The 288,358-nt window shown below is 43.6% G+C and overlaps 2 protein-coding genes across 12 annotated transcripts; one reads left to right on the forward strand and one right to left on the reverse strand.

Moving 5' to 3' along the window:
• Positions 1-3,536: 3,536 nt before the first annotated feature.
• Positions 3,537-25,234, forward strand: CD47 (CD47 molecule). Of its 5 annotated transcripts, XM_084300718.1 has the most exons (12): positions 3,537-3,693; positions 5,352-5,702; positions 7,247-7,294; positions 9,345-9,434; positions 12,320-12,421; positions 13,872-13,964; positions 14,476-14,571; positions 16,130-16,222; positions 17,497-17,528; positions 19,764-19,788; positions 20,373-20,400; positions 22,883-25,234. In XM_084300718.1, exons 1-11 carry the CDS (start codon positions 3,621-3,623, stop codon positions 20,396-20,398), a joined length of 1,029 nt encoding a protein of 342 aa, XP_084156844.1. In that variant the 5' UTR covers positions 3,537-3,620; the 3' UTR covers positions 20,399-20,400; positions 22,883-25,234. The 5 variants fall into 5 exon arrangements, 4 of the variants coding, with proteins under 4 accessions (XP_084156844.1, XP_084156843.1, XP_084156846.1 ...); XR_014619095.1 differs by lacking the exons at positions 19,764-19,788; positions 20,373-20,400 and adding an exon at positions 22,070-22,215; XM_084300717.1 differs by lacking the exon at positions 20,373-20,400.
• Positions 25,235-57,619: 32,385 nt separating this feature from the next.
• BBX (BBX high mobility group box domain containing) lies at positions 57,620-190,173 on the reverse strand. 7 transcript variants are annotated; one of them, XM_084304595.1, is made up of 17 exons: positions 190,103-190,173; positions 187,359-187,434; positions 174,586-174,674; positions 114,409-114,579; positions 112,632-112,874; positions 106,626-106,824; positions 100,825-100,892; positions 97,016-97,096; positions 94,704-94,784; positions 90,023-90,103; positions 87,301-87,378; positions 84,155-85,076; positions 83,034-83,172; positions 80,210-80,358; positions 65,142-65,339; positions 64,269-64,461; positions 57,620-61,659 (listed from the first exon to the last, which is right to left on the reverse strand). In XM_084304595.1, exons 4-17 carry the CDS (start codon positions 114,568-114,570, stop codon positions 61,572-61,574), a joined length of 2,682 nt encoding a protein of 893 aa, XP_084160721.1. In that variant the 5' UTR covers positions 114,571-114,579; positions 174,586-174,674; positions 187,359-187,434; positions 190,103-190,173; the 3' UTR covers positions 57,620-61,571. The 7 variants fall into 7 exon arrangements, with proteins under 7 accessions (XP_084160721.1, XP_084160723.1, XP_084160722.1 ...); XM_084304597.1 differs by lacking the exon at positions 190,103-190,173 and adding an exon at positions 189,272-189,316; XM_084304596.1 differs by lacking the exon at positions 190,103-190,173 and adding an exon at positions 188,854-188,934.
• Positions 190,174-288,358: the final 98,185 nt, after the last annotated feature.

Below are 288,358 nucleotides of genomic sequence, written 5' to 3' on the forward strand. Positions count from 1 at the left end.
ATGCCGATAAGTTTTTAACTGCCACAGCCAATTATAATTATTTCCAAAGAAAAACATCGCCAGAGGCAGACATCTCCATGATAATTATATTTCTTTGGGTTTTGTGAAAGAAGGCAGCAGACTGGGTCGGGGATGGGGATGGGGAGGAGGAGGGAGAGGACAGAGCACAAGACCACAGTGTCCTGCAAAGGGAATCTGGGAGATCTCAGCTGTCCCCTCAGCCTGCAGAGCCTGTGGGCACTGCAGTGTTGGGCGACACGAGCGTCCCTCTGAACGTCCCACAGAGGAGCAGGCAGCGGCACTATTTGTGCCCTCGAGTTGTACTTGCAGGTGGCAGAACTTGTATGGCAGATGGGGTGGGCTGGCCGCTGCCCCCCGGGGGGGACTGGTGTACTCGGTATGGGTGGAATATGCTCTGTGCTGCAACTAGCTGAACATGCTTAGCGACGGCATTGCTGATAAAATGTGGTGGGCAACGCATGTTCTGTGCTCAGAGACCTGCTCATACACTCATGACAGCTGCTAAGGCCAGGTTTGAATATTTAGGTGATGGAGCCGTGGTATTTAAAGATCCTCAGAGCCTAATCCTCTCTGAAATCAGAAGGGACTACGACTTACACTGCATCAGAAGTCAGGTCTTTAAACACCTTTAAAGCTGTCAGCCTTCCTTCTCTAATACCTTAGAACAACTGACCCTCTCTCTGAGCAAATCCTGACTGAAATGAAAGGTTTCTGGAACTACCTTTGAGGACAGAGTAGAAAATTACAGTTTTGGCACAACGTAACCATTCCCTGGAATCCAACACGTTGTTTCCCCATTACATAATTTTCTTGGATGTGTCACAACGCCTAGGGTGGAAGACCGTGTTCACCACCGAGATACCGTAACATATAATTTCTATCAGCTCGCTCATAATCTGACCCACATCTCCGAGAGCCTTGTTTCAGCAGAGGGCAGCTGCAGATAGCACCGCAGACAGTTGCTCTGTTGCCATCAGTCTGCCACAGGTGAAGCCGCTGCTCTGCAGAGGGAACCGCACGCGCCTTGGGCACGCAGTAAGAAGTATGGGTAAGAGCCAGGGAAGAGGGGTGTGAAAGAAGCACCGTTTCCCTAAAATTGTTTTGAAATGGATGAAAAATGACTGCATATCAAACAACTGTGAAAGGTTTATGCTTATTCACAGCATTCCTTTATTTTTGACTAGGTGTGCAGCAACTGTTCCTGAAAGTTAATTCAGGCTTTGGTCTCTTGTAATGCTTAGAAGCCCATTAATATTTATAAACGTTGCTCTAATTCATTTTTTGCCCTCTTGCCCAGGCAGGATCTCATAAGAAAATTTTGCTTTTTTTTTTTGCTTTTTTTTTTTTGTCGACAAACTATGGTAAGTTCAGGGCTAAGCTTGTTCTAAAAATGTCATGTTCTGTAGAGCTGTGATGTATAGCCTTTGGTAGCCTGCCTCTGCCCCCAAGATGGTTCTGAGTTAGATCTTAGGCCTGGAGGAAATGATACGGAGCCTATTCTCAGCCCTGCCACTGGCTGATTATGTGACTTTAGTCAGTTCATTTAACCTCAGCATGCTTTGGTTTCCAGATCAAAAAAAAAAAGGGGGTAACATCTTCCTTTGTGACTGCTTTGCGGTGCTGGGAGAACAAAGTATTACCTATAGTGTTACTATAGTGCTGTGATTTCCAGATGCAGATGGTTTCTGTGAGCATTGTGACACAGGGCAGCACGTACATCGAGCGAGCCCATGAACACAGAGGTCAGGCCACTGCTGAGGGAGACAGCTCTCACAGCCAGTTTGACAAATCTATCCACAGATACCCTTTGCCTTAGGCACACAGGCTTTTATGTCACTCTTCAGAATTCCCCTGCCAGCTAGGCCCGTCGCTGCCTCCTGTGCTCTGGTTTGTGTGTGTGCTGCATGCCTGTAGCAGCTTCACTTGCTGCACACAGATAACAGATGATCAATGGCACTCCGAAGAGCTGTAAACCAGTATAAAATGGCAGATCGGTGCCTAGTAATGGCACTGAAATAGCTGCCTAATTTAAAGAGAAAAACTGTGCCTCCCAAGTCGTAAATGAGGGACTCATGCACAGTTTTGAAAATGCATGAACCATTGCTGTAGGAGCACTTGGGCCCACTCTGCAAGTCAGATGTGGGGCTGGCTTTTCATAGCTTTCGAGATGTTCCTGTGGCAAGCTGTTAGAGTGTGCGGGGTTTGCTTTGCACACCTAGCTTGGAAAGGAGAGCAGAACTGCCTAACATTTCTCTCAGTGGGAATCCAGAGCCTCCGAACCGCCTCATGCTGCCTAATCCAGTTTCCTGAAATTCACATCACAGGGAGGCATCGCTGACCTTTCTCAGCAGCAGCAGGCAGAGCACAGCTCCCTCCAGAAAACCAGGGAAACTGCATGCATGGAGAGTTATTTTGGGGGGATTTGTGAAACCCCGCTCAGAAGTACAGGAGGCAGCACCTGCCTCAAAGCAGCACCCTCTCGCGCAAGACTCCTGGCTGCATGAGCTTTCCAGTGAGCGCTGTTCAGCTCGGAGGCGAGCGTGGGTGCCTTACGCGCTACCTTAGCAACAGAGGCGTGCTGCAGCTGCAGCCTCCTGCTCTCTGCAGCAGGAGCAGAGCCTCCCCACAGCTTTCTGACAGGCGACATGCTGTGTGGCTCACCACAGAGCCCTCGCTGGCCCCAGCACCTGCCCGCAGCCCGCAGCATGCTGGCACTTGGTCCGGGCACAGATGCAGGAGCTCTAACAGCCGTGCCTGGCTCCCACTCGAGCCAGCTTCTTCTGGCTCCAGAGAACATCACCCGAGTCCCTCCGGCAGGAGCGGGATCAGCTGCTTCTCGCCATCCTGCAGTCTGATGGCTCCAGGGGCTCTGGGCTTTTTACTCAAGCCGAGTGCCGGAGGCTGTCTGAGCGCTCCGTGGGATCTGGGGAGAAAACACACAGCGGGCAGGGCACGGGTCATCACTTCACGGGGATGGGGGGACACGTCGAGGATCAGCAAGGGGAAGGGGGCATCTTCTCTCAGCAGGGGCAGGGAGGAACCTCCCAGCTCAGCGCTGCTGTTGGGGATAAGGAGACGTTGTAAGGGCGCGTGAGGCGTTAACGGACCGCCCGCGCCTCAGAGGATTTCGCTTCTGCCCTGGCTCCCACCACCCCAGCCCCTGCTGTGCTGTGGGACTCTGACACCATACAGCGGTGTACGCGTGTACATCTGTGCGTGTGGAGCCGCCCCCCCCGCTTCGTGCACTGCGCGGGGGGGCTGGCAGAGGAGCCCCGGCCGCTGAGGGAGAGCAGCGCGGGGGCGGCCGCCCGCACCCCCGCCCACGGGGCTCTGCCCGTCCCCACAGCGGGGCGGGGAACCGGCCGTTGGCGACCGTTAGGGGCGCGCGGCGGCGGCGCAACGCCCGCCCCCGCGCTCCGGAGGCCAATCAGCGGCGGCGGAGCGCCCCCCCCCCCCCGCGGCGGGGCGGCCAATCAGCGGCGGCAGAGGCTGCCCCCGCCGCGCGGCTCGGCCCCGCCCCCCCCCGGGCGGCTGCGGCGGCCAGCGGCGGAGGAAGGCGCGGCCCCGCTCGGCTCCGCTCCGCTCCGCTCCCCGCCGCCATGAGCCTGCCGGCCGCCTGCCCGCCGCTCCTCCTCCTGCTGCTGCTGCTGCTGCTCGGCGCCCTGCGCCACGGTGAGTCCCGAGGGGCTGGGGAAGCGCCGCAGGTTTGAGTTGTGCGCCTGTGAGAGCCCTGCGGGGCTCCCGTGCTCTGGGGTGAGGGTGCTGCCGGGGCTGGGCGGGGGGGGGGGGCGGGCAAATAAACTGAAAATGAACCTTCCCCCTGCCGCAGAGTGCCCTCCTGCGGGGCGCCTGGTCAGTGAGTTAATTATACGCCTCGGTGTTCGAAAATAAAACAGCCCCGCTTCACGGGAGGAGGGTACTGAAACTCGGTCCAAGGCCGCTGCTCCCGCACGCCGGGGCTGTCCCGGTGACGCAGCTCTCCTCTCGGCTTGCTTTCCCTTCCCCGTCCTGCCTTAATCGCCAGAGCCGTGCCCCGCTGCCGGCCCGCTGCAGGCGCGGCTGTCAGCAGTTGCTCGGAAGTCCCCGGGGCTGCCCGGCGGCTGTGGCGTGGGCTCGGCACGCAGCGCCGGCCTTTGCTCGCCTGCCGGCTGTATCTCGCACAAATAAGTCCCCGCTGAGGCTGTGGGGAACCACCGCTGCTAGGATTGCTGGCCAGCGCTTTGTACAAACGATGAAAAACAGAGGAAATAAAAGCCTTTTTGTACTTTGCAGTCGAGCTAGTTGAATTGACTTCTTTCTTCCGGTTCTGGGTGTGATTTTAGTACCGATGTTACTGAGCGTCGGTGTGCTCAGGAACTGGAGAATGGGTTTTTGTTTCGGATAAAATCTTTATGTCTTCCTTAAGCAGTGGTCAGTAGTACACTGTAGGAGCGGTGCTGCGGTGTTGGAAAAGAGGTTAAAAGCAGCAGCAGTAACATAACATACGATGATTTTTCATTACTCGCATTGAACACCATCCATGCGTTAAGCACCGTGCTTTACAGTACAGGAAGTGAGTTCATTGTTACAAATTCTCCGTTTTCAATCCCGTTGTTTTACATACTCAAACGCTTTGTAGAAAAGATTGTTTGAATATGTTAATTTTGTGTGCACTTCCTTCATTGGGGAGGAAGACGAAAATGAAAGTGTTCTAAATCTACAGGCATTTGGCTCCACCTTCAGAGATGAGAAGGAATAAGTAATAAGCTTGTTTTTTATTTTATTTTTATTTATTTATTTATTTATTTTACTAAGCTGCTCTGCCTCTGTTCTCTCGGTAGAGGTAGAAATTTTTCCCTCTGACCTTAACGAGCTGTGATGGATGCTGGTGTGGAGCTGGTGGCACTGTGCTTCTACTCCTAGACAACTGGGTGATCTGCAGGAAAAACTTGATCAGTGGCACTGCTTCTGGTCAATGTTATGCACGTGCTTTGCAGAAGCCAAGCCTTAAGGCAGTTTTTCTGTGTGTGGCCTGTCAGGGGAAGTGTCCAAATGGCAACCCAAAGCCTTATTACTATTTTTTTTTATTTATGACTGTTTGTGGTATGTGTTATGTTACATGCATGTGGGAGTGGCTAAGCCTGAATACTAGGGCTATGATGGAATTACAATAAGGACGTTTTTCTTCTTTTGCTCCTCCCTTGGGAGCAGGATGCTTTCTTATGATTTTGAGGGAGAGTTTTTGTTTTCTTAAGTTGTGTGTTATAATTATTTTTTTCTTCTGTTTTTTTTTTTTTTTTTGTATTAAGAAATAATTCTGAATTTATCAATTTTCATTTTTTTCTTTCTAGGTTCTGCCCAGCTGGTGTTTAGTCCAGTAGATTTTGTTGAAAGAGATGCCTGTAATACTACTGTCGTTTTACCTTGCCACGTGGTTAATCTAAAGGAGCACAATGACAGTAACATGTTTGTTGCATGGAAAAAACAAGGAAAAGTACTTTTTTCTTTTGATGGAGCACAACAGCGTATTTACAGGCATGAGACGGTTCCATCAGCTAACTTGCTGTCTCAGCAGGATTTATCTAAGGGCACTGCCTCTCTAAAACTCAAAAGTTCGGAAGCAGAAGATGGAAATTACAGCTGTGAAGTAACAGAATTAAACAGAGAAGGAGAAACAAAAGTTGATCTTAGAACCGTCACAGGTGAGTTGTCTGCTTGTCTTAGAACCTGTTGGGAGAGGGAAGCGAGATCTTACAGGAAAGAATAAAATGATGAATATGACAGTATTGCTACAGGAAATGGAACGTGCCAAGCATCGTGTAGCATCCAGGCCTTCTAACTTGAATGTTGCTCTGTGTTACTTTGTGTTGAAGGGCGTGTTTCTGTGGGAAGGATCTGAACACATTTTTTTATTCTGTACCAATTGCCGAAGGGCGTTTGTCTGATAAGATAAAGTCTGGTTTTTTTTACATCTTTTAGGTTATGTAGTTGGTGTTATTTTCAGCACCTTTATGTTATTGTGTTACATACTGATGCATATTCTTAATGTGTTTGTACTACTGAGACATATACAGGCATCACAGGGCAGCAGAGATGTTTTGTTTGACAAATTGTGTCTTCCAATCTTTAGCTGCACTGAAAAAATTACAGATGGAACTAATAGAAATGTTGTATAAGAGCTCTAAAACTTGATCTAAAATGCTGTTTTTCTGTGAGGTTAAGAATGCTACTACTAGGTGATAACTTCTTCCGGTTGTGCAGCATTAAATGGCATCTTTGGACAGACGATGTTAGACTGAAGTAATGGGGACTAAGTGATGAATTTCATGTCTAGCAAAACATTTTACCTTATCTTGTCAGACACAGCTCACGTGCTGTAGTGCCTTAGCTGTTGAATAATGGTATGTGCTATGCATGGGCAGTCTGCCTAGTGTGCTGCAGAAGCTGCAGTTTCACTGAATGTGTGTGTATTTGTTGTTTATCTGTTTGGCACAGGAGACTTGATTCTTGCTTCTGGAAGGTTTCTCAGAGCTGAACACGTTGCATATACATTGCGCGTGGAGTCTCATGGGTCTGCTGGAGAATTGTCCTAAGACGTATTTTGCTATCGGTTTTTGCATTTGTCATTAAGCTGTTTCTGGATACCAAGCAGATGTTACTTTGTGTCCTGATGCAAACATCTTGGTAATTCGCAGTCTAATTATAGAGTTAATTGTATCCACTGCAAAACAAATGCACTCCTGAAATAGGCTGAGAGAGGGGGGGTACAGCCACTGAAAGAGTGAGGATGCTACAAAATCATTCAGTTCTTAAAACACTGCAAAAACAGAGGATGAAGAATAGGCAACTTTTTATTTATTTATTTATTTATTTTTTCATTCTCTGTTATTGCCTTCCCCTCTCTTAGCCTTTTTGGGCTGCTTTTGTTATTCAGTGTTGAGCAGTAGAAGAGAAAGTAAAGCTTTAGGACCTGAGAACACCAAGTCCCATTTGTACATAAGCTGGGCCAGCATTAAGGTTTATTGAAGACTGGGTCTTCTGTTTAGAAGACTTTAAAAACGAAGGTTTTTGTCCTTTTAGGAAAGGTCAGTAATCTTGTATTAAAACACTGCCTGTGATGCAACTTTGTTTATTTTTATTTTCTTTTTGCCTTTTTTAATCATTTCTATTTGCTTAGAACTCTGAAAGAGTTGTAAAGACCTACAAAGCAGGAAACTAATGTAAATTTTCTAATTCTGTTTTCTAGTTGTCAATTGTGGTGAGGAAAAAGCTCCAACACCAGACAATAAAAGTGGTTGGTAAAGAAATTGCTGTTACAAGCTTGCTCTTCCGTTTCAGAGCATATGCTGAAAAATGCAAAATCTAGTCTTGTGCTTGAGGTTTTATCTGAAGGTAAAACAGTTGCTTGCTCTCGTTTTAAGAGCTTTGGCTTAATCCTCTGGTGTTTGTTCTTCAACATTTTAGATACTCTTGAGAAGGAAGTGTAGCAAAGGAGTTTTGAAAAAGGTTGGTTAATAACGGAAATCTTGTTGAAGTCTTCACTCTCATTTCTGAGCGGTGAACTTATGCTGCCACTCCTAGTATGTTGCAATTGTTTCTAGTGGCTGTATTATAAAAGCCAAATGTTCTCCATTTTCCCTTGGCCAATGCATGCTTTCTCTTTAGAAAGCAGGTAGTATAGTGAAGAAGATTTTCATGCCTGTGCTCTTGTCTTTGGCCACACCTTTTCCCGGTATCTTCACAGGCAAGCAACCATAACAGTGTGGTTTTTTTTGATGTGTAGATTTTATTTTTTCCCCTATGGAAAGTATCTGGAAGTGTCTGTTATTAATTTGGAGCTTGCTTCCCTATATTTGCTTTCAAACTGATGTTTCTAGCCAGGAGTTTACTTTATTTCTATGAAGCACTGCATTAAGGGAAATGTATTAGCAAGAAAATGTGTTCAGCTGCTTCTTGTACTTGTGCATACCAACAATATTGCAAGCCTCTCCACGCACAAAGTGCTTTTAGACTCTGAGACTCAACCATAGTTGCTTGCTGAAATCCTAGCAGATGCGAAGCTTTGTGGCTGCTTCTTCATGTGCAGAATATGTGGTAATACCACCTGGAAGTGCTGTGGAGAAAGTTATGCTACTTGTCAGTCTCTGTTTGCAGCTGCTTTCGAGTCATTGCTAATTTCTTTACATCAAGCACTGGCACTGGGATTTGCCTGCAGGAGCTGGTTTATCCAAAGAGTGGCAACTGTGCACTGTGAGAAGAGCTGAAAGCAAGGATTTGATGTGGAGAAGTGTTTTCTTACCATAAAATAATGCTTTTCTTCCTCTTAGGTATTCGTTTCGCTTTAAAAACATGAATCTTCATTGACAGTCTTTAATAATAGAACAATTGAGCCAAAACAATCAACTACAGTGGAAGTCTTTAATTTCCACTTTTCTTAAACGTGCTCTCTGTGGAATTCACGAATTTCAGACTGTCCTCAAGGTATTACTTGGCACTGGAAATTGTGAGGCATTGCTACTTAATTCCACGTTTCTGGAGCCACAGGTAGAGTTTTGAAATATGGCAAGTGCAAGGAGTATGCATCTAAATGAAGATCAGAAATTTCTTTGGAAGCAAGTATAACGTAAGAAAATGTGACTGTGGATTCCGCTGTGTGAGCCTAAATGATGTTATGAGCAGAGATGCTAGAAACAACTCCATTTTCCAGTTCAGTGGAGAGGTTTTCAGAATCGTACATTGGAAGGTGGCTTGTATGATCTTACAGCACAAGTGACTGAACAGCCTAAGGCATCCAAACTGCAAGGGAAAAAAGATAAATGGATGATGGTGGGAAGACAAAGGAAAACGTGTGATTTCTAAAATTAACAAAGTGGTGCTTCTGTCAAACTTGGGCTAGATCCTCAATTTCTTATCACGTATCTGTATTTCTTTGGGAATTAAAGCCGTTGGGAATAGAGTAGGACAGCTGGGGAAGCATCAGATCTTGCCTTACTTTCTTGATTAGCCTAAATTCACCATTTTTCTGATCTAATGTGCTGTTTGGAATTCCACAACTTGTGCTGCTAGACAGCAGCATAAACACAACATCTGCTGTACTGGAGATCAAGACCTGCGGTTTGAAAATGTTACAGTAAGTAGAAATACCTGAAAAAAAAAACAGGTTGTCACACAAGATTGGAGTGAAAATTACATAGGTAGGAGTCATGGCTTTCCTAGAATTCAGATGTATAACAGGCTAGCTATTAAATGCTAAATGACCAATCTAGGGGATAGCCTAAAAGGAGCAATAAATGCCAGTAATCTCACGTTTTTCTTCCTATGATTTTTCTTTGTTTATTCTGTAGGGCGACAGTTTGACTTTGTGGAAAGTGTTGTCGTCTCAGTGTTGCTGTTCTTAATTGTTGTTTTTTATTGGGCTCAGTTAGGTGTTATTGGTAAGTATTGACTCTAATTCTTTGCTACTATTGACTTGTGCTAAAATTGCTTACGTAAAAGTATCTGTGCAGGATGAAAGGCAGTATTTATGTATGAAAGGATGTGTGGTAGAACTGATTCAGATAACATACAGCAGGGCAGCATATCTGGTTTATCTAGCAACTTAGAATTTGGGTTTCTCTAGAACTCTGTCCTGATCATCCACGATGTATTATTTATGTTCATTTCTGGGATTGCTTTTGAAATGAACTAACACCATTAGAGATTTAACTTGGTTGCAGTTCTCAGAAAAGTTCCTAAGCTCTCTTACTTGCAGGCATTGTCAGTAAAAGCACACCAAGTTAAACTTTTGCCCTGCGTAATTTTCAATTTTGCTTTTCAGCGGGTCTTATGTTCTTTCAAGGGCATGTAACGCACATTTTTGGCATTGAGCACAAGACCTGATCAGTAAGATCTGTGTTTTGGGGCTTCAGCATGCCACTTGTTGGCAAAACATGTAATGTGGATAGAGGCACTTCGTTGTGGGGTTCTAGCCCTAAGCACTGGGATCTGGGCCAGTCTGCTCTACTTTGCGTGGAGGCCAGGGGTTGCTTTCTGAGGTTAACATACTTAGCTATAAGATCACAGAAGGTATGATGTGTTGCCTAAAAGGCCTGTGTTCAGAGCTAGTCTGCTGTATGGTAATGGTTCTGCTCCCAGTTTTGTTGCAAATGATGAGCTTTTTTTGCATGTGTGGAAGTTTTGCAGGGTATAATTGATAACGTCTACTATCCTTGATTAAAATCAAGAAGCGTTTGTTCACTGTTGGTTCACCATGGCATTAGTGGGTGATGAAAAGTAAAAACGTTTTTCATTTTGGCCACAAAATCAACATTAGAGAAAGATCATGCTCTTTTTCATGTAAAATTCTACATTAGTTTCTTGAGTCTGGCTGAATTGTAATTTAACACTGGCATCAATGATTTTGTTAAATGTTTTCAGAGACAATACATTCACCAGTGTCAGACATCCTCTTCAGGCATTCTTCATACAATGGTGTCCAACATGTATCCAGCATAGAGAGTGCTTTGTGTCCTAGTCTTTCCCATAGTTCTCTGTGGTGCAATTTGTTATATCAATCTTTGAGATTTTTCAGCATTTTTTAATTTTTGGACTTTGAAATAAATTCTGCTTAGAGTCAAGTCCATAAAAAATGGAAGGAAATCACACTCAGGGTGATTTATAGTAATCACATATGTATTCAGTTATCTATGGTTATAACTTGCTTTCTTAACCTTTTTATGAATCAGGAAAGGTTCACCTGTGGTCAGAGGCTGAAAACTAATACATATATTGTTTTATGGTTTTATTTCCGTAGTGTTAGATTCCTGATTTTTTCATTGTTATTTATAGTGGTTGAAGGCTCTCTAATTTGTTCTGAAACGTTCTGGAACTGGCATTGCCTTGCATTTGTACCAGAACTTGCATATTTTTAGTATTTTGATAGCGAAGTAATAATTGTCTTGGGATATCCATGAATACATCCATGGAGAAGCACTATCATTTTACAGGAGTAAGTTGAGCCTACTTGGATTTTATTGCATCTCTGTACATTATTATGAGCTCTATGACTTCTCTGGGGAAAAGTAATCCTGCTACTTCTAAGTCATTGAACGTGGGTGTACTTACTTTTTTGTCCTTTAGTTTACACTATTTTAATAAACCTGTGAATCCAGTGATGATAGGGTATACCTGTAGAGTCATTTGTAACACATATGTATTTTTTAAATGGCTTGATTTTTCTGTGTGACACTTGGGAATATATGGGGGGGGGGAGGGGGGTTGGTTGGTTTGGTTTTTCACCAGGATTAACTTTTAGGAATTGAATATAGCGTAGATCTTGTGCTGTTAAGCCACGTGAACGTAATTAAAGGTAGAGTTTTAATTACAAGAGAGAGCATTCTGTAACCTTTCCATAGATAAAATACTATGAAAGATTTAGTCATGTGTGCCCTCTAAAGTATTTATTGTATCCTAGTAACGTTGGGGCATTTTGTGCTAATGCAATGCCTGTAAGCAGGATGTTATTTCTGTACGTGCTCCTTGTTATTCCTTTTGAAGTTATTTACTGTATTTGTTCTCTGCTAGTGATTACCAACTTTGACATATACCAAGGTTGTTGGTATATGGATTTTCAAGCTTGGAGCTAGCATTGCCTTTTTTGTGTCTTCATTTTAGCAGTGCATAAAGCAGAAACAAAACAAACATGGATGTTTATTGTGATGATATATTTGCACTGTTCCATCTTTTACAAGATCCTTCAAGTGCTGCTCGTTTGAAACCCTCCAGTGGAATTAACTGTTGCTGAGACAGCAGCTATTTTAACAGTGCAGTTTTCTGAAAATTAGTCTTGTCTTATGGCGTCTAAGCATATGCAGATCATTCCTATCTACTTAACCTCAAAGCATTCCAGTGAGACAGGAGAATCACCCTGTTGTACATCTAACAGCGTCATTAGGAAGAGGGTTTTTAAATCCATGTCTGACATTCAAATTAGTAACAAAATTGCTGTGGTATAATTTAAATATCAGTAATGAATCTCCTTGAATTAACCTGTACCATGTCCCCAAGTTATTTTGACAGCATTGAACCTGAATAGTATCGAAGGTGGAATTAAGAGTTTAACTAGAAGACCAATGGCAGGTTTCACTTAAATGAGTAAGCCATATTGACCATATCAAATAATGAAAGCAAATGAACTCTTGGTACTTAGAAACAAACTCCTAAGATTTACAATTTTTTGTTTAGGACAGTAGTCCTAGTTATAATATCTGTTGATTTTTTTGTGAGAGAATCTGTGTGTCTGATCGGTTTCCTCTCTGTTTCTCTTGGTTTCATTTTTAAGCATTAAAATGTGAAACTGTACATAAGAATAAGACGTACGTTGCTGTAGGATGTGCCATCTTCACAGTGCTTGCTGTTATAGCTGTTGTTCTTTTTGTCCAAGGTAAGTGAAATAAAATTGCCTTCCTAGTTTAAGGGAATGAGAGCACAGGTTAATCTCTTTGATATTGTCATATGAAGTTAGTGCCACCTATTAATTGCCACCTACTAATTTCAAAATGAATAAAACTATAGAGTAAAACAGATGTGGCACTGTGAATGTCACAGAATCACGGAGTGGTTGAGGTTGGAAGGGACCCCTGGAGATCATCTAGTCTGACCCCCTGCTCAAGCAAGGTCACCTATAGCACACTGCAAAGCATCATGTCAACGTGGGTTTTGAATTCCTCTGTAGAAGGAGACTCCAAAGCCTCTCTGGGCATCCTGTTCCAGTGCTCTGTCAACCTCACAGTAAAGAAGTTTTTCTTCATATTCAGATGGAACTTCTGCTTGTTCTGTCAGTGGGCACCACTAAAAAGAGTCTGGCCCCATCATCTTGATGCCATCTCTTAGGATATTGATATACCTTGATAAGATCTTATGTTGGTTTTACCCTGCTAGGCAGCTGAACTCTACCACAGCCGCTCTCTCGCTCCCCTTCCTCAAAGGGAAATGGGGAGAAAATATGTGAAAAGGGCTCAAGGATTGAGATAAGGACAGGGAGATGTCTCAACAGTTATTGTCATGGGCAAAACAGACTCAGCATAGGGAGATTAATGAAATTTATTACCTATTACTAACAAGCTAAAGCAGGGAGAAACAAAAAATATGTTCCCCCTTCTACCCTCTTATACCTCCTCTCCTTGAGAAACACAGGGGAATGGGGGTATGGCCGATGTGGTCAGTCCCTGTTGTTTTGTCTCTGCTGCTTCTTCACGGTCCCTCCCTGCCCCTGCTCTACATGGGGTCCCTCCCATGTGATGCTGTCTTTCCCGAACCGAGCCTACGGCGGCTGTCTGCAGGCAGCAGCTCTTCAAGCACTGCTCCCACACAGCTCTGTACCACAGGGTTCATCCATTCCCCAGGAGCAAACTGCTCCAGGACGGGTCTCCCACGGGCGGCAGCTCGCCCGAGACCCCTGCTCCTGCGTGGGCTCCTCTCCATGGGCTGCAGCTCTGTGCAGCTGGCTCTGATCTGATGTGGAGAAGCTTTTGAACTCTTCTCATAGAGGCCACCTCTGCGGCCCCCCTGCTACCAAAGCCTTGCCACGTAAACCCAGTATAGATCCCATCTCAGCCTTCTTTTCTTCTGGCTAAACAGGCCCAGCTCTCTCAGCCATAAGAGAGGTGTTTCAGTGCCCTAGTGATCTTCGTAGCTCTCAGATGGTCATAGAGAGATACAGACTGCTGCCTTGCATGATTGCTAAAGGCTAGGGAAGGAATTCTGGTGCTTAACTTCAGTGGGTTTTGGGGGACCCTGAAAATTTGATTATGCGTATGTTTTACTTTTATTGCTTTGTGCTTTCTTCGAACCAAAGATTTCTGTTTTACTAATTTTCATACAACTGTTTGCAGGTGGCAATATTACTATCAATAAAGTTGGTCTTGGTTTTGTTGTACTGCCTGCTGTGATATTGATGGTGCTTCAATACTATATATTTAAAATCGGTGAGTATTTCTTTATTCACCAGCTCAAGAATATAGTGTTAGAAAAACTTAGGACCTCCTCTCCCATCTCACGTAATCTACATATTATTTTACTTTTTTTTTTTAATATATAAATACATTTTACAATAGCATGCTGGCTTCCTGACCTTCCTAGTTTCTCAAAGCAAATTAACCTTTGTTTGTCTGAGTTGCTTCAGGGAAGATGTATAAATTGAGAAGAGATTTAGGTTAAGACATCTGAACGATTCCTGTTCTTCCTTCCTTGGCCTTGAGACTAGGATGAATGTCTAACTCTCAGAATGTATGTTTTATTTCTTCTGCTTAAGGTTTATTTATAATTTTTCACTATGCATGCACAAAATAGTTCCATGAGTGACTTTCATAATTTTTATTATGCTGGCTGAGTTTGGAATTTAGGAGAACCTGAACGTTCCTTGTGTGAATGATCTACCTTTCATATCTCTGCAGTTGATACTTTAAAATGACAATTTTCTTTTTTTCTCTTTTCCAGTTCTCGTTGATGTAACACCTAAAGGATATGTTCTGATAGGTCTTCAATCTTTTGGTTTTGTAATTGCTCTTGTTGGTTTTGCACTGTGCATCTCAGGTAAGCAATATACCTTCTGTAAAAGTGTCTTCTTACCTTTTAACACAAAGATGCTGTGAAAATAGCTGTACATTAAGTGTTAATGATTAACTCGTGTAAATAGGAGTACTGTGTTAATGCTCTTTTATCTGGCGAAAGAAGAATAGCCCAAAGGCAGTTTAATAAGTATGATTGTATCCATCATGGCTGCATTCTATGAGCTGTTGCTTTAAAAATTAACTTCTAAAAATGTTTTCATTTTTGCAACAGTTGGTTGTACCCTGTAGAGTCACCTCAAACGCTGACCTTTGTTACTGGTATTCTTAGTAAGGCCTAAAGTACATAGAAACAAAATAAATCCCAAATAGAGACGTAATTGTTTTCTAGTATTCAATGAATAAATCAGAAATTCCTTGTTAATCTCTGTCTGTATGAAAACGATAACTGAATTGCTGGGAGTTGGATGTCACTGAAACAGCTTAAGAAGGCATATCTGGAAGTAGTAACAGAGAAAAGGGTGAACTTAGGAGTAGCCATCCTTGGCAGCGTATTTAGTTGTAGCATACATACTGCGGTTCATCTAAGCATTTGGACGTCCAATTTATTGCTTCTTAAAGATATTTTCATTTTATTAATTTATTTGATTTGGGATTTAAGGAAGTGTTTCTCCTTGCAATGGTTTCTGAAGGTTTCTCTGCTTTGAGTGAAATTATGGACCTTTCAGTAGAGCCCTGATTTAAGTATTTGTAAGGGGCACATAAGTGTTGTCAAGTAGTATGTAATAGTGAAATACACAAGATTTCTGGTAAAGTGTTACCTTCTAACATGATCCAAAATGGAGAATGTGTTTATTGTGTTCTCAAATAGAAAATCACCCTCTCTTTTCATTGAGACTTGTTTTTACAGCTCATAGAAGGTAGATGTTAGCTCTATCTCTGGAATGTTAGCTCTGGGACCCTTAAGTGTCAGTAGGTCATCCTAGGGTCAGCTCACAGGGAGCTGCAATGACTTCAAGACCCTGGAAAAATGGGTGGTTTACAAGGATCAGAGAACAAGGGAGTTTCTGGAATGGACTCCAGGTAGCTTTTAATAGCCAATTTCTGCTCTGTAAACTTGAGAGCATTCCTGTTATTTGTAGTGGACTTGAATCAGAGCTATCCTTATGTTCTTCTTCCTTGTAAAGGGGAAAAAATGGAGGGGGGCATGTGTGGAAATGTAGACCCCTTTTTTTTCTACCATGTTCTATTAATAACACTATTGTATTTTGTAATCTAATGCTATTGTTGGGAAAAAAAATGGGATCAAAGATAAAAGTTAAATATAAAATGTAAATAATGTCATTAATCACAGTGAATGTCAGTAGAATACTACAGCTGAACTGTTACCAGGATAAATTAATAAATGCCTTAGTATCATTAATGACCATAGACAAAAAAAAAGTTGCAAAAGTAGCTTTGGGAGGGGCTCAAAAGAAATTAGTCACTTCTGGTTTTATCAGGCTTACTTATTTTAGTATTTATATCTGAAAAGTTTGTGTTTTTACTTGTGTCATATGATACACTATCTTGTTTCTTAACAGCCTGTCCTTCAGAACTTCTCTCTATTGTAATTGCCGGCTTAGCTGTTATGGCTGTTGAGGATCTGCTTGCTCTGCTTTATATGTATACTAGTTGTAAGTAGCATCTAATATTCTGCATTGATTTTATTTATTTTAGATTTCACAATTACATAGTTAAAAGTAATTACTGAGAAATTGTATATAATGGCATTTGTTTCATAGACTGTGGAGAATCTGTAGTGTAAAAAAAAAAAAAAAAGTTTTAGCTTATAATAAACAGACCTGGGTTTCCCAAGTAAGAGTGTTTCGTCTGTAAGATAAATATTGTTGTTTTAAGATCTGAGTTTACGCAGTTGTCAAGCTGAAGGTTAGGACTAAAAGAGCAAACAGATTTCGAAGACTCTGTGGAGTAAGTTACAGGATGGTGCATACAGTAAATATGCTCAGAATACGAATTCGAAGAAGCAAAATCTGCCTAATGATTTCCATGGGTTAGATGAAGGCTAAAATAAGGGCAATTTGAATGAGGACCTCTTGTTTTAATCAGTCCTGTTTTTTCTTATACTTAATTTTAAAAGCCAGGAGCAAAGGATAGCAATGCTTTGTTTCAGAAACTGGTCTGTTCACCAGATCTCAAAATGACTTGAAGGTGTAAAGTCTGGTCAGGCCTGCTAGGTCGGCAAAAAGCACATCAACGCTGTGGGATGGAATGTGGTACAGACATCTCTAAGCTGCCACACCACGGCGTAACACTATGTGGACTTTATAACTTGTGTGTAAGAGAGCAGGGTAGCTTTATTTGCTTCAAGCTGTGCATGAAGGCTCTTCAAACAGCTTGTTAATTTGGATGTGGAACCATAGAATTGAAGATATATTGCTTCCAGACTTGAGCTGACTTGAGTCAGCTCAGTCCATAGTCTGCACTGAACTATGCAGTTTCAGTATGTGCACACCATGTGTGGGGATGGTCAGAAATAATAGACCCCGAGACAGGGAGGAATTCCATTAAAGAAGAAAATAAGGTAGAAGGCCCAGTATCTGAGATTACAGTAAGTCAAAATGTGACAGAGGTGAAGTGAGCCTTTTAACAATAACAACATATTTTTTGTTGATGTCAGGCTACTTATGAAGCTTGTACAAGCACAAAGAATAGTGTGTAATGTAACGTACTAGAGCTGAATGCCTTGAGTGGGATATTTTGGATCACACATTTAGTTCCTAAACAGGAGTGCTTAGAGGCGTTTAGAATTTGGAGATCATGTTAAGTAAGTTTGGATAGAGGAAGCTGCAATTTTGTGTGTTGCTACTGTTTTCCAAGTTTTGTCAGTAGGTGTTTTTATTTTGCTGATCATTTGTTCATTCTTGCTTTTTTTGGTAATTGTTTTTAGGTTCCAGAATGAAAGATCATCAAACTCCAAGGGTAAGCTTAAAATTAATAAATTTGGGGTGACTAGATGGCTCAGGGGATTGTAGTGAGATACTGAGCCTTTCTTCACTAGTTCGAATTCAGACCAGGTTGGTAGCAAGCAAAAGTTATGGCTGTGTAACAGATGTCTAATGTTGAGTGACTTGGTGGTCTTCATTGTCCCTATTGAGTGCGTCTATAGTACTGTAATTGCCACCCTTACCAAGTGTTGTGCTCAAATAGAGCTTTTAAAGGGCTGTCACAAAAAGGTGGTGGATGTGAACGGAAGTTTTGGTGTCTTTAAATGCACTCTTAGCCTTTAATTTTTAAAGACAATTGGTTAATGTTTTTTTCATTAAGGTGAGTGCAGAATACTGTTTTTTTGTTTTGTTTTGTTTTTAATATAGGTGGCTTATAACAAAGACTTAGCATTGGGTTGATTTTTTGTGGCCTTCTGAACCAGAACGCTTTAACGTTTTCTGGAATTCCTAACTATGCAAATTCTGTAGCCTTGACATTTTCCTCTTACCTTCCTGTAATGTCCTTTAATTTGTCGAGACCATCTGAAAGCAGAGTGTCTGTCTCTGAGGCACGCAGAAGAAATGGAAAAGCACTTTATTTCTTTAAGAAGCTTTTTCATGCATTTTTTCTTAGACTTAAGCAGTTCTTTCTGGTGTCCCATGAATGTGAGCTGCCTGATTTCTGGAATTTTGCAGAAGCAAGTAAAAAGGCACAAATGTAAAATAACAGTAGAAGTTTGTTGTAGCAGGGGAGCACAGCAAATACAAAGTCATCCCATTTTCATGAATGCCAGTCATCATTTGAGACACATTCCTAGGTCTCCTTTTCAGCCGATAGCCTGAGACCTAGCTGTTGAAAAAGGCCAGTTTCTAACAGAGGGGCAGGAGAGCTTGACAACACATTTTTTTTTCTTGTTTGCTTTTTCTCCATTCCCATTGTAAGGAATAGTATTTCAGAGGATTGATTCCTTACTTAGGGTGGGAACATAAGTACATGGAGCTTGAAAAAAATAAAGAGAAAAAGGGGCAGTTCACAAAGCTCACTATTAATAATGAGTTGAGAAGTGTTTTACAGATACACGTTGTTCAAAATGCAATCCTGCCTGTATGCTTATGTTTTCTTGTAGAAAGGAAGCAAAAAGGGCAGCAGGAGGTGGTTCTTTTTTATTTTTATTTTTTTCTGTAAATGTGCTTAGATATACAAACCAACATGTTAAGTAACATCCTTTGTGGAACTCCTTTCACTTTATAAGCAATTCTCTTCATGAGGTGGCTTTCACATTGCAACAAAGATTTGACAGATAAAGAAATGGCCGTAAATTATTATGTAGTAGAGAACTTCATGTTACTCTGAATTGGAGACAGAAATAAAACCTAAATAATGGTATAGAATTTAGGTCGTTAGAAAGCTCAGCCACTAAAAACATGTTTCTTGCAGTTAGTGGAGTATCCGAGGGACTTGGATGACAAAACATCTGTGCACATGAATTTACGGAAGTCACAGATAGGCCTTGGTGGAAAATTGAGTGTGTTCATATGTTGCTTGTTTCCATCAAGGGCTGTTCAGCATATATTGCTGTACTTCGAGGCATTAAACAGACGTGAAGTCATTTTGAAAACACAGTTTTATTCTGTGTAAACTTAAGACTAAGGAATACTTCCTGTCGATGGAGGGGCTTCATTTTGACAGTGGGGCATACTTACAAAATGATGCTTGATGCTTTCTTGTGGCTGAGGGGGAAAAGGTGCGTATTTTGAAATCTACCACTCTTAATCAATTACTAATTTGTGTGTGTTGCTTCTGCTGGCTGTCTACCAGACTAATGTACAGCTGTAGTGTATTTCCTTCTGAGAAGATTACACCTGACTGCGCTTGACTAATTTTTTTTATTTAGTCATGCTGTTTTATTCCTAAGCATTGATCAATTTAGAGAAATTATCCCCCAGGTTCTAGAAGTTAAAAGTAGTATCTGCATACCTTTTGCTGCCACCTAGAGGTATTTCATCTGAGGAAAAAAATTACAGAGGGGAAGAATAGCTTGGAGAGTGCAGTTATTGGTTTTAATTTGGGGGGGAAGTTCTAGTCATTAATTTTATTAATGCTCAGCTTTCTTGGTTTTTGTAGAATCACTACTTACTGTATATGTCAATTAGAGTAATTTAACTGTGGCGAGCCAGAAGTAAACACGAAGGCATTTTATACATATATATATTTTTAAATGTTTTGCAGAAAGCTGTAGAAGAACCACTAAATGGTAGGTGATATTCAAGACTTATCTTCTAATTAAGAGATTAATTATGGAAATAATTAAGAAATAATCGTAGCTTTCAGTGCACAGCACTGAGGTGGCAGAGATGTATGTCAATTCATGTGGCTCTATGAGTCTGTAAGAGTTTGATCACACTGAAATGTCTGCAGCTCCAGACCCCCCTGTTCTCAACTACTGTGCGTGCTAGCCAGTGGCATCGTTTGCCTGTTTGGGGACAAATAAAATACCTCAGGATATTATATCCATCATTTTTGCTTTGCTTCCTCTTAAAAGGTGGTGTTGATTCTGCTTCATAAGCATTTATTTTAGTGGAAAACTTGTGATTATTAGCAAAATCTATCCCTGTCGCTCTATTCTTTTACAATTTCCTTGGGTTGGGAAACTGATAGCATTTATGACTGGGCAAACTTACAGTGAGAAATGGTAACTGAAATACTCTTCTTTCTATTCTGCTCACTGACTGGCATGCTGAGTGAACTTCTAAAGTGATTTTTAGAATTAATTTGAATGTTAATTAAGAAGCATTCCTTATTTGACTTGTTACTAATCCATTTGCTTGGCTTTTAAAGATGCAAAAGGAGTGATGTTAGAATGATGGTGAGTCAAAATACGTCTCCGGCTATTTAATTTAACATTTAATTGGGGATTTTGATGTTTAGAGTTAGCCAGTGTTACTATGATGAAGCCTGGAGGACTGGTTTCAGTGAAGTTGCTGGTTTTAGTCAAATTATATTTTATTGATAAAAAATGATACAGAAAATATTTATTCTACCTAAGAGAAAAAATGTATATTTGTAAACCGTGAAAAGGACAGGTTAATGAGAAACAACTATTAAATTGTATGCTTTTGATCAAATGTGGAAAGTCAAATAGTTTATATGCCTCCTTTGTGCTTATGTAGCATGTAATATGCATGGACTGTTTTGTGGGTGGTAGGTTTTATGGTTTTTTTAGTTAGTTTGTTTGTTTTATTAGCTCTTCATCTTGAATTGATCTCCTATGGAAGTTCACAGGAGGCTGGCTTAAAAGAAGTAGTCTTGCATGTTGTACCTCCCCCCTCCCTTTCCACAGCTTTAGATGTTCTTTAAATTCTCTAGGTTTGGTTAGGTTGGTTATATTTCAGTCATATTTCACTTAATTTATATTTGTGTCAGATAGTAATGGTTTAAAAACAAACATAACTGGAACACATTTTCAGTAAAATTTAAAACCTGCTAAAATAACCTCAACATATTTTGGACAAAACAGAATTCAAAACTTCCAAGATCAAAAGGTGCAGTATGGTTTCTACTCATTGGTTATGCTTGATATTTAATGATCTAATAGGTATCAAAGATAAGTTAGGCCTGAACACAACAACATAAGATTTCTTCCAACTTGAGATGTCCTCAATGCTGGGACTAGTCCTTTTTGATTTTATAACAGCTTGTAAGATTGCAACACAACTCCAAATTGATGGTAAGACATGTAACAAACAGGGCTGTATTAGCTTGGCCCGAAATTCTCAAGCTGGTACCTAAAGTAGTTTCACCTAGTTTGTGAAAATGCTCTGTTCCTGCATCTTATATCCATCAGAAAAACAAGAAGAGTTTGTCTGGCATTGTTAAACATCAGATTGGTCTTATTTAGGAATTTATAGATTATAGATTATATGCTTGGGTTTGAAAATGAAAACAGTTGTTTATTCATGCTTTTCTGTGCCTCATTTTCACGGGAGTTGGATAGATAAAGAGCACTTGCTGAAGCTGTTGGAAACTCAGTTTCTTGCTGGAAACTGAGCGAGCTTGTCATGAGGTATCATTAAGCCTTTAACTGAGTACTCCTGCATTGAAATACAACAATTTGCTAGTCAGGATAAAGAGCAAGGCCACGTTAAGCCTTGTAATTTATTTGAAATATAAATATATCGTGTCTAGAAGGCATGAAGTGACAATATGACAGTAAAGGAGGCACTAAATAGAGTCCTACCTGCAAAAAAAAAAAAGTATGGATTTTTATAAACAGGCTTCTCTACAAATACCATGTACTGCTAGGTGTTACTTTTGGCTGCTTATGACAAGTATATGATTCATCCAAATATGCCGTAGGATTAGTTTCTAAATCAACAGAAAAATACAAGTATTTTTGCAGTACAGAGGATGACTGTGTTGGTGTCTCCTAAATATGTTGACGAAAATGTGTACCAGTTAGTATAAACTGGAGTAGGCAGGAGGAGTGGAAGGTAGGTCATGCTGCAGAAGTGACAATTACGTGTTCTCCTCAGCAGTGGTTTGATGTCAGGAAGCAGATGTTTGCCAGTCCATTGCATTCTTTTTTCAAACCTTTCAAGAAGTGAGGTGAGGATGGAGTCAATAGAGTTACCATTCACTGCTGAAGACAAAAGTAGAATTTTTCTTGGAAAACCAATCTTTAGTAAGTCAACTGTTTTTTCTTGGGTCTCCTTAAGGCTTACAAAAGCCTGGCTTCACATTTATTGTTGAGGTAGAGCTTCCAAAGACACCAAAATTGGTAACTATCAATTTCATTTTGATTTATTTTTTTTTTTAGGATAGGGTTAGATGCCTGACCACTTTGTCTGCTTTGAAAGGTGGATGGCTCCTAAAAATAACAGGTTTCACAAATCAAAGTCAGGGGCTCTTAACTTGCAAGCTGAAGGCAAGAACCTTTTAAGCTTTACTTGCTTTCTACCTTATCTGTCCCTTGCAAGTTCACTCATACATGCAGGGGTAAGTCAAGCACGCTAGCATACAACATGTCATGTGAAAGTAAACCAGCATTAGGAGTAAATCAGGACAGGTCAGACAGATTCAGTTGGGAGCCACTACAGCTTGTTGCTATGCATAAGCTGGAGCTCCAAGACACAGTGTCCACTTATGTGTTGCAGAGGCTGAGCCAGCAGTTGCCTATTAGTTATCACTGAAAACAAGCTTAGTACTCAAATAATGGAAAAGTTTGAAAGAAGAAAAAAGCATTTTTAAGCTGTTACTTAGGTAGGCAGCGCAAAATGTTGCTGTATAAATAATCGTGTTTCTGAATAATCACATATACATATATATCTTTTGTTTCTTTTAATTTCCAGAATTAAAGACAGAGACTGAATCTACTGCAGAGATGAATGATGGGTGAAAAGTACATTGTTTATACGCCGTGGCCTTGAAGATGCACTACTCAAAGAGAAGAAATTCAGGAAACTAGTTGTTTTGCATGTGTGGCAAAAGTGCTTTTGATATAAATGATGTAATTTTATAGTCACAGCAGCTGTAGCGAGGAACATGTGTGTTTGCCCATGTGTGATCTTCATTTCTTTTATTATGGTATATATGGTGTGGTTGAGGGTGAGACTATAAAAAGCACTGTTTGCCCACTAAAGCATCTCCCTGCAGTATACTTAGTGGTATTACTTTTAAAAATTATCACCAGTCACTGCTTTGATAATGGGCCTGCTCAGCCCGAAGATTGCAATACCATTTAGACTATTGTTTTCTTTACTCGTGTGCATGGTCAAGGTATGGTCATAATGTCCGTGATACGAACAGGAAGCAGGGATCATACAAATACTTCATGTCCAACATTCAGGAAAACTTTTATTTAAAAAAAAAAAAAAAAGAGCTTATACATAAAGTTACATAAATATAACCTTTACTCCCAGTTCCCCTGAAGTGATTAACTGAGTTACCCTAATTCCACAGAACGATAATATTCCTATATATGCACAGCAGTCACATGCTGTGGCAACCACTATTTTAGTCCAGTGAAAGCTCTCTGTGCCTCAAAGGTATTCTTTGACAAGATACTGCTCAGCTCTTGGAGCCAAATTCAGCACTGGAATTATGGAACATAGCACCTAGTTGTTTTCATGCTGAAAGTGTTTTTTGTGTTTGTTCATGTTGTGCAGCATGTGGTACTGGAACCAATATCAGGTTCTCTTAACTGACCGCATTTGTAAAGCTCTGATGCTTCAGAAAAATAGGACTTGTCCTATTAGCATATTGTTAACAGTTTTAAAATCAGTTTTCTTGAATGGAAATTGCAGTTATTTCATTTCTGACCCAAGTTTGTGACGCTGCCATTACATCACAAATGCACAGAACAGAATATATGTAGGAGGAGCTGATGTGAAGTGAGGAGGCTTCATTGCTTTGTATATGGAAGTGGTACAGGTAAAAAAAAATAAAATAAAAAAAATAAAAACAACAACAAACATCAATGTACAGTTAATTTGACAGGACTTGCACATTCCATGAGACTTTACAGTGTTTTACAGCTGCATTTGTTCCAATATAGCTGGATTCCTTTGAATTTCATTTACGCTTTGTGGAAATCTTTACACTGGCTCCAATTTGTAATAATCAAATTATAATAAAATCCACTTTTTTTAAAGATTCTGAGTAATGCGATAAGTCCCAGATTTGGAAGTTATAAACTAGGGTTCATATCTGTGTTGTGGGTGCGTGTTGCAGAGATCCGTATGAGATCCTCCAAGTCTCAGTGCGGACACCTAGTATCAAGAATTCAACAAAATAAAGTTGAAGTATCTGATTTTACAATATTCTTTACTGCAAGGGCTGCAGGACTCAGCCACTAGAGCAACCCTTGGTCCAGCCCTTGCTAAAATCAGTGAAATTGGCCACAGTGGAGGGGGTTATTCACGTGATCCAGCGTTTAAGAAGCAAATACGGTCTATATTTACTTATGTAACTTAAAGTTTGTCAGTGGGAGTATTCATGTAAGATTTGAGTTTCCAAATATGAATCTTTTTGATGCAGGCTTTTCCATAATCATGGCAATCCACCTAGAGGTGGGAGACATTTCTCTGTTACCAATTCTGTGTAAGAATTTACCTGATCAGGTACCACACAGACCTCGTTTGTACGTAGTGATTCCCTGTGGCAAGTGGAAAGTTGAGCAGTTGCAGAAGAAAAAAACAAGCACTGGAATTCTTTTTGAGGTATCCTGCCTTATTAAAACCATAATGTATAATAGCTTTATGTTAACTACTGCAAAGCAGATTGCAGTGGAACCTGTTGTGTGTCTCTGTGGTGATGAGGCCAGCCTGTTACTAGGGCACTGCTGAAAAATGTGGAACTTGGTGACTGTGCAGCCTGCAGAATCAGTCGCTCCAGAAATGGGAGAAACCTAGCGTGCTGTTGCTAAGGGCTCTGCTCCGGGTTTCTTGTAGGTACAAATTTAAACATGAGAGTTTAAAAAGTCATTGATACGCCCAGCCCTTTCCCACCAGTAATTTAAAACCAAAGTTCGTAACTGTTTGATGCCATTCATGTGTGTATGTATGCGTGTGTATATATATATATATAAATGCATAGACATTTTAAATATAGTCTTTACTTAAGAAAATGTTTTTATTTATGAAACATGAAAGAATTTTGTAAATATTGTGTTAATGTACTTTAATTAAAGTCATTTTAAGTTGTTTTTGTGAGAGACTTTCTTGTCGTTGTCACAATGAACTTCTGTAACTGCTTCTGAAAATTCAGTCATAGCTTTTCTTTTCCATCCCTTTACACCTTGTCTCCCAGATGACTTTTTGGATATACAGGAATGTTCTCGATGTTATTTAAATTACTGCAGGTGGTTTTGGCTGAGAGATCTTTTGTTTCTCCTTCAAAACCTCATCTGTTTGGGGAAGGAAGTTTGTAGCTTGCCCTCTTGACTTCCATTTGAGCTGACCAACATCAATCATCAGCTGTCAGCAGAATATGGTGCAGGAGCAAATACAGTCTGATGAATTTCAGAAGCTCCCTGTACAACTTAAAGAACACAGCAGAGCTGTGCATGCTTCTAGTCTTCATAACACTGAACTAACTTTTCTGGGATAAAACTTTCTTGTGTTACTACTAAATTAGTGCCCCATAAATCCTACATCTTTTGAAGTTATTTGTGATGCTCTTCTGAGAGGAGCAACAGGAGAAGAGGCTAAGTCCTCTCGAGAAGCATTTACGCTTATGTCCTCTTCAGTGAAGCTCAGCTGATGCGAACAGTTCCAATTATTAGCCATTCTCTGCTTGTTCAAGGCAGATTCAAACCGTGGCTGTTCAAGACCTCTTCTGAAATGTTTTGTGATTCCCTGCCACCCTCACCTTCCTCTCAAAACAAGCCTGGAGCTGTAGTTCTGAGATAGGAGACTTAAAAATTGTAGAACTTTGCTGTATATGGACCTGCTGAGAGTGACCCTGGTCCTAAATCTCAGAAAATCTGCATGCTAGAGCCTGCAGGGAGGGGGGAAGAAAAATACTTGTATGTTTGTCCTTGCAGCTGGGCTATGGTATAATGGGAAAGAGCTGTCATAAAGTATGAGAGAGGTGGAGAACCAAACTATTTCAGTGGATTGATGAATTAGCAAGGAACTTACTAATAATACACAAATGTAAATAATTAGCACAAAGACCAAGATCATCTGTTTTGGGGGAGGAGAACTGCAGCATGGAAACAATTTTTAGTGTCCTTCTGTTCTTCTGCTTGCTTGCTTGTTTTTAAAGGCTGTAGAAAGGAGGCTTTTGAAATGATTGGGCTGGAGAGTGGGTGCAACTGAAGAGAGACTCGGTCATGAATACGCATTTGATGAGAGAAGTATTTTAAAGAGCTTAGGAACTGCAGATTTCCTGGCAGAGTGAGCAACTTCTCCAACCCAGCTCTAATAGCAGTGCTTTTGCACCTGTTGGGAACTGCAAGGCTCCATAGTGCTAGCTTCTGTGTCTAACAGCCCGATCAGGTAGATGTATTTAGGAACAACTTGCTGTCATGTGAAGTCGGCACGCTGCCTCAGACACCTCAGTGATATCGCTCGGGCACAGCAACACGCAGAGTAAGGTCTGCAAAGCCTTTGGCTTGAACTAGAAACGTCCTCTTTAAGGAAGTCCCAAAGCTTATCTGGCATTCACGCTTCATGTGCTTGCAGATAATGCAAGGTTTTGAAACTGGTTGCTCTAGCTAGTTAGTAAATGTTGTTTCCTTTAATATTGCACAAAAAGTAGGTGCAGGTTAAACTTGGAGTGACAACCAGAGATGAAAAATGAAGGAGACAATATTTGCCAGAACCTCCATCAGGGTCAGTTTTATGGTAGTTTTATCTGGTCAGAATTTTGAGGTTAAATTGCTATCTGCTATGTTAATTTAATTTCCCTTTATTTCTTCCATAAATGCAGCAGGAACTGCTTTCAGAGCCAGAGCATTTGGTTGTATTTTGGGTGTTTTTGTTGTTTTTTATTTTCTTATTATTTTTTTTTTCTGTTTAAGGAAGCCATGCTTTCTAATAAATTAAGCATACAGGGTAGGGGAGTGGGCAGAAATTCACTCTGCAATTCCCCAGAATGTTCACCCAAGCATTGTGTTATTAGCAAACAGTGAAGAGTTCAAAGATGACAGTAACAAGAACAAGGATCTGTAAGATCCATCCATTACATTTAATTTTATTTAACCTTGAGTGTAACCAGTCAGGATGGTTTCACTTGAAGCAAAAGATGATTTACGTTTCTCTGACAAGTGCTACAGCTTGAGCTCCATGGAAAAGAGAAAGCAATGCAGTAAACATGAAGTGAAAATAAATGTCCTGTAAGGTGTACAGGCCTTTATGGTGGGAACGTATCTAGGAACTGGGCGATGCAGAACTTGATAAAGGAGTGAGAAAGCCAAACAGTGCCAGAATATTGCTATTTATCATAACAATGGTAAGTAATCTGGATTAAAAAAAAAAAAAAAAAAGTTTAAAGGAGAAAGAAGGAAGAAAATCTCTGTAGGCCATGAAGGGATTTGCTATAGTATGCCTGACCTGCCCGTTCCTCTGATACTGCCTCAAAGAGATGGGGAAGGGAGCCCCAGCCTGGCTTTGAGGAAGAACATGAGGATGAGCGTGGAGGGATGTGTGGTACAGCCCGTTATTTGGAGCAGGATGGAAGGTGCACCCTGTACATGTAGCACCCCACTGCAGTTACAACTGTGTCTAAGGATGCTGGTGTCTTCATTCTACTATAGCCCCGTTACATCACCCTTTATGCTGCCTTGTTTTCTGTGTATCAAACAGCAGTTGATGATCGGGAAATAAAAAAAAAATAAATCACCAAGTAATTCTGGACTACGAGGCTGCCGTTGGCATTTGCAATGAGAGTACACTAGAGCATAAACAGCCTTAAATGTCATGCTGAGCATGACACGAAGCTGGTTACAACATCAGTGAGGAAGTACAACTAAAGCAATAGTGCATGTCATGACTGCACCAGTCACAATAAAGGCTATGGGGGAGAAGGTGGTTCCCATCCCCCAGGGCTGGCTAAATTAACAACAAGTACTTGTGTGACTACTTCATCGGAGATCCTGTGAGCTCCTGACAGGCTCAGCAAGTGAATTAATAGCATGATGCATGCAGGAGCGCCAGGAGGAAAAAGATGCACAAACAAAACAAGCTGCACAAGAAAAAAGCCCCGCACCAAAAGATACAAGACACTACTCTTTAATCTACCAACTTCCTCTTTTATTTGCCAACACACACGCTTACCCACAGTCACTTGAATCAGTGTGTGTGAATGTGGGGGAGGGCTTCTACTGTAGGGTACGTCTTCCCCATGTAGAGCTGGGGGGTTCTGGGGTGGGGGTTCACATGAGCATGGAGCAGCTGCAACTGGTGGTAGCTTACCGAAGCACGGGCCAGGCCTCTCCTCGCCTTCAGTGTGGTTCTGTGCAGCTGTGACAGCTGCAACTGCAGCAGACATGCCTCAGCAGCACAGTCGGACCCTTTGGCAGGTGGGAGAAACCCCCGTCTGACTTGATGCTTACCCCGCTTGTTTGCGATCACCTGTTGAGCCCAGGTCGGTTTCAGCCCTCATGGACACTAGGAATAAGACCATTTGCTTTGTTAGAAAGCTCTGAGGTCACATCGTGGTATAAATTCCAGGGAGTGAAACTGCAAGTGAAATGCAGGCCATTGCAAGACTCATGCTTCACCTGAATTCCAAGAAATGTTAAGCCTCCGTGAAGAAAAGGAGAACGTCCACGCTGCAAGATCTGAAGGCTTCGTGTCATATGTCAGAAGTCTTCACACTGATGTGAAGACTTGGGAATCTTTTGCTGAAGTATTTCCTGATGGCAAGAGGCCTGGTTCCTACATGGAGCTGGTATGCACTGGGCTTTGATGGGAGCTTAGTGATGCACAAAACAAACAGAAAGGGATATTTTCTGGATTTTTTAGGTAACTTCACTGGACCAGTCACTCTGTGACCGTTTCATTTTTTAATAAAGCAAATTTATGTGTGTGTAGTTGTAGGCATGGCATTAACTTTCCATTCCTGAACATGGCCATCTCACACACCTGTAAAGGAACCCAGTAAAAGAGTAGCTTTGCCCAAGGAAAGAGGAGGGGACAATCACTTTACTTGGTGATACATACACAGACTTTATTTTAAAAGCTGTACATATGTAATGGGTTGACCTCACTTAGCTGGGCACACAGTGCCCACCACGTCGCTCTCTCACTCCCCCTCCTCAGCAAGACGGTGAGAAAATGTGATGAAACAGCTCGTGGGTTGAGATAACGCCGGGGAGATTGCTCATCAATTACCATAACAGGGAAAACAGACTCAGCTAGGGGAAGATTAATTCAATTTATTGCCGATTAATAACAGAGTAGGATAGTGAGAACTAAAAACAAAGATAAAAACAACTTGCCCCCTTCCCAAGCCCTCACGTCTCCCTCACTCTTTCCAGGCTCAACTTTACTCCTGGTCCTTTGACCTCCTCCCCCTGAGCAGCACAGGCCATGGACAATGTGGACAATCCATAAAACTTTATCTCTGGCGCTCCTTCATCCTCATGTTTTCCTGCCATGAAGGAGTGCTTCCTGCAGGGGATGCTGTCCTTCCTGAACTGAGCCGGCAGGGGCTGCCCACAGGCAGCAGCTCTTCAAGCACTGCTCCCACACGGCTCCGTCCCACGGGGTCCATCCATCCCCCAGGAGCAAACTGCTCCAGCACGGGTCCCCCACGGGTGGGCAGCAGCTCCCCCCAGACCCCCTGCTCCTGCGTGGGCTCCTCTCCACGGGCTGCAGCTCCGGCCCGGGGCCTGCTCCTGCGGGGGCTCCTTTCCATGGGCTGCAGCGTGGAGATCTGCTCCATGTGGGACCCATGGGCTGCAGGGGGACAGCCTGCTCCACCAGGGGCGTCTCCCTGCACAGGCTGCACGGGAACTGCTGCTGCCTGCCTGGAGCACCTCCTGCCCTCCTGCTGCACTCACCTGGGGGCTGCAGGGCTGGTTCCCTCACACATTCTCACCCCTCTCTCACAGCATTTTTTCCTTTCCTTAACTCTGCTCTCCCAGAGGCCCGCCCAGTGTTGCTCCCTGGCTGGGCTCTGGCCAGCAGCAGGTCCCTTTGGAGCTGGCTGGAGCTGGCTCTGCCCTGACATGGGGCAGCTGCTGGGCTCTGCTCAGAGAAGCCACCTCTGCTGCCCACCTGGTAACCAAAATCTCGCCACATAAATCCAACACCTAGGCAAAATCTGTATCTTATTGGAATCAGAACTTTGGTGCTTAAGTTGCCTCAGTGTCAAGTAGCAGATGACATTTGAAAGCTCTGGAGGTTACGTACCTTTCAGTAGCTGGAAGTGAGGAGACATCATCTCTGAGACGACCTCTTAACCGGTCAGATTCCTGAAGGTGTTCTGGTGACTCCAAAGGAAGCAAGAAACCATTTTGCCAGTGAATGACGGTGAGAGCTGGCCGAGTGCTTTCACCACCGTGGCACAAGGTGGGTGGAGCACGGCAGTCAACAGAGCTTCGCTTCCATCACCACTTTCATGGAGGCTGCTCAATCCTCTCATTCCCCACACAGCAGTGATCTTAGAGAAGTACAATGGTGGCCTACATAAAGTGGTTTGTCTGTTTGTTTACTACAGCATTAATAGTCCACCTATTTTATGGGCCTATGCTTCCCACAGTCTGATTATGCCCAAGCAACCTTCTTGCATCTGTAGCATATACTCAGGGCACCCAAAATACACAAACAAAAACAGTGGGGGAAAAGGAGATGCTGCCATACCATGCGGACAGTAAGAGACCAGTGCTTGTTCTCGGGTAAACTCAGTCCAGAAACCCAGGCTGACTGAGTGCTTTAAGAGCTGTGCCATGTAAAAGGAACGTGTAAAAATTACTCAAGCTGGTATGGTTTTATTATTTCCTTTGGAAGCTCATGCATAAGGCCACAAGCCTTTGAATGGTGGCTGGCAGATCTGGTTCCTTTTTTAGATTTCATCCCATTATTTTTAACCCCCTCCCAGCACAGCTCCTGCTGGAGCCCTCAGGTCCACGCAGGCTGTTCACATGGCACAAGCTGCCAGCACAGATCCTCTTCTCATTACTCAGCCAAGCTGACCAGATTCTGTGAAGTATATTCTTCCAAAATACTGATTAAAGCAACTCAGGGCCTTACAACACTGCACAAGTACCAGATTTCATTTGCTTTTGATTTAATAGCATGTCTTTCTCCTTTAGTAACACTTCAGGCAATGCATGAATAAACTGAAGCAGTCTATTAAAAATTGCCTATGCAAACAAAAGTGAAAGATTACTTTCATTTTCATGTAAAGGCAAATAAATCAAAAAACATAAATGCTTTTAGGATTGAGCATGGCAGATGTTTGATGGCTACGGTAAGAAATAGTCAATGTAAGCTTTCAGCCTGGGGACCCATAGTCCTTTCCAGTGCTCTAGGCACAAACCTATTCCCATTTGCAAAACATAGAGGACTCAAAGCGATGGCAAAAGTGAGGCGATGATACATCTTTACTTCTTATTTCCTCTGCAGCCCTTTGCGAGGTTAATGAAGCAGCACCTCCAGGAAGTAAAATTTTAAGGATTTGTTCAACTTTAAAATATTAACCTGTCTGATTTGGGACGTGGGTGTTTTCTGAAGAGTCAGTGAGGAGACAGGCAGATATCCGTGCTGTTTATTGTCCCGTCAGATACACCAAGGACGTGCTGACTCCGTGGTTGCATGGAAATTGTGGTTGTGCTCCTTCCAGAGCAGCACTAACAGCCACAGTCTGCAGCCACAGCTACCAGGACTGGGAAAATTGAACGCTGCAAAATCTGCAAAATAAAATAACCTGTACTTTTTTTTTTTTTTGGCCTGCTTTTTTATTTTTAATTATTTTTTTTTTAATTCCAATCTGAGATGTTTTTGAAAACTCGAGGTTTGTGGTATTGAGGATTACACGTGCTTTGTATTTCCTCTAGCTTACTTCTGTTTCTTCTTTGGAAAACAAATACTGGTTTCCAAGACTGAGTGTAGTGCAAGTGTTTAACCTCTTCCTAAGTTGCAGCCATGCTTAGTGTCTAACTATTCCTGATGTCACATGGCCTGTGTGATGCCTGGAGTGATCCACACTCTCTTTTCACAGAGGACAGTTCTTGCCCTTTCTCCAGATTTCATCAGATGGAGGTGGAGGGGACTTCCTTACTTGTCCCACATTACTCACCTGGCAGGTGAACAGCTGAGGGTCAGCCCATCACCTAGGCACACTCAGTGGCCAAAAAAAAAAAATAAAAAAGAGAGAGAGGAAGATAAAAAGCATGCCCATGAGGAAAGATGTTTTAAGATGGAAATGAGTTGCCCTCCAGCAAATTTGTCTCTGATGTTCATAGCTGAGACTTAAATGAGTATTTTTGCTTAGGACAGGGCCAGGCCAGGTAATCACCACCCTCAGGAGAGCCACCAGCTGAGTGTCCCTAGAGAGGAATGGCCACACTTAACTGAGGCATGAGTCTTTTTGTTGGTGGTGCTTTTCTTAAAGGCTCATCCGTTCTGAAGGGAGCAGGCAAGACCGTTCCCGTGAGGAATTGCACCCAACTATTGCTTTGGTTTGCAGCAGCTCCTTTTTGGGAGCACGCTGTGGGACTTGCAAAAGCAGAATCGAAGCACTGCCGTTCCCTGGCAATACCTCTGAAAACATGTGTATATCCTGCGTCAAAAAGCACACAGCCATCCAACTGCAAGGAGACGTGTGGAGAACATTACATTTTAATGACCAGCCCATGTGTTTCTGTTTCTGAGAGCGAGGTCTGTTTTGCCTCCAGATGCTGTTTGTCTTTGAGGATAATTCTCTTCAAACTGGAATTACATCTGCTAAAACAGAGCTAAAAGAGAGCAATTGGGGAAATAAGTCATGATTATTCACAAAGGCCAATTAAATAAAATGTTTTTAGTGGCTTAATTCTCCCCAAGTGCGTGTGGTTCTTGGATCCATGCTTTGTTTTGGTTCATACAGTATCTGCAGCTGCGTGAATCACTTGAACTGAAGCCCTGAGCTTTTGAAATACCAACTTTTCTTTAAGGAAGCAGAAAAATAGAGCAGGAATTTAAATGCAGATGATTTAAATAAGCTGTTAAAAAAACTGCTTAAAAGCCTCATGTATTTTAACCTCTGAACTTGCAATTAAAAGAACTGGCTTTTGGACAGGCAGTTTCACTAAATGCACAGGTCTTTAAAGTGAAACCTTATAACATTGCCAAACGTGTACTTCAAGGCTGGGATGGGAAGGTTAGCGCAAGGAAACTTCTATTTTTCTTGAAGTACCTCTTTTGTTTTTTACACATCAGAAGAATGACATTGAAGCCTTATAGGTGCTGTGCAAGCCCAGATATGCACACACCAGGCAGGAACAAGCAGCCTACAGAGGACTGTGGTGTAGGCAAACCTCAATCTTCATTCCCTGGTGTAGGGATGCTGGTGGCACTTTCTCTGCTGTTGTGGTACTGACAAATTAAAAGTAATTAATATTGTAATATTATTTCCCCTCCTATGCAGCGCTGTAACAAACACACTGAAATAAGCCCTGTTTACTCCCTGGGGAGCCGAGGTGCATGAAATGCAGTGCCATCTGTTTTCATCCCTTAGGAAACGCCACTACTAGGATAAAACAGAAGGAAAAATACACCTTGGGGCCCCTGTTAATGTTGCCTCCTAGCCCTCTCCCCATGCCAAGGTTTTTGTGATGCTCGGAGCAGCAATAAACAGCTTACAGGAGGGGAAGCCACGCTGGGAAGGACAGACGGGATGCTAGCACTGCTGTGGGGCTGCTGTGGCACGACCACCAGCACTGGTGGGACCAGAGGCTGCCTTTCTGCTTTGTTTTCCTTTAAGTGCACGTTGGTGTTGCTGTGGCCCCTACAGCAGCTGTGGTGGCATGGATATAAGGGGCCCAGGACTCGTTCCTGCTTATCCATGTGGTGATCGGCAGGTACCCCAGCGCAAGGATATACAGAGGGGCGTCTGCCACTGTAGCATGGTGTTAAGTTATTACACACATGTGCATACAGACAGCCATAAATACATACACAGGCGTGTGTTACAGCAGATAGGCATGGTGAGCACACTATACAGAGTGAATACAGGCAAGGGCAGCCTTATTTTGTAACCAGCAATGGTACTTCAGCTTGGAAAATGAACACAGAGGTAATTAATGAGGCCTTTGCTTTTTTTACTGAATGTTTGCTTTACTCCAATACTTGGCAGGGTTTATTAATAGGCTTTATTAAAAGCCCGGTCCTTCCATGCCTTCAATTAAAGACTGAGAAGCCCCTTAGGCAGCAAAGGGAAACCTTCAGCAAAAACTGAGAAAACAAACTGCACACCCCAAGCAGCTATTTCAAGGGCCAAAACCACATTTTCTAAGAGGTGTGAAAGCATGAAGGCTCAGCAGGAAGGAGCAGGGTGGCAGGTATGTGTAAGCGTGGACAGAAGAGAGGAGCAAACACAAGCCCTGGCTGGCCAGTAGCCAGAAACAACAAAGGGAAAGAACTTGCAAAGGTAGAAACAGAGAACTGGGGCACTCCAGGCTTGGTATTTGGCCGAGGAAGACTTTCTTCTGCCTGCTGCTCACCCTGCAGCAGCTGTGGTGACAGTGGTTTGCCAAAAGTTGAAGTATATGTAGAATCAAACCTGTACGCTTTGTTTCCCTATTTTTAAACATCGTATTTGTATGACTGGCTAAATTCTTTCAAAATTAAGCTGTTACAGTGTCACAAGCCTGCTGCATTCAAAAATAATTAATTCCCCATAGTGCAATTTCCCCCAGAAAGAAAAAGAAATGGTATTGCCAAATAAGTGTCTGAAAGCAAAGAGCTGAAGGTATAAGATATTTATGCAAACCCCTGGGCTTTTTTTTTTTTTTTTTTTCCCTGTACTCTGGGAGCTTGTAAATAGTGTAACTCCATCCTGACACACAGCGGGTAACAAATCAGTTCCTGAAGCATCCCCCCATCCACGCACACACACCCCTGCTGGACAGGGGAAGAGCAGTGGGACAGGTAAGCCTTTGTAAAGGAAACCTCGGAGCCCTCTTTTTTCCTCCATTTTTCCTAGACAGGCTCATCACTGCGGTGTGTCATCCTTCTCTAAATGGCAAACCGCGGCTGATTTTCAGCTAGATTGTAGCAGGGGGAGTATTTTATCTGAGTCACCCGAGCCATCTGTTTCAGACAAATATTTTAGTGAATGATTCCTCTTCTTATCGTTAGACAATTTCTTTATGCTAATGTTTAAGGATGAATTATGTGACAAAAAGGAAGGGTGACCCCAGCCCACATACCCTCCTTCCACGAGCATTAACCCCTGTACCTCATCTGCAATATCTGGAGTTCTTCAAAAACTCCAAATATTAAAGTGGTCCATGGTCAGCTTTTCAAGCTAGATTAGAAGTACAGTTTAAAGTTCAAAAAGAAACATTTTTGTTTCCCTGAGCAGCTGCAAATATTTTCTCCTCAGTTCCCTGCAGATCATTCTGGATACAAGAAAACCATTTGGGAGTGAGGTTTCCTCAAAGCATTGCCCCCTGCCTGCTCCCTGTGGCACTCGGCCATTGTTCAACCTCCACAACTGTCACAGCAAGTTCCTCCCTTCCTTTCCAGGGGTGCTTCTGGTGTCTCCCACCTACCCCTGTGCACCTCAGGGTTATGAAATTCAGGCGGCTCCACACTGAGGAGACCATCTTGCTTGCTCATGCCGTGTACACCCTTGCTGGAGGGTTTCCATCCCCAGGGAATGGCCTGTTGGCCCTCACTGATGCCAGTGATGTGGTTTTAATAAAGGGACATTGGAGCCTTTACATTTCCATGTAGAGACAGAGGTTCCTGTGTCTGCAGCCCAGACGTGTGGTAGGAGGCCAACAGGCAGGTTGCTGGCCTTGCTGGGCCAGTTGTACTGGCAGCAGTGTTTCTAGTGCTCCCACAAGGGCCTGACAGTGTTTGAGGCATGCCAGGTTATTACACTCCAGAAGAAAATGAGCATACGTGCACCAGTGTTGCTCCCCACACCAAACCTACAGTATTAGAGGGGGGTCACCACCACTGTTCATCCCAAATTTGCTAAGTGACTAGAATTAATAGAAAGCTAGAAGTGGGGTTGCATATTTTTAACTGAAACCATGACTACACTGATTTTAGCCTGATGAGGGAAATCCCCAGGAGCAAACGCCTGTCCCATTCATTTTGAGGCATTTCCAGCAGCATCAGAGACGATGTTTAGTGCTGCGTCCAGAGTTAGGACCACAGTTTATAAACACCAATGGGTACACTAGGTGAGCTGAAGAGCTAGGTGTCTTTATGCCAGGCTGATGCCTCAAGAACAGGACTTAGCAAAGGCTCCACACATGCCAAAGTGTCTTTTAGGAGTGCAGCTCCCTCCGTAGGTCAGTTGGTAGCTGCATTACCATCAGATGCTGCAGCTAAATTATGCCTTTACCAGCCAAACAAAAATGGCTTTCCATGTTAAGGCAGTGATTCAGGTTATAAATAGTAAAAAGAAAAGGGAAGGATGTCTCAAAATCAGATAGAAAACATTTTGCTGGGCAGAGAGGAGCCATCAAAGTTGAGCATTTTGGGGAACAGGAGTTGACTGCAGAAATGGAGCCAGGAGCCAAGGGCAAATCTCTACAACAAGGTACACCCACAAGCAGGTGTTTCTTGTTTTCATCTCCCTCTCTCTCTCCTTTTCTCTTCCCCTTTCCCTTTCCCCCATGGCATTACAGTGCAAATGTTGCCACCTGTGTTGTAGGGGAGGCCAAGCTTGCCCAGCACCTGGGATTTTTTTTTTTGAGCTTTCATCACCATAGGGATTCCTCCCTTTATCTCTTTCTCCCCATCTCCCTCCTAGTTTAACTTTTAAACATCAGGAGGGAGCTGTGGCAGTGATGGTGGGGCAGCTGCTGACTGCCAGTGTTCACATGTCTGCACATTGCCTGCTTATTTAGGAAAAATACTGAAGTTGAGAGGTATTTTTAAACGTCAGAAGGATAAGCATGCCAAATTGCCATTAAAATCAACAGGAACCAGACATCCAGCCAACTGGGAAAAATAAAAGAAAAGGGGCATTAAATACCTGGCTAAAGCTGTAATAATGACTTGACTGTACTGCAGCCTCCAAATGATGAATCAAGTATACTGTTAAACCTTTCTAGCAACTACAATTGACCGTAAGGGTCAGTGTGTTAGGAATACATCACTTTTTCTTTTTTTCTTCAGCAACATGCAAAACAAAGGAATAATTTTTTAATACATAAATACATATGATGGTTTTGCATTATCCTTTAATAGGCTTGGTTTTAAAGAGTTCTTTGTTGACTATCACACAATTATCCAAATAATCCAAGGATTTAGAAAGATATACATAAACCAAATTCAGGGCCAATTTCTCATGTAGAGACAAAGCTCTACCTGAAACTGGATTTAGGGCAAAGCAGGAAAAGCACCCCTCCCACAAACAAGAACTAAATCCCCTCTCAGTGCTTCCTTCCTGCTGTGTGGTAAGAGCTGTTAGAGGTCTATAAGGTTCACTTGTCTAGAGCCATTCTAGATTCCAGAGCTGTTTCTAGATTTTATTCTAGAATTTCTTCTAGAGGGATTGGATTGTATGATGCTTGCAGTTGGTGATGACACGGTTGAGAACCTCTGGATGAGGATTAAGAGAAAAGCAAACTAAGGAGATGTTGTTGTGGGTCTCTTCTATAGACTACCAAGCCAGGATGATCACACGGACGAATTATTCTATAAAGAATTAAGGGATATCTCTAGATCAGCTACTCTTGTCCTAATGGATGACTTCAGCTTCCCATATGTTAACTGAGAATATCATACAGCTGATAAAAACAGGTCCAGAACATTCCTGAGGCACACTGAAGATAAATTCTTGGTACAGATACTACGGGAGACAACTGGGAAAAGTGCCCTCTGAGATTTTTTGTTTGTAAATACACAGAGTGCCATTCTTGATAGTTTAGAGGTTTGTGCAGTCACCAACTGCATGAAGTTTAAAAAGAGCAAGTGCCAGATTCTGCACATGGGACAGGGCAACCCTGGCTATACGTACAGACTGGGGGACGAGAGGCTGGAGAGAAGCCCCACAGAGAGGTTCTGCCTGACAGCAAGTTGATTGAACATGAGCCAGCAGCGTGCCCTGGCAGCCAGGAGGGCCAGCCCTACCCTGGGGTGCATCAGGCACTGCACTGCCGGTCGAGGGAAGGGACTGTCCCGCTCTGCTCTGCGCTCGTGTGGCCTCACCTCAAGCACTGTGTGTCATTTTGGGAGCCACAATAAAAGAAGGACATAGAACTATGAGGGTGTCCAAAGGAGGGCTACAACGATGGTCAAAGGCCTAGAGGGGAATACGAGGACACACGAGGAGCAGCTGAGGCCCCTTGGTTGGTTCAGCCCCGAGCAGAGCAGGCTGAGGGGAGGCCTCATGGCGGCCTGCAGCTCCCTCACGAGGGGAGCAGACGGGCAGGCGCTGAGCTCTGCTCCCTGGGGACAGCAACAGGACCCGAGGGAATGGCATGGAGCTGGGACAGGGGAGGGTCAGGCTGGGGGTTAGGGAGAGTTTCTGCACCCAGAGGGTGGTCGGGCACTGGGACAGGCTCCCCAGGGCAGTGGTCATGGCATCGAGCCTGAGGGAGTCCAAGAGGGGTTTGGACAGTGCTCTCAGACACATGGGGTGTTTTTTGGGTGGTTTTGTGTGGAGCCAGGAGTTGGACTTGATGATACTTGTGGGTTCCTTCCAAGTTGAGATATTCTATGATTCTTATTAAATGAAATCAAGCTATTATTGCCATTATCAGTGTCAGTTATGAAGACCTAATGGCTAATGAAGCAATGAGCAATGCACCGATGGACAACAACATGTACAGGCAATAGATAAGGGGGCTTGTTGGCACAAGCCTGCATTTCTGTAGTTCTGATTTCACACACAGCCCCTGAAAGTAATGCCATTTTAATGGAATCACTCTGTATTTATGGCAGCTTAAATTCTACCCTCATGCCTTAATTTTAACACTAGTTATTATTAACACCAAGAAGGTGAGCTGTAGGAAGAAATAGGGCTTGCGCCCTGTGAAGGAAAGGCATGTGCTGGACATTTTCTATTTGACCTGCTCTCCTCCCAGGAAGGACACTGAGTACTCCAAGCCCCCATTTGGAGCAGCAGCAGTCCCAATGAAAACCCAGCCTGCCCTGGGCCACAGCATATCCTCATGGGCACATTGCTTGCCAGTGGGGTTTTGGGGAGAGGCAGAGGCAGGAAGCCCAGCTGTGACACTCCTGACATGGCCCCATCCATCTCCACCCAGGAGAGGCAACAAACCATTTGGGGGCTCCAGATGATGAGCAGGCGTGGAAAAGACAAAGCTCTAGGACACGCGTCAGAGCTCAAGACATTTATTGAATGCTCATATTTTAAAATGTCTTGACTCTCTTAAAGCCCAGCAAGTGGAAGAGGCTTTCTTTAAAGGCAGACAGTAGAAGCAAAACATACGAGCTGGGTCTGAAGTGTGCAGAAAAGTGCTGATGTGCATCTGCGCATTATGTGGCCCTTCATAAAAAGTCCGCACAGCTAAATCTCCCTTCATAACTAGAGACAGCACAAACACAGCACACGTGCAGAGCCCTCCACACCTTCTGCTGCTCCAAGAAAGACCCTCAGGTCTGTGGAAGGGAAGAAAGGGCAAAATATCATACCAAAACTAGCTAGGAGTTTTGCATTTCCTCCTCAAGATCACCCAACCAAAAAGCTTGGAGTTAAAGCTTCAGAATCAAGCAGTAGCTCCTGATCTGGAGGGGATTTGGCAGCAGAGCATCCTCTCTAGGCTAGAGTGGGCAGGGGATCAAGCAAGACCTGGTCTTAGGGTCTTTTAGTTAGAGCTGTAAAAATTGGAAATTTCCCATCCAAAGGGATTGCTGGTACTTAGAGTATTTGCATTTGTTTTTCCCTTCCTTGATTGCATCAGAATAAACAGGAATTTCTGCAAGTTTCATAAGTGTCCCTGATATCCTGTTGGACTGCAAACCCCCTCCTACTGCTGTGGCACATCAAACCACCAGAGTGGGCCAAATTGGAGTGGCTGAAATTCTCATCACCTGCTCTCATCTTGCCTGCTCTGGTGAGAAAAACCTCCACCTGTGGGCAGTTTGAACTGACGTCCCTTGGTGTATTAACATAGGGATTTGGGGATATTTCAGCGATTAAATCACATAGTGTGCCACCAGGAGAAAAGCACACTCAATATCAAGCGCTTGTAGCAAAGAAAACTCAAAAAAGTTTTAGGAGTGAAACATTTCAGTGCCAAAAATCCCCTTTTATCTAGCTAAAGGGAAATAAAAGCAGGAGAGGTGGAACACTATGTGGTTAAGGTTTTACATCCTGCTGTCACTTAGGATTCTTCACTGTACCTTGCAGTATCAGGCTTCTAATTAAAAGCACAGGTCCTTTAGACAAGCAATTAAGTGCTAGACCAAGCATGCCCTCAGACCTGTCTAGATGAATAATAGGAAGCTGATGAGCTGCAGTAAGGAGGAGGAGGAGGATTTCTGCTCCAAATGGCAAATGCCTTGCACTGCCTAGCTTTGTTTTTTTATTTTTTTTTAATGTAATTTTAAAATCTGAGGCTATCAAAGCCACTAGGTGAGCACAACCAGAGCTTCCCTTCAGCTCTCAAAATACCAGCAAGCTGATTGCTTTGCCCAGGACAAATCCAACACAACACAGCATCTGCACACCAGGTGTAAATGTGAGCGAGCTCGTCCAAAATTGCTGGTGGTGCTGGGGGAGCTGTCGGGGGCTGCGCTGCAGGGCATGCAGCTCCTTGTAACACCTGCCTGCAGTTACGGGCTTACATCCCAGCAGCATCTGCTTCCACAGCCATCATAGTGGCAGCAAACAAGCTCCTGCTGTCAACACCGATCTTTCGCCAGCAAGGGAATGTGCACCATCAATCATAAATATGTCATAATAAGTGATTTTATAAAGGAAAAAATATATAAAGTAAAGGCATATACATATAACATACACTTCATAACTGAAGCCTTATTCCAGCACTCACTACCTGCTGAATATGGTTACTGCAGGCTGTTGTAGCTCCACTCACAGCTGCACAGCTTCTAGCCTTGCTGCTGCCTACATTACCAGCATTTTCTTTTTTTTTCTAGGTGGGATGCACAAGCGTCCAAGACTCCTGAGGATGTGGGACCAGTGTTTAGGGGCTTATGTGCCTATGGAGAAGTGTTATTGCTCAGGAATGGAATACAGTTTTTATTCCTGTTTTCCTCACCACAACGCAGCAAGTGCAGCAAGATGAAGCCAGGCACCTTCAGAGTGTGATTCTCTTGTTCATCTTCTCTCTTGGCAGCAAAACAAATTTAATAATTTTCTACATACTGTTGTTAATAGGAATTTATTTATTTTTTATTTTTTTATATATATATATTTTCCCAGCAGGAGGTGAGAAGCTGGTGGAGGACCAGGTTTGTATAGCTGAACAAGTCACATTGCATTCCCTCTTCTAAACTAGGAAAGTGCAGCTTGAAAATGAGCAGAAAATTATTTTTGCCTGTCTGAGCAGGGCTGCCCAGCAGAGACACAGCAGCATCCACATACAATGCTTTTATTCTCAGCGGAGGGGCTCTTGCCCTCTTGCTCTCTCTTTGGAGGCCCATGGGGCGCACATGGGAGGCTGCTGACGCCAGGCTGGGCCTCAAGAGCACCTCGGGGCACAGGGAACTGGAGCCATGAGCAAACCAATTCAGTGCCACCATTTCAACTTCTGCTTTGTGGCAGAATGGGGAAAAATAAACACTTTTTTTTTTTTTTTTTTTTTCAGAGGCTGAGTTGTTTTTTTTTGGCAGCTTAGTCTCCCCAGACTCCAAAGCCGTTTGTCTATTATGAGATTTGGTAGGGAGCAGCTCTGCCCTCTGACACCCCTTCTCTGAGCAGCCTCAGTCACCACAGCCATGTCCTCGGTCCTGAAAAAGGCCCAGGTATTTCAGGGAATGAAATTCCTGACATGCAGCAGTAATGCCGCAGGTGGCAGCGGGGGAGCGGCGTTGCAGAACCGTGTGCAGGAACCAGGCAGTGCCCAGCCAGGGCTCCCACCCCATCCGGCCCAGCCAGGTCGAGGCCGTGAGGCTGGTGTGTGTGCAGATCTCTGTGCCTTGGGGTCAAATACCCACCACTGCCAGCACGGGGCTTTGAGGAGCCAGCAGCTGCCACCAGCAGCACCAGTATTGCCACCACTGCCCACCCCAAAGGAGTGAAAAGGGCTGATGCATGAAATTAGGACTCAGGCCTATGTGGTCTCCCCATGCCCTTAGAGATGGTTAGGAAGCAAGGCTAGGGGGCTGCTGGAGGCCACAGCCGTCCCCTCATAGTGCTCCTCCCTTCCTTGTTCAGCAGGAAGTGCCGGGCTTGTGGCCTGTGTCCTTTCTAGGCCCCATCTTGCCCCAAAACTCCTGTCAGCGGGGCGGCAATGGCGGAGAGCTCTGCTCTGCATGGGGCGGCCCCAGCTCCACTTTTGGGCCCTCTGCTGACATTGATTCCCCTCAGGGATAATCAAGAAGCACACCACTTGGCTTCAAAACATACAATATACTTTATTGCCTGCTAGATAATCAAAGTGAGGAGTAAACACCATAGCTGGAAAAAGCAGAAAAGGACCAGGAGGAGGGAAAGAATATCCAGTCACCAAACAAGTTATCAGGCAATAAACCATACACAATATAAATAATCTGTTTCCCAAACAACTAAATCTTTATTTTGCTAATGGCCATTATATGGTTAATTATCAGTAGTAAAATCTCTGGATTTCATTTTCTACACAGCATTAGTAGTAAGAAATATATAAGGGACTCTGCAGAAAGCAATACAAAGGAGTTATATACACAGGCACCTTCTGTGGAGCGAGAACAGAACCTCATCTAGGAAGGAAGGGCTATCTACAAAACAGAAGACCATGGTAATACAATATTAGCTCAGACTTAGTTCAGCTGCAGCCTTTCCATAAGGTAGGCTAGCCAACTTATGTATACATATATATTTTAATATAGATATATATAGAGATTTATTATTTTAAAAATAACGTGAACTACCTGTAGTTCCTAGACTAATTTTTAAAGAGGCAGTGTACCTTTCTGAAGCTTCATTTCAGGAAGTATATTAAAAATGGTATATAAAAGACTAGCAGACCCAAGCTCGCATATCGGCTTCTGGTATCTTCCCTTGAAATTTTCTTCTAATGCTGTAGTTGCCATCCGCACTGACGGCAATGCCTTTAGTCGTCTGGATTGCTATTTATGTTGCTGTAATTGCTACCACTAAGTTTGCTTGATTATAGTGTTAGTAGTCGTCGATTATAAATAGCAATAATGCTGCAACGCGCTGTCAAAGCCGGACTGCATTATGAAGACCTAGTCTGTATGCACATGCAGTTTTGTTGTTTAACCTAAAAGAACATTTTTCATAGAAAGTGCTTCCCCTGCTACCTCCCCCCCCCCCCCCCCATTCCTCAAACTGCACCAAAAGGGCCACATCCATCCATCCATCCACCTGAAGAAGATGCAATGCCTCACCCACACAGACCTCGCAGCACCCGCCCTGTTTTGTTGTAGGACATAACCCTTCCCTCTGCCGCAGCCACTGCTCTGAGGGCTGCTAACAATACGGGGCTCTGAATAATTACAGCCTGCCTTCTCTTTGGGAAGATGCTTTCAGCATGTTTTGGGCCGTGCCTTCGGTTGGGCTGTTGCAGCTCCTGACATTGGGTGGGCAGCAGCACCGTTAGGGCCCGGCAAGGCCAAGGGCACCACTCGTGCCACCTGGCTCTGCTCACCTTTTGGGTGCTGGGGTCCACACCCAAAGGCAGGGACGTATGCCACTCACTCGACACACTCCTTGCCCTAAGTGATTATAGAGGCCTCTCCCCAAATCAGGGGTAGCAGCCAGTTACGCAGTTGCCCTGCCTCACACACCGCTCTGGTGGTGAGGAGCTGGCCTTGCACAAAGGATGTCAATAAAAGTGTGGCAATAGGTAAGCTGTTTCTCACAGTAAGCCTGGCATCTGGATAGGGGAGCTTCACCATGCCTGTTTTTAAAGAAGGATGTCCGGATGGAACAGGACATATTTGTGGTATTACAAAACGAAGGATGGACTGTATTTAAAAACATACCTTTCATTAAAATTAGCATTGTGCCAAGCAGCAATGTCCTTGCTGCTCAGCATTAGCCTTGGCATCAGCTTACAAAACAGCAGAGCTAGAAAATCCCTGACTGCCATTTCCTCGTGCCTTCAGAAGCAACCTTGTCTGTGAAAGCAGTGGCAGGCGTCCTCCCCTGCCCGCCCCAGCCCCCATGTACCCACGCTGAACACACAGCTAACTATGTGCCATGAGGAAAGAGGCTCACAATAAAAGTGAGGTGCCAACCTGTACAATGCATGATTTAAATTCCTCTGCCTATGCAGGCAAAGCCACTGTGAGGGGACCCTGCTGAAAACTCAGTTACCCCAGTTCCTGCATCACCAGAGAGCATTGCTGCTGCTTATTCACAGCTCCGGACCTTCCTCTACGCTTGGCGTAAGGCAGATAGACGTGCCAGCACAAGGGAAGGGAGATAACCTGCATTTGGTACCTCAGAAAGGATCTGTGCCCACAGCGGCTGCAGGACTGGTGCTGGCTGTGGGTGCTGTAACTCCTATTCGGCTCTACGGGACTGATAGGCAGCAGCAGGGAAAATGTGAGATGCACCCCACTGTGCTGGAAAGGGAAAAATAGGCAGATTTTGAGAGAAAAGCTCTTACACTGGATGTAAAATCACCTGAAGCTTCATCTTCACTAGCTGTTGCTGTTGCTTTTTGACCACTGGGGAGACGGGTGTTCCCAAGAGCCGTGCCCAAGTTGATCCGCAGCAATCTGCAGCCTCGTCTATCACTTCTGGCTCTGCTGCACCCCGTTTTCGTTTACCCTGGTGGGGTTGCAAGGCAGGGTGAGGAAACCAGTGGGAGGATGAGGGATTAGGAGGCTGTTGGGGTGAAACTGGGAGGAAAACACTTTTCCTTCTCCAGGCATCACAAAGGATTGTATTGATGGTGAAAGCCAGACAATGCTGAACAGGGTGCTTAATTTGCAACTAAAACAAAGCTTGATAGACACACACTCTATTTAATAGGTTGTATGCGAAATTGGGAGCCAAAGATTCCCAGCATACCGCCATCCCTGCCGGGGCTGAGGAAATCGGCTAATTCCTTCCACACACCTCGATTCCCCCTTTATAATGCCATTCCTCTGGCTCACGAGGCTGTTGAGGAAATCACATTTTATGAAGGGCTCTGGTGCACCTGCTTTCCTTTTACCTGGTAAATTCTGTCCCACTTAACGCCCTGATGCTGTCAGCCGCTGTGGAGGGGTGTCTGAGGAAGCACTGCCCTTCCAATGTCAGCCCTCGGCCGCTGGGCAGTCTCACTTATTTCTAAAAGGCTCTTCCTGGAGCTGACCAGCCTTGGGTCCCTCACCCTCCTGTCCTCCTTGCAACACCCATGCCTGTAGCGGGGCCAGATAGCGACTGGAACAAGTGAGCAAGGAGCCCGCTGTTTCTGGGGCCTGTGTCCTGCCCACGGCTTTGCTTAACTTATCCCTTTGAGGCAGCCCCCAGTCCCTGGTTTTCTCCCTTCCTCCTCCCTGGATGTCAGTGCTCGGGTCTGTGCTGGGGCCGCACCCGCTGGCACTTCATGCCTCCAGCAGGATCTGCCCCTCGCTGCCATTTATGGGGGTGGCTGTGCTGAGGACAGCAATGGATGGCACATGGGGCCCTGAAGAGGCTTTGCTGACCCATTTCCCTTAAGCCTACAACTTCTGCTGACAGCGGCGAAAAGCCGGCCCTGTCCCCCCGTGACTCCTCGGCACACCACAGCAACTCATGGTCAGTTCACAGCTCCGACCGCCAGGCACGCGCGTGGCTCTTGTGACCAGGCCGGGCTTGCCCCGTCACCCCCTCAGCATTTCAGCGCCATTTCACCAACCCTGGCTCTGGGACAGGGGTGAACACGGCTGGCATCACCCCGGGTCCCTGGGCCACAGTGAAAAGCAACTGTTGTAGGGATCTACAGACACCACTGTGGTGGATTTTCCACGTGTCCCAGGGAGAGGCCAGGACACCCGGCCAGGGCCTTGCTGGCTGTCCCTGCAGTGGCCCATGTCATGCTGCAGCTTTTGGGGCACAGGCAGCAAAGAGCCCATTGCCCAGCCTGGCGGTGGCCAAGAGGACAGCAGGAAGGCACAGGCAGTGTCTCAGCACAACTGGCTGCAAGCACTGCCTCGTGAGATGGATGCTTTCCTCATTTGGGTTCGTAATATGGCTTTAATGATTGAGTCGTAGCGTCTGCAGAAGGGTACAGAGGAAAAAGCTGGCAGGGTTTTTGTTGTTGTTTTTTTACTATCAGACTTCTGTAAAAAAAAAAAAATATTGAAGGCAACTGCTAGATAGAAAACACAGCGCTAGGAAAGAGGTTGCTTTGAACCTCTCTGGTATGGCTATTGACCGTCAACCTGACAAAACATTCAGAGGAAGAGAGTTTTGAAGGCATGGGGGCGTCCCGTGGCTAGAGGTATGGTTGGGCTGGTACTCGGTGAAAAATCTCACCTCAGATTTTACCTAATCAGTATTTTTAAAGTTGTGTTTACAAAACCATCATACTTGTCTAACATCTTTTGAGGATAAGGTCTTTTTTTCCTATATGCTAAAATTGAGTACTTGGACGCTGGGGGAATAAGGAGAGGTTCACCAGCCATCTGTCAGGTATGGGGTTAGCACAGCTTACCCCACCCTGGGGCAGAGAAGCGCCCCAGCTGATGCCTCCAAGTCCTTTTAACCCTATGACTCCATGCCACGTAAATACTGCCAAAATCTTATCCTGCTCCAACCTGGGATGTGTTAAACATCTCGCCTGGCTGCTTGGTTTTCTGCCCTGGCTTGCTGTTCATCCAGTAATGCACACAAGTTCTTTGCACGTCTTATTTAAAGTCAGCTTGTCTTCCTCACAAACCATCACAAACCTTTCTTCTTTCATAGGCCCGAAAAACCCCTTGGGGAGCACAGCAAGAAGAGGGCAGAGAAATGACCACTATGCAATTCCAAAAGCTGCCATAAAGAGCTTTCATTCAACATTTCGTGGTCTTGAAAAATGTTCACCAAACTGCAGGCAAGTTGATAATAAGAAACCCCAACACTGACAAGAATCACTGAATCCTTAAAATAGTTTCAGCTGGTTCTTGCTTGGGAGGGTTTGGCATTCCAAAATTTTAAACATCTGCTAGAAGCAGCCCTAAGAGTTACCTGATCTACAGAAGACAAGACTGATACAAAAAAAAAAAAGAAGAGAGGAGAGGAGAGGAGAGGAGAGGAGAGGAGAGGAGAGGAGAGGAGAGGAGAGGAGAGTTAGACTAGGACCCTGGGATATTGTAAACAGGCACTCAGAAACATCAAGGTGAGACACCATTAGGAAATATCAGCATTACTGTGAAGACTATTTGTGAAATTTCATTTTACATAATACAGTTCCCCAGAGCTGACCTCACATAGGCGAGTTCCTCTCAGCTGCTGATGGAGAGGAATTAATACAATGACACCAACAGCAATCAACTGCCAAAGAGTGAAAGAAAATGAAGAAACAGCAACAGCAGTGGCACCAGGCTGCTGCTCACCTACGACTGGCCGTGGGAATCCATCTGTTTACCACTTCTGAAGTGAACAGCTATTTTAACAGCTTGCTAACCTGCCTTCACCATAGAAACGCTAGTGGCATACACAGAATCTGATTTATTGAAATGCTGGCCTTTCCTATAGGCTTGTCTGCATGCTAATTTCTTTTTATTTTTATTTATTTTTTTATTTATAAATTTCACATGGGTGAAAAAAATCATCTAGTGACACATTTAACTACGAAAGTCTGTGACATCCTTCCTGATCTAACGTTTCTTGGTTAAATCAATGACAGTAACAATAATATGAGAATAAAAATGTCTTGCATCAGCAGTAACTCCACATGCCCAAGGCCTGAAGACCATAACAATACCAGCAGTACTTCACGGATGCACCTGGAGTCTTACACCTGCAAGTGTCTGGCGCTGCTACAGCCAGTCCATGCCTGAAGGAGGATCACTTTTGCATTCACTGGCATTTGGTATTCACATTCAGGCTGCTGTTGTTCAGCCGCATCATTTCTACGCTCGCAGCTGCAGTTTAAAATGTTTTCCTCCATAGACCTTAACCACTCAAAACCACAGAGAATCTGCTCATCGGACACAAGCAAAGCTACAGCTCTTTCACACAAAGTCACCGGGTTAGATTTCACACAGAAGTAGATAAAAGACACAGAAATTAAAAGAAGCATTTTACCACCTGACAACAATTGCAGAATAAGAGATCTGGCTTGTAAGAAAAGGCTTAGCTGCTACTCAAGATATGAATTTTTGGTGTGACTTTTACTGCAACGGGTGTTGATGGGGTCTGTTCATATTCCTTATCTGGAAGCCCAACCCAATATGTTCAGATGGAGTTTGCCAGTATAAGTGCCATGGTGGCCTCAGTCTCCTGACACCTCATTTCCCACCATTTAGAGCTTTTACAGTGCTTTAAACCTGTGCACAGCAAGCAGGGGGAGAAGACTCCTGGATCCAGAGCTCAGCACTCAGCTGGTGTCCTGTCAAACCAGCGTAAATGAACCCAGCTCCATGGGTGACCAAGGAAGTGGCTCGGGATGCCCTGGCCTCTGGAGTGAGAGCAATGATGCTTTGCTTAAATGTGGTCCTGATCCTGCAGCCTTCCCCATCACACACCTGCTGGCCTAGGTGAAATGATACGGGCAAGGTAACTGCACAAGCCAGTGCTGTGTTCATTGGAGCTGACGATTTCTTCAGTAATTATGGAAAAAGAAAATGTAAATATTTGGTAACTTTTCATTTTTTTTCCCTCTAAGAAAGAAATTCAACAATGTGGTAAGAGCCTTTTAAGTTAAGGCAAGTTAAGGCTTAGTACAGGTTAACACCAACAGTGTAGGTCTGTCAGGCAGTGCTGAAGTTCTGCTTGTTTTTTTTTTAAAAAGTCAGCACACAATTTCAAAGTACGTTAGTTGCTGTAACGAGCCAGGCTACAAAATAAATCCGGCCAAATCCCCATAAACATTGAAGCTGTTCTCAGTAACAAACTGTTAGGAGAAGGAAATAATTGACCGTATTTCAAACAACTGCTGGGTTCCTGGCACTGGTGCTGCTCTGGCTTTTCTACAGAAAGCCAAGGGGGAAGAAGGGCACGGGGAGCTGAGCTCTGCTGCTTTACCCATGTTGCTGCAGGATCTCACCTCATTTTGCCTCTCTTTGCAGAAGCTGCAGCTGATGTTCAGCCATGGCCAGAGAAAATTGTTGTTAAAAATGCTACGAATCAAAGAATGCTCTTTGCAGATTTTTCAGAGCTGTGAAACAGCTCAGGAAGGTCTGAGACAGCTCCCATCCTACCAAAAATAAGTGGGAGGCTTGAAATTCATGTCAATCAAGTTTTAAGCCACACGAGTGAAAAAAAAAAAAAAAAAGAGGGGAAAGACAAGATGACTGAAAGGGAAGGTGAGAAATTCCTAAAGTGAAGCTTGACATGCCCAACTTCTAGTAAGATAAATAGAACCCCATCTTCTAAGAGATTTTCTGCCATTCTGTATTGGCTTGAGGATTGTTATTCTAACTGCATTTCTGTGGTTTTGTTTTTAAAGTCAAAAATAGTAAAAAAATTACTGTTCCTGCAAAGCATTTGGAGGTACTTTCTGAATTCTCAGAATTTTTATTTAAGAATATAGTTTTGTCTCATTATTAAAGATGCTTTTAAATCCCTGATGGCCACCCTTAAGTGTCAATTACAGAATTGCTTTGCTGAGGTGGAACTGCACATGCTTATTTTTTGCCTAGTGTTTTTTTAAAACTAGCTGCATATTAACAGAGTCTGTGAATATGCATCTGCTGCTTTTCCATTTACTGTATTATATTATGGTGTTTTCATTATTCTTGTACATGAAACATGTACCATGCATACAACACACAGATTTGTTATTTTAAAAATGCATCTGCATATATGCTGCTCGAAAATGCCAAAATAAGGACACAGCCCTACAGATAACCTGGAGGTTTTTGTTCTTCTGGGCACCTGATGACCAAGGTAAGCCATTTTGCCATCAGCTAGATTGAGAGATCTATAAAAAATAAATATTCTTTCCGCTCGCTCCTTTATGAATAACCAAGTGCACAGCACACACTGAGCGCGCCGTGCAGCTGTCAGAACTTCTGCCAGTAAACAAGAGGCGTTCCATGCAATTTTTATGGAAGTGCCATAAAAGACTGGATGGATCGCATCGTTATGCTTCTAGGGCTGTGTCTGAGCAAAATTCTGCTTCACTTTTATCAGGACTTCTAATGAGCGCCCTGTGTTTCTGCTGCTCACACAGCCTGGCCCCAGGGAAGCCGTAGTGCCCTGAGGACAGACTGTCCTCTTCAGGTGTGCTCCTCAGTGCTGAGCAGAACAAGGTCTGTCCAAGTGCTGTGCTCAGGCTTACCAGTGCTGCTGTGATAAAAAACACATTGTGTCCCCTGAAGCAGGTGGTATCTACACTGGACACACCAATGTGGCAGTCTTGGGGTGCTGTGGCACTGCTGGCTGTCACCATCCTGCCTCACATCTACTGTCGGGCTGCTGCATGTGTCACAGTGTGATCCTAGCAGACCACACATCACTGTACCCAAACTGGGACCAGCCTAGGAGCCTGTGACCATCCCTAGGTCCAGTAATAAGTTAAAAGTCCTCAGCTGCAGAAAACCAACAAGGAGTGCGTGCTAGGGACAGGAAGCACAGCAACAGAGCCTCCCGCCACTGCAACCCTCAAACTTCCTCTGGCCAGAGCACACGGTGCCAGTGACAACGCGTTGGACTCAGTGAATCAAAGTGGTTTTAAATATAGCTGTCCTTATGTGTAAACCATAGGCTCTTTTGTTTTCCCCTCATGGAAGTTAGCACAATTAGGCTGTGAACCTGTGCTGATACCTGCCAACAGACAGCCTGGCCCAGCGATCTGCAGTCGTACTTCTTGTATGCCATACATTGTCTGAGATCATTGCCAGTGTGGATTTCTGCATGAAAATTAAGCATAGCTTCTGTTTAAAAGACTTGATTCCAGAGCTGAATTAACCATATCCTAAATATGGCACACTACAGAGAGTTACTAGTAAAGATGCTTTGGAAAAAATAATGTACCAAGATGAAACAGTCACACACCGAAAGCTTCCACACATTCCTTTCCAGAGTAAAACTATGCCTCATGACAGCCAAGTGCAATATATTTTCTTGAAACACAGCAGGAAGAATATGCTTAAGTACTGATTAAAATAATGGCAAACACTTGGCATTATTATGAAGTGCATACAGAGAAACGCTTGTTATCAACACTTGTGCCATGTGCCAAATGCATCTGTCATCTAGAAGCTACCAGGATGCTTTGAAACTGCATCACCTCCCAAGTAGCTCACGCATTCCTTCTGACCAAAAAATCATCACTACAGTCACTGAAGCAAAACATGGCATCCGTTCTAAGCCACGGGCTAGAGTTTCAATTTCTGGCAAATCTCACTCTTGAAAAGTGAACTTCTTGAAGACAGTAACCCATCTGCTGCGATGGTGATTTGCCTGACTCCTTACTTCCTACAGAAAACACTGCTCTCCAAGCCAAAACAGAGGCTCGCTTTGTTGCAGTACCGTGTCAGTCTCCGCAGACAGTTCACATCGCTGCTCTGACTGAGTACGCGTTGCGCCAGTGGCTCTCCAACTACTGCCTGCTGACACCTGGCTGCTCATGAAGGGCTGATGTTTCCATCTGGTTCCCAGCTAGATTTGTTTCATTTTGTTTTGACAGAAAAATGTATCTGTCAGAGCAGCTGCAGGCAAGAAGACATCCCAGCTGCCTGCACGAAGCTGTGGTGGCACTGAAACGCTCAGCTGTCCTGAGAGGGCTGCGAGGTTTGTGGGGCTGAGCTGTCGGGGCAGCCTCTCAAGGCAAAAGCCTCCCTCTGCCGGAGCTGTGCTTCAAGACAGACTCTGCAATTCAGAGCCCCTGCAGGGCCTGCCCAAGGGGAAGAAAGGGTGCTGAGAGCGAGCTGGCGAGAGCCTAACCAGGCAGAAGGTTCCTTCAGATGGTATCAGCCTTACCCAGGCTGCTGCAAGCCTGATGACTCAAGGCAGGGTAGGCCCTGAGGCCCTGTAACTCATCCCAAGCTGCCACTGAGGTCAGTAGCTTTGCAAGACTGAAAATTACAATTAACTCGAGGCCCTGGATTTAGCATAACGTGCATGGCTCAGAGCTAGCCCTGCAGGCAGACCGGGTGGCATCCAAGAGCAGTATCACTGGGCACCAGAAACTAGTGCCATACACCACTGACAGACTATGAGCATCTGACTTTCAATTTAACTCCCGTGAGATGTTTTCATTAAACCATAGTGATACGACAGCAGTATTTGGGAGGGTCCCATCTGGAACAGAAATACCCTCACAGGAAACTTTCAGAGGTTTCTAACTGAGATACTAGGCCTTGAAACTTCTGGCAACACGCTGCCGAGACCTCCTGCAGCAGTATGGTTTTAAGAATCCACTCAGGAAGACATCAAGGAATCGATGTTCTTTGTACTTGGAAAGCCTGAGGTGAAAACACCAGTCATAACTCCAGGTGCTGACTAGGTAACTACAGACTAACTGGGTAACTCCAACAGGGCTCGGCTGGAAGGTAACCGAGTCTCAGAATGACCTGACCTGGGCCTGATGGCCTGCCGTGAGCAGGAAGCCTTGGGTGGGCCATACACGCAGTATCTTATATTAAGATAGGCTCCAAATGCTTCCTTTAAATCAGGACATCTCCTGGGAACACGTTTTTTCATATGCCTGGGGGAACTTAGGGTTATCCACGGTTGCATGGGACCTCTGAGGGCAGAGCCACCAACTGCCTCCTTAGCATGGCTGTTGGGACAGCCACGGCCTCAGAAAGCAATGAGAAAACCTGGAAGACATTTTCCTGTAAGCCATGCAGACAGACTGAATTAAAGTACCAGGTGTTTGCATTTAGCAAAACACATTTTTTGCCAATGTAAGTGGTTTGATTTTTGGGGTCTGTTTCAACTAGTTCCTCTTGTTTCACAGGCCAACAAATAGGCTGAATTATTTATTTGTATGGAACAAACTTTTGGTATTGATTTATATAGGCTGGATTTTCAACCAGAGTTTCAGCTGGGGTACAGACAGGTACATCCTGTGCTAATTTACTTCTGCTGAAGATCTAACACACCTTCCCTTGCCAGGCAGTAACTAATGAAGGGCAGCTGAAATCTAGAGCACATTTTAAGTGCAACTGTATTAGAGCTCAGTTTGTTACTGTTTCTGTGCCAAGAACAGTCCACAAAAAGAAGTTCACACTGAATAGATGGTAGGCGTTATATCTTACAGGTTTTATTTTTGAAAACAAAACAAAACATAACTTTGCAGCAGATATAGAAACGTTATCTCGTATTTTGTTACAAAGTGCTAGTGTCCTCCTGAAGAACCGGCAGTTCCACGCGCTATGTAATGGTTATGCTATGCTCAAGTATAATTTGTGCCTCACTTAATATTTTCACACTTAAAAAAAAAAAAAAAAAAAAAAAAAAGAGGTCTGCTTCAGAGCAGGATTAGCTGCACGTTAAAAAAATGTGATGAAAAATGGTAATAATCTAACAACTAGAATCTATGGAGAATGTTGTAATGCCTGGCAGAAGCACGCTGCCTTAGGAGGAGGAGGATGTCTTTCTGCCCTGCGCCTCCAAGTGGAAACTGGTCTCACCTGACAGGTAAAAGAGTGCCAGTGCAATGCCTTGCAGCTGCAAGAAGCCACATGAGAGCTGGGTAACAAACCAGATCTGGATGTGCTGGGAGTGAGCTGCATTATGCAGATGCTTTGTTGGAAGAACAAAATGAGAGCAGATTAAAAAAAGGTGGGAGTTTGAATATGGAAAATGACTAACTTTTAAGGTAATTTGGTAATTAAAAAAAAAAAAGTGACTTCAATGTCCCTGACTGGGCATACTATACTGAGAAAGTATCTTCACTTGTGAGATTTCTTGCAGCATCAGAGCTCTTCTCTCCCTTCCCCAGGTATGATCACTGCATGGCTAATGCTGAAGCTCCTCCATTCCTGGTATTTCTCTGCAGACCACTGATGCACACCCAGTAAAGGCAGTGCAAGATTGCATACGTTTCTTCTTCCCTGAGTAAATGGCACACAATTGGCAGGAAAAAAAAAAAAAAAAAGCAAACCGAACAAACCAAAGGGTAAAGGCTTCCCTTCTGCTACTTTTGACTCAGAGACGAGTTCTGCTCCCAGATGAACAACTGGTTTCTACTGGTTTCGTGCAGGCTGTACTTGGGTCTTCTTGTGATCCTTGCAATCAAGCAATCTTCAGGTGTCCAAGGACAGGAAAAGACAAGATCTCCCACAGTCTAATTTTCCAGCCTAAACAAAGAAAGGTAAAACATAGGGGTAGAACAGAGGCCTAGTTAAACAAGTTTCCAAAGCAGTGGGGACCTTTAAGTTTAAATACTGATGATGTTTACTACTTATTTCTAAAACAGAAGACATTTCTGAGGAAGTTCTCTTCGTGTCCAAAGACCGAAAATGTAGCAAGGACTTCTTTATGTGAGATGACTTCATTTATACTTGTGTGGGCTATAAATGAGCTTTCCAATTGCGTGAAGAAAAAATCCAGAAACACAAAGTGGAAACCTGGAAAGCTTAGAAGAAAAGGCAAACGCTTTTCCCACAGCCTAACTACACTGAGTCCTGTCTCTCCCTATTCCACAATCTCCAGCTTTATGCCAGTATAAATCCAATGAATTCTGTGGCACTATTTGTCTGTGGATCTTTCCAACAATGTCAAAAGTGCTGAACCAAGCTCAGAATTTAAAACAAATAAAATGGAAGCTCCCATGTTTAAGCAAGAATAAAGGGGCATAAGTCCTTTGTAAAATACACAGCGTTTTTATTGTCATGTAGATTTGAACGGATGATCTGACGGGAAACTACAGCTTACAGTTCTGAGGATTCTCCTCTGTTTTTTGGCATCTTCCATTTCCAGGTGGGAAATGAGCTTGTTTCTTTTTAAGTATAAAAAGAAAACAAACAAACAAAAAAACCCAACAAATTCATACTCTAGCTAAAAACAAATTCTGCAAATACTATTAACTCAGCCATATGGTAAAGTAAACAATCACTTGATAGTAAAGCAGGTGAATTATCAAAGAAGCTCTGTTTTAATAGTATTTATTTGCAATCATTAGTTTTAAGTGGGAAACTGTTTACAGGCACACACTAGATAACCAAAATAGAATGAACATAAAGAGATCTATTTGAAGGTCCTTTTCAAATATTTCAAATATTTTATTAAATATTTTATTCAGTTTCATGATCACAGTTTAATGTATTTTAGCATGTTATACACATGACTTAACATGTGCACTTTAAAATATCAAATTAGATAGAGGTTTTGAAGAAAGCATGACATTTTATAAATGTGCTTATTGACTTTTAACTACACACATCTTAGAAGGCAGTAGCTCCGTTATACCACTTATGGAGATGAACTATTATAAGGCATGTTTACACCAAGCTTTGGAAAGAATAAAGCCAAATACTGGGTCAAAATTTAGTGGAATTATGTATGAGAGTAAAAGTTGAAGGATTGGGCCCTAGGAAGAGAGATCAGAGCAAATCAGTTGTGTTAGAGCTGTGAACACAGACTGGTGATGGAAAGCAAGCACTGCTGAGGAAGAAGGTTTTCACAGCGTCTGAACTTTCTTCAGACATTTCTGAAACCACACCTTATGGTGTAATGTGAAAGGAAGAGAATGAAATCTACCAAGAAAGTTCGAAAACTGTTGTCTGAGAAACCTCGTGTTGTTTTATGAACTGAGGTGGGAATGCTTTTATAGAGGTAACGTCTTGCAAGTCCCTGCACACTAATGTGTGTGTGTGTGCGCATGCATACACATACACGGAGGACACACATCCCTCTCTCTCTTTTGTCACCTCCAAACCACGGATCAAAGTGTTGCAGTGCATGGGAGAAAATAAAGTTTCGTTTGTACGGGTTAGAAGATCAGATTAGACCACTACATTCAGAAGCCCGGTTAGTTAGCCTGTACACTGTGTCAGCAGATGTATTTTTTCCAGTAGAGTACAGTGTGGGTCTGCTGGCATACCGTAACAGTCAGGACCCAGAAATGACAATATAATTCTTTGGAAGAACTCAACAAGTGTTCCGCTATTGCATGTGCTTTAAAACTCCGTGCCAATGAAGACCCTAGGTCAAAATATCATGCCTCAGCCAGAAACACCACGCAAGCCCAAGCTCAACTCTGAGAGCACAGTGGTCCATAATCGGGGCTCCTGCACTGCCACAGTGCAAACAACAACGCTACCCCTCAAATAAGGATGGTTTTAAGCGTAAGCTTAGGTGTGTTGCTGAGTGGAGATCTCAAGTCAGCTCTTCCTAGGTGTCTGTCTTAGAAGAATCAGTGGGAGAACACAAAATATACATCCATTTGATAAGCTTCTTCAAAGTTGTCGATTCAGTAGAAAATACTGAGTATATAAGTGATTATAATAGTAATTAGGTGAGAGAATAAACCTCACTGCGCCTTTTAATTGGGAAATACAGGGGAGGAGGCAAAAGTCTTTCACAGCCTAAATGCACTCATTCGCGGTTCTCAGTGTCCTGAAAGTGACTCAGCGTTCTGGCAGCCTTGGATGGTAGCTCCACAATACGTACAAGGTAAGAAGAATGCCACAAATAGTACAAAACATGGCAAACAGACCTATGAACTCTACAGTCTAGCAAACAAGCACGGCAAACAAACAGCATCTAGGGGATGATGTACGGTATACAACACAAAAGTTGCACAGTTATGTTTCCTCGTGGAATTAGGATTGCAAACGTAAACTCCAGAATAATTTTCAAGAGCAGCATGTGGCTTACTGCGTGACCACCGGGAATATCTGAAGTCCACCACCTGACCAGCACTTCATTTCTGCTGTTACAAAACCCCATCCCGCTGAGCCAACTAGCGGGCCCGTGTCCTGCAACCCATATGACTATGGCAGAGGTTAAACAAAAGTGCTCCAGCAACACAGTTTGACTACCAATGTATGTTCAGCCTTACGTTGTCAGCTCTGTATAGACGTTGCTTTGGGGAAGTAAAGCATACAGTGATATACAAATGGTATCAGTGGCTGAAAAGATTACATGATCAAGCCTGAAAGCAAGTGGAAGTTAGCGAAAGTAGTCTTTTAGGAGAGGTAGCCATATTACACTCAGCATTCAAAAACGGGAGTGCACTCAAAGAAACAGCATACATTACAGGCTCTTGTAGACCCGTGATGTTTCTGTCTTTTCTACTGTTTTTTTTTTTTGTTTTGTTTTTTTTTTTAATGTTGCAGAATGTACACACACGCATGCACACACACCATATATATCTTTTCCTAACTCCCCTTTGTTGCCACAACTTCAACCTACTGAGAACAAAGGCCAGCTTTCCTTTTATCCCCTCCTTGCTGTCCCATGTCTACAACTGTAGCCTTCAGCCTGCTCCAGTATTTGTACAGTAGCTAAAAAGGCAGCAGAAAGTGAAACTGCTTCAATTTAATATCCTGTTCCAAAAGACGGCATCCAAACTGTAAGGCATTCCCTGTTACAACTCCCTCGGGTTTCTACTCGACACAGGCTGCAGAGTGCTCCTCAGCCTGGTGCTACGCAGGTCTCCTTCACCCCAACAGTGAGGACCAGCGGTGCAACCTGCACACCAGTTCACGTGCTTCTACCTGTCCCTTGCTCCTGTGCCCCTTTCCAACAACAACGCTCATCGCTTCGATGTCAAAAGTCATGCACCAATGCTATAAAATAGAAACCCAAACTAACGAGAAATCCTTTGCTCATGACTTTGGGATATTGTATTAGTATAAAGAGCATTCAGTCATCTTAAATAAATATATTCTATTTCTGAAATCACAGCACATTCAAGGGGTAATTCCTGCCATATGCAGAGCATGAAGTAATCACTATGGATGTTTTTGATTGATTTGGTCTAATATCTGGAAAATAACCTACTGTGGGGATAAGAATCTGCATCTCAAATGTTCTGCAGAACATTTTTCCCATATGTATATACAGTACTAGAACAATTAAGAAGACATTACAGTAAATTTCTCCCAGCTGCTTAGATCTGTAGCTTCGGTTACGACAATATATTCTCTATACCTTGAAACTATATATGAAGTATCAAAGGTCACTAAATAAATAAAAACTAAGGAAAACTGGGACAGTACTGCATTTTACACTTGAGACAAGATTCCCCACTCCCATGGATAAGTGATAGAGGACGACTACGGTAATTGCTTTTCTTTTTTTTTTTTTTTTAAAGAAAGATTTATACACAGGTTCAGATCCAGAAAATAATGTGAAATGCATAAATATTGATAGCTTTAGCTAAGTTAAAACGGGTTCAGTAAAGTATGATACAACATATTCAGAATAAACAAAGCAGAAAAGCATCATATTTTGGTTTGCTTGAGATATACATAAGGTGCAACAATTTCTTCTCTAGAGGCATTTGTGGACAATGTGTTAACGGGTAACAGTGTTTGCTGGTATACTGAAGTACACACAATAGCAATATGATTTTCCAAAATGAAAGCAGCTGAAATTAATAAAAATTAAAACAAAACAAACAAGGAAAAAAACCCAACCCCAATACAGTAAGATATTGGTCTGAAATTTTTGTTGTGCTAACAGACTTTGTTACCTGAAAATACTGATACCCCTTCTAGTAGATTCAGGGAAAATTCTAGCTACTGAAATCAAGACGTCACTCAGAGAACCAACAAAGGCAAATGCCTAGTGAACTATAAAGCTTTGCAGGATTTCTGCTACTCTCAGTGCCTAATCGCTTAAAAATTAAGCATATCTACAAAAAGGTTTATAAGTATCTGAAAACAGTCATATCCAGTAAACTGACCCAACCCTACCCCCTCTCTAAGGGAAAGTCAAGGAAAAGCAGATCAAGTAAGATATTAATTCATATAGAAAAAAGTAATTTTCTGTTTCTTTTAAAAAAGGTACCATTAATATACAGAAATATCTTCAGGAACAATATTGAAATTTAAATTGAGGAAGAATGGGGTGCTTTGACAAAAATATATCTACTCTAAAGGTTTCTAGAGAAATAAGTTAGTACCATTGTCAACGTGAACGGCCTGCACTGTAACATATTTGGATTTCAGCTAATTATAAAGTGGTCCAAAACTCCAACAGCCACCTTGCTGTGACCCAATAGTTTTAAGTCTTAAGTTTTTTCCTGTCTTGTTAAAATAACTTATAAAACTTTAATAAAATCTTATTAAAAATACTGCCATAGGCTGCAATGGCATTTGAGGGGCTCTTAGTCATATGTTCACCTGAATTTTTAAAAAGCCTTTTCACTGACTCATTGGCTCTTAAATTTTGTTGTTCTTTTGCTGTTGTTCCCTTCTTCCAACACATGCATCTTTGATGGTGCTGTTTTAGTGAGACTTTCCAAGCTGTCCGCCCTATGTCAAACCTTTAATCCTTTGTTCCAACTTGTGTGGTATGTTGTGTGTTGTTTCCCAACAATGAACCAAAGACTTTCACTTAACTACAACAATGAAAGGCTAAACCTAGCAAGCATTAATAGAGTTACTGTCCATATGGCTATTACATCAAATTAGTTACAAAATAACCCCAAAACACATTATCAATTCAGTCAAGTATAAATAAGAATGCCTGATAGAATGATGTAAACTCGCATCTTTTAAAGACTTAATTCAAAGAACTTCAAACTCAATCTAATACTATCAAAAATTCAGCCAGTATGACGAAGACTAATAGAAAATTATTGCTGGAGTCCAATTTGGTAAATTGTTGTGCTACAATGCAAAAAGTAGGGAAACATCTTGTGCTATTGAAGAAGTACCCTGTTGAATTTGTAGCTTTAGATTAGTTACTAGTGATCGTTTTGCATCTGTTGGTAGGAATCAATGCTTGGTTATACAATAGTGTAAGTCAAAATAGTGAAGATAACAGGCCAAGTGATACACTCGGCCTGGCTTTTGGGATGTATTTATGAGAGCAAACCACAAAAATTCAACATAAGCAAAGACAGAAACTGGCAGATGGATCTGTTTGGTAGTCTGAATTCCGTCAAACATTATTCTTCAGTTGTAGTTTATCTGCATAACACTTGCCCCTTGACCAACACAAACTGTAATTGGCCCTTTAGAAAAACTCTGAAGCCGACTGAGACTGTGCATAGTAACTACAACAACGCCAGTGTTTGCAAAATGTAAAAGGTACGCGTATCAGTGTACATGTATATTGAAAAGTCATGCTTTTAGGTTCTTCAGAATGGTGAAATAATACTAAGGTCACTTTTGAAAAACATATTTGCAGAACTTTTTGTTTACAGGAAAGTTTCACCAAGTCACTCAGATATCTATGCAAAAATAAAGGAACCCTCCAAGGCATAAAAGACAAGTCAATTATCTGCAGTATTTTTCTTTTCCATACACCACTCCTTTTTCTAATGCACATCATCCTGGTTATTCAAAGCTAAATTAAAAAGAAACAAAACCCAAACATAGCCTGTCAGAATTTTTGCCAGTAAACTCTACCACTCTGGTGGCGAATATAAAAGTGCAGAACATCTGGACCACGTGGCTGCCCAAACACCGCTAACAATGGTACATCTGTCCAGGCTGCCTTGAGTTCTCTGGAACAGGTTTTAAATTCATTCTACAATATAAACGTAGGCATAACCTATTAATATAAACCATCTTAGAACTTAAATCTTCATGTACAAAAATGACTAAGAATATCTAATAATAACTAGTGCAGTGCGTCAGTGTTTTCGTTGTTGTTGGTTTTTTTTTTCTTTTTTTTTTTTTTTTCATTTTCATTGAACTAGGTATTATATGAAACTAGTTGCCATACTCTCTGGTTGGTAAAAGAGATGCTGTGTGAGCTAACAGTAAAGGCAGCCTTCTTCACATCAACCACCTATTTACTGTTTAAAAGCCTTCAATAGAAAGCAAGCTCTGGGATCATTCCATTTCTCTTCATTAATAGACAAATAATATCACCCTCCTACACACTGGGTTCCGATTTGAGGACCTGGCCCAAGTTGCTAATGTCTGGCTTCCAGTGAATTCTGGGCCACTCAGAGCAATAAGCACTTGCTTGCAGTCTATAGTTTCCATCACATGGACTGACTAGCTTCCCTTGGTAAAGACAAGGCTAGGATATTAGGTAAAGCACAATGTTTTACAATAAAGTGGAGCTTCACTGGTCAGCGCAGGAAATAAGCACTGGAGCCTGAGACATTTCATTTGGCTGTCCATCATGTGGGAGAGGTGTGGCCCTCTGACTTCTGCAAAAGAAGAAAAGAAAAGCCACCCATCATTATTGGGAGCACGGGAGTTGCTTTTAGCAGACTAGAGAGGACAGAAAGCAGCACGTGATATGGTTTAACACCCAATATGGTTTATAACACCATCACTCCCTACTGCTACAGGTGTCCACACACTGCTGGATTTGTGCTCTTTGTATAGGTATTCCTGCAACGGTAAGAAAATATCCTGAGGACAACCTGCAATACAATGCAAAGTCAAGCAAAACCAAGTCTTGATGGTATTTGACTACCCGAAACAAAATGCATGGCCGAAGAGTACGTTACGAGCACACAAGTGCTGTTACTTGTTTTCTAAGTGAGTGGCTTCAGCCCTCAGAAGCAGAGAGTGCAGCTCATGTGTAGCAAAAGATGGCAAATGCGGAGAGGCGTGTGTCACGTTAATGAGAGTCAATAGCCAGCTTTCAAGCAATATGGAAACATACCCACCAGCAGAGTTACACGTTGGGATTAGTCCAAGCTGCATGACTTAACACTTCATCAGCCCAGCACATCTCTTTCATTACTAGAGCCGTGTTAATTTACAAATGATCCCCTGGCACAGGATATCATAAAAATAAGCTGCACCAGAATTACGTGCTGGAAATCAGCATCAGTCATTGAAGCAGATGGACTTGGGAGAACTCCTTTGCAGCTTGCTTTTTAAAATGCATACACAAAGCACATCGCCGCCTGTTATCTAATCTCTCAAGTCAGATTCTATTTTCGTTACCTCATGTGTCACTTACAGCAATGTGAATCTGGGGCCTACTTCTTATTTACACGAAGACCACTTTACCTCACTCTGGCAGAGCTAGGACCTCTGCAGACACGTGGGCACCATCGTGCTTTGCACACCAGGGCTGCAGTGCAGTAGCCTTAGCACAAAATGCAGCTCAGGCTCACAAGTGCTTAACCAGGGCACTCTACCCAGAGCTAAACAGAAACATTCAAATGAAAACCATGTTGTCACTTCCAGAAAAGCTCTAATTGCACTTAGAAAGGAGTCTGGCTTCCAAGGCCTAAGGCTTTGCAAAATTATTTAATAATTGAATTCAGATGCTGAAAAAACACATCAAGCAAACCTCTAATGCTATTCTTCCCATTCCCAGTTATTTACAAATAAAGAAGTAAGCTGCAAAGATAACAAACAATCAACAGAGTAGAAGTTAGCGAGGCATCCAGCCCATCAGATTTAGGTTTCTGTTTCGACTTCAATTTGCCAAGTCTGCCGGAGACGTACAGCTAAACTGCTACTGGGAAAGAGTCCCTGTTTTCATTTCCCTGGTGATTAGAAGCTGGAATTTGCAACAGCTGTTAGACATTTGCAAGTCTGGTGTTTTCAGGCCTCACAGAAGGTGCTGCATTGTGCTAACTGCACGATGGGATGACAAAAAATGGGATTAGGTAGGAAGGACCCGAACAGAAAGGTATGCAAAGCATTAGTTCAAGACATTCACTTTAATGGGGAAAAATGGAACACAACACTTTTTAGAAGAACAAACTAGACAAAAGTCTAACTAAGCAAATCCTGTCATTCTTGTGCAATTCTTGTCAAACCATCACTGGAAATCAACGAAACCACAGTGCTGCAAGGGATAGCAGAACTCACTTCCCCAAGGCTCCCTTTGTGCCTCCTAACCACAGAAGAAGACACGAATGAGTTCATACTTTTGCTGTCTTAAAGCAGAAAGATGTTTTGCAGAACTGGGAGAAACTGAGAGAAAACTTGTGGAGTTCCTTAGGTAGCCAGCCATCTGTCACATGCCATTTGCAGAGGCCGTGATGCTTTTACACCGCCCCAGGGTTTCCTCGCTGACTTTGCACTCTAGGAAAGGATGGGGCATCATCTCCAACACACTGGAGCATCGAAGAACAATAGCAGGCAATTAAGAGCTAAGGAGGACTTGCTGTCATTCATCATTCGTTTCCTCCCATCACAGGTCTAGAAGGCCAGATCTGGCCATGCTGATTTGACCCAGCAGGCCTAAGGAACCTGTGCGTTCTCCACACTATCTGTGTGGACGGCCTAACTCCTACACCAAGAGGACCAGCCCAAAGCAACACGCCGTTCCGTCACCCAGAACTGTTCTGCCCTGAGGACATGCTGCAGCTGCTTTGCCTCCTACACAGCAAAGCAGAAGAGTAAAAATAACAAGTTAGCTTCATTCAGTCATGTTCAGGATAAGATAAGATAAGATACGAACTTCTGCTGAAGTTACATGAAATTCTCTCCACAGTCAGGCCACAGAGACGTACAAATCAGCATGCAACAGCTATTTAAATCCACTGTTATCTGACAAATGGTGTCCAAAAATTAGAAACTCTTCATCATTAGGATCTCAAGGAGCATATTAAATGGTTTATATACAAAACTTGGGAGGCAAGCTTACTGTGGAGGATCATTTTACTGACTATTGAAGTAGATTACATTGTCATGTAGGTGAAGAGTTAATACTATGAGGCTAGTGGTAGAAAACAGACATTCAGAGAAAGCACTGGAGGAAGAAACAGACCAAATTAAACACTGCATATTGCTTGCTTTCCAAACACGGTGGCAACAAGTAGAAAAGAAAACCATAAAACCGTACCTGTGTACATTTTCCATTGCTGCTACCTCTGCCAGAGCAGCTAAGCTAAAAAACGCAGACACTGCTGGCATATCTGATGTAATACTATGATTTTCTTCTGTCTCTGCATTTCTGGAGCATTCACTGTTGCAATCTGTTTCTGCACTTGAGGCTTTCTGAAGACTACTTTGTGGCAGATCTTTAGGCTTCTCCTCTGAAACAAAAGAAAGTTAAGCTTGCAAGTCTAGACAGCCCTTAAGTTCACAGCAGCACATCCACGTACTGACCAGTCTGGTGTTAACAGCATCTTTACCTTTAGGGTAAAGTGTAATCCTATTTATGCTGCAACCTCTTCTGACCCAAGCTACCGGCAGAAGCATACTGAGGTTTATGAAGCAATTTACTGACTTTGGATTCAGCCGAGTTTGATCCTTTAGGTCAGACAAGAGAGCTTGTGTCTCTGTGCGTGTTTAAGATGCAGAAGTCCTACAAGATTATTTTAACTGCTGAGGTCTCCTGCAAGGGCTTTTGCATTGACTGTTATATTACGGAACTTGGTTTTATGTCGTGCAACTAGCTGCAGTATAATTTCTTTGCTGGACTGGAAAGAAACCATGAAACTTAATTGTTTTCCATTTCTCTTTGTAATCAGCTCGTGGTTCTGAGAGAACTATCCAGGGAGAGAAGGCAGATGTGGGCAGCCAAATAAAAGAGGCTGGACTTTATGGACACACTAATCTCCCAGTTGATTGATGTCCGCATTTTATTGAATGACCTTTCTGAGCAGGTCTGAGTCTGTGCTGGCTGAACAATACTTCCCTGATAAGTTGGTTGTACTCTCATACCATCTCCAACTACTCAGTTTTAACAAAATTTAAGCTACCATTTCCTTACCCAGTGTCCCTCCTGCTGGTGACACTCGACCATCTGCTGTTCGGACCAGATGAGTGATCTTAGTTTTCCTTGCTTTCCTCTTCTGGCTCCCAACTAAAGGCTCGTGCATCATTGCTGGCTCTGGAGTGTTTAGGGCAGATATAGAAATTTTATTTTTCCAGGCAGGCTCACTGGAATTTTTGTCTTCTAAGAATATGGCTGAAAAAGAACAAAAATGCACGTTTAAATGTAGAATAACTCAACTACTGTCTATGCTCATTTACTGTTTTGTAAGCATCCACATAATGTACTAAGCCTGCCCTTTCATGTACTCTGAGCATAACCCACGGCAAGATATCACCTGGATGCTGCAGGGGGTTGAAGGGGAATAGTAGCAACAGCTCCTAAAGATGTCTGAGGAGGTTCAACTTTCTAACATTTACAAAGGAAACTGTGAGACAGGCAGCAGCATTTCAGTGGGAGCGTGGTATCAGTCAGTGTAAAATGCTCCGCAACAGAAGATGCCAACAGGAAGCCAGAGGACACAATGCATTTAAGGAATAGAGAGCCCTCACGTAAGCTTATCTTAGCTCATAGCCAGAATCACAGGCAGAATTCAGAAATTCCTGAATAAGATTCTGTGATTCTGTAACCCTGACTTCTCTCTATAGTCACTACTCTGTGCTGTCTCCCTGAAGCAGAAGGAAATGCTGTCTTTTATAAAACAATAAAGCTTAAACAAAAAAACAAAACTCCAAACAAACAAAAGCCAACAAAGGCAGCAAATACGAAAGCTGAACTAGATCCCATTTGAAGATGAGAACAAAGGAAAGTAAACACGGGATTGAATCCTGTGATGGAAATGCTGCTTGCATAAAGCCAGAGTGTGAAAGGAACACTACGAATCTTTTTCAACAGTACCGGTGTTGGCACTTCAAAGCAACTTTCCATCCTGAAGTGGAACATAATCACAAGTTTTCACCTGACTAGACACTGATTTTACTCTTATTCATGCAGAAATTGGCCAAGCAGCAATCACTGGCAGTATTTACATTTCTAAAGTCTGAGATCAGACAGATCATACAGGCATCAATTGCTTGCCAGTGGAGGAAGTTCTTCACTCAGAGGGTGGTGAGGCACTGGCACGGGCTGCCCAGAGGAGCTGTAGGTGCCCCATCCCTGGAAATGTTCAAGGCCAGGTTGGACAAAGCTCTGGGCAGCCTGGTCTGGTGGGAGGTATCGCGGCCCATGGTGGGGAGTTGGATATAAGGTCCCTTCCAACCCAAGCTGTTCTATGATTCTGTGATTTCCAGTGATTTAATAAACCATACTGCTGATACCACAGGGTAACACTAGTCCACAAATGCAATGTGGGATAGATTTTCTCTTGTAATAAAAGTATTATGAGGCCTACATCATCTGTGACTACAGAAAGACAGGGTTGGCAACAAAGGGAATACCCAGGCCATTTCTTAGAGGCTTCTCTAACCTGTTTTGAAACGGAGTACTTGTGGTATCTTCACCAAGCCCTCAGGTTGTTTTTTTCCCAGATGCACTGCCTCCTCAACGATTACATCCTGCATCTCATCTCCTCTGCAGCACTTCCAACTCATTATTTTCTTTACTACCCATCGGGTTACATACAGCCTCTCTCTTTTTAAGAGTCCTTTCACCGCTGTTACCGTGTCTGCATTTAGCTTTCTCTTCCCCCACCCTTTCTTTCAGTCTTTGTTCCCATTTTCAAGAAGTGCCTAAGACCCATTTGTTCACTTTGTGGGTGGCAGGATAAGCAAAAAACAATGTGCAAAACTCAAGCTGGAGTGCCAGCCACTGCTGTTTCAGAAGGGTTAAGCACTGAACAAGGCCCATCTCCTATATTGAGTATGATCAGACCTAGTGCATGTGTAAAAGCACTTGGGAATGTACCAGAACTTAATTCATGTATGTTCTTAAATCCATCTTCATATCTTCTTGTGGAAAAAATTTGTTGAACGTGTGTGTGATCTTTATTTTGAAAAAAACACAGAGCTTCCGTGAGCTTTTCTCAGCGTTTACCCAATTATGCTAAACTTTTGCAGAACACAGCTTTAAATTTTTTTAAAGAGTGAAAGAGCGATCGCAATAAGATCTGCCCCGTAACAGTCCAATTCAGGAGAAGCACCAGTGACTATAAATGTGACTTTCAAGTAATTCAGTGTGGTTAGCAGTAAGATATTCAGATGCGCTTACTGTACTGACTGAGACCAAAATTTTAATTGGAATGTATAATTAAATGGGCAGCTTTCTCTCTAGATTTCTTATTTGGGAATTCATAAGTGTTGATTATGTATTAATGTAATGGCTTGGTTGTAGTCCAACAGTATTTGCTAATTATGATGTGGGGATTTGCTCTAATTAGATACTACTTTGGCAGTGCTGTTTAATTCTAGTTTGACTGAGTTTATAATGGTTTTAATTTTAGGAATGCAAGCCTTTTTTTTTTTTTTTTTTTTTTACATTTAATAAAAATATTAGAGACATGATTTTAAACAATAAGCAACATCTGATAGAAAGAAACCCATGTATGTTTTTAGCTACATGTGTAGCATATTATGAGCTATGTCAGGTCACCAGAAATTAAGTTGATTGGTCAATACAATGGACAGCTATCTTTTAAATTTGTTTTATTTTTCACATTGTAGACATCCAAAAAGGCTCAAGAAATTACCAACATAAAGCCTTGAAAGGCGGAATAAAAGGGACAGTATTTAAAAAATTAAAGACATAAAACGTTTTAAAAGATTGTAAAAGATGAAGGAATACACGACAGCTGGGCATTTCACTAAGAAATAGTAGAAGGTGACTGACAAATTCAAAATGCTGTTAAGTGTATTTCCTTTCCATGTTTTAAGGTTTCTCAATCCTTGAAATCAGACATAGGAGAGTCCTCTATGATTATTTCCTCCCCTAACTGCGGAGTAAGCTCTTTATCACTTCATTGTAACACTGCTGCCATACAACTTTGAATAGGAAAGGATTAAGGATGAATAATGAATGAGTGGGGTGGTGTCTGTTGTTTTTTTTCTTTCTTTCTTTCTTTTTTCTTTCCTGTGTGTAAGCAGAGGGGGTGTTGAAGGGAAGAACTGCTTTCCTCAGGAGAATTTTTCTTCTCTACCCGTCCTGGTGGAAATTGGGATGAGAAATTATTTCATTATATTCTTTGCAGTTTATTATTCAAGCAGAGATAAAACCAAACTCAGAGGAAATCATACAAGACTAAAGGCTTCTCCAACAAGACCCTTTGCATTAAACTCCAGAGATGAAGAGTCCATGCTTCAACAACTGAATAGCCAACCTATTCTTCATTCCTGCTTCCTTTGAGAGAAACAGCACCCCCTTGCTTCCACTGCCAAAGGTACACCCATATGAATGCTTTAAACCAGACCTTTATTTTTCAGTGAAGAAAGGACAGGGCTAAATAAGTTTAATTCCCTCTGTTTTTATTTAATCATATCTTTAATCCATTTAATATCCCTTCTGTTTTCACACTGTGCTACATTCAAGAATGTTGTAGATTTTCAGGAAAATGCTACTTAGAAATTAAATGAGATCCTGCAGATAGTGTTCAGTCTTGCAGAGATTTCTATGGTTACCTTCCCACATGACTTTAGTGTATGCACAACTACAGGGCTGTTTTTTTTTTTTGTTTGTTTGTTTGTTTTTTTTTTTTTGCAAGAAGAGTTGAGCATGATATGAAGAGCTGGACCTTTCAGCATACTTACACCATGGACACAAAAATGATTTGGAAAGAAAAGCATCTAGAGCTCTATGCTAGATGGTTTCCTGAGCTAATTAGCTTAAAATTAGCACGGACAGTCTACCCTACTCTGCAGGTTTGCAAAGTACATGCAATCCTCGTATTGCCCCCTCAGCTATGCGTGGTTTCCTCTTGAGTTGTACAGTGCAGTCTGGAAGGCAAGGATTTAAAAAACCTGACTCTGCTCTGACATTGCTCATTTATATCAACTATCAGTATTTCTGTAAAGCTTGCAGCTGGAGATTGGAAGTTTCTTGCTAATCCTGATTTTAATGCTGCAGTATAATAATATGCAATTAATAATAATATGCAATCAAAGCAAAAACAGCTGAAGTAGCATCAAGAACACTGATGAACGTCTTTAACCCATCTCTCTCCTAACAGTACGCTAAACGAGGATGGGTAGGGTAAGACAGAAGTCCCTTTGGGAAATGCTATAGTGCCAAACCTGTACTCAAATCACAGAGGCAGGTCCACGTTAAAAATGCTGAATTGAAGAGCCCAGTGAATAGCTACTGGTCTCACTCTACACTGAAGAGCTATCAGCTGCCTTTCAGACCGTAAAAATGACGTCGGTTCAAGTCACTCAGCATACCACAGAAGAGGACAAGCTTTTTAGACTGAACATCAGGAAGATACTAGACAAATTTAAACCAATTTCTTCAACAATGCCCAACTGTAACAGGATTTGCAGTTTAACCATGTCTAGTGGAAAACAAATGTTCCTGTGGGTCCAAGCATGCCGGTATGAAGAAAGGAAGGCAGGCTGTAATGGTTTAATCATCTTCATTAAGCTAAAAAGGGGAAGCCTAGCAAGGTAGGGAGCAAAGCTTCAAGTAGCATTTGCTTCACCAGTGCTTAGGAAACACTTAGGAAACAGCAAACTGACCTACACCCTGGTGGAAGACGCAGCTCTTCTGACAAAGGGTTGCTGCTGCAATATCACTCATGGGGACTCATGGGGTAGGAAGGCATACCGAACCTTAGCAAGGAGTGGGGCTAACAGGCAGAGACATCCCATGACAAGGAGCAGGTGTTGTGGCACATCCAGTGATATTTTGTGGGTTACATTTCCTTAAACATCTGCCAGCTCATAATACAGTGATTTGCACTGGTGATGCTGCATACACTGCGGTTACGTGAAGTCAGGATTCACTCAGATACCCGAAGCAGAGAAGCCTGGATAACATGCCCCAGCCAATTCAAAATGTGCCCTTAGTGCATTTATTGCCTGGAAGACAGAAGCGCTCACTCAAAACACACACACTCTCACAGGTCTGTACACACACACATTTCTCCAGCTGTAAAAGGATGAATCTAGCATGACCCCTGCTGACAGCAACCCTTCCAAGCGTCCTCCCTCCAGCTATCAGAATACCCAAGCCTCTCCTTCCTCCAGCAAAATCAACCCCATAAAAACCCTTACATACACACTCATGACTCACCACAAGTATAAACTAACCACAAAAAAAGAGCAGGAATTTTCATTTTAGTATTTGATTCACCAATCCTTGTACATTGTAATTTAAATGAACACGCTGGGATTCCCAGCTTGAGTGCTGCAGAACATGGGCTGGTGGATTCAGAGAGTTTAGGGCCACACTGCACTGCAACTGATGAAACTACAATGTTAGGTGAGGCTGTCTGACAAATGCCAGGGCCATACCCACACCGCACATGGCTGATAACCACACCACACCGTACACTTCCAGCAGGCAAGACCCCAGATTTTCACTTTGAGAAAACACAGTTCCCCTCCAACGTATACATCCGCTGCCTTTCCTCTGATGATCTCTACATGGGCTGTGTAAGACTGGTAGGTTCAAGCTTCTCATGCCTTTGTTTCAGTCTTGGGATGAACTCAGCACACTGGCGCTACTCCAGCAAATGCAGAGACATCTTTCATTATTTAGTCGCTGTGACACTATTCACATGCTTAACTTCCAAGGACATGCCTCTGTTGTGTTGGAATAAGGCCATGGTATTCAACACTTGTCAGGCTTGAATCTTTGATCATAGTGAATGCTTCACTTTATATCAAAACAGGCTGTTTTTAAATTTTTTTTTTAATCATTTTGCTTAGCTTCACATTGTATCTACAGATTTTAAAATACAAATATTTTTTACTCAATCTTGTCTTAAATGCCGTTTCTTTTCCTATAGGAGAATTTAAACACTGTTTTTAAATTTTTATTTATTCATTATTTATTCATATTAATTTCTCTCTGTGGTGGATTCAGGCACACAGGATTCTGAATGGCACCCAATAAGAACTATGCTAATGTGTGATGTCTTCTTCACTCTGGTGTGGAAGCACAACAGTTACTTCTCATGAGCAACTCTCGCAACACGTTTGTTTTACAAAACCAACAAAAAGAATATGTAATTTAAAAATATTTGCCTTGTTGAATGCAGCGCAGCTGACAGAGGCTATGAGGAAAAACAGTGCAAGTGTACCATGGAAGATACAAAACACAGCATCAGGAAAGGAGAAGAAATGACGTGGATCAAGCCTCAGGGAAAAGGATTGAGCATAAAGGTAGCTGGGGGAACTGGAGATACAGATTGTCATTTTATTATCTTAAAAAGAGACAGACATGGATGGGATTAAAAGGAAGAAATTCATGGAGCTACCTAAGTAAGAACAACCCGAGAGGCTCTGCTGTATCTCAGGGATGATGTAGGAGAGAACTCCATTGTGGATGCTTTGGGTAGCATGGAGAAGATGACTAGGGGGTGGAAAGGAGGAAAAAAAAAAGGCCCAGGAAAACAGGCTAAGTTATAATCCTGTACATACTGTACACTTGAAAACAACCCTGGGACTTGTGAGTGTATGGGTATGCAGGACCAGAGTGCTCTAACAAGAGAAAGACGTCAGAGCACTACCGGTAGTGCAGAGGGCGGAGCAGATCTGAGGCAGAACTTAAACAAGAAAATCCTGTAGATGTTATCTTCAATCAGCGGCAAACGGGCAGCTGGTTAAGGTTTCTACAGAGGGAGGGTTGGTTCAAGGATGGCAGGAGTACTCCTGAGAACTGGTGCAGAAACCAGCTCTCATGTTCTGACCAGCTGCAGTCTGCAGAGCTCCAGACAGATGGAAATCAGAGGGAGAGGAGCGAGCAACATAAATATGGCCAAGGGGTAAACAGTACTGCCTCCGATAGGGAAGGGATGGAGATAAGAGCAACCGAAGGACCAGAGAGCTACAAGCAGTGGAAGATAAAGTTCAGGGCCAACTGCAGAACTGCCCTTGCTTTGTCAGCTCTGCTGCAGAGTCTGGAGCAGAGAAACTGTAATCAAGGGAGATACCAAGGAACAGAGAAACAGCATTGTACTCGAGTAAGGCAGTATGACCAACTGGAGCCAGGAGCTAATGGAGTCAAAGCAGACAGGGAAATAAAGGACCAAAGCAGTCAAAGGCTAGAGAGTCAGGTAGCCTCTGCCTAGAAGCATCACCCGAGACTGAATTCAGAGAGCAGGCGGACCGAAACCTTAACTAAGTAATGCACCAGTACCTGTGTCCGGAACATTAAGCTTCTCCTTTTTGTGCTTATATTTGCTGACAATTTTGTGGAATAAGTTCTTTTTCTGAGACTGGAATGAACCTACAGACAACATTAATAATACATACTTTTAATCAGCAGTTTTAGAAAGAGCACAACAGTCACAGCATGTACTATAAACCTCCCCTTCCACTAATGCAGGATGCCATTTCATGGTGAAGCACAAAAACTAACACCCACTGCGCTCTCTGGAGGCTCTCTATCTAAGCAGGCTGTACTCCAACCCACCACCTCTCTATGCAAAAGTGTCCCAGAGCATTTTGCAGAACAGTGACCTTCAGAAAGCTCAGCCATATAATAAAACAAGAGCTTTGTTTGTTTAAAGACACGTGCTCTTTTGGATGTGTAGTGGGATGGCTGCTTTCTTCGCAGCAGCCTGTATAGTGCTGTGTTCGAAACTGGTGACCCAAACAGTGTCGATAACGCACTGGTGATTAGTGGTTGCTGAGCAGTGCTTGCACAGTGCCAAGGCCTTCTGTTCCTCCCTCTGCACCCCAGGGCGAGGAGTGCCCTGCTGGGAGGGCACAAGAGGTGTCGGGGGACAGGGCCACGACAGCTGGCCCCAGCAGGCCGAGGAGATATCTCATACCATATGGTGTCACGCTCAGTAGTAAAACTGGGGATGGGTTTCCAAAGCAGACGCTGCTCAGGGCCTAGCTAGGCATGGGTTTGTTGGTGGTGAGTGAGTAGTTTTGCTCCACTTGTTTCTTGTTTTTATCCTGTCACTTATTAAACCACTTTTGTCCCAACCTACACACGTCTTTGTCCTCACTTTCACCCTTTCCGTTTCTCTCCCTCATCCCGCTGTCAGGGGAGTGACTGGGTGAGGCCGTACCTACCAGGCATGGTCAACCCCCCGCAGGACCAGGAGTTAGGTTTGCCTTTTTGGTGACCAGAAGTAAGTTTATAGTAAGTGCAGAAGTAAAAGCTCCCAGGAGAGTAAGGTGAGGGTGTACCCAGCTGATGGTCCCATTCCTACTTTGACAGTGGAGTCTTTGCTAGTAATAGTCAGAAGGCATTTTACAGGGCAGCAGACAAAGCATGCCACTAGCAGAAGCCATTAGGAAGCCATCCTTTGACTCACTAATGGAGATACAGCAGCAGAGAAATAACAGACGCATTATTTCTACACTGCAAAGCCACTTTTAGGCAGTTACTTTTCAGAAACAAGCTGCACATCAAAATCTTATTTCTGAAGATATAGCAGGTGAGCACTTCTTCAGGCTACCTCCAAACAGACCTGCCCAAACAGAAAGGAGATGTGCTGCAGATGCCAGGACAGCTCACAGCCTCACGAGAGGGCATCCTTCCCAGCTGCACTCTAGCAGGAACTGCACGCCATCCACCACACTGACCTCCTCTGCTCCTCCTTATCCTTACAAGAAGCCAGACACACACTGGCTACTGAGACAACTGTAAACGTGTAGTAATGTGATCTGCAGGTTTTGATCACTACCCAGCGCTATATGTGGGGAATGAAGGAGAAAAACATGTAGTGCAGGCAAGAAGGAGAACAGCATTCATAGAAACTAGCTTCCGTTTGAATAATACACAGAGAACAGTAAAACCTAGACAGGAACAGACAGAGAAATCCTAAGATTTTGTATATTTGGCTTTGTGGTTCACTGATGCCTTTTTTAAAACAAACAAACAAACAACAACAACAAACTAAAGAAATCAAAATTTGGGAAAAAGTGAATAGTATCACAAAAAATCCAGATGTCAAACAACAAAGCAAAGCAAAAACAAAACCAAAAAACAATCCAGGCTAGACACTATCAGCTTGAATTTTAATAGCTTTTTTAATAGAACTTGCAGAGAAAATACTGTAAAGTTCAACAGAATAGGCTGTATTCATTCAAACTAATTCAAGTGTCTTCCTGCAGATTTTAGAGTAGGTTCCTGAGTACCACAGAGTTGGATAAGCAGTATAGTGCCAGTACAAGAAAAATGCAAAGTATGTCACGAAAAAGCTCAAGCAGGTTGAGGGAAAGTGTACCTGGGCTTTCCCGAAGACTAAAGTCAAATGCTTAATTCATATCAGCAGAGACAAATCTTTCCAAAACAGTTCCACCAGACACAGAGGCAGAGATATGCAAGAGAGAATTCAGGACATCATTGCTACTGTTTTCTCTCTCTCTCTCTTTTTTTTTTTTTTTCTCCAGCTTAACAAATAAGTGATTTGTAGGTGCTTGGAATAAGCAACATTTTACATGGTATTACAGAAATCTCCACTGCTACAGCTCGGCTTGCACCCTACAAACTGCTTTATTCCATGGACTATCAGTGAGTGCCAGCAATTGAACAGAATAAATGAGATTAAAAACTCCCCAAAAGATGACAGTTGTTGCATGGATAAGGAAAGCTCTGTCTTAAATTTCTCTTTTACCATCAAAGAACACTTCAGATAAGCTTGTATCTGCACCACGTAGCAGATGCTAGATGGTTCACAGCACACGCTACTTGCATGTAAAATTCTGTTCTCAGATGGAAAGACATTGACTGCAGTGGAGTGAAAAGAGAAGCCACCTTTTTATAAGGAAATTTCCAATGCCTGACCCTTTTACCCTTTATTCTTGTGAGACAGTGCTCATGGTTACTTCCTATACCCTTTGGCCATGAATGCAGTGAAAGAGAAAATGAGTTAATAGTTATGTATGTCAATGTGGCATACTTAGACCTGAGAATCTGACTTCTAACTCCATGAAAAACTCACTTTGCACTCCCTGCCTGAACTACTTGGAGTCAGCTAGACAATATGGATATGCTCAATGTCCTCTGTAAAAAGCCAAATTATGATCACTCTCATATTTACACACACGAGTTATCTAGCAATTACTGAATAGACTACTTGGTTCTTTGGAAATGTCCCCATCCAACCCTTCCCTTAGATTAAGGCATGAACAGATGAACTGCCAAATGTGGGGCCTTTGCAGGGCATATTCAGGTATGAAAAACAGAGCCTTTCTTTTTCTTCCAATAAAAATCAACCAAATTAACAGAGGAGGCAAAATATAGACCAGACCTGAGAGGACATGGGCACACGTACTTAATTCCATCAGGAAAGGCCAAACAACGGGCCATTCCTAAGATCAAATACCATTTTCCACTCTCCAAGAGCAGGTGTCCCAGGGGCATGGTTCAGGCATAACAGCTCACGCAAGAGCTTACACAACTGCTGGCTGTGCTATACCTGCTTCATGGGGACAGCAGTCAAATATTCAGAGATTTCAAACAAACACCACTTGTCAACATTCAGTCCAGAGAATATCCATGGCAGAAAGACCTAGCCAATCCTGCTGTTAGGCAGTGGATCCTAGGAGTGCCTTCCTATAGAAAGTTGAGAACTGCTTTTATTCCTGTAAGTTTGCTTGCTATTGCTATACTGCCACCTTAAGTGTAGAGTAAGTCCTGTTCTGCTGATCTTCCTTGACTGAAAATACTCTATTTCCCTCTTCTTTTCCTAGTGCTACAGCGGCTGCCACGTGAGTTAACCACCTGCTAATCCCTGGCTCCAGTGGCTCACTGTACTCCCTGACAGCACCAGGAACTTCCTTCTGGGGATAGCAGCATGGACAGCAGCAGCTGGTTAGGGAAGCAGCAGGCAAGAAAATGAACAGGCCATGCATAACAAACCATAATTGCGTTTCCTCCACAGTTCTGGGCATGTGTTCCCCCTACTCCCCCGGAGTCCTTTATGTACATGGCCAGACCAAACAGGGAACATTTCAGCACTGTCATAAGACAACCAGGATGAACACATGTGCCTCCCAGAAGGCTCTGGCACTGATTTGACATGAGGAAAGAAAGACCCTACAGAGGAGGTAATGAAGCCCAATTCACTTTTACCACAGGCTCAGCTCATTCCCTCAGCTTGAGACTGGCCTCCTACTAAAATCCTTGCCTTGTCCTGTGAGGCCATCGTGTTGGCAGGACCCCATAAGCTCCACAGCTCCCAGAAGAGCTGGAGTTTGCCAAACTCTCCATGTTTCTAAGTCTCTCAGGAGGACGGAGCTGTATTTTTAGGTTGTGATCTGTGAAACATTATGGCTTGCCATCTCCAGACATCCTAATGCTTAGAACTAAGCCAAAAAACCCAAGCTAAGGCTGAGAGGAATGCCACAAAGGATTATTTTTAAGCTGATGCTTTACTTCTAGTCCTAGAGGTCAAAGAAAAAAAATAATTGCAGACAATCCCTTTCCTGAATAAAAGTACACCACGCAGTCATCTCCTGGCCTTCCCAAAATGAGAACTTCAGCGAAGTGTTTAGTGTGTAAGTGAGCATTTCTTCACAGCACACCACAGAAATAATGACTGTGCCTGCTGCTCATTTTTGCATATAAGCGAATTAGTGACTCACTGCAGACTGATGACTCGTGTGGTGGGATGTTTTGGCACATATGCCATTGGAAAGAAGAAAAATAAAATCAGTCACAGCTCCAGCAAATGTCGGAGCAGGCCATCTGCACAGACTGAGTGGAGCTGTATTTTTCAGCCATTTTCTTACATTGCTATTGTACGTGCATGCTCCTGGCATGCTTGGGGTGGGATTTGCAGAAGGGTGCTGACTTGTTCAGGCCTACTCCCACTGAAGACAGATCCCTATTAAGTTTAGTGAGAGCAGAATTTGGAAAATCTGGAAAAACTGGAAAAAATTGCCTCTCATTTCAGAAAATTCAAAGTTTCCCTTGCACACGGACTTGAAACAGTTATGTCACAGGGTTCCTCAGGTATTTTTATGTTAAAAGAACTGCCTGAAGTGAGGACTGGGCACGGCAAGCACTGTGGAAGGATTCAGTTGACACTGATTCACTGATTTTCCACTTTGTAGTAACAAAATGCCCTGACAACCCTGTCTGTTTGGGTCAGGCAGCAGATCAGGCCCATCATCTTATTTAGCCCCACGTAGCTATAGTTTAATGACATATGACAGAAAATCAATCTGGCATCATTTACTCTGAAGTAAGATAGGGCCTTATCAGGCAGGGTATAACATGTTTTTGTTTTAAGGCAGAGAGAATTAGTTAGAAAAGAAACAACCCACCCCCAAACAAAACAAAAACCCCAAGCATTTCTCTATTTTAATCACCTAGCATCCTCTGGGGGTTTTAGTGTGCAGTGCTCCAATCTACTTTTCAGCCTTTAGCTGCAATTTAGTAAGCACTGATTTGAAGACTGCAGAAAGTAATTATCAGAGGACTGAAAACGCATGGGAAGTTTATGACTCTGCACATACTCATCCAGGAAAAGCAGGGCATGATTTTAGAGTGTTTACTAAGCCTACCCCTCATGATCATTACATATTGTTTGGAAACAAGGCACACTAGAGGCCCCAGCCACTAGCAGGCACCGTTCGTAATGGAGGCCTCATCTGCTGACCTTACAAGCCAGAGACAGCTCCAAGAAAGAGCAAAGCAGCAGAGACAGCTCCACACAAGCGGATAACACAGAGCACAGCAGAGCGAGATTAAGGTCTCCTACATCCCAACAGAGTCACACCCACAGGACTGTACTGCCTCTTCACAGTACGTGCTCATCACGCTGCAAGAAAAAAACGCCCCTTTTGCTTCTGCTGAATTCTAACGGTGTAAACTAATAAAAAACCTAGAGCTATTCCAAAGCAGTCCATCATTTTGCATAAAACTGCCCGTTTCCTGTGTTTCATTTTCTGCAACACTTGCAGAAGCCCAGCTTGTAGACCTGTGTTCATAACACCGTTGGAGGTTAGTGTTTTCTCGCTGTCCGTGGACTCAGGATTTGCAGGCAAGCCAACAGCATGACGAGGCTGAACGGCCTGTCAGGACACTACAAATTAATTTGGGGATTCAGCATAATGAGTATTTGGCTCTGCTTGAACAGTTTCCCCTATTCAGCTAGTAAGCTTGTTTGTGTGCAGTTTGGTTCAGGTTGTTTCAAATACACAGCTTGCATCCTAATTTTAAGAATCCTAAAAAAAAATCTGGCAGAAAACAAATTTAAATCAACCTACTGCCATGGAATGTTTATATTTTTAGCAATTTTTCTTTTCCAAAAGGGAAAAAAAAAAAAAGGTATGTTGGAAAGTTTCTCAGTTAGCTCTTGAGAGCCAAGCATCACTCTCCAGGGAGCTGGAATGACTGACGCGAGCTGCCAGCTCGCCCAGCTTGCTTTTGTGAATTCAACATTCTTTGGAATTAGGAACAGATATCACTATCTCAGTCTACATTTAGTTCAGGGCTATGGTTAGATGTTCACTGCAAAAACAGCAGTGTCACCATCAGTTATTCCTGCCTCCAGGGCTGCTTGTTACAACCCCACAGCTCACTTGGCGGAAAAGTTCATGCGACTGTTGGCCATCTGCTTTGGTACAAAGTCAGCTGGCTTGGTTTAAAGAGCCCCATTTGCCAGCTGCAGGCAAACGCTCCATGGCCTTCTCCACAGGGCTGTGCCAAAACTGCTTATATCAGGCTTGTGACCTGCCTGCAGTTTCTGACCTTCCCTTGAGACGTGGCCGAAAATATTGCAAACCTTTTTAATAGTGATGGAAGCAGGGAGAAATCCACACAGCTGATATTACAACTTCAATTGCCACGTTGTGCCCAAAAGATGTTGTGTAATAAGCCACTGCATTAATATACTGTTAAAAAAAAGTTCATTCATGCTCATTAAAGAGGTTCTGTAAAATATATACCATAAAAATGGAAGAGAAAGAACTCGCTTTCTACCAGCACCATTCTAAATTTGCAGGAGTTTGACTGTTCCATATCTAATTATATAAATACAAAAATCAATACTAAAATTGGCATGCACTAGAAAAGAACAGCTGCTCAATCCTGCATATTCTAATGTAATTATTTGTGAAGCATTCAAAAGGCATAGATCTAATCCAGGGTTGTCTGGCTAAAATACACGTACTAGATTTGAAAATCAGCCAGCTCATGATACTACCACAGTAGCCGAACAGGAAACCAGCTTCACATTGTGAGCTGTGCATAACGAGCATTCTTCTGAGCATCCTTTTATCTTGTAGAATTATCGGTATGTCATTGCTTCATTTTGTGTTGCCACAGCCTAAAAGCATTTTCTCTAACATATACTTACTTCTCTACCTCTCCTGTGAAACAGGCTGTCTGTATATAAAACAGTCAAAAGTGTCATGAGTTATTCTCCCTCTATGACCCTCAGAAACAGAGCCGAGCATAGAACTAGTTTTCCTGTCCTCTAACCATTTTTATCACCTCAGAACATTTTCAAGTCTGACTTTCCATTGTAAGTTTGAAATCTTGAAGAAAAATATCCAATTCATTCAGACATTTCTGGTATCTTATTAATAAAGCCTAAAATTACATCTAAATGAAAACACCCATAAAACTGTGCTTTGAAAAACCTCAAGGTAACTTTTGACAATCGGCCATTTTCCCCCCTGCCAGTTTCCCCCTGGGAAAACTTGTCAAATTCACTTACCTCACAAATATTCCCCCTCCTCTGTTTTTTTTTTTGTTAGGTTTGCTTGCTCTGAGGAAATTATTTCACGTACAAGTTCTAAGAAATTCTACTCTACTCAGCATGAAAAGCAGAAGTCAAGAGTATGGCCTGGAAACTAATCCAGGTGAGAACCAACTAGATTCAGTGCTAGAAAAAAAGTTTTACTTCACACTTTTCACATGTATAACAGTAAGGTAAGAGAGCGTAAATTCCAGTGCTTGTTGAGGCATTGTTACTGAAGAATGGACTGAACACAGTTACTTACCTTTGTTGGATTTTGGTTGTTCAGATGAGCCGCTTCCAACCTTTCTCTTTTTCCTTGGAACAGATGAGCATCTCCTGTCAAAGGTAATAGGACTGTATTGAGGGAGGCTCTTGAATTTCTTTTCAAATTCTTCTTCCAACTTTGCTAAGCTAAAGGGGAAACAAAACCAATCAAATTAAACGTAACTCCATTTCTGGAGAATTGTGTTTTGTGTGCATACACACGCATCTACTCATATAAAGGGAAAGATATGCACACGTGCACACTGTAAATGTCAAACTATTATACATAATCTAACTTTGGGAGGAGAATGTACAATCCATTTCCCGAATTTGGAACTCTGGAGAAATTAAGTTTTAATATATGCAAATAATGTAAAAAATTAGCTGCACAGATTCATAAAGCAGATTTGTCTGTTCTATGAGGGGAATGAGAAAAGGCAATAAAACCAGTAAGTAAACAAACCAATACATTAATTTCACATAAAAATCACATTACACCAGAATGGAGGTGATAATTTAAACTACAGCAAAAATGTCAAACTGTCCAACAAAGCTACCTAACAAAAATGGCAAGCCATCCGATCTGCTGTGGAAAGGAAAAAAAAAGTTAAACCTGGTGCTTCATGATGACAATTAATTTGTATTTCTTCTGGGGGATTATACTGCCTTCCTGTTTTGTTTGTTGTGAGATGAAAAACACAACTCATGGCTTCAGGAAACCCAACATTCCTCATAGGTCAGCCCAGCTTGAATGAGTGTACCTACCACTCAAGAAGTCCACAGATGTGGTATGATTCGCAATTGCCAGATGAAAACAAAGCACTTGAGCTGGATGGTATGGCACGGCCTGCCTGGCTGTAATGACTGTGCTATCTTGTGTAAGCATGACTTTTCAGTGAACTTCTGCAACCAGGCAGGATCACAGGAAGCAAGTGCATTTTAATAAAAGGCAATTTGCACTGCTAGGCAGATTATAAATAGAACTGCCCATGAGATGAGAACAATGACATTTGCTACTCATCTCAGATTCTAATTGCTGTGGAAAATGAGAATTGGACAGATGTTGGCATGATTGTTGGAAGGGATGGCCATGAGACACTCTACACTTGGACGTGTCACAAGAAAGATGATTTCCTGGTTTCTTGAAACAGCACTTCAATGCAATTGTGTTCTGCAAGTTTTGGTACACAGGCTGATACCTCGTTTTATCTCTGCTCAGCTGGAGTGGGGCTGTACACAGGCAAAGCACACCTGGCACGGACCACCAGGGAAAGCAAGGGAAGCTACCAATGGAGAAGGTAAGGGGACACAGAAGTAATGGGAGAAAGGAGCAACTCCAACAGCAGCGAGGACTCTAGCAGACAAACAGACACCCTAATGCTGAAAAAGGGGATGATGAAGGGAGCAAAAGAGTTCAGAGGAGTGGGTAGAACTAAAACCAGCTCTTCCAAGCAGACAGAAGATCAGGTAGTGCAATGAACATAACAGATACCTTCTCCAGCACTTCAGCTCCACAAATAACTGCTTCTGCTTTACGGAGTTCACTGAACAATATTCATTAATGGCATGGCTGAATCAGGAAGCAACATTCACTAATATGTATTTTCCCCATCCAGCCAGACAGCAGTGGTAGAGCAATATTTGTCAAATGAATGAAATATTTACAGAATTTTCCTAGTGACTTTGAATAAATCATATGAAAATACATTTTTTTTTTGTCTCAGAGATACATTTGTTTTTCTTGCCATGAGGTGACCTGACATTTTCAATTTTTTCAATTTACATTTAAAAGATATTTCCAGATAATGTACTTTCTTATATAAAGCACAATAAAAATATAAGAATTGTGCCAGTGGTTTTTATCAACTATTCCTAATGAAAGAACTCTTGAAGATTTTAATTAATGTAATATCTTTGCTGTAAAATGAGTTGCAGCTAAATTTCATATAGACCAGATAATAAATGCATGAAAAAGGCCTGCACAAAAGAAACATATTAAAATTTTAACCATGACATGTGGAAAAACTACTCTTTTGTTGTTGTTGTTCATTTTCACCTTAATTCAGATAATTGGAAGTCTTCATAACTTGCAAGTATGAATGGCAAAGCAGATTTAACAGCTATGCCTGCAGTTAAATAAATCTGTTAGTACTCTGACAAAAATTGTTACTCATACTAGAAGAGTAGTTCTGTGCAGCCTTGCTAAATGTTAATGCATTTATATTCATTATTCTTCTGATATGTTTAATTTCTTTATTATATATATGAACAGTTTAAATATCTTGCTTCAACAATAGAAAAATTGAGTATTTATCATAATTATTTGCAAATATAAGGATGGTGTTTACTTTTCCTGTCAGCACTCTCTTCAAATAGGCAAAGGAATCTATTTTTTCTAGTCTCTTTATGACGACTGAACACCTACACAGAACTTTAAATATTGTTTGCAAAGTGTGCTGAAAATATAAAAATATAATTAACCCCCTTCACCGGCTCTTGAGCAGCTAAATATTGTGATTAAAAAAATATATATATTTAAAGAAGTGTGCAAATAATGCCATTCAAATTTATTTACAGTATTGTAAACCAGGAAAGATCTCAGAGGAATTACTTCGGTATATAACCAATGTGAAACTAGAGCCTTACTCTGCCAAACAGGTTTTGCAGTTCACAGGAATTCAATGAATTGTGTTTATGTAGTTTAAAACATCTGAGGCTTGGATGTTGGGGTTTCAGTTCACTAGCTACAACAGGAAGGACTTGCTCTTAAGTTACTAGGCTGACCTAGCTAAAACTTTGAACAGTGTTAAGTAGCAACTTACCCCAAAACAAACTCTTCCTTTGGCTTAGTCTTCTTCAGTTTTTTGTTCCCACTTGTCCCGCTTTGGGAAAAAGCCCAGTTTTCTTCATTCCAGCATCCTTCATGATCTGAGGAGTTGCCTTTTCCTGAGCTTCTTTTTCCTGGGATAAAGGCAGAAAATTGTTCTCATCTTTACAAAAATGTGACAAAATGGGCTCAGAAGGAACTTGCATACCCACTCAGCAATGGAGCTTAAAGATTGTTTTGGAGCTTAAAGATTGTTTTTTAACTGCTTTAAGAAGATCAAACTTTTTTTTTTTTTAATGGATAATAATCTTGTTGGCAACTGTTTTTTTCACCTTATACATAGATATGCATATACACTACCTCCAAAGTCAGGTTCTCTTCAGCTGTCAAGCAGGAGAAAGAGATGAGTAGCTTCACAGCAATAAACTTACCTGAATTATAAACACCTTTTTCTTTTCCATTTTGACTAATTACCCATTTAAATCTACTAATTGAAAAAATGTATTTCAATATGTCTCACTGAAAGCTTCCAGAAATTTTAATCTAAAATTTGTCCTACAAGGTAAAGGGTTCTCGCTCACCAATGACAGCAAAACTGATCACAGAATCAGCAAGGTTGGAAGGGCCCTCTGAAGATCATCTAGTCCAACCCCCCTGCCAAGCAATGAACGACCTAAGGAAAAGTGTCAGACATCTGCCTCTTGTAATCATAGTTCTCCATCCTACAAACCCAAAAGCTGTTTACATAGAAAAACTAATTGTTCAGGGTTACATGCAACAAGTCCTGGAAACATCTATCAGCAGGTCAACAATCAACCGACCTAGTCTTCAGTCAAAAAGCTAAATCTCAGGTAATGAAAGACAAAAAGTTAAAAAAAAAAAAAAAAAAAAAAAAGTTAAAAAGTTAAGAGCTCTTCAGGTAAGTAGGAACGCAGTCTGCAAAACTCAGAGACCTGCCCTGGACCCTGGAGCCCCTGTTCCCAGTATTCCAGGTGATTTGACAACCCCACCATGCACTGCTTGAACTTGAGCTTAAACATGAACTTCTGCTCTTCCTCCCACTCCAGGCAGCCTTTTGCAGTTCGTGCTGTAAATGGAACAGTCAAAGCCACCCACCTCTGTCCACGTTAGCACGCAGAGACGTGAGCATGCCCTCTGACACCAGAGTTTTATAAAGAGCACCTTTGCAAGATCTCTCTGATTTCCTGGAGCCACAAGTTTCTATCTTTTTAACACAGTCACTGTCCTCAGTTTTGACCTGTTCTGGTAAGCTTTGGGGTACCACCTCCTCTGTGGGGGTCAGTGGTTCCACTTTAATATTATCAGCAGCCTCACAGGGTACTTCCTTGTTGGCTGTAATATTAAGGAAATCAGGAGGCTTTGATTCTTTGGTGGGCTCCGTGGGTTTCTCCTTCGATGTTTTCTTCTCTTTCGATTTCACTTTTTTCTTTGGTGATTTTGTATCCAACATGCTTCCCTTCACATTTGAGGCAGGGCGGGCTTTTTTGCGGGGAGTTTCCGCAAGTCTCTCAGCACCCCAGTCCCCTTTTGCAACGGCTTCAATTGTGTACATGACACTTTCAATGTCCGACTCAGAGGACTGCCTCTTTTTACAAGGCTTCTTGGGGGTGGATTTTTCATTTGTGTGCCGGTCCAACTTATTTTTTTTCTTTTTCTTCTTTATCTTTTCTGGCTTGCTTAGCCCAAAGATGCTCATGTCAATCATCGAAAGCTCTGGAGAACGGCACATGTGATCCTTTGTGTTATCATTTCTCTCAAAAAGACTGCTCTCCATTACGAGACTAGTAAAATCTCTGCACTGTGCAGTTTCTGATTCCTCAGTTTTTGTCTCATCCCAGTTTTGTATTTTCCCTGTCTCTGATTGTTCTGTCTTTCCTTTACAGGAGTCTTTTATTGTTGTTTTCTCCAGTTCTTCTGCTTCCATTTCATCTGGAACTTCCCTCGCCACATCTTCTGATGCTTCCACTTTTGTTTTCCCAGGTTCTTTCACTTTCACCCCTTCTGAAGCAAGGCACATCTAAAATGAGTTAAAAATAGTCACCATGAAACAAACATCAACCGTTAACATTGCTTATATTAACAGGAAGAGCACTACACATGCAGTCTCTCTGGGATCCTCACTTATGAAAGCAAACTATTTTGAAGAACAGTACTGAAAAAATGCTCAAGTCCTAATGAAACTGATGAAACATAATTATGGCTAAGTGCTAGAATAAGGCCGATGGATTCTACCACTCTGATAGAAAAATACTCCAACTGATCTAATTGGTGTTTCTGTGATCCTTGAAGTGCCTTCAATATATCCGGGAAACCCACTGCTAGTTTTATTTTCATAATACTAACTGCAACGGAAAAACACAGCATCTCTCACTATATTGTACCACAACCTACAGGAAATCTCAAATCCATACTCCCAGTTCCCAAATATCCCCATATACAATTCTTTCCTCTGTTTTCCAAAAGGCCCTGAAGGGGGAGAAAAAAAAAAAAGTTGATCAAATCGCAGCGATCAAGATTATTTTTCTTTACTACAATGTGCAAAATGATTTGGGAGGTAGTAAAAAGCCTTCCAATTCTTTCTTCTTATGCCAGTCTTATTCTGCAAGGAACTGCAAAGCAGCAGTAGTTGCCATGGTTATCTCCTGGAGATAACATTAATGGAAACCAAAGCGCTCATTCTGTCTGAGGAACAGAGAGGTTCAGAAGAAGAGCTACAACAAGGTCCTCAAACTGCCATGCTCCTTTAGCAATGACCTGGAAGATCCACTCGGTTTTGGATCACTTATAAGCCATGCTGCCACTGCTAGAGGTGGTAGTACTTCACAGCAGCAAGCAGTTGCCTTGGGAAGGCATGCTTTCTTCTTCTTGCTCTCCCTCTTAAAACCCCCTAAGCTGAACTCCAAGTGTTATTTTGTTTTTAAAACAACCAGCAACCGAACAGCCACCTGGACTGAAACCAGCTGGAGGAGGCTTGCTTTGAACCAGGCATCAGGAGCTTCCCTACCCTGCAGCTCAGCCCATGGCCATATGGTCAGGATTGGATGTAACTGCAGATCAACTGGGCTCTTTTTAGGTCAATTTTCCACTTCTCAAACTGGCAAGGTATTTTTTCTTGCAAACTAAAAAGATCTCTTACAGAAATGTACGAGTACTAAAGCAAGAACAGAACTCCGGCTTAAGTTTGTGATCTGAAATATGTTTCTGAAACTCCTTCTGCATGGATAGAAGAAGGTCAAGCTAAGCTGATCATTGGAAACGCTGGAGCTTTGGCAGCACAGCGGCTGTTAGGAAGGAGGCTAAATTATGCAGGGGGGAATTGCATGACTATGCTGAGGTGGGCTCTGGCACAAAGGTATTTTTTTAGTGTGACTTCTTTAATGCACTGCAACGTAAACACAGCCCATGATTTCCAAAAGCTGAAGATCAATATTAAAAATGCAACTCATTGAACAAGAGTAATATTTCATCAATTAGATGCCGCCACCGTCACACCCTGCCCATGTTTTTTTCTCTTTATACCTTTGCTTCTTCTGCAGCAGCCAGTAATACAGAAGGCTGTGGGTGTGGCTACAAAAAAAGGTGGTTTTTTGTTTTGTGAGCCCTAAATAAACTTGCAAATCACAACCTTTAAGATTGGGAAGCTTGAAAAAAGGCTTACAAACAAAATAAATACATTTCCGTAAAAGGCCATCAGCTTCAACTGTTCCCAGAAGGAGTAGCTGCTGAGAGAATCATTGGAACAGAGTTTCTATAGAAGTTATTGACCTGTTTTTTTCCCCAGTTCAATAAACAGTACGCACAAAAGGAGAAAAAAAGTGGCTAATGCCCTTTAACGGGTATTTGTAATGACGATGTCATCTGAACAGACTAATCCACCCCTTCATCCCAGCTCCTCCCTGTCCCCATGTGTCCCCTCCCCAACCAAACCAAACCAGTCAAACCCCAGTCCCTAAAAGAATTAATTGAAACAATGCAAATGGAGATTGGATAACCCCTTTGCCACAAGGTCCTGCGTACTTCTCATCAGCCGCAGCATGGATGCTTAGAGGCCTCCAAACTGATGGCTAGTCTGGAGAAATCTTAATTTATAGCACCCAAGCCAAGATAATTTATGCTTCTATAAGCAACAGTGTAATTATAACTGTAGCAACGTACTGCCTTCCAGTCTCGGGCTATCAATATCATTAACTTCTCCACCCCACTGCACCTGTGATAATTAGTCACCAGTGTTTTAATACTACCTCTGCCAGCTGAAATAATGCTGATGTTCCACACTGCTTTGTTAAATCGGGACCTGAATGGGATGTACTCGAAGAAATCTGAAGAAAAAACAGGGGAGGAGAATAAAGAAAAACATTATTTTACCAGTACAGTTATTTTATGCTTATTACACGACTTTGGAAAGGATTATTTCCTTCCTCTTCCCAAAATTCATTCATAAGATTACATTATCAAAAAGTATAGACCTGTGCATGTTGTTATAAATACAATCCCTGGGGACAGGGACTGGGGCACTGAAGCACCTGCAACACTTTAGTTAGCCTTCCCATCAACCCCACCCAGCTCAGTTTTACTGCTCCCTACCAACACAGGAAAGAAAAAAAGTTAAAAATTCTCTCTCTATGTCCCCTGGAAGCTGCAGCGTTTCACAGCTTCTCCCAATCTGACGACTCCAGCCCAAGCCTCTGAAGGCTGTGTACAGCCATGCATTGTGTCAGTGCTGCTAGCTCTCCGAAGCAGAAGCGGCCTCCTTGCCTCCTGGAGGTGACGCACACTCCCCTCGCTGTCATCCCTCTGCACTGAAGGCTGAAGACAAAGCATGTATTCAGGCACTGCGAAGACTCAGCAGAGCTGAGCAGCAGCAGCCTGCCAGGCTTCAGCCCGCAGCACTGCTCCATCCGTTTTTAGAAGCTTAGAGATTCTTTGAATTCTTTAGGAAAGAATTAAACCCACTTCTACACTTTATTTTATCACCATCTGTGAAATACTGTGAAATATCAAAAGGGAAGGCACAGAAAGGGGGGGGATAAAGTTGGTTAATCCACATAACAGAGATGAAGGAGAAGCAGAGCAGTGTGCTGTGCTGAAGCTGACAGTCTCCCACGCTCCGGATCCCTGCCATGCCAGCAGCACAGAGACAGCAGTCCAGCCCCCTCTGGTGTGCAGCATCTGCGGTTTGGAGTTACAGTGGCACGGCACAAATGCCTGCCAAATGAACTTGCAAACCTCAGATGCCCTCGAGGTGATATGAACACATTAGCTTGGGATCATCCAGATCAGATCTGGAGCTGCTGTCTGAAAAGTTAAGCTGAATCTCTCATTTTATTTGTCCAGTTACAGACCAGCATTACAGAGATCTCCAAAACTGAAAAACACAAAACCAAAAATCCACCAACAAAGAACAGTATTAATATACTACAAAAGCCAGAGATAAGGAAGATGTGCTTAGCATGTCTGCCACGCCTGTGTCAGTTTCAATCAGAGCCTTTAACATTCATTATATATATATATATATATATATTATTAGGTTTGTGGGAATCCAGCCAAGCAACTGATTGTGGAAACCTGTCCAACATGGCAGCATCACACTGCCATGTTCAGATTTACTTCTGTGACCAACTGCAGGACAAACTCTGCACTGCTGTGGACAGACAGGTGCCTGGACTTCCCTTGCCCTTGGGGCTTCACAGTCGCATCACAACTTTTAATAGCAACTTCCAAAAGTCAGGCTGGATTCAACAACAGCCTTACTCCAGAACAGCACCACTCAGAGCACGCTGCTGTCCTGTGACAAAGGACACTAGAAAAACTTCTGGTGTCCCTGATTAGTGTTACAAACCTTCCTGATGCTCCAGTGCTGCAGTGGTCATATACCTGTACGGATCTCTAATCACAGGTAGGTGCAATTAGACTTACATTGGCACTGCTGACAATGTAGCACACACCAACAAACTCTAGCACTGCCAGAGACTGCCTCTAGGGTAAGGCAGATTTTCTTCTACTCATGACCTATAAAGTCAGTCTTCCTAGTAGCATTACTGTCCATTGAACAAAGCATGAAACAGTCATCAGTGCAGGCTCAAAGCATGCTGTTTTCTTTTAGCGCTTCCAATAGCTTTTTTTCCCCCCGAGATGTATTAGCCACAGCAGCAAGAACGTACAGATGGATGGATGCCACCAGATGGGATCCAAAGAACCATTTTCCTCACTGAAATAGGAAGCGATTTTGAAAAAGCAAGCAAAAAAAAAAAAAAAAAAAAGTAACGAGTAAGGTGGCAGCAACTTCTATTAGCCTGAAAGCAGCAAGTATTTTCAGCTTTCAGTCACCAAGAAGAATAATATTTGCAGGCCAAGCCTCAAAACTTTGGGTGATTTATCCATATCAAAGCGGCGACCTCTACAAGGTTACATTCAAGACTCTCAGGGTATTTCCAGGACTATTGAGAAACCTCACTTAGTACTCTTGATGACTGCTGACAACTGCCAACTTCATAATTCAATAAATTACTTCTAACTTTTCATACGGATTCGTGGATGTTCTCAAAGTCTACTTTTATTACTTTTGGTCCCCAATTCAGCAATGCACTTTCCAGTCCTTATTCCAAAGCTTTATTTTTTGAACCCTAGTATTCACTTCTTCATTAGAAAGAATGCCATTGTCTCATCTTTGCTATTGTTCTGAGCTTTGTTTTTATTACAGTCTTAAGGTTACTATTCCTGTAAGGAAGCACTTTTTCTGTGGTCTCCAAGAAGCTATACATGTTTAAAAAGTGCATAAAGACCTAGGTCCCCAGGGCCACTGCAACTGCCTAATTCTCTGTCTTACTATTTGATTATTTGCTAGTTTACGTTTCTGGAAATACGAAATTTGATGCTAGAGCAAACCTTGCAAAATTCACACTTTGTTGGAGGAAAAAAAATACACACATCTTCCCATTGTGATGCTAATGGATATAACTTTACCTCCGCCAACTGGAAGAGTGCCGACTTCCCACAGTGCTTTACTGGCTCAGGACTTGACAACTGGGAAGTATTTGATGAAATCTAGGTTTTAAATGAACAGAAGAGAAAATATTTCAGTGTTAACCAGGAACGGCAGACAAGAAAGGAGAAAATAAGTGAAGAAACTGAAGAAAATGAGTTAGTTAAATCAGTCACTTTTATATCTTCCTGGCAGAAGGCCCTACTTCAAATTAACAATCCCATCCAAGAAACACTTAGCAGCCATTTAGAAGTTAGCAGGATATAAACACAGATAATATTCTGATCATGCTGTGCATTTTATGTGATTCCAAGTGAACAAAACACACTTGTTGCTAAAAAAGCATCATCCGTGGTGCTAAAGGTTAAATAAAATTCTCCTGGGAAGCCTGGGCAGTATGCACATTTGGCGAGGTACAGAGGAAGACCATTTGTCCCTACAGGCACTGGGTGCTTGTTTCACTTCCTTTCCTCCATTAGGAGAAAGACAACCTTACATCTGGGCATCAAATTTGGCCTTCTAAATAGATGGTGGTGTGCCAGCACCAGCACTTGATAAATAACTACCACTGCACTTCAGAATTGCTTTTGCAGCCAAACTGTTCTGATCTGCTTCCAAGTGCAGCATTATTAGTTCAACAACACAACAATTTTTCATTATTTCTCATATTTGATTTTGTTTGTCATGGCACTACAAGCATTTGGCCTGGAAGCCTTCAAAAAACTCTAGGATCAGGAACAAGACCACCAGTATTTCTATGGCATCCACTTCATTATAAAAATCACACTTATGACCATGATCTTTCAGATGCAGAAGTTAAATATAGCCTTTTTCTTCCTTTTTTTTTTTTTTTTTTAACTTTATTATCCAAACAGCATTTTGTCTGTCAAGCAGTTTCATTACATGAAAAACAACTTATGAACACCCACCGTCCATTTTACCACCAGCTATTTAAGATATAGTGAATAATATTTGACTGTGCATTCATGATTTAGTTTTAAACTAAAATAATTCAAAATCCTAGTTTTCCTGTGACACAGTTCAGTGAACCCACTCAGGATCTCAAGACTCAGCTCAGGAGGAAGGGCTCGTGTATGCTGCACTTTGTAGGAAAAGAGCCTTAATTTTATCCTCCTACTGTAATACAGTCGCAGTTCTTAATTTCTTCAGTGCAGGATGAATGGCAGAAAAAGGACAGAAACACCCACACCTTAAAGTATAACCTGAGAACATGTAGACATGCCGTGCCTTCTGAGGCACAATGTGAGAAAAGTCTAAAAGATACAGGCTTGACAATAGCACGGGCACTTTAACAAAATGCAAGTCAGATCCCTTGTAGTACTAATTGGAAGAAAGGGAGGCAACATTTTCAGCAAAAAAAATTCTCTTCGTAGTCAGGAAAACAAACAGTGAGAGACAAAATTAGCACTTGTTCTGGTATATTTGTTTAATTTATATAAGGACTTTACTTGGGAAGACTACAGCTTTACCTAAGGGAAGGCTGGAAGACAAGATGCTGACTAGATCTCACACTCCCAATTTCACGGCATTTTGACCAGAAGTTTTGGATCCAAACCTTCTGTTCAGCACAGAAATGCACAGAAAGGGCTGCCCTCAGGTCTGCTGAAAGCGACCGTGTGAGAACGCAGCACGGACAGACCCACCCTCCGGCGTGCATTTTGCTCTAGTGCTGATAACCTGCTGGACCAGCGAGGAGGAGCCGACTTTGCTGCATGCTGGGTATGATTGTATTTTCGTTACATCACCTAGAGAAAAACCTCAGAAGAGGCCCTGTAAGTGAAGAGGGTTAAACTAGCAACGTTACCGCTGTCGCTCTCTGGAAGCGTTTCTTTGTTTGTTTAAGGACGAGAGTTTAGCTAAGTAAATCTAAGAGGTCTCCGTGTTCCTTCCCTGCGAAGCAGCCCTCACCATCTGTTCGCGTTTGCCAAACACACAGCCAGTACGGCCAGGAGAGCAAAGGGGCCCATCTGCTCTGCCTCCCTCACATGGCAGGGAGGATGGCAGCCAGCAGCCCACGCGGCCAGGCGGCCCGCAGACCAGCGCCACGCCAGGCGGCACTGCCCTGCATAATGGCCTTCCACAAAGGCACAAGCGAGAGGGGCTCAAGTGGGACCACCGAGCATTTGCTAGATCAGAGCAGAGTGAAGAAGCCAAGAACGTAACTTGGAGACACACCAAAATTAAAAACAAACAAACAAAAACCCAAACAAAACAACAAGCTTATGAGGACACCTCGTCATGGTGGAAGGCCGGTGCACTGGCTGCCTGCACGCCCACAGGCCCCAGCACAGTCTCACTCCCAAGCCTCTAATCATCTCTTGTGGCGAGACAACACCGGGCAGGCCTCATTAGCCACATCCTCATCAGCTTTAATTGAAGACTGAGATGCTTGTGCCGGCCAGCCAGGCTGAGGCTCTATAGAAGAAAGAATCCCAGACGGCATGAATGCAACGAGCCCGTTCTGAGTGACAGCAGCCTTGTACTGCGGGGTAGAGGTGTCCATTTAAAATGCCATACCTACTCAATGGGATCTCTGTCCTTACAAAGACTCGCTCTTGCTCAGCCTGCCGCAACAGCGGTAAAGAGACAGGAAACATATGAAGAACGCCCAGCCAGAACCAAAAATGAGGTGGGACGGCTGCCAAAAGACTGCAGGCACATCAGACTACAGCACAATTCACATTTCTTCACAGGTCTGCTTGGCCACTGGCTAAATAACTACTTTTTCTCCCTCTCGTTTTTCTTTTGTAGCTTTGTATGCTGGTGACAGAAGCCTACTGCAAATTGCTTACCATAATTTAGCTTCCTAAATGCAGAGATGCATTCATATAGACAGGACCCAGTAAGAAGTGGCGCATTAAGGAATGGGATTTTTGCCAAACTTGACAAAGACACCCTGTGCAAATGAAAGCCCTTATATTTGAAGGAGCACAGGCAGCTTTAATAGCAGGAATAATAATAATAAAAAGCTTAAAGAGGTTCTTTAGCATGCATAGTATTTTCCCCTGGAACAAAGTAAATGAAAATCAGGCTGCAATCTTAAAGCCATTTCTCTATTGCTTTAGATAAAACACAATGTTAGTCACTGCCATTAAGGCTTCATAACAAAAGCATAACACTGGAGAAATAGTCATGGGAAAAAAAAAAGTGTTTTTTTTTGTTTTTTTTTTGTTTTTTTGGTGGGTTCTGTTATTTCCAGACACCGAAAAAAAACAATCTAAAAAAAACCCCACCCCCTCCAGACTGTAGGCATATTTTAGTATTTTTAAGAGGAAAAAGATTAACCCTGGCATTAACTTTGGCCAGTTTCTAATTAATGTTCTAAGCACCTATTCTTCCTAACATTTGATGATTCATAGATGCACTCCACTTTGACAAGTGAGCTGGCACAGCGTAGCGGTATGAGATGAAATACTGTCACATCCTTAAGACAATTTTCAGGTTTGCTGTTGTTTGTTCATGTACAAGGGGAATTGATTTTAGGTTCTGTAAAATTTTGAAGGTATGTCTGAGTCAAGCTTCAGAGTATGATTTGAAAATGCTGTAATCAAGGTATTTCGTACCCGGTTCAACTCTGTACACAGCGAAAAATGATGTAGAATTAAAATGTAAGATTTTTGAGACTAAATTAGCAGATTCACTAGTGTGAAACTTAGCAAGAAAATTCACAGGAATGTTCCACACTGCAGATCTTTTGCTTTCTTTGAAAAAGATTTGATTTCATCAAATGGCTTCATCCTGCTAAATTCCACTAATATTCTCAAAAGAACTTTCCAATTTAACCTGTAATTTAAAAAATGATAGCATGTATAAAAATGTTTTAACAATCAGAGACACCAAGTGTACTGTATCTTTTATGGAGGTGTTTCTATTCAGGTATTTTATGGCACCTGAACCAGTAAATTATTATTTATTTTTTCTAATTGGACTCAGGGAACACATCAAAGCACATGCCAGCCAAGCTAAAAATGCACAGTATATAATTAGCTTAACATTTAATAGAAGTAAGCATGTTGTCTGTAGTCAAACCTCCGTAAGCACATGGAATAACCAACAGCATTATCTTTTCATCCCCTTACGTTCCTCCAGCACAGCGCCAGCTCTTTTCACACACACCCTAAATATACCTTCAGCATAAGAAATTCTGCAAGTAGTACCAGACTCCCCCAAATGGGCAAGAAGAGAATAGGTGTCAAAAATCAATTTGTAGAAGCACATTAAACATGTGGAGAAGAAATTCATAAAAACAATCTCTAAGGACTCTGAATTTTCCATACATGAAAGAGAGAGGACAACTTATAGACTTAGATGTCACCACCTAACAGTGCTGTCACATAGCCTTGTAGCTATGGTAAGCTTCCTTTAGCCTGCAAGTTTATTTTTCTAAAGGTTTCCTGCCTCTGGAGCAGCTGTATCTTTTTTACAGCTTTTTTTTCCCCACTATCTTTTGTGTACGCTATGGACATCTCTTCAAATCACTGCTTTTTTCCCCTCAGGATTTTCTTAATGCAATGCTGTCATGAAGATAAACATCTACTGATGGGAGCCTCTTAAGAGAAAGGGTGATTAACCATTCAGTGACAGCCCTTATTGGTTCATTGCTTATTCCCATCCTCCCCCATCATATTTCAGCTATTATACCTCAGCAAACTGAAACAATGCAGACTCCTCCGTTTGTTTTACAGCTCCTGGGACTCCTGGCTGTGATGTGCTTGAAGAGATCTGTCAAGAAAACAATTATGTTTGCATCACTTAACTCTTCAGTTTCAGTATCAAATTTCAACATGTGAAATTTCTGATCCATGATAGTGAAAGACCATTGGTACCAAAGAACATGCCGATGAGTCCCAGCATACCCCTACAAAGAACAGTACCTGCTTTCCCAGGAGACATGGAAATAGCGATCTTGAATAATTTTTCACAATGAAAACCTTCCTAGGATCAACAGAACAGGCTAGAACTTTTTTTGAAGGGCGTTTGTTTGCCCGTTGACATGTCAAAAGAGGGTTAACAACAAAAACTTAACACTAGGTTGTATTTCACTGTTCAGTGAAAAGACCCAGCCACAGCATGGTGGTGCTGATAGAGCACAAATTGCTGCTCAGCATGGAAGATAAGTGTGGGCAGGGACACAACATATGCATGCACTTTAGAAAAGATACCCGATCGATCCCAGAGACTATGGGAACTTTTTTTTTTTTTTTTTTTTGGTTGCAAATTACACTTTGAATTCATCACAGACCTAGGTACAACTACCATTTATTTTGTCATTGATACACAAACCTGCCACGTACTAATTAGGCACAACCTCACTACAAACCGATTAATATTGTTGAAAAATATGAATAATAAAAATTCATATAAAAATGAATAATGAGCTAATATGCATTTCTAATTATTGATCAATCAGCTACTTCTAAACTACAAGTTTTAGAAGTGCAGACGAGCTCGCTTCCTGGAACCCACTGAAGTTCTTTGGTTGGGAAGAAAAAGCAGAGGTCATGAACCCTTTAAAGAGCATATCTTGCAGCACACAACACAGTTCTTGCTACTACCACATGATTCTGGCTCTTTCCTGCTTGGGCATTGTAAAATGAACTCAATAACTGCACTGATATTTTTCGTACTGGTTAAAAGATGGGTAACAGGGAAATTGAAGGAGCAGACTTATCGAAAGGAACTATACAATGTTTTATGTTGCTCAACTGACAGTTTAAGTACACAAAAATATCTCAGAAATACTGGAAGATGGATGTTGAATTAGTACCATAATTAACACTGGAATTAACCAATTTTAAGAAGCTTTTAAGTACTGTTTTCATTAACAACAAGCCAGGCATTTCCTAACAAGACAAGCCAGCAGGCTGTTTAGGAGCTTAATCACAGGTTATGTATTTCGTTCTGGCCATTACCTTTAATCAGAAATAAAGGATCGGTGCATTAATCATTGTCTAATACATTTTCAAAACCTCAGATCTTAAGTTAGAGCTCAAGGTCTTGTGGGTTAATGTTAAAACAAAATCATGTTTTCTGTATGCCGGGCCTGGTATATATCTACTCCTTAAGTGATGACATTTAGGGAGGAATATGAAGGTGCACACAGCAAGGAGTATTAAGACAGTAAGATTCATGGCTGGTCTGAAACCAGGTAATAAAAGAAGCCCTTGCTCTAATAAACTTTCTTTCCATACACAACTTCTCAAATGCCACCCAGCATCCTGTACAATCAATATTTATACAGCTAAATATTTAAGCCACTTAGATTATTGTAATTTAAGAAGTTGAAAAGGACGTAAACAAGCAAGTGATGCTTACAAAGGGCCAGGACTCTCTGCAACCTCATTTGCATCACGTTATTTTTGTCAACTAAATCCATTAGACCTTGAATTAGAAATTGCCGTATTTAAAAGCAAAAGCAAAAAACCAAAAAACAAAAAAACAAACCACAGTTCAGCAGCACTATCTAGCTATTAGTGGAAATATATTAACAAAAATGTTGTACATTGCAAAACCAAAGCATAGTTGCATAGAGCTGTTTTGTGGTTACAGAACAGAAGAAAATCTTGGAAGTTCCAGAACTACAGTTATTTTTGATGGAGTCAGGGCCTAAAGTAGTCAGAATGGCTAAATGACACCCAAATATACCTGTTGAGACTTCAGTCAGTTAGACTCCAGTTAATACCTAAGTGCAGGAATGACACATCCTAAATCACTGCTTAAACCACAACTCTATTATTGCTCTAGGGTTTCAATCATGTTCCTGAACACAATCTCCTGCACTTCAAGCCAGACACATCTACCAGATACACAATCCAGTAACATAAACCTCAAAATAAGGAAGAAATACTGCCATGAATTCCAGTCAGAGGTGTTTAATTTCTCTTTCAGCTAAACACCAGATACCTCTTGAAAAAGAAAACAAACAAAAACCATTCCCTTCTAAAGAAACTCACCTCTGCAAACTGAAACAATGACGACTTCTGACACGCTTCCGTAGAATTAGTCGCATCAGATTGGCAAGTACTCGAGGAAACCTGAAACAAGGAGCGTGGAGAGTAAGACCTCAAGGGTTTTTCTTTCAGGCTAAGAACAGTAGTAGGCAAAATGAAATATCAGGCAGCTGATATTGCTGTGTTTAAGAACATGCTGTGTTTAAGAGAAAATGGACCATGTAATGTTTCAGATTCCTGGACTGGCTGAATCCTAGTTGAATCAAAATAAAAGGTGAAAACATAGCTTAGCACCCATTTTAATGTATTTCACAATTGCCTAATAAGAAAGAGCATGATAATACCAGGGATTGTTTTTTTTTTATTCCAAACTGCAGAAGAGTCATACGCAACAAATACTACACTGATGATTTTGGGCTGCATACACAGATACTTGGTATTCATGATGCTATCTACTACCTCTTTAATTTACACTTCCATTCTGAAGAAAATTAATTACTTAGAAGCAAAGAAGGAAGTTTTTGAAACCACTAAGGGTTGCCTAGTGACAAAAATAATTGCTAATCCCTTCACAGCATGAAAATAAGTAGTTAAGGGTGCCACAAGCCTTAAAGTGCTCAAATAATAAACATAAACATCTGTTTAGGGGTGCTTATGAGAAGCAGTACAATCAAGCATCATAACTTCTGAAATCAAAACACAAAGAAATGACAGCTCAAAATCCAAAACCAACAGCCAGCCTCATCTGATTTCATAAGACCTTACCCATACTTCTCTTATTAGCCAGAAATTTGTTACTCAAGCATCCTTCTGTAAAGGGATTGTACTGAATAGGAAATGACACGTTTGAGTGTAAAATATTTACATGTCTGACTCCTCGGAGCTGAGGCATTATTAATATAAAATACAGTACATAACAGAACTCATAGAAAACAGCAGAAAGGAAGGAGGCCTTGTGGGATTTTCGAAAGGTAGGTAACAAGATGGAGTTTTTTTTCCCCCTAATGATTTTCAATTTTTCATGGAATTCCAGGTTATTTGAAATATTTCAGTGCAAATGTATTTTTCACCTCATTTCTTATCAGAATGAGTGTGTCAATAGCATTTATTGGTGGATGGCCATGTGAGATCTGGCTAGCAACTGCGTCTGTTGCCTGCAAGAACCAAGTTCACCATGCCTGCAGTACATGCAGTTAGTTCTGCAGCTCCTGCCGCTGGCTGCCCCAAAATGCTCGTGCATGGCAAGTACACAAGCACAGGAATCTGCTGCAGAGGTTCTGCCTCTGCAACACAAGAGCTGTTGTGCCCACACTCCCAATTTGGGGGAAATTAACAGTCTCTGGGGTTTCTAATCTCTGCCAAGCTGAACTTGACCAAAGAGATACAGTAATTACTGAAGGGCACAGTTGTACTAACAGTGCCATTGCATGGCTCTCCTTTCCTGCTGTAATACAGAGTACTCAACATTGCATCATTTCTTCTCCTCTCTCCTCCTACTGGCTTATCCTCAGCTGCACTGAAACAATCTTTGTTTCTGATTTACACCCCAGGCAACACCGCTTCGTGCGGGCCCTGGGCAGCCTGGCACCGCGGGCCAGACAACCGCTCATTCTCAGCCAGGAGGAAGCCGTAGGGATGCTGCCTCCGCATCCTCACAGTCCCCTGTGGGTTACTTACCGTGGCCTGCTCTGAAATAAACGAGAGGCACAGGACAGCACCTGGCTCACACGTCCTCCTTCCTCACTGAGTGATCCAAGATTTGCATCTGGTCCTGATATGCAGGGCAGCAGCAAGGGGGGAACTGGCAGAAGAGCCACGTTTTGGACTGTGCTACAAATTCAGGGCTTCCTGGGAAGTTAAGCACAGAGACCGCTAGGTGCTGCTCTAAGGCAAGCAACTGTCCTCACGGCCTTGGGAAGGAGCCTGAACGCAAGGAGCATGCCTCGTGGAGTTTCAGGTTTATTGCAGTTTAATGAGCAGAACAGTGGCAGGATGAGGTTTTGTCTCGTGCAACCAGAGTTACAAGAACAGTCCCGGTAAACATTTTTGTTCAGGTGTTTGACAAAATGTGCTCGTATACACCTCACAGTTCTGCTTAACTGATGGAAGGACACAAGTATCAGGTGAAAAGTCATCGCTTACCCGTATCCTTTACCTACTGTTGCTAAGATTTTTTACTTTTCTTGCCTGTTTAAGAGCTCAAGGCACTGCTTGGAAATCAATCACACATCAACACCGAATTCTGTTATCAGATGAAAAGCCTTCTGGTGTATCGAAAAAAATGACCAAAATAGGAACATAACCAGCACAGAAAGATGGTGACTAAAGCACTTTGGTAAGCATCACTACGGTGCCCCTTTCCCCTTTTCCTGCTGGTGCATGTTCGCTTTGTTACCTGCTATCTGGAGCGCTGACAATGCTAACTTTAACCACCCGGATTTGAAAAGCCCCTATATATCCATTTAGCACACACTTAGCAGAAAAGCAGTGGGCGTTGAATAAATTTACTTGGGATTAGCAGAGCTGTTACGTAAGGATCCTTTTCCTCATCATTTCTGAGGTTCTGAACAAACCGTGTCAGCGCGCCCCTCCTTTGTATCAACAACTTTTAAGATGCTAATAGTATTTTAAGATGTTTGCTTACAAGGCCACCCAAGTCTGCATAATCGTACATATACAAGCAGTCAAACTAAATGTAGATAGGCAATCCTAACTCTGGCAGTCCCCCAATTTAAGATCCACATATATGCATGTGATTCCTCTATGTACACACATACTTCAGTAACAATGAAGACTACAGGGTATCACTTGGAATCCTTTTAGAATGACATTCCAGCTCCCTCTCTCTTTTTTTTTTTTTTTTAAATAGCAGTGTCAGAGTTTTAGATATATGGCATATGATTTATAGCCTCATATCCATATAAAATCAGTATCTATGTGTTCCAGAGTTAAGCAACTCCTGAACCTTTTCACAGAGTGAAAGTAGTAGTTTTTAAGTAGTTTTTAGGAACTTTACTGCATTTGGGGCAACACAAGCCTAAGAAATATTTGCTCCATATCCAATCATCACTAGAATACTGAATCAAAAGGAGAATGACTACCTATTTTACCCAACATACAAACCACCTTATGAACAATTTTCAAAACTGGCCCACAAAGTAGGTCACAAATAACAATCAGTCTGACAAAAGACTGGAGGTCCCTGCGCTCCTGGAGATCCACAGAAACACTCTTATTTACTGCAGCCTTTTGTAAATACAAAATGTTTGATGGCAACTGAACGACAAACTTCTTTTCAGACAAAGACTTAGTCAATAGGAACAGACTGCAATACTTCCATTACCTGTTAGCACTTGCATGGTTTCAGAGCGCATATATAATTACACTGACTGTATGGAAATTATTCTGTATTGACTTTGCTATGAGTGCCAAGGCTGCAGTTGTGTGAGGCGTTACACAAGCACGTAAGTGTATGAATCCCTTGCCCAAAGAGCTTGCAAACTGCCTGTTTGTTAACAGTCAGTGTATGTCAATCCTTCCATTTGCAACAGCATACTCTCACTGGGCAGACCTGCCTGGTTTGATCACATATTCATCAGTCTGGAGTTAATACAGAACTGGTATCAAACCCAGGCCTGATGTCTATGGTCATGGTTGGAGTACAAGACTCACATCCCCAGGCTCACACTTCAGTTCCGCCTTAGGTTACCTAAGATGTATCTTAAATTCCACTTCCCACTTGGCAGATGGTCCTTTTCAGAGCTCTTTTTAAACTGAGGGCTTGTGGTAAGGGAGAGAAGAGATTTCCTTACCTCTTGTGCAGTCAGGGCATGCTCCCCGGCTAAAAGCAGCATACTTAGGCCTCCCATTTGTGTAGGATCTGTTAAAAGAGTAAAACCAAGTCTTAGGTTTATTCATTTGCTTGTTTAAGGAGCCTGCCATTTGCAGTGTTAAACCCCCAGAAGACTACTTGTCACAGACGCTCTGAGCGAGCGGCCATAAAAGGCAGTTCAAGAGAATCACAAATAACCATTTCTGTACCCTCTGGGAGAGGCTCTCAAAGCTGTTTGAAGGATTTAATTGGATTTGTGTGCTTAACACCTCATTGCGCGGATTTACAATTTTACCGCCAAAGGTTATACGCACTACGGAGCCAGCTACCTTTAAAACAGGCAAGCGTAATGATCTCATACATCTCAGACACAGACACACACAAAGACACACTAATATACTCGGTGGATGCTCCTACCAAGAGAGCAGTTTCCTTCCTTAGCCACTGAAGGAGTGAAGGGATGGAACAAAATGACACGCTCAAGCTCTGCAGGAAAATTCAGCTTTAACAGAGAGCTGCATTTAGTGGTGAAAAGTGCCAGCCTGACAGCACTGAAGCATGAAGTGCTCAATCCTCCACGCCAGAACAGCACAGGCACCAGCCAGCCAAGCTGGTGACTGCCTACTTGTTGCTCCACCGATACGACATCTAATTGAGGAAAGCAAAATGAAGATATGAGTGCTCTTCTTTTGAATATTTGGTTCTGACAGTTTCTAGCCTCCAGGCTCCAAGCACCTCACAAGTTCTGAAAAAAAATGACAGCAAAAAGTAAAAGCTATCAACACTGTCACTGCATTACTCGCGGAGTGGCTTTGCCACTCAAAACTGTGGCTGCTCTTCATCACCATGAAGACAAGTCGTCTGGTTTGGGGGGAGTGCCTTGGAAGTAACGCAGGATCTCTATTTAACAAAGAGATACGGAGAGAGAGGAAAACAGTCTGTGGTCCAAATGTCTCGCACAACAGCCACGGTATGAGAGAAAGAAAGAAAAAAAAAGCATTATCCTTGCTGTATTCCTGAAAACACCAAGTTATCTCTTGGTAATTAACCTCCCCAGGTCTTACTAAGTGAGTACTCACATCTTCCAATTTCCTTTTGCTAAACTACACAAAAAACGATTTCTCCAACAATAAATTACACGCGCCTGGGACCATTCTCTGGAACGGCGGCTAACTGGCACAATTACCCTCGTCTGTTTGGTTAAATTGCCTCTAACACAATAGCTGCATCCAAAATACCCACTGGGAATTTCTGTGGCCCATTCCAACTCGAGAGCCAAGCCTAGCTGTTTTTTGGAGAGAACCAATGGATGTGTAACCATACCTGTAAACCTCCCAGTGGTTTTGCACTACAGACAATTAAGCTCCAGTTCACAGGAACACTCACTGGTACTGTTTAATTCAATGCTACAGATGCTGCCAAAGCTCCTCCCTTGGACAGCATCTCACACTGAGATTCACAGGAAAAAAGTTTGTTGATACTCTTTAAATAGTGGTTGAAAAAAAAACGATATTCAGATTCCATAGGAAAGCAATGTGAATAAACCCAAGCTCATCCATTATCCCAAGGACAGAAGAGCGGTCACTAGCTTAAGAGCACAGCCTAGATAGCACTTGCTTCAAACCCCATGACATTCAACTGAAATTACTTTTTTTCCTTTAATGTAATGAACAGATAGAATTGGTTTCGTTTTGTTTTTAAGCACTTTACTTCAAAATAAAGAAAAAAAAAAAGGAATAGAAGATATTAAGTTTCTGCAAAGAGACAAGGCGCTATCAGAAGTGTAGAGTCTAGTAACAAGAAGTGGCTGAAGAAACAGAGACAGAAATGGGAAGGGTCAGCAAATGCTTAAGCACAATTCTTAAGTGAATAGACGCTGTCAATATAGCACCTTTTACCATTAATATACTTGATCGAGCAACAGCTCTGTCCCTCAAACAAGAGGAAATCAGAGCAATTAAAAACTGAAAACTAAACACATCTCGAAAGACATTGACTGAACAGTCAGTAATTTTGAAGAAGAGACTGGAAGAGATCTCCAGGTGCACCACAAACTTACTGAGCTCCATGTTAAACAGTTAGGGGCTGCCTGGCTGCTTTTTCTTTCTTTATTCACATAGGAATACCACCGCAGAACCCAAATCCTCTAAATACTATGAGTTTTCTTTCAGTTTTCAGCCTACATTTACTGAGGGCTAGGTAAAGGTACACTTTTTTTTTTTTCTCTGGTGTCCATATTGTAAAGTTTAAATAACTTTTCTCTAAATTTCCATCTGCTCTATCTACAGGAGTCTCCCTGTGCTTCCTCCACTTGCTCTACTAGCCTAAACAGATCAGGATGTCCCGACATCATCACACGCGTTCATCTCCCATACCAACTGTGATCTCTGTAGCTCTCCTCTCCAGTTACACCAGGCAGAGTTCATCATTCCTGCACATGAATGGTCAGCAGGGTAACCACGTCAGATGAGCTCTCACCTGTACTCTCTTGAACACTGTTAATTCTTCTCTATAGCTCCTGAAAATGCTTTGCCTGACACACTGCAGCACAGCACTTCCTTCTGCCCACATCACGCCGATGGCTCACAGCTCCTCTCTTGAGACTCACTTTCGTTGCCTTAGGTCTTCCTCCTCCTCAGTTTTCACCAACTGGAGAACACCTAGCTTATGGCTCTACACTTCTTCCCTCGCTTCTAAATATTTCCTTGGCTGAACAGGTGGTCTCAGTTTTCTGCCCTTCAAATAAACAGCTTATAACAAAATGACAAGAATAGGCTTTTGCTTTACTTTTTTTTTTTCCTCCTGCAAGTAAGCAAATACTTACACTGTTTATTTAAAAATAAAAATTAAAAGGATGAAAAAAAATGACAGCTCAGTGGAAAGTTAATTTTGTGCTTGAGCAAATTGAATACTTATGCTGCAGCTGTAGCGGAGAACTAGCACTTAAAAATCTTTCCACTAAGGTTTCAAATTACAAAATAAGCTTATATAAGGGAAGACAAAATGTATATACACAAACTGCCGCATGCTTATCGAACCTTCTCAGTGCAATAATGTTTCTCTTATGGCACTAAGAACCTACTGGTATGAAAAAATGAGGATTAAGTGCTATTTTATAGCCCTCTACAGTTAAATCAACAGTAATGAGAAAACAGCACACACATCTCACTCATAGAATGGGAGGGGATTGGTGGCTTTCTCAACAGCTTTCAGCAGTGATTAACCTTGCACCATCTCGCTATTCGGGAACGACATACATGTACGTTGTTAGTACCAGCATGGTTAGAAACTCAGCAGGCCGGCTTGTTCAACATGGCAAGTTTCCCATCTGAGGAAAAGAAGAATGGAGGAAGAAAAAAAGCCAGCAAGCAACAGTTCCAGTAAACTTTCACCTGGGTTCAGGATCACGCTGCCTTCTACAGAACAAATTTTGCATCTCTATCAGGACATTGGCTGTACTAGGGAGTGTCTTCTTCTGACACAGAGCTACAGAAGCAACTGAAACACTGAGCTTTTCCACAGGAAAGCTGTTGCCCACTTGGCTCTGTAGTTGTGACAGTAGATGCTGCAATGAATACATTCACCTGTGAACAACTGTTGTCTTTGCCTGCCACCCTAGAACAGATCACAAGGGAGGCACAATAAAAACGTGCTCAACTACAGCTTGCAGGCTGGATGAGCAGGGACACCACTAGCGATGCCGCAGGTCAGGAGCCCAGTGATGGTGCCACACCTCAGGCTCTTCATACAGCAACAGGTCAACATAAGAAGCTTAAAAGAAGTGGGATGGTTGCTGTTGGAATGCCAAAAACAGGAGAAATAGCCTGGGATAGGGGGGAATTGAAAAGGAAAGGAAGATTTTATGCTTACTATGTAATGTTTTCCAAAATGAAATGTGATATGTAAAAATAAATCAAAAAGGATTTATAGCTACCAACAAGTAAAACACATTTCCTGGAACAACTGTGGATTGCCATATAATCGATGTCCTAATGATGCTATCTGCCTTGAAGATGCAAGACAGCAGCGTTTCAAAGATAAAGGTGTTTCTATGGTTGTTCACCTGCATTATAGTTCATCAGCCAGTACACAGACTGGGTTTTAAAAGAGGTTGTGCTGGGCAGAACAGTGAGGTTTGAATTAAGCTATCACATGAAGCAGAGGGGAGAAGAACCCAACAATATATGAACTGGTCATGAACTGGTATACGACTGACAACATCGTAATCCATTTGGTATGACAAACCTGTTGTGATTTAGATGCTGCTAACATCTCTGTCAGGAGCTGCCATTATTTTATGGGTGCTGTTATACTTGTGAAATAGCCAGACTTCACTGGCATGAGGTCTGGAGCAAGACCCCTATGAATTACTATACTCACTGATTCAGTCTGCAGTTAAAAAAAATTAAATCACATTAGCCCAAAACAGAGCCTTCTTCAGAAGTGAATGTCTCCACAGGTAAAACAATGGATTAGATTAATTTCTAATCAAGTCCTAAATCTTCTGCTCTGACAGTTGTTGATTAAAGATCTCTCTTATCAGGAGCTCTACAGTTGGACAGCCCAGCAGGAGCAGTGGGGGACAGCAGCCAGGCAAGACCAAGACCTACTGCCTGTTCTTCCTGTAAAGTCAATAAGCAGCATGAAGCATAAGCATTACTCCCCTGATAGCCAAATCAGAACGGGATGAAGAGGCTTGTGGGTTTTAGAACTGGTCTCCCACATATCACTATTATGTTGCAGGAAAAAGTATTTTGAATTACATTTCACAGTTCCTTTGTAGCCAGGAGGAATTCCATTACAGGAATTTTCATACCATTATGAAACTGGCAAAAAAGTGCAAAAGCCTGTTTATCCCTTTTATCCTTTTTTTCACTTGTTCCATAAAACTATTTTCCACTCTCTAGATCAAGATGTCTCTAAGCAGAAAAATCCTGTCACACGATTGTCATAAACTAGGTAGAATGCAACAAAGTTTGAAATACATCAACTTTAATAAAATTAGAAACCTTAAAAAGACAAAAAAAAAAAAACACACCAAAAAAAAGTGTGTGTGTGTGTAATTATTTTCCACCTTGACTCTAGATTTTTAAGCTGCCAGTATTTAAGAACATTAATAACTCTTATTTCAAGGTCATGATTGCAACAGTTCTGCTATTAGTGGATATCAGCAAGAGATTATCTGCCTTTCACCAGTTCAGGCTCTCCACCTGCATTGATTAAAGTTTTTTATTATTATTATTTTAAAAGATTATGTACTCCTGCCCCCATGATATGATAGGAAAAGGCAAATTTTAAGTAAAAGTGAATTATACTTTTCTTGCTTTAAATACAAAAAGCCTTAGGTACATTCATCCACAAGAATTATTAACACCTCCAACTTCAGACACCAATAAATCATGCTGGTAAACACAAAGTTATTAAACACAGTACTAGCCTCCATGAAAGAAAGAAAGAAGGAAAAAACAGACTACCAGCACTATCCTTCTATAACTAGGAAATGAAAATCTCTAGTTCAACAGCAAATAAGCCTGAACTAAAAATAACTCAAATCTAAATGGCCACATCTTAGAAACTACCACATATCTGGACTTGACTCTAACACAGCAAATATGTAGTATAGAAAATGGTACAAAATTGTTACACAGAGGTTTAAAGATAGTCTTAGCAATTTGAGGACATGAAATGTATTTGCAGGTCTTGCAGCTCCATCTCCATGTTGCATCCTCAAACAAAGCAAGGATGCTATTTTTGAGAAACCTCACAAGACTGAAATCTCACCTGCCATCCCGAAGTTGAGCTGTGGCATTTCTTCACTTTTTGTCACTTTCCTCGGGCTTGGCAAATCTTTTGCAGAGTCTGAAGGGAAGGCCCACAGTTTCTTCCTGTTTGTAACAGTGGAAGTCTGTGTTTTCACAGGTTTGTTTGTTGTGGGGCACCACTTGTATCCTGGGTTTGCCTTCATAAATGCATCCTTGTACTAGAAAAGAAAAGGAAAATTACCAGTTGTAACGTTATACTATCTACAGGGCAACGGGGTGCACTTTTTATAAGAGGATTTAATACAGTAAATAATCCTTAAATGTCTTGATTTTTTTTTAACAGTTTAGTCATGTGCTAAGAGTCTGACCACCAACACAATCTAACAAGAAGAAATATTCAGATAAGTAAAGCTGAGCTGTACTTAAAAAAACAGTTAGGCTTCTCTTTTCTCTCCCGAGGGTTTAATACACATATCAGGCTGAAGTTCTGATCCTGCAACTTGCTCCCCAGTGTTTATATGCTCACCGCTTGGGAAACAGAGAAGACAACCACCCGAACTCTTTCTCAGGTAGTCTTTTAGTTTGGATGAACTGAAAACATTCATTTGGCAATAAATGCAGCATAATGCCCCTTACTTTGCACTTGCTCTGTAACACCTCAAAATTTTAGAATATTTGAGTTATGCTCTTACCCAGACCAGGCACATCCCTCTGAAAATAAACTGCCACCTACTTTTCTCTTTTTCAGCAGCTTCTGATACATCACCCGAGCCTTCCTTCCAACACCATGCTGCACGGCCGCAATAAAATGAACCAGGACCATTGAAAATTCTCTTTGGCCTTGAGCACGTATCGTCGTTGTTTGCTATATGTTTGGTATGAAGCACCAAAACAATCTAAGCTAGACTACACAGAGGGGGAAAAAGGATCTGCATCCTACACGGTTTGGTTGGAATAAAAGCACTCGGGGCATCTATTCTCAAAACGTGGCGGTGATGGTTTCCAAGCACCTTGCTGCCCGGCAAAAAAAAAATAATAAAAAAAATAATCTTTGACCATTAACAGCAATAAAAAGAATGCATTTCAGTATTTCAAACTTGTTGCTATGCAAGGTAGAGAAGGGACGAATCAGCGGGTCATGCCAAGCATTCCAGCTGCAAATGTTTGTCTTACAACTGATAGGCACTTGGAGCGCTCACTGCTGTGGGAGGCAGGCTGCCAAGTCAGCACCAGAGCTCGCCGCAGGGAGCAGGAGCTCAGCACCTCCTAACTCATTATCAGGTGGGTCTCGCTGGCAGCAAGCGAGGGAGAGAGCTGTTTTGTCCTGAACTACACAGCAGGGCAGCCACAGAGAGTTTCTTCTGCAATCACCTGTGCTCCCACCTGCCCAGCTGTCCTTGGTCTCAATTTTGCATGGAAAATCACCTACATGTACGCTTCATGCACATGCATGCCACAGGAACACGCAGAGGGAGGAAAACAAAAAATCCCTTGGGTACCAAATAAAGAGGAGCACTCTGAAAACCCTGTCCTCTTAACAGCGTGAGTGCTGTGCTCTCCCAGACCAAGAAATGGCGTGCCTTGTGGCAGGCTCTTCGTTGCATGCACCTCTCTCTCCTACTTTCACTTCCATCTTAAGCTGTCAGCCAGCACTTTCTTCCCCCAGACCGTAGCAAGGATACACACGATTCACTTTACAAGCAGCACGGCGCCGTGTGAACCTGCCGTGGGAAGTCCTGTATTTATAGAAGTGGCCATAAATAATACAAATCTGCAGGGACTGCTGACCCACATACACCCCGTATTTTCCGGAGAGGGCAAGTGGATTAAATCTGCGAGCGAAGGACTGCGACACCTCTCCTCTCACCCCTTTGCCTTCTCCTCAGTTTGGTTTGGGAGTTCATTTTGCCAGCGAATGCAGACCACAAAAATAGCCTCACAGAGGGAAGGGGAGGGGAGGGGAGGGGATAAGGGAAGAGGCGGAAAGGAAACACACAAAGCGAGCTTTGCCTTCCATTGTTAAAGCCCCAGCCCACTCATGAATCATGTTTCCAGCCTGCCGAGTTAAAAGCACCAAACCTCCAGTGATGAAGTACGTAAGCCCCTCGTATCGGTGTTGGTGCTCTGAATAATTGAATTATGCTGCGGATTAATTTGACAATCCAACAGGCTGCCCATCAAACGAGAGCCATAATGCATGCCATTTGCCAGACGAGGCAGCGATAAGCTTTTAATCAGTTTCCAACAAGAGAAATTCAAGTGATGCGGTGTATTAATGGATTTTTTCCTCTGCAGAGCCGAAAAGTGAACATTAACTGTACTCTCCATAGAGGAGGGAGCCAATTCAGGCAGGACAACTCATCGGCTCCTTTCAGAAATTCAACAAGCAAGATAAAATGAAAAAAAAATATGTATATAATAAGTTAAACAATCACCAAGAAGCAGTTTTATAAAACGCATATAGGGGCCTGATCCAAATCTCTGACAGACTTTCAGTATTGATTTTCATGACAATTACACCGAGGCCTAAAACGAAGTGATGGATTCTGCTTGGCAGGTCATGAGAAGATAACTTAAATGAGCTACACGGTAACAAGGAACAGCCACAGGCAATAGAAGAGCTTACTCTTTTCCTCCTTTCGACCAACTATGCAGTCAACCAATTTAACACAGCAGCCTAAGGAAGCCTCTGAAGTCCCTTTAAAAAAAAAAAAGTTATATTTTTATCCTGGAAGGTAAAGGCACCGCCCTCATTCCCATGCAGAGCAGCATGCCAGTGCCTTCAGGACTGCCCTGCGGGGTCATGTCCTGAAATTCCAGGTAGCACAGACAAAGCACAGGCTGTGTGTGTGTGTGGGGGGGGGGGGGGGGGTCAGGCTGATGCATCGTTTCCGCTTTGGGAAAGCCTGGGGAAGGATGCAGTGTGCGGTGGGACGGGTGCCGTTTCAGAGCTGAGGTCCGAAAAGGCGCTGTGTTTAGATGCAAGCTCCTTTCATCACCAAGTAAAACGATTTGCCTCCTCCAGCGCCATGGGAACCGGAGCACACCAAGCTGCACAAGAACAGCAATGGTTTCACTGCATATTCTCCATGCCTGCTGAAAGCTTCCAGCCCCCGAGCAGGGCAGAAGCTCTGTGAGAGTTAACAGAGCACAGCCCCCCTGTTAAATGCAGTAGCCAGAAACGATGCAGCTTATTTATGAGCGCTCAGAATTCATTTTCCTCGCCGTGCAGTGAAATGCTAACACACGGCAGGAGCACTTGTGGTTCTACTCGGAGTATTTATCAACTACTGGGCTTATATCCCACATAATAAAACTTTCAAAGTTAAGTTGATCTATGAAGCCTGCAGGATACAAATGGAAAGCCTGCTCCTTAAAGGAAACACCAGCAGAAACCGACACTGAGCTCTGCAGGCACAGCATGAAGTCTCGATGGCAGGTGCTGCTCCAGGAGACCATTAACCACCAGGCTGAAAATAGAAGGAGCGTGGGGCCAGCTCTTCTAAGAAATTAAGGCACCCCGAGCTGCAGACAGGTACATAAAGGGATTTTCCAAAATTGCCTGAATGAAGCATAGACCTCATCATCCTCTCAGCTGGAATCAGGGACAGGTACCTAATCCACTAGGAAGCTTCTCATAATTCCACTTGACAAAGTCCTGGGTTGCCTCGCTCGCTATCTTTAAAAATCCTAGGCCCTACCTACTGCTAGGCACATGTGACAAAATGTACCAACGCCTGCTGAGATGGTATCAGTTGCTGACACCACGCAGGTAAGAAACTGGAAGTCGGTCGCTTGATGCCTGATCTGAGTTCACTGGTTTTGTAAACTCCGGCTCCGAGTAGTAAAACCATTCTCAGGACCGTAACCCAACGGAGCTTGTAGCCACTGCAATGGTGGGCCGCTTCTGTCAAGCCTATTTGTATCTCTGGAAGGGCAAGGGAAGCTCGGGGAACACAGGACGTGTTGGGGGTGAGGGAGAGGTGGCGGACACGACACAGGGGTCCTGCGGGAGATGCTGGAGGCTATGCTGTGAACACTGGCAGTCCAAGGTCACTGAAGAGCTGCTTTAGGTAAGGGGAACTCATCCTCTGCATTTTATACCTCAGTGAACTTTTATATATACTTGCATAGACACACACACAGCCCTATATATATAGGTCCTTAAACAGAAGTGTACCAGCACAATGGTAATGGTATGCTATTGCAAAGGCATTCACCTCCTGGACTTTTAAATTAGCTCTCCTCAGGAAAAAACAAAATATCAACACACAGTTCTAACTAGAGCTGACATTAGCATCCTTTTGACGGTCTCAACAGTGAACCTAACTGTACAAGCGAGTGCTAAAACAAGGAACTGCTCCACACGTAGAACAGGCCTGTTTGTGAAGAAGGCCCAAAAACGTTCAGTGGCACATTATAGCTGCTAATTACTGTTGTAACATAAAACCATTTAAAGAATAAAAATTATACATTATCTCTCCACTACACATTCTTGGAACTTGTGGTAATGATCTAACTACTTAGATTTATTGTTTCTCTTTGACACTGAATATGCAATTTGTTCTTCACGCCAACAGAAACAAATAAATCACCACAGGAACAATGATTTCTACAACAGCATGATTAATAGTTTCAGATCTGTCACTTCATATAGAAGTTCTGCAATTATTTTCCTTCTTAACGAGTGAGTTTCCTTCAGCAAGACAAAAGGCTAAGAAAAACAGTCACATCGGATTTATTTCTTCCAAAAATACTTTCTTCATTTTCGTCTTTATTTTTTTTGCATCTGTACCAAACCTCCTAATTGCCCCTTCCCCCAGCACGTCAGGAAGCATCACTGATCTGTACGTGGGAATGCAGAACACGTCAGGAGTGGCTGGACAAAGCTAAGGCTCAAATATTTCAATGCTGTGTCACAAATGGGACTTCAGAGTAACTACAAATACTACTTTAAAATGACCTGCCATGCAGATCACTTGCATGCAAGCCTTTCTACGCTCACGCAAACTACTGACATGGCTGGATCTTATATATATGTTTTATCAGCAGCAGACAACTTCACGTGACTATGGTTTTCCCACCTGTTTCACAGCTATCTGTGTTTCTTGTAGTACACTGGAATAACTTCACAAATGAGAGAGGTCCTTCCTTCTCACCAGCCCTCCATTATTTTTTCTAAGGCTGAATTCAATGGTTACCCACAATCTACATCATACAGCTAACTCCTGCATTGTCTTTTGGGGTAGCATTATCAGCCTATATGCCTGTGTCTTGCATGCTCTACAATCAATACCCACAACACTCTTCCTGGGGAGAGCTCATCAAACACAAGCCATTTCCCAAGAAGCTTTAGTTAAATTTTAAAGTGATATAAATACACTCTGTGAAATATGGGAATAAATCTCTTTTCCTTGCTCCCAGTTAAAGGGCTCTGACTGCCTATTCCTCTCTGATTAGGATATTGGGACTCTCCCTCAAAAAGACTGCTATATCAGAAATTGGTAACAATACAAAGAGAGAGTACTTCATGAAACACTATTAAAGTTCTTTAGCATCAAAAGTAAAAAGAGACTGCATTTGTCAACTGTACTTTTGGCTTGGTCAGCCTGTATTATTGACAGCAAATGCACAGCATGAAATAGGTATCGCTACAGCCAGCTAATATGGAACTGTACAATTTATTGTTTTCGATTGCCACAACCTAATGCATTAATGCTTCTAGTGCAGGAATTATCAGGCGATATCTACCACAAAGTATATAGTGTTTTGTTTTGTTTTGTTTTTAATGATTATTAGAGCTACAGTAGTTTGTGCACACAGACCAAACTCTTTGGATTCTGGTCCAAAAGACCTAGCAAATCCAGGTAAGAACAACAGTACCTCTGGGCACCGTAATCCCACTGGGGAAGGCTGAGGAGTCCAGAGAAGAGAAAGACCCTATCAAAAGGGCTTAATGTACTAAGAAACAGGAGACAAACATGTAATAAACTCCCTTTACATCTACCATTCATACAGTACGTACCTCCTTGGCCATGTCAGTGTATTTCTGCTTCTCTTTTGGATCTAGAACAGCCCACCAGTCTGCCAATATCTTGGTTGCGCCACGATTATCGAGGCGGGGGTGTTCTTTTCGCACGAGAGAGCGATGGCGTTTGCAGAACAAGAGAAATGCATTCATTGGTCGGCGAGCTCGTTGCTCCGAGGACTCGTCATCTTCAGTTTCATCAGCATCCTGCTCTAAACCATCAGCGCCGAGGAGCGGCACCTACCAGAACCGAAAGGGAAGGGCTGTAAACTCAGTTATAGTCTGAGAGCGTCTATAGATGTGCTCGAATGAGGGAGATGCACATAGGTTTGCACAGCTGTCTGCAAAGGCCATCTGTAAAATCTAGAAGACCAGGAAGCCTACATCCAACCTCCTTGCCAGAAGGTCCAAAGTTCACCCATTCAAGCCTTAGATGATGACTCACATTCAAGACTTCAAGACGTAGATGCTGACTTGCAAATGGAGCAGATTTCTAAGCTGAGGAGCGTTCTCTAGTAACAGCCCTAGAGGGGCTGGAAGGAGGGTATCCTCACTTCCAGTTTCCTACATGCTAGATGTTATCCCGGTGAGATAAGGCGAGCAAAGCTGTCTTGGACCTCAATCACACCTGCTTGCAATGACAAAGTGCATAGGAACAAAAGTGCACAGGAAAGAGTTGCTCCCCCATCTCCTGCCATTCATTTCTCAGCCTGAGCTGCCTTACAGCCTCTGCAGGGCAGCCCGGTCACTGCCAGAGGGCAAATCCCAACAGAAATCGCTGCCAAAACGCACTCGCTCAGCTCAGAGACCAGCACATCATTCACGCAACAGACGCACCACAGAAAGCAAGTTATAACTTAATGAAGTTAATGGGACAGAAAGCCACCTCCTACCTAACCACAACACTGCTATTTTGCACCAAGTTGTGGAAAGTGAGCTGGGGACGACAGACAGCACTGTCAGAGTATCAGGCTTCTCCTAGTTGCTCTTCACCCTCGACAAGGTCCACTCTTCCTTACCAGCACGTCTCAAGGCAGCCTCCTCAGCACTGACCTGTCACTGCCTGCCTTACCGAGGCATCGAGAAGATGCCGATGTGGACATTAACCACATGATGGAAACACCACGTCTCCAAAATCCTTCATCTCCCATTCCCACTTCTTGTTACAAAGGTTGAGCCTAAAAATACATTTGTGAGGTGACACAGCAGGGTCCTTACAAAAGAAGAGTAAGGCCAGCATTACTGAAGAGTACCAAAACACCAAGGGTCAAACAGGAGAGAGATTATTCCACTTGTGCTCACACCATTCTGGAGAATACGCTGAATTTCACATACAAAGGTAGTAAAAATTGCTGACAGACTTTCCTTCTTTTTTTCCTCTTAATCTTTTTTTTTTTTTGGTAAATATTAAAAATAGTCAAGCCCAGGGTAATATGTCTAAAGTAAACATTTAAAAATATGTCAGAAAAACTACCTTAAGAGATCAAAACTAAGATGTGCAGCGTGTAAAGCTTAGTTAAAACTTCTACAATCTAACTCAAAAAAAGCAGGGTTTTGCCCAAGATTTTGAAATAATGATGGAATATTCACATTTTAATGCTATTTGTTGCTTGCTTTTATAGCATTATGTGCACAGTATCGCAATTTTATTTTATTTTTATTGGCTGGGTTAGCTCGCAAAAGAGAACAGCAAGAAACACAAAGTAAAAACACAGCTGGGGTAAATCTGACCCACCATTCACCTTCTACAGTCCAAGCATCCAATGAAGTCTACCTTATCAATATCTTCTTCTTCCTCTTCTTCCTCCTCCTCTTCAGAGAAATCAAGGAGTTTCTTGGCAAGCAGGGGATGCCACTGAAGACACTTTCTTTTTGGTCGCTTCCCAGTTCCTTCTCCTTCTGTCGAATGATCCTTATTCCTACTACTGCCTTTCATTACTGTGACCTGCCGTGCAAAAACAGTCAGATGTTCACAAGAAACCCTTACGCACAAATGACCATCATGCAAATACTTAGACAAACCCGTAACAAACGCATGGAGCTCCTACACAAGACACTGAGAAGGTTTTTGCACGTTAATAGGTAGAGGTTTATTTCAGTTATCGCTAACAACAAGGATGTGTCCTTTCTCATCTCAACGTTTCCAGCAGGTCGGCTAGTGAGATGCAGCTGAAAAGGATGAGATGAAGGCAGTAGGCAGCCCAGCTCTCAGATGTGCTCCTGCCTAATCGGTAGCATGAGTGCTCACACGCCATGACGCAAGGGGGTGAGAGTCTACAGAGCTCCCCCAAACCTGTGCACACTCCATTTTTTCATATTTTGCTACAGACAAAGCCAGGAAATCCCTCTTTTCAGCAGTAGGATGTATCAGCATCTACTCATCTGTTGATTACCCACTTATATATAGCAGTGCTGGTGCAGAATCCCGTGACACTACAAGCTAGGATTTCCCAAGCACCATTAAAAAGTGCCATAGGGAAATCTGACTCCTCGCCTAGGGGAAGCAAATTCTCATAGATGAGTTTGAAACAAATGACCTGACATTTGCAAGGTGCTTCTCTACGAGAGCCCATGCACAGCAAACCATACGCTCAAGCAAGGGCCTGTGGAAGGTAAACAAAATTCACACACCTGTCTTGTGCACGTCTCCTCATCCGAGTACCTTACTGCTCAGTAAAAATAGCTGCTTATCACATGCTAGCTACCAGTTTCAAGGATGGCTTAGAAGATATGCTACCCAAGGTAAGACTTGCACTGCACTTACACAGGCTGCCCAAGCCTTGGTGCCACACTTAGGGCAAACGCCTCGCTGGGACCACTTCATGCAGTGCTCAGCAGGAAGAGACATAGCAGCTCCATCCATCTTCCTGAGTATCCCACCAATTTAGCAATCACTCATTTTGCTTTTTGCTGCTGTCTTCCCAGCGTTTTTTTGGTGGTTAACTACTGGCACGTTGGCAATATGCCCTTGTTTGCTCTAGGAATGTGTATAAGCAGCTGCTTCCCCCACAGACTTGAACAGCACAGAAAACAGAGGGAACTTCAGGCACCCGGCTTGCTGGAAAAAACTACTGAACCCTGAAAGAAGAAGGTTCAGACATCTGAACTTAAATACGTAAAAGTGTCCTTCTCCTGTACGTGTATTACATTTTATTACTTCCCCCCTGCTTATCAATAGTATCTGCACCCCCCGTCAGGGCTGCCCTGTGACTTAGCAGCTGTCCATTAAGCCCCCCCTTTGCAGTGCCCAGCATCCTGCTTTTACACGGAGCACATTCATGGCACATTCACTCTGCTGTACACTTTCTGCAAGCCACACTTGTCCTTTCAGCACGTGTTATATGGCACATAATCATGCACCATACCCCATCTTTAATCTGTGACTTGCAAAGAGGATCCAACGAACACAACAGGATTGAAATACCCAGAAACAACTTTGGTTTCAAGACGACATTAAAAGGTGAGAAGGATCAAGCAGCAATCCAGTATTGTGAAATGAGAGGTTGAAACCATTGCTATCCAACAGTCAACTTCATCACGTACTGTTCTGCACAGCACTTCCCACCTTTGTCTCCTCCTAAAATGCTAAATGTCTCTGTTTGCTTTTGCCATGCCAGGTATTTTCCGACACAGCCCAACAATGTGTCTGAGTTACTGTTCTAACTGTTCCGAGACTTTAGAGTTTGTTATATGACAAGGATTTGCCTGCTACTTCAGCCAGCAATGCACGTGGCCTATTTCTGAGCACGGGAAGGGTGCTATGGATGGGACAGAGTCAGCTGTGCCAGCCCTTACCATGGACTAAGTTTACCTCTGTGTGGTTTTTGCCTAGTCATTCAGAAGTAAAATGAGTATTACTGCTAGCCTTCTACCTCATTAGTATGAAGCTAAATTAACATTCAAAGTGTCCTCCATGATCCTCCTTTAAAAATCACAGCTGAAGCCCTAACACGATTTCAACATAATCTCTAACTGGCAGCTTTCTGCCTCCTGCCCTCCTGAAGAGAAGTCGGAAAATCTCACAGGACATAAGTAATCCCACAGGGCATTTTGTACAATTCTCCATCTCTTTAAGACCCTACCTATGCTCCATGCCAGACACGGCAGGCGAAAAGGGAACCTGAGCACTGGCTACCTTTCAAACCCGTAAGGGACTCTCAACACATTATTTCTCTTTATTACCACCTAGCTCACGAATAATTGCTTTTGTTTTCCACACATGTAGGCTAGGTATTGGACATCCAATTAACCTAGAATAAATTAACCAGCATTCGCTGCACACCAGTGGTGAAAGAGAAGCGTATGCTCAGCTGGAGGAATTCAGCCATGTTAATTAGGTTGTTTTCTCAAATTGTGATCTATTTTACCTTAGTGGTCACACCAAAGCAACAGTTCTGCTCTTCAGAAGTTGTTTTTAGCACGGCAGCTCACACTATCAGCTGAACGAGCATCCTGTAGATCTCAGACACAAAGCCATAGCTTGGTTATTTAACGGACAGCACTCATTACAGACAGACACAGGGTCTCTCTCTCTTCAACTTTGGAGCAAATGCCTGCAACAGCCTCAGTCTGCATCACCTAACAACAGAAGTCGGACTGATTTGGCCCCAGGGATGGGAGGACTGCAAACTGCTTCCACAGCACAGTCGGGAAGCCTTCCCACCCCAGGCAACCTACCTACTCTATTCCCTATAACCCCACTTCTTTCCTAGAAAATAGGGGTGTAATTCATAACACGGGGAGATAAACTACTCCACTGCTATTTTTTAACACTTGTGTTTTCAAATATTCTCCCCTCCCCATTTTTGGTTATTTAAGTTCTCGTAAGTTTTGACCTACGTTTCAAAGCCCTTTTTTGGTCCTGACTTTTTGCTGATGTCTCTCACAGTCCACACAGGACTGACATTATGAAAAATGTTTTTATTCTCTATTACTTTGCACAGAGCTTTTCCTCTTAAGTAAAAAGAAAGCTGACATGGTGTGATGAACTTGTTTTCTTTTGGACTGCTTCACCTTCCATACTATTACCCCACGCTGCATGGGTATTTCTGCCACCGCTGCTGCTGGACTCACACACAGTCATCTAATTCTGAGAGGAGCTGTCCCATCCAAAAAAAAAAATCTAATGAAATGGAAAACACATCTAACATGAGCAATTTCATTTATTTTTTTGCATGGACGATTTTGGCAAGACATGTTCTAACTACGTACACAAGACATTCAATGCTCAAGTGAACGCGTGTACCATTAAGCAACAGTGCAAGTCTTACTGGAATTAATTACTTGTTGAATGGCAAAACATCAATGGAACCCACTTACTGGAACCTTCAGATTCAGCTGGTTTACCCATTTTTTTCCCCTGACATATAATCAACAGCATGTTAGTTTCTTGTTTTGTATGGGAGAAAAGGAGCTGGCAGAGAGAAGTGGGCAGAAACATCAACCCCTGCTTTCCCTCGCAGGGATCCCCGCATGCTGGCAAGTATCCCTTTGGAAATTATTTGGAACCTACAAAAACTGAAGCATGTGCTTAGGCCTGGCAATTTAGCAGTTCTGGGGAAAGTCACAGAACAAGTCACAGGCAGTCTCCGCAGGATTTGTGGCTTAAAAAGTAGAAAATATACACAGCACTCCAAGCGCAGTTTGCAACAACAGGAACTTATGAACCATATCACAAAAAATGTAACTACTTCTGCAACATCACTAAAAATATCACACGTCTTTTAAGGCAGAGTTAGTAACTTCTAGAAGTTAGCAAGAAGAATATTAAAGCCAGCTAACAAGATTTTACAAGATACTTTTTGGCTTCAGCATGATAGAGTGGCAGACAGAGGGAAAAAGAAGGAATATACCAAAAAGGACAAGACAAGAGTATGTACAGCTTTGCTTGAAGTAAGCTACATAGGCTTCATAACACCACCAGAGGATTCCTGTCAAGGCTGATATTCGTGATCCATCGACAGCAAGATACACCTTCAGAGAGATGCTCTATGCATCTGTACCTTCGATGCAGATACAGGTCAAATGTTACCGAGGTATTGCACCAATAAAAAGATTTTAACCATTTTTTTCCCGATTTTTTGTGCCGGCTATTAGATTTCGTTTCTGGTCCTGGAAATGTTCATCAAAGAGTCACAATTTTCTTGAATGTCTTATAAATATATATACTTAATAGGGGCTCAGAGGGGAAAAAAAATAATACAGCATACCTTAAGAAAAGAGCTGGATGGGAGAAAGAGGTGGGGAGATAAAAAGCTAATTGCTTAGCTTTTTATGACAGACATTTCTAATTCCATTATGCACCTGTAAGTCTTCCTTTTTACAATATTCATCAGCAACAAATGCTTTATTACCTTCATTAAGTTTCGCTTTTCTCTTACATTCCTCTGTTGTTTACAAAACCCAGCAGACAGGTGACTGACTTCTTCACTCCTAATTTCAGGACTACCTGACCTCACAGCCACCCAGAATTGCCTAGCACTGAACAAGCCGCACTCACCAGGTGTTCCCCAAACTATCTCCTCGTATTTCACCAACACCAAACTCTTTAAAACGGCCCTAAAAGTAACAAAGCGCTGCAAGACACATGCCATAACACAGGCTACAGGCAAGAAATCCAAGAGCTACATGAGCAGAGTCACAAAGACCTGAAGTGCAACTACAACACAGTGTGTGTTGGAAGGCTCTCAGCACAACGCCTCATCTCCTGCAACACTCATTTCCATTCGGACAGTGGAAATGAATTTGTTTTCCTGTTACCTTACAACCACTTCTCCAGGAATCCAGCTGGGCCTCTGCTAAGTCCATACAGGTTACCGGCACAAAGCAGCAAAGGGAAAAATTGAAGTGGATTTTCCACACTTTTTTTTTTTTAAACACTATCGAAATTCTCTGTTACTTTATAAAAACAAGAGTGACTTTATAAAGCCAAGAGTGACAAGAGGAATGAACTATATGATACTAATGCCTCCGTGTTTTGGGGGCTACGGAGCCAATGAAAGGAGCTGTGTCAATACAGAAGCTGAAGAAGAGGCAATGAGGCCACTGTCTCACGGGTCTACTGGGAGGAACAGGTATTTGAATTACCAAATAAAAGGAAAAGGACACTGCTGGTGGCAAAATGACACCAAAGTGAATACAAAAGGGTTTTACAGAAGTAATTTTTTTAAGCTCTGGAAAAACTGAACCAGAGTATTTCTGTAATGAAGGATAAAACCTCATCAGTACTAATTACTGACCAGTCAGTGAATGTATTCTTTATTGTTTCCCAGCAGAAAGCCATTAATGAGCTTTCTAACTTTCGGGGATGTGATGCCTTAATGGGGTCATGCTGAGACTCAGCAGAGTTCTGCTTGCTGGCAGAGGTTTGGGAATGGCTGTCACCACGTGCAATGCTTTGCAACACAGCAACAAGTCAGCAACCAGTCTTACTTAATTTTTAATGACACACTCTTCCTTCTCGATACATGATTTTAAACTATTCCTTATTCGCTTGGAAAGCAACTCCAAGTTGTTATTCTCAAATACATAACATTTAAATCCAAGCCCACCAAGAACGTCAACACACCTGATATCAGAATGACTTAATTAAAAAATAGGGGGAATAATTGTGTAACTAAGGTTCACTTGCCTTTTTACATGGATTTCCTATAGTTTTGTTTAATATTGGCATCATTAATCCTTCCAAGCTATCAGTCAGAACAGTTGTAAGGGCATTTGAAATGCTGCCTCTCTACAAATCTGCTTTCCAAATGGAAGCCACAGCAGACAGACAGGATGGCACAACAAACCCTCACACTACTTTCATTTACTACATGGGAACATTTGCCTGTGCTGTGCCAGGAGGACTCTGTATTGATGTGCTTGTGTCACCACTTCAAGCAACTGTATTATAAAAGATATTAAAATGAACATGAATCTTTCCATGAGATTTCAACAAACAAATAAAAAACATAGCTTGAAAAGTCGGGAGATGTGTGATCTACTGCAGTCATGTAATAACAGCTGACTTCAAATAATGATTTCAGTGTGTTTTTTTTTTTCATTTTTCTAGTTTTTCTTTCCTCTATAAAAGACAATCAGAAAAAATGCAATAAAATAATATTTTGCTTTGTAAGGAGTTTGTTAGGAACATCCTCATTAAAATAAATGAAAGAGGGGTAAACTCTCTCTGCTACAAATATTCCCTTCAAAAGGCAAACCACTTGGGAACTGGATGCTATTGCTACCGTCCATGAGTAAACTGAGCAGGAAACTAAAATTGTGGCTTTGGTTTTGTTCACCCCCACCTCTATTTACATGTGTTTTATTTCACCTCCAGTCTGAAGACCAAGTAAAAACTACTTATTAAGCAAAACCCAATCAGTACAAGTATTTTAGATCTGTTAGTGCTGGAAGGTACCAACTACCAGGCTTGAAGGAATCAACTCCTCAATCTACACAAGAAACCTTCAGGAAGCAAGAAACGGTTTGGGAAACAGTCAGCGTTTTATTTTCTACCATGCTTTACCCTAAATACAACCTCCAGAAGCAGTCAGGAGTTCAAGTACTATTTACACTTTTAAAGCACAATAGCAAAAGGATCCCATGGCAGAAAAAAAGACTTCTGAAACACGCTTGCCGAGGCGGGGCACACCAGGTCCTGCCATATTTTGGGATGGCTTTTAACGAAGCCCTCAGGGGCAGCCCGCCCCTTTGCTACCACTTCCACACCCAGCCCAACACCGCTCGTGAAATTGCACGTAGGAGGCCAAGCCCTGCTCCGCAGGTGAGCATCGGTACGGTACGGCCATGGAGATACAGAGGGGGTCAAAAGGAGCATCTGGGACATAGGTTTGGGCAGCTTTTCCACAGCCACATGGCAAAAGAGGAAAGGGGAAGCAAGGGCTGCAGGCCAGCCTGCAACCCACAGCCATTTTGGGGCTGCTGTGGCTGCGTGCCTACTCCCTGCTCACGCAGAGCCACCAGCAAGTGCTTCAGAAAGCTGGAAGCTGTGGTGAATACCTGCTGCAGGGAGGCGGGGGCACCATGACAGCTCCTGCAGCGATGCCCTTGCCAAAGGCCTAGGGAGAGCCGGTGAGGTGGATGAGGTGCTCCTGGGACTCTGGGAGAGGGATGAAGCTGAGCACGGGTGGAAATGAAGCCCAGTGAGAAAGAGAATGGTGTTAGTGTGGGCAAGGAGGGAGCTGGAGGGGTTTACTTCCAAATCTGCCCCGGCCTGGGGTGGGGATAAGGGGGGTGCTTCTGGCAGTTCTCCACATGCGCAGTGGGGAGATGGAAAGCTCGTCCTTAAGGTCTGTGCTTTTAAACGTAACCTCCCCACTGCCAACAGCCACACACAATTAAAAAAATAATAATAAAAATAAAAAGCAGGTAAAGCGGCTGAGCCACCCAACAATTTCCATGCCATCGCCTTCAGGACACGGCTCGCTGGGGCAGCCGAGGGGAGCGCTGCTCCTCTCCCCGGTGCCTCAAAGCTCTCGCGCACCAAATGGGAGAAGCTGCCTTGCCTCACTCAGTTTGGGGGTGCAAATCACTAACATCTTCGTTTGAATTGCAGTAACGCCTCCAAACAGACCCCTGCAGAAGTACGTAATTTAAACAGTTTAAAACAACCAGCCACAACTGCACCCTCCCTTTGTGTTAACATCTTTTCCCAGACTATGGCTTTGTTCCAGTCATGTGTCAAAAAGCTCTTGTCTGAAGACCTATGTCTTAACCAAAACAGGCCTTTTTTTTTTTCCTTGAATTTAAGATACAGTGAGACATTTACTGTTACAGGACTCATTTCAGCCTTCAGCAGCTGCAGAGGCAGAAATAACAAAAAAAAACAAAAGGCAACCAGCTAGTCACAGGCCACAGCTAAACCTACTGCAGTGCCGTGTTACAGAGACCTCCACGGCCCCGCAGGTCAACACCTCTGGGTCACGAAGCGCAGGGGATGGAGTCTGGAAGCTCCTTCAGTTCCTATTTTTTGCTGACGCACCAGGACAGAGAGCGAACAGACCCTAGAAGGTGAGCAGACTAACACCTGAAATTCGAAACAAAGGCACTGACTACCTGAGCCCAATTAAAGAGCAGCTTTTCTAGAAAGACAGCTGTCATTCCTGTGCTTTTTTTTTTTTTTGCTGCTATTTTAATGTCACGTTGCAACGAAAATCATTGTGTTTTGTTAACTGAATCACTAGAGCTTCCCTCTAGCGTTTGCGAATCACTAAACAGTTAATCTCAGCCTAAAGAGCTTTACAGCCAGTGAGATCACAGGTAAAACGGCCACAGGAAATACTTAATGAATTTCGGTGCATGTGTACTCGCATCATCAAATTCCCAGGGGGGCATCTGCAGTTCAGCAAAAGCCTCCTCGCTGACGGGCCCCCTCGGATAAGAACCCAAAATCAAACTGAAATTTTATGTTAACAAGAGGGATGGCTTGGCATATTGCTCCAAGCCTTCGAAGAATGAGATCCTTTGATTGGTGAACGGGATTACAAAAAGCCGATCTTTTTGACTTGCCAATCTGAAAGCTTTATTTTCATCTTTGATTAGAAGGCATACAAATTGCTCCAGGGCCCAATCACGGCAGGAACACAACCGAATTCTTTAGCACAGTGCAAAGCAGCACAAATGAGGAGATGTTACTGCTGCAGACATCGCAGGGTGAGAAGAGCTGAATGGGAAAATTGTTCGACTCTCCTTTTCACCTCTTGTTGATTGTGTCCTAGCGTCTTCCACAAAAAGCAGACAATGCGGCTGTGTCCATCGCTACTGTAAGCCATTCTAAGGTTTACCATGTGCGCAGCGAAGCTTTCATAATAAAATTCAGTCATAATTGCTACCAGTGTCAGGGGAACCATATACAGCTGTGTAAGCAAATGGAAGAATTAGTCCCTTAATACATATTTAATAGGCCATAAAACATTCTTGCACAACTGAGTATTACAGTTTATCTACTTTTGCTTTCTTCAACTCACGTACAATAGATTAAGATGGTTGTCCAAACAACCACTCGGAACAGCGACCACCCGCTGCTCCTACGGAAGCGGGATCAAGATGAATGAATGGCTACAGACAGGATTTACTCAGCGTTGCTCATCTTCCAATATTATTAGCTCATAAATCATAATAATGCAACTCATGCATATCAGAAACAACAATAAAGAGGCTACATGGAGTTTCAAATAAAACAGTCTTCTGCAATGATCGCTGACAGAAATACCACAAGATTCACTTGATAAATAAATTCCTAGCTACCATCTCATTTTCTGCGGGACAAAATTCTCAGTCTCCTTCCACCCTCTCCCCCTACCAAGAAATAAAACAGGAAAAGTAGAAAAATGATGTGCCTTTGGAGTTGGCTCCCTTCCCGAACCCACACCCCCGAAGACTTCTGGGTTGATTTCCTAGCTATTGGCCTGCGCTAACATTAAAAGAAATATTCAAGCAATGACACTTTGTCAAAGTAAGTTGTACGTGTCTCATTTCAGGCAGAATACAAGAAAAGTCAGGACAGAACCAAATTGTTAAGAAGTTAGATATAAATAAAAACAAGTGGAAGCCAAACCAAATTTGCACATCTTTTTCAGTTTTACAAGTATTCCTCTTTTTTTTCTAGGCAGCGTTTTAAGCATCAGGAACAAGCTTTTAAAGCAGACTAGATTCCTTAGTGCAGTGGTGTAACTGAATCACAGAAGAAGGAGATCCAGCTAAAGGAATTTCAGTGTTGTTTTGGGAAATACCACCATCTCTCAGAGCTGTGCAGATCCACATAAAATCTATCAAAATCTGTGATGATTTTAAGAGTTGATATACCATCTCAATACCCAATTTTCAAGTGCCATCTAGTGGCTACGTTCATTTTTATTTCCATTTGATATTTACAAATAGTTACATACTAAATTAAATTCTTTAAAGAGTTTGTTATTCTTATCACTTATTACATTATGTGACTCTTGGTTCTGCAATGGTTAAGTAGATGCATAAATGCAGCCTAAGTTTATGCGTTCTGGTGGACTGAATTTGGGCCAGAAGACAGCTGTTTTCAGGATGAAGGAATTAAAAAGAAGGGGAAAAGTTATCCATAGAAACTACCAGTTCGTTATTTTGAGTTTTTCAGTGCAGCTCAATGACTTCTCATCATGACAAAGGAAATTCTGACATGTTAAAATCGGTAAATAGCTGGGGCCTCAACCACCCACTTCAGAAAATGGAGAATAAAAAGCTACAACATGATCTTATTCCAAGCAGTCCTCGCAGCAAGGACAGCCAAAAATCCACAATGCTTTATCAAGAGATTTCTGTTGTACACCAAATCCAACTTGTGATCTTACACGGGCCCAGAACTTTAATACTCGATTAAGTTTGGTGACTTAGCAAGTTAGTTTGATAATAGGAACAGTTACTTCAGGTTGTTAGCTTCCCACTCCAAACATCCTCTTATTCTCTCGGTATAGTTAATCAGGCCAAGCAGATGTGACTGAATAGCCACATACATGCAACACAATGTGTTCAACGAAGCATTAAGGCTGTAGGACCCGGCACATAGACAACCTGTGCAACACCAGCAGGCTACATCAAGTACTGGACACAATGTGCATGCACAGACACATTATGTGCTTGCATCTCTGCCTGGAAATCCCAGGCATAAACACAGAAGTCAACCATCTAACAAAGGTATTTGGGGTGCTTCACAATTGACTTCTGAGATCCTACGAGGACAATGATCATCTGCTTCTGCAATACACTTTACACTAAACATCCCCTCCAGCACGGGGCTCCTTACACCCACCTGCAGGTGCTGTGGACATGGTGAGGCCAGACGGCGAGATGCGGGTACGCACATGGCGTTGCGGGTGCAACTCCTTGCTCAGGTGCTCAATGGTCAGAACCACACGAGCCCCATGTTGGTGGTCCCTGTGGCACCTGGAGATGGGTGCACCAGCCTTCCACCACGCTGACACCGTGATGTTTGCCAGCAACCTTAATGCTAGTGCCAGCAAAACCCTACACAGACGAACCTGGAAATGGCTCGCTTTATGAGTTGGAGGCAGTGATCGGGTGTAATAGGTACAAGCCCTTTAACATACAGTGGAATGTGTCTATTTGCTGTCCAACAGCATCGAAATAATAATCCATGTGCAGGTCCAGTATACTTACAGGCTAGTGCAAACACCTCTGAGCAGTTAGATAAAAAGCAATACAAAGACCTGGAGACTCAGAAAATCACAAAGCTGTCCCTGAGTATAAAAACAGGGCATGCACAATGCCATCCAGAGTAGTAAAATTTCATAATGCACAGATTAAAAAATGAATAAACAATGTTACTTAAAAACCCTCAGAAGGAGTTGTATCTTATTGCAGGTCTAGCCCTCAAAAGAAGCTCTCAGCTACTCAGCACTTTGAAATCCCCCTTTAACACCTACAGCACAGAAAAGAAATAATTATGTCCCATAGTTTCATATCTCACTGCAGAAAATGCTGCACTTCAGCACTCAATACACTAATTGAATGAAAACATCCATTTAACTTGGAAGGCATGGAAGTTTTGGCCTGCGGGTTGCGAGCCCTTTTGAGGGTAAGAGAATTTAATGTAACCTCTCACATGGAGACGCCCACTCAGAGGCCACCAACAAAAGGATCTGAGCCAAGCTGGCAGAGAACTCCCCCCAAAATGCCACACAACACCAAGCATGTCCACTGCTCCTGGCAGGTAGAATGTAGATACAGGTGAAAAAAAGCTACAAATCTGAATGCAGTCTTAAGTAACTTAATTTGATAAAAAAGGTCTAACACCAAAGTCATATACCTTAAATTATTTTTAGCGCCTTACATACAATCATGTAAAAACAAAAATTGATTTTTACTTCAGAGACACGTGAATTGTGGTATCAGTCACAACATCCTGAGTAATGGAAAGTAATAGTCACGGAGATAAGGCATGTGTACCGTAATGCCTTCATGTTTAACAGTTGGCGTTTTCACTGCAGTCTTACAGCCCCTTTCTCCTGAATCTTATTGGGTGTTGGACATGAATGACTTCAGACTTGTGGAAGAAAGCAAGCTATCAAGTCTGTTCTTTTCCAAAGAGGTAGTTTTATGCCCTAAGCTACAGTTGTCAGGTACTGAGTTTTCCATAAAAATCTCTCTTAAATGAGCTTCGGACTAAACCATCGGAAACAAGCAAGGAACAAGCCAAAAGCACACTCAATGTTACAAAAATGCATCACTACTTTGAGTTATGCTGAACATAAAAGTCTCTTCTAAGAAGAAAGAGACTTGACTTATTTTTAATTCAGTGAAAGACAATCACATGATGCAGCCAAGTCCACTTCAAAAGACCTAAAGCTAGGGATTTGACATGGGCAGCATGTGAAGGACTTAAGGCAAATATTTTTGCATCTTTCCCCTTCCAAAATGTGTATATATTTTATTTCCATGCACAAAAATCATTATTTCAAGAAAAGGGAAATAGTGAAGACTACATCCATAGGCTGCCCAGGAATGGAGCTTCCACCACCTCTCTGGCTCCTGTTCTATCACCCTCATGATGAATGTTATATTTTCTTATGCCCAACAAGAATTGCCCTTGCTGCAGTTTGTGACTGCTGCCTCTTGCCTGACCTTTCATCATACATCTCTAAGAACAGCCTGGCTCCATCTTCTTTGCAACTGGTGTTTAGATAGCTGGAGTCAAGTGGGGCCTCCCTCAGCATCCTTGTCTCCTCTCAGACATCACCAGTGCTCACAGCCTGGTACATCACACGCTTCAGAGCAAGCCACCTTGGTGGGCCTTGCCTACACTCCCTCCAGCTCACTGCTGACTCTTGGATGTGGGCCCACAGCCTCAGAAACGCAGAGCAGGAAAGTCTGTCCATCCAGTCTGCAACAGTTTGGGCCCAGGGATGCTAAGGAAAGCCTCAAAAAACTTGCTACCACTGAAGTAAACAACCCCCACTGCTTTTCCCTTATCTGCAGTCTCTTGCCCCCATCACTTCATGACACAAGGCCGTCATGTTGACCAGGCACAGTTTGCCCCCAGTAAGCCCATGCTAGCTGTTCCCAGTCACCTTCTTTGTCCTTCCCGTGCCTGGAAATTACTTCCACAAAGACAAGTGCCACAGTCCTCCCAGGGACTGAGGTGAGGCTGGCCAGCCTGCTGTCTCCCAGATGTTTCTTTGTGCCTTAGAGACACAATCAGACACCCCAGGGTCTGGTTTCTACCTCATTCATGATCCATGAAAATGACGACGCTGTTTTATTTGACCTGTAATAACCTGAGATTACAACCATGTTAGCGCATTTGTCAGTAATTCTACGTGCAGAAGAGCTGGAAATACCAGCAGCTGGAAAACAGGTAGCACAGCTTGTTTGGTCCAACCCTTCCTCTACTTTTTTTCAGAAAGCTGTCCAGTACTATAAATCCAAGTTGGCAAACACCTTCCACACACACACACACACCCCGACACACACATTGATGAGATGTAAAACACAGCAAGGCATTTCCATCATATTTGGAAATCTGAGTTCGACTCAGTGCAAGGTTTTCTTTGTATTTTGACAAGAAGTTTGTTTTTCAGTTGAGGGAAGAGCATGCAGTCACTGTGATTCCAAGGAAACCCCGAAAAACTCTGAGTGAGCAAGACAGCAAGAGCAAGTGAGTGAGCCTGCCATTCAAGCTGTATGTGCAATTTAAGAGTAAGATAAGAGCCTGGCACCTGATGAACAAATTATTTCTAAAATCCATGTGTTGAACATCCTGACAGATCTGCTGTGGACAGACCAGTTTTGACGTCTGTTGCTCTATGCTCAAGTGCCTTAACACAAACGAGTCTTTCCTGATAATCTAGGTCCTTGATGAGGTGGTAAGCAATTGCAGATGACCCAGCATGATTTACTTATCAAACACTTACTGGAAACAGTGAAGATGTCCGTCTTCATTCAACTAGTTTGGGCAAGACTTTCCAATTCAAATTTCCACTATAACTTAGTTTAACTTGCTGTTTTATCATAGTTTGGAGTTTGGAAGAAAATAGGTGGCAGGTCTTTTAAATACTCTGGAACTGCTGAGATGTATTAATTTGGCAGCGATCTCTGTGACACATGTGACTTTCACAAGCCTTATGTGGAGACACAAAGGATCTCTTTGCAAGAGACTAACGCCAGCCAACCTCTAAAAATCAAACACCTAAAATCAACAGGGATAGTTCTTTCTATGAGCAGTCAAAGTTTGCACTGAAACTTCCTCAGGAAGCAGAAAAGGGGATTTCTTTTCATTTTAAAACTCTGTAAGTGCTGGGGCACTACACTAAGCAATACAAAATCCTCTCAAACCTGGCTGTAGATTCGTGCATATTAAATGATGGGCTCTTAATGAAGCCCTCTCAGAATGGGTGGATTTCATAGATCAGGGAATGCCAAACACGTTCCACTCATTAAGCAATATCTCAGAAATCTCCATCGCTGAAAATCTGAGCAGTCCTTTATCTTTTGATGCCTGTGCAGAATGCAATACAATTAGCAAAGCTGGATACTTTTAACCATTTTATAAAAAAGAGATCTAAAAAAATCTCAACAAGAAGAAAAAAAGCTCTTAATATAGCAACCAACAAGCCACAATTCATTTAGGCTTTCACCACTCATAAAAAATTGCTCTCATGAGTACTCAACATTTTCAAAAGCCCGGGGAAACTGATGGGTTTCTCTGAACACTCTTGTCTATCGGTAACAGCAGGCTACCGTGGACGAGAAAATACTCGTTCCTCAGCTTATGGTTCCTTGTGTTCTAGGAGAAAGCACATCTTCCCACCCACACCACATGCATTATCTACAACCTGAGCTCCTCCACTGATTTACACCGGGACAGTATGGTAAGGGAAAGAAGCAGACGTAAATGTAGATGTGCCAAGCTATCTGCTCAATCCTACCCTCTTCATGTTACTACATTAATGCAGCAGGGGGATTTGTTTAGTTCAGTGGACTCTTAACGATATTGTTTTCTCCATTAACAGTAACAGTCCCGATCTCTTGCTCTTTAGGCAACACCACAGTACCTCAGCAAAGTTACAATGCAAATAGCTTAAAAACTTGCTCCCAGTATTTTTTTTTTTCCTATGGATGGTGAAAAGTGGAAGATGAGCTATCAGACACTTCTTTGCTTCAGCATCTTTTCTACTTCTGTTTTCATTGTGTCAGATTAAATGACTCACTGCAGTCTGAAAGAATAAAACCTGATTTGTGAAAGCTGGCTTTTGGTAACTCTTTCTGACATTGGCATTAAATACCTCAGTTTGCCTTATATCACAGCTCAATTATGACAAGTCAAACATTTGGCTAAAGCTTAAGAAGGGCAAATGAGTTCTCATCATTGTAAATACTCTCAGAACAGGAGCAAAATCAGCTTAGAGGAAAAAACACACTACTTCCAAAGTAGCATTTCAAATTACCTTGAATTCACACTTTCAGTGCACAGGCCTACCACTAAAGAAAAACAACAACAACAAAACGAGCCACAAAACAGACTGAGAGCACAACCAGAATCCCTAAACACGAAGGCAAGGTACTCTGTAGAACATTTACACTGAAATATTTCCTCGAAAAGTGGATGCCTCAAGACAAGCCACAGTAGCAATGGCAAACTTCCAGTAACAATACAACTAGCTAGAAGGAAAAAAAGGAAAAAAAAAAAAAAAACACCTATAGGGAAACATGCAGTGTAAGCACTGCTAGCACTGAGGTCTGGAGAGAGAACACTACCATATAAAACACACAGGTTCCCTCTGCTGCCAGGTCCCATGGCCTGGGACTCTGCTCTTTTTGTTCATTACAAACATCAGGAGTGTGGGTGTGGAAAACAGCATACTTCTGAATTTCTGTTGTCAGCTGTTTCTTTTTTTTTTTTTACATAAAGCCTTACACACCTCAAGAATATTGAGTATAATTCTAAACTGGAATAGCTGCACTCAGAAAGTGCTGTCAAGAAAAGAGGATCTCAGCCTGCATTGTTTCTCTGTATCTCCTTTTGGCAAGGGTTTCTGAAGAACCAACAAGAAAGCACCAGAGGTTAATAAAAACTGAAAGAAGAAGTCATCTTGGAGCTTAAACTTTGGGTTCTCATTTTGTTTACTTTATTACCTATTTAAAACTCACAGTTCTCAACCAACAGTCAAAGAAGAAGTGGTGCAATGGAAAACACACCAACAGCCTGGCTCCAGCTGGGTGCTGAAAACTGCTTCTGGAGTTCTGCAGTGGAAAAAAAACAAAACAGCAAACCTCCAGCCAACATAAAAAAGCCACTTCACAAGTAAACCACACCTCAAACAAGATTGGATGGTTAAGATTACAGGTAGGCATTATGGTTTTTATCTTCATATCTTTATGACCACAGAGAAACAAAGGTGGGAATACTGCTGTTCCCAGTTCTTTTGATCACTACCGGGGAGCTCTGTTGATCGTTTAACGCGTAAAATTGAGCTTTTGTAAATGCCTCCGAAGTTTTTATGAGCTTTATGAAATACATTCTTATGAAGAGATTCCTAGATGGAAATACAGATATGTGCTCAGACATGATACATCTACCTCTAACTATGTACGTATGCTAGATCATGAACTCAAGCAGCTCTGCTACCAGCCAAGTAGAAGCTCCATTTGTGCCTGCATTTAAGGTAAAATAGAGCTTACCGAAATGAAATTATCAGTACAGAACTATTTCTGTGAAGAGAAGAATTGCTGATGAAGCCTGTTCCTCTCCACTTAAGGACTGGATCTCTTCAAGTGGAGAAGAATTTCCTGGTTTCCCTTCCAAGAGATACAGTAATGACATGAAGGTTTTCCCTCTTAATAACAATTTAGTGAGCAGACAATTATCAATTAAAGAATCAATCACATCAAAGTAATTGTAAATGATGCAGTGGTCACATATCGGGGAATATTTCCCATTTTGGTTTCATCACCTGTGGCCAACCTGCCTTTAGTTTTCCTCCAAAACCAATCTCTCTTTCCTCTTTGCATCGGGAACCGCTCAGGCAAGGTGCTTTAAGCTGCAGACAAGAACAACCACCACCCTGCACTTTCTTACCTTCCTGCAGAGAACTTGCCCATTGCAGCAGGAAAACAACTTGCCCACCAAACCTCCTTCAGGATGTCTCCTGAAGCCCTAAGGTGGTATGTCTGTTTTACAGAGAACTCTAGACTTGAATTTACTCCAAGTTCAGCTTCAAAAAAAAGTTAGTGAGCAGTCCAATGCCTGAGAAAACATCCCTTTTTTAATTAGAAGGACCATCCACTGAAGTATTTTTTTTCCCCTAGCATTTATTATATTAGAATGATATATTTACACATAAAGTTATAGACAATCTTTTATCTGCAATAAACACCACACCAAAAAAAATACAACCCTGCAACATCACCTCTCTGGAGAAGAGATAAGGGATCAAAACAAACAGCTTTTTTTTTTTTTTTTTCCTGCCTCGTTTTCCTAAGGAAGTCCCATAAACATTTATACGGTTACACTAAGCTTAGGCTCAAAAATAATTTTAAATCAGCATGCACAAGAGATGGCACTAGAGATAGACCATTCCTGACTGGCCTTGTATTCAAAGAGTTTTCCCAATCACCCTCAGACAATTTGAGATTGTGCCTTCCTTGTTGCACGGAAAAGTAAGGTTTACAATTCCAGTAACAGATAAATATTTAGATTTTTAAATTCATGTTTTGCAGAATCTACAACATGGACAAACATCTTGCGCACTCCTTGAACAGGTATTTACTGAAGAAAAACTTTTTTTTTTTTAAAAAAAACCTCCTCCTTGATAAGAGTTCTAACGTAGTTTTTTTTTTTTTTTTGCTTTGTGCTATAAAGGCATAAGGGAATTCAGATTGTTTTTAAATGGTCTCACTAGAGAGAGTAAACAATATGCAATTTGCCATAAATTAGAATTTTACTGCTGTCTTATACATATAGTGAAATAATGTCTAAATTGAAATAGCTCAGATAGAGTTTGACATGCACAATTTTCAGGTTTTGAGGTTCTATGGAACTTGTTACTTTACTGTACACACATTTACAAGAGTGTGCAAAAGGTGTTTTTTTTTTCCTTTTTTTTTTTTTTTTTTTTTTTTTAAACATACCCTCAGAGAAAAAGATAGACTTCTCAATTACGGATCACTTCAGATAATTCATGACATTAGTATCTGGCAAGATGCATCTCAGACCATTTATGCTGCAGCCTGCTAGAGCTCAGTGACGAGATGTACTGTATGAAAGCTCCACAACAAAGTAAAAGCCAGTTACATCACCCAGCAAATGTTTAGTATTTGACATTTTGCTTACTCAAGATTACCTGAGTCATGTAACTTTTCATAGGCAAGTATGGAAATTCATATCAGCAGACTTGTAGAATTTCCTACTTGTTTAGGCTATGGAAATTACACTGCTTGTAAAAGAATAAGCCCTTATTTACCCAGGAACTCACAGTAGTAGGTTGAAATAAGAATTAGAAGCATCCAAGTTGGTTTTAGTTTAATGGTTGCATATTTTCAGTTAGCTTAGGCTGGTTCTTCAAAGCTCAAAGGATAGCAAGGGCAAGCTGTACCAAATGTTGGAATTTACATCCCAGACATACGTGCCTGTCAGTGTGTCACAAAAACTGGACTGATTTCTGATGGAAGAAGCCACAAAGCTGAAGGCTCACAAGACAAATCATTCAGAGAGTTCATTATTCTGGTTTAGGTTAACGGATTTATGAGCTTAGAAACAGCACTAAGTTGCTGCAGTTTGAATAGCGGAGCTGCACAGCTGACCATACTTTAGCCCAAAGCAAAAGCCAGGTCAAGCACTTTTTTTTGGCTTATAAAAGCCAAATGAAAGGAGAAATATCAATGGGAAGAGTGAAGTCTATCTATTGTGAAGCCTATCTACTTTACCTCACCCTGGAAACAAGAGTACTCCCAGCAGAAGCAGCAGACACTAGATCTGAACACTCAGTCACCAAAATTTTGTCAAAGCTGTGTTTTGCAGAAGTCATCTCCTGCAAGGTCCATCCCACCAGAGCCCCAGGCTGGTTTCCACGCCTGGACACCCACTAGGTGTCCGCGTCCCAGAGAACCACTGTGACTACACACAGGTCTCTGCCTGGAAGAACAGCGTGCATGGCCTCAGGCGCGTGGTGTGCTCTGCCACAGGCCTGCCACACACCCAACACGTAAGAGGCAGCTCTCAGCATGTCCCTGATGATACAAAAGGGGGTTTGAGCAGCAGCTGGCCAGCGAGTGCAGGAGGCTCGCCACCACTACAGTCCTGTAAAGCTATCCTGCCTTTAGGCAGGGCTGGAGATGCAGGTTTGCAGATCAGTGACATTACCCAACCCATTTGCTGAAGACTGAACACGTTGCCAAAAGGCTGAGATACACAGAATCAGGTGCCAGCCAGACCCTGGTTATCCAGCTCATCTACACCCAGCAAAGCTGCTGCACAGGGCCAAGAGCAAACAAGGTCTGTCCTGAGCTCCGGGAGCACACCACACTCCTCAATTCCTACGTGAACGAGTAGCACAGCTCTGGATTCACTGAGGTTTAATCTAACACTGTATTTAAGATACAATTATCACTTGAACTGGAGGAAAATAGGGAAGTATTCATCTTCCTGAACAGCCAGACAGTATTAGATGCCACAACTAATAACCACATTCTTCAATATTGTTACGTATTTTGAAGTCACAGGTCACAAACTCAAGGCCACTTTCTTCAGGGGGCTACAGCGATTCACAGTAGCTGAAGGGTCTGCCCCACGTTACTAATGAACCCCTTGTGCCCACTGAGCTCACAGTCCCAGACCAGCCAAGTTCAGCCACCATCTTTCCCTTCAGGACTGACGGACGAATGGCGACTGCTGCTTGAACTAACACCCGCCTGACAAAAGGAACGAGCACCCACCGTACGTCCAGCAAAGAGACTGGTGCTGGTGAAGGCACGACAGTCTTAACAGCACAAACACCCTTGAAGAGCTGCAGACCAGAGACGTCTGTCCGAGCCCGGAGACACGGGCTTAGGAGCCCCCGGGGATCCCGAAGGCCACCGTCTCCACGCAGAACAGACGCACCATGGCAACAGGCAACGCAGAAACCCAATGGCTGCCTGCAACAGCCATCGGGACACCGCTCACCTGCTTGGTTTGCATGGAGGTGAGGGACGTGAGGATCCCTTGGTCTAAGGACCTTAAAGGATATCTGAAACTCGTGTCTTTGATGCAGAAAGCCACACAAAGCAGTAACCAACCTCTGAATTACAAAAGGCTCAAAGAAGCTACAGGTCTGAGAGCTACCCCAGCTAATCATGTTGTATGTTACGATCCTGCATATAATATAGATCAATCACACGAAGCAGAAAACGCAATCCTACCCCAGCCTGTCAGGGGCTCATCTGCTTAGGCTGGATCTGAAAAATCAAACGTGAACGTCAATGGAGGTGACATGAGCCAGGAGCTGTGGGAAGCGCTCATCACCATCACCTCCCAACAAATCCCAAGTCTTGCCAGATATCTCTTAACAGATTTTAATTCTCAGAGGCTGAAAAGAAACAGAAAGTAAGGCTGAGCACCTACTGACATGCCCATGCATCCATCAGAATTAGGACAGGTTGCTACTATTTATTCTACACTAGATGAAGAGGGGGGATATAAACCCATTATCTTTGCAGTGTTGAGTTTCAAAGAAACTCCTCTTTTTTCTCCATAGCTTTCCATGTAGAGGGAACAGGGTGAGCAACGAAAGGGCTGATTCAGTAATAATAAATCTGGTAACAATGACCATTATCAAAAGCGAAAAGACACTCTTTACAGGTTAATTGAGATTATGCCCCAAAATAAATGAATCATGCAACAAAATCTCCAATAAAGAAGAAGCTTGGTATAAGGCACATTCCCAACATTATCTATAGGAGCAGATGTTATTTCCACATGAATGCCTATATGGCTTGCACAAGTTTCCACGCATATTTGTGAAAGGATGGCTGACAACAGTGGTATCTGTATGCTTCTGGGCTTTCAGACCACTCTGAACTAAAGGGACCAACCTCTTTGCCTCGCCATTCTTTCCTAATCCAGCATATGGGAGCCGCTCCCAGAGACACAGGATTGTTTGGTAGAGGAAAGAGGTGTCATGCAGTGCAGGTGTCTGCCCATAAAGGGGGCACAGCAGAGCCATATAACCATGGCATGCACTGCTATTGCTACGCAGCCACCTCTGGGACACACCAGCACCAGCTGCCAGCTGCCCACGTGGGAACACATTAACCACGGGCCAAGGCCCTGCGCAGCAGCGATGACAGCACTGAGACCCTGCAGAGAGATGTCTGCACAGGAACCAAACCACCACCCGCTAGGGGAAAACAGCATGGCGATGCTGCAGGAAGCCTCAACAGCCACCACCCAGCTCCAGGGGTGGCGACCAGCCCTTGCGGCAGCAGCTCCCAGCTCTCCCTGGATCCGGGAGACCCCTGTGGACGATGTAGGGACAGGGACACATTTAGGCATGCAAAATGGATTAGGGGATTTTATTTCCTTGCAAGTATCAGAAGAGGGTGCAGGGCCAGTATTGAAATTCGTCTTGCTGCCTGCAACTGTTCTTGTTACTGCTTGGGAATCTTTGTCAAGAGTTTCCTTCCAGGACCCACTGGCTGTAGAAGGCAAACATAAGCAGGCTCACACCAGTTTCCATTGAATGCCCCCGAGGTACCCTGCTGGGCAAGGGCCATTACCAGCAACTTTACACATCAGACCTGAAGGTGTCAGTCCAATTCCAATGCATCTAACCTTCATTTTACTATCCCACTCCTCAGTCTAAAGCATCTCTATCACCTTGGTACCGTATGCAGTACCTGATCGGTGTTTTCTATCCTATACACAGTGTCTTACAGCTTAGTAAAAAGCTTCTTGGTAAAAAGTAATGACACTGCTTGCTTCTCTGGGCACAATTTCTTACAGTGTGTTCAATGGGTGAGTAAAGAAATTGTTCTTCTATTTTCAGCCACAACTCACCCAAGTTTCAGCATTCCTTAGGAGGTGGGAAAATCTTCCATTTGAGTATATTCTGCTTAGTTGTTACCTATCTCACATTTTAGGCCTTCCGTTCTGAACAAGCCACACAAATTCAGTACCCATTCGTCCAAGCTGCAGGAATTATTCAACAAAGAAACAAAGGCAGAAAACAGAGGTCATTGAATGAGTTCTTTATAATAGAAGGAAGAAGTCCTGCTGCATTGCAACCTTATGTGTGAACACCACGCATGTCCTTCGCTTTGGCTCTCTCGAACGTTGCAACTCACTAGGTCTTTGCCAAACCAAGAAGTATGTTTGTGCATAACTGAGGTCACCGCTTTTGTTTCAGGGGGATGTTTACCACTCTCTGCAATAGAGCAGCTGAAAATGAAGAGGCACAATAAACAGCGTGCTCAGGGGGAAAAAAGATGAGGAAAGGTCCTTTCGGTGTTGTTGCTCTAATCTATAAAAATGCTTGATGTTGGACTACACTATTAAGGCGGCACGCAAAAGGTACAATATTACAGAGAGAATGTCATGGGACCAGAGGAGGTCCTGGGTAAATGTGACCAAGTCAACATACTTGATGATGCCAAATCTATCATTACAAATTCTTTAGTGTGGTGCCTCATTCTGAAGCCTTGGGGACTTGTAAGCTTTTAAAAATAAAAAATATGGGGTTTTACTTAAGTCAGGAATTTAAATGAACATAATTCGAGAGCTGAATCTATAAAAGAGTCATTAGATACCATGAAAACCATGAAGAAAGGAGGTGTTAATAGCAACATCTCAAAAACATTTCTTACACATTCTTGTGTATGGAAAGGAATTTTATCACAAATTGCTGGCAATTCCTCCCCACTAGCATTCTTATGCCAGGTATCAGCAGACTGAACGCCTCCATCATCGGATCACACTGCTGCTGTTCTAGCACTGTTGCAACACGACCCTTTTACTACTAGGCACATCCCAGATGTTCTCCTGCCATTTTCAAAATCTGGGATAACAAGCCATAACTCAGAGTTATGTTTATTGTCCACAAGACAGCACTGAGCAAATCAACTCCATTACTGTATTTTATTAGCATACCTGCTAGCAGGGGAATAAAAAAGGGAAAGCATAGCTAAGACAAGTAAGTGGGCATGAAATTCTAGGACTGGGAGAGACTGGGAGAGCTGCTCTTCATTAACTTCAATGTCACTTGAAAAAATAATAATGGTGTTAATCATTTTCAAGATGTTTCTTTATGTTGTACCTTAAAAAGCCAAAGTTTGGCTTTATTTTCTGCTGGTGCATGCCTTCTGTTAGACCACTGCAAAATGCTTCTCACCTGCACGGCAGAACTGCACTCAAACTTCACGCTTGGGAAAGAACTACAGAGATGCAATGCAATAATGAGGATCTTGGACCTCAGTAGCAGGCAATCGATTTTTAACTGCAATATTCTTTTGTTAGTTCACTGAAAGGAAAATTTAGTATATGCAGTAACGTGTGAGCACAGAACGTACACATATACACAGTTTCTATGAGGCAGTGTACATATAAAAGGGAATGAAGCTTGCCCACCATTCCTATCAATGTTGTTCCACATAAAATCAGTCAGCAAGTTTCAGAGCACCAAAGCAATTTAGAACACACAGCAACAATGAAATCCTTAATGAAACATCTTTAGCTAAAGCAAAAACAGTTATTTTCTATTTGCTTTATTATAAAATGTGCATCAAAATGTTTATTTTCATTGGGCATCTATTTCTACATCTTTACCTCTTATTATTTCTGTTTACAGTTATTAATTTATTCACAAAAGTACAAGTGTGCCCTCTAGTGCCTGAAATATGCAAATTGAGTGATATTAAAGCACTATTTTTCTTTTCCTTTGAGTGTTGAAGGATTTGAATCTGGATGTTTCCTGAGTCTAGGATAAGGTGGGACAGACAAAAAAGCATGCAGGAAGGTTTTATTCACATCATATTGCTAAGCTGACCAGGGGAGTCCAAAACTTTTGTTCTCACCTGACTAAACCGATCTGCCTTGGTTTTCTTGGGCACCACGATAGCCCAATGGTTTGTTAGAGGAAGGCAACAAAGAAAAAACATGAAAAAGGAAAGTCTACTGACTGCTGAACGAAGACATACATTACTATAGTCTCCAAGCGAGGTAAAAATAAAGGAACAAAATACAAAAAAACACAGGTGGCGTTTGCTCTTCTCTGATTTGAATGGAAACATGCAAATTCAAACACCAAAAAAAGGAAGACCAGAGGAACTGTGTTTTCAAAGGGACAATGTTTGATTTCAAGTTGAATCAAGAGGGGAAAAGGAAATCATCTCTTCACAGATTAGAACCACGCATTGCAGAAGCAAGCATTTGTCATCTCTGTATTACAGGTTAAGGCCAAGAACATGAAAGCACTACCGGATGCATCCTTTCTTCGTGTGTCCAGCAGGAGATTACTGAAGATATCTCCTGAGCCCTGATCCTCTTATAGACCCTCGCTCTGCGACGGAGGACACTTGGAGGCCTGCAGAGCAGCCCCAGCAACAAAATCAGGAACATCCCTACCCCTGCTGTCAGATCAGACAGCTTCGTAGCTAGCTCTGTGGCATTTGTGGAGGCAGTCTCTCATACCTCCAAATCATATTCTCTGTTCAATTCAGGCACACGGGTATGAAAATGTAGACTACCCCTTCAGCATGTTGCAAACTCTTGAGATCTGGCGGCTTCTGATTTCCTTCCCTACGTAATTCGAATGTATAGGAGCTGAAATCCACAGAATTGAAAAAGCATCCTCCTTAAACTGCATTAAAGAGGAAGACGTCAATAAGCAACCTTTATTCTTGGATGTCCATTTTTTTGGGTTTTGTTTTTAAATGGTTGGGATTGGTCCTGTGCTCCAACAGAAATGTTCAGCTGCCCACTCCTGCACGATGACATTCAGAGCGTAGGATGAGGCCGTAATAGCACTTACAAGCCCTGTTCTTTATTGCATCCTGAGCCATTTGTAATAAAATTACCGCAGCAGCTGGAACTGCCCTCCTCATCTGCTAAGGAGGAGGGTAGACCAGAGAATGACACAGAAGCTCTTGGACTCCTGCTTAGCAAAGTCCTGGGCATAAAGCAAGCTTCCTGGCCTTAGTCTGGTGGACATATGAAGACATTTAGAGAGCAACACTAGGAAGGGCATGGATTTCACTTCCATAACCTCAGCACTGAGAGGGGAAATTTTCAGGCTGCCTATTCAGTATTCATTGTTTAAATACATATAGAAACTTATTTATTATATGTTATTTGTATTACACACACGCAACCTGAAAAAAGAAGAGGCTGCAAAAGAAGGAAATTTAGAAGTGCAACAAATTTAGCAGGAAGTTTACCTTGTACTCTACAAAATATCTTCTTCTTTTTTGCTAAGTTGTCCAGCCCTTCTACATGCAACAGCAACCTACATGTTACCAAAAAAAATCAATATACTGATGTCTCATTAATTGTGCCAACAGCAGCGAGCGGGGACATTTCACCTCCAGTGCAGACACCCGCTTGCATCCCTTTATTATGCTGAACAATACCCATTTCGAAATCTCATCTGGATTTCTTTAACTGCATACATTTGTGCCGGGTTGTCCCAAGTTAAAACTGCGCGCTGCCAAACTGCTCTTCACTGTACAAAATGGAGGAGGTAGGAATGCATGAAATTGCATTAGGAGTAAATACCCTTTCCCTAGATAGGCAGTCGTGAAAGTGGCGGTGGAGAACTGGCATTTTCTGACTCAACAGACAAAGGCAGCGCTGGCGGGGAGAGCTTTATTAGCTCTGAGCCCTATTACCACAGCAGAGGCGAGCCGACAGGCGTACAAGCGGACAGACAGACGGACGGCAGCCCCGGCTCTGCGTCACCAAACCTCCTGGCCAGGTTCTGTCGGCAGGACCAGTTTCCGAGCGTGACCCAGCTCCCTGTCCCCCACCCGCAGCCTCAGAGGCTGCCAGAGGCAGGATCAGGCCCAAGCCTCACTTTTATCGAGCACGGTGAGGCCCCAAGAAGAACTCAATTAACTTCAAGTCCCAAGCTGAGTTTACCAGAGGACAAACAAAGAAAATTCCTATCATTCCTCAAGCTTTTGCGCTCAGCCTATTCATCACGGAGACCCTACAGCTAACCTACAGCCCCAAAAGTCTCTTTAGGATGATAAAGCCGAATTTGATGCAATTCCTTAGCTGCCTGTTTTGGCTCTTCCTGGCTTTCTTCCCAAGCCAGAGACCCTCAGGACAAGTTTCTGGTTTTGCAGAGGTGCTTTGGTAGAACGGGCAGCCTGACAGGTGTGCAGGGCTGCTGCAGAAACCCGACATCACGAATAATTACCAGGCCATTTAATAAGGCAAAATAACTGCAGCAGTCCATGACTAGCATTTGGGAGGAAAATTTATCTTTAGAGGCTCATTTGTGCTGTGTTCAACTCACCACAATCCTTATCCCTATTCAGCTCTCTTTTAACGCCTAAAATAAATTGGAAAAGCGTGAATATGTCAGAAAGAAAGGAATAATGATAAAAATCTTCTCCATTGTTTTGTTCTGAAGTCACTTGAGAGACTTCAGTATTAAAAAATTAGAACTCTTTTTACAAGAGACTGAAGAGCAGTGAACATAAAAAAAGAGCGTTATCTCTTCCTCATCCTAGAAACACTGCTAAATACCGAATGGCGATGCATGAGGGAAAGAGGAAGTACCAAAAAATTAGTAAAATTCCCCTCGTTCAACAAAATCTTGAAGGAAAAAAAACAGAGCAGCAAAATACTCCTTGATACTGAAATACCTCTCCTATATTGAAGCTATCGGTTTCAAAAATCAGCTAGAGGGGCTGCTTCTAATTTTACCCCTTGTGATCATGCAGATTATAAAAAACAGTCTGAATAATGGGTCCAGAGAGTAAATACATACACACACACACCTGCATTATGAAATTAGTTGCCCTGCCGTGCTGTTCCAGCCTCAGTCAGCCTTCTAGTCTCTTATTTCCTACTTCTATCTGTATAAAAATAAATACCTTAGTAACTTTGCCCTAACAGTTACCTTCCAGTTTTATTGGATAGCCTTCTCACAGCAGCCATTAAGTGAGGAAGAAAAAAACAAAAATCCTGAAAAACTTCAGTGCTAGGCACTTTGGAAAAGATCGGAAACATGAGACAGAAATTGTAAGAATAATATTCTTCCAAGTTAGTTTGGACAAGGCTTGTTTTCCTCGAGTTACACATTTACCCGCATTGTTGTGTATGTTTAAAAGGCAGCGTGCACACCTTACATAAGGCGCTCTTTTAAAATCAGTAGCTATACACATCAAGAGCTGCAGGATAAATCCACGTACAGAAAAGTTACCATCAAGTTAAATGGCAGGAAGAGAAAGTGATCCTCTTCCAAGTATTTGCTAGTATATCAACTCTGACAGCGCCAATGGTCTTTACTAAAGAATACCACCTGAACTGATTTCTGGTCCAAACTAATTTCAGCAAAAGTAGGGAATCTCACAGGAAGACTGCCTTCTTTGCAACACCCCTGTCAGATTTAGTCTCCAAATGGAAGGCACTGTCTTTTAATTAATGAAATAAAGACATCCCAAATATGACCACTAGTCCACAAAGGTATATAGACTTACAACATTATTTAATGAAGTAGTTTACAAAAATCCTACTTGTTTTTCCTTTTCCATCTCAACAACACGGACTTGAAACCACATCATGGTGCCAAGTTTTATAAAAAGATTACACAAGCTTGCTATAAACGTACTGATTTGCTACACTCTTGTGTTCTCCAATAACTTGCATCCAAGTGCACCTTCAGTGACATTTTCAACCCCCTTCTTACTCTTCAAGGAAATCGAAACTATGTAGAAGAGGTAACAACAGCTCAATTTTCCAGGCAACCTCCACATAAATAAGGGTGCAACAAAAGGCAGGTGTGCTGGGACTGGAGCATCATCTCCCTGTGGATAATGAGAAACTTCGCTTGCAAGAAGCCACGTCCTTAGGGTCTTATGGATTTCCTGAAGGAATTTCTACCTGTATCCATGAAAATGGATCTTTCTGGGTGACGGTCAGTGGCGGTGCCCATCCCTGTGTGAAATAATCTATAAGGAGAAAAACTTCTTCAAGATGGCTTACACTTTCAGTAGGTACCACTGTACAGTATTCCTCAAATTCTGGATTGCAATTAGAAAGTTTGTTAATTTTAGTGCTGCTGGTTGCAATTGCCTTTTCCTGGAAAAATCAGGAGGCCATCTAAGACTGGACACAGCACTGGGGGTACTGAGAGATGTCTTTTATTCTAGTATCTAGCTGCCATCCCTGAACCTCCACCCCATTCCTGCTTTTTAGAAAACAAGGGTAACTAAACCAGTGATATTCTTTCTGAAAAGTCACAGTAATGCAGCAATTATGAGCATTAGGTGTCAGCTAGGGATTGTTATTCTCCACTGCCAAATCATATTTTTGTGTATTGTACAAAAGAAAGTGGCTTTAAATCCACTGCAGGAGTGGCCTTTTATGATGTAATTAAATTAAGTAAAAGGATTAGTTGTCCAAAATTAGTTCCACCACAACAGTCAGTTACAAATCACTTGGAAAACAACTCACACTTGCAAAGGATGATTTTTTTTTTTCTTAAGAAACGATGATGTCTTGGATTCTTAATTGCTTTGTGCATTCGGAGATGTATTTCTGTGATTGCAGAAACACATAAAACATCTATACAAGTACTTCCCCCCGCTCCTCATAAAGGGCATTTTTACAGGCATCAGAGCTGCTTCTTAACACTATCAACCAAATAAAAGGCTGACAGAGAACTGAAGCAACCTGAGTGGACTCAAGACAATGTTTTTATTCTCCCTGCATTACCAGACACAGACCAGCTCAGCCCCTACCACCATCGGTTCTGCACCTCTGCCTTAACACACCCTCCAGCACCACGAGCATCCCCTGTGCATTACAGAAAGCTACCCAGGGTAATCACGCCTGCCTTGGGAGACTGATGCAGTGTCATGACAACGCAAAGTAATTATTGCTTTCTTAATAAACAGCAGAAATGCTACTTCTTAAAACCCTAATGGAGCGGCATCTTTATCCCAACATAGCCTGTTCAGTAAAGATTTCAATACTCCAGCACAGAGTTAAGCTATTCAGGATGGGGTTCTGTTGCCTAAGCCAGGCCTCCTGTGCCAAGAGAAGTGATGGAGACCCCCCCCAGGGACTGACAGATGTGCCAGCAGGCCCCCAGAAGACATCCACCTTTCTGGAGCAGTAGGTGGAGGCCAGGCAGCCCATCTGGATGGCCAACCCATAGGGTGGATTAAATTTGGCTGGCCCCAGGCTTTGCAGTGGTGTTCTTATACCCCACCTCTTAGTCCTGTGGTCACCGACTCGTGGGCATTTACATTTGGGCTCCCTTTCAAGCACACAAGTAAACCCTGAGGCCAACAGAAGGGAGGTTTGGTGGAAGAGTTACGCCTAAACGTAAATATCCTCAAGATCAAGATTTAAGAGCCACGGCCTTTGAGCCCTCACTCATCACAGCTCTCCTGTTGACCTTGTGCGACATCGGCGAGATCAGCTGCATGCAGAAGTGCTAGCAGTCACAGGAGCTGAAATCTGTTTGCAGAATGTGACTTTCAGCCGAAGGTACAAACCCGTAATTATTATAATAAAAAGGGTAAAGACCATGGGATGAGGAACAGATTCATTTATAGTCTTGAAAAAATATCAGGAAGGACAGCTTTGTGTTCTGCTACTGCCTCTTATTTGAAGGCAGAAAGACAGGAAAATTGGTAATAAAAACTCTTGCTTTCACAGAGGCTACCCCAGAAGAGGAGGAGAGTCATACGGGAGCACAGCGCGCTCGATATTTTTGCATTTTGGTGCACAGCCAAGACATCTGCAGAAGCCAAAATAGAGTGTGCTAGGGACGGGCTCCTGAACAGCTCCAAACTGCACCACCAGGGACTACCTCTGCTCTACGCAGTGCTCCTGGCCCCAGCAGAGGTGATAATTTATTGTACAGCTGGATGAATTGCTACACACCTTAAAGAGCTAATCGAATAATTTTTCTTTAGAGGTACGCACATGAAACTTTCACTGAAGCAGACGGGCCTGCATGCTTTTATACCTGGCTTTGCCACAAAGGTTACTTGGTGATTTTATACTGAAGAACTGCACTTCTGTCCTACAAAGATGCAGTAGGATCCAAATCCTTTTCCCAACGGCACTTTATAAAGTTACAGTGTGCTCTGAGGACATCACATGTCAATGCACTTGTATCACCTCGTAATTAGCTGTAATTACTATATGATGGTTTCCAGACTTAAGCACAGTTAACCATTAACCTGTGTTTGCAGACCGTATTTGCCGAACAGCATGCCATGTTCCTTCATTCCCCAAAGCTATGTCATCGCCCAGTTACAGCCCTCATCAGAGGGGCCAACCAAAACAGCGTTTGCGGGGGTGAGGGGAAAAGGCCACAGATATCTAGTTATTACTTATATTTATGTATATATATTTATTAATCAAATGTGGCAGTTTTCTATAAAAGCTTGTCAAGAAACAAAACAAATGAACAGGGGTACTGCTAGCTTTCACGCTTTCTGAATCAAACACTCACATATCCGATTCCATTCTTGGTGCATACAGAAGGCTAAGAAAAAGGGGAATGAAAACAACTCAAACTCCCAGCTAGATTTCCTTACTGTGCCTAATCTGTGCATGTACACGTCTGTAAGGGGGGGATGAAAGATGTACTTTGAGTCTCCACCATAGCATAACCCTAATTTAGTTGTTTCTTCCATAACAATGAATACATTGTTAACTCTTCCACTGGCAGGTCTGTGAAGCATTTGCAGTAAGATTCAGCTGCTGTGAAAAAATACAATATAAGGAATACTGCATTCAGTACCTATTAACCATTCTAGCAATAAGGATAATCAACAGAATGCCAAGGGTGACAGAAGTTTTGTACACAGAAGAATGCTGTGCTTCTTGAACCTTTTTTTTTTTTTTAAATGAGTAACACTGAATGGGTTTGTGCAATCACATCTGTGGGACCTGCCCTTCATTATGTTAGAAATTGAGGTGTTACAGATCTCTGCTAACTTTAAAGGAAGTGCTTGACACACAAATACACCACGAGATAAACTGAAATAACCTGTCAATCACTCACGTAATGGCCATTATATTCAGAGAAGCATCAAGTACTGTATTTGCATCAAGTACTGTATTTGAAGATTGCTTTGCCGCTCCTTTTCATTTGCTGGGGAAAAAACAGGAAGGATTTAGGAATTCCAGACACTTGTCACCCAGCTGCCATCAGTATTCCACTTCCACACAGGACCTGTGGCAGCCTGCCCCCTACTGCAAACCGTTCACCCCTCTGGAAACTAAACCTATGGCTTTAAACCTATGACTTCCAGCTGCTGCCACAGCAACTGAGCCTGAGAAAGGCCACTGGCTGCCAGCTTGGCCAGCGTGAGGAGTTCCTCTGAGGTCTCCAGTGCTACCTTCTGCTGCTGTCCCAGCTGAGGAACCAAGCTTTGTCACAGACAGACTCATCCTCCTCTCACTGCTCATGCAATGCGTCATCTTGTCCAGCAAGACGCACTGGCATGACCCATAAACCAGATTGCTCAGTGGCACGTTACCTGGAAATGCTATGTTGGGATGAAGCCAGGCTGAGATTATGAATGACTTCAAGGGATTTCTCAATAAACCCATGAAATTAGCTCCGCTACCCTGCTAAAATGAGGTATTATTAGTGCTAACAGCAGCTATTTAAATATTCAAGCACTTTTCCAGCAGGTTTCCTGTTCCGAAGGACAGGAAGCGTACGGAAAATGGAAGGAGTTTGGTCACCCTGGTTGGAGGACTTCTGATGCAGCCTCGGGTGGTCCAGGCAGTAGCTACACAATGTACTGGAACTGGCTTTTATGCCAAATTCAATTCTCAGCAGTACAAAAAGTATTCATCCTAAAGCAGCTTTGGGAGGATGAGGAAATCTAATCCTAGAGGGAACCCCCATGCCCGTGTACAATAGAAATCCCACCCACACCAAAACAATTTTCTGGACGCACATCAAAGAACATAGCACTTCAGGACAAATGCTAAAATTACTCAGCTCTGACCTGTGTCAATATGGGCATTGGGAAGTGAAACTGGGCTTCCAAAACTGATGCTAGGGAAGACTCCAGTTGTCAGAAACTTCATGAAAGCACTGACGTAACGTTACTTGCACATTGCTGATGGTATTATAGGTACAGACCTTTATAAAATACAGTTATGACATTAAAATATTCATTTTTTTTTTGCAGGACTAATTAAAAGCTTTAAGAGCTTTTCTTTCAAGATGCGCTCAGCTGACAGTTATCTCCTCCAACACCTAAGTGTAAGAGGCAAACTTCTACCAGGACATTTGCAAAAAACATCTCCAACTGGATTTACAGTCTACAATCAATCTTACTTCATAATGTTTGTATTTGAGGGGAAACTATTGGAAGTGTGTAGGAAACATGAACTTTTATTTCTTAATCCTAAATCCAGTAACTTATAAGTAAAACTACCATACAACAGCATCTTAAAATTCCCAACTTCATTCAAAACGAGGAGTTTTGCAGACTGGAGAGGAGGTTATTTCCCTTGGTTTTGTTCCTAATAAACAGTGCAGTTGTCATGATCTGTCTCAGCTTGGTCACTCGGTGCCTGCTGCCCTGGGTCCTTGCATACCTAGACCGTACGCCACGTTACTCCCAGTACCCGCTTACGAAGACCAACAACTGAACGCAGTGAAGATCTACCATAGGCAGGGTTTAACCGAAGAAATACCCAGATGTCTTGCTGTTCCGTCACCACGTACTGGTGGTTGATGACGAGGAAGGAGGAGAGGCAGGCACGGGGCGCCAGCTGAAGGCCTGCAGGGGGGCGGCGGCAGCCCCCGCGCCAGCTCTGTCCCCGGGCCGTCAGCGCTGCGAGTGGCTCAGCTCTGCCGCTGGGCCCAACACGAAATGAAACGCAGCGCCGCCACTCCTGCTGCCTGGCTCACTCCCGAAATGCCAGATGCCCTGGCAGCTGATAACCTGTGCACATCCCAGCACGTCATTCGGGGCTGAGGGGAATTAGAAGAGGGATCTGGCAGAGGCCGGGGGAGATAGGAACAGCACACGTGTACACGCATGAATGCCTCTCCCCTCACATAGCTCTAAATAAAATTAAGCCGCTCATGTCATTTCCACTGCCAGATTAGCTCAAGCATGTTAAATTCCCAATTCATCTCATTCACCTCACTTTCATCCATACTACATGCTGCCTTCTATTCATATCCACAGCGATCACTGACAGCAGCAGAAAAAGTAGCATAAATCCAGCAACAAAACCCTCAGGAGTGAGAAGTTAATGGGAACTACAAAACTACCTTTTCCCCTTTTATTTCTTTCTTTTTAAATTTTACTAGTATGGTATTAACATGCTACAGCATGATTACTTAACCATTTTATTTCTTTTGCTGCTCATAAGAGATTAAAGCACTGGATTCACCCAAACCAAGTCAGTTTAGTTAAGCAGGTGAAGGAATGGTTGGTTTGGCGGTCAGCTTCTTCCCTAGCAAGGAACCAGACCCCTTCTCCTTCACCTTTGAATTAAGCCAACCAAGGAATCCCCTTAGAACTATGGCTTTTAAGCAAAATGGACAAAAATAATGAAATCTCAAAGCAAATCAAACAGATCATTCAGTGTAACAAATAAAATAGCAGAGCAACAGCAAAAAGGGTGGTAGGGGTATAAGCAAACGCCCAAAACTGGTTTCCTTATTCCAGTATTTCCCTTCAGTTTTAATTACAAATCTTTCACTCAATTTTCAATTATGGGTCATGCGGTTTCCCTTTAGACAAGTATAAAATTGTTATGGCATGAAAGCAAGGCTTTTAAATGTACAGATCTCAAAGTACAGGGTCTTGGGACAGAAAACAAGGCAGGCAGGACGGGAAGGATGTCTATGTCTATATACCTACGGATGCACACTTTGAGTAAGAAGTAGAGGGGACGTTTGCCTGTATATAAAGAAGTACACGTATGCATGTACGTACATGTCCTACATGCATATCTAGAAAGTAACTTCAAATGCCATACCTGCTGCTTTTGTATCACGTCACTGTGACACATGCAAAGAATAACCCCACCCGCTCCCCCCAAAAAAAACACAAAACACAGCAGATAAACATAACCCTCAACCATATTGGTTTGTGCAAAGAAAAATCTATTCTATTGAGTTGGCAAAAACTCAATTTAATCCAGCATTGCATTTGTGGAAGCTAATTCAGGAGGGGTTTGGTACTAATTACCAGGTCTTAAGCTTCTAAGAGAAGAAAGGGAAGATTTAGCCGAAGAAAACTTCTGAACATGATGGAAGTGAAAGGTAGTCCTGGCCCTTTCTGGGGGTTGCTAAGCCAATTACATGTTAAGAATGTATAAAACCAGGACTATCTTTATAACAAACACTGAAGCTCTCACACATTACGACTTTAAAGAACAATATAAAGTCTTCACAGATCAAGAGATAAGTCAGTTTTGTCTCTATGAGATTCTTGGCTGGAAAGAAATATGGAGGACATGGAAAAATGACCAGTGGTACACTTTATATTTTATCCTGCACTTACTTTGCAACATGAACTGGTGGTATTTAATGGTAACTAATAATTCATTATTACACCTCAGAAACAAAAGTGGATATTGGAGAAACACATGGAACAAGAGCAGTATTTCTTCATCATCTAATTATCTTGATAAAGTGACTATATGCTTTATACAGACATCAGCAAAACATGTTTATGGAACTGAAGAATCCCTCAGGCTGTCTCTAGATGACAGGGAGATTATTCAATCCTGGACATTGTAGGGTGTGTGGATCTTCTGAGTATGCAGAGAAATCTGAAAGGAGTTTGTGGAAACTGCCTGGGCCTGAATTTCAATATAGTTCCTTTCACGGTGTTTGTTTTCTTCCCTCTCAAGTCTAGCTAGTTTCATTCGTCCATTTGGAAGGTGCAAAGAAGAGACAAAGATGGTTATGTGGTGTTGTTGCTGTTTTAGTTTTTGACTTTTTTTTTCTTCTTGAAAGCTTGCAAAATAAAGAGTTGTAACAGGCACAGCTTGACTTAGAATCAGGTATCAATTGCAGTCTAGTTAAGAACTAATATACCTTGTAACATCAGCTTCTTCATGTTTTCCTTGTCTTAAAAAGCCTACCCTGACCTCAGCAAGGTCTGGACCTTTTGTTTTCCAAATCCTGTCAAAGTACCTAACAACAAACTCCACAAATTAGTGCATTTTAGAGGTAACCACTTCAACTCAAACTTACAAAAAGAACCACAACAACACACCACGTTACCGCTTCCCTCAGTTGAGGGATGCACAATCCCTTTATTTTGGTGCCTCTCACTCAGCCTAGACCCAGCAGAGCCCCCCTCAGAGCCCCAGCTCTCCACCCCCGCAGCATTGTGCAGCTCACCTACCAGCGGGCCGAAGGAGTCATCTAGTGGCCGTGAGGACTTCCTGCAGCCTCGCCACTCGGGATCAGGGCACAAAAAATGTTTCTGCACCCTGAACACCAGCACAGCACTGGCTGCAGTCCGCTGGTGGGGCTTCATCTGGAGGTCCTGTGGGTCAGCAGCCACGCGTTCCCAGAAGCCAGTTTCACGACGTGCTGCGCTAATCCTCTCTATCGTGCCTTAACCATCAATTACCCACTTTTGACCAACATCAAGGCCAGATTTAGGCGCTCTGCTTCATAAACACATTTGGGAGTAGATGCGGCTGCATTGCTTCTAACTGGTACATAGCCTGTTGTCCTTCTTTGAGCAAGTAAGTGGTGGAAAGCAAAGGTATTTTCGAAATAACATAGCTACACACGCTAAGCATCAATTTGCTTAGCGGTCTTTACCACTGATTAACGGGCAAAAGAGCAGAGCAAGCTAACTCACCTGCCCCAGCTCTGATCCCTGCTCTACCACAAATCCATTGCACTGGTTTGGACGAAGCACTTAAGTGTTTAAGCAAGGTTTCTCATCACGGAAGAGCTATCTGCAAATAACGTGCAAAGCTGGGCAAGAACCGCAACACATGAAACAAGTATTTACAGCATGATTTAAAGTAGCACTTCAATAAACAGTATAAATAGGTATACAAATCTTATTGTTAAACTCCATAAAAACTTGTAATGCTTTTATCAATTCTCTATCCAACAGCTCCAGAAATTTAGGGTAGTGTAATTTCATTAGAAATCTTCCAATATTAATCCCTCGAATGGTGATTGTAACCACATAAAAAATGAAAAAAGGGAAAAGATCAGCACCTCCATCCTGGTTTTTCAGATAAATATTTTAGTTTGAAACAAACCAGGATTCCAACCAACTTTGGTTACTCTGTATTTATCTTTGTCACCCGTCCTGTGACAGCATCGCAGGCACTTGATCAAAGCGCAAGCTCGTCTGAAATTTCTCCTTCTTTCTGGAAGTTACTTTGCTGCAAAATTAATGCTAGGCTCTGGAAGAAAGTGTTGCTGCTCTTTCAGAGAGAGCAGAGGAAGACTGAAGTTTGCCATTTCCATCTTTTCAATTTAAATTCTCGCACTCTTGCTCAGGGATAGACCCAACGCGGTGAACATCACACACTGAACACCCTCCGCACCATTTTCTAGCATGCACCTGACTCACGCACTTGCTGTCCTACAGCTTACTCTCCGCAGCCACAGCCCCACCCCGGGAATCAGGAAACAGGGCTTCTTCAGGCCTCTCCTGGATGAGCCAAAAGGCTCCCTGAACTTCATGCTCAACTTCCCTGTGACTCACAGCCTCCTTCACCTCCGTCCAAAAGGTGTCACCCAGCTTTTTCCATCAACCCCACACATCCCTTAGAAAGTTCAAGTGAAAAGCGCTGTGAAAAGTGCAAGTTACCTTTCCAGTACTGTAAAGGAGCCCTGACCTATTTCAAACTGCAGCTGATGGCAGAAAGTGGCGGTGCACAACGATACCAACAGCTGAATAACAAGAACAAGCCTTGCAAGCCTTATTGTCAAGAGCTGAAGAGAAGCTTCCTTCAAAACGAGCAGCAGCTATGTGATGTCTAAAGCCTGTATTTAGCTCAGCCTCCCTCTGCTCTCCCCAGGCAACACCTCCATCTCGTTTGTTCATGGGTCTAGCAAATCCAGTGCTGGTCGGATCCGCTGTACGGAGGGGACCTGGAGGAGAAAGGCGGGATCCAAAGCACTTTGCTGTCTGCAAGGTGGGGACACCTCGCCCTAGCAGGTCAGAAATCACCGTGAGCTGGTTCTTGGCACTCACTGCGCTGGGGATGAGTCACGGCAGCATCTGGACGTTAGAGGACAATTCTGCAACCTAGATCTACTATTCTACTTTTTCAGACCTGACTTGTATTGCCAATAAAGATAACACTGTCATTCTGCAGCCTTAATTGGCCATCACCATACGAAGGATAAGGCTGCTCTTATCTGTAAGACTACTACACGAATTTAAGCCATTCCATTTTTATTTCTTAATTTTGCTCACGTATTTTACACGCAAAATCCTCTTTTGCATGAGCAATGGATGAATGGGTTCACTGCTGGTGTAAAACACGCCAAAAAATTTCACTGGAGGTCCAGAGGGAGAGCGATGATGCATAGCATCTTAGGCCAAATCATGTTCCTGCCTCACACCATGCACTGAACTGTGCAAAGTGAGCAAGGAGCAGCACCAGTCATTCAAGACTACTTTGTCCTACCTTTACAAAAACAAGATGCACACATTATTATACGTAAATACATATACGCACACTTCTGTGTATACACACGTTTGTATATATGCATATCCACCTTTTTTTTTTCCAGGTACACATAAAAATAAACAATAACAGGAAAAAAAAGAACAAAAAACCACACAGCAGGCTGGTTTGCAAAGTAGCCACGCAGAAGAAAACTAACACTGGCAGACTGTAATAAAAAGACAAAATGCAGAAAAAATGCCACAGCCACTCTTCAAGTACCTACCTACCTTTGCGCGTGGAAATTAAAGTGTGAAGCTCTTTCTGGAGCTTCTGCTGCTTCTGAATCAGCAAAAGCATGGCTGCATTCAGATAGCACTGCAAGTACCTGGGTTGGCAGTTTCCTTTTACTGAAAGGTTTGTTATACTGATCATCCCAAAAGATGACCACAATCTTTCTCCCACAGACTACCTGAGAGCTTTAGTTAGGAGATTAGCTATCCCCCCTGTTCAGAGATGTTTCACACAGCAAGCATGTTATACTCACATGTTTATGCAGAGACAATACAAGCTTCCCAAATTATTTCCAGGTATGATTGTAGGAGGTTGACAACCTTAAAACAAACACATCACTGACCAAAGCCTAAGCATCTCAAGACAGGCCCTCATTATGTCTTCATTACTCAGCAGCAGAAATCAACTGAACAGTATCAGTCAACTGATGTCTTTCTCTAAGGGCACTGCCCTGATATCACTCCCCGGCTTGCTGACCTCCAGGACAGGCTGAAATACCTCTCTCAGAACTGCTAGCCACAAGGGATTTATCTGCTTTATATTTGTCAACTCATAGTGCAGGAAATCTAATCAGAAGCAACACAGCAAATTACTGATAATATTTAAAACATATTTGCTTATTCTGAAAACTCAGCTGCGAAGCGGCTCTTCTCCTCTGCCTCACCAGCACTTCACCCATGTATTGATTCACATCCTTTGTCTCAGCAGGCATCTGCCAGACAGGGGATGTCCATACCTGCAGCAAATGTTTCCAGGTGGAGACTCAGGACTCACAAGCCTTAGTGGAAACTGTTGAACATGCAAAAGGAGTGCTGGACATTCACTGAAAGCCCAGCATCTAATTCAGGAAGTCTCCACCACAGTCTTATACACTTTAAATACACAATGGACAACAGAAGAGTGGGGAAGGCCTCAGCTGTGTTGCCAGAAACTTTTAGAGCCTTTTTCAAATGGAGCCTGGCTAGCTGGCTGCCTTCTTGCAACCTTAACAGGGGAAGAAATAGCTTAAACCTACAAACTCTATTGGCCTTGATGAAATAAGAACCTACTTTCTGATCAAGTTCCACCAGTGCTGGAGGTGTTACTGGTAACTGCAATTTTTGTCAGTGCACACAGGCCCAGATGGCATTGGCTCACCCTTTTACCTGAGCGACTGCCAGGCATCTACACAGCTGATTCCTACTGCTGGAGTTACTCCCCGTATCACTGAGCTTCAAGGAGCACCATCAGTTACAAAAAGCAAGTAATTTAGCAGAGTGTGGAACACTTAGCTACATTACTATCACTTTAAGCTCTAAAAACACGCATTCTTGTAGCCAGCTGGGAACAGGAAAACTCAATTAAATTATATTCACTTCTCTTACAGACAGTTTCACTTTTGAATTGCTAGTCTGGGAAACAAATGTTTTGCTTGAACATCTGCATAAAGGCACCACTTCAATTTTATGGTATCAGGAGGTTAAAATATTTTCAAAAACACTTCACATTAGAATAACTATGTAACAGACGAAAAGGGAGGGATCCATTTTGAGCACCTCTGTTCTGCAGTTGATCCTGCTCATCTTTGGTTCAAAACACACACAATTGTTCTGGCAGAGTATTTTCAGGCTGCTTTTGGAGAAGAAAAAAAAAAAAAAAAAAAAAGAACATTTCCCATTTCCCTCCTAATCAAGTTTCACATCCAAAAAAGCCTCAGCTCGGATGCTGCCAGGATCTCACCTCAGGTTAGCTGGCTGTCTACATCCCGAAGCCGCACAGCGCACTGGCTGCCCATGCCATCCCACACCAAACGTAGGCACACATTTTGTTGTACTTTTCCCAATAAAAAAGCATTATAAAGCATTATTCTTGCTACTTAATCTCATTGAGTAGCTTCTCCATTTAGAGAAGAAGGTGAGACTTAGTTTCCCTTCAAAAGAAAGATACAACCAAACCAAACTGACAACTGTTTAAGTAGTCCTTGAAATCCTTCTGCTTTTACAAAAGCCCACTGAATTTCCTGCTGTGCAAACTTGATACAAATATTTAAATAAGTTTCCTTTCTCATCCTGAGACTATCATTCCTTTTGTTCCTCTCCTGCAAACACAGTTTTTGTTTTGTGTAAAGTTTTCATTGGACGGCATCTTTTTGTTGCTTGAGATACTCGGAAATATTCAAAAACCCGTGAGGAGCCAACGCGCCGCATTTTGCTGTGGGCTTTCAGTTTACTTTGGTAGGGCAACTGAAGGAGTGGAGATGGTATTTCCAACTCCTAATTCTACTATCTGAGCAACTTCCAACCAAAACAAACACCAATCCTTTAATCCCTTGTCAAAATCCACGAGCATGGATTCCTGTACTTGCATGGAGTCTCGCGGAGGGTAACAAGGCCCCGAACAAACGCACGGGTCTACACGAGCGAATCTCAAAATAGGATCTTTATCTGGGGATGTAACATCCAGCTACCCCAGCCAAAACACAGCCCCAGGGAGTTCACGTAGAAATATTTGTTGCTGCTTTTTGCCAGCACCTAACACACATAACAAAAGCCTGAAAACCACTAACTAAAACTTCCTGAACTCCACAAGTCCCATGCAAGCAACAATCACCCCGCTAGTTAAAAACAAACAAACAAAAAATTGAAGTACTAGCCACCGACATACTCTTCTTACAGGCCTGCAGAAGAGAAACTACTCTCTCCTTTAGAGATGCCCTGCCACCAAAGTTTCAGGGTAACTGATTATGTAAGTGATTTACAGCAACCCTGTGCACCAGCTCTGGACTTAAAAAAAAAAAAAAAAAATAACCAGCACCTTGAATCCGTAGTAAACTGTCGTATTCTGCATCCAGACCGAGCCACCTTGCTAAACTCACCTGTTAAGACACACTCACTGACAGTCTCGTGCGACTTTCGAGCACAGCTCGCTAGGCTGGGTCACACGGAGGAAAGCTCTGCAAGGCAGCACCTACTTCAGAAAGGGTCATGGGAGAAAGATAAAAGCAACATCACAACTGCAACGTTATCATCGGCATCAGTAACTAGCTGATGCTATCTAGACTGGAAGCTATCCAGACTGCAAAAACTCTGTTTAGAAGATGCATACATATCCCCATCAAAACCAAATATTGACAGCAGTGGCCCATTTCTGGGGATATGTCCTTCTTCCCTTCCATTTTAACTTAGCCTGCACTTAATGCTCCAGCACAACAAGCAGTTAAGCTAGCATAAGCCAACTCTGTAGGCAAAAGCAATACTGTCCCTTGCCTTGCTTCTATTCCCCGCATTCCTGGACCACTTTATCTGGGGACAAGGAAGCTGTTCATACAACATGCTGTGAATCAGACTGGAGAAGGGATCCATCTGATACTGGTCAGTTCCACCTTCAGTGGAACGAAAAGGCTAAGCTAGTAAACCCCACGGATATTAACTATGACCATTCCTCCAGCCCAGTTCATTACACAACTGCAGAAACACCAGCACGGCCCCACAGGGTAGTGTGCAAGCAGCTGAGGCTGGGGCTGCTTCTTTCAGCAACAGCGCTGCCATGAGACATGGTGTCCCACTGTTATCTCCATCAAATTCAGGCGTGGGCGTTTCACTATTACCTCTGTCAAATTAGCCTCATCCACTTTGCCAGGGAGCTGTAGTTGAAATAACTTATTGCATCTTCTGTCTGTGTTGAAGATGGGGTCAGCGTTACACAGGTAGTGAACTGGAGGTGAAAAAAGACTCTGGCAGCTATATCCCTCACTCTTCTCTTCATGCCTACGAACAGAGAACACTCGTTAATTAACACCTTTTCAATCTCTCTTTTGAGGAAGGGTCGAACTTGCAGGCAGAACATCCCGTGTCCCTTCAGCTCACTCCAAAATAAAGCAACAAATGTTCACAAGCTAACAGAAGGCCAGCTTGCCAAAACATGATAGAAGCAGCAAACGTTTTGACCCTACCCATGGACCAGGCTGACAAACCAGTTACAGGCACTGGGGCTTTGGCTCTGCTGATACAGACTGGAATTTTTACAGCAGCCTCCTATGAGTTAGAACAACAATTCTGAAAATAACTGAAAATAAGTCAAAAAATGAGCGAAATGGCACTGCAGTCCAGCAGCTGCTGGGCTTGATGCTTGACATCACGCCTGTGTTCTCAGAGCTGCAGCCTGTCTGTGCAGGCAAAAAGCAAGTAAAAAGAAGGTAACTTCAGCAAGGAAGAGCTGGGTACCTGGGCCCATATGGGAAATGGGCTTGCACCTGTAGGACAAGCACATTTCCCACACATTTCTTGTGGAAACGTTAGTATGTTAGTATGGATATTCTGAACTATCATCTCCGGAGCTGACACACTGAGGCAAATGGGGGCACGTCATCTTTGTAACACCCTGACATCGCGTCAGGCGCCTTTAACCATGGCTTTATCCCTCCAAGCGACAAGATAGCACAAGGTTAATTTCTTGAGCACAAGTCTCTAGCAAGAAGCGGGTGTAGGAGCTGTGAATTTACAGAACGCGCCGAGGCAAAAACGTTTAGGGTAGCATCCCCAGCGCCTGGAACCGAACAAGATAGAGGGCCACACATGACTGGAAATTTTTATCATACTTCCTATAACGCTCCTCCCCCAGCGGTGGCCACTGACTGGACAGCAAATGCAGCCTGTTTTTCCTCTGACCGTACGGTTACCTACAGAGCTGTTATGGTACAAGAAACAAGCGTGGCCCAGTAGCACTCCAGCAAAATATGCTCCTATGTATCCTGATAAAAGACCACATTTGTTTCACTTCATGGCAAAACCAGTGCAGTAAACTCTGTGTCACAGAGAACTGCGATGCCTGGGGTATGCTCCGGCCTGGATCTAGAGTGCAAGCAATCCTGAGCAGGCCTCGGAGCCTGGGACACATCCCCCACGGTCCTGAGCAAGGCCCTGCATTTCTTCCTATTCTCCCTGGTCACCTGTTCACCCGACTGGCAACGTGCGCTGACAAACAGCAGGCAAATGAAGGATGCCACAATGCAAAATAAACCGCAAAGTGCCACCAGCTACGGACTACTGATTTTAGAGCTACGTTAGAAGGGATGTTGAGAACATGTTTAAAAAGCTAGAAGTTGGTTAAAGAACTTGTGATGTTTACATCATCGACTTTATAGAGAAAAACGTAATACAAAAATGATGAAAAGTAAAAGCAACACTAGAAAAAGCTTTTCTTTAGGAAAAAAAAAAAAAAGTTACCCATTTTCTAGCTGATATATTCTTCCAAGCACTCTCCTTTCTCTCAACCAAGCTGGCTTCCCCCTGTGGGATGCTTGGCAACTGTAAAAAATATATTTTTAACAATGTTTGGTTTGGTTTGTTTTTCCTACCTGGAACTTTATTTACAAACATTACACGATTTGTGTCATTCCTGCAGCATACCACATGATCCTAGACCCGCAGTCACAGCTAAAAGGCTGTACAGTCTCTTTCTGGCATTATTCAGCCCATCTGAAAGTTGTCAAAGTACCTGAGCGCGTCTGCCCTAAGCTGTTTGGAGTGAACTTTACCTGCATCGCCCGTCCTTTACGGCTCCGTTTGTCACGTTTATCCGCGCTTTTCGGTGAAAGAAAAACAAGTTTACACACCGTAAACTTTTATTGACCACAGTCCTTTGCTGCAGCGAGACCCAGCGCTTCCTGAAGGCGCTCTGTCACCACACCAGCAGGAGCTGAAGCATCTCAGCGGGGAGCCCCAGGCGGCGGCCACTCGGGTGGTGCCCGGCTCCTGGAGCTATAGCTCCGGCGACCCCAGCGCCCACGCCACGCGAGGCTGGCACTCACCTCCTGCGCCCGCCAGGTCGCGGGGCTGTCCGGGCGGCCCGGCAGCCTGCCCACCATGCCGCCTGCCCTCCCGCTACACCGCAGGAGCCCCGCGATGCTGCCCGCCTGGCCTGGCGGCCGCCCGTGAGGGCCAGCTCTCCGGACTCGGGGAAATCTCGCTCTCCTTCATGGGAGGAGTAGCCGTGCTCGGAGGAAAGCGAGCAGCAGGAAGCTGACCTCAGCAGCGCCGACGGGGCGGAGCGCAGCCCGGGCTGGCTGCTCCGAGCTCCCTCCTGGCAGCGCGGCCGAGCCCCGCTGGATGCCAGCCCCGGCTCCGCCAGCCTCTCGCATGGCAGCAGCGGGATCCCGGGGAGCCGAGCGGGGTGCGAGGCCTCCACACAGCACCCCGCAGACCCTGCTGGGGATGGTGGAGAAAGCGGAACGTCAACGCTGAGCCAACAGGATGCACAGCGAGGCAGGCGGGCTTCGGTGGAAGCCGTCAGCCGCTGTTTCCACAGAAGAATTAAAGCCCCAAATGGCAAACGGGGTGCCAGCGGGTGTTCCCAACACACAGGCAGAGCCTGGGCGATGCCCAGAAGGGAAAAGCAGACATCCCCGATTGTTTACACTTTTTCCTGAGTGAGACGGGATCGGCAGGGGGAGCATTCCCACCCAACGCTTGCTGTGCTCGGCTCTGAACTCTCTCCCCTCACCAGCTCAGCACCACAAGACATACAGGTACTTTGTGCTGCGGGGAGGAAACGAAAATGAACACAAACCCAAGCCAGCAAATCGCTGAGAGTCCTCACAGCATTTAAAGCCCCGTCTGACACCCTCTACGCTAGTACTGACAGGAAAAGTGCAAAGAGAAGCAGGACAGCCGAGCAATTTGCGCTTTACCATTTCTTTCAGTGACTTCCTCTTGCCTGCTCAGTACAGGAGCCAGTGACATGTCCCTAACGCACATCTGGGAGATCCCACTCCTGAGCATTATGAAACCCAGCAACTTTAAACAAAGTATTTAACGACTGTTTTAAAATCCACTGTGTTTTGTTCACTTTTTTGACCCCTACTTCGAAGTATTTCCTATGCTCGGTCTGCAGACCAAGCCAGCTGTTTCCCTGCAAGCAGGCCGAGCTGGCTTACCCCTTGCCAATACACGAAAGCAGATCTCGCTGATCATCAGCTAGCACTTGACATTGCTTTTCAGCCATCATCCTGCCACCTCATTCTTTCCTTGTCTTTGTGCAGCCTGAGTAAGGACAGTGCAGAGGCCACACGGAGGGACAGACAGGATTTCCTCAAGGAGCTCCTCAGCGCTTTTCAGATAAAAGCGCAGGGAACAGCGCAGAGATGCCCACAGTACGGAGGCATAACCACAGCTCTCCTCGCCTCGCTGCAAAGCCTGACCCTCGTCACTTCAAGAGTGGCCAGACAGGACTTGTGCCTTCGTTTGCAGCCTCCACGACTCACGGCCTGCTTTTGGCAACTGCAGTTAATTTAATTCACCGGGCTGTAAATTGCAGGTTACCTATGCAGATGTACATCCCCAGCTACAGCTCCTCTGATGGAGCACTCAGCTCTGACAGCAGTGGATGCAAAGCCTCATTGCAGCAGCATCTTCAGGTGCAGCAGCAGCAGCATCAGCAGAGCCGCAAGGAGACTGAAGGCAACCTACATCTCAGCACGCGGACTAGGCCGGCCAGGCTGTGAGCAGCAACACACCAGGTCCCAGCCACCTGAACCTCGACACATGCAGTTCAGCAGCTTTATCCTTCTTGCTGCACGTGCTGAAACACTCTGGTTTCACCTCCAGAACTTACTCGTTAGTTTTGGGAAACTATTAGCACTGGAGTGGTACACTGCTTCTTCCTCGCTAAGATGTATTTTGAAAGCAAAGGTGTATTGGAACTAGGAGTGTAATTGATACACTCATCTGAACAGATTTAGCAAGAAACAAAACCAAGAGTCCACAAAAACCACATGGGGTGCTATTCTGGTGGTGGTGTGTGGACAAACCAGCTGGCAAAGCTAAAATACAGGTAGGTACATAACTTGAGAGAGGAGCAGAAAAGACGATCCCAAACCTTTTCTGATATAATTGTTGTTACATGAAAGCCTGTGCTTCTCTTCAAATCAGAAACCACCACCTGTGCAGCACCATTCATCACAGCTCTGGGAGTCCACCAGAAACAAAAGAGCTCCCAAGCCCACATCCCGTCCCAGACTTCTCCTGTGTATTTCAGAGAAGCTGTTTTCTACCTCTGCTCTGCACAAGGGAGAGTCTACAGCACAGAGCAATGTTTCTTCCCTACTATTCAAACTCAGATAAACTTTGGAAAGCACACTGGTCAGTTGCCACAAATGCTGACCAGGTATGCTGTTGCTAGTGTACTAGCCTCCTTTCCTCACTTCAGGCATACATGTACACCAGAGTACTTCAAGAGATACATAAGACCAGTCTCTGGCAGTCTTGACACAACAGTCAAAGACAATTTATTCCAGCTACCCAGAAAACCAGAAGCACTTAAAAAAAAAATGTATCCTTAGTAACTAAAAATCATTAGACAATTTATGAGCTAACAAATCACTTAAGACATTATTGAGGTTAAAAATACGCTCTGATTTTATCCTGACACTGTAACAAACTAAAACGCTCTCATACACATCTGTAAGTAACTTTTGCTATTTACTTTGCAAACCATTTATTGCTAGTGTTCTGGAAGACCTCCCTCTATCAGTCTCTTACTCATCAGCCTCTTACTACTGAATGGCCGTGATCCCTAAGATGACAGGTCATACAACGACAAAGCTGGGGAAACACTGCCTGAAGCATTACGTTGTTTTCAGTACAAAAAGCTCCATCTCTTTAACTCTGTCATTTTACGTAAAAAGCTTCCTTGAGAAGCTAGAGTAACATCTGCTTGTACTTCCAAATAATTATTCTCTGCATCTTTGCCCCTCCCAAGCTGCCTTGGCTGAGGTCATCAAAACAACAAATACATTTTGAATCAAAGTTCACCATTTCAGGAGCCCGACTCTACAAGTCTTCTCCAAGTGAAGCAGTTTGTGCTTAATACTACCAACCAGTTAGGCTCCTGTCACTATCTGTGCTGGCAAGCATTATTACCCTGTCCAGAGGTCTCTGGCTTCAGCGTAGATACCACATTAGATCAGCAGTTTCTACACTGTGGTTGCTATTTCCTGGGGGGCTGCAGAAGTGACTATGAAGTTTAGTCAGTTGTTGGTAGGCTTAAATTAGTTTATTTCAGGTATCCATACACTTACTGGATACCTTTTTTCCCTACCAATGTTTTCAAAGTAACAAAAGAAGTTGAAAACTTATTACCTTAAGTTGCATCGACTATCTTCTTTCAGGGAGAAGATAAATTTTTGAAAACAAGCATCAGAAAGGATCATCTAAAATAACATACATGTATAAGCATCCTGTTGCTACTAAATAGGGTAAAAACCTACCTCAGAAGGAAGGCAAGTAGGAAATAGCAAGCACCTGCAAGTGTATGCACGCCTGTGCATTAAAAACTCACACACTATTAGAAATTAATGCACTTCCAATTAACTAGTTCTGTACAGTTTCACTATTAACTTGATTTTTTTTTTTTTGATAAAACCACAGTTGTCAAAATCTGTTTATATTTGGTAATTTCTCATCCCTCATCCCTCACATTAGAGACAAATAGAGAGATTAGACACCAAACTGTCTCTGTGAAAAACAAAACCAATGACAAAAAACACAGCACAAACAAAGCAAAACAGGAGGTATCTTGGTCCCACATTTGCTCGTGCCAGCACTACTCTTGTATTCTGAGCTGAAAGGCTGACTTCTCCTGGCCTGTTACTCTGCTGCTTTACAAACATTAGGATTACTTAGACACCAAGATGAGGAAGACCTGATGAAAGAAGGTACAAAAGGAAAAAATAATACTGATGAATCTTGCATGGTTCAAAGTTTTCTCCCGCTAACCAGCAAGGAAATATAACAGCAAAGGGGAGCAACCAATCATTTTGAGTATGTCTGAAAGACTCAAAAACATAACCTGGAAGTGACTGTCTATTACGACATGCAAACAATTCTCCCATCAATCAAGTTTGCAACACCAGTTAATCTTGGCTCCTATAAAATTCATACGAGAATGGTGCTCACATGCATACAGAGTTTGCAGCAATATCAATAAGTTTTGATCTCCACTAAGCTTCATATTTTATTCCAATCCCACGAACAAATATAGTATTTATCTCTAATTCGAAACAAAGTCACTACTCAACTCAAAACGGATACAATCTCCCAATCCACCCCTTGCATCATTCTGCATGATGCACACAGTCCCTACAGGACGGAACAGGTAAGTGAACTCATCCGCATTAAAAAAACATTCCAAAAAACACCATCGACAACTCGTGCGTTCAGAAATAGCAGAATCTCCAGTTTGCTTGGAAGTTTTATCAAATATTTTCATCTATGCACACGTACACACAACAGCATCCTAGGCTCTGCAGCATGCTAACAGCATACATGCAACCGCAGGTCTGCATCACCTGGATGCCACTTCCCCGTTACGTGCTACACACACAGTGTCAGAACAACTTCAGGTGCAAGCATCGTTCACACATAATGCAGAAAATTTCAAAGCCAAAAATCTGACTGCCAGCAGCATGTTCGCCCTTCTCCTCCTTCCCCCGCATCGTTCTCTCAAGAAGTTAATTCCCTGCTCCCCTCTGCTTTACAGAAGGTACCCTGATGCACGACACAATACAATCCTATCACAGTTGCCCCCTTTTTAGCTTTATTATTATTCCAAAAAGAAGTTTAGAGATGCACAAGTTCACTTCTCACACTGTAAGAGCACATATTACCTGCAGCACAAACAAAAAAAAAAACCACCAAACCTGTTCTCCCTGAGATTAAAATGCAAAACAGACTTTTCGAAAAGAAAACTGCATTGGTATAAACCTCTATTTGTGAGTTCTCTGACTAGAAACAATTAAGAAGACATACTTCTATTTTACTTAAAAAATAATTTTAGAAAATCCCCTTTTCTTCCTAGATGTACTGCTGCAATTCTGTAAGCATATTCTTAAAAGACATACAAAGGTTCAAAGAGCAGTTAGAAAGAAAGCCATTTTGCTCCGCTAATTTGCATTAAGTTTTATGGTTCCTATCTTCCCTCCTAAATGGAAAACTAACTGTAATAAAACATCAAGCCCAATTAGAAACAGCCACTACACACAACTATTTACTTGAATGATTTCCTTTAGAGTTTTCACAGAATCCTTCAGTGGTTGGGCCAAATCTTGTCATCTTCAGAAAAACTTCCTCCAGCTTCACACCTCATCCACTGAGTGCTTCACTGAATTCCAATCTTGAAACATTTAAAAGTAAATCTTTCAAATTTAAGTTACTTTAATGAAGTGCTGGAAAACCACTGTCACAGCCTGAGTTCTGTATACAGGACACACACACACTGCGGTTGTTTTTTCACGTTACAGTATTAGCTTGCACATCAGAAAGCCTGAGTTTGGCACGTAGCTGAATGTTAATAATTAAGACAGTGATCAAGTGCAATGTGAGACATCCCTTCCAGAGCCAGAGTGCTGCAAAATCAGATTTTCTGGAGCTTGGTCCCACTGGTATCCCATCCACTGAAATCCTGAAACCTAGCTTCATTTTGGGCTGTCATCCGCGACAACAGATCCTCACCAGTCTGAATAAAACCTGACTGACTGGCAGCCCCACTATGGCTAAACTCCTGTAGTGACAGTCGTGACCATGGCCAAGGACCAGCCACCACGGTGGATCAACGAGATGAGCATCACCCAGCCTTTAGCTGCTCCTTTTTCTCCAACCACGACTTCCTCCCCGTGCTCACGAACTAACTGAACTCCAGGTGCTCCTGCTAAGCCATTAATTAGCCTTGGCTAATAGCAAGCTGGCTTTAAAAACAACCCATCGTTTCATCTTCAGTAATAAACATTGCTTACGGTTTCATGCACCGGAGCACGCGCTGGCTTTAATATCTCTCACCATAATGTCCACTCCCATCCAAAGACCTGCCTCTGAATCCTGAGTTGTGAACTGGTGGCTATCACCCATTCCTCTCCAGCTACGAGCTTCTCTGTGTTTTGCCAGCACACTATCTAAAACTCAATGAGTCATTTTTCTCATTCAATCAAAAAAGCATGCATTTTCTTTTTTGGTCTGTGGTTTTTCTCCCCAGTGTTTGTGTGGGAATCTAAAGTTAAAAAAAAAAAAAAAAAAAAAGTTTCTATTATGCAACATTTAACTTTACTACAAAAACACAAAACAGATTACCAACACTGTAAACTGACATTTTAAACAAGCAAAAAAGCCCCCACAAAACATGCAAAAAATATCCACAGCAATGTTTCCAGGTTCAGCCATAAAAAGTGAAAAAGTCCTATGAAAAGTACTAATTGGTGCACGCCCAAATGCAGCAAACCTCTTCATCAAGGAAAATCGTACAGGCCTCCTGCATTCAAGCCTAAAACACATCTGTGGGACACCACAGATGAGTGGTGGGGCTCCTCCTGCCACTCCAGCCCGAACACAAGGAACACAGATACCACTCTGCACGTTAGCTACCTGCCTGGATAAATTTAGCAGAGTAATAGCATCCATGTATTGTGAATTAGGGAGAGGCCAAAGGTTATTTTGTTTTTGATTTGCAGGAAGAAAAAATCATTGGTTTAGGCCAGGCCTCCTGTTACCAAAGGATGTAATGCTTTACAGATCCCAACGACGTCCTTGATCTATGCAGGAAAGCAACGCAGGCTCCAGTTGTTAGGGTAAAACACTGGCTCACCAGTGACGGGTTCTCCTGTTCCTGCACCCGTCCTGCACGCCTGAAGTGTAAGGCAGGTTAACAAGAACGGCTGTTTCCATGAAGACCTCACACGGTGAAACATAGCAGCCAGAGGGTACACACTGCCACTTCTGCTATCCATGCATTTAACGTGTCCCAGAGAGGTACGATAGCCCACGGGAGATGGAAAAGCCTCCGGCTGCTGTGGTTAAGCCCCTGCCTCAATCCCTGGATGCTCCATGGACCTGCCAGTACAGAAAAGAAGAAGGCCAGGGGTGCGGGCAGCTGCTGGCTGCAGTGCTGAGTTTAAGTGAGAAATGGAAAAGACTGCTTTAACAAGCAGCTTGGAGGAGTTTAATGCCTTCCCCAGTGCTCAGTTTGTTGTCAAAATGATCCCACAATTATAACGTGATCTCTTGACTTGTGTGTGCGTGCAGATTGCAAACTCAACGGTGTCACTTGTAGACCACTGTGGTGTACAAACCACACGGACACACACAATTTCCCAACTACGGACACTTAAATACTCAACACTGTAATTGCTGTAGTGATTTATTTATTTGTTTTAATCTTACATTCTCTGCATAAGACTGGCAAGAGAAGAAAGCTATACACTGCCTTGAAGGCTCACGCTGCTGCAGGAACACAAGGCCTGGCCCAACAACTGGAGCACTTACTAGTTTAGTCACCACATTTACAGCTTCTTGTCACGTGGACGTACCTGACTTCCTTCAAGTCACTAGAAGACCAGCTTGATCTGTTTGAGCAGGTGGCAACACCACCTCCTAGACACTCCACTGACTGGCACTCTGCTGCTGATAGTTGAGATAAATGCAGGTAGCTCGGCTGCAGCGCTGACTGACTCCTGTATTTCACATGCTTTCTTAAGGATTTTCGTTGCCAGTTGTGGCTTCTTTAAGGGAAGGTGGAAGAACAGAGTAAAAACTCTAGCTTGAGCACCAAAGGAAATGCACTGGTCCTCCCTTGCCACCCCCACTCCTATAAAACCCAGGAACAGGCCCTCTGATCAACCGAGTTCATCCCCAATGAGTTTGCTCTTTCAATAACCGCAACAAATCTTAGTATCAAAATAAATACCAAGTTAATTGAATAATAATTTCCCAAGAGAAAGCACTGTTTTCAACACCCAGTGTTATAAAAGAAATCCATAAACAGGATTTGCAACTTGCTAGGGTAGGAAGAGCTGTTCATGCAGCCCAACCAGATCTTGCATCCCAAAGGGGCGTCCACAACGTGCCCTCCTTGCATACGGCACCGAGCACCAGGGACTGGCACCGATGACTGCAGGTGGTTTCAGCAGCCCCATGCTCCTAGACACCGAAACCGGATTTAAATAAACTAAGCCAGCACAAGGAGCAGCCGCTGCAGCATCCCAGCACTCTGCGTGAGCTAATTTACCCTTACTCACTGCAAGTTAAATTAGCGGGCGCAGAGCTCCGTGCTATCACTGCCAAACCACTTCTGATGCTTGTTCTACCTTATTTAAGGCACGCTCAGGTAAACTACACAGCACAGCAGTCTGCAATGTAGACGTACCCTTAGGGTCTGACGTTATGCCAGGTTGGACTTGAAAATGCTCCATTTAAAGGAGGTGCTTCTAAAAAGCTGGTAGTAAACAGTCCTTTGACTTTTTGGAAAGACCCTGGGTCCTGCGCAGCCAACTGCCTAGATCTCAAGCTTCCTCAAATCCAACTGCAAAACACACTTGGGAGGGACAGAGACAACTCTTGGCCTTGCCAATAAACAGGCAGTATATCTGCCTGTTTGTCTTTCTGGACTCCGTAGTTGTGTTGGGCATTTAACACAGGCCAGCAATGCCCTGCATTCCCAAGGAGTTCACGGAGAAGAGAAAGCACTCAGCACCTCGGTAGGGGATCTAGTGGATGGGATGACTTCAATTGTCCCCGAATTAACTAAAATCAACAGAATAGCTGAGACTTTAAAGACAGAGCTTGGCAGATATGGAAGGAAGACCCCGGGTTTCCTGGAAGAACATATTTACCCTGGCAAGGCACACGTCCTGTGTAGTCCTCCCCACCTCTCATTTCTGCTAATAACACCGTGATTAACTGGAGTTACACAGCAAGAGCAATCAATTGCCAAACCATCCTGTAATCTTTATCAGGCCACCCAGTTTATTCTAACAGTTAAGTACACCACCAAGAAAAAATTCTCTTGTGATTTTTTATTTATTTATTTATTTATTTATTAACATCACGGCTGAGAAACACCACCCAGTGTCTATTGTTCTCTGGGAAGCTACCATTCTGGCCACTAAGACGTGCTGCTATACACTCTGCAGTCTCTTTCTGTATTCACTCTGATGAAGTTGAAGTTGCTCTGTCTCATGCCCCAACCACTGACTTTCTATGAACAAAGACCAGCAGGGCTCAAACTTCACCGTGCCATAGAACTCTGAACATGCACCAATACCATATGCCCTGCAAGCCCATCAAGGTCCACAGGGTTGGGGTATAGACAAATAACATTTTAAAACCTTATTAAACAAACACCTTGATCAATTCAAGTTTAAAACTAGCTTCTTCCATCATGTGTACATACAGGTACGTGGTGTTTCTTTTCCCGAGTATTGCAAGTCAGCATAAGCACTCTGTTGCTTCTCACTGAGTTGTAACAGGAGCAAAGCATCTCACTTGCATGACTGAAAATTTCAGAAAGCACTAGTGACAAATATAGCAAAGTTTCTTTCAATAACTGCTTAATAATTCACAGCTGATAGTCATTCCACCTGAGTTCTAATAGAAAAATCAGTCCAATCCTACTGGCATGCAACTGTTTAAATGATACACCTTTTCAAGTGCATATCACAGATTTCAGTAGTATGTTCATCAAATGCTGAATATTCATGTAATTATTTACATAAACATCCTAAAATAATGGTTAGGAAAGTAAGACCTAAAATTCTTTTCAAACTGCAGGGCAGGTGAGAAGAGCAACCACTGGAAATCACAACATTTTCACTTCAAAATAATAAATACCTGAATGCATGCACTAAAGTTATTTCCTGTTAGGACCAACCTGAATCATTTCCTACATTCATGCATTCCTGCAAATTGGAGCATAAAAAGAAATATTTCTGAAGCTACACTATTTGGCAAGATAATGGTATATGCCACTCCTTCACAATAGTCGCTGAGAACATTCACCTCTACATCTCCTCCTGTGTCCCCCAGTCAGTAAAGCAGGTAGGTATTCTACTGGCCAATTTTACTACATTTGAGTGCAAAAAGTCCGTAAGTCACTCCAAAGGCTCTTCATTTTTTTTTTTTCTAATATTGCTAAAAAACAAAACAAAAAAAACCAGCACCACCACCATTTCATAGACAGGCATGGGAATATTGTCACTCAATTCACCCCAGGTGGCTACTCCAGGTGTATCTATAGACTTAGACTTTTTTTTTCCTACAACATAGCAATGCAAAATTGACTGGGAAAGAAGAAACTGGAATTTCATATAGGAGTTGAACTATTTCTACTCCTAATGTCTGTCTAATAGATACCTTTCCTAACCCTACTCATTTTTGCTGTAGACCTACTGAATTGCATTGCCTGTCCACAGACATGGGGTTGTTCAGGTTCCCAGAGGTACCTGGCCAATACATAAAAATTGTCCTCTCATTCAAAAATAAAAATAAAAATAAAAATAGGACATTCACAGATTTAAAGAATATAAAATCTCCTAATATCAATCAAGAGATTCACAGGTCTCAAAACTAGTCTTATCCAGGGAATCAGGGCCAACTCCTTTACCTTAACTGTTTGTTAACTGTTACTTCTGCCTACTAAAAGCATGGAAGTCCACAGGTTATCTTCTAAGGCAGGCCAGAGAGATCCTACAACAGGAGACCTAGAACCGAAAGTGCAAGGTGAAGCTAGTGTAAGTACAGAACCACAGGGCTCTCAAATGACATCTTTGACAAGACATACTTGACTAACCCCTTTCTTTGGTGGTGCTTCTCACAACCTGATCACAGAAGTGTTTCAAGAGAGAGCAGACCACCAGCAGGTAAATGGAAACAAAAGCAAGAAAAGGTGAAACAAGGACTCCAGGGGACTGGGGCAGTGAAAAGACAGCGAATAAATCCCCTGCATTTCAGCCTGATGCACTATATACTAGCCTACAGTCTCACTAATTAGGATAAGCTATTTTCAAGACTTCCAGTAATCCCCACACTTGGATATTTCCAATGCTGGTTTGATCCTTCAATTTCCAAGAGAAACATCTCTATGGCCTCATTAAAGCAGCAAAGGATTCCTTCACTCGCGCAGTCCTGCAGCCCCAGCTGCTGTGTCTGTCCTCGTGATCAACATCCCCATCATGTCAAGGTGAGCCTGCGTGCTGGAGATGCTCACTGCCAATTTGTTAAACTGCGAGCCTTGTATGCCAGCTAGCTGCTGCAGGGCTTCAAGCCCACTCTCTGCAGCAACGATGCACACATTACAAGCAAAGAAGCAGCACCGAGTGAAAATGAAGGTCCTTCTTGTTGACTTAGTAAGAATGCTCAAACTTCTTTTTTTTGAAGGAACATTCTTGAGGACAGAATCTTATCCATTTGCCTAAATTATTCAGAAGTGCAAGCTGGGTTTCTGATGTTTGGTCTAAATTGCTTATGATCCAAATGCATGCAATTGGCGAAATTGATTCGTTACCTCGACTTTCCTTCAGACCACAGCTCTGGTGCAGAACAGTTAGCTCCTGCCACCTTGTGGGACTCCATGGATTTCCCTGAAAGCCTATTTCAGCGGCAAGCCAGTGAAAACAAATAAACATTTAGGAATTACTTTCCCTGAGTTTCACCATGGTGAATGTTAAAATGAGAGAGAAATATTTATGGAGAGGGTATGCTATTTTGAATATTTTCTGGTTCATTATTCCTAGCATTGTTTATATAGTTGAACTGCTGGATCTAGTAATCACATGGAGAGTGTTTTAAATATTTAAATAGCTGTCAAGAATCCTAAGTTTTGGACAGGCTCTTTGCTGATGCATCCAAGTTTAAAATAACACTGTGATCAAATACTTGTCACCAACAGTAAATTTCACATATTTGAAATAGACTCCACATAGAAATATGAATTTAGGCTGAAAACCCATGTAGTCAGGTGCAATTCTTAAACCCAATAATAATCTTAGTCTTATAAGGAATTACATATTTGCTTAACTTTTAACATGGCAATAACACCTGTCCAGTTCTCCCAGAAGACCTGATCCTACGTGATCACTTAACTGCAAGTTGACAGTTCATTTCTAGCTAATGTTTTTTTCCCCCTTGTCATTCCCCTCCATGCCCTACCATATGTGGAGGACTTCACAAACTACTAAAATTCTCCAAAGAAGAACAAGAACTGGAACAGGAGAACTTTTTCAATGCGGGAACAAGCGGGTGAAGGTCCCTGGATCTCCATCCTCACATCTTACACCTTGTCTACAGCCGCTCAAGACAAGTGAGCAGTCACACCTACTTCCTGGAGGTGCAAAAGACAACAGCAGCTGCAAAGGACAGAGCAAAAGTGAGGTTCTCTATTTAAGCAAAACATCTGCCACTGCAGATCACAAAAAATGAAGATGCAGAGAGAAGCACGGATGATGTGAATCCATGAACCTGATCACCAGCCCCAATGAACCCGCTCCTTTTTGTTCTCAGAGCTCAGTGAGTTGTCACAGACGCATAGAAATGCAAGAACAGTTGAGGAGCACTTTCACCACCCACGTGCCTCCCAAATATCTTCTCAGAAACTGGTGGAGATTTACCACACTGTATTCATGCCAACTGTAGAAAACTGAACTCCTCGGGACTTCCTTCTAGTAAGGGGAAAAACTGTCAGGCTCAAAACAGGAACAACTTTCTGACATCATAAGCAAATTGTCTTCAGCAAAGGCCTCAATAGCTCATAAATAAACCGAAGAACAATAATTACAGCCCCACAGCCAAAGGAAATGCATCAGGAATGTCCCCTTTCATCCATAAGCAGAATACATTTTTCTTAAAGAGTGAAACAATGACAAATTGTCAGGCAACGAATCAAGTTGGCACAGCATACCTAAGGGACACAAATTGTGTGCTCTCAGATAAAAAGTTTTACACCCTCACGAGCTTCCCTGGCAACTTCAACAGCAGGGTTGTCTCTGATAGCTTTGATATTCCTCCCCCTTTATCTCCTCCCACATACTTTTAAAGTCCCAATAGCCTGACAATTAACTTACAAGTCCAAGTTTGGAAGTGTCTGCAACAATCTCTGACAACACCTGGGCTGAGGATCCTTCTCAAACCAACTTGTGCCTGTGCTCTGACTGCACCTGGATGACACCGCAATGTTCCTCACAGCTGTCCTTGTGCATCCCGCTCTCCACCCCAGGAAACCCAGATGGAGAGGAGCTCTGTGAAAGATGCGGGGACTACAGGACACACCCTGTGCACCCCAGAGGTGAGATAGAGCCAACGCCTTGCCAGGACGGCCCAGGTACCACTATTTGCTCCCCTCACTCTGAGCATTAGGAACACTGACACCTCCTCGTCAGGAGCTATTCGGTTCAGCCCTTTCCCTGCTCTGGAGTACCACTTGCACCACTCTCGCTGTGGCTGCAGACATGTATCTAAGGCACCTTCTGCCCTTGGCTGCAGAGAAAAAGCAATGGCATTCTCTAGCACCAGAGGGGCTCAGATCCAACACCCACTGCTAGTCTCTCAGCACCACCACAAAGCACTAGAGAGAAACAACGGGAGTCTACAAGAAGCTCCACCTCGACGCAAGTGAGCGTTGGTGACTGCCTTATCCTCTCATCTTCGTTTTATTTCTCTACTAGTCCTATGTTCTGCGAGATTAGCAATGCAGTAGGAAGATCCCTACGTGCCTAGACACTCAAAGCAGCGCCAGGGAGTTGAGCTACTACCTCATTCTACAAGATGGCTTGAAAACGGTGACAGCATAGACACTTCTCGTGCCCTGACCAGAAGTCCTTGTCTTGGCAATGACAACAGCAGCACGGGCAAGCAGCAGCAGACTGAGAAGTCTCTGACTCTTCAGCTCTCACTGTCGTCCACAGGATACTGAACACCAGCCATGACAACCAGCCAGCACTAACTCTGCATAAACCTGCGAGATCTCAGCAGCATCTGGGCCAGTTCAAGGAAGCATCACGGCGTGGCTTCAGCCTGGTTCCTATCTGAAACACTTCTCCATATCTGCCAGGCTAAGATTTGTTTTACTTTTTCTTGAAATATTTATTTTTCTGCAAAAACACAATACTTTTGCAAACTTTTGTTGAGGAAACTTTCCAAGCAGTTAAATAAGTTACTTTATTTATGTAATAACTAGAAAAAAAAAAGTTTAAAAAACAAAAATCTTGCCATTGGGCCACTTACCACTATCATTTTTATCAATATTTTTATTTACCTCCTTTTATTGTCAACTGTTTAGCCTTATATTTTATGGAGAAAAGAAGAAAGTTCTGAATGTAATCATCTCTATTTCTTAAGAAGTATCACTAAAAAAAATAAATCACTCAGGTTACAGAATTTATAAGCCCCTGTACATAACAAGTCTCATTAGATTTCCAAGAGGAACCTTGCTGCTTCATCAACCGGAATCCACAATCAGATCCATCTTTACCAACTTCTTCACTGATGCCAAACCACAACAGCCTACCCAGAAGTGTACACAAGCCCAAGGATTTGTGCCAAAATGTCTTGGTGCAGGATCAGGTCCTGATACGATTAGCTGCCGCTAAGGCTTCAACCCAGCAACTGCAGCAGCTTAGGGGACTGCTACTACAGAGGCACTGCAGGACCGGGCCCTAATATAACAAAGCATATGCAGATGTCTTCTCCACAAATGAAGAATTCTTACACACACATGCATACCACAAACAAAAAAAAATAACAATGAAAAAGCATTTTGTACTTGTGAAATAAAAATCATTTCTTCGGAAAGCCATCAGCACCAACAGTCTTCAGCACAATCTCCATAAGATCGATAGGCTGTTTCCTCATATTTATTTTAAAAGGTGTTTTTCCTTATTTCTTCTTGAAGATAAATATTTTTACAATAGTAATTCTCTCTCATCTCCCTCAGAAGAAAACCCTTCATGACCCTTGTCTTAAGGATAAACCCAACAAAGGAAAAACTCAGTCTAAAAGATTCACACTTGGGAGCAGCTAAAAAAAAAACTGACAATGCTGACTGTAACATTAAAGCAAGGATGGGGAAAACCTTTCTTAGGATCCACCAATTTTTACTGATTTTCTATTATTTTATTTCACGGTAGAGAATGCAGACAGCTGGATTTGAAATCAGGTGAACAAGGTATAAAGAGTTTTCTGTGAAATCGAGTTCCGGTATGCTCAAGACCAAGTGCCAACTAAAAAAGCAGAACACACTTAAAACCCTAGGTCGGCACAAAAGTCCACAGCTCCGAACAATACTAGCCTAAGAAAAGCAAGCATGAGATACAATGATTCTCAGTCCAATCTGCTTTAAAAGACAGTCATTACGCTTGCTTGTTAGTGAACTGCTGCTAAAAACTAGGAATGCAAACCTGGGACTTGAGCAAGAAAGTCTCCTACAGACCTCCACAGTGCTGCAGTGCTTGCTTCCTTCCACACCAGCTATGCCCACCTTCAGAGCAGGAAGCTCAGAGGAACTGCTGGACTGAACACGCTGAAATATTTAAGTGCAGACCAAGCCTGGCCTAATAAAGTCCTCTGAGCAGTAGGATGTTTTCTGCTGGTACCAGGCACCAGCTAAATACATTTCTATCACCTCAACACATCTCAGACCACAGAGCATGCTCATACATCCTTGCAAGGTCACTTTCAAAGAAGTGGGAAGAATGGAGGGCAGTACTCATACAGCACTGAGTTCAGAAGAAACCCTGGGTTGGAAGAACAAAACAGCAGGTCCAGAGGCTCTCGCCTACAAGGTTAAGTTTCTATCATGCAGCATAAATTCTTGGATGTACCAGAACAGTTCTGAATACTGAAGCTGGATGGTAGCAGATTTGCTAGAAGTTTGCAAATTCTTAGCTAGTAAGCCTGAAATTTGACAGATAGCAATTCACTTCCCTCCCCCCCCAATCAGTATGGAAAAATAATACTGTGTTCACACATAGGGCAGAGGTTTTAGTAACAAAGAGGTAGCTGGTGTTATAAATTTTACAGTGATGTCAAAAATGCCAGGAAGTTCAGAAGTTTTGCCATCCCCTGGTCTTACCTGAACATCCCCGGGTCTACTCTGCGATCTGCAAAATGGGGGTGGTAACTCTGGTTCTGAAGTGTCTCTAAAATGTAGTTAGCTGATGCCTGTAAAAGTACACAAGTATGACAGCAAAGCATTATTATCCCCTAATAATGTATTATTGTTTAGCAAAATAAGTAACATACATAAATGACAACACCATCTGCATTCTACAGTACGCTCTTCAACACTTTTCCATTTATATATCTGGTTAGAAAGTGAAGTGTTTTGACTCTTTGGTAGGACGAAATGCTGAAAGTCAACCTGCAGTCCACCTCCCTAGAGGAAGAAGCAAGCAAGCATCTTTTCTAGACTTTAAAAATCGTCACAGATTTTAAACCAAACTAAGCCTCGGTGTAAAGTTTTCCTCTAAGGATTAGAAAACAGCTCTATCAATACTGCTATTGCACCTTGTTATGGAGCAAACATATGGTGAAAAACAAAAAAAATTAGAGCCTGGACAATTCTTTACTTTCTGTTCTGCTACTCAGTATCCAGTTTTTCTACCCATAGATAGCATCACACTTTACGAAGGACAAAACCATCGCCACCCCAATTTGTAAACACAGAAACAGAAAGAAAGAAGCGATCTGCCTGAGATCATGAAGCAAGTTAATGGTAAAACTGCGTAACTAGTCAGGTTTTCCCCCCCCTGTTCTATTAGCACAATTTTCTCTTTGCCTGAATCCTAAAAGGAAGCTTTAACCTTTCATTTGCTTACTAAAGTATAAATGCAGAAGCAGAAGATGTTTCCACCCATCCCTCTGAAAATATTTAAACAGTGAGCTGTATTAGATACAGTATTGCATATGCCCCAGGTCATACTTCCAAAAAGTTCATTCAGTGCATGGTACATACACATTTTACTAGAGACTCACTCCAAGATCACTCTTCTACGCCCCTAACACTGTTGGGAGTGTAGTTCACGCATTACACTGTCACCTTAGAAGAAGGTCTTGTTTCAGCTGCAGCAGGACCTGATCAGAACAACGACCAGGACGCTAGTGGGCACCTAGCAAGGGATTTATCTGCACGCACGCTTCACTTTTGTGCCAGTTGTTACACCAGCATACCTTCACAGGCCAAAAAGCAAACTTACAGAAACGCAAGCACGCCCCTATAGAGGGGATTTGACAGCTTGTTCTGGTCTCTGAAGCTGAAAATGTTACCAGGGCATTCGGTACCTTCATTCCAAGTTCACCGTATCCCTGCTCGTACTTCAACCCACAGTTGTGCTACAGTGATATTCACACCAATAACTGGTATCATTGCACAGGTAAAGCACAGATAACCCCCAAAGAATAAGTTCTTCAGTGAGGTCCGTGAAGGCATTTGCCACAAGTCCACATTTATTCCACTTAAGTCAACATCAGACCTCTCACTGAACGCAGAGCAAGCAATGGGCCCTCCTGCAGCACAGCTCCTGCAGGCAGCGAGCTTTGCCTGCAGTTCTGGGACCAACCCCTCTCCCCCTCCGAAACAGAGCCGCAGAGCAGTGAGGGTGCCTCGTTCTCCCAGCCAAGCGTTACCCAAGCAGTTAAGCAGCATTTTTAGCACGCAGTGCTCCTAGCTGGTTTTGTCAGAATCTTCGCGACAAACACAGCCCAGCTCTGCTCCTACAGCACAAGCTCACATCGAGTTGGAATTCAGACCCAGGTGAATGTTATACATCCCATATATGCTATACAAACCATATATATATATACATGTATATATATATATGGTTTTTCAGCCTGCCCAGTAGCCCATTTCAGTGCATGCCACCAGGAAAGCACCGCTGGGCACGTGTGAGGAACAGGCTTCCCTGAGACATCTCTGGCAGAACTCCCTCAAAGATACCAGCTCTCCCGAGGAAATCTTGGCTCAAATACTTCTTTTCTGAAAGGGAAGAAAGCCTCAGCATTTCACATATTTAAGGGGGGAGGAAAAATGCAAGTTAGAACAAGACTAGTTCAATCCTAAGGAAATGCAATAACTATAAAATCAGCCACATTACTGAAGCGATCTGTTTAAAACACTTATGCTAAACAAGAGCTAATTGTTTCAAGGCACTTTCATAACACACGAATGCTTCAGCAATAAACGGCTTCCACAAGAAAAGTTGCCTAAAATGCGTGACTGCTTATTTCCTTGCTGATCTTGAACCAAACGCGTGTGAGAATGAAAACGACGACCCTTTCAGGACGAGTGATTCATCTTACTCTGGCATGCTGTCTAATGAAAAAGTTTAGATAATATTCAGTAATTTTCCCATTTCTTTTTTTTTTTTCGTTGACTGTTCTAAACATTTGTGACTTACAAGAGCATTTTGACCTCTGCTTTAATTTTCTTCTGATTGCTGTTCAGGTTTCCAACCTTACACGTTAGCATTTAGTCACGCAAGAGCCCCAACACAACTGTTGCTACTCGGCATACCCCACGCACTGGTACAGAAGAGTGTGGAGAAACAGGACACAGAGACAAGATCACAAAACCTGTTTGCGCTGAGGAAGGAAGGCCATAAAATACAGTTCTTGAAGTGTGCAACTCCTCCTCCTGGTGGGGGGGAGCTAAATCACAATATACAAATAGCTTGTGTAACTGTGCCACCAGGCCTCAGGTACACTCCACGTTTCTGAGCACAACCCTTCCGCTACCTGAGGCCTGGATCTGCATTCCTTAATAGCCACACGTACTGCTACGCACTGCCCCTGCCGCAGAAAAAAACGGCGTGGAGCTGCAGAGTCAATACATGTTATCAAGCTCTTTGACTCTGTCAAGATGCTATTAATATTTTGGTAGGGTGGCGGTTGGAATTCTTTAGCCCTGCTATCCCACAGAGTTTGTGACATTTGCTTTTCTTTTTTTAAACCCCTTTCTTCATCTAATACACTAGAGAAGCTGAGCAAAATGGACTCAGCAACCAACTTGGTTTCACTTTTTGATTTCTGGACAGCAGTGCTGCTAGAATCATTCCTGGAAGTTATAAACTCCTCCTTTGAAACTAAAATCACAGTCACATGCCTCACAGTCTAGAAGACTGCCACAGCAACTTTAAAATAATCATTTCAGTTGTGGGTTAGTTGTGTTGCTAGTTTTTTTGTTTTTTAATTTAATCATATATCTGTGTAAACAGACGAATATCTGTTGATCTGTACCTGCTAGAAGCCAGTAGTGTCCAGCTCCCACAAACAAACAAAAAAAAAAACAAACAGTTAATACAGCCACAGTGTCATCTAGTGAGTTACTCTACATTCCTTAATGTGGGAAGATACATCTGTTATTACAAGCAGAAACTTTGGCTATTGGTTACTGAAGTTGTCTTAGAAAACATATTCAACTTAACAGAAACAGATAAAATAAAATCCTTTCTAAACAAAGAAATCAGACTCAAATTTAAATCAGATGTTACTGATGCTGAATGTATATGAATGAGGCATGCTTAATTGCAATTTATCTTTACATTATAACAAAACAATATTAATTTCTACTGTAATGTTCTATAACTCGATTCATAATAAATTAAAATTATAGATGTTTGACTTCGAAGATGTAGATAAAGTTCAAATACTGAACAGGTAAGCAGTCTTCAAAGTACCAGGAACAAGAATTAGGTTTAGACTGAGGTTACCTGAAAGCAGTGACTACCCCTGCAGTTGCATAGAAAATGTCTCTGCACCAAGTTAGTCACTTAAGGGAGTTTGGGGTGAAGTTGAAAAACTAACAGGGAACTGAAAAAGCCAGAAAGCATGTTTTCCTTCTCAGCTGAGAAAGCAAAACAGACAGGGATTAGATTTCCCGGGTCTAAAAGCTTGGTTTGGTTACTTCAGGGTCTGTTACCTTCTCAGGGACAATACTTTGTTTAAAACATTATGTGCAAACACTATTTGCATTAACTTGTGCGAGTGTGCATGTGTGTTACCTCAGCACACAGGACTCAAAGGCCACAATCTAAGAGCAGTATGGTTTGTCACATCCTAAAGGAAAACTTTGCAAACTAAATAAATGCATGTAAGCCATGCAATCGTTTAGAAAACGTGCGGGCACACACTGCAGCCCCTGAACTAACAAAAAAGAAGTGCCAAATTTAGTGTAAAGGCTATATTTAGCAACGCATTTTAACGGTCGTCTACCAATAGAGATTGCCTCTGAGAAAACAAATACAAAAATACCAAAGCAAAATGAGATTAAAAGCACCGATTTAAACCAAGTTTAAATCAGCTCACTAGAGAGAACTGGAACGCCAAGGCTACGCGTGCACCCAGGGGCTCACAAAGGCCAGGAAAATGGGGTACAAAACCACCCCGCTTACACTCCGCCTGCCCTGAGCAGGGCATCAATGTCTGCAAAGTCTGACAGCGCTCCAAAAGCCACCCAGATTTCCTGCAGGATCCTTGGCAGAGAGCGGGTACTGTCCTCGCTGGGAGACTGGAGCTGCACGGGGATGTCCGCGACACCCACCTCGCCTCCTGTGCCTGTCCTGGCCGCCCACCTCCCTTCGCGAAGAGCGACGATGAACCCCGCAGGCAGCCCCGTGGGGCCAGCCAGGGCTGCACGCAGGAACCGCATCACCGTGGCATAGGGAGCAGCAGCACAGCCCTCAGACAAGACGAGGCTGTCTGCTCCTCACAGCAGCTCCAGCATCCTCGTGCCCCCACGGGCTGGTGACACCGCCAGGAGTCCGCTGCCACGTGTGGATACACAACCAGTGTCCTCCGTACGTGTCTCTCCGAGGGGCAGGATCTTCCAACGCTGCTTACAAACCAGGAACGCTTGGCGGGTGTTGGGAGCTCCCACCTGAACGGCTGGGCAGCCTGCAGGAGCGGCGAAGTATGTGGAGATAGCAAAGTCCGTGGCCGCACATCCAGGCTCCTCTGACAGCTTCCTCTGGATGAATCCAACCGTCCAGGCCCTGCGAGGGCTCTTGCAGCACCAGGTTTTGCCCAGAAAAACTTTCAGCCATCAAAATTATTCCATGCAAGCAGCTGGTGCTCTGCAACAACGCGGAGGCAGGCACGTAGAGGTGCAAGGAAAATACCGAGTTAATAGTGAGGGGAACAGCCAAGGACAGTTTTCCTCTGACACACATGAAGGCAGCTCTTCTGGGTTACTGGGAAAGGGACACGTACATCCAACAGCTCCACGTAGCCGTCCATGCTTTACTTCCCTTATTTAAGGTTTTCTATACTGATAAGTAAAATCGAAAACTTCCTCCCCTTGCTCTGGTTCTGACGCTTGTGCTCTTTATTTAGTCCAACAGCCTTCGGTGAGGGACACGGGAACTTCTGCTCGCTCTGCAGGCACTGAACACCTTTTCAATCCATGGAACGGAGGGTGCAGAGTGTGAACGGGTACCTGCTTTAATGTATTCGCTACCAGCTTTGTCACTCTTCATTTTGCAGACACCAAATTTCCCCCTACAAACACCTCTGTTTCTCCAAAAGCAGCTGGAAATTAATGATGCTATTTTTATTTTCTTATTAATTCCTATGCCATAGCTCTATAATCAGCCCCGGATCATGCTGCAATTTTGCATACTTATTTCAAAATGCATTACGAGCCCTTGATGACTGATGTTTAGCACAATGTGCGAGAGAGTATCCCAAACAAATTAGAGGGAAGAAATACAAATAGAGACATTTTACTTAAAGAAAAAAAGAATTATCAGACGTCCAAACATGACACAAGTGCTGCAACTCCCAAGTTTGTGGCAGAGCCTTCACCGGTTTCAAGAACCGAGCCAGGTGGGCAGTTTGCACTACGTAACGTGAGATCTGGGTACAAAGAAACCTTTTGCAAAGAGAAAGAACAACACTGCTTCTTCCCCAATCTATACTCCTCGGCCATTGATTTGCAATGCATCAGAACGCTTTCCTTGCTGAGCCACATAGCAGACTCGGGAAGCAAACACACCCGCGCAGTAACTGCACGCTTCCCAGAAGAGGCACACCTCCCAAACGGCACTCTCACACCCCAGGCTCTTCCACCCCTTCCCCACGTAGGGAACTCTGCTCGTTTCAGCGCTGCCTCTCTTCCCAGCCCTCCCTCTGCTGCTCACCGCCAGGCAGGGGCTGCCCGTCAGCTCGTGCACTGATTACCGAGCGCACCGGGCGCATGACCCCGGCAGGACTATCCGCACATCAATAATTAAGAATAATGCAAAATCTGCAGCTTTCCCAAGGAATTGCAGGCTGCCAGCAACCTCGGACAGATCTGTGAAGGGGTGCACGCTGCTGACATGGCTCTGCTGCTGGCTTTTTGTTCAGGAATCCAGTTGCACAGGTGTAGCTGGGGTACTATGGACAAGACGCACGGACATCCCCATGCTTTGCCCCATAAGGAAAAAATAATAAAGAAATCCCAGCACGACGCGGCTCACTATAGATCTGCTAAAGCTCAAAGGAAACTCGTGGAAAGCAAACCAAACATGTCCAACCACAAAAGTGCCCTTTTCATCAGCCTGGCAAAACAAACAACAACACAACAACAAAAGCAACTTCCTCCTAACTTTCATGGGTGGGTTTTAATGCAGAATATCCCAATGTTTCGGCTCTGCTGACTTTTGTGGAGTTATTTCACACTGAAAAGGATGGAAAGAGGTAAGAAATCAAATTTTCCCTCACTCCCTCCTTTCTCTACAAAGGTTTTCTTTACTAAGCTTCACTTCCAGATCTCTCACGATGCCATACTCCTAAATATTGCTTTGACGACCAAGAAATAACACATTTTGTCACACACTGAAACAAAAACCTAGGATAATTTGTTTCACAGAAGACCAAAGACTTACTATACTACTGCGAAAGCCAATCCCAACTATTACCACGTGACGTGCCAGGCCTTACCCACTCCCGAGAGCTCTCGCTAGCGCTGTCAGGTAATTCCTGTCTGTGTAGGATGTGGGTACAAATGGGGAAAAAAAGAAAGAAGGGGGAAAAAAGAAGAAAGATGACTTCTGACAACGCACGTGCTTAAAAATCCTTACATAACCAGCAGGAAAAGACATACTGGGGAAATAACTGAAAGGTATGGGTTCGAAGCCAGCAGCCAAGCAGCAGTGCAGTACACTGAGCAGTCCCCCTCCTGCTAACGGCACTGCTCAGCCGCACAGCGCAGTCACCAAGACGTGGCTCAGCCCAACAGGGGCCCCGGAGCAGGTTTAAGCTTTCCTCACTTGAATCCTGCCATGGGCCAACTCATCCGTCATCAGCACTGACAAGGAGCCGGCCTTCATGTGTGTGCCTGGACCTGGAGAAGTCCCTCCTGAGAACGTGGATGGCAGAAACCTTCCTGGTGCTGCCCTGACATGGGGAGAAAGGAGAGCAACTCCACGGCAGGGCACGGGGTCAGTGTGCTTTCAGTGCCTCAGAGCAGGCTCCCCAGCAGTTTGCTACGTATGTATTGCCTTCAGAAAAAAAAAGACAAAAAGCAGACACAGGGATGAAGCACCTTGCCACCCCCCCTCACCCAGCAGGGGAAGGTGAAGACAGGATTTGTTAAGCTTCTTGTCAAGAGAGCTTCCACCTGAATTAAGTGCTGTGGATCCCGTGTTGTAGAAGTCCTCTGAATCTCGTTCAGTTTTGCTGAAGGAGACTCTCAGTACCACAGCGGGTCAGTAAAATGCCATTTCTTACTTTCAGCGATTTCCACATTTTCTAAAATCTCTTACATTGTGAAACACACGGGTGGAAGATTGCCGATAGAAATTCCATGCTTCCTAAGCAAGTGATTTCTTTCGTGTAATTTCACCAAATCCAGTTAACTTTCTTTCCCCTCGCTAAAAATTGAAATTTTGTTGTACTCGCCTTCTTTGTACACAGAGATGCCTGAAGCTAGTTTATTTTCACATGCTGAATTGTCCATGCTTATAAGGACTTGCTATTACATTATGCATTTGCGTCCTACAAAGGAAAAGGCAGGAACACTGGCAAGTGTCAAAACCGTGCTTTTCCTCTTTGTTGATCCATCTTTTACGCAATCACATCTATAAATACTAAAAATAATAAAATGCTGCCACCACTGTGAGAATACTACAATTAGGTCTATACTTGTGCACCCAGTGAAGTTTGCTTTCCTCTTCAAGTACGAGCTCTATTTTAAAATCAAAGCCAACTCACATTCACAGTAGTGAAACACTTGTTTCCAGCAAATCTTAAAATCTTACAGCATGCAATGTGTTTACTGGGTTTAGAAATGAGAGTTTAAATTGGTAACTTACCCTATCTATCAAAATATGGCCAGAGCAGCCTCTTCTGTCAATTGCACGTTCCATAAAAAAGTTAATTGTGACTCAGCATTAGATTATGAATATTGATCTAATTACACAGAACCATTCAGACCAACGCATATTTAAAGAAATTTCCCCCTGAAAAACAATACCTTATATTATAAAGTTAACACAGAGAAGTTAGCATTAATTAGTTAGTATTAAATAGCGTAATATACACAACAGCTAAAATACCACATTAAGTGGCAAAACCTCTAAGCAAGCTTTCCTCCTACTTTACTCTCTTTCTACTTCAGGCCTTCCTGTCCATAAATATCACTGAATTGGCAGTTAGCAACTTCACACTACTCTAATTTATTTTTTAAAAGTAGTGTTATGAAGGAAATTAGGCTATTAGAAGAGATGCCCACCTGGCAGAGAAGCCAGCAAGACTACTCACTTGTCAAGACAAGCATTTACTAGGCAAGGTTCAGAGGCAGCCTGCACCAAGGGAAAGGACACGACCAAGCAGTCAGATGTGGATTTTATTGCATTCCCTGCTCACGCTAGCCTGCTAAGTGACTGTAGGCAAGCCTCTGCTGCCTCGCTGTTTGGTATCTCAGATGCCTAGAACAGGGATAAAGGTGACTGCTCCTTGTTTTGGGGTGCACGATTACAGCTTGGCTTACGCGCTTTGCCAGACAGGACACCAGCACATGAACCAGGCAATGCCTACACCTGCCAGTTATTAACAACGTTGTTCAGAGATGAGGGCGTGATTTATTTACTTATTTTAAAGCAGTGCAGTTTAACAGCAGGCCATCAATCCATTCCTAAAACCTGAGTAACCCTTGCGCTGGTTCGGGTCTTGCCCCTTCTGAAATCTGTCAAGCAGAGCGACAGCCGTGGGAGTCTTTTGTGAAATTCACATGCAGCCACTAGTACCAGGCTCAGCACGCTGCTCTCAGATAGAAACAGGGCGTTATCACCAATCTTTAAAAAAATAAAATAAAATAAAAAATAGCAGTAGTAGTGAAAAAACAGAAGTCAGTTCTATCGATCTTTTGAAGTTAATCAGAACAAAAAAAACTTCTGACAATGACACCGCTAGAATGAGGGGGAAAAAGTAGGAGGAAAAGGAATAAAGATAATACTACAGAAGAAAGTTGACTTTTTAACTGTTCTTTCCTCAAGAAGCATTTTGAAATACACATGACTATTACGTCAAGCCAGCTGTACAGACTCCTAAGTAATAAAGCAAGCATAAATTGTTACAGCGAGGCAAAGCACTATCCATACTGCTTTAAAACAAACCTAATTCACTCAGGTAAACTGTTCCCATATATGGGCAGCGTATGATTTAATGATACGGGGAAGTATCATCAGTCTCCATTTGCAGGTGGAGAAGGGACATATGGCTGAGTTTCCAAGAGTAAACTCTGACCCTGCAAGCCTCCAGCTGCCCTCTGTGGCAGTCCGAAATTAAGACAAGAGTTTCATTTCAGTTCCAGCTTTTATTCGTAGCATCTTCCTCCATCTGGGAGCCACCAGACTCACATAAACTTGAAGTCCTGAACAGCGTACGTGCACCGTGCTGTCCGAAGAGAGGCAGCGTGTCACCCCACAGCTGCCTGGATGTCACCGCAGGTGTGTTTACAGCCTTCACACTACAGCAGAGCCTCCGTGCGAGTGTGCAAACACCTTGCCTGCCTCACCTGCTTGCTCCCCACCGCCACCTGTGATGGAAGAGCACCTCTCCCCAGTCCACTTGGTCAAAGTTTCCCTCCTGCATAACACTCTGCTACGAGCCCCGTGCCAGGACGCCGCATATCCTCAGCCCACAGACCACGAGCAGCAGCAGCCTGGAGTAACTTTCAGTTCTGAACGGGAGCAATCGTATTGGTGAGTTTAACAAGGTGTGCCATGTGTTTCAGCATGTTCACATGCTTATAGATCGCAAGCCGTGGACCTGCTAATTTACGAACAAAGTGTATTACAGTCGTTCTGGATGGAACAGCAATGTAAGTGCACGGTTACCTCCGATACTTTATGTGGAGAATGTGACACTGAATATCTCTAATTGCACACACAACAGCTATGAAAGAGAAAGGCTTTTCTCCCTTGAATGGGAAAATAAACACGGGTGAATTCCTCTCACCATCACTCCTACACTCCTTTCCTAAAAGAAACACCTGCTGAAGCCATCTGAAGTCCTGCAGGTGCTGGATTTACAGCGAGCAGCCCCCAAGAACTCAAAAGCATCCAGGGCAAGTTTCTTAAGTGTTTGAAGTTACCCCAACACTAACACTTACATAAGAGTCCCCTAAATGGTGTGTCTGCTTTGAAGCAGTTATCAGCTCGCTATGCTGGGAGGAAGGGTAGCGTGCAACAAACTTTTGAGGCCGTGGCCAGTTTCTGAACTGTTTACATAGCCCCTTCCTAAGGGAATGTCCCCCTTTAGGCTGCAACACAGCAGCACCCCACCTGGTGCCTGTTACCCAAGAGCAGAACCCAGCCCTCTCGTGCACATCAAGGCTGACTTCCTGAACTCCCTTCACAAATAGCTACTTTACTGAGAACTGTGCAATAAAACAAGTCTTCGCTTTTCCCAAAATAAGAGCTCCCTACAGTAAATGGAAGTTTCTCGTTGCGGACAAATCTAATGAAAACTCTGCTCGCCCCTTAAATAGCCATGTTATTTTTATTACGTTTAAGCTATGAGGAAATGTACTTCTCAGCTTCCTCTAAAGCTTCTATTGTGACTTTTTCTTCAAAAAGATACTCTACCCTTCTGGTCTTTGCCATTTGTTCATGACGGCGCTGTATTAGGCAAGATATACACTTAGCACTGTGCACAAAACTGAGGGCCACTGCTCTTACAAGCTGTAGGGAGATTATGATCACCGCTTCACTTCTAGGATTAAAGTCCCACGCATCCAAAAGGCTCCATCACACAGGCTGAAGCCACTACATGGCCAAATGACTGAAGAGACTACCTGAAGCAAGGTCCACAAGGTGTTCTTGCTCAGTACCTTTCGCTAGTACTCCAAACAAAGAAAGAAACCCTCAATACTTACAGCTCTCTAATCTAACTCTTACCTGAAAATGCAGAAAGCTACATCCAAAAATCAGTGTGTTTGCATTCAGCTCTGAACAACAGTTTGAAGCCTACCAGCCAGTTTTTGAATTTCCCAATGTGTTCCTGCTTCGTAAAAATTGTTGCATCAATTACTCTACCCTGAACACGATCCTTGTCAGCAATGCTATAAACCAGAAAGCAATATTCTCCTATGCAACCAGTCTGTCATAAAGAATTTTGGTAATTTAATTTGCTGTTTATAGCCTCAGACCTACACATACCAACCTCGCTGCCCATAAAATGCGGAAAATTGAAATTTGGGTGCAATTCTCCAGGAGCTGGAGAACAGACAGAACCCTCCCTTTGCGCCACCTCTGCACAGTGGTTATCCCAGCCCCAGGAATAGGCTTGAGGCCACAGTATCACAGAACAGCTGCTCCCAACAGCCCCCTTCGAGCCAGAGTGTTTGGGACCATCACTTATCCCGTGTCTCCTACACACAGACTGGAAAAGGTCAGGAGAAGGTTATTAATCATTCACATTTATGAGGGCTAAGCTTACCCCAAATACATGTCTTGTCTTGTTTTCAGCTATGTATACTAAACTACCAGCAAACAAAAAAATAATTTAGATATATTTATTGCCTCCCACTTCCCCATTTTGGGCCTAAAGCAGTTCAGTGCCACCACGGGTGCATGTAGGAAAAGCGCTTCACGTGGCACTCGCTTTCTGCCATCCATGAACATGACCCTTCAAATTTACAACCTCCTGTTTCAATTACCACGTCCACTTTGGTTTAAGAAGTGCCAAACTCTTAAGAAGCGTCAAAACTTTTCCGCAGCATACAGACAGAAGCAGAAGCTGTGTGCTGGAAAGCTTAGGAGTACTGGTAAGTCAGTCACTAGGATTCGTCTTTCAGACTGATAGGTACCTGCATTAATCAATGCCAAAAGAAGAAGCGGTAACGCAGAAGGAGTACGGCTGGAATTCTAATTAACTCTGTTTACGTGTGAAAACCGAACCAACTCCGGTTGGAGTCATACTGCGGTGACGTTGAACTTCTCACCGATCCTCGACCTCTACATATTCCCCATGATCTGTCCTAACTGTTGATTTCTCCCCTGCTTTCTCCCCACTGCTGAATTTTCAGAGGACTTTGCATTCTCAGCGAGTTTCTGGCCTCCGCATCGCACTTTGCATATTTTAACGTTACTTTGGCTCGGAACTTCAGCCCCACGTCCATCACCTGCTCATCTTTACAAAGCGAGGCTTAAAGAAAACACCGAGGAGGAGAGAAAGGAGAGAGGGAAGCGAGGCGAGAGCCGAGTAGCTGCAGCCCGTTCATCCTGGGGTCACTCAGACCAACTCTGCAGCGGCTCCGAGCGCCGGGAGCGGAGGAGCATCCCATCCCATCCCATCCCATCCCATCCCATCCCGCAGGTAGCGGCGAGAGGAGCCCCGTCTTACCGAGCAGAGCCGAGCACTCACCCTGGAAGGCGACTGGAAATTACAGCCAGACGACGACGATGAAGCTGCCTCAACGCCTCCGTCATGTGATAGTGACCTACAAAGTACCAAACACAGGCACACCGTCAGCATCGCTGCCAGCCCGGCGGGCGCGGGGCGAGACCCCGGGGGAGGCGGACAAAAGGGGGGGGTGCGTGAGGGGGGACACGGCCAGAAGGGGTGTCCGTGGGGACACACAGACACGCAAACAGACACACAGACACCGGGGCACGGACAAAAGCGGCGGCGCTGCCGCGGGTGGGCCCGGCGCCGCCTGGGCCGCGGGTTCGAGTCCCGGCGAGGCCCCCGCGGGCCGGGGGGAGCCGGGGCCGGGGGGAGCCGGGGCCGGGGCAGGGCGCTGGGCCCCAGGCCGCCGCCGCCGCCGCCCGTGCGAAGTGCAGGGCCACCGGCATCCGGGCTGCGGGGTGGGGAGGGAAGGCAAGGCAAGGTATTAAACATGGAGCGAGCCCGCCGCTGCCGGCAGGGTCTCCGTGCCTCTCCGGGCTCGCACACACACAGAGACACACACAGAGACACACAGACAGACACACGCCCGCCCCCCGCCCGCCGCCGGCCAGCATCAAGTTTGCGCCCGAGTTGCAAAATGTCGATCCCGGCGGCTGACACCAGCCGGGGGGGAGAGGGAGAGGGCGAGAAGCGGCGGAGTGCGGGAGGCAGCGGAGAGGCGAGCGAGAGTCCATCTTGCTTGGAGCGGGGAGGCGAGGAGCGGCGGCACCGCACCGACCTCACCCCCAGGGGTCCGGGGGGCACCCGGCCGGGGACGGGGACGGGGATGGGGCCGGGGCCGGGGCCGGGCCGCGGGGGGCTCCCCCCGCACCTCCACCCGCCCGGGGGGCTCCGGCCGGCGGCCGCCTCCCTGCCCGCTGCTCCCCTCCTCCGCCCCGCGGGCCCGGGCCATCATCCCGCTGCCACCGGCGAGCAGCAGCAGCAGCAGCAGGAGGAGGAGGAGGAGGAGGAGGCGCCGGGGGAGCCGCACGGGTGCCGGCCCCCCCCGCTGTCCCCTCGGCGCGGCGGGCCCGGGACGTGTCACCGGCAGGACGGGCAATGGTTTCGGCGCCCCAGGCCCCAGTGACCACCGCCGGCCTGGCGGCCTCCCCTCCCGGCACGCACTCGACTCGCTCACCTCCGAAAAAAAAAAATAAAAAAATAAAAAAAACACAAAACCCCAACAGCAACAACAACAACCAGAACACACACACACGCACACGCACACACACGCCAAAAACAACAACTTTTACAGCGCCGGGGCCTCCCCCGGCGCAACAATAAACCGGGGAAATAAATCAGAAAGTGGCGAAGCCGCCCCCCGGCGCGGTGGCAGCCCCGCGGCCCTGCCTCTGCCTTCCCCCGGCTGCCCCTCGCATCGCGGCTCCCTCCCTCCCCTGCCTCCCTCCCTCCCCTCCCTGCCTGCCTCCCTCCCCCGGCGCCGGGCTGCGCCGATATTTCCAACGCAAACCTGCTGCCGCACGGCGCCGGGATTAGCGCGGCTGCCTCCCTGCCTGCCTCTGCCTCCCTGCCTCCTCCTCCTCCTCGCAAGCCTACCCCGGATCGGCTCTCCCCACGGCCATGCAAGTTTCATACATTGCAAATAAACCCGAGAGGAGGAAGAGCGAAGCGGCTGGCGGGGGTGGGGGGGGGAGGAGGAGGAGGAGGAGGAGAAGCAGCAGCAGCAGCAGCAGCAGCAGGAGGAGGAGGAGGAGGAGGAGGAGGAGGAGGAGGGCTGCTGCTTTCTGTAATTCACCAGCGACCCGATCTCGCAGCACCCATCCGGCTGCCGGCGGCGCCCGGAGCCCCCCCCCGAGGCGGCCGCCCCCTGCCCGGGGGGGCCCCCGCCAAGTTTTCTGTCATCGCGACCACCCAATGGCACAACTTACCTCCGCGGCGACGGCTGGACGCGGCCGAGGCCTGCCTCCCACCCTCCTCCTCCTCCTCCTCCCGGAGGCAGGCAGGCAGCCGGGCTGCTCCCCGCCCCAAACTTACCGACACCCCCCCAGCCCCTCGGGGCCGCCCCCCGGGGCCGCCCCCCCGGGGGCTCCGCCGCTGCCTACCGGAAAACGCGGAGCCCAACTCCCGGCCGAGCCCGGCCGCTGCCCTGCCCTGCCCTGCCCTGCCCGCCCGCCGGCATCGCCCCTCCGCCCGCTGCCCGCTCCCGGCGGCCGGATCGCGACCCCCTCCCGGGGCTCCCCCCGGCTCCGTTTCGGGGCGTCCCCCCCCGGCCCCGCAGCCCCCGGCCCCGCCGCCCGTACCGCCGGGCGCTCCCCCCGGGGATGAAGTTTCGGTTCTGCCCGCGATGCCCCCGCCAGGTCCCCCCGCGGCCGGGCAGCGAGCGGCGGCCGATGGCTGGCCGGCCTTCCTCCCCCCCCCCCCCCCCCCCTCCTCCTCCTCCTCCTCCTCCTCCTCCTTCCCCTTCCTCCCCGCCGGCGCCGAGAGGTGCCTGCTTCCCAGCGCAGCCTGGCACCGGCTGGCCTACCCCTGCCTCCTCCCCGCGCTGCCAGCAGCGCTCCCCCCGCACAGCCCCGCACAGCCCCGCGCCCCCCAGCCCCGCGCCCCTCGCCCCCCGCCCCTGCCCTCCCCGCCGGGCAGCCGCGCACCCACCCGTCCTCCCCTGCCCAAACTTTCCCAACGCGGGCAGGGCTGGGGAGGGACGGGGGCCGGCGGCGGCCCCGCGGCCCCGCGGGAGCGGCCACCCCCAGGCCGGGGCTCACCTGCTGGGGCTGGGGGCTGCGGGCGCCCCCCGGCCCGGCTGGCAGCGCGGCCCCCCCGGCTCGCAGCGCGGCTCCGCGCGGAGCCATGCAAGCCGGGCAGCGCCACAACAGCCCCCCGCCATGTAAGGCGGCCCGCCATTGGCCGCCGCGCTGACGGACGGGCCCGCCAGCCATTCAGCGGCGCCGTTACACCCGCGGCGCCCCGCCGGGGAGCCGCTGGCACACTCACTCACTCACTCGCACACTCACACTCAGTCCTCACACTCACTCGCTCACACAGGCGCTGTTACCGTGCTCACGCTCCTCGCCTCGCACAAAGCTCGCCGCGGGGCTCTGCCCGCCCGTCCCGCAGCCGGAGCGTGAGGGGCAGAGCTCCCCTCTGGCTGCGGGAGCCGCCCCGCACCCCGGCGTGCCCCCGCAGCACACACCGGGCACACACCGGGCACACACCGGGCACACACTCACCGCCAGCCCCTCGCGGAGCCCAGGCTGCAGCTGGCATGACAGCGAGGGGCAGCGACCGCCGAAACGCGGCTGGCCGCTCCCACAGGACACACAACCCTCTCCCCTCGCACACCCAGCAGCGGGGGTACCGCGCAGCTCACCCCACGCGTCCCCGTCCTCAGCACGCCCCGCTGGGCACGGCTGGCTTCAGCATCCTCCCATTGTTTACTTCTTCCCTTTACAGCACAGCTATGTCAAATAACGTGGAGTAATATTTCCAATGTCTGAATAAAGCGGTGAAGTAAAGCACAAGCTGGTTTTACAGCACAAAATCGTACCCGTGTTTCCAACTCGGCCCGCGTGGTTTTTGCGAAGATGTGAGAAATTACCCCGAGCTGCCTTCCACCCTGCGTGGTGTACGGGGGAGTGGGACAGCCGCTGCCCAAATAACATACAACTATCACAATAAACACACTGCAATTAATACATTTTACCTCATATTTTTAATTTCCAGCGCTAACTGAGCATCCATCTTGTGGAAGTCAGGTGCGTGTCAGGTGCCACAGGCCAGGACACCGGCAAGCCAAGGCCCACAAAACTCACTGGTCACATATGAAGAGGTGGCCTCGTTTTCAGACAGATTTTCCTCCTATCATCTGTAGATGATGAGGTGTTTTGCAACTGTAGGTGAGCAGCACCTTGTCCGTATGCACAAGCAGGTGCCAGTCAGAGGCCCAAGCCGGACAGTTAAAGCACACCTGGTGTACGTAGTTCCTTCCTTTTTGGCATGTGCGCCTCATTTCTTGGCTTCTTTTACTCACTTTAATAAAAGTACACCACAGAGCCTCTCGCACCTCTGCACTGCTACAGTCCTGCCGGTGTAGGTAACTACTGGGCAATATACGTGATTTAGGTGCTTGTTAGCACACATGAAGTTCATTTTAAAGGATGCTTCCATTTCTTCTTTATCAGGACTCTCTGTTACGTTTGATGCCCTTCCAGCCCAGGAGAGGTCAAGCTAGGGACACCTTGCATGCAACGTAGTTGTTTATAGCCACACAAAATGGATCAACAGTGCTACGAATTAGAAGAATCTTGTTCTGTGTCCACTTTGCAGAGTTACCAATGTCTCCATGAGTCGCAAGGCAGCCAGCCACGTATTCGGCCTGTAGAAGCACAAGTATTTTGTCACCGTTTAAGAGAGATGAGTAAGCTAAGGTACACCGGTATAGTCAGAAAATAAAATGCTCGACTTTCCGCTGCCTTTGATTCATTGCGTCAGTAGTGAAAGAGAGGGCTGTGTTTTCTTGGGCCATCAATCCAGGGCATTCTGCAAACACCGAGAGGGAGAGGACGGGAGAGTAGTAAATATTTCTGTTCCTCCATTTCTCTACATGTGATTTAAGCAAATTAATCTCTTTGCATGCCCACTCAGAGATATTTCTGGCATTAGTCAGTCACCGCTATCAAGAATTACAAGGTGGTAGCCAGAGTCTCGGAGGAATTTTTCGGGGGACAGCCAGTGCGTGCTGAACTTTTTGAAGATGCTTGCTGGTTCTTGGTTGGCTTCAGACTTTGCGCAAGCTGCATTTCCAGATTTTCCTGCAGAAACTCATGTCGTTAAATGAGAAGTGTCGCCTTGCTGACACTTCTGTGTAATTGGTATCAGTGTTTAAAAGCATGAGGCCTGGACCCTACGCTGTGCTCTGTTCACACATGCTCCTGCGTGCAGCCAGAGCTCTGCTGAAGTTGGTGTGGTTCAATGCAGATAAAGCAGATGCCCATGCAGCCAGATCTGGGGCTTCGAAGTTGTACATTTGTGGCATTTGCTTGAGTTCCTTTGGACTCGCCCATTTTGCATGCAGGTGACAGAAGAGCATCCTCCCCCCGCCCGCAAATGCGTGCCCCCTCTTAATTAACCCGTGGCACAACATAAAAGATGAAAGTGTCCACGTGTCTGTGCCCTGTCAAAAGGAGAAAACATATTTCCCGTCGCTTCGCTGTTATTTAATAACGCCGGGGAAAAGGATAGCATCGATATAAATGAGAGTAATCAGGATTTGTTCTGTTCCCTTCCCCTGGGGCCTGCTGAGGAGCTCACTGGCAGCGGGGGGCCTGCATCTGACCCTCGGTTAACACTTTCTCTCCTCCTCCTGCCCCCGGCAGAAGCTACCTGCTGGCTGTGGAGCGGGGCCAGCCACCGGTGGCTGCGGTGGATGTGTGCTTCCACGGCCAGCTCGCACGCACTCAGACACTAGCGAGGGAGCTCGGAGTAGCCAGCTGCAGCCCGAGCCTGCAGGCCCTGGATCCCTCTGAGCTGCTACCATGGCTGACTACAAGTGACGGTTGTCATGTGAGCCGGGGAGGAAGGCCATAAGGCAACTCTGGGAGCATATGCTTCATCTGCACTAAGCCTTGCACGCCGCCTGGGGAGAAGCACGGGGAAGAAAGGGTGAGGCAGATGCAGCCTTACGGAGCCTGTCCCACCTCTGTTGTTTTTTTTTCCCCTTGTGGTTTGTGCCCACCCACAGCCCACGGAGGAGCGTGGCATCCTTCAGGTTAAAAACACCGGACAATGCATTAGAGGGCCCCTGTTTTCCTCCCCAATGCACTTGTATAACACGGTAACATTAATAGCGATTTATGTGCAAGCACCGAAGGGAGGAGGCTTTTTGTCTGAACTAAAGCTGGAGAAAGACTTCAGACTTACCCGCTTCAGACTAGGCGCGGAGCCACGGGAGCAGTGCAGAATAGCCATCCTCCAAGGACCACGCTTTCAGGAAGTTGTTGTTCCCACCTCAGCCCCTTTTAGGAGCACTTTCAGTTTCTCGAGAACTCAACAGAAGCCAGAGAAAGGGCCAACTTCTTCTGCTGGTTTCTCCGTAGGGGACTGCATTTCTTCGCTCCTGTTCCTCGCCCCTGTTATTTCACACCATTAAGATCGTCGGAATATTTTCTTCCGTGTAATTTCTAGGTGCTGTTTCTAAACATTCCATAGCTGTGCGCCCGTTTCCCACTGTCTCCTATTAACTCTCTTCCTTCTCTTTATGCCTCTTTTTACTAGTCAAGCAGTAACAACTGCAGCCCTCTGACAAAACCAGCTACTGCGAGGTTAGCTCCTACAAGCAATGTCTGACCTGAGCTGCCAGCAGTTCATTTAACAGACTGGACAGGAGGGCAGGAAGGGAACAGACAGGTGAATTGACTTGCCAGGAATCTCGCAGTATGGCAGCAGCAAAGTCAGGAATCAAATCTGGGCTTCTGACTCCCCGTGCATTGCTTTGTATATTTCTTTCTCTGATGCTCTGTCTCTTTCATAGTGCCTCCCTTTTTCAGAGAAATAGTACTACACCTGCACGAGCTATTACCATTTTTCCTGGTTCAGAAGAAGTAATAGGTTAGCCAGAGCATCCAGGCCTGTTTGAGCCTACCACTTCAGTAAAGATTGCTTCTGATTCCGCAAGACATTGAGGTGTGCGTTAAGTGAGTACATGTTAACTACTTAACACACTGGCGTGTGTGAAATATGCGATGTCTGCGATGATAAAGCAACTGCCAGCTCAGCTCTAAACTCGGGAGATTTTCCTTGTCATTATACAAGAGCACTGCATTACAAAATACATGTAAATCAGGGCAGACCTGCTCACCTGAGTTTATGTAGCCCACTGAGTTAGTCTCATGCGAGTAAATTGGTTTCCAAAGCTGGCGACACGCAAGAGAGCCGCAGCTCTATCACTCACACACCCCGTAAAGCGGGATTCCTTCAGACTTACTGACAAAGTCCCTGCAAAAAGCTGAGCCGAAGGACTGCAGCCTTCCTCAGCCCCATGCTCTCAAACCTTACAGTTCTTACTCTAACTCTCATGCAAGCTGCAATATTATTTAACTGCTTTAAGCATAAAATGTAATTGGAAGGTTTTTTTCAGTTTTAGGTTGCTAGCCCCTTAATACCTTCCAGTGCTACTGAGTAGCTTTCTCCTTCTGCCACCCAAGGGCCTCTTTTTCCCATCTCCATATCTGGAATTATTCAAACATTAATTTATTTGCTTGTTTTCCCTTTTCTATAAATGTTCAGGGTCCTTTAAAGAAATGACAGCTCTGTTGTAGCATCCTCCTCGGACCTCCAGTACCCTGCCAGTGACTCCAGAACTACCTCACGAATATGCATTTCCTTCTCTCTAGGAGAACAAGGACAACCAAGCAGCAAAACATTTATATTCTGATAAGTCCACTGCTTAACTGAAGAGGATGTCATTGAGCCCGTGCTTGACAAGTGCCAACTCCCTGCAGCTACTCGAACGGAGGAGCAGCACCTATGAGGTGTGAGCCCGAATGCTCATGGATTTTGGGCTTTGCAGATGCACATCCCGTCGCCCCGCTGCCATGCCTGCAGTTCCTTCGGCTTTGAGACCACAGCACGCTTCTTTGGCAGCGCAGTGCTGCTACCATTTGTAAAGTAAACAGTGCAAGTGACCATTTGACCCTAAATAACAAGAACATGCATTAGTCACTGAGCCACTCAAAGGCATGGTATTTGACTCTTAACTCGTTATATCTAGGCAAGTACGGAGCACTGCTGGTGATCTTGTCCATCTCTACAAGAGAAGGCCTCAGGAACAGGGATCAGTGGTTTATTCCTTCAGGTGGTAGTCGTGGGGGAATACAACAAAGGAGCCCAAGCTCAGCTGCTGGCAAAGAGGGAAGAAGCATCCCGTCCAGTGGAGCCTCGAGACAGGGGACCTTATCTAGCCTTCACTTTTTGAGGAACTGCTTTTAGAAGGAAGATTACCAGCTTTGAAGAATGACGTAGGGAGGGAAACAAAACTGGATGGATATTGAGGCCTTCCAGGAAATAAATAAAAAAGAAAAAAAGAGGAAGAAGGAAACAGTTCATGTCTCGGGCTTTGTGACATTGGTGGTTTGCCTGCATTCTTTTTCAAATGGAAGTTGCAGGAAGACATGCAGAAATCTTGGGCGAGATTTATTGTCTGTGAGGGGTGTTCATAAAGAAACCTTAAATACTTGACTGTGTTGAAGTTCTACCGAGATGAACTCACGTTGTGCATCCTCAGCAAAGCTTAGATTGAGTTAATAATCATTTCCCCTTCAGTCTTAAATCTCCAGGCTGACTTGTTGCTTCCATTCCAATTTTCCTGCCTATACATAAGCATTATTTCATAAATTACCCAAGTGCCTTACATCCAAACCGAGGTCCTGGTCAAAGGGTGGTTTATACACACATCTCTTGACTTTGAGCTGTTCCAGCACATACGCTTAAGCCTTGGCACAATCTTGGCTCTTCCAGACAATCTGCCTAGAAACAAGCGTCGGTGTAGCTTCAGAGCTCTGTCCTTCCTTGTCTTGCTTGTGAGGCTGGAGCCTTGTGCTCAGGCACGTTTCTCGCTCCAAAACTTAACAATCAGTGAGGGAAGTCTTGACAGTGTGAATAGCAATGACAGAGCTCTTGCTGACTAGAGGGGGATATTTTCCTGCTGTCACCAGTTTGTAAGTACTTGTCAGGATCTCTTATTTTGGAGTACAGATGGCAACAGCTAGACTGAAGACCAAGTCTCAGATTTCGCAGTTAACCAGGGCTGCACCCTGATTTTGTGTTACTGGACAGAACCTAGGGAACTGGTTGGTACATTTGCTTGTGCAGCTTTCAAGTTTCTGATTATTTTTATTTATTCATTTTTCCACTGTGCTTCTGAGTGGGTACACGAAGTACCAAAAGCCAAACAAAACCTGCCCCTCGCTGACCCATCTGCATGAAAGCCCGTCGCCACATCCTTCAGTCAGAGGAACACACTTCTGGTATTCATGCTTCAGGGGTACAAAGCCATTTTTATCTGAGGATGAAACATTGTGTGTGATGTTTGCTGGTGGGGGTGGAGCGAGTATTCCCTGAGGGGCAAAGCCACCCCATCGCTGCTGACAGATAACTTCACAAGGCAGAGTATTGACACTGGCCACAAAGCGGAGCAGTGTGGGAAGGTCACTCAGCAGATCAGGTCCGGAGCAGGGGAAGCCACCAGCGGGTCGCTCACTCAATGCATGTTCCCTGCCCACTGCTGTACAAGATGTCTCTGCTTTGGCATTAGCGGGGTGTGAGGAACCTAAAGGTCTCAACAAGCCCTTGCAGGCGTGAGTCACTGAGACAGAGAGAAGAGGAGGCTCTACCTAAGGCATTACCAAAGCCTCACACCGTTCCAGCAGCAGTGAAGGTTCAGTCTCAGCGTCCAGTCCCACACCCATTTTTCCCACCCATGGTGCCCACCTGTGGATTACTGCACTGTCTCCAAACTGTAGTCATCATACGTTCACTGCTGTTCCAACCTGTGAGAAAGTAGGTATTATTATGTCTCTTTTACAGGTAGAAAACTGAGGCACAAGGAGGAGCGACGGCTCTTTCCAAGCTATGCTGAGAGATGGTGCTCAAGCATGAGATCAAACTGAGTTTACCCCAGTCTTGTTGTAGAGAAAACCCCCAAACATCTCTGTCTTCTTATGGGCACCCTGTGAACTGGCTCAGGAATCCCCCAAAGCTGGTCCTCATGACAGAATGAGTTCAGTGTTTACAATGCTTTCAGTTTCCTGTTTTCAGCGTTACCAAACTGTGCTCAAACTGGCATTCAGCCTCGCTTGTTCATGCTCTTAGTTTGGTCCTGCACCGGTGCAATTCCTCAGTCAACTGCAAACAACTTAAAATGTGCATTTAAAACACTCTGTGCATGCATAGTCTCTTGAAAACTCACAAGATGCTGCTTTATAAAAAATAAAATAAAATAAAATAAAATAAAATAAAATAAAATAAAATAAAATAAAATAAAATAAAATAAAATAAAATAAAATAAAATAAAATAAAATAAAAGTGAGGTATTTTCTGTCTACCCTCACACACTGATGCACAAAGTTAGCAGTGCTGCATGACCTGGTCCTGTACCAAACCCTGCTGAAATTATTGCAAAGGACCACATCAGTGTCAGTGAGCATGGGGTTGTTCCCAAAGCTCTGCCGTTTGGATGGGATTTGTATAGTTTAGAGCTCAGCATCTTTGCTTCCACACATGCAGGTGTAACAGGCACGCAGGGATGAGTGGAGGAGAAACTGTGACCATGCACCCTCTTCTGTTTCCTTTGCTTACCATCTAGAGTGTTAACTGATGTGGGAGGTGTTATTTCCTTAAGGACAAATCCTCCTAGTCTTTCACATTATGGCTGACAGGAATCCCTTCACCTTCCAATTTCAAATGAATACATTTCATTAGAAATTTTTCATATTTCTTGGGCAACACATACCAAGCAGCATCTTTATCTTCACTGAAGTGTTAGCATTTACTACCAAAATAAATTAAAATAAAAGTTTAAATGGAAACGACATTCCCCCATGGACATTCTCATAAAAACAAACAAACAAAACCAAAACAAAACAAAATCCAACCAGCTTCCTGGCAAGAGGAAAATTGTATGGGTAAAAATATCGGCTTCGCTTGATTCCACATGCAGCTCTCCTTTTCAGGGAAATGGCAGTGCTTCATTTCAGGGCCTCTGCACACACAGGCAGAACCCGATTGTGTAAGGGTAGAGTGTGGAGCTGTAATACGTGTTGGCAAGCGCTTTCTCTGCAGGTACAATGATCTAAGTTAATGCCCACCAACACAAAACAGGTCTCCACAGTCCCACCTGCCTGTTAAGATACTTACAGAGTGAATACTGGACTGAGCTTCATTATACACATTATACTAGTTTATAAGCAGAAAGAGCTAAATACATGGAGATGGGGTAAGCATGGATGTCTGAACACAGGTTATTGCCAGGGGTGTTACAGAAAACGTACACTCACGTGCTATGTTTGTGAGGTTCTTCCCATGCACACAGGGATGAACATACCCTAAATACAGCAGTTTTTCCTAAATTATTGTTCAGCATAAGAAACAGCATGGGTATTACAACATCTATCCCTTATGGATTTGAACATTTAATTGGCGAGCCCCTTTCTGGAATGTTTTATCTTGTTTCCAAAATAGGGCAGGGAAAACAATCAAACACACCGTTAAAATACGCAACATACGAACATGGAATGTGGACTGATCTACTGGATACCCATTGTGACTGGAAAAAAAAGATACCAGAAGCTATGACAAGAATCACTTTAGCTATCTGCTAGTTTCGGTAACTCCTGATGTTTTACAATTTTTAATTCTCTGAGGGAAGTATTGCTGCCAATCCAAAGGAACTGGCAGCAATGGCCTCAAAACGGTGCGAGGTGGGCCAGCTTGTGGCTGGCTGAACGGCTTTGAACATCAGTGCCTCTAAATCACTCACCAGACACAGCGTGTGCCTGGGAGGCTGTGAACCTGCACAGCTCCTAATAGCAGAATGGCTAGGGAGCAAGCACCTTGGCTTTGAAGTTCAGGTGAGGACCAATCTGTCCCGAGTCCTACAGGAAAATAACTTCTAGGGAAATGAGAGTGCAGGGATGACATTGTACGCTGAAACTCTGCTACTGAAGTAGGTGGTTGCAAGCTAGGGATTTTTGTTTGTACTTCTTTTGTCATCGTTGCCTTTATATTAACTTGTTTTCATTTCTGATTATAAACGCGGCCCACAGGAGAAAAAGTCTTGGTGACTGCTTCTGTGTTTAGTTTTCTGCTGAGTTGTTCTGCCTCCTGAAAGGCTGGAATACCCCTTATCCTCCAAGGCGCATTCAGATACGAATGTGGGGCACTTTGGATATTTTTTTCTTCACCACCTTTGCTTCTCTATTTATCTTTTCTCTGCATTGGTTTTTCACTCTGCTCACTCTCTGATGGTTGTTGCTCCCATTGTTTTTCCCGTTGGATTATTTTATTACTTATCTTGTTTCAGAATTTCTCCTTATGCTGAACACAACCTCAGTAGCGCTTTTATACAAAGGAAAAAATAATTCATTCACATCCACACTCCTTTACGGTTTAAGTCCAGTAATAGGTATAGAATCCTTCCCCCAAAGTAGTTTTTATGTAATTGACTGCAGTGGTTTAATGAAACGACCCAGATACTTTGGGGCATTTTCCCATTACTGTGAAAAATAATGTACTTTCTCCAAGGGTATTGTTGCATTTTGGCTCATCTGTGACACCAAGAAAATTGTGTGGTTGCTACCTTCCCTGTTAAGACCATTCAGCATCTTCCCAAGACAAGACCCAGCTGGTGAAACCTCAGTGCTGCTTTTGTTAGCATACCAATGCTTATTTAAAATGGTTTCATCTCTTTTATTCTCCAGCTTTACTCAGAGCTTTTACAGTGACACAAAAGTAAGTACGGGGTGTGATTTTGTCAGGCTGTCATCCCCACGCTGGGGTCTGTAGGGATTGTCTGCTTTCGATCTCATAGCAGGAGCTGAGCACATATGTTGCCACTGGAACTCGTTGCTTTATTCTACAAAACTTCTGTGTTATTGGAGAAATTTAGTAAATGTATAGCTAGCCAATTTTCATTCTGAACAGGTGTGTGTATGTGTGAAACGAAGAGGAGAATAATAATCTACAACATCCATGTATTTCAATATCATGATGTCTCATTATCAATAGGTATGCCAATTGTTCTAGTCCACTTTATGTATGGTGAAGCCATATTTTCGCATAATAACAAGATAAAGGTCAAATTCCTCAGGTGAATTACCTTCTAGAAGCTCTCATTTTCTCAGTCTGTGCATGCTGCGATAATACGACAAGGATAGCACTGTCTCAGCACTTACCCTTTCTCAGCACATGGAGCTTGATATTCACATCCAGTTGATCTTCCTCTTCTGTATTAAACTCTGTGAAAGGCCGTTAGGAAACAATTGTGGTGCAGTGGGCTGATGAAGTCATGGGATCCTGCTGCATCTGTGTTTCAACCAAAGATTTTATGGAAATATTAAAGAGCTCTTTCTTATCTCTGGCTAAATCCAAGGTTTCATTTTCCAGCACCATCAAACTAACACCTTTCTTTAGTATAATGCACACATGCCTTTAAAATACTTTGAAAACACGCATCCATCATGAGTTGTAATAGAAAACGAACCATTTAGAAGCAGACTTCCTTGCTTATTCTCCAAGGGTGGAATTCAATTATGCAGAGGAACAAAACAAGGTTTATGCAGCATCCAAGTCTCTCATAGTCCTATTCATGCTGAATCTTTACACGGGGATAAACTCTGCCACAAAGGAACAATTTTGGGGTGATGTCTGAGTGCCACAATCAATTAGATTTTGTCTGTAGGACCCCTGTCAGTATTGTGTGTGGAAGATGGAAGAGATGCCAAGTGGAGTTTTATGCCCGGTGGGCCTGGCTCATACCCAGCTGAAGTCAGTGGAACTTTTGCCACTCCTTCCAAAATCAACAGGATGGCTCCTCCACTCACTCTCTATTTCTCTTGCTAAACCACAGTTTTCTGATATTTTCAGGCGCTCGTGCTCATCAGCTTGGAATCCACACAAGGTTGGGTTTCATAACAACAAGCAGCCCAGATTCTTTCAAATTTGAGTAGACAGAAGAGAACAAGGTGAGTCATTTTTTTTTTTTTTGCCTTGCTAATCTTGACTGAATGCTTCAGGTTTGCCAAAGATTACTGGAGTTTTCCCTAACTAAGGTGCGAGTGAAGACTGCAGCAGTTTGAATCAAATGGGGGGTGTTGGTTTCACTGGTTTTCTTCGTCGTTCACTTGAAAGGTCAAAATACATGTTAAACACTATTCTAGCACCACCGCCTCTGCTGTTTGCATCGTAGCAGTGAGCGTTGCCTCCTTAAAAACACCTTGTATTGCCCTAATTAAACTCTCTCTCCTAGTCCAAACCAATCTCTTGTTCCGGAAAGGTTCCCGCCTCCTCAAAGAGAGGTCACAGCACCTTGCAAGACTGGCGTAGAGCCGTTGAACTAAATGGAAAGTCTCTTAATGACCTGAAGGGTTTAGATAGTGAGCCCTGTGGACTGTAGAAGACAGGTAACACCATCAAAAGCACCTAATAACTACTGTCAATGGGCTTTAGTCTCCAAATCGTTAAATGACCCTGAAAGTATTTATCCCAAGGCTGGCTATGGATTCTCAGCAGTACAGAGCACATGAATGGTATTCAATAAAGAATATAAAAATTCTTCCAAGTACAAAAATCTCTCTGTTCAGGAAAATGATAATTTTATGCTTTGCTATTTCTTTTGTGTCAATCTCTTTGTAAGCATCCCTTTGGCTATAGTATTTGCTTAAAGTACGAATGTGTACTATGTGTCAAAATAAAATATTTATTGAATACATTTACTTTGTGTCTGTTGAGTTATGAGCTGATTCTGAAATGCTTCTCCCCAGCACCTGTTGGGGCCGTTTCACATTCTCTCTTGGCTGGAGACAATGAAAGCTTGATGCCTCACAGCTTTGAAAAAACAAATGGTTGAAGAGAACTTGAATTAAAATTTAGCTCAAATATTGCTTTTTGCTGGCATGTGGGACCAAGCAGAGGACTGCTTAAAAGTTCAGGATGGGGATAGTTATTTCTACCAGACCCAGTCTGAGCCTCCTGAGCTGTAGGTGGATTAAGACTACACGGTAGAGCAGACCTATCCAAGGGTGCTTGCAGTAGCTATGGCCAGCCTGATGCCCCTGGAGGAAGGAAATCTCAAGACTTGTTTTTTTTTTTTTTTTTTTTTTTTTGTTTGTTTTTTTTCCCCCCGCTCTTTCTTACAAGAATCCAAGGAGGAGAAGTGTGAGCCAGTGGAGGACAGAGTATCCCACACTGTGGCCTGTGTCACCCAGACACCAAAATGGGGTACCACCCACAGTGGTGGGGTACCACTGTGACATCTGAGAAGAAAAGGGAAATGTACCTTTCCTTGCCTCCTGAGAGTCTGCATGATAGCTAAGAAATTGAAGGGATTGCTGCACTAGCAGAAGTTGAATAAACAGCCTTGGATCTAGACTGTTGATCCTTGTCAGAGAATTTTGCTTCTAGCTGGAGGAGAAAGAAGGTATTCAGATACTGAGCAAGACAACTACTCAAATTAGGTTACCTGTTGGAAAGTGATACAGCTGATGACAGCTCCTCAGGAAACAGGAGGGCGTCTTCTCAGAACTGTATTGTTCAGGTAAACATCACCGAGGTGGAGATGCGCATTGGAAGCTCAGGCCCTAACTTTGTGTTAAACTCCCTCTTGAGCCACCAGGCACTGCAAACACTGCCCTCTTCTGTAGCTGCTTCACAAAGTTTTCTGTGGCCCTCACTCCACTTCCCCGAGTCTCTGTTAGAAGAGACAGCCTTGAGGCATCTTAAGCCTGTTGCAAGAGATGAAGGACAAACAAAACCAGTGTTATCCAGTTATTACCCAGTTACGTGCTTTAGTTCAGAGATAGACAAAAGCAAAACTTTCTGCGTGTTTTTCAGGGCCTCTCACTCTAATCAGGGCCTCTCACTCCAACTACCAAAGACAAACAGGCTCCTCTTGGGCCTAGAATCATTCTGGATTCCTTCTGGTGGTTGCTCAGCTCCCCTCATTGTCCATAAGCAGCCTATGAAGAGACTGTCTTATGGCAAAAGTCCCTAGGTGCCTGAAGTTATGTGGTGTCACAATTACCCTTAGCTTTTCTGTATGAAGATTTACAACAGAGAACCTAAAAAATGCTGTTTTCCTGTCCACAGGATTTAAATTAAGCATCTTAGGATCTCTACTTCAGATAATCTCAAGTTTGTACACACTTGAACACATTCTTCAGCCCAAGCTAAGGAGCAGACTCAATAACTATTTTATTTTTATTTTAATTCAATAACTATTTTATTTCTTCTACAATCATTACAACTATCAGTCTGATGACATTATTTGTTCCCCAACACAGGAAACCAATTATTTTTTCTGATTAACTCTTGACCTTCACTGGGACATTGTCTGCTAGAGAATGGGAAGAAAAGGCCTGGCAAACAGAAAAGACTGAATGACTTCAAACGATGGTTCTAATTTCTTAAAAAGCAAAGAAATCTCACCCCCTTCTTTTATCTTTGTCTTGTTTCATACAGAAAGAGGCCTTAATAGCCCCTGAAAGTAACTCTGAATGTCCCAAATGTGCTTAAAGAACTGCAGACAACATAAAGAGACTTTAAAAACAAATCTGCAACTGTGGCTAGATCCACTGGGATCAAATAAGGTGATGTCTTTAGCTATACCTCCACCTAAAAGCTATGCACATGCAGAATGTTTCCAGGGTTTGTCCATACCTTGAGAGCTGTTTGTCAAGACAACCCTTGCACATGTAGAAAACAGGATTTAGCCAAGTTACAGGAGCTTCATGGTTGTCTGTAGGATCAGAACCAAAGACAGTGATTTTGAAAAGACCAAGCATATGTGCTTCTTCTACAGGCAGAGCTCTGTCCTGTTGAAATAAATGCACCTCTGTGAAAAGCTAAGCATGTCCAGGCACTTTTGTGTGACGGATGTGAGTTTGTGAAAATGTACTGTGGAGTACCTCCTCAGTTTGCTTCAATAAGAAGCGATTGTATCTGCACTGCTATAGACTTACACTGCTAGCTGTATTAAAAATAACATTTTCTTACAAAAAAAAAAATAAAAATCTGGTTGTTTTAGAAGATTTTGCTCCTTGACAGAAAATGTATTGATCTGATCCTGGGAAAGTGACTGTAGCGCTCAACAGAACAGTTCCTGCCATATAATTTTGATGTTCATAAGGTTGTGTAATATTTCATATGAAAAGCCTCTGTCAAATTCCACTGACTGTTGAATCTTAAAATGATTCATCCACACAAATATATTTTTCAGGAAAGCTTCTGAAGCAGCAGGCTGACCTCATTGCAAAATACAATTTAATTGAACATATGTTGATTTTAAAAGTATCTATCTATCTATATGTTTCTTTTCTCTTTTCAGATTTTTAATTGTGACTCACATGGAAATCCAAAAATCCATATACATACATGAAAAAGGAAATTCATTAAATGTAATAGATTTTGAAGATCAAAGTTGCAAAAGCATGTATTTCTATCTTGCACCTTTTGATGTTTACATTTGTGAAAAATTAATAAAAGTTAATGTGAAATCATTAAAAAAATTCAATATTTCTCAGTTCTGAATTAAGCAAACTTTAGATTGCTAATAATCTCAGTCCAAGTTTGTATCTTCAGATTTGCCTCTCATTACACCTGAATGTTGGTACTAGTCAGATTTCTGTTACCAAGAGAAAATCTGATTTCTCTTCATGCCTTCTATAACTACTTCTCTTAATTTCTAAAGTTAGGGGTTTCAATCTCAAGATAGAATGACGAGTAAGGATGTCAACCACTGAAGTCACTGGTTAAGCCATTGGCTTCCAAAGGGACACATTTCATCCTCAAATGTTTGATTTCAGTAATGTTTTAAAATATTTTTGTGACTAGATATATAAACACAGAGATTCCTCTCACTCATGTTAAATATGGGAAAAACCAGGATAGGCTCAAAGTGCTCAAAACTCTCACTCAAATGTAAAGAAATTCTTTTCCATAAAAGAGTTTTATCAACCTGTCCCCAAGTGTGTTGTCAGGACCACTGCCTCACTCGTGTGACTTTTTTTTTTCCATTAAACCTTTATTAGGAATTAACATGGAAACTAACTCATTTCTTGGTCCTACAACAGTTGGTATTTAACAAACCCAGGACCAAGTTTTACTGTGGTGCATAAAGCCACAATTTCTCGAGCATGAGTATATTACTATTTAAAAATCTCTCAACCTTTAAGCTAAGCTTACAGTTCCGTGACCCGTTGCATGTTCACAAGCTGCAGTATCCAGCTGAGCTGATTGGAGTCAAAGCAATGTAAATGTAGCAATCCAAGCATGACCACTTTGGAAAACTGCATCTAAAAAAAATCAAAACAAATAGTTTTTGATCTCTACTCCAAAAGAACAAAATAAGGCTCAATGCAAGTATTACTAATCACTAAAATCTTACTCTAAAAGTGATTAAATTGACTTAAACACAATGTAGAAGTCTTGGGGTGATATGACTGACCCCACCTTTGCTGACTCTGGGAATTGTGGTATGGATCTTCAAAGTGAAACACCATGAACCTCTGCAAACCATGAAGACCTGAGAATTCTAGCAGACATTTTCCATGAAATGGTTGTGGATGGAGACATGAAAAACACTCTGATACTGATCAAAACTTTATTGATATACAGTTCAAATAACACCTCTGCAGTAACTGCATGAAACCAATACTCCTACAACAACCTCTGGTCAAAATCTGATATAGATTCTAAGCAATAATCAGATGGAGAAAAGAAATATATCCCAATGCTTACTGACTCCTTCACTATACAATTTTCATTGCCATTTAGAGCCTGTAAGAAAGAATTTCACTTCACAGATGCAGAATCCTTTCAAGAGAACGATGCTAGAAATTAGAGACCTCAGAAGCACTGACCTAAATAAAAGCTACTCCTTCCCTAAATGTAACTTTTGAGGTTTCCTTCTGATTTAAGGCTGCTTCCCCCTCTCCCCATTCTAATTAGTGCCAAGGAAAAGTGCTGAGCTGCCCAAGAGGAAGGCTGTAGCTTTTCTGCTGAGCCCAGTTGTTCCACTCAATAGCAGTCTTTGGACATCTACTGGTCTGTTTAAGTAGTTGTACTTCGTCTCCATAGAGTTACTGGGACATCGATGCAGTTTTACTGTTTTCTTTTACTTTCAATTGCTAAATCACTTAAAAAAAAAAAAAAAAAAAAGAAATGATACAATGCCATCCTAAGATGACTGTTCCAAGTGAGCAATTGCTGTGGTTGCCATAGGGATCCTGAATGAATGCAGATGAGGTAGGAGACATCCTGAAGGCTCTATGAGCATTTCTCTTCAGCAGCCCGGTGTGACCAAGAGAAGGGACCCGGCTGCAGCTCCGTACGCCAGGCTGCAGCTGCTGCATAGACTGCACTGAAATGGCGCCTGGCCTGTGAGCTGCCTCAGCCAGAGCCTCAGCACCTCGCTCGTTGTGGAAAGTGGAACTTGGGCTCTTAGGTGATTTTGAAAATGTTACCACAAGTTCCCTAGGCGCAATACTTCGAAACAAGCACTTACCGTGAAGGCTAAAACACCACTGATACCTTATTTGTGATAAACACACCAAGGAAAACTGTGGAAGTTACAAATGAATGAGACCTAGTGGTGTACTGGGGGACCTACAGGGTCTAATTAAAATCAACTAATATTTGGAGAAGAATAGCTTCTCCACAGAGGAAGGAGCAGTCAGTTTTATTATATAGAAGGTTTATTATAATGACAGAAGCAAACAGTCATTCCACTGACAAGGGCTGATAAATGAGCTTTCTCTCAGCACTACTTTGGTTCCAGTAGTATTTAACTTACCGATGACATGGGAATGAAATTGGTCATCCACACAGAAAATGGTGGTCATTTTTAGGTTGTCTTTATGCTTGCAGCTTTTCCAAACAGCACTAATTCTAGGCTCTATTAATTATAGATACAACCCTGTAAATGCGGGGGCATAATTGCCATAATTTCCTCAGAAAATATGAACGAACCTAAATGACAACCTGCACACCAGCAGACACAAGTTCTGCCTTTGGAGCACCGTTTACTCCTAAACCACTCATGGAAAGAAATGGATCTTGTAGCCTAAAGGTCTTCAGGTTTGTGCTTTCCACTGGGAGCTTCAGAGACAGACTGGTACATTTATGATAAGAAGAATCAAACCTACGCTCAAGTACTTACTCACAGATGTACACAAGGACTGAATTCAGCCCTAAATTCTTTGGTTTTAAATACACAAATAAGTACAGGTTCAGACTGCACTTTTCTTGACACCGACACAGCTTTTAATTATTATGGTAGGGCTAGAGCCTCAGCTATTACAGGCTGATGTATTTCAGTTATCTTCAGACAAATTACAGAGATTTACTCCATATCTCTTAGAACACCAGGCCAGGCTTTCAGAACTAACAGCGCAACCTCTTGACACCTGTGCTGGAAGAATAGCCATGCTGGCTGGGAGCAGGTTGCAAATCTAATGGTCTCGTTGGGCAAGGCGGTATGATTCCAAGCATATTGAAAGTATTAACAGTATAAGGTATTTAAAGAACGGACTTTGGAGGATATACCCAGGCTCGAAACAGGCAAATTAATCTGAAATAGTGAGAGATGTGAATGGGTTTTCATAAGAGCAGATGTAAACATTCCCCATATGACTGGAATGAAATAAAAGCCAAGGTGGAATTAGAAGACACACAGTTCAGCAAAAAATAAATACACAAACTTTAGCTTGGCTTGGTCAAGAGTGGACTAGATGGCTCAGTAGGTCCTCTGTTCTCACTTGTAAACATAGAGTCTGTCCTTTATATTCATACCATCTTTTAGTTAAAGCTCAGCATTTTCTTTTAAGAAGACCTCCCCCACTTTTTAGGGTTACTCAGGTATTATTAACATTATGCATTATTACCATTCTAAGTTGTCTGTCTGATGAAGGTTAATTAATCCCTTTTAAGCCACTCAAGACTTAATTGAAATAAACAAACATTATCATATCCATCTTCCAGCTGAAGAAGATGAATCACAGAAAAGTTAAGTTGTTTCTAAAGTCATAAAACAAGTCAGTAGGCAAATCAGGAATAGCAGCCTTGGACTTCCAGACTCCTACCATAATCATTACATTAGCCTGACTTCCTAGAACCAGTATGTCTGAATGAGATAATTTTATACAAAAGAGTTCTCAATTATGCTCACATTTTAGGCTTCTTTCCACTATTACAGTAGCCAGTAGGAAAAGAGTGTCATTTTCAGTGAAAGGAAAGACAACTGCAAGACAGTGTGGGTGAAATAATTTTCCTAATGGGGTATTTTTTATTTTTTTTTTAATGTTAGCAGGTGTCAGTATTATAAACTTGCAAGAAAGGCCAGGTGCTGTGTTCCGGTATGATCTCACCTTCCTTTGTAAATGAGCATTTAATAAGTCTCTAATTTCCTTGGTCAGGCACACCTCTCCCTGCCTACTCTTCTGGACTATTCAGCCTTACCATACCCACAGCCGGTGATGACGGCAGGATCGCAGGGGTGATACCTCAGGCGTAGTTTTCCTGTCAGGAGGGTCGTTTGATCAGCCGTTGCCTACCTCTGCCACGGTGGACCTTCCTCTGCTTTCCAGTACTTGATAGCAGAGCGTATGAAGATGGGAGGAAGAAGGACATGGGGGAGGACTGGTGTTTCAGCACGGGCAGTGAGGCATCCCATGCCTGCTGGTTGTGTTGTGTGTAGGGACTACAGCACTACAGTTGGTCTAGGGGGGAAGACCTCTGAAATATAGTTGTTTTTGCAAGTGCATCCTACCTCCAGGAAGCAGGCGATGCTGCAATTTCTTTGGGGACGGTGACTTCTGCAGATTTATGCAGAAACACCTAGCCTCAGGCCAGCCCTGTCTCACCCAGGGTCTCCACAAAGTACAGAAACAGGAAGGGCAGCAGCTTTCTGAGCAGTTCTGGACATCCTCCCCAACAGCCTGAGGAACAAAATCATACTGGGGCAGGTCTACCAGGCCTTCCTCCTGCTCCCTCCCTGAGGCCACAGGATAACCATCTGTATACCGCTCTGATAAGTCAGCACCAAGCACCCGGCTTGCACATTGCACTCTGTATCTGTCACTCTGTACACAGCCTATGGACACGAGACAGCGGTAGCAGGACCTCACTGATTCTCCTGAGTTCCTAGGCAGCTTTTTGCAGAGCAACTGAACCACCAGTGGTAGGAGAAAGAACCCAATTCAATTTCCACTTGAAATATATCAGTGATGAAAAGGCCTCATGCTAAACTTCTGCAGTGGTACACTTTTCACCCTGCTGGGAGTAGTTTAAATCACACAATTGAATAATCCTTACTATTAGAGCAGATTTAAAATATCTTAATCAATGCAATCACACACACAAAAATGTACGTGTAGCTGTAAACCTCATTAGCACATGACACCATGCTCAATTTCGCATGCAATTACCTGGATAGACCATGTAATTATGCCACATAATTACCCATACATTTTACGAATGAAGTTGCATGTCTGCAGCTCAAGATGATGTAGCCCTTTCATGTCAACCAAAGCCCTCTGACACATTTTCCACCATACACACCTTCTCTTTTTCTAAAAGGAAGGGACAGAAGTTGAAACAAGCTTGCTGGGAACACAAGAATTATTAAATATTGTGTTTTAGGCAGTGAGTTTTGTTCTAGGACATGAAGAACAATTGATGGAATTTATGGCTGTTAGCCTGTTATTGCTGATACCTAATAAGTCTGTAAATATGCTCTGGGCTGTCTCTGAGGGCAAAAAGTAACAAATAGGAAATTCATAAACAGGAAATAATTGTAGGCCACGTTCTCTGCTGTACCTAAATCAACTTACTGCAGCGAATAGGAGAAATTACACGGATGTCAGTTATAATTCCCAAGTACTCCGTGATAATCTGTTTCAACCTCAGCATAGATTTAGCCATATAGACTTTATCCCAATTTACGATACGGAAAAGCAAGACTGCCTCTAGGGAACAGCTGTGTCACCACTGGCTGCTGGACTCCTGACGAAATTGTATATACAGTGCACAGGTATGACACTTAAACACAAAAGGCTTGATATGCCACTGCCTTGTATCTCACTTTGCCCTTTAATTGTACTTGTTCAAACAGAAGTGGATATAAAATGCCACAGGTTGATATCTGCAGTACCATGCAGGGAGTGTGAGAGGTCTTAAAACTGACCACTGCTGGGTTTGCTTGGCATTCAAAACATAATAATAACAATAATGATAACGATAATGATAATAATAGTAATAATAGCAAATCAGAGAGAATTATATTGAAACTATATTTTATATGAGATCACTCAAAACATTTTATTCTGGTATTGAGTTTGTCATGTTACTGTTTCAATAATAAAAAGCAGCTTAAAAAAATAATTTGGTTAAAGAATTTCTTTTCTAGCAAAAAGTAAAGCAGTCATTCAGTAATTCATTGAAACAATGTCAAATGCACTCTAGGTTTGCTTGTTCCAAAGCTGTAGGTATGTGCCAAAATAAATTTTGGTGATTACTATGCCAACCATTAGTGCCAGGCCAGCGTTATTTTTAGTAACATAGCCACTGCATTCCTGCAAAATAAGGCCCTTCGCAGTGAGAGCAATCTAAGCCTGAAACACATGGGAAAACAGGCAAGGTAAATGGTTCAGTAAGCCAGACAAATAGCAATAATCCGGAGCCCTAACATAGCCTTTGCAAAATTAGACAGTTTTAATGGGTTTATTTTCCCTGGGAAGTGTGATCAGCCCAGTTGTTCCTCGTGTGAACGTATCCTAACGCTGGCGGTCTGCTACATCTTGCTCTCTGACAAGGGAGAGGGTACTGGGACATGAATCTGAGAGAAAATTTACAAAGGAAATGGCCAGAGATAGAAATTGCAGTATACAGCATGGCACTTGATGTCAGGCTAGAACTCTTGACATGTGGCTTCCTTTACACAGAGGATGCTGGGGGTCTTAACACTAGTGCTGGTGAGGACATCCTCAAAACTATTTGCTGCAACCTTGTAGTGACCTAAAAATCAAAGACAGGCTATTCCGCCACTTTTGGTGAATATCTATTTGCACTTAAATTTGAGAATTCCTGAGCAATTCCACTCTAATTTAGATTACCATTTCACTTTTTTTTTTTTTTTTTTTTTTTGAGATTGCTGAGGCTGGTATTTAAAAAAGTTCCTTTAAGTGTTTAATGCTTAAATACTTTTAAAAAGCATACCCAAGGTCCTGCTGTCCATGTAAAAATAAGCATACACAGTATCATAGTGGATAAAGTTTACAATGAAGTCTCTTGTCATTATATTCGTGGCAAAGTAATAATACCTATTTTATGCAGTAATTTAAATGTGTAGATCTCAAAGCCCTTGAGGAAAGGGGTTGTAATCATCAACACTAATGATCACTGCTGATGGGGAACCTCAGGAACCAGAAGATAAAGGGATTCAGCGAAGGTTGCCCAGCATACCAAGACCTACCAAGAACTGAACCCTGCTCTACTTGGAGGTAGGCCAGTACCAGCATTCAATCAGTGTGTGCATGTTGCCCCCCCCCACATCTTTTCCTCCCCTCCCATGTTTAATGTCTTAACTATTTTATTATTATTATTATTTTTTTTTTTACAAGTATTTGTTGGAAGCACCGCTAGATAATGAGAAAGAACTCTGAAGGTTATAGCAAACAAAATTGATCATTTTGGTTTAACTGCTGTATTCATCACTTAGATTTGTGTAAAAATCTGTGTCCAACTCTCTTCTATCAGAGGCAAACAGGTCATACAATCCATTTTATTAATGCATCACTTCACCAGATAGATTTCCTTCCCTCACCTTCCTCCTGGAAATTGCTCCAAATCCTCTCTGAAGCACCAGAAACAAACTGTCTGTTGACAATTTATTCATAGCTACTTTTTTGACTATCTGTCTTTTGGTTAAACACCCTTATAATTTTTACGTATTTTTGAGTGCATAAACCCCCAAAGCCTACTTTTGCCATATTAAGTAAGCGAAACTATATAATTCATTAACCTAAGGAACACAGAGAAAAGTGAACTTCCTTTTACTTCTCTTATCTGTATCAAAATAATACTTACTAGGCCTAAGTAACATTGAAACTACGTAGTGACTCTTGGCAAATTTTAATTTCATTCAAATTTGTTTCACGTTTATAAAAAATGCTCCTGACTAGGCCTGTTCAAATTTTTTTTGAAAAATATTTTCATTAGAGATATGGAATTTTTTGAAGAAACAGATGTTCAGTTAGAAAACATCCCGTCTTTTCACATTTTGTTGTAAAAAGTGTACTTTGGAACCACCTTCTGTTATAATAAAATGGAGCAAATAATATTGAAATTTGACTGACACCTTCCCTTTCACCCCGTAACATTCTCTCCGTAGGAAATTTTGTTTTTGCAGAAAAAATTGATGTTCCTTTGATTTCATGTTGGTTTGTAATGAATACTCCTTAAGATCTTGAATATTTTCGTGGAAAAAAAGTATCTGTTTCTTTCCAGTTCTACTCCTGATTCTTTCTTCCTTCATTCAAGTGTAAATCTACTGTAGTGAATGAAACTACAACTATGTTTAAACATATGTTTTAGACTGTTAATTATTTTAGTTTTACTAGAAGGCTTTAACCTCTGTTCATTACTGGCAGTCTTATAGTTTATTGTTGGCAGTACACTTACAAGTAGAGAGGTGAAGGGGGAGAAGCCCATGCAGAAGTGACTTCACAACAGACCTTCACACAAGACTTAGGACAATGGATAGCACATTAGGTAAGAAGAAAAGAAGGTAGAAGAATGAGAAATGCAAGACCTTGCACTCTTAGACTACCGTAACATTTTTTTGCTAGGTGCCCTGGAAACAGGACCAAGAGCTCTGTCATGCTGGGCATGGACTGCTAGACATCCACGGGGAGATGGCAAAAGGGTGACGTGGTAGGAGTTCAGACTTACAATGACTGTCTTCCTCCTCTCTGATTATAATCTTCTCAGGCTGAATTGGTGTCCTTCCTCAACCTACCATAACACAAACATGGATCCATCATTTCTATCTGCCCTGGGTTTCCCTCTCTATGTCCTCATAATGTTTAAATGCCATGCTTCCCTCTGTGTGCTTGACAGAGGGCTTCTGTGGCTAACCCAGTAATCCTGCTGCCACAAGAGACACTGCCTGAATATTTTCATCACCTTTTTCTCTGAATAGCCTAAGAAAGTGTTGATCTCTCTCATATGACTTTTGTTATATATCCAGTCTATTTAATATGTGGTATTTTCTCCAATAAACTTGCTTTTGAAGGTATTCAATCTTTGTCTACATCTTTGGTGGATTTCTGGCTTTCACTGTCATGTCTTGAGGTAGAGGTAACTTCTGCATCAGCTATCTGTAGCCTTACTCTATGGATTTTTTCTGACCAAACCTTATTCAAGTAGATAAATTTATCTTCCTTATTTCTTCTTCCTCTGGACATTTCCTTGGCATTACAATGTCAATGCCTTGGTTTACTTCTTTTATTCCTTCTACTCGCTAGTAGCATGACTGAGCTGCAAAAGATTCTCCAGGCTTTTGGTACAACTGTCTATTAACCTCATCACTATCAACCAATCACTAGTGGGGTTCTGCAGGGCTCTTTTTTAGGGCCAGTTCTCTTAAAAGTTTTCATATACTATTTGGATGCAAGATTTGAAGGAAAACTAAGTATGTTTGTGGACAATGCTAAACTGGGAGAAGCTGTTGACTCTCTTGAGCGTAGAGAGGCCTTGCAGAGAGATTTTGACAAATTAGAGGGCCAGGCAACCACCAACCACTTGAAGTTCAACAAAAGCAAGTGTCAGGTTCTGCACCTGGGATGGGGCAACCCTGGCTATATGTACAGACTGGGGGACGAGAGGCTGTAGAGCAGCCCCACAGAAAGGGATCTGGGGGTTCTGCCTGACAGCAAGTTGATTGAACATGAGCCAGCAGCGTGCCCTGGCAGCCAGGAGGGCCAGCCCTACCCTGGGGTGCATCAGGCACTGCACTGCCGGTCGAGGGAAGGGACTGTCCCGCTCTGCTCTGCGCTCGTGTGGCCTCACCTCAAGCACTGTGTGTAATTTTGGGAGCCACAATAAAAGAAGGACATAGAACTATTAGCATCCAAAGGAAGGCTACACAGACAGCGAAGGGCCTGGAGGGCAAGATGTACGAGGAGCAGCTGAGGTCCCTTGGCTTGTTCAGCCCCGAGCAGAGCAGGCTGAGGGGAGGCCTCATGGCGGCCTGCAGCTCCCTCACGAGGGGAGTGGAGGGGCAGGCGCTGAGCTCTGCTCTCTGGGGACAGCGACAGGACCCGAGGGGATGGCATGGAGCTGGGACAGGGGAGGGTCAAGCTGGGGGTTAGGGAAAGGGTCTGCACCCAGAGGGTGCTCGGGCACTGGGACAGGCTCCCCAGGGCAGTGGTCACAGCACTGAGCCTGAGGGAGTTCAAGCAGTGTTTGGACAAAGCTCTCAGACACATGGGCTGATTTTGCGGTGGTCTTGTGTGAAACCAGGAGTTAGACTCAATCATCCTTGTGGGTCCTTTCCAATTTGGCATATTATACGATTCATCATATTGCTGAGCTATCTTCTCATATTCTTTGAATGCTCTTTGGGCTCCATCATCACCACAGTTTAGATATTGTGAAATATAATATTGAACTTTGATGTCTTTATGTCCACGAGTATAAAAGCTTTGCTCCCCCAAACAGTTATGAAGTTACAGATATAGAAAAAAAAAAAAAAGCTGCATTAAGATGCATCTCTAAGCAAAAAGTTCAGGATTCAGAAGATGGAAAACCATAAGAAAACATGGGTAGCCTTGCCCTCTTGTTCTCACAAGGCTAGGAATTATTAAAGAACTATTGTAGTTTAGAACAGAAAATCAGCACTCCAGCACAAGTTTCTTACATCTAACATAGACACCCAAGCCAGCATCTCTCTGACTATATCTGAGGGTTTTTTCATCAGATTCTTAGTAAAAGATGAAAAGAGAGAGCAAAAGAAAATCTTCAATTCAGTGTTTATTATCAGCAGCACTCCTAAGACAAAGAATGAAGAAGGTAAAAAGGAAAGGCATGTCTAAGAAGCAATTGCACCAATAAATAAATAAAAATCAAAAGATACAGTCATTTCCCTCTTAACAATGAAGAATATTTGGGCGTGAAGAATAGTCTGAATACCAATGAAAGGTAAATTCAAAGGAATTAGTGCCTTCACCATACAGTAAGTGTTAGGTTTCTGGAAAGCTAAGCTGCTGTTTGAGTGAGGCTTTCAATCAAAGGTAGGATTCATCTGATACTATGTAGACATCTGTGGTGTAGGTAGTCTAGAGACTACAGATACCTGCAGATGAACAAGTCACTCCAGGCTCCCTTTGAGTCCATGGAAGGAAAAATAGGCCTGTCTAGGCTGTGATTCATTCCATCTAAAGTAGGTCTAAAATAGGTCATATGAATCACATCCTATAAGTGCTTGTTTCCCTTCACCGACTGTAAAGAGAAACTTGCCTAGATGTAGATATCTATACCTTATAGGCCTCTGAAGTTACAGGAGATGAATCTCACTTCAGACTGACACTGTTCTGGTACGAGGAAATTCAGACAAATTCTGGGAGGAAGAAAAGCAAAAAAAAAAATGTAGGAAAGAGTGGTGGTAGGCCAGGTAACCAAAGACATTATCAAGCTGGTCAGAAATTAGTCAGAAAAAAAAATATAAATTCCAAATTATTAGAACTTGTACCATCTGACTGCACAAAGTGAATGCCATGGATATAGTGAAGAGATGGAAGAGCAGAGTTAGTAACAGATGACAAAGCAGGCATCTCCCTGATTTAATCAACGTCTATGTAATCACCTGCACCTGAACCATACCATGGTTTTGGCAATAATTAATCTTCTGGATCTTTTTTTTTTTTTTTTTTTTTTTTTTTTTTTTTTAAAACAGTTCCAATTCCAGTTGATGTGCACATTAAATGACCCAAAAGTTCACCACTGAATTTGGCCCAGAGCCCACAGAAAGAACCAGGTAATTTATTAGGGAACTATCCTTCAACTTCCTGTCTCATAGAAAGTCTTAGCAGGATTTTGAAAATATTAAAGCAAATTACCGAATTGCTTTTTAAATGACTTCAGATAACCTGCACAAATGTTATGCAACATACATTTGCAGGGGAGCTTGACTTTTTCTCAAGAGATTTGCTTGTTTTTGCCCAAGAATTAAATGTACTCATAATAGATTTTCTATCAGAAAATAATTAACTCAGTCTTAACTTGCATTACTGTTTCGATTTATGGTTGTGTTTACTATGTGTTCTCTTTTACAAAGCCACTTGCGGAATTTCATATTTCCAGAACAGCATTTTATTGAGACCCATTTGCTCGGAGTACTCTTTTCTTCATGATTTAGCTAATGTTTTAGATCATTTATTTTTATTGACAGTGAGACTAGTCCATTTGGTTGACTTTCTCAAACATTAATCCGTACAACTTTCATTTAGACTGCCAAGGTTTCCTCATTTACACTTGAAATCATCCCATTCACCTCTCTAGGAAAAGGGAGGTTAGACCTCACATTTCTTGCTCTCAAAAAGAAAGAAGAGAAATGGTAGCACCATCCCATTGCCCTTGCTTTTCTGATTTACAGCTGTCACTGTGGAGGACTCTGGGAAGATAGGTGAGGGCAGCCACCCTCCATGTTACTTTCCAAAAGTTTCTTTCAAAACATGATGCTGTACCCTTCAATCAAAAAATATCCTCTCTTATTCACCGGTGAACTATAGCAGAATTCTACCAGACTTAGTGCTTATCCTAGAGCATTTGTGAATCAAAAATTTCCAGTGGTAAGTTGAAAAAGACAGCCTTACGCAGGAGCTGGAATAGGCAGGCAGTGACACCAACCAGATCAGGCTGCCTGCGATTGCACTCGACGGGGTTTGGTGTCCAAAGTGGTCCTCTATTCTCTGCTCCCCAGCCTCAAATCTTTGACAAAAAAAAAAACAGAAAATTGTCTCCTTGGGAAGAAGGAAGTGATTTTATCTTCATTTGATAAACCTAGCTAGTTTTGTAAGCTAACATAACATAACTGCAAGTTCTTATTGGGCACGTACCAATGGGCACAGGACAGTTAATTGAGAGTATCAGAAAGTTCACTTCATCTCATTTTATGACCACTCTGATCACTTCACATAGCCTTCTCCAGGGGAAAGGCTGTAAATCACGACAACTGAATGAAACAGTTGAATTATGAGGTTTTGTCACTAGGAATTATACTGTCTTCTTTCTAGGATGCATTTGTCTCAAGTTAAAAGTTCCTAAAATAATAATTGGTTTTGTATTGTTCTGAGATTTCTATCAAGAGAATAATTTCTTGCAGATAAGGTATCAATTACTTGATGACTTCAGCCCCTTTCGAATCATCAGCTGATAAGCACAATTAGGTGCTGAATCAGAAGGACCCTTAAATACAAGATCTAAATCCTACGTACCCGGGCCTGATCCAAACTGGGAAAATAAAAAAAATAATCCCAAGGAATCTGTAGACACCATTAGAAATAAGATCTCTGTAATCTTGACTAATATTTAGTATGAGGGACTAGATAGCTCCAGTGTTATCTCTTGTGCTTTCCACACTTATTTTCTACTGTCTGAGAAGAAAGCACTGGAGATGCAAGGCTAGATGTACATTTGATATAAATTAACATAGTTCCACTGAAGCCAACAGAGGTAAAATGTTCTAAAACTGCTACAGATCTTTTCCCACATCTTTTTTAGAATGGATGTAGTATATTTATTTATATTAAAGTGCAGAGGTCATCTGAGCAGTAATCTCTAAGACACAGGCTTGCTTATCTTTTATGATGAAGGAATTACATTTCTTCTAGCTGAGGTGATAAAAATCTACTATTTCTTGGAAGATGACTTGCTGGAAAGTAGATAAATTGAGCGCACCCTACTCTGTGCTAGGAGTTGAAGAGAGATGATTGCTGACCTTGCTAGTGAAGAAGGGCTCTGGTGTTAATGCAGTTAAGCTAAAAAGATTGTGTTGGTGTCATTCAGGGGTGGATAGTGTTTTTTTTTTTTTTTTACTGATTAAAAAAATAAATACAAGTTCATTACTCTTATTGGGGCCAGGCAAAACACCTTAGTCAAGTAGAAGTGCATTGTCACAATATAAGTATATTCTAAAAAATGTATTATTTTCTAGTAGGCCAAGTTCAGCCTTGTCACAAAGCTCTAATCCTGTCCACTGCTTGTTTCTTGTTTCTCTTGAAGCCTGCTAGATGTGGAAAGAAGCAAATAATGTTCCCACCACTTACCAAATACACATGACCAAAACAGAGATGTCCCCCTATTCTTGTGGTGACTGTGGATGGGTACCAAGTTGTGTGATGCAGCTGTATGGCATACTCCATGGCATATCTCTTTCTGTGTCAGGAAAGCATGGGATCAGAAACATAAGACAAATTTCTGTTCCTTTGATGGATGAAGAAGGTATGGCCTGTTACAATCAAAAGGCTGGACAAAGTTGGTGCAAAGAAGTGCTTTGCAGCCAGTGGCATACAAACAGCATTGTGATCTACAACTGGGGCTAGAGCAAAGTATAAATTACCTGCAGCACATCACCTACTCAGCAGCTTTGCTTGTGGCTCAGCCAAGTCACGGTTGTTGGTTTAACCAGTAAATATTCAGCCTCTCTTGAAGAGACTGTTATTCAATTATCAGTTTGCAAATAAATATTTATTTTTTTTTTTAGGCTCCCTGAGTGCATTTTCTCTTTTTATTGATGTTACTTCACATGACTGAATGCTAGAAATATCTCCCGTTGTAATTATGCAACGGAACATTTATTTGTAGTTTCTGTTTGGGTTTTATGGTCTGGATAACATTTAGTCATAGCGAATGTCTGCCATTTCTATTCATTATTTATTGTTTGTATTTCAACAGGACGGTGTGAGAACTGGACAGTTAATGCCTCATACAATTCTGCCAAAAGTGCAGCTGCAGAATGTTGCTGAGGACTTCTCCAAGTCACCACCAGCAGGAGTAGAGCTAAAAATGCCTGCGCGCATGGTGCATGCACTGCTGTGGGCAGAACAACAAGGCTCAAAAGAGGTGACAGCACCAAAATCTGGGTGGCCATTTGGCTGCTGCCATGTGGCATGATCCAGCAGACAAAACATCACCTGTGTGCTCACAAGGGGGAGGAAGAATGGGTCTAAAACAGTTCAGGACTTCCTATCTAAACCATACTTTGAGAAGCTGAGAGTCAGAAACACCGCTTTGCCCTGTGGGACAATTCTACGAGAGAGCCATAGAGAATGGGCTCAGAGAACACAGTTCAGGCAAAATGGTTTTCCTGGTATGAACCTCTATTATTTGGCACTACATCTAGGAATAAAACATAGCCCTCTAGGTTCGCAGCTCAGCATGGTGACTAGTCAATGACAGGGTGTCCTGTTTGTTCAGCTTTACAAAATGGCTGCTCTTGCATCACCAGCTCCCAACCCCCTGTGAAGTCGCAAGCCACCTACGATTTTTTTCTGCCCTAGTTTCTTAAAAAAAAAAAAAAAAAATCGCAACACCGCCAACCACTTTTTGCATGGCAGTCTTGGTCGTCTTTCACTACACCGGTCCATCCAGCCTGTTATTTAAGTTCCTACTGGAAAAAAAAAAAAAAAAGGAAAATGAAAAAAAAGAAAAAAGAAAAACAACAAAAAAAACTTTCTTCCACAGTGCCCACACAAAGTGAGTCAATGTTCTTTTCCATTCATCTCAGAGAGACCAGGATTGCATCCAACATGTTTTCTTTAAAAAAATGAAACAGAAAAATAGAGGAAGAAGCACGGGTAAAAACACCAGGACATTCATACAAATCAGCTGAATAGTTGCACGACTGTGTTTCTACAACCCTTAATCTTCCTCACTCACGCCCTCCCTACTATCAAACATACCATGTGGGCCTAGCTGGTTAACTATTAACTTACTTTGTGCATAACAGAATATTTAAAAATCCTATATAGTAGCAACCTTTTTGCATGTGATCATACTTTTTTTTTTTCTTTTTGTTCTTTTTTTTTTTTTTTTTATCTCCTTTCCCTGAGATGGATTATCCAGTTAGATGTTTTATATAAGAAGGCCCTCCTTCCACCACTATAAAATTCTAAGTCCTGGGCAATGGCTTCAACTTGACAAAATTTTGGCTCTTCAATTGTCTCACTACAGGCCTTGGGGACTCTGAGAACAACACAATTGCTCCATTTCTTTGACACTGATCTTCCTTGCTTCTGGATTGCTCTTCACTATCTGTAGGGCTTGTGTACCCATCAGTGCTCAGTGTAACAGTGTGGAACATCAGCCCTGCCTCATCTACCAAGGTTTGGTGCCATTACTGGTTTGAGGCAAAGCCTAATGGATGAGGAGTGACAAACTGCCAGCAGGTTCAAAAGGTAGTATCAGATACCCTGAAGACCTGAAGATCTTTTTTTTTTTTTTCCTGGATTTTTCCCCGGATTTCATTTGGTATCCATATGGAGAGCTTCATTTCCTAGTGCTGAAGTCAGGTTACCCTGCCAGGGGCAGAAAGACCCTGCTGGGGTGCTCAGAAAACAGCCAGTCACCCAGCTACAGGCTGCCCGATCATCTTCACCCACCTTGCAACAGTGGCTTGGGAGCGTGTCTGTGGCCTTGGGTGCGGCGAGCAGCTCTGGTGCTGGTGGCAGCCTGCAACAGTAGAGCAGCAAGAGCAGAGCTGTGATACACAGACTTCTGCTGTACAAGAAAAAAGCCCCAGTGCTTGCTGAGCTTTTCAGCTGGGCATTACTTATCTGTTAATTTAATGGGTAGGTTTGATTAGCGCTGATTAGTACTGATGAAATAATGCAGTGCCTTCAGATGTGCAGAAGGATTCTCCACACACAGCTTCACCATGCTTTTAAAGTGATTAATGTGTTGGGGCCACGAACTATCTTAGGATGTCGATTTTAATGTTGTGCTGGTAACTAACAAGGTGTGCCAGCGCAGGTGGGTGCACAAGGTAAGGGGCAGAAGCAGCGTGCTATTCCCAGTTTACAGATCAGACATCAGGACGAGAACAGGCCACATCCTCTGCACTTACTCACCCAGGAATCCTGAAGGAAATCTGCAACCAAACCCTGATCTCTGAAACCAGGCTGAGAGGAGGCTTCTGGCACCTCAGCTGAGCGTGGCCCTGCTTTGGAGGCCCTGATGGGCAGGGCCTCCCTGCACCACCTGGGACTGAGACCGGTGAGGCCTCAGGGTGTGGTAGCGGGTCCACCTGCTCATCACCCAGCTCAGCAGCTCTGAAACATGAGCAGCAAAGCCAAGCAAAACCGGAAATTTATTTTAAGTGTGCAAACAGAATGGTAGGAACCTGTCTCGTTGTGCACGGCACGTTCGAATAAAGTGAATGGTGGTTTATGTGTAGAGACCTAACAGTAGCGCATTTCCCAACAAGGTTTTTCAGAAACCTTGCCTTCAGTTAAATTGTGTAAAACCCAGATCTGAAGCTTTCTGTGGAAAGCCTCTGCAAAGGTAGCACCTCTAGTTTCTGAGTAATTGTGATTCATAATAAATGCTTGGCTTCCCTGATATCAAATAAGATTGTACATTTGATTTCAATGATCAAGACTTCATTCATTGTCTCTAAGGCATCATTCTTGGTTTTGACAGACTTAACTTTCCTGATATTCCAAGAACCATGCAATTGTTGAAGGTTTTCATAATTCAGAATAATATAATGTCAATTGCATTCCAAAACCAAAAATGAAGTTATAAGTGGAAAAAAAAATGATATTGTTAAACACACTCACCAGTTTGTCCCTGTACTAAACAAATCACAACTCTTCCATACATTATTAAATTATTAAAAAATAAAATACATTAAATAAGAATTAAAAATGAAAAAGTATTAACTAAATGTGAACCATTCTAGGTCTTCAGCTGCCAGCAATTAAAGCAACTATATCTGAGTATGGTTAAAGTTATACCAGGGTACCAGACACACATGCAAAAACAGAAGCAGAGCTCCTGAATGCAAAAATGTTTTGTTAACAATTTCTGAAGTAAGAACAGATTTCAGAGATGAGGGGTGTGTGCACTAAAGGAATTAGTGTGACACCATTCTGTAGAATTCACCTTTGCAGAGAGGGCCCTATGTGACACTTTTAAAGAGCATTTTGAGGATAAAGTTTTGCAGATGCCTTCCATTAAGCTGGAGGGAGGACTTCACCCCCTCCAAGCAGAGACTTTAGGAGTGATCACCAACAGAAGAGTGAGAATGCTCCCTAGCCTTCCAGCAAGCCAAGAAAGACAAGTTTTGAAAGAAAAGTAAACCAGTCAGAATTCTGGTTCCTCTGAACTGCCCGCTGGTTTCACTGGGTAATCCACCAGAGCCTTGCATCTGAGTGGGCACGGTTTTGCACGGATTCTGCACTGAAGTGTCACTGAATCACCGGGAAGTGATAGGTCACAACTTAAAAAATGGAAGGAACGACTCCTGCCAGACAGGAATAATCGGCTTCTGACATGAGCTTTCCCCAGCCTCCACACCATTCATTTCTGCAGAATGGCTTAACAAAAGCGTCAACATAAATTTGACACTCTTATGGAAAGCCACCTCTAGGTGGAAGTATTGACCCTGCAGATAGAGATGAGATCATAAATACCTATGTGGCAGAAGTGATGGCAACATTTTTTAAAGATACTTCCTCTTATATTTTGCTCTTGAAACTGTAATTACATGAGGTGCCTTGAGATTTATATATCCAAAAGCAGGTTGCAAAGCTCACTTGAGACAGGAATTTGTTTCTCTCTTGGCCCAGAGGTTTATGATTCAAAAAAGCACTTCAAACATGCCGGACATTTACCTTCGGTGAACACAGCGGTGAAGGGAGCATTCTGGTTTTAAACATGTACTTAAGTGCTGCCCCCAGACTCTGGTTGCCACCTTGACCAGATTATGATCAACGAGGCCTGCACATGTGGCTTATTCAATGTAATGGAAAGTTTTCATTTCAAATGGACGAAACAAGGACATTGCTGCTACTGCCATTTCCCTCTTCTGAGAACAAATCGTGAACTCCTGACTCCATATTTGAGTAGGTCATTCAAAGGATGACTCCTGTACTTTGTAAAGTACTTTGAGTGCTACAGATTGTAAGTGATATGTAAGAGTAGGCACTGTCATTATTCCTGCTTTGTAGAGTAAAGGTGTTATTCACAAGGGATCCCAAACCAGCCTTCTCAGACTAATTTCTGCGGAGGTGCTGAGGTAAGACGGACCATTTAGTTCACTTATCCAGATGATCGTGACACTTCTTTTCTCACAGTCTAGGCTCTTAGTTACAAATTATGAGGGAAAATTTCAAAAGGCGCTGAAATGCTGACTTTCACTGAAAATCACCACAAATTAGATGCCCCACCTCCATTTTGCACTCTAAAACTAAATAATAATTCATTATACTCTTGGAGGGTGTTCTTTTTCTTTATTTGCAGTTTTGTTTTGTTTCTGTTATATACTGGAACCTGATGAGGAGTACTGTTTGGTTAGGCATACAGTTTCATAAATGGCTAAGTGATACAGAAGTAAAGCTGAGCATTATTATTTTTCCCTTTAGGTAGGTATTATTTACCATCAAAAACATTGTTGACATTGACTGAACATCTTTCATCAACTGTTTGTGGTGCAGGGAAGAGGCTGAGAGGGAGGTGGGACAGCTGCTGGCACATCTCAGACTCTGGTCATAGCTCATACCTGCCTACAGGGATCATGGCTCAACTCCTCTTCATACCTGAGCACATTTGCTCATGTCTCCCACCCATCTGATGAATGCCATAAATGTGATGCTGCAGGGTACCCTCAGGTGCAGCCTTGTCGATAATTACTGGTAGCCCTGTTCCTCACTGCCTGCAACACTCTTCCGAATTAGAGAGCAAGGTCAAGCTGAAAGCAGAATACCGATAGCATAACTTTGGATCTGAATTCATGGCCAGGTAGCAAAGCTTGTGCCTAATGTCTCTAGGAAGGGCTCTGCCATTTGTGCAGCACCTAGGGAGTGTTTCCACCAGCGTGGTTATTCCTCATTAGCTTCGTGACCAGAGAGCTGACATCACTCTCAGGTCACGTCTTAATCCGAGCTTCCTCTGTGCCATCAAACATTGAATTTCATCCTGGAAAGGTGTGTGCATGTGAGTGTGTGCGTGTGAGCAGCCGAGTCAATGAGAGAATTGGTTTCCACCCACAACTGGCACTAAGTCAGGCAGGCACAGTGGTGTAAGCTGTTTGAGGGAGGTGGCCGGGAGAGGAGCAGAGCGAGGGCCAGCCCTGCAAGCAGAGACCAGCAGAGAGTGGTCAGATCTCCAAAGGGAGACAGGAATCATTGGACACAGAGTATTATCTTTCACTATATATCTCTGTAGATAGATTTCCACATATATAAACTAGTTTTCCTAGTCCAGACAAGCTCAGATGCATTACACAGACAGCCGTATCATGAACACCTTTTGACTTACCATCACGGTGCCCCCCACAGGGCTCTTGTGTGGACTGAGAGGGGCAGGGAGATGGTATCGCTCAGCTGCGTCTAACTCTCTCTGCCAGGAGATAGCAGGGATGCAGGCTGTTCAGTGGGCTCAAACGTTGGCTTTTCCCAGAGTGCTTCTCACTGAGGCTGACCACTGGCCCTGTAAGAGACAAGTGTAGGCACCCTGAGTGAGGCAGGAGCTGGGAAATAACTGCTATGACTCATGCCAGATACACAACCAACACTGCGTTTTCTTGGTGCTCTTATTCTTAAGTGAAGAACTAGATGCCAGAAGAAAAATTAAGCTCTTATTAATAAAGTGCTGTGAATGTAACCTTTCCTTCAAGATACAGTTGCACAAGCCCGTGCACTATGTTTTATACAAAACAAAGTATTTTCTCATAATCTCTTAAAATATCAAGTACAAGGATATGGCTTTTTGTTCACAGGGTAGCTCACTGATTGATTACATGTTCATACAGGGGTCAAAGTCTGATCTTATTTATACCACTGTAAATTAGATTATTTGCTACATTCTTTATAGAGGAATATTACTTTGATGTTAATATATGTTATAATTAAAATATTTGGACTAGTGACCAGCGACTGCTTGGAGTTAGTCTAGAACCAGAACCTTGCCTTCTGCCCTTTCTGTCTGGTTATCTGAAAGACCAAGCAAGAAGCTCAGAGATGCTGTTGCACACTTGAGTTTGTGCTTTGGATTCTGGCATCTTTTTTGCACCCGTTCTTTAATAGGGAGAAAAAATCTAAATGGCAGAGCATATATCCTCCAAGCATTTCACTCCACCCACACAGTTCTTTTTCTTTAAAACAGTGGCTTATTCCCAACTGGAAAGGCAGCAGTCTAGCTAGAAGACAGGTTATATTCAAGAGAGAAAGGAAGGAGGTGGCTGAATCATAGCAATTTAACTCTGGCTGGGTGGATGTAAATCCAGCCACCGGTTGCTGCTATCACAAGCTTGGTATGATTTCGGATACAGGGAGCAGCATATTGTTCTGGGTAATGAAGGCTAGAGGTCAGAGCAGGCTATGCATTTGCCTTTATTGCTTGCACTCCAGCAGGTGCAATATTCATTGCCTCTGCTAGGAGCACAGCCATCTCTAGCATTACTAATGAAATGTCAAATCATATTTTTATTTACTTCCTTTCTTCCACACCTGCAAATAACCACATTGATAAACCCCAAACTGATCATTTGGGGGTTTCTAAGAATGCCCTGAGTAAAAGCCAGCCCTCAGTAAAGAACACCGCTTTTTGGAAGCAAACTAAAAAGGTTCATTTGGGGCTTTTCATAAAACAAATCTTGCAACAAAATTAATTTGTCCGGCATTAGTCATCATCCTTTCTGCATGTTAAGGCTGTTTCATCTGAATAAAATAGATTCTCCCCCGTTCCCCCCAGATATCATAGTTATACTCAGTTTTCATGAAGGGCAGAAAAGACACACAGCTGAGTGTGTCACATTAGCACGCTTCACTGCCCACTGTGGCCAAGTCATGCAGGATAGTTCTGGTCACAGATCAGTTGTCAGCTTTTTCCCATGAGTAGCTTCCTGTACCTGCTGTCTTGTCAAAATCTTTGCTACAACAGGTGGGAAGAAGGCGCTTTTTTTTTTTTTTTTCTTTTTCCCCTTTTCCTTTTCCTTTTCCTTTTCCTTTTCCTTTTCCTTTTCCTTTTCCTTTTCCTTTTCCTTTTCCTTTTCCTTTTCCTTTTCCTTTTCCTCTCCCTCTCCCTCTCCCTCTCCCTCTCCCTCTCCCTCTCCCTTTTTTTCCTTTTCCTTTTCCTCCCCCCCCCCCCCCTCTTTTATTGGCTTGCCTCAGAAGTAGGCAGCTTTCTGAGGGACATCGACATTCAGCCCGATTGTACCTTTGTACCAAAAACCTTCCAAGAGGGGTAATACTCGTCAAGTTTCATTTCCAGAGTAAGTTTCTCCTGTGATGCACTCTGTGCTAACGTAGGTGCCAAAATAAGCTTGTGAAGGAGTCTCCTCTAAACCCATCCCCTCAGCCTCTTTCCTTTTGTTCTTTCCTACTAGATTTTGTTTTTCTGCTATTAGCGTTAAGAGGTTTTTAGGGAGGGAAATTGTTTTTGAGTCAAGTGCTCTTGGTTGTTCCTGGGGAGCACCAGGCTGGTGCTGCCCACAGACGGCAGGGAACTCACCAGGTTTCATCTTTAATAGCTCAGAGATGCATCTTCTCTCTGCACTTGGATTAGACGATGCAGGTGGCTGTCCAGATGTGAGGCTCAGTCTAGTCACAGCTGGAAACAGAGAAGGGGGTGGAAGTTAGGGCTCTTGGGTGGGACACGTCACTGCCTTTCCCGTCATTTAGTCCCCGAATGTAAATTTTCTAACAGAACGATGACAAAGGCAGGGTGGTGTGTTGGGGTTTGTTTCATTTGCAGACAGTGGATGTGAGAAAGGAAATGTTTTCTCTAAGGAGGCGAGCAATCTGCCTGTACCTACAGGTCTCTCTTTGATTACAATTAATTAATCAGTAGTACATGCTAGAAATGTGCCAAGCACTCTCTGATCAGAGAAGCTCCCAGTCAAAAGCCAAACATGTAGAGATAATTTAGAGGAAAGCCAGACAACGTGATGTCCTTTGTGGAGTAGCTGCTGCAAGAGCAAATGCATAGCATTTTGATATTTGGGGGAGGAATATTTTAGGAAGCCAGCAGCGAACGTCTGCTAGGATTAGAGAAGGACACTTCATGGGTTCTGATGAAGAGGATGTTTGGCCTCCCAGCTTTTTCTTCAATAAGTTTTGCTTTTCCAGCCTGTGACAATCCAACTTCTAATCAGAATTAATTCAGTAGGTGAGAGAGAAGCGACAACTTTCTGTCAAGGTGTGCTGAGGATAATTCACCTGAGTTACATTTCAGAACGTCTCAGGCTTTTGACTCAAGTACTGGTTTCTTAGGGGGTTTAAACCTGTCTCTGACATTTTTGTTCTGCCTGAGAATCTGCAGAAGATAAAAGATGCTGAACACTTACATTCATCTGCTCTTTCCATTTCTCTGTCCCAGAAATAGTCTTTTATTAGGTGGACACTTGAGGAAGGGGAACAGAAGCTTTGATGGTGACCCACTCCGTTGTGACTGGCTGGAAAGAGAGGACTTGAGGCTCGCCTACAGCTTCTGCTCAGAACCAGTGTATTCTCTTCCTCAAGAGGAAAGCGTTAGCCTGATATTAGATCACTTCAAACTTGATCCTGTGACGGCTTTAAAGATTTACATAGATTATTTGTGTGTACTTTTGGGTGCAGAAATTCATAATCATTCACCCAAACCACCTTCACAATCACTGTGCTGTTCCTCAGCATTATAGAGACATTTTATCTGCTCTGTCGTGTCCTCTGATTGTTATCACAGTTTTACTTTGCATGAAACTTAACAGCAGTGGAGACTTCAGTACTTAGGTCTAACTACTAACCACTAGCCATAGCCTCTGAGCACCTGCCCTGTCAGGTTGTTTACAGGAACAAAATCCCTCACAAACTTCATGGGATTCTTGTTGCTGAATTCTTGAGTTCTGGAAACTCTTTTTAGAAGGACTGCAGTCAGAAAAGATCTTGGTGTGCTTTTGAGAAGAAAGGGATGTTAATATTGGATACTCAGCACATGAAAATTTCAATGAAAATGTGACATCTACAGCACCTTCCATGGTGCCTCAAGACACTTTTCTTCCAATGATTTTTAGTCTTCATTAGACAAGTCAGTGATTTTCAGGTTCTGGGTCCTAGCACATTGTTGAATTAGTGTTATTAAGGAGGAACCTAACATAAAATGGTAATGTAAATGTCAAGTCGTTATTTACTGTGGAAGCTTCTGTGGATATGTGTGCTCAGACACATCCAAGATGAGGTTCCTCTTTGCACGGACCTCAGGTCCTGCTTATATTTTATTAATTGACTGCAGCTGACCTGTTAACTTACAATGACAATCAGCATCAGTGACTCCAACGTGCTTGCTCCCCTTTGAGAGGTGTCTTGCCTAAAGCTCAATAAATTGAACTAGTGACCTAAAATGACCCTAATTTCTCCAAATTAGAAGTTTTGTGTCCTACATGTCCCACAGATGGAAAATGAAGTAGAATGATAAATTGTTAGACTAATGACCTTTTTGTGATAGAAATTTTAAAGTTGTTTTTCTTCCTTTTTTTTTTTTTTTTTTTTTTTTTTTCCCTATAATCTGAGGACCAGGATGAATTCCAAATTCTCAGCTTAAAAGTGTTTGAAACCAAATTTAACAAAAAAGCTGACCTTTTGATGATCTCAGAAAGAAAGGTCAAAGATTAAATTTGCTTTTCCTCTGACTGCTTGCATGCAGCTCTGTTTCTGTATGGATGAGTATGCCAAACTTCAACAGCATAGCCTCATGAGAATGTGGGAAACAATTGTGTCAGTCATCCAGCCTGATCCATGTATCTGTATTATCTCAGACTGCATTTCTCCAGTGACCACCTTTTGGTGCCTTGGAGGATTTCTCGTTGTGTGGGAGAGATCATGAAAAGCAATATTTCATTTATGGTTCAATACTTTACTTGATACTAAGAACTCCCCCATCACAGAGTGTGTCTCTCTCAGGAAGGAAAAAAAAAAAGACAAAAAAGCAAAAAGCAAGCTTTTAGTTTTTGATTTCCCTCAGGAGAGTCAGTTTGGTGGGAACAGATGCTAAAATTGTTAAATTGTTAATCCACCAACCGACCGGTCCTATGACTTCACAGAGAACTGCTACTCTTCATATGCAATGTGCTGTTGCTTTCTTTCTTCGTGCTCTGGGTTATGCCCACCTGACATCAGGACCACAACTGTATTATCCTGATTGCTTTCTATTCTGAGGCCTCACTTCTAATTACTGAAGAAGAAAGGAGATCTCTGCCACACATGCTAGAGAGGGTGAAAGGCTGCAGTCCTACACCAGCTCCACAGAGGTTATACAACAACTCACCTTGCATTCAGGCTCCTTGTGTGCTGGTTAACAGCAGACTGCTCACATTAGACAGTCTCTTTTGTTGCCTTAATATCTAACCTTTTATTCCTATTCTTGAGCCTTTCCACGGCGTAGCCATGATAGGATACATCAACCTTCCAGCTGCCTGTCTTGGATGGACCTGCGATGTTCATCTCTTCAGCAGCTTAAAAGAAAAAGATCCTATAGCAATGGCCAGTGCTGTGGATGGGTGATGGTTGTAGGTGGTGGTATTTCTTCCTTGACCATCATGAAGTGCACTTAACTATGGCTCTATCAGGATGCGTGAGTCAGACAAGGCATTGGCATGCTAACCACTGAAGAAGAGGGACAAAGCTCTCCAGAGCACTGAAGGGAAATGGGAGCACATTGCATTGACAGTGCAGCCTAGCATGAGGATTTTGGTACTTCTGGATAGCACTTCTAGGAAGTTGCAGAAGTGGCTTTGGTCTGTGCTAAGGTGCAGATCCATATAGTACAGGAAGGAGGAATACTGATATTTGCTGGAACCGCTTCTATTCTGGTCCTTCCAGGCATCATTAACCTTCTGCCGTGGCATGTGTGACAGAGCAGGTTGGGATGCAGAGCTTGTCCCCACAGTATAATATCGACCATCTGATGGGTAGAATTGTGAGGGGATGCCCACCGTTTCCTCCAAAGCATGCTGCAGGGGCCACTGCCCACGATGCGCGCTGGGCAGGATGCACCACTGGTCTGTTCTGCACGGGTGCTTGTGGTGTGCCTCTGAAAGGCAGCGTGCTCTGTGCCCCTTCCTCCTGTCCGCTGGGAGCAGCTCCACAGCCAGTCGCACAGATGACGAAAGGAAAACTAGATGAATCACTAAAAAGCCCTCTGACTTCGTGAAAAAGACACAGGTTTTAAAAACGCAGAGCCGCTGAGCATCCAACCTCATGCATTCAAAGCAGGGTTCAGCCATTAACAATTCAAGATACCCCTGCGAGGCAAACACAGCGCTATTTCCTCCTTGCTTCACAAGGAAGGAAACTGCAGTGTAAGTGTCGGAGCTGAAGTTTCAAGCTAGGTGAGTATCAGAGAGGGAATTAGCATTCATGCTCCTTAACTACCAAAACTGGTGTTTGCTCTTCCACGCAACAATGCCTCCAAGGTCTTGTGTTGAAGATTGAACAAAACTAATGCAACTTTAATAACGCATATGCATATTTTATGTCTCCACCATAAGGACATGGATTCCTTAGGCTATATGATTTTGACATAGTTGAGAGCAGTGCAGACATAATGCAAAGAGATGGTCATGCTGTAAAATCTGTAACGGGAGAGTTTTTCCTTCACTCTGTGCTGGATTCCTCTCCTAGGCATGAAGTCTCTGGTTTTAAGGCAGGAATGTGAGTTTTTCTAGGTTACCTGGACTCAAGTTCTTTGAGCTAAAACAAACATTGATTTTGCTGCCGTGCTGTTTTGCTCCCATTTTTTTCATCAGAGGTCCTGACTCCAGATCAGATGACATTTTTTGTCTGAAATGTGCCAGTTCTTCCTGCTCTCTCACTGCATGTTTACACTGGGCTGTTTTCTCCTATTCTGATTGGGGCACGAAGAGGAGCTCACATCTCTTGCTCTTATTTTCACAGATTAATGTAGCAGGAGATACTTTTTTGTATGTGCATGTATATTTTTGTCCTCTTTCATGCAAGAAGGGCATTAGAATCATAGAGGTCGGAAAAGACCGTCCCCTATGTTAGGTAGCTACGAGTCCGTGCACATCCACACAGAGCGAAGGCAGCCTGCTTTCTGTTGCGCAGCGTGTCGATCTGCTCAAAACTGCATAAAAGTCCTGCGCAGTGACGAAAGGAACAGCAACGTGTGGGTGAAATATCTGCGTGCTACAAAACCTTGCATTTAAGTGCAGAATGCGAGCTTCCCAACACAATTTCCTGGAAAAACAAAACAACAAAACAAAACAAAACACGCTCAGGATCGGCACCGCTTTGTCAGCAGCCAGCCGTAGGTGGAAGGACACGTACCGTAGGGTCGGGAGGCAGAGGATGGGTTCCCAGCCCACCGCTCTCGGTGGTGCCCCCAGGGCTGGCAGCGAGCGCCTTTCCCCAGTGTGGGCTGGATCCTGCAGCGCCGGGGCTGGCTGGGTGCAGCTGAGCGATGTGCGGAGAGGAAAGCTTCCCTACCCACGGGTGGGGATCCTGGCCATCTAGTGGGGAGAAGAGTTAACAGCCAAGGGAAGCTCCCATTCCTGAGACACGGCCTCCGCGTCTGCTGACAGCAGAATTGCAGGTAAATAATTTGTCTCACACTCGGCACGAACAGGAGAAGGCCAATGGGTGTACGACACCCGGCTGTACTCACGGCGCCGGCATTCAGACCGCGCTGCTATTGGGAGGCCTTTGCAGAAATAACCTGGTTTCATTCCTTCACTTCAAACAAATTGCCCTGCCGGTGTGAAAATGAAGCCAGGCTGTCACGGGTACCCTTTCCTCACCGTCTGTGTCACGTTAGTTCCACAAACTCTTCTATTGCACTTAGTCCGTGCCCCACAGTGAAGCTCAGCTTGTAAGGGCTGCTCCATAAGTCCATACGGCTGGCTGTACACTGCCTTGTCTTCACTGGCCACGGGGAGCTGCTGAACATCACGCTGAGGTTAGCATTTGTCCTTACCGAAGCCCGATTCCTAACTTTTATCCCTCGTTTTTAAATTTCGAGGTGCCTATAGGAGCACTCTATGCTAAATATCATGAGTTCGGTTTTGGTTCCTAAAATAGCTCCTCCCCACCCCCCCGCAATTTGATGAGTGCTCTTATAATAAACTCATTGAAACGTTGTTCCAAAAGGCAGAGCTTTCACGGGAACTGCACTCGGTCCAACGTAACAAAGATCTATATTAAGATCCATAGATTGAACCTAGATGAAACGCAGCCACTGCCGGCAGCAGAGGATGCCCCCTGCGCCGCTGTGCCGAGACGCCCGCTGCAGGTGGATCCTCCACCCAGCTGCATCGCCCCCACAGCAGCCCCCGGGGACAATGCTGCTGCTGGGAGGGAGGGGAGACTCTGCTGTTTTCGGGGTTGTAAGGAAAAGAAAATCGGCTGTTCTAACTCTCTTCTCTCCAGTTGCTGTCATTACTGAGGAGCCTCGCTGGACTTGGTGGTGGGCTCCTGCTGTTGGAGGACAGGGCTGGCTTTGGCCACCAGCTGCTCCAAGCACAGCAGGCAGCTCTAAGCTGGTAATGTTTGGATCCAGGGAAGACCCATCATCCAGAGCAGATAAAACCTTGGAAATCTGGGTTTGGGGCCTGCTTGGACCCAGGAGTATCCTTGCTTGCACTGCCAGGAGGGTAGTGCCACTAACACAGGGTGGGAGAAGACATCAGAGGAGGTGTCATCACCCCCATGAAGGGCAAAATCAGTTTTGTTGGTGTTGCTGATGCTCTTCTAGGATGTATGGGCTTCCCATGTGATACGGCAGCCTCCTGGGGCAGGCCTGGCCCTGCAGCCAGCGATGGATGTGCCCTGTAGCAGGGCAGGCACCACTCACATGGGTGAAACAGAGAGAGGAGGATGGAAGAGGATGCTTACTGACAGCTGATTGCATGAATGCATTTAAGCTGTGATCCCATTTCTAATAAAAGGTATCTCCCGACTCTGTTTTTCAACAAAAACTGAATCAAACAGGATGTGAATCTCACCCTTGAGCACTAACCTGCTGACATTACCCCACCATTAGTCCTACCACTGTCCAGGTGGACAGTTTGGGGAAGAGGCTTGATTAAGCATACCTAGCCAGCCCCATTATGACTAACTGCAAATATTGCTTAACGATCACAACATTTTCCTCCCACAATGTTTGATTCCCAGGTTAATGAATGCTGGTGGTTACCTTACAATTGCACAATTTAAATATATGTTCCCTTGTCCACTCCACTGTTTGTGAGAGGGGTGGGACATAGTGAAAACCAGGGGAGCTGCATTTGCTGCTCTGTTGTTATTGCAGCCTTTCACAGTTTTGAAGACAGTCTTAGACCATTTAGATCAGTGAGCTCAGCTGTGTGGGAATTTCCCCATGAACTGGTTCCCTCACAGGCTGTTTCACATTTGTGGATTACCACAATCCTAGAGAATATAAGGCCTGGCTAACAAGGTCATATATTCAGGAAATTTCCAAGAGGATTTCTGGAAACTATGTGATAGATATGCGATTCTCGCCTGTGCAGTAGAATTGACCCTATTGCTCATTTCTGACTTCACAATATATAAAGAAAATCAAATTATGCAAAGCACTGGAAATAAAAGCAAACTACATTCCCTGCTTACACAAATTCCTTAAGCACCTGCATTATTCAAAGCGTGTGTGTCATCCTGCTGGCTGCAATGCATTTGCCTAGATTTCAGCTCATTTTGCTTCACTGTGTGTTTCTGGAAGCCAGGCATCCCACTAAGTATCTGACAGAGTGATTTTCTGCTGTGGTGAGACTCCTGTCGTACTGACCACGCGGGCTTTAAATGCATCACTTGCTTTGCTGCTGCCACCAAGAGAATCGCACCTCTGAAGGACTAACATCACTTTGGGAAGCTGAACCACATGTCTGAGTTATTCACGCCGGAGTTCCTGTGAAAAATGAACACCTTTTCCCCCTGAGCACACTGAGGATTTCTATGATTTGGCAAGCTGCGCATCGTTTGCTACGGCCCCACACATCCCTCCCCTGCCAGCACCTGTCAGGACTGCCCTGGGTCTCCCTGCAGCGATCAGGGGCTGGGTGTGGGGCTGTGTGGCAGGGATGCCCCCCTGGCTCTCACCCCGTGGGACAGCTGTCTGGGAGCACAGCCAGTCATGAGCAGCGTGCAGGCACATCTCCTCCTTTGGGAGCTCCAGCTCCTGCACGCGCTTCTGGGCCCTCAGGAAGCTTCTGACAAAATTTCCTCCAAAACAGCAGAAAGGAGGCAGGATACAATCCTTCACCTTCGCTGGCTGTTCCCCAAACATCCTCATGTAATAAAGCTACTGATAGCGCAGCCTTGCCTCCCAGGACAGAGACACAAAGCCAGTCGCACAGCCGCGGTGCCAACAATAGCTAATAAAACCTGGAGGCAGCGTAGGTGTCTCGTTGCAGGATGGAGGCAGGGGAAGCACTTGCTCTGCGCCTGCTGGTGGTGGAGGTGTCCTCTGAGAAATCCTCGCTGAGTGGAGCCGAGACATCTGCACATCTGTGATGCTGAACGGGGGTGGTAGCGGATGGCTTGGAGGTCTGATGAGGTTTGGCAGAGGGTTTGCAATGCTGGGCATGCCCTGCTTCCCACCAAAGGTCATGACTTCTGGCTGAGAGTGCTGCTGGCCTCATTTCTGGCACAGCTCAAGCATTGTCATGCTGCTGCTGGTCCAGCCAGGAGAGCCCAGACTACTTTACATCTCTGAGGAACGTATAGCAAAATAAAGGAGTTTATGGCCCCTGTTGCTTAGAGGTGCACATATATATTGTCCTTACAGGGCAAGGCTTTGGTAGCGGGGTGGCTGCAGTGAAGGCCTCTGTGAGCAGAGCCCAGCAGCTGCCCTGTATTAGACCAGAGCAAGCTGCAGGTGGCTCCAAAAAGAAAATGTCACTGGCCAGAGCTGAGCCAGTGAGCGATGCTGGTTGGGCCTCTGTGAGAGCAAGAAAAGGTAAAAAAAAACACTGCCCAACAGCAGCTGGGAGAGAGGAGTGAGGCTGCAGCCCTGCAGCCCTCAGGTCAGTGCAGCAGGAGGGCAGGAGGTGCTCCAGGCACGGAGCAGCAGCTCCCCTGCAGGCTGTGGAGAGGCCCCTGGAGGAGCAGGCTGTCCCCCTGCAGCCCATGGGTCCCACATGGAGCAGATCTCCACGCTGCAGCCCCCCCGTGGGTGGAGGAGCCACCAGTGGAGCAGGTGGATGTGGCCTGGAGGAGGCTGCGGCCCATGGAGAGCCCCCGCAGGAACAGGTCCCCGTCCAGAGCTGCAGCCCGTGGAGAGGAGCTCACGCAGGAGCAGGGGGCCTGGGGGGAGCTGCTGCCCATGGGGGACCTGTGCTGGAGCAGTTTGCTCCTCGGGGATGGATGGATGGACCCCGTGGGACGGAGCCGTGTGGGAGCAGTGCTTGAAATACTGCAATGCCTCTTACTTACTCTATTATTAATTGGCAATAAATTGAATTATCTTCCCCAATCCAAGTCTATTTTGTCCATGATGGTGACTGGTGAAGGATCTCCCTGCCCTTATCTCAACCCACAACCTGTTTCATCACATTTTCTGCTCCAGTCCTGCTGAGAAGACAGAGTGGGAGAGCAGCAAGGTGGGCACCTGAGGTCCCACCAAGATCAACCCCCCCAGCGTAGCACCCCCAGCCCCTGCTGATCTGGATGACCGGGCAGCTGGGGTAGCTCCCAGCTTTTGGTTGAGGCTGGCCTGGCATCATTCCCTTCTGATGCAACACGCTGCGTTAGTGGGTCGTGCTTAAATGTCCCTTGGGAAGGAGTCCATGGGAAGTAGCTGGGGCTCTTCAGGGCAGGAACCAGGCCTGGGCAGGTCTGGCCACCCTGCAAGATTTGTCTTTCCATCTGCCTTCCCAAAATGCCCTGTCACCTGGGGGGACCCCTGCAGCCCCTGCCTCAGAGGTGCACCCATATGCTATCCACCGGAGTGCCCAGCCATGGCTCTTTTGCTTTGTTACCTCGTTGCTGTCAAAAAGCTTGAACATAGTGATGGTTTCCACGGTGCAAAGGCATTCATTTAATAAGGAAGGCCTGGTGTAAGTTTAGATTTTTTAACTCCAGTTGCTTTTTTTTTTTTTTTTTTTTTTTTTTTTTTTTTTAATATGAGTATGCATTATAATGCTCAGAGGGGTAGGAAAACCATCTTTGGGATTTACACAAAAACCAGCACACCCTACTCTGGATTTGTTAAAGAAATTTCTTTTTTTTTCCTTTTCAGTCAGTTGGCCTGCATGCTCTAGCCAGTGCAAAAGTGAAATTGTCATTGTTTTCATCAAGCTTCTGAAATGCCACGCTAAAATACCAGCCCAGTAAACTTGTGGGGTGATCCTAATTGTGCTGGCACAAGCATAATTTAATTCAGATTGCTATAACAACAAACAGTGTCCATGCTCGCTGTAATCATGTTAAGGCCGATACACGAAATAATTAGCATCTTTCTGTTTGGTAAATAGAGGTCCGCCGCAGGTCAGCCTCAATGAGGACACTGCATTGTTAGAAGATGAGGCCTTTAAAGCTTCTGCAGAACGGGTATTTGGAAATAGAGCTGGTCTAAAAAGCACAAAAGGAAGACTTCATTACCAAGGAAGCACCGCCACTTGCCTCTTACTTAGTTTTTGTTCCGTTTTCTGAAGAAAAATAGTAATTCATTTATTCAAGCTTAGGGAATCAAAGGAAATACCACACAATACAAGCAGCATTTGCTGAGTTTCATTGTACGTCCAAGTGTCACCTGACAGACTTCCTGAAAGCCAAGGATGTCTTCTTGCAGGCCCAAAGCTGACAAAACGCAAGCAGTTTGTTTATTTATTAGAAATTTCTGTGGTCACCAGGCCTGAGGCAGACTTGCCAGGTATTTAAGCTCCATGAGAAGATTGAGAAATTCAGAGAAGTAGAAGCACGCTTCCAAAAGCCAGTCAATAACTTACAGGTCTGGTCTTGGTAGTCTCTAAATCATTTCTGCAAAGGTTTTTGTTACTTACATCCAAAAAAGTAGCATCCACCTATTTTAAAGCTTACAGATTTTTATTTTTTATTTATTTTTTAACATACCTCTTAATAATGTGTGCTACCCAGTGCTATGGAGGTGAAGGAATGTCTTCTATTTATTCAGAGGCAATTGGTGCTTTCCAGCGAAAAATGACCCCGCTTCATAATTGTAGACTTTTCGCACACACGCAAGTCATTGCATTTGACATTTTCAGCATTTTGTAGCGGTGCCAGACAAATCATTATCCCTGCAGATTTGTTCTAAAATTGAGAGAGCATCTGAAGCATTTTTACCTTGCATTTATGATAAGCAGAAAATGTTGGTTAGTGATTTTAACAAAGTGTCATCAATTAAATGGCTTGAAATTTTCTGGAAACTCTTACAGAAACCTGCGTTTAGGCCCGCTAGGCACAAACAATGACATTTCAGCTGTTTCTCGTCAGCCTACTATGCATATCTGCTTCAGAGCGACAAGGTGGGTCTGATCCAGCAGATTAAAGAGGCAGCTCGTGCAGTTATAGGGAATTGTATACATTAACTGCAGCAACCTGTAGGCTAGCCTGGCAGAGCACAGAGCTCAGGACAGTTCAAATAGCATTTATGGATATAGTCTTTCTGGATCATGGAGGAAGCTCTTTTCTCTTAGGAAGGACAAGTTCATGGGCAAGGAGAGATCCTGGGGGTCACAGCACCCTCAGGAAGGAGCTGGTGCAGGCAAATGCCCCCAAAGCTGTCCCAAAGCAGGGGTGGCTGGGCAAGGGCTGTGAAGGGCTGCGTGGGCAGCAGGAGCCCCAGCAAGAGCTGGTGCCAGCTGACTTTCGCAGGGGAGAAAATGGCCAAACGTTCGTTATTGTGATCCAGGTTAGAATTTGCTGAAATATTTAATAAAGACAGTCATTTTAAGCTGCTGGGGACAAACCCAGATTAGGGACTCTGGGTTTGCTTACACGTCTCCTGCCGGAGTCATGTCCCTCATCAGCACAGTGCTGCTGAAGCATCCAAGTTTCTTTGAAAATTTCAGGCATGTTTCCCTTATCCTTCACTCTTCATACCCTTCTTCTTCTTCAAAATTCAGAGAAAATATTTTATTGATATTTTTTCTTTTTTATTAAAAAAAAAAAAAAAAGCTGTCTATTTACCCAACTGCTTTACTGCTTTAAAATGTTATTTTTGCCGACACTCACACCGATGCTGGCCGATGTGTTTCTTTTTCTGGCCGTTTTAACGCCGATTAGCACAATTCCAGTAATTCCCGCCTGCTGCCAGCAGAGGTCAGAACATCCGCAGTGTGCGGGAGTTAGAGGGGGAAAAACTGTCCGTGCTGTTTCGGCAGAATTGGGCCTTCAAACGCATCGGGAAGAAAATTCCCTTCGTGAATTATCTCAAGGTCCAAGACCATGATGGGTCCCCGTGATGGGGACTTTCCCAGATCTTGCTCAGAAGTGGATACGTTGGAACAGCAGCCAGAACGTTACGGGGTTGCTGAATAAACCCCACATATAAAAAGCACGGGGCTGGCTAGAGTGGGTTACCTGATGGGGTGCCCCCACAGCCAGAGCAGCCAGGCTTCAAGTTTTGGGCAGTATGAGAAGATCTTCGAGTTGTCTGCCTCTCTGAAGGAAAAGGTCTTAAGGCATACAGGGAGTTCAGACAAATTTATCAACAACAAGTCATGCAATTAGCACTTTTTTCCTCTACGGTGTTTGTGGTCAGAGTAATTCTGCATCCTTTACCCTGCGAAACTAAAGAGAAGAGGGTCTTTTTTCCTCTATTTGAGTCTTTCTGCTGCTTGTGTGACATCCTCTTGCTCCTCAGAGCCGTCCCTGAGCCCCTGGGGGTGCTGGCAGCTGGCAGGGTGAGTGACAGGCGAGCTGTGCCAAGACCTTGAGGTCCTCCAGGCCTGCTTGCATGCCGGGAGGGATGCGCAGATCCAACGGGCTTGGGAGAGCTGAGAGGGAGGTCAGGCCTTGCAGAACGACACGCACCCCCCGCCCAAACCCTTTTCTTCAAAAATCCTGTTCTGTGTATTTGGTGATTTACGTGCTTTGTCCAGAGGTCTGAAGTGAGCCAGACCTGAAAAGCAGATGTGAAGAGACGAGCTCCCAGGGCAGTTGCTGCAAGGCTTTCTATAGACACTGCGCTGCAGTTTTTCAGGAATACAGTCACATCTCCTCGTCAGGTGCTCTCCGGTGTGGTCAGGACTTCTGTTATTAACTTGTACATTGTAGTTGTGCTTTCCCCTGCCTGTCATACAGCAGTCAGACATCCTAATCATTTGTACCATACAGTGCCTGAATGTCACAGCAAGCTAGGACACTTGGAGAAATGAAAACACCTCATGTTTTGCACATTTATTGAAGTCAAAGCCTTCTGTCAGTACAACACGTGGTGTCACCCAAGCTTCGTCGGGAAGGGGCGAGGGCTCCCTGGACAGGACCACCCAGGAGAAGAGGAGGGAGCATGTGAGATGGCACCCAGCATTTCAGCTGGGAAACAGAGGTGTTTGTTCTGAAAACAGCCATGCTGGAAAAAGCCCACTGCACAAATAAACACTCGGAATGCTTGGTTGGGCTCCAGGTGAGAAGGCAAGTAGGTCTGGAGAGATGTCTGGCCCCAGTGCCCTCCAGGACCTGCTGCACACGACGCAGTGCAACATGAGGAGACAGGGCAGGAGGGTGGGGGAACACCATCAGTATTCCCGCTGAGTACCGGCTGGCTCCCTCCCCAGCAAAATGACAGGATTTCTGCAACTGAGCAGCGTGTTGCTACGAAAAACTGCTTGCAGCTCTACTCAAAGAAAAAATTGGGATGAAGTCCATGGGAAGATCCCCTTCCTCTTTCAGCAGGAGAAAAAAAAAGTGTAATTCTCCCTTCGTGTAACTTCAAAACCGCGTGCAGCAGTGACTGAAGTAGTTCATCACAGCTCTCCTGCAAGAGGCAGGAATGCAGATTACACACACACATCTTACCAGAAAGCAGGCCAACAGCCTAGCTTACACTTCAGTGAAAGTGTTTTGTATCATTCATCAGTGATACGCTTTCAGAAATGTCTGAAATAGTGCTATTGTCATACTGGCCCTTACTGCCCTTCTTTTGGGACTGTTTTTTTTTTCCAAGAGTAAGTTTTCTTTTTCCAAAAGAAGCATTTCTTTAAAAAGGTAGCAAAAATCTATTGTGGAGAATTTTTACTTGTTAAGTTGCCTTTTGAAGAAGTTTCTTTTCAATTCCTGAAAGTTACTGGCACATATATGACCTAGATGGGGATTTGCCCCCTTTTATGTAGATATATTTTTTCTTTTGTTACATAGCAAGGGGTTTCTAAAGCATTACTGACAGAGGATTTCATCCTCTCTCCTGCCCTCCTTATGTTCCAAGGGCTACTCAAGAAAAATCAGGAAAGCAAACTTGATTAGGTTCCTTTAGTGGATGTCCTCGTTTTTTTTTTTTTCTGCAACAAGAATTAAAGAAAAAAGTTTCCTTTCTTCATAGTCATTCACAGTTTTCCACAGCTGTCATCTTTCCTTCAGCCCAGTCCTGCTGCTGCCCTGATCCCTGTGCAGGAAATCCATTCCCCATCATTTTTTCAGGGCCTTTTTAACTCCACCCATAGGAATTGGCCTCCGAGGCTGCTTGAGGCTGCCCCAGGCAGTGGTGGAGGCTGCCGGGAAAGCAGAGCTGTGTTTCAGAGCCATTGTTCCTCCACTTGTCTCTCCTGTGCTCCCACAGGCAGACCTTGCCCTTCCCACGGTGAGAGAGAGTTGTTTAATCCTGGAGAAGTAACGCATGAGGACACACGGGGGATGCATGTGTTGTCCACCCTCCCTTGCTTCATCACCTGCTCCAGTCTGGGGCTGTCTTCTCCTCTGTAATTAGGTTCAGTGGCTCCTGGAAAACGAGCTGAGATACAGAGCTGGAGCATGGGGACACCTGAGGTCAGCTAAGGTGATTAGGCTCCAGCAGCACTGCTGCAGGAGGAATGCTCCCCGCGCATTTTCACCCTTTTAGCAAATCCTTGTGGGGAAAGGCTTGGCTTTAAAGACAGAAAAATTTGTGTTAGAAGAGAAGGCGCGAGGAAGCTGCTTTCAGCAGACAGCAGATGCTTTCTCACTCAAATGAGAGACCCGTGTTTCCCTGCAGGTCTCTGTGCTGACTCTCCTGCTTAATATAGCTCCTTGCTTTTAATTTATGTGCTGGCAAACATGCCTTACTGCAGTTTCAAACCAAAATCTCTTTATGATGCACATACGCGTGTATGTGCACACTCACACGCACTTTAGTAACTCACTGCTTGCTCCTAGTTCACACATATGGAAGAAACAGCTCTGAAAGACGGGTATTCCTCTCTCTGGAAAAGAGCTTTGGAAGCTTATTTTGGTGGGTATTGCTCTCAGTTTTTACCTGAGGAGACAACGGGGAGCTCTGAGCAGACACTGCTGGCAGCGTGGCAGCCAGCGATGGGCCTCCAAGTAGCTTTCCTTGGCTTCAGGATGCTTTTTGGCAGCTGGAGAGGGAAGCTCTAGGGTGACGGCTGTGGGAGACCAGGCTCCAGCAGCAAGCTCCCTGGCGATTCCACATGCTGGGGACAAAACATTTCACCTTTCTGACAGCAGCCCTGCTCAGGCTCTGGCACACACACCTGAGCGAAGTGATTCCCCCGTGCATGGTTCCCAGCAGCAGCCAGGGCAGCATGAGAGGAGGCGGTGCAGGGTTGTGCAACCAGAATGCGATGACACCCGACGGTCTCAATCCTGTCTTCATCCCACAGCCTGCTTCCAAGCAGGGCATTCACACAGAGGCTCACAGCTGTCTGAAGAGGGGGGTTGTTTGCTTTGGGTGGAAATGTATTTCCAAGAAGTCAGCATGGTGAAGGAGTTTCCCACCAGCCGTTAATCTGACATTTTACTCAGATTTTAGTAACAGTAGCCACAGGGCCTGACAGTAAAGCCAGGGTATAGCTCCCATCCCAGCTTCTACACTGGGGGCAGTCTGCTAGACCAGAACATCAGGAGCTCAGCAAGGGCACAATCCTGGAGTAGAGAAGGCTGGCAAGCCTTAGGGACACCTCATAAAATACACTGATGCTTCCTACAGCTAAGCAATAACATCATACGACGACCTGAGTATTTCCACGCTGGCACCTCTGCCCTCCCATTTTGACCACTAAATGAGATTAAATGTTCACTCATGAATTTAAATGGTGAAGCTAACCACCTTGCTTTGAGGAGGTTGCAGAGAATTTGATTAGCAGAGGAACAAGGTGATATGAAAAGGGAGGCTTACAGTCAATTGAGTGCATCCATAAGCTCTCTGCATGCCAACATACGATGAGAAACCTCTACATGACTGAAATTAAAGCTCATAAGGGTGAAAACACCTAGGCAAGCAGGGGGATAAACAAAAAGAAGTGGGCAATGGAAGAGAAAAAGTAAAGGGATAGACAAAAGGATAAGAGACACATCAAGTGCTGGAGCTGGTTCCATAAAAAACAAACAAACAAAAAAAACCACACAACAAACTTCATTTCTGGAATAACAAACTTAATCCAGAGATCTTTGCACCTTGGGAGCTTCTGGTTTTCTTTGTTTGGAAACATTTATATAGCTGTGGCATAGTCATGAAAATGTTTATAAATCCAAAGCTTCATGAATCTGCAGGAGATGTAAATCATTTGTCATCTGCTATTTGCTATTCTCCTATAAAAATGCCAATCATCCAAGCAGGGTTTGGCTAGGGTAGCCAAATTCAAAAGAAAATACTGAATAAGGGCTAAATCAGGAACTGACAGCCAAGACAATCTGCTTTCCCTGAACACATGCTTTTCCTTAAGAGAGGCCAAGGTGACCTAATGTCTGGGCATTATAGATCTCAATGGTATGGGCAAGAAGCCTCCCTTCACTTAAGTCAGCTTTACCATACCTTGCAGTCTGCCTGGCGCTGATGCCTTGGCTCTTTGCTGCTCCTGCTTCTCCCCCTTTCCTTAAAGTGCACCTGGGCACCGGTGAAACGTTCTTCAGGGAGAAAAGGACAAAACAGCAGTTCCTTAATCTCACGAGTGAAAATAGGAAAACGCAACAAGTATCCACTCCCTACCCTCATCTCTCATATGATTTTTGATGCAGTTTTTGGAAAAGAATATTGAAAAACCTTGCTGGTGTGTTTGAGGCAGCGATAAAGCCAGGGCACCCCTCTGCTCGGGGCACGTGAAGCTCTGCAATCCCATCCCAGCACGTGGCTGGGGCACCTGGCACCAGCCTGCCCAGCCATGGGGCTCGGCCGTCCCTCGGATTTGTGCTTGTCACCCAGGGCCTGAGTGCATCACAGTCACACACTGCGCTGCGGTGTGACAGGTCTGGCTGGAGTGTCCTGGTTCACAACCCACATCCCTCGGGCCCTCGCTGTCCCCAGAGGCTGTCAGGGTGGGAGGGAGAAAACACTGAATTTTGAGCTGAAATAGCATCAGAGATATATTTGCTTCAGAGCTGTGCTGGGCTTTGTTAGCCTGCAAACATCCGAAACTGCTAGGAAAACGTTGGTTGTGTGGCAGATGGCAGCCCTAGGATTGGCGCTTGAGGAGGGAGATGAAGGCATCTGGATACGATGTGCTGCTAAAAGAAACAGCACAGCCACAGTAGAAGCGGAAAGAGCAGCTTTTTGGGAGGTCCAGCTGCTAACATAGGTGGCAAGGGTCAGTGTGAGGACAGGTGGAAAGAAGCCCCATTTACCTTCTTAAAAAAGAGGCAGAAAGATGGCGTGGAATGGGAGGTAAGCTTGGCATTTGCTACACTCCAGGACTTTCTGCTTTACCAATGAGACCTTTCTGACAAAAATGCTGGTGGTGCCTGCAATGCTCCCGCCACCATTCGGCAGCAAGAATTCAGCTTTTGACAGATTCAGTTATATCTTGTGGTTTATCTGGCTTTTACAACACTGAGCATAGCTGGAGGATAAGGTGGCAGGTCTCAGGAGCCCCTTTGATTCACAATAGACAAAGTGTAGGATCTTACTTCCACAGTTTAATGTGGATTCCCACAGCAATACTTCCAATTCAGATCCCTGCATCATTATGCAGTCAAGCTAAATGTACATTAAAATATTATGCCATGGAAGTATATTAGCAGTAATTGCTGTTAAATGAGGCACGAACATTTAAAGAAAACTATTTTTGAGAGAAAAAAAAACAAACACAAAAACTCAAGAATAAAACTCCTGAGTGATTAAAGAATTTATATAGCACAGAACAATGCTCTCAATTAGACGACAGGTTCATCTGTGACAGAGCTATCCTCAGCTCCCCATCACAACCCCCCGGGTATGCAGGACTCTGAGGAGCAGCATCAGTTACCAATGGCTGCCTGATGCTCTCTGTGCAAGGATACACCGCTGATACACTCACGTGAAGTATTGCAATAAAAATAAGGCAGACCAAAAAAAACCAACAGCATCAAAAAAAAAAAAAAAAACATCAAAAAACAACAACAAAAAAAAACAACTTACTGAAGACTTCCTATCCCCCCAGATCCTAAAGAGGATATTTATGAGAATTTTTGCAGAAAGGAAAACTGCAAGTAGTTGATGTTGTTGTCACCTTCTTTTTTAATTTTGCATTTCTTTTTTCTTTGCTTATTTGAAAAATAGATGCAATAAGTTCTTTTTCTTTAAGGATCATGATTAGTTGTTTTAGCAAAAGAATTACACTCATACGCCAGGACCCCAGCGTGCTAGGTCTGGAGTGACCTCACTCCAACTATACGGTCCAAGCGATGAACAGAAAATGCCAGAAGGGAACGGATGGTAAGAGGTTTTTAGGAGCTAATTCTTTTCAACCCTACTGACTTGGTGGAAAAGTCCAGAATATTCTGGCTGGGCAACATGAGAGGAATGCAAACTGACATTCTTCTTTTGGACAGCCAATTTACACTTCTAGTCAGTAAGAAAGACCAAAAAAACTACTCACAAACAAACTAAACCAAACCAAAAACCAACCAACAAACCAATTAAAAAAAATTCTGGGAAGTTTCAGTGTTTTGTTGTTGTTTGTTTTGTTTTTCCTCTCAGAATCATTTCTGGACTTCTGTCTGAATTATCCTAATTTTGCCAAGTCCTGCTTGCACTGCAGAAAGCACTCAGCCCCGTGGTGTCTGTGTTTCTGCTGACTGAGCAATGAGCTAAGACAGACAACAATTTTCCTGAGAGATTATTGTAGAGCTGTTTAAAAAGCACCCCTGAATTTGTCTTGTATAAGGTACGATGAAGTAAGAATGGTATTATTTGAAAACTGATTTTTGAAAGCGTTTCTTCATAATAAAAGTGAATGATTCACTTGTGGGTGTTCATAACCATGAGGGTGGCCATTTCTGAGTGATCAGATCAGTGGTAACCGGCACATTGCATACACAGCAGTCTCTGCCATGCAGTCATAGGAATTAGGATGACTGCCTATTCCTCTACCTCACCCAGGTAACAACATAATTCCTGACTGACAGTTCACTCACTGACCCTTAAAATCCCTGAAGGTGAGACTCCACGGCAGCTTGAGGCAGCCATTTCAAACGCTGTTACCCCTCTAGCTACTTCATCAGTCAGAGAGGAGAGGAGAGGAATGGCTTTTCTCATGCCACAGACATGGAGGTGTGGTGGGCTGGCCCCAGCCAGCAGCACACACACCCAGCCGCTTGCTTACCCTCCCCAGTGGGAAGGGAGAGAATAGGAAAAAAACAGAACCAGGAAGCTGTTGGGTGGAAATAAAGAGTGGCAGAACACTTACTGTTGCCTGCAAAGACTGTTGCAGGCAAAATAGACTAAACTTAGGGGATTATTTTAATTTACTGCCAATTAACATAAAGACTTAATTACTCATTTGGGGAAACAAAGAAGAAAAACATTTAAACACTTGGGAGAATACCTTTCTCAGGCTTGACTTCACTCCAGATACCTCTCCTCTTGTTATTGCTGCAGGTTACACTTGTTCACTTCAGTGAGGTGATGGGGGCCACCTCACGGTTTGTGGTGCAGTGGTTCCTCTCTGACACTACTTGTTTCTCATTCTTTTCTTCTGCTGCTCCTTCCCCCCTCACTCTTCCCCTAAGCCCCAGCATTGTCTCTCCACAGGCTGCAGTCTCTCTGGGGGCTACCTGCTCTGGTTTGAGCTTTCCATGGGCCACAGGCCCTTCAGGGGCATTACCAATTCAATACATCACCTCCTACTCTTTTGGCCTTGTTCCTTCTCTCTCTCTCTCAGCTTTTGCCAACCTTTTTAAAATCTGTTTTCACAGAAGCATCACAGACTCCTCTGGTTGGTTCAGAGCACCACCACCTGGGGTGGGGACATTGGAGCCACCTGGGAGCAGCTGTGTCTGCCACAGGCCGCTCCAGCCTTGCCTCACAAGCCCGGCTACTAACACCTTGCCATGCATGCCCCAAACAGGAGATTTCAACCTCTTTCCACTCTTTGTCAGAATGAAATAGACTTTAGTGCTTTTTCACCCAAGAAATCAAAAATTGAGACCCATTCACCCTCACTCAAGTGGTGAAGATGAGTCTCATCAGTGTCATGAGCAGAGATGTTCTTAGTGCCTCAGATCTCAAAAAGTGTCTTAGCCTGTGCACTCCCTAAACTTGGGTTTTGGGGGTGGGGGGTAGGGGGTAGGGGGAGGAATTGGGAAGGGGGAGACAAGACTCAGTTTCTTCTTTTGATTGGGGTTCACTACTGTCAAAAAAACTCCTCCACCACTGAAGGACAGGGCAGGTGAGGTCCACCATGAAGCAAAGGGAGTGTCTGTTCAATCTTAGGATCTACCTACAAGCAACACAGGTGACAGCAATCATTTTGTTAAGGCTCCTCAGGGTTATTGAATGATTTTTATTTGCACTTCATTCCTGGAAGGGTGAAGAAAAATCCTTACCACATGAAAGCACATTCTTTGTAACATATTCCACTCAAGGTCTTTTTGCCAGTTTTAAAGATGCACGTTCTGGTCTTTACCTAGTGTAAACTGCTATAGGTCTACTATAGCCAATGTATCTCCATGGAAAGATGAATTTTGGACTTATGTGTAAGGTAGAGAGCAGGAATAATACTAAAATAAAATTGTTTTAATAGCTTTGATTCTCCATATGGATTTTGTTTGACATAACTACCTGGATTTCACTGGAATTGCTACTGTAAGGGGACCTCAGAATCGAGCATCTTGTACTAGCAGGGAGAAGTGGCAGTAGACTGTATGCATTGTAATGATGGATGTAGGAAACACACACCCATATAGCTTTCAGTCCCAAAGGTAATAAATTTCTCTTGGGAAAGCAATAGAACATGAGGAAAGTATGATTTTTATAAGCCAATAATTACATTTTTACGCAGTTATATTTCCCCAGGGTTGAATTCACATTTATTGGATTACCAAAGTAATCCGGAGCAATGTCACACTGTTATGTGATATATTCCAGGTGGCCAAGGATACTGCAGCAGAGTAAGCTGTTTGATCATCTTCTTTCCTTGAATCCCTGGGAATTTTAGAAGACTCCAAAGTCGAAGTACCAACTTTTCTATTTACCTCTATTTGAATGTTTCCTCACTGTGATACTGTAAACAGACTATACAAAACGTTTGCCCTTTCATGAAAGGAAATCTCCAAAGTGCCAGACATTTGACAGTGAGTCCTTTATGACTTAAAAATCCTCACAGATCTATCACAAAATTCTAGGATGTATGGGATTGGTATTTTTACCTTCTCCCTTTATTTCTTCTGAGGCTTGTGTGAATTGGTTTCAACTTCTGATGCGCTCTACATTGTTTTTCTTACTTCAAATCTCTTTCTTATCTAGGTCTGTGGTTTAACCATCAATTTAGAGAATTAAATCCAAGGGAGACATTTTAAAAACTCACAAAATGTCAAACCACTACAATATTCCAATGTCTTTGAAATAGCATCTTTATCTTAGGAGCTGGAAAGCTGAATCACTCAGCAGCACACTCTGTGATGTGTCCATCTTTACAGGATGCTGTAAAGAAATAAACCTGCATCTCTGGAGTGCATAAACCACAACTCTACCCTTACTGTCATTCATTCCCTTGAAATTTAAGTTGCAGTCTTCCACAGAATACCACACATTCAAATTAATTTCTGTATAGATCAGTGGTGGGACTGGAGAAAGGATGGTCTAAAATTGCAAGCAAGACCAAGACTGTGGGCTAATGGAGAAGGAAGATGTGCTCACGTCTGACTGCTTGCCAATTTTTACTCCATGTTCATTAGTCTAAAAAGAGTTCTATTTACATACAATGGATTTTATATACATCTACATACAATCCTTGTACTGTTGTAAAAGATCTGTGCTCTGGTTCTCCCCAATGTCCTCTGAAGATCAGAGCCTGCACTGATATGCTCAGAGTCACACATCAAATCCACAGCACAGTGCCTGGCCACTTTTACTGCATCCATATGTTCATGCAGTACCACAAAAGCACTCCCCTGACACATTTCTTCACCTCAGCTGAGCTTGGTCCCAAGAGTTTGCAGTGCAAGTTGTGCTGACTTAAGGCTAAAGGTGACTTTCAGGTGAGGAACTTCTCTTTATAGAGTCATCACTTTTGTATGTCTATCTGAAAACTCAGTTTGATCTCAAACAATTAGTTTGATCTCACAGCTGTCCATTCAGATGTGATTTTAACATAAGGGCATAAACGTGGTGTAAAGAAAAAGATGATGCACTAATTCTTAACAGCTTGCTAGTTATAAAGACTAATAACACACAGAAATAAAGCTGGTGTTCCTGTAAATTTTGCAATCATGCTACTATACTATTCATAAGCAGCGCATACCATTTGTTCTCTTTTTGGGCTTTGCAGGGATAAGTCACTACACTAAATATATGTGAGGACACAATCAAATCCTCCATGGCAAGAGGAAAGCCTTTTCTCCGTTTTCATTTCTCTGATCAATTGGGACTTCAGATCTTCCAAGGAAAAACAGTTGCTTAAGCAGTTATACTGAAATATCAGCATCAGGAAGGACCTTTCAATTAAAAAAATAAAATAAAATTTGTTTAAGTATTTAGAACATTATTCTCTCTTACACTATTATCTGTCATTCCAAGTTATATATGGTGGCAATGAAGGCAGATTAGCTCTAAAAAGGAAAAGTTGATGGATAGTGAACACTACAGATTTAAAGACATTTTGTCCAACAGAAAGTCATTTCAGGACTGAAGCCAACAACAGGGATGTGCGGGGAAGGGAGGCAGGAAAAGGCAAGTGAAGGGAAAGTAAAGGAAGGGGCAGCAGTCATTGGCCATCATGCAAATACTGCAGATGTGGCTTTGCACCTTGGGCGAGAGCCTATGGCACGAGAGGCAATGGAAGCACAGAACTGTGCAGGTAGGACTGGGCCAGCTGCTCTTTAGACAGAGCTGCTGAGGGTGGAGATGCCATGGGGATCTACCTACCACCGAGGGCTTAAAAGTACCAAGGACCAATGCAAATCCAGAGTGAAACCAGGAGTAACGTAACTAGCAGTCTGTATGTGTAACAGCATATGTGTAACAGCTGGTGATAAGTCATACAGCATTGGATTTGTGTAAATATTAGTGCCCCATCATGTGCGAGGGTGCTGGAAGAACATCAGCTTGCTTCTTTTGCTGCCTGTGCGGTTAGATATTTGGGAATGATGAGAAGCTGACCCAGTAAACATAATTGGTCTGTACTGGCTTGCAGGTTGAAACTTGAATGATCAGCATTGTTCTCCAGAAGGCCCTTTCAGTGTTGTATGACCTTTGTTTTCTCAAAGAGAAAGTCTAGAGAAGTCTAAAGGATGACTATCGGTTTCATCTGACAGCCCAAATGAGTGCATTGTACCAGAGACAGGCGAAGTGAGGGATGGTCTTCAGGTATTCTTCCTGCTTCTGTTTGCCACTGTCCCTGAAACTCAAATGAGATTGAGCCGTGTATCACAGAAGTTCAAGTTTACACAGGTCTAGTATAAATGAAATGAACGATAGCAGGAAGACAAATTTCCATGCCACAGTCAGAAATATATGCCATAAAACATGCATGGTAGTTAAGAGATGTTTTCTATTATTTCCTGTGTTCTACAAGCTGAGAGTGGCCAAAATTACAAACATTATTTTGATTTATTTTTAAGAAGAAAAGTACTGGATTAGATTGTTGGGCTGAAGACCAAAATGGCCTTTCCCAGACATTTGGTAGGCCACTAATTGAGAACACACAAAAATTATATTTGAGGCACATTGGGTGGATCCTGAACATATGAAGCAAACCCACAAGCTGCGGGCTCTGATTTGGGTGGGACAGGGGGGCTTTCTATTCGAAAACTGTCTTTTCCAGTGGTATTTTTAGGAAGGCTGTGCTACAAGAACAGTGTATCGTGGAACCATTATCATTCTTCTGGAAAAGCAGGAACTTTCTGAACCATAGAAAGAAACTATAATTGAAAAGGGCTAAAAGAAGCTGCTGAAGTTCCCAGCTTGTAGGGGAAAAAAATCTGTTGAGAAAGAGCATTTCAAAGAAAGAGTATTTCATCTACTTCTAAAAGAGATGTGAGCATACCTGCTCCCCCATCCCACACAGGTATAACACCAGTAGCTCTGCTTCAATGACCTTTTAGAGCACAGCTTCTAGACCCTGGCTACCACGTAGGACAGCCTTGGCATCGGAAGGCCGAGAGCTGCCTCCGGGCAGATGCTAAGTCCCACCCGTATCTGATTGAGGCCGAGCAGTGAAGGGCTTTCCTGTATGGACCCCTGGCTGGTACCAGGCTTCATGGGGGAGAAGTCTGGCCTCAGTTACTGCCTGGCCACTTGGCTGGGTGCAGAGCTGAAGACTCATCTTGCTGCCCACAGCAGACTCTGCTCCCTTGGCTCCTGCCTCTGCTGTTGAGGAGCCAGTGCTGCGTACCTGCCTGATTCTTTTCCTCTCGGGACATAGATAAAGTGTCCTGCACAGTACCTTATGTCCCATGTGTGCAGACAGTGCTGGCCAGCAGAGCAGAGCGTTTCTGTCTTCGGGAAAGTGGCTCCAGTGCTTGATGTGGTTCAGCACACAAATTGAGATGCCTCATGAAGCCTGCAGATCCAAATAAAAAGGAAGCAGCTGAGAAAGCTGGAAGGACTGACTGTTTTGTTTTGTTTTCTCTCTCTCTCTCTCTCTCTCTTTTTTTTTTTTTTTTTCTTACTTAATTGATGTTATTAACTTGCTTCTTCAAGAAATCACAGCAAGGATGAGTCATCAGCACAGGGAAACAGTGTGGTATAGAAAAGTGTCTTCCCTTTGCCTGTGACAGCATGCAGAAAGCCATGGGGACTGTCAGATGGGAGTGAGTGGGGCTGGAGGAGCGAAGGATGCAGGGACCATGGGATAACAGATGAGGAAGACTGTCTTTCCAGCAGAGTAGTACAGCAGAGGCTAAATGAAGGGAAGTAATGTTCACAGGTTATGGGGCTTTCCCCAGAAAAGGAGTGCAGGGCAAAGGGGGTGGATTTAAAGCAGCCTCCAGCCCACAGTGAAAGGCAGGGAGTGTGTATGCGGTGATGGCAGCATGAGGAGAAAGCACAGGGAGTACCAGACTGTGACAACTCCTCGTGGCACAGCATCCATGTAGCTGAACATGAGCATGCTAAGTGATGTTACAAGTTTCTGCACATTTTTGCTCCATAAGAAGGAGAAAAACACCAACCTGTTATATCAAAATTCTCCACAGTATATCAAGCACAAGGACATTAAGCAATAAACACAATTTGACCTTGAAACTGCTATCAGATCCTCTGACTACAGCATTCTCCTGGTGGCTAGCTGAAGTGGGACATGAAGGTCAGCTACATCTTAAGGATGCTGCGGATACATAACATACTGGTAAGGTGCATCTTATGATCACTGAAGGGCCAATAATAGATGCATATGCTCCTGGTGCCTCCATGATGCTCTGCTGCGTTTCTTATCACTTGTTTAAATGACTGCAGTTGCATTCTAAGCTGCAAACCTGGTGTCAGGTTGTAAAAAGTCATCTGCCTTTGGGGTAAAGGGGAGTGACAGCTTGCATTACTGTCATTATTAGAGCAAGGATACGGGCAGAACTGCAGCCTGAAAGTTAAGCCCTCCCCCATTGCTGTGGTAAATCGCCTTGGAGAAAGATAAAACAAATCTTATGAAAGGTTCCTGTAAAACAGTGCTTGTACACAACAGAAGAGGAAAACTGATATAAATCCAGCCTCGTGTGCAACACCACGACATCCCCATGAAGGAGTGACCTCAGAATCTCCACATCGGTTGGTGCGGATCTGCGTGCAAAGTGCTCTGTAACATAAACTCTCGTTATGTTTTGTGAGACCTTCTCTTTCGAGCCAGTGAAGTCAAAGCTGAATGAATCATGAACAAAACCTGGAAATTCCCCAAGTATATGCATCATCACCAGGCCCAGCCACAAACCATCTGGATACTGTTGATGATTAACTGTCTCTGGTCAGGAAGCGCTGTCCTCGAGTCAGCTGCAGGTGTACCTTTGATAAGACCTTCTGGCTCTGAAACAGATAATCTTAGGAAAGATGGAGCCAAAACATTGTTTATGGCTATTGCCTCAGGGTAGAACGACGATGTATGTTTTACAGGTATGAAGGGGGATGGAAGGAGCTGACCACTTTTGGAAAGGGAACATGGAGAGTGAGTGTGATTGCTGTCTGTAACACCTAGAGAAAGGAGAAGAGCCATTTATGCTGGAGTGCAATGCTGACATGAGTACAAATGGCTGTCTGTCCTCCATAGCTATGCCTAGACCAGGAACTGGAAGAAACCTCACTTTCTGCTCTCTCCATTGGCAGATACTGTGAGGATATGATCTGATCCTCTGGGCAGGGCATTATTGGGTTTGCTGTCCATACCCACGAGGGGCTGTGCTGCACATCTTGGGCCCTTTGCTACTGATTCTCTGCAGCATGTCAGGACATTGCAGAGCCTACATTTAAAAAGCTGGTGATTGAAAAAATAGCACACAATTCTCAGCTCTTACAAGAACATCGGGGCTTGCTGTGGTATGGCCAGTTATATGACAGCAAGGCAAGCTGGTGTGAAAAGGAGAGAAGCACTAGTTTGAAGCACTGCGTGTATTTGCTTCATTTTGTCCGTGTGCTGCTGAGGTCTTACCAATACAACAATTTCCTGCTGTTCCCTGGAGATCTACATTTAGAGAAATGGGAATGTGGCTGAGGAAAGTCAAAGAAGGTGTCAGACAGTGACACCCCGAGGCATGAGCAGCATATTAGTTTGCATAACTTCTCATGGGCCAGTTGGATAAATGCCCGTCCTCTCAGACAGACCGTGGCTGCTGGGCCTTGCTCCTCTGGGTGCTTTGAGCAGGGACAAAACCTCCAGCTCCAAATGTCCTGTTAACAGGTAAAGAGCAAACAGTGAATTTAAACCTGGGAAATTTGAGAAAAACAGTTTTTTAGCTAAAACTCTGACTGAAAAAGAGAGGCGTTTTCAGCTGTTGGCTCTTGGTCTGAAAGAGTCTGGGGTGGTGTTTCCAGGATTATAGGGAAGCTACAAAAACACCCTGGCAGCAAACTGTGCCCATTTTAGGGGAAAGCATTTTTATGAGACAAGACTGGACGGGTTTGTGCTGGGAACACTTCCTGACTGATGAGCAGCAAGTGTGCAGCAAGAGACACCAGTACCGCGACCACAAACTTCTTCCCCATTGTCTCCTGCTGACACACCGAGCTATAAATGTCACCCCTCTGCCTGCTCGCTATCCTCACCAGCCCATGTGAGAAACAGGCCCCTAACCAACATCACTATTCACCTAGGCACAGGGTCACAAGGAAAACGCTGCCTTTCCTGTCAGTGTCATTGCCTATCCCCGTCACCCTTGCCTAATAACCAAATGCATGCAGCAAGTGAGGCAGATTAGCTGCGGTGCCTCACCAGAGGCAGCTGGCAAGCTCAGAAGGCTTCAGAAGCAGCATGTTCTCACAGGAAACTCTATTTTGCTTTCCACAGGCTGTCTGGACAAAAATAGAATCAACTTATGGCCTCTGATTTTTATTTTTTTTTTCCCCCACAGCTAGGAGAAGCAGTGGTAGGCTTCCTAGAGGAGCTAGCTGGTTGCATGTGTAGTCTCCAAATGTCACAACTCCTAGCATGAATCAGGGAGAGAGGCTGCTTTTGTAGTTCTTCCCTCTCTTGCCATATGTCTTTGTTAATATTAAGAGGAGACACATTCAGCACATTAGCCTGGAAAAGAGGAGTTCCTAAACTGGATTGCACCGATGTGTGGAGATTCTTTTTAAAAGCTTACATAGCCATAGAGTTTGATTCAAAGAAAACTGCTGACTTTGAAGACCACTAAATGGGGACCATAAAAGAAGAATTATACAAATTCTTCAAATAAGAATATCCAGTTGTTATCTTTGACTATTAGATAACATTTAAGTGCTTTCCCTCCCTTGTCTCCTCAGTCCATCTAATAAATCTGCCCCCAAAAGATTTGCGAATTGGTGTGCAAAAAGCAAAACCAACCTCCTGGTGACATAAATTCAAATCTAAATGGATAACAACAATATGGCTGTAAAAACACAGAATATTTATAATAGCCCCAAAATTGGGAAGATGTAACTACATACCTAAATCTTTCCTTCAGCAGAGGACAAGCTGGATGCACACTTTGGAGGATGAAAGCTAGGAATTACCTTCAGGCTTTGATATGAGCAATGCTGGTTGAGATGCAGTGCTTAGGGTCTGGAAGACAGTGTTAGGAGGTGCATGTGTCCATGCTGATGTGAGTAGGGCATGTGGAGGCACTCAGCTGGAGAGCTGCAGAAACATCTCAATGTGGAGAAACCCAGGAGCTCCTACCTTCCACTGCAGCACAGCAGTAGGTCTCCATGCAAGTTACACCAGTGGCAGTTGTGATGGTGCAGCATTAATAGCACAGAAGACAGCTGCTGTTCCGAAGGATGTGGTCCTGTACGGGTTTTGCCAGGGGCAGAGCTGTTTTTCTTCACAGTAGCTCATATGGTCCCATGTTTTGGGCTGGTGATGAAAACAGTGTTGATAACACACCAATGTTTTAGTTGTTGCTGAACAGTGCTTGCACAGCATCAAGGACTTTAGTGTTTATCAAACCACCCTGCCAGTGAGGAGGAGGGTAGGGGTGCACAAGGAGCTGGAGGGGACACAGCCAGGACAGCTGGCCCAGGCTGGTCAGAGGGATGCCCCATGCCATAGGGTGCCATGCTCAGCAATAAATGCTGGCAGAAAAGAAGGACGAGGCAAGGACTTTTGGAGTGATGCTGTTTGTCTTCCCAGGTAGTCCTTACTTGTAACAAGCCCTGCTTTCCTGGAAGTGGCCAGCACCTGCATGCCGGTGGGAAACAGTAAATGAATGCTTTGTTTTGCTTTGCTTGCGGGTGCAGCTTTTGCTTTACCTAGCAAACCATCCTTATCTCAGCCCATGGGTTCCCACAGTTCTGCCCATCCCACTGCGGGGGAGCGAGTGTGCAGCTGAGTGCTGCTGAGCTGCCTGTCAGGGTGAAAGCACAGCAGGTCCCTACGGCCCATCTCCCATAGCGCCAGTAAAGGAAAGACGTGCTCGTAGGCTCCCTGTAGGGAATCAGGGTACCTGTGAGCCCAAAAGGCTGGGCTTCCAGTTTTAAGAGTTAATCTAATAGAGCTTATTACCTCTCCCTAACAACCTTGTCTTTTATATCCTCAGACTTGTATCCCAGCTAGGAATCATTAGTTACTTCTAAGCACCATAGGCCTAGAACAGTTCAGGCTCTTTCTGCAAAGTTTGTTCTTTTTTGGTGCCGTCAGTAACATATGCAATTCAGCACGACTTAATTTGCTTTCTCAGTCATCCACTCAGGAAATAAGAACAATAACAAGTGATATATATGATAAATATGAATTTCCATGTCCTTGAAGTAAATGATGTGTAAAAGTATAGCAAATGGGTGATTATTCTCTCTTTGTCAATATTGAAGTCTGGAAAGGGCCTAGGTAGTACCATCCTGGCTTCTTGTCCATGTTTTCTAAACTTTCCCTCAAATTCCCTGCATATTCTTTCCTTAAATGAAGACACACGAGATAATGGGACATGCCTATGAAGATTCCAGTTTACAAATCCCCAAAGAGCAAGATCATGCCTCCCCTCAGACAAAACAAAACAAAACAAAGCCTTCACTCCATTTTCCTTCCCGTATTTCCTCTACTGAAGAGCATTTTCAAAAGTAGAAAGTGTTGAACGAGAAACTGTTGTTGTAAATGCATTACGAGCATTTCCAGCGGCAGCTTCCTGCGTAACGCACAGCCCCAGAAAGCCTGCGTGAAAGAGAGAGCACAGCGAGGATGGGAGCGAGGAGGAGTCTCCCTCATCCTCATCCTCATCCCTCGCAGCACCACCCTGGGGAAGCTAGGGGGCTGCCGGAGCCGCCCCAGCCGCCCCCCGGTCTCCTCCGGCGGCACAGGGCGGAGGATGCTCGGGAGGGCATTTTTGGAGCGCTCTTGCCCCCTGCTGTCAGCCCGCCGGCACACGGCTCGGCGGCTCCCGGCAGCCCGGGGAGAGAGGGGAGTCCCCGAAAGGCCGGCCCTAACCCAAAAAGCAGCAAAAACACCCTGCAGGAGAAGGGACCGAGCATCCCTAGGGAGTTTGCTTGAGCCCAAACCCCCGAGAACGGGATTAACTGATAAGAAGCAGCGGGCCGAGATGGATGTGCGTGCTGCTCGCTGGCATACACAGCCTGCCATAAAATTCCTCACAATGCTCTTCAAGATCTGAGGTCTTCGTGGCAGGTAACGACTGCATTCTACAAAAAAAGGTTTCCTGATGTGATGGCGCATCAGGACCCGGTGTGCAGCATCAGGATAATGACTCGCTTTTTAGAAGATGTGTACCTTTGTAAACACCTTGTAAAGGCGATCATTAGGCTCATCTCACCTGTCAAAAATCTGAAGTCAGGGAAAGTAAAACAAAAATCTGCTGACATCTTTATTTCCTTATTATAAATGGGAGCATATTTTTACCTTGGATAACAGATGTTCAGAAGCAACTCAGTGCTTCACCCACCCTCGCCTTTGCTGATGTGGCTGCACGTTGAGTGCTGGCCTGCTTTCCACCAGCACCCTGCAGGGCTCCTGCAGCTCCCCACAGGGACCAGCACTATCGCAGCTGCACAACACAGCGCCAAGGCCCCAGCGTCCCAGGCATTTCTTGGAATCTAAACCGGGGACAGCACATTACACAGCTTTGCTTTTCTAGCTGCGTTTGATTTTTATTTAGGTGGTTCTGCGTAGCTGATATTTTTCCTTACAAACATCTCCCAGAGCAAAACTTCACTTTCTCCAGGCTGCACACCAGACTGCTCTGTGCTCTTTATCAAGCTTTGTATTTGTCTGCCCTTGATGGGAGGTTACCTTCAAATTTCCAGAAAAAAAAAAAAAATCTGGTCATTAGGAGATTTAGGCTCCTTGTTTCTCTTCCACTCAGCTTTCCAGTCCTCATCAAGTTGTTGTTAAACTACTCACCTTGAACTTTAAACACATTTCATCCTCCTCCTCAGGTGGTTTGGTCTGCTCTATTAAAATTGCCTATCCCTGTAAACTTTGCCCCTTTTGCACCTTACATCAGTGCTTTGTACAGCCTCACCTTGCTAACATGTTATCCTTTAGCATGAATTTGTCCCCTTGCTACAAACATCCCTTAGTACCCTTCAACAGGGCAGGCAGGGGAACCTGTATTTGCTTCAAAGGTGTTTTATGACTTCCCTTTCAAAGCAAGCAGAACTTACATGCTGCTCACCTTATAACAAGCATGCTCTTTCCCTCTACACTCCTGTCCTCTCTGAGACCACGCAAAGGCTTTCTTTGTGCTAACCCCAAATGAGCTAAGCTTTGGCCAGCAGAGATGGCTTTTCCTGACAGGGAGGCACAGAGGATGCCTGGGGCGATGGGGACTGGAGCTGCAGTGAGCTGTGTTGGTGACCTAGGTGGAGAATTCACAAACATCAGGGCCAGGAACAGCAGAGGGAAGTGGTTAGCTGATGTGCCAAGGTCATCGAACAGCACATCTTCTGCATGGTATATGGGTATTGGCATGGAGGCACTCCCAAGCCTGTGGTGATAGTGCTTTGGTGCTTTCCAAGCTCATCAGCGTGTTCCTCTGCAAATCACCTAATTACCCTGCCTTAATCTTTCCCTACTGATAAATGAGGTTGGTATTGTATGGAAATGATCATTGGAAAGAAAGAATATATACAGCGATCTGTCTAAAATATAGGCAATGTTTAGAAAAACAGCCTTAGAGATGTGCAGTAGGATTGTCTGCCTCACTAGGAACCGGGAGCTGAAAGGGGTTCAGGGGCACAGCAGACAAGTACTGTCCCTGGTGTCCATACACTTATCATTTGATTTTTTTGTTTGTTTTTTAAGGACAGGGGTAGAAGAGGAAAGGGGAGAGCATTAGACTCAGCTGAAACAATGCTGAACTTCAGTTGTTCTAAAAAAATAATTAGGGTAAAACCAGAGAAAGTGAACATTTGTTATTGACTTGTAATGCAGCTTTACTGTAAGGCTGAAGGAAAATTGTTCTGCAGCACTCTGGCTTTACAGTTTTTAGTAACTACAGAAGTTTTAAAAACTTTGGCCATTTCTCCCCTCTCCCTCCCCCCCCTCCCCCCCATTTCACAAGTGATCTGTGTGGACGCTGACAACTAAATCTGTTAAGTGTTGAAAAGTTTAGAGTTTAAGTCTGGTTTAGAGTCCACGGTCAGAGCTTTTAGAAAACAGGTGTAAGTGCTAAAAAGACAAACAAAACTGTGCTGAATCACCCCTGAGCAAGCTGATCTTGTCATGTTCCCCTGAAGCTTAGTGAGTCCCTAATGAAGGATGCCTTGCTCGTAATGTGGCCTGGAAACACATCACTCCTGGGGTCCCCCACCTCCCCGAGTGCTACAGGTAACATGGGGTCTCTGGTGGCTTTGACTGTACTGCAAAAAGCATGAAGACATCAGAGAAGATCAAACGAAGGCAAGGACAGATGTGCACATGCAGCAGGGGAACAGTCACCTGGAGCGATGGACATCTGTCCTGGTTTCAGTTAGGACAGAGTTAATTTTCCTCCTAGTAGCTGGTAGGGTGCTATGTTTCGGATTAGGATGAGAAGAGTGCTGATAACATGCTGATGTTGTAGTTGTTGCGGAGCAGTGCTTACACCAAGCCAAGGACATTTCAGCATCTCGCTCTGTCCTGCCAGCAGGCAGGCTGGGGGTGCAGCAGGATCTGGTAGGGGACAGACCTAGGACAACATCCCACAGAGATGCATGTAAGGACTGGGTAGGCAGAAAATTACATTTTAGAGAAATGAAAGCAGCAGCAACAGAAACACTGGTGTCAGATAATGAAAATATGCACAAAGACACTTTCGCTGGCAGTATCTTTTCGTTGATATGATCCCCAAATACAAGTAAAAAAGGTAATTCCACCAGAGTGCAAAAAAGATCAGAGGGACCCTATTAAAGGGGAAATCTCATGGGAAAACTACAGCATCAGTCCTTCAACGCACTGTTAAAATAAGGCAAATATGGAAGGGAGAAAAGCAACAAATGTAATATCTATTAAAAAAGGAAAAGGATTCAGGTGCTGGGATGCTTTGTTTCACTTCCTTTGAAACCATGACAGTCTTTAGTACTGCAGAGAAGCTAGAATAGGCAGAGAGCAAAGACATGACCAGATCAGCTGAGAACAAGCCGTAACAATAAGACTTGGTTGCTCTGGAAACTAAGATAAATCGGAAACATGGATGGAGGAACCCAAATGATTCTGATGCTACCAGAGAAGAATAGATGAGCTAAGGCAGCAGCTCTGATGCATCAGGTGATTTCCTATCAAAAGCAAACTATCCATCACCAAACATGGGATGGATGCAGTGAGAGCAGGATGCACCAGCTCACCACAGGCACTGACAGCTGCAGGGGACTAGTAGCTAATGGGCAGGGTTGAAAGGTGAGATTTGAAAAGGGAGATTTAAGTTTTTGATATATGCAAATATTCCTGGATAAATAAAAGCTGTGTGGGAAAAAAAGAGTGTTGCTCAGGTGTAGTCATTAGTTGTTCTTGATTTATTTTCCCTGCTTCAATGCATCAAACACTTCCCTGGATTGAAACGTTAATTCTTTTTGTCCTGTACCCTCTTTCTGACAGTGGTCAATCCCAGCGAAAAGTGAAAGTAGACCTTGAGAGGACAATGGTGAGAAGATATTACTTCTAAAGGTAAGAAATGGGACTTAGCTACAGAATGTATCAACACATCTGAAAAAAGTGCCACGGCATCAAAAACTTGCATCAGCAAATAATTGCAGAGTCTGTTCTGGATCTTCAGGTGCACAGACAGAGTGGATGGTCTTCCTTTCCTCCTTCCTTAAATTACTTATTCTCCCCTGAGTCAGCCTGTCCAGATACATGACAGACTGATCACTTCAAAACACTGTTAGCAAAGAGACTAAAATAAGTGTGACTGAAAATCTCAGCTCTCAAATGTAACACTTAAAAAGGTTAATGGACTAGATGCATAATTTTTCATATAAAGAACCAGTTTTGCTTCCAACATGCCTCTTCCTGAAACAACATTCCGTCCACAAATATTGAGATACTTCTTGTGATTATTGAATGAGGTCTTGACAGACCTGAGTAAAACAAACGCTGACCAATAGCCAGCTTAAAGGAAATGTGAACTGCCTGGTACCTCATGAAGAGCTGTCTGGGATAACAAATAACTGGCAAGAGATGCTATAGTGCTTACTGGGAGCTGCTGCATATGTCCTGAAGGAGTCTTTGCTCATTTTCTAGTGGCATTATTTCCTTGAGGAGAAAAAAAAAAATTTCTTTTGCCAAAACTAGGACTTGCATTCATTGCCCTAAGTGCCACTGTGTGTTTTGTCTCTGCCTGCAAGCCCTGGGGCATGCTGCTCCTTCCCTAGAAGGCAGCTGTGGTGTTGCTGGCTGCGGGTCCCCAAGGTGCAGTCACTCAGATACTCTCACAGGGGAGAATCAAACCTTTGTGCCTGGTCCTATCTGCTCGATGAAACAGGAGCAATGCCTAAAGGACCCATTAAGGAAGGAACATACAGCAGTGCCTGAATGCTCCCTATATCAGCCAACGTGTCCCATGGAGATTTGAGCTTTGGGATGTCATCTCTGGAAGGTCCAGTGTCATGGTGGTGATATGCCAGATGGCCATAATGTGCTACTTTTTCCAAGAGGTGGGTATAAGGGATCCTTTCTATGGGTACATCTGAAAGTTTGGAAGACTCCTCTCCCCATAAAGCAATAAATCTATAAAAAGGCAATATAGGCAGTGATTTTTAAGTCAAAAAGAAAAGAAAGTGAATTAAAATCCAAAGGAAAAGTAATAAACGAGTTCAAGATCTTGTAAACTTACAATCCCCTTATTCGTGTTTTTTCCTCTCCCCTCTAACCCTTCTAGAAAAGGCTGCTAGTTCTTGGTGCTCTGCCTCTTCAAAGGAGAAAGGAAAAGAAGAAATTAAGATGGACTGAAGACTACATGTAAATTTGGAAACCAATTCCCATCTCAGCTGTGATGCAGCTAATCAGCCATGACATGTCACTACTGCTAACTCATGCAATGTACTTCATTTGTATGATTCACATGAGGTACCTTATTTACAACTGACATCAACTCTGGAGACGTGTTTCTTCAGCATCTATTTCTCAAAAAAACATTATAGATATTCTTCTTTGCCTTTTTTTTTTTTTGTACAAAACCTCTCATAGCTTGGCAGAACAGCTCCTCAGCTTTTCACCTTGAAGTATGAAACAGAAAGAGCCCATATAATAATACCTGTAAGCAAAGGAATGTAAGTCCAGCCTAAGCTTTTAAGCATACCTTGCCTTTTGACACAACCTTTTTTAGTTTGCAGATCACCCCATTTTAAATGGGCAGTCAATAGCAGGGGAACAGTCTGGAGCTACAGCCTCTCCAGAGCAGGGGGCTCTGCCTAAGCAGTTGTTTATTATTTCATTTTATGCCCACTTTTCATTAAGTGGAACAATAATTTTCATTTTATTGGGATAGCTTAAACATTGCATGTACTTTCATGCAAATATTTACATTGCTAGGTGTAAAATGTCAAGTAGAAACTTGTGTGTTCTCATCATTTCCTTCAGTGAATGTTTTTGATAAAGGGCATATCACTCTCACTGGAGGCAGAGCCACTAAAGAACAACCCCCACTATCTTCTTTAATATCTGAAGTCCTTTGCCCTTTACTGGATAAGGGACCTCCACTGAGGGATCCTTGAGCCAGCTGAAGCCATTAAGTCAGTTCTGCACTAAAGCCATTAATTCAGATCAGATGTTTGTGATGGCCTCAAAGGTCACAGCAGGTTATCTTGATACAGCACAAGCCATTGGCACAGGCAAGCAATTTTCTTTATACCCTGCAACAGCTTTCCTGTGCTGGTGTAAGAAGTCATAGGACTTCTGGTCAGAGGGGAAAAAAAACAAGCCTTTTCATTCTTCTTTAAGAAGCCATTGTGCAAATCAGGAGGGACCAACCATACATGTATATCTTTAATGATGTAGAAGAACCTCAGAGGGTAACATTATAATAGAATTAGTCATTAGTGATGTGTAAGGTAAAAATAAAAAGGCATCTTAATTGCAGTTTTGTATTCCACAGAGAGGAGCTGGAGGTTTCAGATTGACAGGTAGAGTGGCCAGGTAAAATAAAGGAAGGAAGGAAAGCCATAGATTGAGGAGCCATGAGGTAGTGCTCCTCTGTGAGCCATACTATAATTTTTGAAACAGCAAAGAGTTCTCAAGCACAGAACAGTGACTGCAATCAGGCAGCTTCTTCCCAACCCCCAACTACTCCAGCGTGTTGCTATTTTGCTTACCTGGAATCTCAGACCTCTTCTCAGTTTAAGGATTACTTCCTTCAAATTTTCCATCATTTCTGCTCTCAAGCACTAACCCATTTTACCCCCATTCTAAAAAGCAAGCCTGTCCCTAATCACTCCTTTTATACCAGCTTCCTTTTTATTGTAGTCACCTGGGACAATCCAGTTGGGCTTCTGCCTTGATAGGGTGGTGTGACTGCATGTTTAACTCATTTCCCTGTCAAGCTTGACAGGCGAGGCCCTCCCCTTGAACCTCTTCCTTGATAAATCAGACTGTTAAAGAAAAAAAAATAATAAGATCGATCTTTCAAATAGTTCTGTTTAAAAGGTCAGCATAGGATTTTGGGGCTGTAAAGCCACAGGCAGATGGACTGACATGGGACTTACTCTCTTTCAAGAAGCATCTGTGAAGACAATGGTGAAAGAAGATGCTTGGATCCAGGCTTTATGGGAGTGAGCCCAAGAGGGTCTGTGATGTTTCACGCTGCTGACACTTGTGTGACCAAGGCTCCAGAAATAGCTTTTGCATTTCTTTTAAATTTGTGCTGTAAACTACAGAGACTGTTTTAGGAGCAAAACTAGGAAGTCAGTCTGCTCCCTGCTCTTCTGAGTAGGCTCATTCTATCTGCTGGGTTGGAAAGTCACATTTACCTTTGTGCTTTTGTGCTGTCTTTTTTTTTTTTTTCTTTCTTTTCTTTTTTCTTTTTTCTTTTTTTTCTTTTTCTTTTTTTTTTTTTTTTTTATGTCTCCAACCAGGATGCTCTAGGGTACAGACAGGATCCTATTTAACATCACAGTGAAGCAACAAGCTATTTCACATCATTTGTGCATCAGCATAATAACCAGAAAAAGACTACTGTGAGTTCCAAAGAACCTTAAAAGCGTGATTTTTTTAAAAGGTACCTCAACATCTGATGATACAGATCAGAGCCACTTAGCTACATGTTTTAGTACCTCGAATGGTTTTGCCACACTATCCAACACGCAACAGGGAAAAAAAAAGATGCAGTGGAAAAGCCAAAGGCTAGATGCATGCTGCATTTGATAGGTTTTACGACTTTCTGCCCTGCAAGGATATTGTCTGTATGTGCTCAGTGATGTATGTAGTTATCTGTTAAGGCTGCCTAGCTCTGTAAGGGCCGGTGTTATGGTTATCTTTGTGGTAGTACTTGCAGATAATGGGTCTGGCCTTGAAGACACATCCTTCAAGGCTCAGTAGAGGCTGTATCACAGATAGCTAGGTCAGTGTTTCAGGCCACCTGGGTGCCTAATGGGCTGGGTGCATGTCTCCTATGGATCTCTTCAGATTTATGCACGGGAATGGTTTCGAATACATTCAGCTACAAAGGTCCACAGCGAGCAATGAGGTGAAGTAAAAGAAAGGGATACAGGTGTGTCTGACATGGTCTCATGGCTTGTAATTCATTAAAATAGAATGGCTCAGAGCAAAAAATGCCCTTGCAAAATCTAGTCTTTATGAGTTTGCCCCACCAGAGGGCCTAACTAGCATGCAGTTTAGATCCATAGATATAGGCTGTCATTTACAGCAGTAAGAAGCTGCGATTTCTAAAATTTCTGATCCTCAAAGGCTGCCAACTACATCTACAAATTGCCCTGGCATCCAGAAAAAGCTTTTCAAAAAGCAGCAGAATATCTTCCTCTCAATATCCTCAATTTAAGGGGTCTTGTCACACTGACCAACCTCTATCACCCTTCAGTGCTCTTTGCCAGCCGCTAATTGCCATCAAGGCATGGGAGGGGAGAGAGGAGGAGGTGAGGGCAGAGTCACGGGCAGTCACCTGTCCCCAGGGTTCCTCAGAGCACAGGGATACATGTGGCTGGCTCCTCACCAGTACTGCTCTGCTGGAACTGCTTCGGCATCGTGTCCTGCTTCACACTTGTGTGTGGTGAAAACGATGTTGATGAGTCTCAGCTAGGTATACACGGTGATGGATGATGGGGCAGGGGGGTTAATTCACCTCCAGACATGGGAAACATCTTCATCCTTCCCCCTGTGATGAATCAGTGCCTCACAAGCATGACTGTGCATGCCAATCCTCTGCTGGATGGTTTAGGAAAGATGCTGTGCTTGGAGACAGAAAGCTCATCCCCACCTGAAGAGACGCGAAAGCCTTCTGAAGGGATGGCAATGGGTGCTGCCTGGGGTCCGTGGCTCAGTGCCCCAGAGCTTGCTCACAACCAAGCTGAAGTGGCCTTCAAGAGCGTGTTATAAAAGCAAACCTAAACTGGGTGATTCTAGGAACTGATGAGCCAGCTTGGTGCTTGGATCAGAGATGTGGTCGTTCCATGGGCTCTGGTCCCCTCTCCTCATCCTGAATGGTGCTGTTGTCTGCAGACAGTCCCACTGCTGGGGTAGGGCAAAGGGGCATGTGATGAACTGATCCTTCCTCCAAGTGTCTTGTGCTGTCCTGGATTGGGGGATCTGAGGCCAAGTGAATTACATGGAACCAGAATCTCAGTTTTAACATCCCTTATGGATGCCTATATTTGCAAGTACCAAGCTGATGTAACACATCAGAAGCTGGTTTCTCCAAACAGCTGAACTGTGTGGCCATGACTCACACCTTTGGTAAACACAGGATGTGCATGTAAAATATCTGCATATATCTAGCTTTGAAAATTCATGCATCTGTCTTTAAAAGCATCTGCAGGAGCTGACTGTCTCAAAGTGCATTTGTAATTGCCTTTTTTTTGGGTACAGATTCTTCTTAACCTCTGTGCCCTGAAAACAGAGCAGCACAAGTGGTTTCTGGGACTGTTGTTTTTCCGTGATGGTCCCCAGGGTACATGTAAGAACCTGTATGTTATTTTTCCATAAGCTAGTGGCAGACATTAGAGAATTGAATTTAATGTTCAAATGTTCCAGGCATAAATATACTTTGCATATCTCAGAGCAAACCTAAATGAAAGGAAGTTCTAAGAAGGCAGATAGACATTTTTCAATTATATGTGACAAATGTGCCATTTCTGATAGCCTTGTCAGTAAAAAGTAAGAGTTGGAAATGCCAAGCTGTTTAGCGAAGCAGGATCAACATTCCTGATACTGCATGGAATCACTAATAGCTTCTACATCTTCCAAAACAATCAGCCTTTATCATTCCTCTGGATGCATTCCTCCAAACTGCATCCTACTAATTGCTTGACACATGTAAATAATAAAGAGGACTGTAAGCATGGTGACTGTGAAGAGAATGTCCAGTTGCTTCCATGTTGTGTTGTTGTTTGTGGAAAAGCTGTTTACAGAATATACAAGCTACAAATCAAAGGAACATGATGTGTTCTTATTTTATCCAGGCAACTTAGAGTGGAAAAGACAAAATGATGTTTGTGAACTTTATTATTCAAGGTGTTGAGACAACTTGTGGTGGTGAATCTTCTAGAGAGAATTTATAGTATCTGTGAAAGTAAAATATCAAAACATACAGGTTTTCAGAGGTCTAAGAGTTGTGTTCCTCCTTCAAAAATTTACACTCATCTGGACCTGAAATAAAAGCAGAGGTTGTCTGTTGCAGGTGTGTTAGGATGCATTAAGAAAGACATTGTACACACAGAATTTTCTTCCCATATTTAACTTTCCCTTCAGTGATTTAACATTGCAAATAAAGTCAGTTAAAGATCTTCCACAAGCACAGTCAGTGTTCTCATATAAAAGAACTGAGTGAGAACCAGTGCTATAACAAAGTGTTGTCTCCTAAGAATTAAACAGCAAGAATACTCAGTTAAAGCTTTAAAAGTAACTGATCATTAAAGATTCTTGTTTGCATTTACTTAACTTAACAGCTGGGAAGCTCCATATTCTACAGAAGATGTATACTAAATTCTTCAAAAAAGCATGTGTCAAACTTAGCACCCAGAACTGGAGGCATAAAAAGGCATTAGGCACATTTTAAACTGTGTCCTCAAGCCGTGCCAGATAGCTTATATTTTATTTTCATTGGGAAGTGAAGGAGTTTCTTAAATCATGATTGTTCTTTACTTAGCAGAGCAATGAATACGATAACGAAATGATAAGAACAATGATAAGAATGATGAATTTCTACTTCTATCTCAGATTTCTCACCATCTGGGAGCAGTCATTGGGATGAAGATTCATTGCTGTGGGAGGTTCCAGGATCCTTCTGGGGGACCAGGGTCTGCTCCTGAGCTCTGGAGACTTCTCTGCCCAGCTGTGATTGGGCTTGATCCTAGGCCAGTGGCATCTCTGCTGAAAAGAAAAGTACGAGTGTCTTTGCTAGTGTCTTCTTCCTCTCTCTTGCCAAATGCTTTCTGTTTCTTTGTGTGAAGGTATAGGATGCCACCTCAACACCTTTGTTTCTTGCTGGCTTACTAAACTGTAGATGAAAAAGAGAAAAAGACTTTGCTGCAACTGAATACAATTATAAAGATGAATGGTGTTGTATCTGGGAGAGACAGGGCACACATTCGTTAGTATCTACATTAACAAAATACATCTATTTCCTAGCTTACCAGCCACAAACTGTGCATTCTACTTACACTGACTTGCAAAGACTCCCAGCAGATTACTTCTGCTGAAAGTCCCTATTCCAAACATGCTTAATATGCACCATAGCACACCATCTGACTAGGGTGTTAGGAAGAGTAGTTTTGTGCATACAGTGTCTGTAATGATGGCTTCATTTAATAAAAAAAAAAAAAAAGGAAAAAAATGCTTAGAGATATCTTTTAGGTTTTGAACAATAAAGAAGTCTTGCTTCTGATGAGAGCCTTCACATATGGATCTTGAGTGTCTTACAAATATCAAATTTCACAACCTTCTGTAGAACCTTTCTTTGTAGAAAGGAAGCAGAGAAGTGGGAAAGTTGTGTGGCAAGCTAGTAACAGAAGGAAGAGCCAGGGGTTCAGGAGGCCTGGCAGTTCAGTTGTATGCAGGACAATGTGCCCATCATACCCAAAATGAATACTGTAAGTAAGAGCACCTTTCCCAGTGTCATTTTGCCCCTGAAGTACATCACTTTGTACTAGACTCATCGGAAGCTGTAGCAAAGCTCCTGTTGACTTCTGCACATCACAGACAGATCTTTGGAAAATTTGTGGGGGGTACCTACACCTCATGAAGTTGTGTCCTGCTGGTGAGCATACCCAACACTCCCCTATGAATCCACCACTCTTTCTAGCCCGACTAACCTTCCTGCTTCTCCTTGTAACCACTGGGATGGCCCTCCAGCCTCCCAGCTCCCTGCCAGCTCACTGAGTTCAGGTAGGCCTTGGCATGCTATGTGCATTAGTTGGTAACAACACAGTCCTGAAAAATCATTGGGTTAACCTAAGGAGGAGTGATTTTTCCCAATGATAAAGTTGATTTTCATAGGCTGTGCAAAAAATAAAGTCACAATTAAAATACGCATTGCTTTGTATCAGCTTTATTTAGGGTAAGCTGCAATTACTTCATATTCATTCCTGGTATCTGAACAACAGCTAGAATCACTGACTCTCCTCAACTTACTCCCACAGAAAATGTCAGCAGGATCTAATTATCTGAATGAAATGAACTTTCACTGATGCTCTCTTTCTTATCAGCACAATAGTTGAGCTAGGCTTTCTTATTTTTGTAGCTACGAGTTCACAGATTTCATTTTCCCCTGGAAAAGGTGCTCAAATACAAGTATCCCATGTACAACTAAGCCAAAGCAAATCAAACCTTGGGTGAATAGATTGTGAAACTGTGTGGCACTGGGTGAAGGACTTCTTGTAGTGCCTCATCTGGTTTTAAAGACATCTCCTTCTTCTGAGATGTGACAAGTTCTGGCTCTGCAGCTCTTCAACCTGGAATCCAACAATCCTTCAAGCTGCAGGTGATCTGCATTTCTCCAAGGAATTGCTTACTTCTTTTCTCTCTGAAAGAAATACATTTGTGTGACTGTGCTGCAAAGACTTGTGGGACACAGGATACTACAAAAGCAAGAAATACAGTGCATTTCCCCACCCTTGGGCAGTCTCAACTCTATCTATCAGAAAGGCCCAGAAGATAGGCAATAACCTGTAAATATCAGGGACTCATCGTGTCATCTGCCAATGCCAGTGCTGAGCAATGAGACAGATCTGTGGGAAAGCTATCACCTAAGAGTTTGAAGAAGTTGCTGAGGCAAAGCCAACCAGAGAAACAAAAGATATACAAGAAAGAAAATGTCTGAAGAGCAGTAAGGAGTCAGGAGGGTCCCTTCATGCCTAAAAAAAAAAATGCAGCTGGATTGATTGGACACTCATTTCTAACAGGAGCTCTGGCAGCAGCATGGCCTGCATTGCAGAGCTGTCCTTCTGCTGTTTCTGCCAATGCATACAGTACTTTTAGTACTCAGAGATCTTAAACTGGGGATGCACATGTGTCACTGCAATAGTTCGTTCCTTATGACAGCCCAGAGAGCCTCCCCCTCCAGCCTGCTGCTGCCAGCCCCCAGCAGTGGCAGTGCTCATGAGCTCAGATGTGCCTCTGTTGATCCAGAGTAGGGAGTGGGATGCAAAAGACCCCTTTTCACCATTTATCTGATACTCTCAGACTTTTAGCTGAATGCGAAGTGACTCCCCTTTTCTAGCCCTTAGGTGAGAAAGTGTCCATAAGCTCCTTCCTTGGAACAGGCAGCTCCGTCTCTCAGGATGGGTGGAAACGGCAGCCCTGCACTCCTTGCGTTTGCTCAGTGGTATCACAGGATGGGAGACTTGTCTCTTGTCACCTACCCCAGGTTTTGTTAGTGTCACTTGCTGCTCTGTGTGGGCATGTCCTGGCACAGGCTGCAGAATGGGACATGAATCCTGCAAACAAACACCCTCCTGCGTATGTAACCCCCTTTGGTTCACACGTGTATAACTGCTGAATATGAGGATCTGTGATCCATCCATACCTCAGCCCTAGCAAAGTGGGGAATTTTGGGGTTAGCTTAGTCCAAGAAGTGCCCTGGAAAGACATACAAGCTGAATATCACTTGGAAAAGAACAAACAAAAGTATATAAATATCCTGACAATTCAGGTGTCTATTTATTCTGAATCAACATCGGCCATGAAAATGCACCTCACTCTAACTAAGGAATTTGATAAAAGCACAAATCTTGCAGGGCTTACTTAGATGAGGGCATTATAGATCAGTCCCTTGTTTTTAATGTTAACATCCATAGCAAATATGCAGAAGATTCCTCTGTTGAATATCCCGGCTTTACAGCGCAGGTTCACTTTGAGCAGACTGTCAGTAGTGCCTGGCACCTAGAAATTAGGCAGCAGCTGTACTGAGCGTAGTTACATCATTTTATCTGAGTATTTTCCCTAGTACTTCATTCAGTCCCAGCATCACCAATTGATCCTTTCTACCTAGTGTTCTTTTGGACAGAAAGGATGCTTCTGAAAATCCAACAATTCCTCTAGTACTCCAAATATCAAAGATCAAGGACTTCTATCAAGGGATTAAATACCGCAGATGGGAGAGAAAGCTAAATATTAAAATTTCCCCCTACTCTTGGATTGCCCATGACCTCCCTCAGCTGGTATTACTCTTCAGATAGTCTGCAGTTGTTTCCCTAGCACCAGCGCCACTGTTTTATATCCGATATTAAACTGTTTAACATAATATACAGTCCTTGAGCTTTGATGCTTCTTCTGAGAAGTACCAGTGGATGTGCTAGTGATTTTGATGAGGTGAGATAAATTACAGTCAGTCCCAGGAAGAATTGTTTGTTAAAGCAATTTTGGTGCACAGGGGTATGAGCCATATAACTGAGACGTAACGACTCGCCATGTGCACTATTCTACCTATCAGCTTAAAGTAACCTCTTAATTTTTCTTCCAGCTGTAAAAATGTTGAGCAGTGTTGCATTGCTCTTCCTCCCCTGACAACTGGGAGATTATAAAATTGTCATTTATTCCAGCTAGCAATTACTCCCTGTCATTTTAAAATTCCGATTGGAAACAGAAAATGTGTCAAATGCTCATCTCAGTTTTTCCTAAGTGTAGAAGATCCCAAGCAAAGCTCCAGCTCCTGCCGTGGACAGTGCAGGGAGCAATACAGGGTTTTTAGCCAGCTGAAGTTGGTGTGTCTAGTTGTGCTGGCCAAGATCCAGAGAGAGCACCCAAGCATTTGCTGAGCTTTCAGCACACACTGGTAGCACATTGAAGCACTTTTTTTTCACTCCTTTTACTTCCCTCTTTTTCCCCTGATGGGCTCAGTGTGCCATGGGGCAGTCTGGAAGCCTCCAAAGGCTCCCTGGGCCTTGCAGGCTGCTGATCCTGAGCAAGTTTCTAGCAAACGCCTTCCGGCCTCCATGGCTGGCTCTCAGACCTAGCATCCTGAAGAGCATCCAACACTGGGGTTGGGACCCATGTCCCCGACTTGTGGCCACTGCAGGGTGACTGCTCAGGACCAAGATGCCTGTCCATGCTGCTTTAGAGACATCAGAGAAGGAAATTGGGCAAGCATTGCAGCTTGCCTCGCTGCAGCCAGCAGCCTGAGGGATTTGCCTGGATGTGCTGCATTCCTCCCAGAGTCCAGCAGATGGTAACATCATCATACATATGGGCTCGGCTCTTATTTAGCGAGCCTGAAATGAGAGAGCTTGGGCTTATTCAAATGCCCTACACTGTCCTACAGAGGGTTAAAAGAAATTTTCAAAGAAATTCTTCTGGCTTCTGGTACTGTGTAACTGCTCTGAATCCACTCAGGACTCAGTTGTTAAGTTGCATGCAGCAGATTCTTTTGAATGTGCCATTTATTAGTTTATCAGGGGTTAAGGTATTAATCTAGTGTGAGTTATAGCTTTAGTTTTCAACCAGAGAGTCTGGCATTACGTAAGGATTGTGACCATGTGAAGCCATATGTGATTCTTTTTGCCACAAATGGCAACCAGAGAACTGAGCAGGACGGGAAATGGGCTTTGGGGGAAATGCTTACTTATTCCCTTACACCCTCATCCCCCTTCATTTTTTATAAAATTTCTGAAATTGCCTTTTTGCGTCTAACATTTTTATGTATATATCTATTTAATAAAAGAAAGAAAAACAACAGGGTATTGTCAAGCATTTAGACTTTTCTGATGAGAATGAGTTCTTACTAGAATAAGACATTCTAGCAATCATTACAAAACAAGTAGGGAAACCTGTTGCTTTTCTTTTCTTCTCTCCCTTCTGCTCTTCCTCATTTCACCATGTTGCAGCAGAGCTGAGAGAGCTCCTTGGGGACAGTACACCATCGTGATAAGTGGAGGACCCACAGCTGTGCAGAACACACTGTAGGCTTTGCCCCCAAATTGTTTTCTAAATGAAGATTTGTAGCAACAAAATGGTGCCCAGCCTCTGAATCCTTTGTTTCAAAGACAAATTCTGGGTCAAGTATAAAGGCACTTGCAAAAGCAAACATGGACAAGCATGGAAGTGCCTGGGCTAGCAAGATGTAGACCCACAGGGCAGTGCCAGAGCTGGAGGCAGTGTCCCAGCAGGCTCACAGGAGAGGGTTGTGACCATGACTTGCTAAGGGGGTGACCATGACTTGCCAAGATGTGGGAGGAACAGAGAGGCCACCTGAGTTGTAGGCGAGGCTGACTGAAAGGCTCTTGAACACTTATCAGGTTTTACATGAAACAGTTAACCATTCAGAAAATGTACTTAAAAGCATTAGTAGCAGAACTGTAGGATGTATATGTGTTTTTAATATAAGGTTTATTCACTGGGCACTGAGCAAACTCTCAGTCAAAGCTGTTTTCTAGGGATTGCAAACCTGTGACTGAGCCGTGCGTGTGTGCATGCCTCACATGCAAAGAATGGTGCAAAGCGACCCACCATTTTAGTTCTGGTACTGCACATACTATAGACCAAGGACATCATTTTGGTAAAATTGCCATTTTGTGCCTAGAAGAAATCAATTAACGTTTGACTATCTGCTCTTGATAAAATTTTAAACTCTACATGTTAAATCCTGGGATTTAATGCTATTAGTATAATGTAACCCTCTTTTTTTTTTTATTATTATTTTTATTTTTTTTTATTTTACTTTCTGTAGCTTATCTATCAGTGTAATTTACTTAATAAAGCTTGTAAGTTCAGTAGTAATATCAACTCTGTCTTTAGCTAAATAAGAAAGCATCAACTAGAAATATGAAGAATTTGATCTGATTTATTTTTAGCCTGCCTTTGCTGTTTGTTTCTGTCTTATGCAAAGAAGCACCCTGTAGTAGGGTGAGTTTCATTTTGTGTTCTAATGCCATACATAGCGCACCTTACACTGTGATGTTTCATGGGAGAGCAGAGACCTCACCACCATTTGGTAGGACAAGGTCATTTTAACTTCTGAACAGGAGCAGATGGTTGTTTAGTCCCTAAGGGTTTCCTAAGCTACCACAAACAAGTCTGCAGTTGGCTGTGGATTGTGCTTTGCCCATGGATTCCTTTCTGAGTTCCTCAAGAGGTACTTCCTGAAGTTGCAACTGGCCTACACACTGCAACAGCTACTGGTTTTTGCACAATCTTCCAGCCAGAAAAGTTCAAAAAAGGTGAAGTAAATATCAACGAATGCAACCATACAATACTTACATCTTGATAGCGATAATTTAAAGTGCTGTTAGCAAAGATGAAAGCAGACTCCATTCAGGTGTGTGAAAGAGCTTGAAGTGTTGATTGCTGGCATGAAGACTGCATTCCTATATAGATGTTTGATCTTTTGTAATGCTGTGAACAAATCTTTCCTGATGAATGATGACTCAGAACAGAGCTTTTCACTTGGCATTTGATAATTCATTTCAATTGCAGCAGAAAATAATTGTTCTGTTCAAGCATACAGGGATGTGCTTACTCTGTCCCTAATGAGTGCATGAAAAGGCACTCACCCATGTCTGATGTTAGTACAGGCCACAAACTTTATGACTGGCTCATTATTTAGTCATCTCTGAGTCCTGAAGAATAAGAGTCCAATGAGTTTCGGTGGTTTAATAGCAGCATTTTGGCTTTTTATAAATGACTCAGGTGTTCACTGGTTTGCTGGAAGAATCTGGGAATCTCTAGGAATGCTGCTGGAGATGTTCATGTTGTATTCCCTCCATTTTGCTCAAAAGGCTTAGAAATGGAGCAGTAAGAATTTGATTGTGGAACAGACTGACTAAAGGAGAATAAATGAGTTTTCATTTTGTCTACATTCAGGATATGTCCTAAATAAATGGTTCAAATGTAGGCAGAGTTTTCAAAGAAAAGTGGATGACTCAGAAAAAAAAAAAAAGGTCATAACAGTGCTTGGCTTGCCTACAAAATTACACTGCTTTTAAGGAGTCCTGAGTCACCAAAGATGTCAAAGGGCACATATCATTTAGGCTAGAAATTGTTCTGCTTTGTAGGTGACCCTCGGGCCACTTGGGGAAAGTACAAGTTCATTATGGCCCAGAATGTTCTTTTGTCTTGCTCTGACTAGGAAAGATGAAAATGGACCCTTCACATTATGTGGTTTGCTGGGGACATAAGGGTGTAATGAAGGTTCAGATGAGCCCTTACTAAAACAGACAGGATTCAGAAAATGGTCTGGTCTGTTTCTAAATCCTGCAAAATAGCAGGGAAAAATTTGGTAGGTGTATCATACAGCATGGAGCTTTTCTGTACTTAATTCTCACCGGGGCAGTCTTTCTGTCTTCAGGGAAAGTGAATGAACATACTGAAATATCTCTATAGTAATGAAAGAAATCTCATTGTGCCACTGGAGATTGAAGCTGCATGGCCCCGTGGGTAATAAATTGCTACTATTCAGACTCATGAGAGCATCAAGGAAAGCTGATGCAGAGTACTCTAATGACCATTATAACTGACTGCAGTGAAAAAGACTGTTATTTAAGTACATTTCAGAATGTACTGTAAATTGGGCAAAGGTACAGCTGTGCTTATGCTCTGAGACAGCCTCTGGTTTCATTCTGTCTGGCAGACTTTGCTCTTTGAATTTGGGTTTTATCTCTGTAGCTGAATGCTCTCGGTATTTATGGCTCCTGTTTGTAAGGGAAGATGCAAAACCAGGGAGAAGTGGTTGCTTTAATACAGGCTCCAGCTGGACAGCACAGGCTTTGGAGAGTTGATGAAGGCAAGGCCAGGGAATGGAGGGTCCAGCCACCATTCAGCATCATACTGTCACCCCTCCCCAAAACACCTACTTGTACCTTGCCCCAAACATGACCCCTAAGAGGCCAGTGTTTCTGACTGAACCTCTCAGAAGAATCTTTGAGGCCAAATGACAATACCTCAAGGGCAATTACATTGTCAAGGACTACCGTGATTATTGCTTATATGACTGTCTGGACCAGACAGCCCAGACTCTCCTCCCTGTTGTGCATAACCAAGGTCTGTTTGACTGATGTATACTCCTACCCCACTTTATAGGCTACTTAGTGTACAGAACCATTTGAGTGCTCATGTGTCCTTATTTGATAGAAAATAAGAAAGGGCAAGCACAAAGTTTCCCTGCTGTGCCATATGGGCAGTGAAATTTATGGCACATTGTCAGTCAGGCAACATGATATGTCCTTGCCTTAGGATTTCCAGCTTGAGGTAAGTCAACGGCACTCTGTTTTTGGCTGGGTCTTTCATGGTTGATTTTGCCTTTAAGCTCTCTGGGTCTTTTGGGTCTATTTGGGTCTTTCTGTTGAGGGTGAAAGGTGGTATTCTATGTACTCATTTTTTTCTGAAGAGACTCTTTCAGACACTGTGAAGCTATGTAATATGCCTATCTACATCAGTTTATCACCTGGCAGGTACGCTGTGATCAAGTAACTGAAACAAACAACTTGTGGCAAGTAGGCTGCCAGCAACATTTGGGCAGCCAACACTCCAACAAATCATCCGTATTAGCCTCGTGTTCAGCACATGGGGTCAGACCTGCGTTATCCAGGAACCATCTAATCCCAGTTTGTTTGAAGAATAGTAAATAAAGGTGGGCATCTTAGCTAATGAATTAGCCCTGGAGAGAATTAAGCACATGAAATACTGTCAATTGCTTATATTAGTGACCTTCCTAGAGAATAAAGTGACTGAGTCAGGAGTGAAGAATTTATCATAACAATATTGCTACTACCTGCCAAAACTCTCTGAGGGGAAACTTCATTGGATTTGAGGCTGTATATTGCTGCAAAGATCAATGTCCTGGTTATTTCATGGGTGGTGCTGACATACTTTGATTGCTGAATAAATTTCCAACAATTGGTGGTAATCCATCCCACCTTTGTCAGGCAAAATGGGGATTATTTTTTTTTCTTGAGCGAAACCCACAAAACTAACAGAAGGACAAGTGTTTTTCTGAGGAGGGGCTCATGGTCTACACAGAGCTTGAGGACATCATCCAAATACTGGTTCTGTTTGGAACATCACCAAGTAATTGTAAAGGGAAAGAATGGGCTAAGCTTTCCCTCCCAATCACTACTCTGAGTTTCCAATACAATCTGATTATTGAGAAGCTGCACAGAAGTAGCTCATTAACTCTCGACCTCTTGCTTTTTCTGCATCTTCATGTCTGTGAATAATAAGATCACTTAAGTTACCAGTGAGATGACTAATTAAAGATGATTGGCATTTATTAATAGGTCAATTTCCTTATTAATGTTGAAGATGATATAAACAACCCTACTAAGTTGTTTTTTTTTTCCACATTTCCAAACCTTCTTGGCTATTTGCGTTTCATGGTATTATCAACTCTGCATCACTCCTGAATTCAGAAGAAATTCAAGGAGCAGCCGAAGTTATGCTGGACATACAGAGTGACAAAGAAAAGCCTGACCAAACATTTCTCTTCCTTGATTGGGGTTCTGTTGCATTTGTTAGATTCTTTGTGCACTTACGAGCATTTCCGAAGCTATTCCAAAGCATGAGAGCTTAATGTTAAAAATCAGAAGTTTTGGTGAGTGACAGCTATAGAGGAAATAGGTGCTGAATGCTATCAATGTGCCCCGATGAGACTCTGTCAGGCAGTTAGCTAGCTGGAGACATAGCACACCAGTACGAACAACTGCCCAGTGTTTGTACTGAACAAAACATCTTTTGTCCCTACTGATTTCCAGTTTACAAAAGCAAAATAAATGGCTGCCACCATTACAATTAAATAAAATCTCTGTCATTCTGAACCTCTTACTTTATGTATTTGGAGTGTTTAGTCCACGTGTTATCTAACGCGTCAGAAGGTCATGGATTCTTCTGGAGTCTTTTTTATTGTCCCACACTGCTCCTAATGTTTAGTGTTCCCACTTTCTCCATTAGTTTCAGGCAGGCTAAAATCCATTTGTGCTGTGTTTTGACATTTTGTTTGAAACCTGTCAGCTTGTGAACATGTCTAGTGACTATGCTGGTAGGGAAAACGCGTGATAAAGCAAAACAAAAGTCACAAGTGAATGGAAAGATTAAATATTGTTAAAGGAAGTGCCAAAATTCTCTAGCATTAAGATTTCAGAGCTGTGGGGAGTTCATATCAATGCATACTGTTCTATAAATTGTATCAGTTTAACATATCCTTTGACATGATTCTAAAGGAAATTTATTAATTAACTTCTTACTTGTTTGATTATGAATTTCAAAGAAATTAAAAAAAAAAAACCCACAACTTAAAAATGTAGAATTACAAATAACTGTTTCTGAAATATCTGATATTGGTTAAATACACAACTTCTAGCTAAATTTAATTACATACTTTTTTAAATATCCTCTTGTTTCAAGAATTAGCTCAGTTACTATAAATGCCTTTGCTCATTTAAACAGTTCTGAATATTGCAGTTACGAAAACTCATATAGTATTTATAATTTCACATATTTTTGCCTTTCAGTTAAATAAAACAATGTTGCGTGCCTCTAAAATGACACTAATGTGATAAACAAACTTGTTCATGGTTTCAACTCAGCCAGAGACTTTCACTGGACTGTAACATTAAGGCAGACAGGAGGTCTCATCGGCTTCAGTGTGATCTCCATTGGGCATACAGGCTGTTTTGCATCCCTTCCTGCAAAAATGGGCACCTTTGAAGAGTTTTTTTTTTTTCCATTATGACTCTCAGATGCATGAATGACTCAGAATATTAGTCCTTCAGAATTACTGGTGTTTGTTTTAAGAAATGAGCTCAACCTTTTCATTATAGAGGCTTGAATAACTCTGCTGAAACCAATGAGACTCCGAGGGTTTTAGCGTACTGCTGCTGAAGTAACTGGAAATTGGATCTGGGTCTGAAGGATTAGAAACTCAGCCATCACTAGCATGGGGTGGAAGCTATAAAGCTCTTAGTGTGGAAATCTTGGAGCATTTATACTGTCTACTAAACGGTGCCTTGCACATTTCACTCTGATACTCCATTGTGGAAGTGCACATCTCCTTCCTTAGTTTATGTAGATAACTGGGCCGCCAACACATAGGTTAAATGTCTAAACACACCTAATGTCAACAGCATTAATAAGACTCCCCTTCTTTTGCAAACCTCTGATCTTTTCCCTATTTGCCCTAGGAAAAGGAAGGCATGCAACTAGGGCAGTAACTTGACAGATTAGACACATGAACTGTCCAGGTCCCTAGGCAGGAGAAATAACTCAGTAATGCTCCCATTCACAGCTGGAGCCATCTAGACTGCTTGTGAAACCAGGTAGTCTCCCCAGACATGCAGGAGTACATTGGTACAAGGTTGAATTCCAGGTCAGGGGCTGAGCACAGGGGCTGAAAACAACTACCACTGGCTGGTGGGCTGAAAGGTGCAGAAGGTTAAGGTGACCATTGCCCAGTGGTCCAGGCACTCAGTCCAGCCAGGACCACTTGCAGTTGGTTCAAAGCAATTTAGTTACATACCAAGACTAATAATTTCATTTTGTTCCAAGCACAGACAGCAGGCATCAGCAAAAACTGCACAAGTCTGAAAAACAACATACCAGTCAGCAGATGCTAGACATGAAAGTGAGACCCAGTTTGGGATGAGGTAGCATATTCCTGAAATTGTCACTGCTCATGATTTGACAGCGTTACAAAGGAAATCATTTGCCCAGTTTTGAAATATGCATTCGAACGTCTGTTCCATTAAACACACATCAGTATGTTGCCACCTGTTCCAGTCATGCTTGATAAAGAACAGTATGCAGAGATAATACACCTGTCTGGCCTCGTAAATAATCTGCAGGGGAAAATCAAAATTAGGTAATGTAAGTCAAATTTGGATGGATAGTCCTGTTACAGTCAATGTTGAATCCTGTGCCCTTAATTACTTTGTTGTCTGAATGGGAAACCCTTCAAATAATGAGTTGGGGAGGGGGGAGGGAAATAAAGCTTCTTGACAGTTAATCACCAAAGAATATAATTTTGTTGCAAGATCCATCAGTTACCCACAGTTTAGAGCAAATCCTGACATACATCAATCAGAGGGACAGTAGAAAATGAAAGAATGAAAGTGTCATACATACTTTTTAAAGATATTAAAGATATATAAAGATACTTATCTTCTGACTAAAGATAAAGCAAGCAAGGCAGCATTAAGATCCCACTGAAATCAGTAGGAGTCTTCAATTTACCTTGCGGGACTGTGGAGTAGACCTTGATGTAGCTATTAAAAATTATGAAGGCAAAGACACCAATTAAGGCCAGGAAAGGGGTTAACTTTGAGTGTGTTCTAATGCCTTTGACGTATGTACATAAGTACTTTGAGCATCAGCTTATTTTCTGGCTAAAAGCTGGGATTCTTCTAATAGCTTCTAAAACCCTTTGACTGAGGGAATCTCCCTCTCATGTCCATGTGGAGCAAACATGGGCTTACGATATGCTCTAAACTTTGGAGTGGAAATTTCTGCCTAAGAAGGTTTCCTGCCTACACATTTAAGAAGTTGAAGCTGTAGGTGTCTCTGCTAGAACAACTGTGAAGTGCTGTAAATCAGCAAGATATGAGAGGATAATATGCGCATCTCTCACACTGATTTCTGATTTCTGCCTGTTGGGCTCTTAAATGGTGTTGACTCTATGAGGAATATCTGCCAAATGAGTTTGCTCCAAACAGGCTCTTGGACTGTTATCCCACCATGGTATTTCATTACCAATCATGTTAAAAGGGAGATGAATCATTGTAAGGGCTCATTGTGCTTCCAGATTTCCCATTTTATCAAGCTTTTATATGGCTCTCCTAGGTAAAGGCAATGCAAAACTCGGAAAAGCCTCCTCCTTCTTCCATTACTGTTCTTTAGAGAAACAAGTATGTATAGCCGTGCTGTCTGCAAGGCAGTTAGCTGTTGGTCCCTAATCCGCTTGCAATTACAAAGAGTCCCTGTCCATCACAAACCAGGTACATACCGTGTAACAGGTAGATCATTTTTTTTTATTTTTTTATTTTTATCATGTTTATATATCACATAACCCAGGAATATGAGAAGTAGCAAGGGCAAATGAATCAAGGCTGGGCAGAAAAAGTCCAGCTTTATAACTAGTAAATATTCCCCTTGTTCTCCCATGAGCAAACTGGTACTGGGCAGCGAGGCACTAAGATCATGCCTGTAGATGGCTCAGCTGGAAGCAGCCCTGATCTGACCAGAAACTGGCTGCAAGCCACACCACCGAAATCCAGCTACTGATGCAATTTTCTCTGAAGATCAAGGATCATCAGTTCTGGATTCAGGAAGTTGTTGCTCATAAGCTGGAATGTTAAGCGTAGCATTGCAGACAAATACCAGGATAATTACTTAGGGAGGTTCCCATACCTTATAACTCAGGAGCTAATTTGGTCACTTAGGGAGTCTGTTAAGAAAGACTGATTCCCTCAAGGGATAATTCAAAAACTCCAAAAGTAAATAACTAGAGGAGCTTAAAATTGGTATGTTCAGCTGATCTGGATGGGGATGTCGTTGTGGGAGTCTATTACAGACCGCCTGGCCAGGACGATAGCGCCGATAAATTATTCTTTACAGAACTAAGAAAGGCCTCGAGATTAACTCCCCTTGTCCTTATGGGGGACTTCAACTTGCCGGACGTTAACTGGGAGTGCCACACAGCTGACACAAGCAAGTCCAGGAGGTTCATGAAGCACCTAGATGATAACTTTTTGGTGCAGGTGCTAACGGAGCCAACTAGGAAAGGTGTCCTCCTAGACCTGTTGCTAGAAAACAGAGAGGGTCTGGTGGGAGATGTGGTGATTGGTGGCCGCCTCGGCCATAGCGACCATGAAGTGGTTGAGTTCAATATTTATGGTGACAGAAGGAAAAGTGCCACCAAAACCTCATCCCTAGATATGGGGAAAGCGGACTTCAGGCTGCTCAGGGAACTAGTCAGCAAGGTCCCCTGGGAAACTGCTCTTGAAGGCCTCGATGTCCACCAGTGCTGGTCACTCTTTAAGCGATGCCTCCTAGAAGCACAAGATCAGGCAATTCCAAAATATCGCAAGTCAGGCAGGCGGGGAAGGAGGCCGGCGTGGCTGACCAGGAATGTTCTAATGGAGATTAGGCGGAAACAGAGAGTGTTTCGCTACTGGAAGGAGGGCCAGGCGTCATGGAAAGAATACAGGGATGCTGTTCGTGTTTGTAGGGAGAAAGTTCGAGTGGCCAAAGCACAGCTAGAGTTGAAGCTGGCTGTGTCTGTGAGAGAAAATAAAAAGGGTTTTTTTAGATATGTAAATGGAAAAAGGAGAACTAAAGAATACATAGGGCCGCTCCTTGATAGGGAAGGTCTCCTCACAGACGATGACGTAGGCAAAGCAGAGACGCTTAACGCCTTCTTTGCCTCTGTCTTCAATGCCGATGATGGGCTTCGGGACCGAGGGTGCCCTGAGCTGGAGGACCGGGACGGTGGGGATGACAAACTCCCAACTGACCCTGAACGTGTGCGGGATTTGCTACTCCACCTGGATCCCTACAAGTCCATGGGTCCGGATGGGATTCATCCCCGGGTGCTGAAAGAGCTGGCGGATGTCATCGCGGAACCTCTTTCAATTATTTTTCAACGATCCTGGGAATTTGGAGAGGTCCCGGTAGACTGGAAGCTGGCAAATGTTGTGCCAATTTTCAAGAAGGGTCAGAAAGAAGACCCTAGCAATTACAGGCCTGTCAGTCTCACGTCAGTGCCTGGTAAAATCATGGAGAAGATGGTTCTCGGACTTATTGAGGCGCACCTGGGGGACAGAGCAGTCATTGGTCCCAGCCAGCATGGGTTTGTGAAGGGTAGGTCCTGCCTAACTAACCTGATTTCCTTTTATGATAAGATCACCCGTATGGTGGACCAAGGGAAACCAGCTGATGTGATTTTTTTGGACTTCAGCAAGGCTTTTGACACGGTTTCCCATAGGATCCTACTGGACAAAATGTCCACCATACAGCTAAATAAAAACATCATACGATGGGTGAGCAATTGGCTAACGGGCAGGGCCCAAAGGGTTATGGTAAATGGGGCTGCGTCAGGCTGGCGGGCGGTCACCAGTGGGGTCCCTCAAGGCTCCATTTTAGGGCCGGTACTTTTCAATATTTTTATAAACGATCTGGATGTAGGAATAGAGGGTATTTTGAGCAAGTTTGCTGATGACACCAAACTTGGAGGAGTTGTGGACTCAAATGAGGGCGTAAAGGCCTTACAGAGGGATCTGGACAGGTTGGAGAGCTGGGCGATCACCAACCGCATGAAGTTCAATAAGAGCAAGTGCCGGGTCCTGCACCTGGGACGGGGAAACCCTGGCTGCATGTACAGACTGGGCGATGAGACGCTGGAGAGCAGCCTAGAAGAGAGGGATCTGGGGGTCGTGGTAGACAGCAAGTTGAATATGAGCCAGCAGTGTGCCCTGGCAGCCAGGAGGGCCAACCGTGTCCTGGGGTGCATCAAGCATGGCATCGCTAGTAGGTCAAGGGAGGTGATTGTCCCGCTCTACTCTGCGCTGGTGCGGCCTCACCTCGAGTACTGTGTGCAGTTCTGGGCACCACAGTATAAAAAGGACATGAAACTGTTGGAAAGTGTCCAGAGGAGGGCTACGAAGATGGTGAAAGGCCTGGAGGGGAAGACGTACGAGGAACGGCTGAGGTCACTGGGCCTGTTCAGCCTGGAGAAGAGGAGACTGAGGGGAGACCTCATCACAGTCTACAACTTCCTCGTAAGGGGGTGTCGAGAGGCAGGAGACCTTTTCTCCATTAACACTAGTGACAGGACCCGCGGGAACGGGGTTAAGCTGAGGCAGGGGAAATTTAGGCTGGACGTCAGGAGGGGGTTCTTCACAGAGAGGGTGGTTGCACACTGGAACAGGCTCCCCAGGGAAGTGGTCACTGCACCGAGCCTGGCTGAATTTAAGAAGAGATTGGACTGTGCACTTAGTCACATGGTCTGAACTTTTGGGTAGACCTGTGCGGTGTCAAGAGTTGGACTTGATGATCCTTAAGGGTCCCTTCCAACTCAGGATATTCTATGATTCTATGATTCTATGATTCTACCAATGGCCCTCCATGGTTTGTAACTTCCCTCACTTTAACTGGTCATGACATTACTCTCAGCCTTCTCAAATGAAGCTGCTGTGTGATCTCACAGAAGGCTCTAGATTTCTATTGCACCCCACAGTACCGGAGGCTGCTTTTGCCTGGTTCCCAATGGGTCACCCTTTGGTAGCACAGGAACTCTACAAACACATGTAATTTGATATTTATGAAATAAGATTACACACTTTTTCCCCGATTTTGCAACCAGGAAGTATGGTACTGCGTTCATATAAACTGTCCCTGTTAACAAGTACTGGAATTGTTGCATATTTCTGAGGTGCCTGACACGAGTCACATGTTTTCTTATTAAAGACTCTAGTTTGTGAGGCCACTATACTCAGTCTGTGTACCACTTGTCATTCACCCACAACAGTACCCCATGTGTTTAAGCGAGGCCTGACATGTATGAAGAAGAAAAAACATTCAGAAACATTAATTTGCACTCCCTGATTGGTACGCACTTCTTGAAAGGCCCTAATCCTTCTCTGACAGACGCCAATGACAGAATTGCCATTAACTGCACTGTTGTGAGACAGGAGGCTTTCTATCACAGAAGCATAGCCTTCATAAATATATGCATAGATATATATATATATCTATGATATATATATATCATAGAAAAGAGAGCTGGAAGGCACCTTAAAATGTCAGCCACAGCAGGCCAGACAGCCCGATGGACTAAACTCTTTAAGAAATCTACTGATGGTCGTCTTCCCCATGCAGACTATTCCACAGCTTTACTGCCCTTAACTGAGTTAGCCAATGTCTTGCCAGAATCTTTCTTTTTTTCTGCACACAAAGCCTGCTGTTTTTTGTCTTATCCACCACAGATGCAGAAAACAAAGTGTTCCCTTTTTCTTTGCAGCAGCCTTTTATGTATTTGAAAACTATTACCATGTCTCTGCTTCATTTTCTCTTCCACAGATTGCACAGACCCAATTAGTTCAATCTTTCATTGCAGGTCATGTTTTCTAGTTCTCTGATCATTCTCACACTGAATAATAAGAACTGTGTGAAAGGAAAAAAGCATCAAAATTATTGTACTGGTTATTATTATTATTAAAATTAATGATTCAATCACAATGCATTTTATTTGGGCTATTGCTAATCTAACTTTACCTTTAATGTTTAATAATGTGTACACAGATATATCCTTACAGATTGTGCTTCTGTGCTATGTTGGCTCACAGCCTTTGTGAGTCGTATTTCAGGAAATAAAAAAGCCTTGCAAGCTAAACAGATATGCTCCCAGGGCTGAGAAATACAGACACCCTTCTTTTCTTACTATATCACTTGTTAACACTCCACTGATAAGAACAGATACTTGTCTGAAGCTGCGTATCTCCTACCTCTACACAAGTCCACAACAGCGGTGTAACTAGCTTTAGCTACACTATTCTTCCTTGTCCTGTTGGCAGCAGCCCCAGTCTCTGGGTTCCTTCCAGCTTCTGCCTCAAATCCCCAGTAACCGAGCTACCCCTGCAGTCCCTGCTTATTCCCTCTGCCCCGTGGGTGATCGTGGACTCAGTGATGGAAATGTAATGGATGGGAGGGTTGAATTTAGATTTCACCACCAGACTTCCCTTTCTGACGGAGCTGCCATCTGACAGTCTTCCTCTGGGCAGAGGCTGAAGGTTTCATCTACAGCACATGAGTCCAGGTTGGACAACACTTCTGAAGTGTTTCTGCGCATGGAGCTGGCAGAAGTTTGCTTTGAATAGAAGCTTAAGTGATAAACTCATGTTGCTACCAACTGTAAAAGCAAGGACAGTCCCAAGGGGCTGTTATCAGAAAGAAGCTTCAGTTATTGCGCCTTCTAGTTGAGCAGCACCTAAACCTACTGAAATTCTATATAATATTGAAAGAACTTTATTACATATGACCCATACTTGAAGACTTAGTCCAATACATCCATGGATGTATCATTGTGAAGACACTCTGGCTGCAATGAATGCAAGAAACTTCTGTGTGTTTACTCAGGTGGTCCTACGTAAAGGTGAACAGAATTTGTGATTCCTGTTACCCCAAGTGCTACAGAGTGGGATATCTGGCAATGAAAGGGTTAATCCAATTACAAAATGAAAACTTTTCATGCAACCTGCTCCCTTAAGAGGTGCAGTCTCTTCCACTCAAAAACCGTAAGAAAAAAAGACAGGGAGGATAAAAGCTGCTGGAAAGCTGTGCAATTTAGAGGAGAAAAGAGAGGAACAAAACCAGAGGGAGAAAAAAAAATGAGGAACAAAAGAAATTCACTCCAAAAAGGAGAGCAAAGCATATCCACTAAAGAGGAGAGAAAGGCTGGCATCAAAAGAGGTTTTCAGCTGCAGAAGCATCCAGCAGCCAGGCACTGCAGGTGATATCACCACCAAAAACTCTCTGTAGAGAGAGATACTCTTGCAGGACATGTTAGCGGTGTAGGGGTTAGGAGACAAAGTGAGACTTTACAAGGCTGAACTTCAGAGGGATTCGTGGAGCACCAGGACTCAAGCTGTTTTCCGGTTGCTGAATGAAGCTCAGTGGCCTGTTTTGCCTTTTGGGTTTCTCTTTCTTTTATTTGATTAACTTGTTATTTTTGGATTCATGCTTCAATAAGTTATAATAATTAAACAAGGCCTTGCTGTTATTATTAGGTACAATGACTTTGGGTTTTGTGCACAGGGAAAAACGTTTCCTGTGGAAAGCTGATACTTTTATGTAACGGCTCAGCTCCACTGGAACACCCTTTTAGGGGAGACACAACAAAAGAAGTGGGATGTGATCAGAGTTTTATGGACTGCTCTAGTTTCTTATTTCCCCATTAAAATAAATTATGCATTAATATCTTTGAGTTCCCTGGGTCATCCAGCTCCTAATTATCCCCCAAGGGGTGCTCAGCATATTAATGCGCCTGATGCTGATGTCACACCTGTGAGCCGCTGTCGTCGGGATCAATTATTCATGGTCTGTCGTGCACACGCCTTCCTTTTCCGAACTGCAGCCTTGCCCCTGCAAGAATGCCCTGCTCGGGGGACCGCTTGTTTCCTCCTGGGGCAGAGTGTGCCTTTGTCCTTGCAGCACCCGAGGCACCCCACCTCCTCGCGTCCCCCAGGCACTTGCACTGCTCCTGCGGCACAGTGCCCGCCAGGTGATGGCCCTAAGAAAGGAAAAGCAAAACCACAGCACAAAGATGGGGACAAGGAAGTCCTCGTTCTCCTAGGACCGCTGGCAGCAGAGGAGCTCCCTATTTCCAAGCACAAGATGTCAGGCTGCTTACAGAGCTGCTGCTAGCTTTATGTGCTGGGATGTTAACGAAGCTGAAGAGCTCTACGAGCTGAAGAAGTAATGAAGCCAAGCTTCCAGTGGATTCCTTTCTGTTGCTTGAGTGACTTTTAAAGTGAGCTACAAGGCAGTAGTTCTCCTCCTGTTATTAATCCCTCCTCTAGCAGTAACTAACTCTGGGAGTTACAGAATCACCCTCCTCCCCCAGAGCACCCCAGCAGCAGCCTGCAGGGTGCTGGGCACGGCGTGGGAGTGAGCTGGGAAAACAACGTGACAGATGGCACCTGGTCCTGTGCTCCTGCCAGCGGCTATTTTGTGAAAAGGGAAATGGAAAATGGAATTATTTTGGAAACCTCCACCTCTCTCTCAGATTTGACTGAAATCTGCTGACTGGTTTGAAAACCATGGAGGGGAGGGGAATGGAAAAGTGGACAGACAGAGATGCACAGACTGGATGATCGTACGAGTTTCGTTTTTGCAAGAAAGCAAGCTAGAAAGTGTGCTTAAAGTATCTTCAGGTACTGCACTGACCTTGAGCTCTCTCACTTCATTAATGTTTTGATTTTATCACTGTATTTTCCAATTAAAAAAATTCTCTTCCCCCTTCCTGTGCAATTTTTTTTTCCCCTCCCAATTCCACCCCTCACATATCGCCCTGTTTCTTTCAATTCTCATAATCCTTGGTGTGATAATAGGTAAGGAAACATTGCCAGACAAAAGTCTGATATTTTAATTTTGATAACCTCCCTGAACAGGGAGAGGTTTGTGTAGGATGGAGATTAATGAAAGAAATGAACAATGCACCCCTGTCACCAGGTAAAGTTAAGAAGCAGATAACCCTCAGGGAAGGAAATGGTTCAAAAGGGGAATATGTAATAACACATTTTAATTTTTCATGCATCTCTACCCACAGAATCCTCTGTTTAATGGAAGGACAACCCAAATAGTGAGCAAGGAGAAGACAAAAAAGAAACAGACACTTTATTCTTTGGCTGGGCACTTGCAGGAGAGGGGGCTCTGGGTCTGACCTGTGGCATGCTCCAGCCAAGGGCTTGCTTTTCTGCACAGTCGTATCACCCTTTCTAAGGAGGCCAGTAAGCTGCACAGCCCCCTAGCCCCAGTACCCACGTTGTTCCCACAGTGCTGAGGCAGAGGGGAAGGGCCAAAGGCAGTGGCCATAGCCATGTCACTTCGGCCAAACCCATGGCACAATCTGCTCCTTCTGCTCAGACTTGCACAGACAGAACCTTCCTGAGGCACACAGATATCTGTATGTCTGCTGCTCTTTAGCACTGTGTTTCCCTGTAAAATCACCCATGAGAGTCCATCCTGGGCAAAGCACACCCCAAGTACTTCTCCCCAGATAGGGCATAACAGGACAGGCATAGAAAGGACTTATCCTGCTTGTTGAGGATGG

Source organism: Netta rufina (assembly GCF_964035555.1).
Source record: "Netta rufina genome assembly, chromosome: 1".
NCBI lineage: Eukaryota > Metazoa > Chordata > Aves > Anseriformes > Anatidae > Netta > Netta rufina.

What these genes read in the sequence shown, in the direction of transcription:
- CD47 (XM_084300717.1), top strand. Translation starts at nt 3,621, where the DNA reads ATGAGCCTGCCGGCCGCCTGCCCGCCGCTCCTCCTCCTGCTGCTGCTG. An exon ending in TGATCTTAGAACCGTCACAG is followed by an intron (nt 5,703 to 7,246) that starts GTGAGTTGTCTG and finishes TCTGTTTTCTAG; the next exon opens with TTGTCAATTGTGGTGAGGAA. An exon ending in TGTAGAAGAACCACTAAATG is followed by an intron (nt 19,789 to 22,882) that starts GTAGGTGATATT and finishes TTTAATTTCCAG; the next exon opens with AATTAAAGACAGAGACTGAA.
- BBX (XM_084304594.1), bottom strand. Translation starts at nt 158,569, where the DNA reads ATGGTGGGCAGGCTGCCGGGCCGCCCGGACAGCCCCGCGACCTGGCGG. An exon ending in CATTATTTCAGCTGGCAGAG is followed by an intron (nt 85,077 to 87,300) that starts GTAGTATTAAAA and finishes AACTCATTTTAG; the next exon opens with ATGTGCCTTGCTTCAGAAGG. An exon ending in ACAACCAAAATCCAACAAAG is followed by an intron (nt 65,340 to 80,209) that starts GTAAGTAACTGT and finishes GTTCTTTTTCAG; the next exon opens with CCATATTCTTAGAAGACAAA.